General features: G+C 33.9%; 12 protein-coding genes, 1 long non-coding RNA gene and 2 other non-coding genes across 28 annotated transcripts; 5 read left to right on the top strand and 10 right to left on the bottom strand.

Moving 5' to 3' along the window:
• Positions 1-42,381: 42,381 nt before the first annotated feature.
• Positions 42,382-104,185, bottom strand: LOC149908374 (uncharacterized). Of its 4 annotated transcripts, none has more exons than XM_090101859.1 (8): positions 104,083-104,185; positions 82,829-82,845; positions 53,274-53,531; positions 47,698-47,961; positions 47,304-47,403; positions 46,409-46,698; positions 45,904-46,050; positions 42,382-45,705 (listed from the first exon to the last, which is right to left on the bottom strand). In XM_090101859.1, exons 3-8 carry the CDS (start codon positions 53,523-53,525, stop codon positions 42,784-42,786), a joined length of 3,975 nt encoding a protein of 1,324 aa, XP_089957985.1. In that variant the 5' UTR covers positions 53,526-53,531; positions 82,829-82,845; positions 104,083-104,185; the 3' UTR covers positions 42,382-42,783. The 4 variants fall into 4 exon arrangements, with proteins under 4 accessions (XP_089957985.1, XP_089957983.1, XP_089957984.1 ...); XM_090101857.1 differs by lacking the exon at positions 104,083-104,185 and adding an exon at positions 103,041-103,232; XM_090101858.1 differs by lacking the exons at positions 82,829-82,845; positions 104,083-104,185 and adding an exon at positions 103,041-103,232.
• An 8,891-nt stretch (positions 104,186-113,076) lies between these two features.
• Positions 113,077-124,134, top strand: Vps16A (vacuolar protein sorting 16). Its single transcript, XM_090101843.1, has 15 exons — positions 113,077-113,353; positions 113,432-113,621; positions 114,077-114,223; positions 114,822-114,948; positions 115,292-115,425; positions 115,630-115,805; positions 116,830-117,076; positions 117,634-117,890; positions 118,388-118,526; positions 118,956-119,090; positions 119,323-119,484; positions 119,804-120,023; positions 120,477-120,654; positions 123,036-123,236; positions 123,598-124,134. Exons 1-15 carry the CDS (start codon positions 113,304-113,306, stop codon positions 123,740-123,742), a joined length of 2,508 nt encoding a protein of 835 aa, XP_089957969.1. The 5' UTR covers positions 113,077-113,303; the 3' UTR covers positions 123,743-124,134.
• A 2,277-nt stretch (positions 124,135-126,411) lies between these two features.
• Positions 126,412-132,720, bottom strand: LOC149908372 (juxtaposed with another zinc finger protein 1). Its single transcript, XM_090101838.1, has 5 exons — positions 132,616-132,720; positions 132,065-132,250; positions 129,950-130,058; positions 129,427-129,573; positions 126,412-128,803 (listed from the first exon to the last, which is right to left on the bottom strand). Exons 1-5 carry the CDS (start codon positions 132,713-132,715, stop codon positions 128,332-128,334), a joined length of 1,014 nt encoding a protein of 337 aa, XP_089957964.1. The 5' UTR covers positions 132,716-132,720; the 3' UTR covers positions 126,412-128,331.
• A 201-nt stretch (positions 132,721-132,921) lies between these two features.
• Positions 132,922-136,327, top strand: ATPsynC (ATP synthase, subunit C). 3 transcript variants are annotated; one of them, XM_090101839.1, is made up of 4 exons: positions 132,922-133,078; positions 133,537-133,614; positions 134,104-134,290; positions 135,738-136,327. In XM_090101839.1, the coding sequence occupies exons 2-4, from the start codon at positions 133,570-133,572 to the stop codon at positions 135,899-135,901; spliced, it is 396 nt and encodes a 131-aa protein (XP_089957965.1). In that variant the 5' UTR covers positions 132,922-133,078; positions 133,537-133,569; the 3' UTR covers positions 135,902-136,327. The 3 variants fall into 3 exon arrangements, with proteins under 3 accessions (XP_089957965.1, XP_089957967.1, XP_089957968.1); XM_090101841.1 differs by having other exon boundaries at positions 133,076-133,216; XM_090101842.1 differs by lacking the exon at positions 132,922-133,078 and adding an exon at positions 133,114-133,251.
• Positions 136,328-141,113: 4,786 nt separating this feature from the next.
• vtd (RAD21 cohesin complex component verthandi) lies at positions 141,114-165,960 on the bottom strand. 4 transcript variants are annotated; one of them, XM_090101834.1, is made up of 21 exons: positions 165,873-165,960; positions 165,332-165,631; positions 164,669-164,784; positions 164,111-164,294; positions 163,616-163,799; positions 163,104-163,216; positions 161,743-161,861; positions 161,225-161,312; positions 160,512-160,650; positions 159,963-160,183; positions 159,362-159,472; positions 158,811-158,907; positions 157,558-157,626; positions 156,414-156,533; positions 155,768-155,872; positions 155,191-155,307; positions 154,374-154,661; positions 153,868-154,001; positions 144,822-144,914; positions 143,819-143,995; positions 141,114-142,856 (listed from the first exon to the last, which is right to left on the bottom strand). In XM_090101834.1, the coding sequence occupies exons 2-21, from the start codon at positions 165,587-165,589 to the stop codon at positions 142,731-142,733; spliced, it is 2,859 nt and encodes a 952-aa protein (XP_089957960.1). In that variant the 5' UTR covers positions 165,590-165,631; positions 165,873-165,960; the 3' UTR covers positions 141,114-142,730. The 4 variants fall into 4 exon arrangements, with proteins under 4 accessions (XP_089957960.1, XP_089957961.1, XP_089957962.1 ...); XM_090101835.1 differs by having other exon boundaries at positions 158,811-158,904; XM_090101836.1 differs by lacking the exon at positions 157,558-157,626.
• LOC149908370 (uncharacterized) lies at positions 145,691-153,202 on the bottom strand. Its single transcript, XM_090102169.1, has one exon. The coding sequence runs from the start codon at positions 153,200-153,202 to the stop codon at positions 145,691-145,693; it is 7,512 nt and encodes a 2,503-aa protein (XP_089958295.1).
• A 782-nt stretch (positions 165,961-166,742) lies between the features above and the next one.
• RpL15 (ribosomal protein L15) lies at positions 166,743-168,296 on the top strand. Of its 2 annotated transcripts, none has more exons than XM_090101832.1 (4): positions 166,743-166,851; positions 167,101-167,292; positions 167,503-167,750; positions 168,002-168,296. In XM_090101832.1, the coding sequence occupies exons 2-4, from the start codon at positions 167,121-167,123 to the stop codon at positions 168,194-168,196; spliced, it is 615 nt and encodes a 204-aa protein (XP_089957958.1). In that variant the 5' UTR covers positions 166,743-166,851; positions 167,101-167,120; the 3' UTR covers positions 168,197-168,296. The 2 variants fall into 2 exon arrangements, with proteins under 2 accessions (XP_089957958.1, XP_089957959.1); XM_090101833.1 differs by having other exon boundaries at positions 166,796-166,851; positions 166,997-167,292.
• A 1,910-nt stretch (positions 168,297-170,206) lies between these two features.
• LOC149908367 (uncharacterized) lies at positions 170,207-177,837 on the bottom strand. Its single transcript, XM_090101830.1, has 10 exons — positions 177,468-177,837; positions 176,929-177,109; positions 176,659-176,727; positions 176,397-176,525; positions 175,346-175,489; positions 174,532-174,748; positions 173,988-174,138; positions 172,870-173,006; positions 171,911-172,165; positions 170,207-171,047 (listed from the first exon to the last, which is right to left on the bottom strand). Exons 2-9 carry the CDS (start codon positions 177,101-177,103, stop codon positions 172,018-172,020), a joined length of 1,170 nt encoding a protein of 389 aa, XP_089957956.1. The 5' UTR covers positions 177,104-177,109; positions 177,468-177,837; the 3' UTR covers positions 170,207-171,047; positions 171,911-172,017.
• Positions 177,838-181,265: 3,428 nt separating this feature from the next.
• Positions 181,266-199,721, top strand: LOC149908366 (uncharacterized). 3 transcript variants are annotated; one of them, XM_090101828.1, is made up of 6 exons: positions 181,266-181,828; positions 195,978-196,056; positions 196,981-197,244; positions 197,512-197,635; positions 197,725-198,386; positions 198,635-199,721. In XM_090101828.1, the coding sequence occupies exons 3-6, from the start codon at positions 197,071-197,073 to the stop codon at positions 199,217-199,219; spliced, it is 1,545 nt and encodes a 514-aa protein (XP_089957954.1). In that variant the 5' UTR covers positions 181,266-181,828; positions 195,978-196,056; positions 196,981-197,070; the 3' UTR covers positions 199,220-199,721. The 3 variants fall into 3 exon arrangements, with proteins under 3 accessions (XP_089957954.1, XP_089957953.1, XP_089957955.1); XM_090101827.1 differs by lacking the exon at positions 181,266-181,828 and adding an exon at positions 194,313-194,524; XM_090101829.1 differs by lacking the exons at positions 181,266-181,828; positions 195,978-196,056 and having other exon boundaries at positions 196,063-197,244.
• A 3,013-nt stretch (positions 199,722-202,734) lies between these two features.
• Positions 202,735-211,194, bottom strand: LOC149908365 (THAP domain-containing protein 5-like). Of its 2 annotated transcripts, none has more exons than XM_090102262.1 (4): positions 211,056-211,194; positions 210,472-210,655; positions 203,769-203,834; positions 202,735-203,523 (listed from the first exon to the last, which is right to left on the bottom strand). In XM_090102262.1, exons 1-4 carry the CDS (start codon positions 211,130-211,132, stop codon positions 203,302-203,304), a joined length of 549 nt encoding a protein of 182 aa, XP_089958388.1. In that variant the 5' UTR covers positions 211,133-211,194; the 3' UTR covers positions 202,735-203,301. The 2 variants fall into 2 exon arrangements, with proteins under 2 accessions (XP_089958388.1, XP_089958389.1); XM_090102263.1 differs by lacking the exons at positions 210,472-210,655; positions 211,056-211,194 and adding exons at positions 206,838-207,021; positions 207,505-207,658.
• Positions 211,195-212,666: 1,472 nt separating this feature from the next.
• On the bottom strand, positions 212,667-224,992 carry eIF4B (eukaryotic translation initiation factor 4B). 2 transcript variants are annotated; one of them, XM_090101824.1, is made up of 14 exons: positions 224,903-224,992; positions 224,326-224,436; positions 222,437-222,627; positions 221,563-221,670; positions 221,089-221,180; positions 220,293-220,459; positions 218,694-218,805; positions 218,009-218,101; positions 217,569-217,639; positions 216,339-216,477; positions 215,512-215,596; positions 215,342-215,381; positions 214,670-215,025; positions 212,667-213,853 (listed from the first exon to the last, which is right to left on the bottom strand). In XM_090101824.1, the coding sequence occupies exons 1-14, from the start codon at positions 224,913-224,915 to the stop codon at positions 213,791-213,793; spliced, it is 1,641 nt and encodes a 546-aa protein (XP_089957950.1). In that variant the 5' UTR covers positions 224,916-224,992; the 3' UTR covers positions 212,667-213,790. The 2 variants fall into 2 exon arrangements, with proteins under 2 accessions (XP_089957950.1, XP_089957951.1); XM_090101825.1 differs by having other exon boundaries at positions 218,706-218,805.
• Positions 219,429-219,780, bottom strand: LOC149908364 (Nuclear RNase P). The gene has a single exon (XR_016456775.1).
• Positions 223,947-224,245, bottom strand: LOC149908363 (Nuclear RNase P). Its single transcript, XR_016456776.1, has one exon.
• A 5,436-nt stretch (positions 224,993-230,428) lies between the features above and the next one.
• Positions 230,429-275,249, top strand: FER (tyrosine-protein kinase Fer). The gene is made up of 14 exons (XM_090101826.1): positions 230,429-230,938; positions 232,123-232,313; positions 262,117-262,213; positions 263,317-263,518; positions 264,509-264,646; positions 265,051-265,305; positions 265,699-265,909; positions 268,714-269,025; positions 270,309-270,509; positions 271,134-271,310; positions 271,692-271,905; positions 272,348-272,623; positions 273,647-273,769; positions 274,482-275,249. Exons 1-14 carry the CDS (start codon positions 230,743-230,745, stop codon positions 274,616-274,618), a joined length of 2,730 nt encoding a protein of 909 aa, XP_089957952.1. The 5' UTR covers positions 230,429-230,742; the 3' UTR covers positions 274,619-275,249.
• On the bottom strand, positions 255,423-256,156 carry LOC149908361 (uncharacterized). The gene is made up of 2 exons (XR_016456762.1): positions 255,926-256,156; positions 255,423-255,607 (listed from the first exon to the last, which is right to left on the bottom strand). It is a non-coding gene; the product is annotated as an uncharacterized LOC149908361 (long non-coding RNA).
• Positions 275,250-276,527: the final 1,278 nt, after the last annotated feature.

Below are 276,527 nucleotides of genomic sequence, written 5' to 3'. Positions count from 1 at the left end.
TCGTGTTTCATTTAAAACATTTGTTAAGTTTTTTTCTAATGTAGAAATACATAATGAATTATCGGATTAAGATGATTACTTTTGTTGTCACAAAGTATTCTCACAGAACATTTTGTTAGTCTGTGCTATAAAAATCATCGAAAGGTGGGTCCACACCGTCCACACTCCACACAGAGCAAGCTGCGTGTGCTGCCGCTTTCCTCAGCTGAATCACGTCCACACTGACCAAGCTGCTTCACGCGGAATATGCGAGGCTGCTCACTCTGTATGAACCCGCCTCGTGTGTATATTTAATTATAAAATCATGTATCCGTGTTTCTATAAAAACCATTAAAACCTATACAAATAAATCCACATCCTAATGATATTAACAGAACATATAAACGTTAAATTACCAACATACCTTTTTTTTTTTTTTTTTTTTTTTTTTTTTTTTTTACGTTGGGAAATGCCTTTACGCATCCCCCTCGACAGTTTTACTGTCCAAGGGGGTATGTGGGACTCGCACGAAGCCATACCCACTAAAACCCAACGGTTGCCGTCTATCCTCTTGAACGGCGGGGGTTAACAGCCAGGCCTTGTACCCCCGCCGTCTGTGGCGACTGCCGCTTCTTGGCGGCCCTTCGAGATCCAGGAGTGCCAATGGGCGACGATATTAAATAATATCGTCGTTCCATTTCCGGATCTAACCACCTTACGCCGCGGGGGGCTCCGGTTTCCTTGCCGCGTGCATAACTATAATATGCGCGTACCTACGGAAACCTCCCCCCGCGCTTTTTCTCTAAGGTAGTTTACGGCTGGCGCTGGTCATAAAGACGCCTACGCCTGCCGGGTCTGCGCCGACGTAGAGGATCCGCCGCTGGGTCGTTCTCTCGGGCCCTCTCGGCGTCCTCTTTTCTTTTCATAACCGTCGCACAGAAAGTGACGACGGTCTTCCATGCACGGTCAGTGTCGCCAGTGACCATAGTCTCTACAAGGGCCCGCAGGGTCAGCTGGGTGTCTGTTCCTAGCAGGCTCTCGAGAGACCTACGCTCCTCTGTCCATGCTGGGCATTCCACAAGCGTGTGCAAAGCCGTATCTTGAGGGCTGCTACAATGATGGCAGGCGGGAGCCGGTTCACGACCGATTCTGTGCAGGTAACTGCCAAAGCAACCGTGCCCAGACAGAACCTGCACAAGCCGGTAACTGACCGACCCCCACCGCCTATCCACCCATTCCTTGAGCATCGGGCTGATTGCGTTCAAGGTCCAGGCCCCCACGCGGGACGAGTCCAGTTCTCGACGCCATCGGCGAAACACCGCGTCACGAGCTTCCTGTTTCCATCCTTGGAGCATTTCAGAGGGCAGGTTCTCGTCCCTCTCTCTTGCCTCAGTTCTGCGCCAATAAACTTGTGCCAGGGCAGCGGCTTCAAGATGCCAGGGAGCAGTTCCGGCAATGACACAAACCGCATCATAGGAGACGGTGCGATACGCCCTAGCAACTCTTATAGCTACTACTCGTTGGCACCGCCTCAGCACGATTGTGTTACGCGTCAACAGTTTGTCCGCCCATATCGGACACCCATACAGCGCTTGTGATCTTACCACTCCAGCGAAGAGTCGGCGACACCCCCAGCTCGGCCCTCCAATATTTGGCATAATGCGGCAAAGAGCCGCTGCCGTGGTGCCGAGCTTGGTGGCTAGTGCCGAAAAGTGGCCCTGGAATGTCCATCGCGGATCGAGCACCAAACCGAGATAATTCAGTCTGGGCCCGATTCGGATGGGCACCCCGCTCACTACGATCTCTTCCCCGGGTGGTGGAGCTCTCCGGTGGCCGTGGAAGCATATAGCCTCAGATTTCTCGAGGGCTACTTTTAGCCCTAGGCTTTTGATTCGACCAACTACTTGTGCCACTCCTGCTGTAGCTCGAAGTCGCGCCTCCCTGAAATCCCGGCCCGTGGACACCACTAGGGTGTCATCAGCGTAGCAGATGGCGCTAACTCCTTGCGGCAGCCCTCCTCGTAGCACGTGGTTGTACCCGATGTTCCACAGAAGAGGCCCCAGTACGGAGCCCTGTGGAACACCGCGTGCAACGCTATGGCTACCCCAACCATTTTGCCTTGGGAAGGAAATTTTGCGCCCGCAGAGATATGAGTGGACGATACGGCGGAGATACAACGGTAGCTGGTGTCGGGCGAGGCCATCTAATATTTTGTCCCAAGGCAGGGTATTGAATGCATTGGAGATATCTAAGGATACTGCCAGTGCAACCCCGCCTTGGGAGACGCATCCTTCGCAGATGTCACGAAGGCGGGCTATGGCATCCACTGTGGAGCGTCCCCGCCTAAAACCAAATTGCGCGTCCTGAAGGTCTGGTCCTATTCCTGTCAGGTGGGTCTGAATGCGGCTCGAGATAATGCGCTCGAAGAGCTTACCCGCTTCGTCGAGGAGGACGATCGGCCTATATGCTGATGGTGAGTCTGCCGGTTTGCCGCTCTTTTTTAGCAGGACTAGGCGCCCCATCTTCCAACGCTCCGGAAACCTCCCGCTCTTAAGGCATTCTGTTAATAAGTTACAGAAACGCTGTTCCAGTCCATACGACAGGGCGAGGGACAACACTTTACCGTGCACTCCATCTGGGCCCGGTGTGGTAGTCTTCCTTTTCAGACGGTCTACTGCGGCCTTCAGTTCGGCTAGGGACACGTCCGAAAAGGGTTCATCGCAGGTCAACTCTTCCTGTTCGATGCTTCCAACTCGACTCGCAAGGTCGGTTGCATTGAGACTACAACCTGGAAATAGGGTGGTCACTACCCTTTGGAGCAGCGATGGCTCCAATGTAGCTGTTAGCGGTGGTGCCCAAGGACGCAGTTTATTCATTACTAGCCTGTAGGGGCGTCCCCAGGGATCCAGGTTCAGCGTGTCTAGCAGTTCAGCCCAGGCTCTTTCCTTCGCAACCGCGATGGCATCTCTGAGAGCCTTTTTGGCGTTCTGATAATTGCTGTATCGTTCGGCCTCCTCCGCGGTAGAATAGTCAACGCGTCTCCTCCTTCGCCTATATTTGGTGTATCGGCGTCTGGCGGTCACACAAGCAGATCGGAGCCGCGCATGTTCCATCGACCACCAGTAGACTTTGTTTTGTGGGAGAAATTTTCTCAGTCTTGACATCGCGGCATCCGAGACTTGCGTCATTGTCTCAGCAAACCATTCCGTTTCGGCATCTACATTTATGGTATCGGGTTTCGGACACCACGCCCTGATTAAGGACGCTAGCTCTAGTAGGTGTCCATCCAGGCTCTTAAGAGACCACCTCGGATTGGTCTCGATAGTCGAAGAGGTATCGAGGTTTGTATTCCTCGTAGTACCTGTCGTAGGGAGAACCTCGAATCTGATATATTTATGATCAGATAAGGTCTCGACCTCTGACAGGACCCGCCAACCTTTGACACGACAGGCAAGAGAGGGGCTCGCGAAGGTCACGTCCACCACTGAGCCACCCAGCATGCGCACACATGTGTGTTTGGTGCCTTGATTCAGTGAAACCAGGTTTTGAGCCGCGAGCCATTCCACGAGGACATCTCCACGGGCATCTGAAGCTGAAGAGCCCCAAGCCACGGATTTAGCGTTCAGGTCTCCAGCAACGATGATTTTGTTAGGGCGACCCCATTGAATCAGGGTGCCCACTTCTCCCAAAAACGCTTCAAACTTTGTTTTCACTTCACACACTTCAAACTTTCAAACTTTGTTTTTTATTATAATTACTTTTTAAGAAATATGACTATAAAAATTGATGGGTCATGTGAGCGATGGTAAAGTCTTGACTGTTTTAGGATGTATTTTAAAGTAACGTTTCGCTTTTTACTTGTTTTAAATTATAATTAATTTGATTATTATTTTTTATCAATTAAGATTGAGGATAATATGAATTAATTTTTACTTGTTTATAATTTATGAATGTATTGAATGTGTTGTAACGTATTTTTTATAGTGCATGCAGTGCTCATTTTTTATTGGTTGTCCATCATGTTCTATATTTTTTGTGTATTTTTTAAGTAATTTCATCGATGTACAGCTGCTAATGAGCCTTAATAAATAAATAAATAAATGAATAATGTAGTCTTAAAAGTTGCACGCAAACCTTTGATGTATTTCTGAACGTTATAAATTTATTATGACAAAAGTAAAGTAAAACCGAGCACAGTCTCTATATAGAGCTAAGCTAGGAATAAGAAACCTATTCTGCTTGGTTTCCTATTCATAGTTTACAGAAATGAGTTAAAACTCATTTCAAGTAAGTAATCATTTCTAATAATCTCAAATTATTCGAACGACTTATTTGATCATAAGTATCTATTTTATATTTACAACGTTTGTTTACATTTTTACTTAATACAAAAGTTAAAATACACAAAATAAACATGATTAATGTAACAAAAACTTACTGGCAAACACAGCATACAAAAACGTTAAACCAGTTATCTATAATAGTATCCTATCCTATCCTACTAATATTATAAATGCGAGTTTGTGAGGATGTGTGTGTGTTTTTTACTCATTCACGCAAATAATACTGAACCGATTACAATGAAATTTAGCACACGTATAGAGGGTAACTTGGATTAACACATAGCATAAGTTTTATCCCGGAAATCCCACGGGAACGGGAACTATGCGGGTTTTCCTTTGAAAACGCGGGCGAAGCCGCGGGCGGAAAGCTAGTCTTTAATATTTCGGGCGATATTGGAGTTAAAAAAAATATTCGTGTAATCATTTCCTACGGATTGAATATTTAGACAAAACACCGACATTACATAAAAACAGGCCTCAAAAAAGCAAAATGAAAAGGTAAACCGAGAACCTTCTTATCGAGGACAGAGTTAATATTTCCACAGAAGCACTACCAAAATCGATATCGGCAGGTAAACACGACAATCGCGAGTTTCTAAGGAATATCGGATGTCAAGTTGTTTACAGAAACCCCTTAACGTGACTCGATTACTCTCAATCCGAATCCAGTGTAATCGAAATCCGGGTCTATTCTAACTGGCCGAGATTGGAACAAGAGCTCAAAACTTTGACGTTCCGATAATAATGTTCAAATATCATGTTTTTATTTCAAGAACGGTTGGTTTTGCTTGATGGAAAAAAGGCTTCCTTTTGAATTACGGCAATCAAGTGACTTGGTAACTCTTGAGTTATGGTTATTCATGTTGTTGTATCACGCAGTTGTATAAAACACATAAAACAAACGAATAAGTACCTACTTGCTTTAGATCGTTTATTCAATATAAGGAAAAAAATCGTTCTGAGATTATTGCGTTATTAAACATTCCCCAACGTCGTACATTTTTGAAATTACAGTTAATATTGAATTCGTTTATTGGCTTTATTTATTACATTTTTATTAACATTTTAAGTATGATGTTTGATAATTGCATCATGCGGGTCTACAAACGAAATTATTGAGAATATGCGAATGAATATATTGATAACTCGCTGTGCCCCGCGGATTTACCCGCATTGCTCCGCTCCTGTTGGTGTTAGCGTGATGATATATAGGTACCATTTATTACAATTTACAATTTATATACCTAATATTATATGTATAGCCTATAGCCTTCCGTGGTATCTAAAACTGAAAGAATTTTTCTAACCTGACTAGTAGTTCCTGAGATTAGCGCGTTCAATCAATCGAACAAACTCACAATGTACAATTTTAAGTATAGATATATTTTCAATAAAGCCACAAACATTTCTTCATACCGATAAGGAAATTGTTATGGAAAATGTCATTATTCAAATCCCATTTTCTTCCTGTCCTGAGGGATCAAACTCGTACGTATTCTAATTTCTTAAGGCGGGTTGTGGAATCATTTACGATTTTCACTAAAATATTCTGCCTTTCAATTTAAATATTTAATTAATGGATTATAAGTACGTAGCTCTTATTCATACATAATTTAATTTAGTTCATATACCCTTATATGTGAGGTATGTTGGTAATTTTTTAAAATATAAGGGTATATGAACTAAATTAAATTATGTATGAATAAGAGCTACGTACTTATAATCCATTAATTAAATATTTAAATTGAAAGGCAGAATATTTTAGTGAAAATCGTAAATGATTCCACAACCCGCCTTAAGAAATTAGAATACGTACGAGTTTGATCCCTCAGGACAGGAAGAAAATGGGATTTGAATAATGACATTTTCCATAACAATTTCCTTATCGGTATGAAGAAATGTTTGTGGCTTTATTGAAAATATATCTATACTTAAAATTGTACATTGTGAGTTTGTTCGATTGATTGAACGCGCTAATCTCAGGAACTACTAGTCAGGTTAGAAAAATTCTTTCAGTTTTAGATACCACGGAAGGCTATAGGCTATACATATAATATTAGGTATATAAATTGTAAATTGTAATAAATGGTACCTATATATCATCACGCTAACACCAACAGGAGCGGAGCAATGCGGGTAAATCCGCGGGGCACAGCGAGTTATCAATATATTCATTCGCATATTCTCAATAATTTCGTTTGTAGACCCGCATGATGCAATTATCAAACATCATACTTAAAATGTTAATAAAAATGTAATAAATAAAGCCAATAAACGAATTCAATATTAACTGTAATTTCAAAAATGTACGACGTTGGGGAATGTTTAATAACGCAATAATCTCAGAACGATTTTTTTCCTTATATTGAATAAACGATCTAAAGCAAGTAGGTACTTATTCGTTTGTTTTATGTGTTTTATACAACTGCGTGATACAACAACATGAATAACCATAACTCAAGAGTTACCAAGTCACTTGATTGCCGTAATTCAAAAGGAAGCCTTTTTTCCATCAAGCAAAACCAACCGTTCTTGAAATAAAAACATGATATTTGAACATTATTATCGGAACGTCAAAGTTTTGAGCTCTTGTTCCAATCTCGGCCAGTTAGAATAGACCCGGATTTCGATTACACTGGATTCGGATTGAGAGTAATCGAGTCACGTTAAGGGGTTTCTGTAAACAACTTGACATCCGATATTCCTTAGAAACTCGCGATTGTCGTGTTTACCTGCCGATATCGATTTTGGTAGTGCTTCTGTGGAAATATTAACTCTGTCCTCGATAAGAAGGTTCTCGGTTTACCTTTTCATTTTGCTTTTTTGAGGCCTGTTTTTATGTAATGTCGGTGTTTTGTCTAAATATTCAATCCGTAGGAAATGATTACACGAATATTTTTTTTAACTCCAATATCGCCCGAAATATTAAAGACTAGCTTTCCGCCCGCGGCTTCGCCCGCGTTTTCAAAGGAAAACCCGCATAGTTCCCGTTCCCGTGGGATTTCCGGGATAAAACTTATGCTATGTGTTAATCCAAGTTACCCTCTATACGTGTGCTAAATTTCATTGTAATCGGTTCAGTATTATTTGCGTGAATGAGTAAAAAACACACACACATCCTCACAAACTCGCATTTATAATATTAGTAGGATAGGATAGGATACTATTATAGATAACTGGTTTAACGTTTTTGTATGCTGTGTTTGCCAGTAAGTTTTTGTTACATTAATCATGTTTATTTTGTGTATTTTAACTTTTGTATTAAGTAAAAATGTAAACAAACGTTGTAAATATAAAATAGATACTTATGATCAAATAAGTCGTTCGAATAATTTGAGATTATTAGAAATGATTACTTACTTGAAATGAGTTTTAACTCATTTCTGTAAACTATGAATAGGAAACCAAGCAGAATAGGTTTCTTATTCCTAGCTTAGCTCTATATAGAGACTGTGCTCGGTTTTACTTTACTTTTGTCATAATAAATTTATAACGTTCAGAAATACATCAAAGGTTTGCGTGCAACTTTTAAGACTACATTATTCATTTATTTATTTATTTATTAAGGCTCATTAGCAGCTGTACATCGATGAAATTACTTAAAAAATACACAAAAAATATAGAACATGATGGACAACCAATAAAAAATGAGCACTGCATGCACTATAAAAAATACGTTACAACACATTCAATACATTCATAAATTATAAACAAGTAAAAATTAATTCATATTATCCTCAATCTTAATTGATAAAAAATAATAATCAAATTAATTATAATTTAAAACAAGTAAAAAGCGAAACGTTACTTTAAAATACATCCTAAAACAGTCAAGACTTTACCATCGCTCACATGACCCATCAATTTTTATAGTCATATTTCTTAAAAAGTAATTATAATAAAAAACAAAGTAATATTAACCATTAACGATTTACAAAAAATTTTGTTGTCGAATAAAAAACTTTATAAATCTTCGTACAAAAGTTTCATAATTGTGAAGTTAAATAACAGGCGGGGTTATAAAATTTGTCACGAGATTTTTCATAAAATTTTCTAATAAATCAATCTAGAAAAACTTTGACAGCTTGGAGAATTCGGTGAGTTCAATATAAACAATTTTGGAATTCCCTGAGCCAATCGTAATTCAATGTTTTATTTACTTATTAAATTTTTAGACAAAAATATGATTCACTTAATTTTAGACAAAAAAAATCGTGAAATAAAAGAAGTTATTAAATGCAAAACATTTAATTAAATATGAATTCCATCAATTGCTTAATAAGCATATTTTCGTAAAATTTCCAAGAATCACCGATTCTGATGAAAGTTTGTATATTAATTATGTGAGTTATTATGAAATATTGGAGTACCTACGCATTACTATTTGCAGTAAAAATATATCGGTTTTATTAAAAACCTCTACATATTTTGCAAATCACAGTCCCTTATGTAAAAGAGGAATTTCAGAAAATATATAATTTACCAAATAGTTTTCTTTAATATACAAAACATAAATTAATAGATACATCATAAACTAACAATGCACGGTAATATAACACGGACAAAACTATAACCAAAAAATAAAGGGAAGTTTACAAGCAAGTCTCGTATTGTTCGCAACAAGCAAGTAATCTCCACCTTGACAGTTTCACTGACACTAAACACTAATCAAAACTAGTTCAGCATGTTTACACGCGTGTGTGTTAGTTCGTGTAAACTCACCATTAAACTCAGATCGGGAGTTGCGAATTTCAGTCTGTTGAAACAGTTTTTGAGAAAGTCTCTTGTTCTAAGAGAACTGATGTTTATATAAATTACTGCAGCATATACTTTGAAATATACATATAGGTACCTAGAGTATTTAGTGGGATGTAATATTAGTAATAACTTCAAATATCTATTAGTAAATAATAAGGATTAACATAATATTACAAGCTCTCTAGCTGACTGAAAACTGATAAGGCTTGATTTAAATTGATTTCACACACTTAATTATTATTTATTTATATATGTTTAGATAGTGTATTTAAATATAACGTAATATGTGTAATAGAATATTTTATTTAGTTTTCCTTTTTCGTATTGCCTTGTTTTTGCTCACCCACTTTTGCTTTTGTGTATTTCCTATATTTTAAGGGTTGCCTGGCAGAGATAGCTGCCTAGCGATAAGGCCGCCTTTTGCTTGTTTTATATTATGTGTTGTGTGCTTTTGCATTTGTACTTATTTATAATAATCAATAAAGAATTTTCATTCATTCATTCATTCATTATTTAAATATGAAACCCTCTGTAAAACTTACCCAAAAATAATTCTACAACGTACGCAATCTACTTCCCCGTTAAAATTAATCACTTACAGACCTTTGAGCCAACAAAAACGAGTAAAAACCCCGCAAACTCACGTGTAACTAATACCGGCTGGTAATATATTAACACCTCTAATGGATTGGTCACTTGTATGAAGCGTGATATATTTAGAAGATCATGGGGTTCTATGGGCCCTCTTCACAATGGGTAGTGTTGGCCCAACAAATGATCGTCGATGTTTGTCGCCTTTACGGCGATTATGAACATCTACAATGACGGCTGATCAAAGAGATTCAGGCGCTCTACACTATCGTGATTGCCTCTACTCGCCCAACGCTGCCCTTTGTGTAGAGAGCCCATTAAATTGCTCACCCAGAACCGTGGTTAACACTCAAGATTACGGGAAACCTTTTAATTAAGAAACCGACACGTATGTTGTTTATCCTCGAACTTATGTACATATTTGTTATCAACTAGCTGTGCAACCCGGCTTCGCCTTACAATACTAATACATAATAGACTACTTTGTAATGCAGGTTTTATATTAAAGATACAAACTTCCGTGAATAACTCTATCGTTAAAAAACTGCATCACAATGCATTGCGTAATTTTAGAGATCTAATCATACATAGAGACAGACAGACAGCAGAAAGCGATTTTGTTGTATTCTATAATTACGTAGAATACAACAAAGTCGCTTTGATAGACAATTATGTATCATGAATCATGAATGAGGAAATTTTGAAGAGAGAAAATAAATAAAATGAGATATACAAAGGTTATTTACAATTATTGCTAACAAAAATAAATAAAGAAAACAAATCGCGAATAAATATCGTAAATCCGATTGACGGATAAATAAATACCTTGCTATGAATTAAGAACCTTAGTCGTTTTTGGGGTCGTCGGTTAAAAATAGACATATCACTTAGGTAAATAAACTCAATTCATATAAATAAATAATTCAATAATGTATGAAGTATCGTCAATAGTAGGTACATTATTTAAGTGCAAATTATAATATAATAAACAGTATAATTATTGCTCTTCAAAACATGGTGGCAAATACGTTTCGAGAACTACTCATTACATTTAATATTTATCTAGTAAATAGAATTAGTTATCTGCAACTAAATATATAATTATTTTCTTTATAATAGCTTCATTCCACATAATTATATTATTTGCAATTTAAGTTTCCCTTTAAATAAACGGGCTTGAGCGTCGAAGCTATTTTACTCTCTATTAAATTAATATTTCTTGTTTTTGTAGCTTAGCATGAAAATACATATTGATATTATATTGTAAAGATTGTATATATAAAAAGTTAATAAAGTAATTCTTATAAAATAAAACGCTTGATTGACAGACAAGAACAAAAAATATATTTAAAAAACCGAACATATCTAAACCTAACACACTTCTTGCTACATGTCGCTACTAAATAGTTCGTATATGAGTGATATTGTCGATATAAAATAACAGTAATTTTTTTTAATATTTAATTTTCTTGCTCCTTCTGTATGAACGTAGTTTTAAAACTTTAAGTCACATAAAATAGTTACCATAGTATAAATGATAGGTAGGTAATATTAGGATGTAATTTAGGAAAATATGAAGGCAGATATTCAATAAAATAAAATTTAATTTAATTGCTCAGATATCAAATATTGAAACAGCAATTAATCTTTCGGACTTCAAAAATTGGAAACAACAAATAAATTGGAGTTAAAAATAAATATTTGCGATACAGCCGACATCGTAACGATTAAAAATGTATGCCAAATGTTCTTCGATTTTTGTTTTTATTGATTGAGTTATATATTTTAAATCTAGTTTAGTAAGTTTTAATGACTCTTAAAGTAAGCAAATAAATTGGATTGAACATATTCGTTAAACATATACGTGTATATTTGTCAGAAAAAAAAATTATTTCGTTATTAAAATGGTTGCTACAATCAAGATGAATAATGGACAAAATGTTGCAATTCATGGTTATTTTTCTCTTGTGTAGCACTTGCTCATCCATTAAATACTGCATACAATCATAATTGCTGTTATAAAATACAGCGAGGAATAATAATGTAGTATTCTGAAACTGACTAAAATATAAAATTCTTATATTCTAGAGGCTGTACGGTATTTTTTCGTGTAACCCCTCTTTGGAGCAATAAAAATAGTCCATAATGGACATGGTAGATCACATGCTATTATTTTTTTTTTTCTTTGGGATCAATACCATAAATAACAAAATTGAAATAATTTGTCAGTTATTACTAGTGATGCAACGAATACGAATACGAATATTCGTATTCGCCGAATAGTAGACATTTACCGAATATTCGTATTCGGCGAATATACGAATTTTTAAAAACGAATATTTTTGTACGCAACTCTATTTACTACAGATTTAAAATTCGCGCGTAAAAATATGACGTGTGCAGAGACTGCTGATCAACTGGCCTTTTGGCGAGAAGATGCCAATTTTCCAAGTCAGAAAGAACTCGCCCAAAAATATTTTTCACTGAAGCCATGTACAGTGCTTCGGAAAGACTTTTTTCAACGGCTGGAAATATCCAGACTGAAAAAAAAAATCGCCTAGAACCAGAAAATCTACGAATTTTATGTTTTTTAAATAAAAATTTGCCTATTGTAAATTTTAATTATTAGAAGAGTAAACATTAATTAAATAAATAAGTATTTTATTACCAAGGCGAGATATTCGTATTCGTATTCCTATTCGCCGAATAGTAGGTTTGATATTGGTATTCGTATTCGTATTCGTAAAAGTAGTATTCGTTGCATCACTAGTTATTACTTAAAAGCAACTAAATATAGAACAACCGAAAATCAAGACACCCGAAAGAACTTACTACTCCCCAATTTGTTACATAGTCTAAATGGAAAATGTTTTAAATGTTAAATTATTCACAAAATCAAGTGAAATGTCGAACGGAAGCTCTTTCGAGTTGAAGTAGAGGAGAAAATTCGTATTTGCTTCACAGAGAATTTCTTGCTATTCATTAATCTTGGCCATTTACGGTCTTCAAGTGTACCTGCATTTCTTGCGTAAACAGAGTGATACACATTGTGACTACGTCTCTTTCCCTCGGTACGTAAAACAATGCTAATTATTATCTGTGGCAATTCCTGTAAAGCTCCAGAAATTTGACTGCGGAAAAAAAATACACCCGAAAGAATTAAATATATAAATAACATAAAACGTCCTGTACTTTAGAACATTATTAAAAATCAGCTACAACACAATTGTAATAGGCAAATGAAGTACCTTTTGCAGTATAGAAGCATGGAAAACAGCATATAACCTGCATAGCCGTCTACATTGCGTCGTTCGATAGCTAACAATAACTTAACTTTTACAAAAAATCCACATATCATATAAATTTAATCAAGATTTTATTGAAAGCCGATGTAAAAATAAATCATAATTAAAAACTGAGTGCTTCTACTGCTTGGAAAACTGTTGAGTTAAAGTTTACGGGAACAATGTAACGGAACAATAAAAAAAGCAAATTAGTAATATTTTATTAAAATATAAAGTGCTTTGTAGTGTGTTTCTTCAGAAGAGAATGTTTAATTTAAACACTATCCAGGCTATGAAGTTATAAATTAATTAATTAATATTGTCATAGTTTTCTTCACATTTGCAATCTATGTCTCAATATAAGAATCCAAGTAATAATCAGTATTAGATTAGAGCAAACAATAGTAGCAAATAATAGAGCAAACAATTAGTTTTTTAAAGTGGAGTTCGGAAGGATGGATGGGCAGATGTTATCCATGCAAAAATAGCAGGTTTAGAGAATCCAAACAGAAATGCGGCAGTAAGTTCTATTTTTTATTTTACGATACGGTCGAATGTAACCGCATCACGTGTAAAGAAGTTAGTGTCCATTCTGTTTCAAACTTTTAACATAACCACAAGCTAGTTTATGTTAAAACATATTGTAATAGACAGTAATGGTTTACAAGTTTCGTAAAGCGCCTTTACACTTTTGTCACCAAAAAGGTTGTGTATATACCAGCATAAGCTGATTAGAGATTTACAGATTGTTTGTCGAATATTTGACTTGTAGCTTGATCTATTGCAATATTGAGGGGAGGCGTTGAAAAATTTTTATTTATTTGTGTAGTTAAAGGTTTATTTGAAAGTGGGAAGTAATTTAATTATTTCGATCAGCAGTGTTTGTATGGACAACAAGATGAAATAATATAGAGTAATAAAGACCTGTGTTGTTGTTGAATTTTGTTAAAGAAAAAAATATAAAGTTAAAAAATTAAATCATGTTACATATTTACTATATCAATAGGAGCTTGAAATAATAACCATTTCTAGCCCATTCTCCATTAACTTAGGGAAAAACTTGGCAATAATGACGTGGTAACGGAAATTTTTCAAAAGCTTTGTTGTGGCGAAATTTGCCGTTAATCTTATAACTTTATTTATTAAAAAAAACATTAAAGTCCTGCCTATTAGGGCATTTAACATTGACCAAGTTACTTATTAAGTACATTTAAATTTAACCGATAATAGAGTCCGAATTCAACTAACTTTCCACCCGTACTGTCATTAGCATAGCCAAACTTATATAAAACACATTAGTCCACCTGTCAATATCCCCAACGGAGTAAAATTAGAATCACTTGGGGCCGATAATCCGCACTCGGGCATTCATTCCCTTCCGTTTTGTTGTGGCCGTCCCTTTCCTAATCCCTTTTGTTGGGACCCGAAAGTGAACGATTTGCTTCGAGCCCGACACCTTATGAATATGTTCTTAGTACATTGTGCTGACATAAATCGACTTGTACGCAATACGAATGCTAGATTTGCGTTCGAATGTATAGGGTTGGATTATATTATCGATTTGGAAGGCAACAGTATGTTATTTGGTTGTGAATTGTGGCGGTTATAAATAAAAATATTGTAGGTAAAAGGATACATCATAATTGATTAAAATAAGCATAATAATATAACGCGGGACGTTAGAGTGCTGGCGTACCTACATAAAAAGCAGACTACCTATATTATAAGTTAATATGTATGTGATAATTGATAAATCAGTAATAATATTTATTTTATATACAATTTGAATAGATAAGTTCAACATGGAGAACAAAGTAAAGGTTTCCTCAGAAAATAATGCTCTATATCTATCGAATTGCGCACTATTATTGTACCCCCAAAATACCACGCTAATAGTAGAAGCTGGCATGTTAAATACATTAAGATAATCCGACTTATCAATTAAGGCAAGGAATTGGTAAGCCTTATACGGTGACAGGCTAATCTGTAAAGCCCGTGAGCCTGCTTGTCTAGCTCTGGGATTATTATGAAAATTAAGGAATTAGAGGACTTCTGGGGGCCTGTTTGTGCATTTTTCAAGATGATTACGCCTTTTTGAGTAGCAATAGGAATGTACTTTTATTTGAGCATCTATTTTACACCATATAGAAATACAAGTATTTAACGTAATATCATTTAGTTTTGAATGTCGTGGAATGAAGGTTACAATATGCAAGCAATTAAAGTGAGACCTTCTTTGTAGCCGCTGAAAATAAAATTAACATTTCACACCGTATTATTACGAAACAAGTTAGTATTGAATATTTTAAAATAGAAAATTTATCCTTCACCACAAACGAAACCGCGTGTATCAACTAGTTACTTACAAAAATACATCCAGCAAATACCAACATAAAACAACTGTAGTTTCTAATGGAGCGTTCAACTAAAACAAATAGTGAGACACACAGCTATCAGCGAAAACGGTTCAAAATAAACATAAATAAGCTTTTAGAAATACAAGAAACACGCAGCACATAATCATTTATAAACAAGATGATGACTTAACAATACATCGAGGGAGGTAATTGAAAATAGCTCGCTTTTCATCGTTCACACGTTTCGGGATTGCCTTTTTATGGCGCAATTTTTCAGGTGGCCCTGCTTCATATTTATTCGAGTCTTTTTAATATTCCTGTTTTATGAGCTGGAATACTCTATTGTGAGACGGTAATGTAATATGAGACACATTTGTGGATGCTACACTTTTTATTTTGCTACATATTTTGTTGTGCATTACTGAGCAATTTATTCTTTCATATTGCCGCTTCGTTGTGTGCTGGTGAGCATATTGAGGAGAGGAAATCATGACTATAAATTCCACGTAAAAGAAATGTTACTGTATTTTTAAAATTAGTAACGCACTTTGAAAAACGTTTGATATTACCTAAGCGCGTATTATTTTTAGGTTATTTTATGTGCGATTTTAACCTCATTATTATTGGTAATTTTAATTAAATAATAGGTAATAATTTCATGTTTAACAACTTATACCGAAAACCATTAAATTAATAAATATTATTACATAAATAATTAAAAGCTTTTAACTAATAGTTGCCGCTTTTGGCACAATCGCATTAATAAATGCAAATGAAATAAACTAATGACGCGGAAAGTACTTTAATGTGTTACTTTACATGTTTAATAAAATATTAGTGTAGTTATAGAATTAGGGTTACCAGAAATTACTTTAGATTACTTAAAATAGTAAACTTTGTTATTTCTGACTTGTATACATATTATAATAAAAGTATATGAAGGAAAGACAAAGTGTGGGTACATAAATAGTCAGTATACTTTCAATAAAAAAACATTACCGATTTACTATTAATTTTTTCTATTTCAATTATCATAAAATCAAGAAGTTTTTGAACTTATAATTGATTGGTAAAGACAAAAGACAAAGTTCCAATTCTGATAAATATGACAAAGTACTAAGTACCGACATCAAACCTTTTTAGTAAATAGCACATCTAAATAATATGTAGTAATTAATAATATTAAATCTTTTTTATTTTTTGCTTTTCCGTTTTTGAAGTCGGTTGTTTTTAACGTAGTTATTTTTATTATTTCCTATTTAAAAACCTACTATATTTACTATATTTCGGTACTACTATATTTCGGTATTTAACATAGTGTAACCCTAAGTGCAATCAGTGTTCTGACAAATTACCTAAACCCTAATGGCGCATCGCATGCAAAACCGCAATATAACTTTTTATGAACCTCATATCTTAATTACTTTCTAGCAATAATATACTAGTGTACGATTTTAATTCAATACGACAAATGTTATGTCCTATGTCCTTTCTCGGGTATCAAAATATCTCCATACCAAATTTCATAAAAAATAGTTCAGTAGTTTAGGCATGATTGAGTAACAGACAGACAGACAGAGTTACTTTCGCATTTATAATATTAGTATGGATTATATTTATCGTCGCCTAGTACCCACAACACAAGCCTTAATTGAGCTTACTGTGGGACTAGGTCGATTTGTGTAATAATGTCCTATAATATTTATTTATTTCATTAGTCAATTAAAGAGAAGAAATTCATCAAGAGTAGGTGAATATCTACTCTTGATGAATATGAAAGATAATGTCATAATAGAGTCATCTACTCTGTCATTTATCAAATAATATACGTTCTCTATCCAGACTTTAAAGTTCTAACAACGACATAAAATCACTTTAATGATTATGTCTGAATCTACCCAATTTATGTACTAAGAGTCTGTACCAACTGTTACCAGACATATAGTCCGATCGTGACGAGAACCGACATCTGCAGTCCGTTAAAACAGTACGAACGTAAAATTGTGACCGTTATTAGGAACAGCCTGGCTTTATATGATGGACGTTTCTAACTATTTCAAACGGAGAGCTTTTAATGAGTTTTATAATACAGCCGACATATTAAAATAGAGGACCGTGTTGTAGGGACAATATTATTTTACATAGGTATTATTTTTTTTATGGAAAAATCGGTCGGTGAGTTTTTTCCAGAAAACAAGCATTATTTTTGTCAACTGGAAATCCAGTTACGCTGATCGTCAAGCTACAGCTACAAACCTAAAGTTAGACATAGGTAAGTAATTATATTTTAGTGAGACTATTAAAAATGTTTTCCAAAATAATTAAAAACTCATTTCTCATTTGCAGTGTTTTCTAGTATAATAGAAAAAAAAATATACATAAGAAATAAAAACTGCAACAAAAACCATCCCCGTGTTACCTTCAAACACAATGTACCTCTACCTCGTATAAATTAACTTATCAATTTAACGGTAATCCCGTTAACTAAACGTCACATTGTGATGAGCCGTAATTTAGTTCAAACATTTCGTGATTAGCTAGTTGACTGCAAAATTGAATCTGTTATCACCACACGTTATCACCCCCTTTCTAATCAAGTAATCGCCATTTAATGAAATCTTAATATATTATATAAATCTCGTGTCACAATGTTTGTCCTCAATGGACTCCTAAACCACTTTACCGATTATAATAAAATTCACACACCATGTGCAGTTCGATCCAACTTGAGAGATAGGATAGTTTAAACATGTAGGTACCACGGGCGAAGCCGGGGCGGAAAGCTGGTATAATATAAAGCTCAAGTGTTTGTTTCCTTGAACGCATACCAATCTCAACAACAACGGGAACGATTTGAAGACATATTTCCCTGTTAGAGACTAGATATCATACATATAGGAGCGGCGCAATGCGGGTAAATCGCGGGGTACAGCTAGTATAGTTTAGGCTTCGTTTGTGTTTCCAAAATGAAACATACGTAATAGATAAAAAATATGACCTAATTTCACTGTTTTTTATTCTATCACTATCGCCTTTTATGACATTCATAGGACAAAACAATTGAAGGAGTTTCTTGTAAAATAGAGTTACTTTTTTCGTTATTCGTATTTCGTCGTCAAATATAACGTGTATTGAAAATATAACAATGGTGTTTTACATTGTATTATTGTTAAAATGTGTTCTGTTTCTGTTCGTACAAATGTACCTAAAACTGAGAATTTTTCATAAATAATTCCTGCAATCTACATCCAAGAACCATCCAGAGATTGCAAGCTTCTGTGATACATGAGACGCTGAGCTTGACATAAATTACATACGTATTGTAGCAAGCAAATATCAATTCATTAGTACAGAGTACTACTATATTGTATTATCTGTGGTACAGAGTAAGGGCATATGCAGAAAGAAAGCTAGAAACTTATAAGCGCTTACCGGCGCTTGTCAGCGCTGGTAACCCGCGCAGGACAATATATTATGAACACGCGCCGATAAGCGCTGAACGGTGCCGACAAGCTTCAACACGTGCTGGGCGCTGCCATATAAAATTTGTCTTGGTCTGCTTCAACCTGCTTCCTTTGTGTAGAACGAACCAGCACTGTCAAGCGACGGTAAGCGCTTTTAATTTTCCACCTTTCTTTCTGAATACGGCCTAAGATAGTATTATATTATCTGTGGTAGAGAGTAATTCCAAAGTTCATGGAACAGACGTCGCAGGTTTAATCCGTTTATCTCATCACGAATCACGCATCACGATCAAGTTGTTAGGAGCATACCTGCAAAGCGAGGCGCTTTATGAAATTAGTCGCTTTAACCCATTGACCACCGTAAGGCCCGATCGGGGCGCGACACAATAGATTTTCTATTGTGTCTGTGATTCCGAGGACTGATGGATTAATTATGAATACGTAATAATTTTTCTTAGTGCTTATGTGCTTTTTAGTGTTCAGTTTATATTATATGGGTTGTAAATCTGCTTAAATAAAGGGTCCAGAAAACCCTTCCCACAAATTGAAAAGCATTACAAATTAGTTAATACAAAATGAACAAAAGCCAAAGATTGACACCATAACACAGAATGGATACTAAGAATTTATTACAGAATTCCTTACGGAATTCGACCCATAGAAGAACCCATGTGAGCGTAATGGGGCAAGATGGGATTAGGGGTAATACGGTTTACCAATACGTATACCTTCATACATAACATATCGATTATTCATTATATAATACTATAGCTTACCGCCCGCGGCTTCGCCTGCTTCGTTTAAAACCTAATAAATTATATACTTCCTTTTAAATCACTGTAGTACCTATCTATTAAAAAAAGTGCATCAAAATCCGTTGCGTAGTTTTAAAGATTTAAGCATACAACACATAGGGACAGAGAAAGCGACATTGTTTTAATGTTTTAATGTTGTTTTGAATACACAGCGTCAAACGTGTATGAAAAAATATTTCTTACTTGCTCCCTAATATCAAAATTTGAATGATCTTATCCTATAGCACATAGGTAGAGATATGTGTGTGTGTCTCTTAAATCTGTACAAATAGAGGCGAATACAATGTAATATGATATTGACACAATATTTCGCATTTATAAAGTAACTATATTATGTACAAGATAAATAAAGATTATATAAGATTAATTTCTCCGTATTATAAAAGCAATATCTATTACAAGCCGAAGTTTGAAGTACGAATATCATACACTGCGAAAGTTTGTAAAGCTTAGCGTATAAGGAAATTTAATGAAATTCCTGTAAGATGTGTTAACTTTGCTCATAAAGTCAGGCTCAAGTATTATTTATTTTGTATTAGTATTTAAATTTGACTTACTTAAATTTCCATAATTACATTTGTTATTGATGAAATTATTAACTGTCATCTCATATCGTTTAAATAAAAAATATGTTTTGGTAAGGAATGGTTAAACATAAACAACAACTAAACAGAATTTAATAAATGTTAATGGTTTTGTGATAAGGTCCACTCATGCAGTGGCCCCACCACCTTTCCAGCAAAAGTAAGGAATACTCACAAACGCTTTAATACTAAATGTCGAATTACAGACGATGGCTACACAGTAAGTAAATAATTATAGATCTACTAGGTCGAAAAGCTCAGATTATGTAGCTTCATGTATCATTATTGGAGCTTAACAATTAGGTATCTATTGGTAAGCAAATAGAAACAGTCTATCGTTAAATTGGTTTCAATATCAGTGTTTTTTAATAACCCAGTATACAAAGTGTTCTTTAATTCCGTATAATTGATTGATAAAATAAGAAAAAAATCCAACAATTCATCAATTCAATCCGTTTTTACATCCAGTTTAAAATTTCTTTTCAGCTTCATCAATCACTCTTTACAAGTGGCATCGAGTCTCCCAAATTTTTGCTAACGATTGATGCGATTTCATAGAAATTACCATACTGCTTTCATTTTTCAGTGTTGTCACGTTTTGAAAAGTTTAATGTTGCTCTTAATTATATCAAAATGAACATTATAGAGAACATTCTTTCAATCGAGGATAGAGACGAAATTTTATGTAATTAAAACATTTTCGTTTCTTTGAAAAAAAGAGCGTTTGTTCCGAGCATACATGTCAGAAGTGAAACTTCTTTGACAAGATTCAAAGATACCAAAATCGTCGCATTACTCCATAACATGTCCGTATTGCCATGACGTCTCAACGCGCCTAAAGAATTTTCACTTACAATATCACTTCAAAGTTCAAAAATATATTTGAAACGATATTCGACAAGCGTTAGTTGAGCAAAAAGAACAAAAAACACCACAGAGCGTATACGCACTATGCGGGTAGCCGTCCAGCTGACCGCAAGCACAATTATGTGCGTAATATTCATTTCTATGCGCACTGCGATGCGGCTACCGCAGACCGCACAGTGCGCATAGAAATGAATATTACGTACATAATTGTGCTTGCGGTCAGCCGGACGGCTACCCGCAATGCGGCTACCCGCATAGTGCGTATACGCTCTAAGACTTACATTTCATTTTAAACGAAATGTCCAATATACTTGGGTCCTATCAAAACCTACGAGCATAATTATTCTATTAACTTGTCTATATGAGATCTCGAATAGTTAACTTCGAAGGGAACATTTACTTAGGACAAGAAGTAATGAAAAGATAACACTCCAACGATTTCAATTCAACTCGATACGTCTCTATATGAAATGATCAATAGCCTATACAAAGTTGCATATTCAATATATTGTGTTTGAATTGCTATACATTTTCATTTTGAATAAAATCGTAAAATATTTTAGATATAAAAGTTCAATAAAGATTCGACAAATCAATTCAATACTTACTTGAAAATTATTCTTGGTTGTTAAAGATTTTAAACGTCGTGTTAACAAAATTTAAATTACTTTTATTATATCGATAACAGCTTTTTTACACATATATTTTTTATGAAGTAAATCTACATAATATATTATAATGAAAATGAATGCCCAAAATGTGTTGCTAAGCGTAAGCGTAACTCCAAAGCGATTCGACCAATTTGCCTGATTTTCTTTACATTTTTTTAAGCACAAGAATGTTCTTATAGAAAGAAGATACAAAAAAGGGGCAATAAAGCAGAACGGCATTTGTTAGAGCAGCTCTACACTATATTATTTATTATATAGAGAATCGAGCTTTTATCGATTCTTCCCGCTAAGTCAGTACTACTACTATACAGGGTGTCCCAAAAAGTAGTGATGAACGATAGCTGGGAGGTAGAGGACCAAGAGGGCTATCCGAATCACCCCCATGTGTGTTATGCGATTTTTTGTATTTTCGGAGTTATTACATTTTTTTCAATTTTTCATCTATCGCCAAGTACGATGAGATTTTTATTTATGGTGACGTGAATTATTGCGCTAGATGCTTGATTTTTTTTGTGTGCTAAGCTGAAAGGTAGGTCAATTCAGTATGGTAACATTTACTATCGTTAGATCTTCGAATGGAATAAAAAAAAAGAATTAAATGCCAAGGAAGATAAAATTACCCAGTATGTTCATAACTTCAAGGGCCCATAAAAAAATAAAATCACATGAAAAAGGTTTTCCATTTGGCTTTTAAAAACTTGCTCTATCGATCAGGTAGCTACCCTAAAAATTTCATTTTATTATTCTGAAGGCTTCAATCGAAAAATTGAAATGTAAATGTGGTAAGTGGAAAATTTTTATTAACATGATGATCATTAAAACCAATAAATAGGTGTTAAATTACCAGAATTTTTTAAAAATAGCCCCGCTGTTGCTCAATGCAAGTGCGACATCACCGTAAAAAGTTGTCTTTTTAAAGTCTGAATGCTCTTTTATCATTTTTAATGGTTTCTTCTGCAACTATGAATTTCCGGGTTATTTCGTCCAAATTGTGGCATTCTCTCAAGTGGCCGAGGTCTTTTTAGTATCCCCATTAAAACAAATCAATGGGGTTAAGGTCGAGGGACTGTGGAGGCCAGGCTTTAAAGCAGGCATCACCGACGCATGCGCAGGCTGCAACGACCAATCCATCTTTCAGAGTATTTTTGCCCTTTAGCCTGGCCTCCACGGTCTCCGGACATAAACCCTATTGAATTTTTTCCGTGGGAATACTACAAAGACGAGAGACTTCCACAATTTGGACGAAATAACCCGGAAATTCATAGTTGCAGAAGAAACCATTTAAAATGATAAAAGAGCATTCAGACATTAAAAAGACAACTTTTTACGGTGATGTCGCACTTGCATTGAGCAACAGCGGGGCTATTTTAAAAAAATTCTGGTAATTTAACACCTTTTTATTGGTTTTAATGATCATCATGTTAATAAAAATTTTCCACTTACCACATTTAGATTTCAATTTTTCGATTGAAGCCTTCAGAATAATAAAATGAAATTTTTAGGGTAGCTACCTGATTGATAGAGCAAGTTTTTAAAAGCCAAATGGAAAACCTTTTTTATGTGATTTTATTTTTTTATGGGCCCTTGAAGTTATGAACATACTGGGTAATTTTATCTTCCTTGGCATTTAATTCTTTTTTTTATTCCTTTCGAAGATCTAACGATAGTAAATGTTACCATACTGAATTGGCCTATCTTTCAGCTTAGCACACAAAATAAATCAAGCATCTAGCGCAATAATTCACGTCACCATAAATAAAAATCTCATCGTACTCGGCGATAGATGAAAAATTGAAAAAAATGTAATAACTCCGAAAATACGAAAAATCGCATAACACACATGGGGGTGATTCGGATAGCCCTCTTGGTCCTCTACCTCCCAGCTATCGTTCATCACTACTTTTTGGGACACCCTGTATAGTACTATATAGTGTCCCTCGTTATCTATCGCCAGATAATGGTATAACACCACACAGCTATCACACTAAAATTGCCTGTGGTTCCAACTCAATCACTGAGCCAGCATCGGTTTAGTCTAGTCACTACTCAACGGTAACCGCAACAGTTATATTTCGTACAATGTGTTTCACAGCGGTTTGACAAAGTTATTTAGCTAAACTGTTACATTTTATATGTTGTGTTGGCGACTGCTTTTACTGTGATTTCAATGAATAAAGTACTGTTTAATGTAATGTGCTTGCAAAATGTTGGTTTAGGGTGTATGATTGAACATGGTTTTGGAGGTTATGTAATTTTAAGGTAACCTATAATATGGAGATAAAATTGTCGTGTTTTTCGTCTTATTAAAATGGCAGGAATAAACGCATGTTCTTCCATCAACGTATAAATCGGAATAAAATTTTCTACGTTTTTTGCGAACTCTTGGCAAAAGTGGTTCAATTCGAGCTGAAGCATGTTTAACTTCCACTAGTTTTAAAGTGAGCTGTAAATGCTATTACAATTGAAGAAAGAATCGCTCTGTACGGATAAAGTATTTTTTTTTTTCAAAATTAAATTGGTGGAATTGAAATTGAATGAAACTGTATTGCATTGATTGCAAAGTTACAAGTATATAAGTACATTATCATTAAAGTACACTATAAATATTTCAATCACATTTTCTTCAAGTATCTCAATGTATTTCAGTATTCTGAACGAAATTAAAACAAACGTATACAAATTTAATTTGTTCATTGCAATTTGCATAATTTATCACAATGTGTTTTATATTACGGCATGAAAAAAAAATTCTCACAATATTATGAATTCCGAAATTATCACCACACTAGGCTTTCCGTTTTCATACCAAAACACACACAAGAAAACACTCACATAAGATAGTTCCCCAAGTGATAATTTCCTCTAAACCCGCCGTAATCTTTTAACGAGTTCCGTAAAGTGTTGCTCGAACAACATTTAATCACACTCCACTTTCAGACTTAAGTGCAATTTTTAATTACCTGATTTCAGTTTTGATATTGAGCGTCGAAGTTTTACGACTTGAATATTTAATATTGGATATTAACTTCTACATACCTTGAGTAGTTTCAAACAAATTATGATTGGTATTCGTAGCAAAATATTGATTTATATTCATTTTATATTCTTATATATATCTTAGTCTTAAAGTGCATTTAAATCAAACGAGCGAATGCTCATTATAACCCCACTATGTCAAACTCTTTTTAGTGTAAACAGGCGTAAAGCATTCTTTCATTGTTCTTAGTGCGTTCGAAAAGATTCTATGCAATGTTGTCATACTTTTTTTTTTTTTTAAAGGCACCCGTCATCACAGGGTGTTCGCGCCACCTCTGGATTATAGTCCAGAGACATTTTTTGCATTTATTTATTTATTTATTTTTGCACGAATAACATTAAAATACAATATATCTAAATTTTAAAACAAAATAAAAAATACTGGTATAAATTACTAATAAAATGGCTAAAATACAATAATTCCTTAAAATACTATAAAATTAAAATCAAAATAAATTATTATAAAAATTCAGAAAAAAACACGGCACAAAAACACTCAACTTAATCCTATATCACAGTAAAGAACTAAACTAATATCACACATAATTCCTTTGGTTCACTACGACTACAATATTTCTACAATATTGTAGGAACGCATCCCTACACTTGTCCCCCAGGGCGGAAGGCAGATTCTCACCCGTCATCGCCATGCCCAATTTTTGCTCAATAGCATATCTATTGCTTGCAAAAATTGGGCACTCGAGTAACCGTCTCCTCAACTCCAGGCTGACATAGACACGACGGATTATCCTTCAGCTTGAATCTGTTCAAGTAGAAGGCGAATCCGCCGTGACCAGTCAGTACTTGTGTGGTGTGGTGAATGTTGTAATACTGAACAACACTGAATACGAGTTCTCGATTACACTAAAAGATCACGAAAGAATTATTTTGCTCTATCTCTAGCTCTATGTCCGTTTGATGTAGATACGTTATCTATACCATAAAGTAAAGACTACAAATATTGTTGTGTTTGGGTCTCTACTTTTCAAACAAAATTACCGACCAATTTTCTATTCAAGGGTATACGTATATTATTAATTATTATACATATTATGACACGCGTATTTTAACGTTTTTATTGATAAATAGTTTAGGAAAATTGTCAAACAGAGTTATGTTAATGTTTAAACGTTTTCAATTTGAAATTTAAAGAATAAAAAATATATATACAAATACGAAACGATAATGAACCAAACTTAACAAGTAATTTCATTTAAATTGCGTGAATTCATCATTATTAATCACACATTCAACACTTCAAATGCACACTGCATTTAATAACTCACATTGTTTCCATTCATTCAATATTTAAATAGACTTTAACATATTTATTATTTCCTAGTAATTTTGTTTTGTGGCATCAAACAGTTACGGAAATTTGTTTCTTTTTTTTTATAAAATGACATACAAAGAACTTTTATTAATTATGTTAATCACTACATAGTATAAAACAAAGTCGCTTTCTCTGTCCCTATGTCCCTATGTATGCTTAAATCTTTAAAACTACGAAACCGATTTTGATACAGTTTTTTTTAATAGATAGAGTGATTCAAGTTTTAGTAGGTATATAATTTATTATGTTTTAGACAAAGCGGGCGAAGCCGCGGGCGGGAAGCTAGTTAAAATATAAAATACTTTTAATTGCAATACTAAGACGGTTAAAAAGAAACAATATTCAGTATTAACTTAACAATTTAAAATAAGTTCTAATACAATATACAAGAAACATACTATGTGCTATCAAAAGAATGTGCTTTTTTCATTTTTGCTGTAAAAGGTCTATCTTGGACTAACTTTTCTTATCATCCGAATATTTAAATCGTATGGTGCTGAAAAAGAGATACCGTTTGCTAACTTTATATGTCAAGGAAAGTTTCCAAAGAAGTGCCTGTAACCTATTTAGCCAAGTGCTTTAAGTGGGTAATTTCATGCATTTTTAACCTCTAATGTTACTTTTTATGATAATGTTTATCGTTAGAGGACTTCCTAGATTTTCTCACGGGGAAGTTAACTGAGGGAGGTTTATGTATTGATCCTTTTTGTGATAACAGATAAACTGACCATAATGGGTTCTCTAGATTTAGTTATTTATCATTAAATGAGAGCAGATTTTTCAATGTAAGTTAAAGTTATGGAGTTTCTTGCCGATTCTTCTCCATAGATACTGCTTTCCGAATCGGTGGTAAATGTTAAAAATACTTATGTAATGACGATTCGAAAGTGCTACTAAATATTAGTCTAATTGAATAAATGAATGTTTGAGTTTGAAGAAACGAAAACGAAAACGAAAATAAGAAAAGAATGAGATAGGACATTGAATAGACAATAATAAAAATACTAAAATTACGTATTCATTGCCTATAAAATTATTAGAACATTATAAATTAATTTACTAACAATTCATAACTAGGCATTTCTAACAAGACCATCAGATCAATAACAAAAGGCTTTCTCTGTAATGTTCCGCCATTCCAGCATTATCTTTTAATTACTTTCGAAACCCTTAAATATATTTCTACTCCGGAAAATTTTATGTCTTTAATAATTCTAATTACTTTTAAAACTTTTGTATAGGATTCTTGAGGATTTGTAATATGTCTCCTATTGCTTCGCCTTTGTACGTGTACGTGACATTAAATTTTAAACTTCATGTTATTGAAATAATATATGGTTCATATGTAGGTATTTCAGACAATAACAATCTCAAATATCACTATTTTACATTGATTTAACATTAGACATTATACTTATCATGTAAAAATAATAATTTAGGTTTTTTCTTTCTATTAATCAGTAATAGTTTTTTATAATATGATCGTCTGTTGTAATCAACCCCACGTGATGAATTAATATGCCGATTTTTCAATGCTTGGTTAAAACTTATCCGCCCAATAAAGTATTACACGATAATAAGTATTAAAATGTCACGTAAACTGTCAAGTACGGGCAATTAGAATACGTTTTTAAAATGGTAGTTTTATACATTATTCGACGAATAAGTTTTAACCAAGGATTGAAAAAACAGCCCTTAATAATGCTATAAATAATTTAATTAAACACATGCTTACATTTGCATAAATTTTAATTAGATTACGTATATTTATTTGCAGGAATCTTAGATAAGATTACGTATATTATATCTTTATAATAAAGGAATTTACGTAAGGTATTATTGGAATATATTGAATTAATATTATAAAATAATTGTAAAGTTGCATATCAATTATTTTCACGAAAACAAACTTTTGTTTATCCATGACTCTACGTGTATTGACTGAAAAGTATAATAGACTCTTTTGGATAATATTAAAAAAATATTTTCAATAAAACAAAAATATGTAAAAAGATTAAGAAACCTCAAATCAAATGCATTGATTTCATACTTTATAACATTTCGAAGAATAAAAATGGAAGCATCACCGCTTCGTAGACGTCAGATGTGATCTCAATTTTATGGATCGTAAATCGTCCAAAGATTGAAAACACACCGCTTTATGCTCGCATGCTAACACCTATTTTATGTTTTATGACGTCATAAAATACTAATTTTTTCCCTTGCATTTATTTAAATGTTTTGTTGACAATTCAAGGATTGTTTAGAAATTGGTTCGATTATCTGTTGCGACGACATTGCATATTTTATTAGATTTCTGTTTGTTTTGTCTAGAGTGCTTGCTTGTATTTGCAATTTAATTAATGACATTGCTGTTAAATAAATACTATTACAAAATGGAGATGTCAACGATCTTGGAAATGATTAACTATGCAATACAATTAATTTCTTTTTAGATGTGTAAATAAACGTTGATAAAGAAAGATCTTCACAGAAGCGTGATGACAATGTTCGTTTGTGTAAAATGATGAACCGGCAAAATCGAACGGAATAAAGCCTCTTTCTAACAGCATGAGAAATGCAAATGCTACGAATATATTTGTATGAAAAACTTTATCATTGATGTAAAAATATAATATTAAAATCTCACACGTCAAAGAAAGTAGGTACCTACATAAAATATGCAATTATGAAACGTTTGTGTATATCTATAATATGAAAATGTATTTATTATTCTTCGAGCCTCTTCTTGCATATTTTGGTAGAAAGGTTTGAAATCCTTTATAATCCACTTGACATAGCTGATTCATCTTAATGTTTGTACACAAAACTGTAGGTAATATAGTTAGCTAAAACGTAAAATAGAGTGATTAACAAAAGTATTTAAACCGCTTAACATTTTCCAGCGACGTCAGACAAGCTTTTATTCATACAAAAAGCAAAAAAATAATCGCAAGCAGAACATCTCCCTCTATCAGGTGACAGCCTCGCTGAATGATAAACCGACTGCCGACATACATTCAGAGGGACACTGCATACTCGTATGCGGCCAATTTCATTATGCAAATGCACATGAAACACGATGGCTACAAAGCCTTAATTGATGAGCAAATTTGCATGCTAATAAAATCCATTTGCTTATTCTGTACATCAATATAATTGTGCCCGAACCGATAATGTGTATTGAACATTTTTATCTTGGACTATCTTTCCGCCCGCGGCTTCACCCGCATTTTCAAAGAAAAATCCGTATAGTTCCCGTTCCCATGGAATTTCCGGGATAAAACCTATCCTATGTCTTAATCCTAGTTACCCTCTACATGTGTGCTAAATTTCATTGTAATCGGATCAGCAGTATTTACACATCCATCCTCACAAACTTTCACATTTATAATATTAGTAGGAATAAGTAGGATAAGATAGGATAAAACGATGTTATAACTTGTATACGTAGTATATTATTATTAGTCTGTGTTATAACGTAATTCGAAGGACGGATTTTATTGAGCACTGCCGCCCGCGGCTTTGCCTTGCTTGTATTTTGATTTAATTTTAAACTATGTATTTTCTAGAGACGTCGGTGATTATATTATCGAAGTTCTCTATCGATTTCTCGTTTGGTCTGTTCGATTTCAAAATTTGTCTGCAAAAGTTTATCTGTATAAAATAATGGTTACGTTCAATATATTTAATACGTGAACCGTTATCGAATATACAATATGGAGTAATTCATATATTTTTAACATGTCAAAACGATATTCTGTCTAATGAGTAAATGCACAATATTCTCCCCATTGGATAATTTCGAAGAAATATATTTTATAGTTTACATTTTCTTTCCTAAGTACAACACAAAATGTATGAAAACAGATACATATTGAAAAATCCTATCCATGATTATCGAATACGATCAGAACAATACATTCCATTAAATGATACCACAAAGTTTAAAATGAAACCAGCTTCAAATGGGAAAGATTAATTGCAATAAAATAACCAAATGCTCGCGGAAATTTAAATTAAAGTCTTCAGTTTCAGGATAATTAAAGCTCGCAACGAGCCGGATTTTGTTACCAATCGTTTAACCAAAGATAAATAAATAATTAACGAGGCTGATGGCTTGTACCTGCTATTATCCGTTCAAATTATTTAAACCCTCTGCTGATTGCTTTAGAAATGTATTGTAGCTCGTAATGTTACTGGAATTCGATTCAACTTCTAGTATTGTTTGATCTTGAACCGTGTTTGAATTAATTTGGTTTCTTTAATTAAATTACTATTGATTAAAGATATTATTTCTTATTTCGGTTTTGAGCTAATAAAAATAATGATTACATTAAAATGTTAAATTCTATGTTGTTATGTCTTTAACATGGCATATGGCATGGTCAGCGAACTATTTCACAAAAAACACTTCTAGAATATTAGGTATAAAATTGGAAATAGACTTTAATGCATACAGTTTAGATATAATTATAATATATTTTATGGGCATTAATTTCCCGCGTCAGATATCGTACGTCGAGCACGCTGGTAGCTTTGGGTTGCTACTTACAAATATAATATTACCCAATACCCATAGAAACCCTGTTATAAATAAAACCGGAAAGAGGATGTAGTCCAATATTTGTTCCTCCACCAATAAATACAAACGTAAGATAAAATACAAATATCGTGCTAATACCAAATTGGAACGAATCTCTATTTGTACGAACCAGCAGATTCAATAAGTCACGTGACCGAAGAATAATATCTTTTATTATATAGCAATAAGGTTTCTAGTACTCATATAACACCTGGCAACAAGCCAAATTGCAAGTCAGAGCAGACACTTTATACTGAAACTTTATGAAAATGGAAGAAGGGACTTTAACACCATGAATGACTTATTCAACTTGTCGCCTAATGACCGAAGTTTTTAAACCTGCAAACATTTAATTACTACATAAAATGTTCTGTCGCTTTTAAAGACTTTGTTTAAGGGATTGTAAAGAAAGTCTGGAAAAGCGTTTGGAGGTAGCTTTCAGGAATTATAGAAGCGAATGAATATTAGGTACTAGATACTTTTGTTAGGTCATTTTGTGATCCAGATAAAATAAACATTAATTACGTAAATCATCGATTCCTTTACATAATCTCTTCTATTTTTTTCTTACATAATTATTCGTAAAATTATTTAAATTGTTGTTTCTACAATATCTACTTGTTGTTAAATTAATCTTTATTCTAGCAAAACTAAATTAATACATATTTGCTTTCTAAAAATAAAAAACAACAATGATATTTAAGAAACTTGTTGACTAAATACTCCACTCATAAACTGTAAACATCAGACTTTTGAGCTCTAGAAAAACACATGCAAGATCTTTAATTTCCAAGAATGGGTTTTCTTTGTTGTTTAAATAAATATTTTAATCATCTCAGCATTTTCCAAGAATGTTGACTAGAACGCTTAAATTTTACAATAACTTATATTTTATCAATTGGATTGGATCGACAAGACATTTTATTTTCTGTGATTAGGGTATATTTTTTCTTTAAGGGTCGTGTCATGTTACTTGATTCTGACCAATGATGTATTTGATTATAATTATCAGTTTGTTAATAATTATTGTATCAAAAAATGTTGTGTGGTTTTATGAAACCACGGTAAAAGTAAAACTGTTCGAACGGTTCCGAACACTGCTTTATACCTACTCGGCAGCCGACCGTCACGGGACATGCGCTACACAGACCAAAAAGTTTGAGCGATGTAATAAAAGTTTAACTTTAAAAAACAATTATTTACTAAACAAGTGTAGAGACTCTAGCCAGTTCCACAATTTCTAACTATAAGTGCAGAATAATAACTCAAAATGTCTGCGTAAAGTTATCTAGTCTTGTTGAATTATTAAATATTAGATTTTTTTTGAGTTTAGGTAGGTATCTTAAAACATTTAGAGAAAAGGGTGAGTGGACATTCTTCTACTGTTAGAACGTTCAGTAGGCCTAATCCATACTAATATTATAAATGCGAAAGTAACTCTGTCTGTCTGTCTGTTACTCAATCACGCCTAAACTACTGAACCAATTTGCATGAAATTTGGTATGGAGATATTTTGATACCCGAGAAAGGACATGGGCTACCTTATATTGCGAAATATGTACCACGAGCGAAGCCGGGGCGGACCACTAGTATAAATTATTTATCAAACCATTCAATAACCGTACCTAATATCCATATTAATTTCTCATTTAAATATCGTGAACTTTTAAATATATAATGTCTATCTAAGTTTCAGTTGCAGCAGCGGTAAGTACTTACCTTTTCTATAATTTGTTTACCTACCATTTATAAAGTTTGTTACACCAACGTAACGACAAAATTAAATCGTACCATTTGTCTATTCCATCGCTAAATAAAAGGAAACCAAGAAGAGAAAGAATTTAATGTAAAATAAAATAATTTCAATTTGGATTTACTGCAAAATTAATGGCAGTCAGAGCTCTAACAGCGGTTAAAATGTAATAAAAAGACGTTTCATTAAATCCCCCATAATTTAAAGCCGAATTACTCTAACGAGCGCTATATTCTCTTTCACTTAGCCAGTGAAAATCATAATACTGACTCATAATCATTTTCTCAGAAGATTTATTCAGGGTTCATGAGTCTCATTAATTGGATCGTTGGAGATCATTTTAATTGCCTAAAATTTGGAATAGAATAGTGTTACTAACCAACATTTAGTAATGTATAAGATATAAGTAGTATGAGTGATTGTTTTTTTTGTAAATTGTAATAAATTTGTCGCACGTTTTGTTCTATATACAGAGGCGTGGCGCGGGCTTATAATTGTATTTATTGTTCAGAATGTTGTATTAACGACTGGCTGTGCCCCGCGGTTTCACTCGCATTTATCCGCTCCTGTTGGTCTTAGGTAGATGATATATATAACCTTATAACCTTCCTCGATAAATGGGCTATCTGACACCGAAACAATTTTTCAAATCAGACCAGTAGTTTCTGAGATTAGCGCGTTCAACCATACAAACAAACTCTTCAGCTTTATAATATTAGTATAGAAGTAAAGATAAATATAGCATTACAATTTTAAAAATATTGACTCAGTTTTCAATAATAGCACAAGAATATCGCATTTGTTTCCTAAATCCTGAAATAAACAAAAATACAAAGTTTTAACAAATTTCTAAAACGTTTTACAAAGATCGTATTTCACCGTACAAAATCAGTGCTTGGCCTTGTCTATAAAAACTATACTGCAACCTACAATCTCCGCTGAAAATCTGACCTGAAAAGAAATTTCTTACAAACGTATTTCTGAAAGTACTACTTACTATACAGTATAATTTAAAGCGTAAGAATTCTTGATAATGAACAAGAAATATTAAAGATAAATTAAAAATATTATAGAATAATAACGAGGAATTTTTAATTTAAAAGATACGAAGCGGAATACAAGTCTTTTAAAACATTGGAAATAATAGGTTATATACTATGGGCAACGTTGTTCTTCGAGGAAAGTGAGAGGTTAGGAGCAAAATAGTTTGTTTCCTAAGAGTAACTGGTAACTTAAGGGAAATTGGTAAAACTATGTTATAACGATCAAAAGTGCTTCTAGATGGAGTCTAATTGTATAAGTAAATGTTTGAGTTTGAAAGAATACTTAAAGCTATTGATAATAATATACATACTTGTCATAATATACCTACATTTGGAGCAACTTGGTTACAAACGCTGTGTCACGAGAATTAGCATCTATATAGTCGATACATACAGATATAGTATCTTAACTTCCATAAGATAAACTTTTAATGAGCTATTCTAAACTTCCCTTACAAAATGAACTCGAAGTTGACTTACAAATAGGACTTTACAAAGAATCCTATCAGATACTATACATATTATTATAGGTAATGTATGTACTTTATAGAACATTCTAGACGTCAACGTATCCATAAGAACATTAAAGTGTCCGCATTACAAATCAAATGTACGAGATTAAGTAGAATTCAAGGAACGTACATCGAATGTCTTTCCACAACCATTACGTGAGACACCCAGATAATAAAAATCCGTTATTTTGCACAGCAGTAAAGAATATCTCTCGAATTGCCTGCGGAGGCATTTCGCGATTTCAAATTGTAGGCATTACGTCGCGAAAACGTCGCTATCTCTGTTATTACATTCCACTTTAAGGACGCCCTGAATGTACTCAGACACGCCATTCTAACATATTGCATATTTGGGAATCAGCGAAATATCGCATTAGGATCTATCATTGCAAAATCGCGGCGAAATTGGCTTTTGGCAATTGTTGCTGTATTTGTACAGAGAGTACGTGATTATATCGCTGCCAATACAAACTTTTATTGTTCCAGAATCCAGTTTTGCTCAATTACAGTACGAAAAATTGCAGTTCCTAAAATTTTGTGTTATATAAATTTATAAAATACTAGCGGTCCGCCCCGGCTTCGCCCGTGGTACATGTTTACGTTTTCTCTACATAAGAACCATCCTGGTACTTCAAGGAATATAATAAAAAAAGAATTATCGAAATCGGTTCAGCCGTTCTCGAGTTATGCGCTTACCAACACATTTTGCGATTCATTTTTATATATAAAGAGAAGATCACACTCTACTTATTGAATCCTACTTGAAATAAATATTGACAATTGACATCTTTGCAGAATCAAGTATAAATACTGCATTATTTCAGTAAAAAACCGTGATTTTTATTTACTTCACTGTAATGGCGGTTGCAGTACTCAATTGCAATTGCCGCTTAAACCATGTATCGTGCTGAAGATTGATTGGTTTTGTAACGGTCATAAAAGTTTTAACGTAGAGAAATGCAGCTGTGTAATTTGCAATACATCTGTAGGTAGTATGAGTAAATGAAACTATTGTTTCTTTTATAAAGCTTAATTCGTTATAATTTTCTATAGGTATACATTCTAATTGTGACTTCAAATTGAAGAGAATAAAACTTCTCTCTCAATTTTTATAACTGTTAAATATAATAATCATCGACGATAAATCTAATCAGTATAAAACAATAACATTGACAGCTCTCTGAAAGATTACATGTAACGAAGATGTGACGTCAAAAACCAAGTGTAAATGAATCAAGCTGTTAACGAGATACCTCGTCTCATTAATATTCATTAAACTTGTAAGAAGAATGTTACACATGGCATTAACGATATTATACACAGGGTAACCTTTAATCAATTAAAATTAACTGTTATTTCGAAACTGTCACTCAAAACTTGAATCGCGTCAATTATTTATTAAACATAATTATAAAATCAATTTTTATTGTTGACTAATACAATAATTATTAATTCCCATGAATTTAGGGCATTATTTTATTTGTTTTATCTGTGCATAATAACGTATTTATGTCCTATCATACTTTTTCTTGGTCGATTTATTTTTGGATGCAAATTAAACAATTATTTTAGCTTTTGCATCCATTCTGTCACTTCCAATATTTCATTACCCTTTTTAAATTTGGACGTCAGTTATGAAGTGTTCTAGAAAAAAATGCCATTTTAAATAAAAAGCAATAGCCTGCATATTGATGCCCCAGTAAATTCAAACCTGCCCGTATTGACATCGATATACAATTTTATTTCAATAATGTCCGTTCCATTTTATCTAAAATCTAGTTCTCTTTCTGTTTTAGGTATTTTACATACAAACCCTTGCTTTTTACTTAATTATCATTGCTTCATTCTCAAATAGCTAGCGTGGTATAGCTAGCTATATCACGAGGTTTCACCCGCGGACGAAACCGGGGGTAAATTCATGTTTTCTAAACCTTATGTGTTATTCTGACGTAATAATAAAAATCCATTACTGTAAAGTTTCATTCAAATCGGTCCAGTAGGTTTTTCGTGAAGAACAAACAACCACAATGACGAACCATTTAAAATATTATAGTAACTTACGAATTCAATTTTATACAATTTTGTGCAAAGTTAATTTATTACGCACGGTCACTCATAGATAACTCTAACGACGTCATGATTACTATATATCCTATGTATATTCATCACTCATTCCTCAGCTAGTACACGACCGAATTTGTATCTAATAAGTATGATAAAGTTTTCGCATAAATCACTCGAGTTATATCACTGGACATTTTGTACTCGTGCCAACGCATCTGCGCTGAACTTTTAAACAAACTCCCGAGTCATTTTCAAGGGGTCTTTGCTACTCACAATTTGTATTCATGCTCATCTTAGATGAATGGACCAGATTGAATATTTTGTTTAAAATGCTCTCTTTTTGAAGGATTAACCAAATTTTCTGTTTACGAATAAAGCGTAGTTTTGTCGTATTCTTACATCTAATTAACACTATTAATTTAGGAATGTACCCATATTCCCTGAAATGAGAATTATATATTTTCTGAAAATCAGTGCTGTAGCTCCTAAAGTCGCAGATTTCCTGAGTCCCTACTTAACACGCAAAATAGCACATAATATAATATATATATTACTAGCGGTCCGCCCCGGCTTCGCCCGTGGTACATATGAAAAATAGATGTTGGCCGATTCTCAGACTTACCCGATATGCACAGAAAATTTCATGAGAATCGGTCCACCCGTTTCGGAGGAGTATGCAGACTAACATTGTGACACGAGAATTTTATATATAAGATAAGATTTAATAACTTTACTTGCTTTTCTGTATTATTGTGTATCTGTATTTAATTTTAAGACTTTTATTGTGTGTTGAATTAAATGTTCTTTTTTCTTTCTTTCTTTTTATTAGCCTTACATAAAAAAGGTGACTCTACAAGTACTTGCGCCAAATAAGCTTTCCAAACCTCAACAAAACAAACAAAACATATCACTAAGAAAATTTATGAAATCCTACATCATATACCGTTTACCTGTCAATTTTTACGTCATCATAAAATTCACTCGAACGACGAACGAAATCAAGGTGAAGTGTCTTAAAATTCCGGATTGAGGAGTCATCAATATTTCTCCCTCATATATTTCATCGAGTATCGCAAAGAGCAGGTATTCTTAAACGTTTACTGCAAATCGACTTTCATATTTTAGCTATGATATGATGAATGGTTCAGAAAACATTTTTGTTTTCTTGGAAAAACACAGCTGCATTTCTCTACATTTAATATTAGCTTTTCTCCCGTGTCTTCGCCGCGTTTTCAAAGGCAAACCCGCATAGTTCCCGTTCCCGTGGGATTTCCGGGATAAAACCTATCCTATGTGTTAATCCAAGTTACCCTCTATATGTGTGCTAAATTTCATGGTAATAGGTTCAGTAGTTTATGCGTGAAAACCATACATATACATACATACAAACCTTTCCTCTTTATAATATTAGTATAGATAATTTGCGGTTATTATTAACTTGCTTTCCGCCCGCGGATTCGCCCACTTTGTCTAAAACCTGCCTCTTCAATTACCTTATCTATTAAAAAAAACCGGATCTAAATCCGTTTCGTAGTTTTAAAGATTTAAGCATACATAGGGACGTAGGGACAGAGAAAACGACTTTGTTTTGTACTATGTAGTGATAAACATTTAAAAAGCTTTCGCTGATCACATCATAAAGTGCAAGAAGAATTAAAATTTTCCAAAGGATTTACGTTAAAATCTAATAAATGTGATGTATTCCAGAACAGCAAACAAAGACCGTGTATGTAATACGTATAAAAAAGCAAACGTACTCCAAGGTTTCTTAAAAAGCGCTCCGCAGCTCTCAATTTGAATGGAAGACGAAAAAATCGGAATCGCAGAGCAAATAAAGCAACATTTGCGGACAAATTGAGCTCATCCACTTGTATCGAGAACGCTCTTATTAGCTCAACGAGTTTCAATTTTAAACTTTTCACCGATTTTCCTTTAAGACTTGTTAAGCAAGATACCATTGTTCGCTTCTAGTTGCCAACTTTGCCTTATTTTTGCCTATGGAAACTTATTTAATTTAAAAGAATGGCTATGCAAATGGTAGGACTTTTGTATCGATAGCTTTGCGTTTAAGTTTGCTTTTAGATACGTAATGTATCTTGCTATCTTATATTTTTTTTAACAAATTATAAATTGTAAAAGTGAAAAGATTTTGACTTAAATAATACCCAACAAAAGAGTAACATTTGCATAAATATACGTTTTAAATTGTGAGCGATGTATTTACATATAGGTAAGTAGGATTATTTCTACATTTCAACATACGACATTGGACATCAGTATACGATTTTAGAAATTTTGTAATTCATATAACCCAATTACATATTATAAATTGGCTTTCATGGTACATTTCTATATTTTAAATATACTTCAAAGTGCATTAACAATTAATAATATTAGCAATATTTATAGCATACTATACGAAGACTATGCATACTTTATATTATACACACCTTTTTAGTAACCCAATTTAAATCGATTTCAGTTTTGTGCCTAACTTAATAATATAAGAATTAAAGACTAACTAATAAGACGTCTAGTATCATTACTTGATAGAGACTGAAGTGCCTAAATAGAGAGATATAAAGGTGTCCGTTACGTTATGTCATTTCTATAATATTAAAGGTGCTTGTACATTTTACACGTGTCACATTATGCAAGTAAAATTAGAAGTTATTTCCGACATCCCATCGCACAGTGTGTGTGCGCTCTAAGCGGTCGTTTCGGGCGGCGGTTTTGTTGTGGGCCATAAGGCGCATCCGGCGACCAATGAGCCCCTGCGGTTATATGAGTTTATCTTTTATATTGTTTGTCGGGACGCTGATTAAATTTCAACGTTTCGCATCGTTTTGGAGGATTACAGTCGTTTTTAGATCTGCTGTTGGAAGTGAAGAAATGCACATATTGTTGTTTACACAAGCATGATACCGCGATGCTAATAAGCATATATACAATGATTGGTTTTTGTAGACGGATTGTTAGTAAAGCATGGAATTTGATAAAAGCCATTGTCTCTTGTAGTTTCCCAAAACAAGACATTATTACATTTAATGAAAAACAATCTACAGATATTTATTAATTTTTCCCTGAATAGAAAATGTAATAAATTCCGTCTGAATCCTGTATTCATAGAAATAATAACAACATTCTCATCTATATTTATATAGCAGGAGAACTAATATTGAATCCTAATAGAAATGTCCCGAATATCTAGGGTACTGAATAGTTAAATTATCATGTAGTACAAGCTGTCTACATAACGATTTTACGGTCTACCGCTGAAATTACTGGACGCGATTCGAGAATATTCAAAGCTTAATATTCGGGAAAATCTATTATTCGTAACTAAATACACGTATGAATTATAAGGATTTCATAAATTATGCTTTGAAATATAAGATATTTAGTGTGTGAATACCGAAATGGTACGCACGGAGAGCTTCAATAGAGTTTGAATCGTTCTGTCTGATGGAGTAATTAAATGAAATGTTTATGTTTAAAATATTAAAATTAACAAAATTAGTAATATTTAGAATTTAATTCATTTTATATATAAGTTCCGTGAAGGATAATTCATCTCGCTCTGATAATATTTTATCGAAAACGAAACGTTCCTTTATAAAGAGAATATTTCAGCATAATTACACAATACCAGAATACCAAAGCGATACAAAGAGATAACGAGAAGTTTGTTTTCATTCAACAATTTGTACAAGAGTTCGCGAAACAAGGCAGGATTCCTTCACAATGACTCTCAGAAACAGGGACATTCACGGACATTACAATCATCCTCTATCTAAAAAGGGGGTTTAGTTCTAAACAGATTTCAATTGTAAAATACGAACTTTTTCACCCATTATAAGATAGCAATATCAATTAAATTCTATTCTCTTCAAGACGACTTATGTTATTTTAAAAAATATTTCTGTTTTTCAGATTTCAACTTTCTTTATTGAATATTCCAATGCTTTTTCAAGAGATTTGATTTTTCTTAATTTCAAATATTGATTAGATTCCAATATTTGAAATTGGAATTCAAAATTGGAATTTAGTATTTTAGTAAATTACTTCAAAGGAAATGCGTTGTATTAAGTAGATATACAGTATGTATGTGTATAAATAATGGAATAAAAACAGTCCTTTGTAAATTGTAAACGAAGTCTTGTCTCCGCCAGTGAGCCATGAGGCAGATATTATATTATAAAATGTTTTGCACTGATCTTAATAACGAAAATGTTACTAACATATCTCTATAATATTGTACTGTAATAATAAAATTATAGCGCGTTGGTGCATTCACTACCGAGAAAATACCGTACCTACCCTTCTTTGACACAAAGACCTCATTTCATGAAAATAAAATTTAGAATCTTACAACAAACAGCAATTTGTGTCTAAGAGAAGCTAACAAAATTCAGTCACGCGTGAGATTAGTAAAAAATTGTCACATAAAATTTGTTTTTATGTGCACGTCGTCGCGTCGTAAAATTAACGGCAACGCCGTACGAGTCTCAAAGCAAAAAGGTTATAAGCCTGCTTTGAATCGTACATGCTTGTTTTTTATATGAGAAATTTAGAGAGCACGTAACTTGCTGAAACACAAAGTACATAAGCCTCCGTAATGAACAGTCTAGAATATTTTGGTACGGAAATAAAAGCAGCTGAACATATTCCATAAAATTTTGCTGAAATGGACAAATTTTCTCAAAATTTTCCACGAATATTAATCGTTGAAAACTCTTTGTTTTGTTGTCTTAAAACAAAATCTGTGCAACCTTTTCATGGCGACAACAAAAATGAAGCCTTTGCCAAAACACGTATTAAATTTAAGCATTGCCCTGTTTAATCCTTTCTGGTTTAAAATACAAATATGAGTACAATATCTCTTCTTTATTTTGAGCAAAGTGATAGAGCATCATTTAACTCGAATAAAAAACTAAATAAAAACACTTTAACTTTGATAAGCGCAAAAGGAGAGCAGCCAAGTACTTTTTAAAATTTATAATTTTAAACTCGTCGACCAGGGCCAGCATTATTACTTTAATATTGTCTTGTATAAAATGGTACTTACAGCATTGTTTTATCGACAGCAGGTGCGTTTAATGTGTATATAGATAATCCCTAATCCTGCAGGTGATGTTAAATTGAAATTCTATGTCGGGAAGCTACAATCCGCTACGAATCCTGCATTTAGATTTCAAATAAGGATTTCTACATGCATGCACGCTAATACTCATAAATGGAAAGCAAACATTGTATCTATAATTTCAGAGGGTTTCGGGAAACAATTATATCAGACGGATTAGAAATAAGCGGGCAAAAATCTTTTAAATCCAATGCATACCGTTTACATTCCGTTTATTCCACGTCGCATTAAAAAATAACTTTTGTAAGTTCTTTTAATATTTATATAGCCAGGTTACCACTATATTTTGTATTTCTCAGGCATTTAGAGGAACAAGAATCCCATTGCTAGTTTTACGGAACATTTAACTACCTGCGGCCTAAATGTAAACACATTTAGTACACTAGATGACCGCAAAGTGGCATTTCAACTAAACGCCTACAGAAATCCACTAAAATGTCGATGTTCTGTTGTTAGTATGGAACAAACAGAAACATTTGTTGTTCAATATTTAAGGCCATCAAATTGCTTTAATAATATTAGTAAAAATAATGAATGTAACATTTATCTGCACCACTTTCTTCCTCGTATTACCACCTCACACTAAAATCGATATTTCATTCTCATTTCTTTATTTCCTTTTTAATAACTCAGGCCCCGGAATCACAGACTCAATAGAAATTCTATTGTATCGTGGACCGATCGGGCCGTTCGTGGCTCAATGGGTTAATCTGTCACAAAACTTATGTGCTGTGACAAAAAATTAAACAGAAAACAATGGTATTTGTTCAAATCACAGTTCAAATCAAGATAAAATCTAAAAAGTGCATATTGCAATGTAAATACAGTTACATAAACGGTCACTATTGTGATGAACGTTTCACGGAATTCAATTCTGAAAACGTGAACAAAAGCATTTTCTCTACAGTGTTTGTCATACGAATTTTCATTTACCTTAGCAAAACTGAACATGTGCCTGGATCGTTTTATGTGATACTAGTTGATTACAGTGAATTTTTTTGTCTAATCCATTGTTTACTAGTTTTGTGTATTACTAATGAATAATATAAAATGTCGGAAATCTGTATGTACTATGGATTTTTCTTTATATTTTTATAATGTGCTATGTTAAAAAATGTCTGATGTTCTTTTTGATAAGTAATTAAAATATAATTTTTAATAAATAAAATAGCCGTAGAAAGGTAAAAAAACAATACACATCAATACTTAGAAATTAATTTATTGTTCCATAATTAATCTAAGACACTATCTTACTTAAGTAGACGGCCTAAACTTAAATTAAATAAATATATTATACAACAATTGTGCCACGCGTCATCCATTTATACAAAGGACGGCTCCAGTATGAATCCCTCATTGTAACAATAAATTACATGAACGCACCTGTGATATCTTGAATACCTGTCATTGTTGACTAGATAAATTCAACCTAGCCTTAGTATTCAAATGTTCATTTAAACAATCTTAACACAAAAGAGGCAAACAAATAAGCATTAGAATATAAGCACAAATACAGGTATTCATTTATGTAATTATGACCTTCTATATTTACATGTTACGTCTATAAAGTCTCTCATTTTCACACTTAAACGTATTAAATTCTACCGATAGATTTTATCTTCATGTGGTGGCATGCTTATAAAGTAAGGTGCTGGTGGTGGTGGCGCTAGATACCGAACTGATCCAGGACCTGACTGCATTTTATGAGGCAACGTAGCCGTTGATAACGAGGGAGGTGGCAATGTACCGGCATAACCAGGCCAAGCTGCTCCCCATAACGGGGCAGCGCCAGCACCCGGACTGTTAGCTAATGGACCACCTCTGTATGATGTACTTGACATGCGTAAGCGAACTATACATATCGCTACTATCAAAATAGCGATAAATGCAACAACACCTCCAACAATACCGATTATCAAATTATCATCATTATTTGATGTCGCCACGCCAAGAACAGGTGCTCCTTTCGGCTCTCCTGCATTTTTAGATCGTTCGTGCGATGGGGCAACTGACCAAATAATATCTGGTTCCGCTGAAGTTCGATGAACTAGACGCGGGGGAAATGTTGTAGATAAGCTAGTGCTAGATGAAGTTGCAGTGGTTCGCTTTCGAGTGTCACATGATAGTTCATCGTCTCCTATTTCTATAAGAAGGAATCCGGATAAGTGTTCGGGTGAATCACAACGCACATCTTCAATCCCAACAGTTGGTAACCATCTACGAAGTGCTCTCGCGTTACAATCGCAGCGTATGGGATTTGTGTCTAAACCAAACATAGATAAATCAGCTCGTCTATCATCAAGTGCCACTAACAGCTGGGGTTGTATTGTTGATAACTGGCTACCGCCTATATCGATGGTAATTCGTGATGATCTTGGCAATGGAAACAGCAGCGCTGGAGGTAGATTTGTCATTGAAGTATTCCGGAACCTAACTGTAATTGCAGGAGCTTTCAAACCAGCTAACACTCCAGATGATACTGTTTTAAGACGGGATCCTCTAATGCCAAGTTCTTCTAAACGTGGATGTAGAGTAGAATGAAGTTGATCAGGTCCAATATTTGTATCTTTAAATTCAACATCTAACTTTTCTAGTGCTTCGAAAAATTGTAATGCGCCTGGAACATCAAAGTACCCTAATCTAGGATAATCGTAAGCTCGAAGTTCAACTAAATTCGATAAAGTTCTAAAAGCGTTCTTTTCAATTTTAGTACACTTTTCTAAACGTCTTACATCTAATACGCGTAGAGAAGATAAGCCTTCAAAATTTCCTTCGAGTATCATTACAATAGGATTATCTGAAATATTGAGCAGTTGTAGATTCTTAAGTTTTGGCCAAGAAATCGCTAGAGAATTCGATACATCTACAATTTGATTGTGGGAAATATCTAGCGATTCTAATAGTGTAGTTCTTGTAAATGTTTTCTCAGATAATTTTGTAATATTATTGTGGGACAAGTTAAGTCTATATAAAAATGGTGTTTCAAGCTGACCTACGGCCTGCATTCCAGTTCCTGCTAAATTAAGGTCTCTTACCGTTTTTGGTTCGGTCAAAACACTCATAACAGATTTTTCTGCCAAGGGGTTGAATGATAAATCCAACTTCTTTATATTTACCATTACACTATCTTCAGCTGGTATATCAACAATGTTATTATACGACAAGTCCACAGAAGATACAAAGAAGTATTGTTTCTGTAATGCCTTCAAAGGAGCTTGTTCAAATAAGTTATGACTGAGGACAATACACTCTAACATATGGAGTCTCGATCTATCAAAAATATTGTCTGGCAGTTCGTATAAAAGATTACCGGCCAAGTTTAATGTTTCCAGCCTAATCAATCCTTCAAAAAGTCTATCGCCCAATCGATCTATCTTATTATAAGAAAGATCAAGAGTCTGTATTTGGCTTGAATTATGGAAAGCCATTTCACTCACAGTCTCGAGTTCATTACGCGCTAATAAAATAGTTCTTAACTTCGGAAGTCGGGCGAAGTCTAACTCATCAACATTTTTCAAAGTGTTTCCCGATAAATCGACTAATTCTAAATATTGCAGAGTACTTATAAGTTCCGAAGGGAAGAAATTAAATTTGTTATTTGTCAATATAATTTCTCGCAAGCGTGGGTGTATTTTGAATGAAGATGGGAATAAATAACTTAATTGATTATCCGATATATCTATGACTTCCAAGCTTGTACCCGTATTGAAAAATTCGCCCTTGAACGCATTTAATTGATTACCCTTTAAAGATAAAAATTGTATAGACATTACATTAACAAAAGCAGGAGTTCTGATCGTAACAATATTATTATAAGACAAATCTAAATGTGTTAGATTTTTCAAGTTTTTAAACGTCCCTTCAGATATTTCTTGTAAATTATTATTTGAGAGATAAATTCTTTCCAAGTTGTGGTTTTTCGAGAACAAATTTACTGGCAGCGCTTTTAATCCAACATTACTTATATCAACTACCAATAAAGCATCGTTGTGGTTGAAAACGTTTTGCGGGAACACACTCATGTGTAAATTATGGCTCATGTTTAAGTGCGACAAACTCGGGATCGACTCGAATGCATTCACCGGCACTTCAGAGATCTGATTTCCGGATATATCCAGGTACCACAAGCTAACGAACTTCAGCTGTTGTCCCGTGAAGCCTAAAATCCTATTCTGGCTTAGTGACAAAAATTCGAGCGTTACTTCCAATCCGCTGAACACATCTGCCGATATTGAGTTCAGGAGATTTCCGGAGAGGTCTAAGTGCTGAAGATTTTTAAAGTGATCGAATGCTGCGGGGGGAAGTTCGCGTATAACATTTCTAGATAGGACTAATGAATTGATTCTATCTGAGACGGCTCGAAGAATGTCGCTCGATAGCGCAGTGACCCTGTTGAAGCCGAGATGAACTGACGTAAGACTTGGCAACCGAGACAAAGCCGTGGCCGGGATGAGTAGGATATTGTTATCTCTCAACAACAAAGTTTGCAGATTAACTAATCCGTCGAAAGCGTCATCCTCCACCTGAAATAATTTAGAAAACTTTTAAATATTGTACGAGCTTTTGCATTTAGTGTAAGAGGTATCAAATATTGACCGTAATATTAAAAGTTTAAATAGCTTGTTCTGCCTAAACGTTACTTTAGCACATTTGCAAGTATTACCATTCTCAACATCCCTCCCAGTCCAATTAAACTTTGAGGGCACTAAATAAAAACTTACGGTTCTCAGCGAGTTAACTCCGATATCCAAATAGCGCAGATCGCTTAAACCGACGAAAGTACCCGGGGACAGCTTCACGAGATTGTTCCGGCTCAAGTCAAGCACTTGCAGCGATGAAAGCGAGTTTAGGTGACTGCTGTCCAAATTCTGTAAGCATACGTGTTGTTTGTAAACGTATTTGAATGTTATCTTCGTTTGATATTTTAGACATTTTTTGGAGGAATATTGTTACAATTTCTTTATAAAAAAATCAATTTGTCGAATTTATATCATTTTAGTTTTTAAAGAATACATACATATAAATTAAAATTATATAAATGGAAATCATCAAACGCATCTAAAAATTAATTATGTGATTGTTACTTTTATTTTAATATTTAATATAACACTTTATATTAATACAAAACTATTTCGTCAAATAAAAAACATCAAAATGTGTTTCCATTCCCATCACGAAGTTGTTTAAAACATTTCTTATCACACATGTTCAAATCTCAAGACTCACCGTGATCATATTACTAGACAGGTTTAAGTGTTTGAGAGCCGTAAAGGATTTGAGGGCGACAGTTGGGAAGTCAGTTATAAAGTTCTCAGAAAGGTCCAACTTCTCCAAGTTTTGTATGCCCTGAAACACGTCGCTATTGAACTTGGAGAGCTTGTTACGGCCTAAATCTAAAGTTTGAAGGTCGTTTAAACTAATAAAGGCGCCGCCTTCGATGCTCGAAATCATATTCCCGTGTAAATCTATTTCTTCGAGTGTCTTCTGTGAAACGAACGATGCTTGACGGATCAGGGCTGAAATGAATGGATAATGTTTTATATTTAGGGAATTTATCGTGCGTTGAATTTTGGCACGTGTTATGTTCAGGTTATGAAATAAAATTGCTTATAGAGACATGAATTTGTTAATGGTTTATTAGCGGGGAATATCGAGTATAATTTGAAAGCTCCTCCTACGTTTTTCGTGTAGATTGAATATCAGCACTCAAATTTAAATATCAGTGAAATAAATTTAGAAATCTAAAAGAAGGAACGTTTTTATAGCACAAGGAAATAATTAAACATCACACAAATCATGCAACATTATTGAACTGTTAAGCACAGCGTTTGATCAAATCAAAATACACAATATTCCATTATATTCTACACAAATAGCAAATCAATTAAGAGTTACTCTCCATTAAACTCAAATAAACATTACACAGAGGCTTTCCTCAAAAATTTCACGGCAATATTCACTAAAATAAAGACTTCATTACGCCTACTAAATATTATTTTAGGCGCAAAACTTTAGGCTTTTCCAAATGGACGCGGAAAGTTTGGAGTACTTTTACAGACTTACCAAAAGCCGTAAAGTGTCTTTCGTACATTTGAAGGGGAACAAAATTTTTTCAACTTACCTATTCTATTTTCCCTGAGCGAAAGAAGTTTTAATGAAAGCGGCCCGTTGAGAGAGGAAGATGGAACGGATATCATATTGTTACGGTCGAGGCGTAATATCTGCAAAAGTTTACCATATTTTTACGATATTCACTTGTACGATACAAGATTTGCACAAATATATTCAAGTGTATCTTATTCTAACATTTATACTCAAATTTGTGTACTATGTGATACATTTGTGAATAGGGTTGATTCACCGCCATATTTTTACTTCAAAAGTTGTGATTCAATCGAAAGTTAAGCATTAGATTTAAAAGTAAGCGAAGCATAATATAATAAACCCTTATTCATGAAACAAAAGTTACTTTTTACAAGCCTTTACATTTATCAAACCATCAGCTATACCCTTACCTTCATCACATTGCATCCAATTAGCAAGCCTTCTTCCAAGCCTCTTATATTATTCCCGCTCAAATCGAGTTCTTCCAAAGCTGGCAAATTATGTAGTTCCGCGGTGGAAAATATTGGGTTGAGGTTATCTCCCAGGAGGTTGTCGGCGAGCACCAGCTTGGTTAAATTACCCTTGATGCCAGATAGCAGCCTATCTGGCAGTCTACGGAGACTGTTGTGAGAGAAATCTAGATCCTTCATCGGCAATCCGTAGGAGGAAAATATCTGGAATGGGAAAGATGGTATATAATTGATATTGAAACTTCAAGCTGGTATAAAGTTAGTTAGGTAGGTAATTAGGAACAACTTGCTAAATAATCCCAGCAATTAAAATAATTTACTTCTTAAAATAAACAAATTTAAAAATTTCAGGGACATGGATATAATATTTTAGTCAATTTTCGTATTCACTTCAACTTGATTATGTTGTCGTTACGATAAAACTTCAATACTTATACACTGTATTGTGACTAATAGATGAAGTATTTTTACATACTCGAACTGTTTTGAAAATCAAAGGATAAGTTAAATTTTCAAGCATGAATATATATACCAGTTTTATTGGAAACCAACAAAATTAATGTAACACGCAAGTTTTAAACCATTTGCTAATGAATTGATTGATTTCAAAACCACCAACTCTGGTGAACCTGGTCAAGTATTTGCCTCGCCAACATTAAAATTACATTAGATTAAATACAAAGCTTCGACCACTGTTCCATATGAATAAACGCAATTTGAAGCCAAATGTGAGAAATTGAAAGCAATTTATATTAAATATTCGATATATGAATGGAATATGTTTGAGCTAACCAAACATATCAACGTGTTCGGCAAAACAATAATATGTTACTGCGAATTATTTGTTCTGGCTTAATAAATGTTCATTTTAACGCAAACCAATATGGACTGGCAAATATGGAATATTTTAGAGGCGACTTAGCCACGCTTGCTTACATTCGGTAATAGCGAAACGGGAAATTACCAAGCAATACTACGTATTTGCATATAATGTTTTAAATAATTATAAAAATAATATGTTATAATTGTTGATGTTGATTATAAATTCAAATGTATTTTTAACGAATGTAATATGTAGAGCGTTGTATCGATGATACGGGTGAGTAATCTAGTCATTGGAAACATCGTACCTAACTGTAATGTAAAAGATGTGGGTTCAAATCTGCCTCGAAATCTACTTTGAAGTATGTTTCAAGTTTTTGAAGTGAAACTTCTTTATCGGGGTTGGAAAAAATTTAGAGTAACATTTTTGCGTTACGCGTGACATTTTTCACTTCTTACGTGTGAACACTAGTACACGCACACATTTTTTTTATGATTGTTAAAGTGAAACTTTTATTACATCGTCTCAAACTTTTTGGTCTGTGTAGCGCATGTCGCGTACGTATCGCGGCTGCCGAGTAGGTATCTACACCGTCACGCGACATGCGCTACACAAAGCAGTGTTCGGAACCGTTCGAACAGTTTCACTTTTACCGTGGTTTCATAAAACCACACAACATTTTTTTTACTAAAGTAAAACCAATTTTCTTATGAAGGTACCTAATTATTATTATATTTTCTTAAATAACATATGATTCCACGCATATAAACAAATTGTCTAGAATACCACCGGCTACAACAGTTTCATAAAACTCATAAATGTAAAACATATTATATTTATAAATTATAAATACGGTGTTAAAATTCAGCAACACGCACGTTTAACGTTGAACCGGGCAAATGAGCTGAAGCGTCCTCGTGTCGAATCGTAAAACACAACGAATCCAAGCTTTAATTGAACCACATTATCGAAACGATACAAAAAGCAATTAAAACACATTCCCCGTTTAATTGTCAGTCATTGTCGAACAATAATGAACGTTTCTATATGCTAAATGGACACGGAAAGCGATGGATTCGCTTCAAATTATACGATTAAGCTAATTTCGTGCAGATAAGTTGCGCTCATTTGTACTATTTGTCTATTAATTACTGAACAATAACTGTAAAGGCTTGTCCACAATCCACGTTGGTTTCAGGGTAATCTGCGTGTAGCTTTGATGGTGTTGATCGGATGGATATTACGGAACTAAAGCAAAGTGCACATATTTTGAAATAAACTAAGTGCATAATTATGGGATTATGATCTAGCAGCTATTATTTAAAAGTCGCTTAAGACTGGATGTTAAAATGCCCTAATTGCGCAATAATAATAATTAATGCCATAATATGTAAAAAGGTAATAAAAAAAGACAATGTTCTTCATCCCACTACTTCATTCGCATGCTAACTTTAATCCATACTAATATTATAAATGCGAAAGTAACTCTGTCTGTCTGTTACTCAATCACGCCTTAACTACTGAACCAATTTGCATGAAATTTGGTATAGAGATATTTTGATACCCGAGAAAGGACATAGGATAGGTTTTATCCCGGAAATCCTACGGGAACGGGTTTTTCTTTGAAAACGCGGGCAAAGCCGCGGGCGGAAAGCTAGTAATAGATTTTTTACAAACTCGCTACAATCTTTTGGCATATATTTAACAACACAAATTCTAAGCGAAGTAATTAATTTTATTAATTATTGTTTTTATCAAGAAAAACAATAACATAAGTGTAACTGAAATAAACCGTAATACACGTGCCGAAGTCAAATTAATTGAACATAATTTTTATTACTTACTAAAACCTTAATATAATTATAATTTAAAATTACATCTTAAGTGAATAATCGCATTATCATTAATTAACTTTTTCCTCTTCTTCTCACTTGATTTATTTACGTTTCATTTGTAAAGAATTACATATTTTTAAAATTGTAAACCATCTACCAAATACAACACCATACACACAATTTTTTAAAACGTATATAATTATAATAAACTAAATATTCATAGGACATGTGTAATGAAACTAAGAAAATGATTTACCACGGAAAACATTCTTACTACTAGAAATCAGCAGATTTCTCGAGTGTAGGTATCTTCACTATGTTTATAGTAAAACATCCTAAAACCGTTTGAATGTTATCTTCGTCTAATTTATCTCCCGTTAATCTTATTGTAGTTCGTTCTAAATATTTGTACAATGTGTAATCTCAGTTTAAAGGCGGATGCGTTTCCCGCGTTTATCAGATCATGAATGATCGCGTGCTATCATAGAAATCTGAATATTATTACTCTCAACTCAATTAGCACTAATATTTCCTGCGAGATTGCTAAATGATACAAATTTATTGAGCAATTACGCTTATCACTGATAAATATATGATCTTTACTCATCTTTTAAAGCTAAAGAGTTTGTTTGTTTGTATGCTTGAACTACTGGTCCGATTTGAAAAATTCTTTCAATGTTAGACAGCCTATTTATTGACGAAGACTATAGTCTATAATATTATCACGCTAATACCAATAGGAGCGGAATAATGCGGGTTAAACCGGGGCAAAGCTAATTATTAAAAATGAAGGTTAATTAAAGATTTTCATCTGCTCTGATATTGTTAATTAACGCTAAGTTGTTTTAATCAACGGCTACATGCTCTAATAGGTTCTAGGTCATGCATTAAACTAAAAATAATATTTATTTCGTCTTGGAACAGGAACTATGCTGGTATTTCTTTGAAAATGCGGGCGAAGCCGCGGGCAGAAAGCTAGCTAAACTATAAAAGAAGTGGTAATGCTCGCATTTCGTTTCAATTACAATTTCTCTCGTCTACATAATGTTCTAAAGACTTAACTTTTTATAAACATATAATAAATGTTCGAATTTGTACAAGTTTAGTAATTTTTAGGTTTTTTTAACACCTAAGAAGAACCCCAGTTAATAGAATAATGAAAATTAAGAATTTGGGAAGACTTAGTATGGAACTAATTATATACAAGTATAAACACTGGAAACATGTTTCTTGGTACAATAATATTATACTTGCTTCTCTTCACAAAATGAAAGTAATATTTACAAAAATATTGGAAAAATCACGTATTATAAAAATACATTTCTATTGTAATGTGTGGCGGTAAATCAGATTCTATTTTCATCTTTCCTTGTTTCTTCATATTATTTTTATGGTTCCATAGTTTGGTACAAAAATTAGTATTTAATTTTTCTTTCTAAAGACAGTTGAGACTCAAAAGATGAAAATTAAGAATTAATAATACATGTATAGTAATTTATATCGAAAATAAATTGGCAAATGGTCTTCAGAAATTTAATTTTTAATAGAAATAGTGAAAGACCTATTTGAAATAAATTTAACACAAACGGTTAATTTATAAAAGTTTTAAGCATTTAACCATAATATTTGTAATTCATATAAAACCGCGTACCCACATAAAAAAAACCCATAAATTATTCCAGTCCATATATTATCTGCATACCAACAGCGAAATCTGTTTAATTTGCGAACAACCCCTCTACTTTACTGTTCCAAAAATCATTAAACATTTAAGCATTAAAAATTCCGTGTACGGAACCCGCCAATCACCATATAACACGCTTGGCTGTATTTACTTTTGCATATAAAATATAAGCCATTCCAAGACACATTACAAGGGATTTATTTTATTCGCCATTGTGAGCTATCTATGCAAATACCACAAGACTGTAATGCGGAAATGACTATCATTCTATCCTTTCTCACGCACTCTACCGTTCACTTGTAAATTGTACCAAGGCTGCAGCATTTGCGGATTATATATTTAGTATAATAAACAATACTAAGCTTCGTTTATTTTAGAGTAATTATTGCTATGGAATATATGTATAGGTAAGTATAACTGTTTTCTAGTAGCTAAGCTTTGAGCTTAGCTATAATTCAGCAAAATGCTGTGATTATAACGTTTTAAACACATTTAGTTTTCTATCTAAAAATAACAATTAGATTCTTTAATGTGATTACTATAATTATAAGAAAAAATATCTAGTAAGAATACATATAATTTAGACATATAAATTGAATCCTACATTATTTATTTAACCTTGTGAACCTTCTAAACGCCTTAATCAATGTTTATCCCGGACTAAGCTTAACTGCGCACAAGGCTTACCTATAATGAGATAAGATCCTAGTATTAAGGATTATTATTATCGTACAATTACTAAAATAATAATGTGAAAGATGTAAGTATTCTTTTTTTCAATGAATTTTCTTGATGATCTTTCAGTAAGCAGTATTCCGAATGGGTATAACTAATTGAACGAAAATTTAATATAAGTGGACCGTAATTTGTGCCTGAGTTTTAATACCAAGTAATAAGCACGTAGTCATTCTTATATTTGCCTTGTATATTCTTATATTTAGTAATAACTAGCTGTGCTCCGATATGATATATAGCCTATAGCCATCCTCGATGAATGGGCTATCTAACACCGATAGAATTTTTTCAAATCGGAACAGTAGTTCCCAAGATTAGCGCGTTCAAACAAATAAACAAACTCTTCAGTTTTATAATATTAATATACTATATACTATATATAGGTATACTAATACCTAGTATAGATATCCTTCTTTTTACTTATATAAATAATAAATACCTGAGTTGGCAAGGACTGTTGTCCAGCCCATCGTTGACTGAACGCCACTATAGGCGCGCCATACGGCAACGGCGGAAAGTCGCCAGGGAAGACCACATGGTCACAGTTCATTAATATCCTCAGCTGAAGTGCTCTGTCCACCTGGACCTTACACCGGCAAGGGTAGCGCAGGTCGTCGTTGAGCTCTGAACACGGCACCCAGGGCTGCTGGCTCCACACCACCGGCATGAAAAGGAGGAGGAGTATCCACATTGTGACCTGGAAAGAAAAGGATGGTCAATAATTTTTTTATAAAGATACAATCAACATGAAATATCAATACGATTAGAAAAATATATATACAAATATTCAATACAATTTTCCTCATCATTACATGTTTATTCATATAAATACAATGCAAATATTCAATTGTTTTCCCCATCATAAGATTTTTATTCATATAAATACAAACAGCATTGCAAAAAAAATCAAATGATTAGGTACATTTCGAAATAATTTTTCCTTGTTTTAAATTAGCAAAATAGAGATTTTTTATAATTTAATTTCAACGAAAACACGGGTAGGTACCTCACCAGCCATGTAACATCTATTCGCAGAGCTGAAATACGGCCCTACAAGTTTTGGAATAATTAACGAATTATCCAACATTAATCATTACATCCATTTGTATGATTAAATTAACTAATGACTCATCATTAATACTTGGAATAATTACCAAAGTTTCATAGTCTCTAGCTCGTTCCAGATTAAACAAACATTAAACACTCTATATGTAAACGAAAATGAGATATAGGTAGTACTAATAATTTGTTGCTGGAAGTTTGATTAACTGGTGTATGAAAAACAAACCAAATAAATGTCTCAGGCATTTGAAAAATTATCTCGCCCTATTGAAATAGACTGGATTCAATGAACTCAGAACAAATATGCACATAATTTATTAATGTTTTTGGATTATTGTATAAAAAGGTGTTTTCGATAAATTATGAGAAAATGTTGTTATACGTAAATTATTAGAAATAACGCTTAGTATAGAGCTACAGATGTCTCCACACTTTTTTTCCTGTATCTCTACTACATACCACAGATTATATTAAATAGTAACTACCTACTACTCTGACCTTTTCCCAATATACTCAAATTCATGTATCGTATATAAATTAATTTTTATTTTTTATTTTACAATATTTAAAACAAAGTTTTTGTTTAATTTGCTAACAAAGCAATTGAAATATTCGAAGCTACGTCGTTGAAAATATTTTGCTTTGATAGGTTTTGCATTTCGATGAAAATGAAAAATACACAATGATGAATAATTGTGATAAAACGTATATTGCTTCTATAATACCAGCTGTTTAGTAAATACGTTTTTCTTTATCAGAAAAGAAAGAATTTATTTGAAAAAACATTTATTAAATTTAAATCGTAAATAGTACATGTGTCCGGAATTTCACGATTTAGTAGTTCTATTTTTAAAAGCAAATTATTATTAAATCTCTAGATTTGAGTTTGTCTATGAATACCTCATTTCCCAAAAGATCGGCCCTCACAATACCTTTAAATACCTTACCATCTACGTCTTCTGCAATATTGTTTAAAGAATTACTAGAGTAATGCATACTATAAATATAAATCGTATAAGCCTGTATAGAAATTCATCACCCATGAATAGATTAAAGCTCCAGCAGAAATGAAATTACTCCAGACTAGAAAAAAGATATGAGAGCCTATTGCTGTATTACATGTCATTATGTGCTATCAACCGCAAACCTTTATAGAAACCATAAAATACTCATTTGTTACATCTGTATGAAATACTCGTATTTGTGCATATTTGTAACCTTATGTGCTCGGAAACGGCTTGACCGATTATTATTATAATTATTTATAAAAATATTGATAATAGAAATTATATGTATATTTGATAGACCGATAGACTTGTTTTTATTACTTTTATACTTCAGGAGCTCTAATATTATTTTTTACCACTAAAACTACAACTTTCGATACATCATCTTCAGTTATATAAAAAGCAGTACAAAGTATAAAATATAGAGATTATACGCATCATATTGATGCAAGATTTTTATCATCGTTGCTAATGGTTATTGCAAATATTAAGCATTTTAAGTATTTCATTGACCTGGCATTGGTAAATATATGTATTGGCAAACTATCGCTCTCGATACGATCATCACTACATAGTATAAAACAAAGTCGCTTTCCCTGTCCCTATGTCCCTATGTCCCTATGTCCCTTTGTACGCTTAAATCTTTGAAACTACGCAACGGATTTTGATGCGGTTTTTTTTAATAGATAGAGTGATTCAAGAGGAAGGTTTATATGTATGATAACATCCATTAAATAGTGGAGAAGTACTGTTATTTTTCAGGTTTCTAATGTGATGTCGTAAAAAAATACATTTTTTCCGCTTCCATTGCAAACGCAGGCTGAACCCTACGAGTTTTATCAAAATAATGTACTAAGTATTATACACATTGAAATGGTCCACAGAAAAGTCCGCGATGGTATATGTCTATCTCTTATGGATAACCCACAATAACTTTTTTTGTCATTTACTTTTTACGACAAATAATGGCTAATTTTCGAAGCGATTTTAACCAATACAGCATTAATCCTTAACCAATTAAATACCTTGAAAACATTGTTCATTTAATATAGATCTATATGGCGCTTTACACCGTATGATTTAAGTGAATATTTTCGAAGATATTACAGATTTAAAAATTGCGGGACGTAGCGTTTGCGGTGGGTACCGGCCGGCCGCCCGGTTATCTATTTTATACCCGTGAAGCCGGAGCGGGCCGCTATGTTTTTATATACAACGTTCACAGTTTTTCTGTAGTGTGTTTAGGCATTGCACCCGTGCGAAGCCGGGGCGGGTCGCTAGTTTATGTATAAACTTTGTAAATTTCAAACTATTTAAAATTTATTTTGAACTGCATTCATCGAGTCTTCTTACAAGTTGGATTTCCTGTCTTGTCAAAACCCTAGTTTTCCTTTAAAAAGGCTGTTCATCTTTGACAACATAACACGTAAACATTTTAACTTATTTATATATCTAAAATATCCATATTAACTGTACTCAAGATTTCTTTTCGTTGAGATTTATTATAATTGATTTCAGATCTATAAATCATAAGTTATCTGTATATTTTATGGACAAAATATCAACGTACCTCAACAAAAATCCTTGTAGAATTCACACTTCTTTCGTGCATAAATTGCTCTAAAATGTATGCTCATGTATTTTTAACGACATAGTTCTACACAACCACATACACAACACAGATTATTTACAACTACACTTTATTTACACTTAATATACACGTTCACAAAAATGTTTACCTACAAGCACATACACTGTTTGCACTGTATTACACATTCAAATATAACTGTTACAATAACAATCACCGCTCTACGCATTCGCAAATACACAATTGACTTGTTTGATTACAATAATAACTGTTATATTAAGTCAACAACATCGTAATTAGTTCGTGATTGCATTGACCAAGCCTCTAATTTGGTGACGACTAACACTCAAGCGAAATGTTTGTGTTGCCTCAAGTTTATAATTACTTTGAGTGATTAGATTATGAAATTCGTTAATAAGTGAGAAATATGAATGAAAGTCGTGTCATATTTTAATGAGTAATTATGTATGATCAATAATCATAAACAAATTGCATGTCTAAGATTGATTTATACTAGCATAGTCCATTTTAATTAATTTAAAACTAAAAAAAAGACCAAAAGTTTGCAATGTGTTCTTAATCTTTTCTTAGAAAAAATACCCGCATAAAATTTATGTATATTTGAAAAACATATTGCAACATCTGTTTATTAAAGGAAGCTCTATTGCTTATTATTCAATGCTATCAACAAAAATACGTTTATTCTCTGTATTACGAAATTTTTGGACGCTTATGACCTTAAAAAATGGGTATTTTTTAAGATTGCTAAGATTATGCATGATCTAGATTGTGAATTATGTAAAATACGTCTAAAATGTTAATTTGAATTCCGCTGAGATCGTTTATAGTTAATAGTCATCATTATGTTAATGAGCTAGACTTCCAATGTAAAAATTATACAAAGAAAACCATTCAGAATGTGCAGTTCTCAATAGACGAGTTATAGCAATATGCAATGAAGTCAATGAACTGTCACAGTGTATAGAAATGTAGTATAGAAACAAGTAGGTACCTTAGTATTATCACAAAAGCTTTACTTTGGAATGCTTTGTTACGTTAAATGGAATAGAATAGAAGGATTTGAACCTCACATGTTAAAAACGTCATAAATGTTATTCAAATTAAAATTTAACTAATTGATTCAGAAAATATAGATCGGCCAGAATACCCTTTTCAGAAACACAAAAAAAAATATAAATAGGCCAAGCCATTCCCAAGGATTTTGGTACCTATGCGCCATTTTTTTAAAAGAACACAGCACGTATTCTGCTTTATAAAAATCTTTATGTAACTATTGAGTCATAGATATAAGTTTTATAGCCCCTTAATTGTTTCTCATACATACTTTAATTTCTTTTATAGCCCCTTAATCGTTTCTCCATACCTTTTCTAACTTAGTTACTGTTATTACCGTGTTACACAATTTTAACATGTGCTAATATTGAGTGAGCACGCATCCATAAAGACAGTCTCTATACATTTTTATTACACGCGGAAGAAGGAAGGAAGCCATTAATTATGTAAATATAAAATTATTAGTCAACAATAGATCGTTAAATTGACAGTAAAGCTATAAAAATATTAATTTGTGAAAAGTAAAAGCTGTCTTAACATATACAAGTGTGTAGTTGATAGCAAAATGATATGCATTCGTATGCATACTTACCGATTATTTTTCGAGAACAATTTAAATAGGTACTTATGTTATGAATCACCAATATAAGGGTAAAATGAATTTAATTTATTTATAGGAAATCATTATGGGAAATATTTAGTTGTTGGAATTTAAATTGAAATTAATTGATCGATTGATAAATTCTACTTAACTAAGTATATATTCTGTAATCATTAATTACAGATAATAATTAATTAAAGAAATCAATGCGAATTAATTTTTACTGCAAAAAAAATAAAAGGAATATAGGTATAGGCAAAACGAATAATAGGTAAGTATCCCGCGATGCCAAAGCTAAATAGTTTCATTAATAACGACACGCACATATTGATAACGTTTTATTTAAATTGTAAAGCATAACAAAAACCTTTAAATTTTCAATTAAAGATATTGCACCTTTCCAAATAGCTTACGATATTCTAAAAATATAACGTTGTTCCTACGTATACTTTACATACAATTCTTAGATCCAAAGCTAATTGTATGAGCAAGCTCAACCCCACGAAGCTACTTTACAAAGTTCCACACTTGTACACCGACTACTAAGGACAATGTAGTTACAACTTGTCTCAACTCTGACCGTACATTAAAACAATTTATCCAACTATGTGTGTTAAAGACGCTAACTGCCCAGCCTTGTATAATATCGCCTTGTTGATATGAAAACTTTCATTATACTGCACTATACTGTGTGTGTACTGCTTGTGGTTTGTGGAAAACTTGCTTTAAGCTCTAAAAGATGTTATGTTAATCTTGAGTATGAAGGAATCAATCGATACGATCAACTTTCATTTATTTTAACAAAATTGCAGTTTACAATTGGAATACGCATCTATACTTAATGTATATGGAGTTCAAAAAATCCCTCATTGTTTTCTTCAGTGATTTTAAAACTTATTTTTTGGCAAAAGAAATATTTTTCAATATAGTAAGGTAACATTCAGTTCGCCACTCACACCAACAAACGCATTTTAAACATGTTTTTGTTCATTTTAGAAAGATAATAATAAAAGAATGTGCGCCCAATCAAACCAAAAATCAAAGACAAAAGAAAAAAGTCATTTCCAATAAATATTCTACAAATTCGCTGATTTTGTAAATTGGCTATCGTACGTACAATGTATCTATAGCTTATAAATTAAATCAAAATGACAAAGAAACAAAATGCAGCCAATAACAGTATTGATTTAGTATTCATTCCAATCTGTTAATTAATGCAATTCCGAATGAATAGTTGATATCAACCCAGACTAACAATATTTATTAAAATTCGATTTGTGTCCATGGTTTTTTTTTATTGTGTTTAGGGAAGCGCTTGACCACAATCTCGCCTGATGTTAGCTGAGATGTGGTCTAAAATAGTACGCTCTTCCCAAGAAGGTACCTGTTCACTCTACGCTTGAAGACCCCCATATTTTTATCGTCGGGGAATATATACAGGGATGTATTATCCAGGACACGTACCTATAATTGTTAAATATGAAATATATAAATGCTGTATTTATAGCAATTATTAATTATGATTTATTACTACTTACAAGCTACTTACGAGTTACGATCAAATGACGTCGACTTCTATTATTGAGTTTTCAGTCATAAATTAATAATATTTATTTTACAAATTTCATCTTTTGCAGATTGCAAACTATATTTGATGAAGAATTCCTTAAAATTAATATTGGATAACTATACTGAAATGCGTTTAAAATAAAATAACAAGCATGTTTGATTGATTTCATATCGACTTCGTATGCAGTTATTATATATTTTAGCACTATATCACATAGTTACTGTGAACTGTCCAAATCTGAAACGCAGGTATTGTAACACGCTATCAATGTAACCAATCTCAAATAATGAGTTTATGAACGTATTCGGAAGTGCATATCGGTCGTCAGTATGGAATCGTTTCAATATTTCTGTCAGCCGAATATTGTATCTGCTGGATTCAATATTAAATTCACGCTATATATTTTATAGATTAATATGAATTTGAAGCTATGGTGCATAATGCATATGCAGACTCCAGGATGTCGTCCCAATACGATACACGAAGAATAGAAAGTAAAGCTATGAAGTAAAGTTACTGTTTCTTTTATCTTTGAATTTTTAAAGTAGCATGTGGATACGTGGATTGAAAGCTTCAACGTTTTAACTAAGAGTTCCCGGATTCTAATTGTTAATCTGGATAAAATCAAAAAAGTAACTGTACATATTGTATTAACTTAAAAGTATTAGTTTCGCAATTGTTGACGTACCTAAATATAAAAGTATTATTATATAACACTTCATGCATTAATCGATCAGATTTCGTATCATCCACTATACATCACTGACGACAAGTATTGATACTTTAGATAGCTATAATATATAGACGCTTTGCTGCAATTAGCAATAACATGATATTGCAATTGCAATACACAAGTATAGAATATAATATAATATATTGAACATGTTATACCTTGATGCTCAAAAAAGAAAATATGTAGAGACGATATATTATGCTCAATATACAGAAGAGTAATTTCGTTGAACATTGTAAAATCTTTTCTTTCTTCAACTGTATGGAAAATGTTAAATAAAATATAGATTAATTATAAATCAATAAAAATTATTGTAACAATTTGTTATCAGTTAAAACATTTGTTACCGCTTCCTTTAAGGGTGCACTCACACACATCAGTCACCGTCAAGTCACCGATGACTGATCGGTGACGGTTTGTGTACGTATCCACAAACACCAGTCACCGTCATGTTGTCCGTCAGTCACGTCGCCGGTTTGACTGAATCATTGAACACATACATCAGGTTAGTCAGTGATTAGACGTGTGTCACGCTAGAGAACATGTAGCAATTATTGACGGTAGCACGACGCTGACTGAACTGAGACGTGACGGCACCGGGTGAGTGGGGATAAAAGTATGATACATGTATGGAAAGATTATTTGACGTGCCTGACCGGTGACGTCACTGATAGATTTCGTGCCGGCGACTGTCGTGTGGGAACAGAGTCATACTAGAACTATTGATACATATTTTTTTTTAATCCTGTCCGGTGACGTGCCGTGACGGTGACTGATGTGTGTGAGTGCACCCTTAATACAGTGACTATCAAAATTAGTTATCGGCTATTATTTTTCTTAAATCACCTGTCAGTTATACCTGTGGTTATACTAAAAGGCGAGGTAATAAATAATGATGTATCACTTGTTATTCAGGATCTTATTCCTTTAAATAGAATTTATAATAACACCAGTTGGCAATCAATTTCGCATGTACCACCCCATGTATTGTAATGGATCGCCACCATGTGTGATTGATGCCTGCACTCTGATTGGTTCATACTGCTGGATTGAAATCTCAATATATTATGCTCTATTACGCACGAGAATATAGATTACGTTGATTTAGTTTGCAATTGTTACTGTTAGTTAGAGATACGTATGTATACATAGATTTATATCTATGCTATACGTAGTTACTTTCTATATTTATGAACTATCACCATCGTCATCATCATCAGCCCTATACATATATGTTCCCACTGCTAGGACATGGGCCTCTTATGAGGGTACAGGCAATGTGTATGTCCTCCACACTGGCCAAGTGCTGGTTGGCGGATGTCACATGTCATCGAAACTCTTGATTTAACCGAGCAGTGATGATGTTATAAACATATGTAGATAAATATTTGAAAAATCAATTTATTTCCTGCACGCCCCTGGTCTCGAATCTCCGACATATCGATTTGAAGTCCGAGGTCCTCACGACTGATTGCTATTTAGTATTTATTATATTATGAACCATATATTTCCCTGTAATCCTAACCGTACAACGAAAAAAAATTTTGCATTAGTAGATAGTAATCATCGAGTAATTCTTTACTAACATCGAGTAACCTTAATGCCATTTCACTGACTTTCCAACGACTCTATCGTTAAACAGGTCTGCAAACCTACAATTTTCATCTTCTTCCTTTAAATACTTTTTGTCATTTCACTCTTGAATGTAGTTTTAACTGTGCATTATTTTTATAAGGATGTTAAAAACTAGGTAGTGAAAAATGCATTCTTGCGTATTCTCTTGACACAATATAATATATTATTGTGCTAGATTTGCTCTTTTATTCGAGTAAGTAGGTAGATTCAATCGAAAATTTAATCGTTTGGTGGTTCATAAACGCATGTTCCCTGTGCTTCACAATGCACAAACATAGAAACAGGCCTATTGAATGCATGTTACGACTATTAACCTACAAGTATATCTCAATATCTACATTTAAACCTTAATTCCTAACTATATTTGAAATCAGGGATCATCGTTATTGTTCTGCAAATTTATAGTATCAGCATATCTTTGATGCGCCTGCAGATTTAGTGCCGACACTCATTGTCAGCTGACAGCATTATTAACGGCTTCAGTCAATAGAATATATCATTGCAGTTAAACTGATTACCTACCCGTTTATTGAAAGTTATATGTACCTAATAATTCAGCCGTCGCCTTCCTTGTACTAAGTAATTGCAGCACATTCGTTCTCAGTCTAGATTAGAAGTGCAAAATTAATGAATACGAATGTTCGGTTTAATAAAAACTTGTGTTAATCTGGTGATTTGTTAGAATTCACATAATGTTATCTAATCTAATACATATTATAAAGGCGAAAGTTTGTAATGATGTATGGATGTATGGATGTATGGATGTTTGTTACTCTTTCACGTAAAAACTACTGAACCGATTACAATGAAATTTAGCACACATATAGAGGGTAACTTGGATTAACACATAGGATAGTTTTTATCCCGGAAATCCCACGGGAACGGGAACTATGCGGGTTTTCCTTTGCAAACGCGGGCGAAGCCGCGGGCGGAAATCTAGTTTGAAATAAATGAGATTATTTTATTACACCTAACATACAGTAGTCCTGTACTGCGTTTAAGCCATGGTAGCTACCAGACATCAAAGACATAGTTTCGAATTGCATTATAGATTTCCCATTTTTAAGTACGGGAGATAAATATTTCTCCTCTCTATCCAAAGTATAATAAAAGTTTAGATGAGTGACATTAACGTTATCTATTCTAATAAAAATACTCACTAAATGAATACTAATTTCCATGTTCTGTTTTCTTCCATTTCCTTATTTATGGCTTTTGTTATTTTTTTTGTTCTTAACTAATGAGCATTTGCTGAGTAATAAGATTCTCTTTGACTTTTCAAGTTTATAAAATTATCAGTACGACTATTTTACTCAATTAATTGTTATCCATTATCATTCAGCTTTTTATTTTACCATATTATTTACACACAACCACAAACAAAGGCATAAAGAACATCACAAGTCAGTGTTCATACAACTCACTACGCACTTATTAATGAACAGATTATCATTTACGTAGACTTTAATTGTAACAAACGTTGTTTTAAAATGAAAACCAACCAAATCAACAGATCATTAACAAAGAGATGCAGAATGCTCTCTTTGAAATACTGAAGCACATACAACATCAATCAAACGGAATTCCTTTAAAATCTTAAACCCACAAACGGTATAGTAAAATCCAAATATGACGAGTATCCTATCGAATGTAGCTTAACCCATCCACTGCCTGAAAATTGCTTTGTCCACGATTGTATTGACTTTGAGGCTGTTACAGTCCAAAGCTATATTATTTCACTTGTTCTGTGGAATCTGTAATATATTTATTATTCTGTATATATTTACAAAACTGGTGTTGCCTTCTTGTAAGTGATAGAAAATAAAAATAAATCAAGTTCAAATAAAATAATCTCTTATTTTAGATATTCGAATAAGATCTTATTAATAGGTATTATTAAAAAAACAAAAAGGAAAAATTTAACGTTCTTCTTTCCTCATTTGTCACGTTTATAATTAATATTATCTTCTATGGGGAAAATACTAGATAATAATTTTGATCTGAGTCAACCACATGGCAACCAAGTCGCATAAATAAAATGCATAGGAAAAAACTGTTAACTTCATCATATTATATCTTAGGAAGATAGAAAAATTTAATTAAAGAGTTAAATTTTTAATGCAACAAAACATTTGAAAACTCAATCTATTCAATCAATTTAATCATCCAAAAATTCGCCGTCGTACAACCATGCACGGACGAATAACAGAGGCGAAAATTCAAAGACCTCTAATTCCACCCAGTCAACATTCACACAGACGGGCTGTCGGAATGTCGGTCACTTCACGGGACATAAAGCTTTTATGGAGACATACAGCCCATCCCATAGGGCGCTATATAACCTCTCTGACATACTCCACCGTAATTCAACGCCCGAATTCATTGCATTCTTCACACTTTGCGATTCTTCTAACCTAGTGACGCTTTGTTAAGTAACGGTAAGATTTATTACTTTACTCCTAAAAATTATAGGATAGAACGTGAACGTGCTAAGTGCACGTAAAAACCAAAATATTCCTAAATCCATAGGTATGCTAAATCACAATTCTATCCTAATAAACAAACATAATTACAAACATTGCTTGGAAGGTTTGTCAATCCCGGCTACGTATCAGGTATCCAGAAATGAAAATCAAACTTTAACGTTTGAGCAAAACGTAAAAAAAACCAAGCAAAAAACTTTAAAATTAATTTAAAATTAAAACATTGCCGTAAAATCAGGCTATATGTTCTGTAAAGATATTTTGGCATTAGACTGAATTCTAGTGCATTTTTTGATAATTCATGATAACTTCTTTTTAGAAAAAAATCATGACGTCACATTCAACTACTATCTGTTATACAGACCAGTAGAGCAGTAGCAATTACCAGATAGAGATAATAATTATTCTTGGTGAATAAAAATGTGAATAAAATTCTGATAATACTAGTTTGTTGTCTAAAAATATGTTTTTAATGTGTTAACCACGTGTTTTGTTTCCATAAGTATTGTTTTGATTATTTGAGATTGAATACATAGTTTGGACTGTAAGGTATATCAGTTATGTTTATTTATGAACACTCGAAACTTTGTGAATATGTATGAAACTCCCACGTCTTATTTGCTCAGTCGTTCAAATAATACACAACAAAACTTGAGTCTTTTTATAGCAATCCCTTTATAAAGTATGTGTCACTTCGAAGAACGTAAATAGAAGATCATTTAAAACCAAGTTTTAAACTAAGTAGATTTTGCTGTTTCACAGGCTCTGAAAATTGAAGCTTTAATGTACATAAGAAAATTGTTTCATCAAATAAAACGATAAAGTATTCAAGTAGTTTAACGCGTTATTATATTGTCGTAATTAGAGTATTTAATTTTTTAGTAAGTCGAAAAGCTAACAAAATCAAGAAAAATTATAACTCTTTGATATCACTATCCATGACTAAGTTAAAACAAAAAAAGAAACAACACAACTTCTAATTTAAATCTCATAAATATTAAGTACGTGGTATACTTTATAACCTCGTTCAGAACCTCTTTACTGTATAACATAAAGAATAACTGGATAAAAAAATTAAATGGCTTCCCACCTCGAGCTATGAAAATGCACAAAGAAAATTATTTCTTAATCTATGGAATTTTTTATTACTTCTCCGTTGTTTTACTACGTAATGAGATTCTCCTTTCTAGCACAATGCTTGAAACTCTTTTGTAAAAATATTATTTTATTAAATTGAAGTCTAGTAGACATTCGCCGCCGACAAATTCAATAAGAATACAAAATATTAAGGAAAGAAAAAATCTGTTGTGATTTGATTGCTATCAAATATATTGTTGAATTCAAGTAAATAATGCGTCTATAAAATATTAAACAACAAGTTAATATTTAATAACTCAGGGACCAGGGTTATTTCAATTATTTATCTATGCAAAAATCAGTTTTACTTATTGTCTGCATGGGAACTTAATATCTACCAAGGCAAATTCTCAAAAAACCCAATGTTAACAACAGCCAATTCGCTTTAAAAAACAAATAATAATAAGCTACGTTGCTGTTCAATGTTCTATCTAGCAAACTGCTAAACTTTTAGATTAAAATTAAACCCGCCACCTACGCCTACACGAATATCTAAAAAGCAATCCACCTCAGATTTTACTTAATTTGATTGGAGGCCTGTAAACCAAAATACGAGCCGAAGCTTAAATATTTCCAAACAAACATTGCGATACGAATATATGAATGAAATTCCAACAGCTACAAATCTAGACGAGAGAAAAAGCCATGAATGTAAATCAAGTCGAATACGGCCTCATCAAAGTTTGTTGGCGATGCTCTGTAGGCGCTTTCAAACTCATTTTCATACTGCGGACGCTGCGACAAACTATACTAAACTCCAATTAAGTATATTTTTACGGAATCCCTAAAAAGTTCCAAGGGAATGCCGGCCTTGTTTATTTAGGCAATGTTTATTCGCTCCGAACTTTTGAAGCACGGCCAATTTTTAACTTCTTCTAAAAGGTGTTCTATTATTTTCTTTTCATTAACCGCTACGTGATTTGACACATTTTAATTAAACAGTGTTAATTAATTTAAAACGTTTGTATAAACAAGCTTTAGTTGGGATTTATTATTTGAATAAGACAACCAATTTATTTTTTGTGAAATCACAATATAATGGTTATTGTTATAGGTGAAATTGCTGATGCCTTGTTTATTCTTACTCACGTTATAGCTACAAGATTATATAGTTTTAAAAAAAATTGAAACCACATTAAAACTTACTTATCACTACATGGTATAAAACAAAGTCGCTTTCTCTGTCCCTATGTTCTTATGTATGCTTATAAATCTTTAAAACTACGCAACGGATTTTGATGCGGTTTTTTTTAATAGATAGAGTGATTCAAGAGGAAGGTTTTAGTACCTATATAATTTATTATGTTTTAGACAAAGCGGGCGAAGCCGCGGGCGGAAAGCTAGTATTACATATAGTTCAAAAGGATTAACTTTAATGAGATTCAAAAACCAATCATAATTTAGTTTATTATGAATGTTTTAAAGCCGACGATGGACTAATGGGATGAGCCAGTGAAAGGACGAGTTCACTGACGAACGAAATTTGCAAGTTATTAAACTATTAAAAGTTTTGTAATTGGTATTTCTATTTGTAATTTTAGTGTTTTAATATAGGCACGTGTTTTCGTACTTGACAATATGAGGACTATGAGAACTGTAGGGTCTTTGTATATTTTTACAGGTACCTTTCAATCAACACAAATTATTTTAATATTAATAGAGAATAAATTAAAAAACAAAATATTCCGAAATATAAACTACTATAATCTTTTTTTTGGAGAAGTAAAGTTCTAATATGTATTATTTAATTGTATTAAAAAAAGTAAACAAAAACATCACTCCATAATATTTTCTAAACGTACCTATTAGATTTTAACAATTACATATAACATAAAATAACTTTGATAATAAATAATTATTTAGAATTAATATAAGAATCGTAATGTACGTAAATATTATTATAAGAAAGTTCTTTCTGTGACTTGATAACTAGACTACCAGCTACTAGTATAATTTCATAATTACCCGGTTATCTTTGAATAAATAATTCAAACATTCTCTTACGCTAAAATAATGATGTTAATTAAAAGTCTAGCTTAGACTGTTATAAGCGGCACTGCCTTATTACAACTATTAAAGTCAAGAACTCCGCGATAGCATGAATAAACTTTAAATAAATCTTTGAATTTTTCACGGAAACCTTCATTCTCTATATTTAAGTTTTTTCTTTCATAGCTTTTTTAATAGGTTATGCCACGATTTATTGCACGCCTCATAAGCGAAGCGTTGAGGTGGGTACTACTGTCACTTCGCGCAAAACATCTGATTTTTCAAACTTAAAATGTCTTTATGTATCATACATTGCACTTGTAAGATAATACATGACTTTGACATTTGGCGTGATTTCTGTCACACGTGTTTGGGTTATTAATTTAGTGTTTTGGCTATTTTAACAATAATATATTCACTTTGAGCTGTTTTGTGTTCGTCTTTAAGTGTTTAGTCTGTGGTTATAGTGGTAAGTGTACTAACAATTCACTAATATGGGCCCTGATCCACCCGATCCTAAACCCCCGGACGTCCAGGAAAGAAGCATGGAATTGGACATCTCTCAGAATAAGAGGCAAAGGTGTCCGTCACCTGAGTCTACAGATGAATCTCCAATCAAACGCTTTGTTCCATCTGATCCCATTTCACCTGTTAACCCGTCTGTATTTGTTGATCCCATTTTAAATAATCCTATAAGATATAGTGGTGATGAAGATGGACCATACATTGTCCACGTATCTCGCGTAGAAAACGATCCTTCTGCCGGCCTGTCCATCCGTCCGATCAAATTTGGATCTTTCTTATTTAGCCAAAAAGTACCTAATATTTTAAGAGACGGAGTAAAATCTGTTGGCCGCAACAGGATATCGGTTGAGTTTGCATCAGCTGAGGATGCTAATAATTTTTTATCTTTACCTGCTTTGGCCGAAGCTAAATTTAAGGCATTCATTCCTACCTATCATATCACCCGCATGGGTATTGTAAAAGGAATACCGATAGAATGGACCATGGATGATTTGGTGGAGTGTGCAGAATTCCCTAACAGGCACGGTCGCATACTTAAAGCACGTAGACTTAACAAAAAAAATAGCCTTGATGGAATTACAACTTGGGTTCCATCCCAAACAGTGGTTCTATTTTTCTTAGGTCAAGCAATGCCATCAAAAATCTATTGTAGATACACTTCACTTCCTGTAGAAATTTACCATTACCCAACCATCCAGTGCCACAAGTGCTGTCGCTTTGGGCATATCCGCGACCAGTGCCGCTCAAAAGAGAGGTGCTACAAATGTACACAAAACCACTCAGGCGACTCCTGTCCCATTTTTGAATCTCAAGCACTATGTGTCCATTGCAATGGCACTCACTTCGCCATTGACAAAAATTGCCCGGAACACAGCCGGCAAAAGTCAATTAAACTTTTGATGGCCACAGAAGGTATCTCATTCGAGGAAGCCTCTAAGCTTACCCCTTCAGTGTACAGACCCTTTTCGGAAACAGCCAGTTTCGTTTTTGCGCCCAGATCACAACAATCACCTGTTTTCCCCATCCCTTCTATGAAACAATCCAATAGTGTTCGTCAAACTCGTCCTCTTAATAAAACTTCATACAAAAAGACCTATTCTATACCCCCTCGCACTCATGCACCACTAGGTAAAACATATGATGTAGCTGCACACCGCCAAATAACTCAGGAATTACCCTCTACTCAACCGAATGGTTGTGCCTTATCCCAAAACCCTGACCCCCCGGTTGTACTTAGCTCTAATGTTGAGCTTTATGTTTCAGCCTTAGAAACTTTTCTTAAAAAAACAGATTCAATACCGACCAACGTTGCCTATAGACTTATAAATCTCATCTCTCTATTTAACAGTAATGGCCCTCACAATCCTCCAGTGGAACGCTCAAAGCATTCGTCCGAAATGTCATGAAGTACTTGACCTTATTTCAACCCACAACCCTATAGCTTTTGCCATCTCGGAGACATGGCTAGTTCCCGGAAGTCACTTTCGGATTCCTGGCTTTTCCTGTCTGCGAGATGACAGAGCCGATGGGTATGCTGGAACAGCACTTTTACTTAAACATTGTTTAAATTTCTCTCGTATTCTATTGCCTATGCATGATCAGCGTATTAACGCTGTGGCTGCAAGATGCAATAATGTCTCTATTATTTCTGTCTACATTTCTCATCCTCATCCTTCTATTATACCTGATCTTTCACTTATACTTTCCTCCATACCGTCTCCTCTTTTAGTATTGGGCGATTTTAATGCTCAGCACACTTCTTGGGGATCTTCAGTTTGCAATACATTTGGACACCTGCTAATGGATCTGCTTGATGACCTTGACCTCTGTGTAATTAACGATGGATCTCCCACTAGGAGAGTCCTTCCTAATCAGAGTCTCTCCTCTGTGGTTGATCTATGTATTTGTTCTTCCTCCTTGGCTCCATCCCTCACCAATTTAACTCTTTCTAGTACTCATGGTAGCGACCACTTTCCTCTTCTTTCTTCTCTTTCCCAGTCTGTTATCCCATTGACTTCCCCTTTCCCACCCCTACTCATGTATAGACTTTGTAAAGCAAACTGGCAGGATTACGCTACTGGTCTTGACAATCTGGTTGAGTCCCTTCCTTCCGTTTCTCTTGATAATGATCTACATACTTATTCTGACTTTGTGGATTGTATTAAAAATGCAGCAGCGAATAATATCCCTCTTAAATCCGTTTCTAACTCTGGTTCTCGCAAAGTCTCTCCGCCATGGTGGGACGATGAATGCTCAGCTTCTGTCAACTCAAGAAGAGAGGCCGAAATTCAGTATAATGCTTCCATGCCCGTTGACAATTTTATATATTATAAAAGAATAGCCGCGCGTACCAAGCTTTTTCTTAAAAATAAAAAGAAAGCAGGCTGGCAAACATTTTGCGAGAGTCTGTCGCCTAGAACACCTGCAACAGTTATTTGGAAGAACATACGCAAATTTCGTGGCTCTCTTTCTTGTAACGATATAGATTCCAATGACTCCTCAGTGTGGCTTGAAGAGTTCACTGATAAGTTCTCCCCTCCCTTTGTCCCTTCTTTAGATTCTTTCCCTATGGCCACTGGTCCGCTCGTCTCGTCTCATGATAACAATATGGAAGCCATATTCTCCCTAGAGGAGCTAAATGTAGCCCTCAGCGGCCTCTTAGACTCCTCTCCCGGATTAGATGGCATTCCTTATTCTTTCATACGCCAATCCGGTCCCATAACCAAACAGTACTTTTTAAACTTAGTAAATTTATTTTATGAATTCGGTTACATCCCTGACTCTTGGAAATCACACCTCATAATTCCTATACTAAAACCAGGCAAACAAGCCTCTTGTGCCGACTCCTATCGACCAATTGCCCTTTCTTCGTGTCTGTCTAAGATAGCTGAACACATGGTTAAAAATAGACTTGAGTGGCTTGTAGAAAATAGGGGACTGTTATCCCGGTCTCAATTTGGATTTAGAAAGGGTATGAGCGTACTGGATTGTTTAGGCATTTTATCCACAGACATTCGGTCGGCCTTTGAAAGAAAACAGTATTTGGTAGGCGTCTTTTTAGATATAGCGTCAGCCTACGATAACGTACTTCTTCCGTTACTCAGAAACAAATTGTTACAGCTGAGTATCCCAGTGAGGATGATACGATTTATCTGCAATCTTTTAATGTCAAGATCCATCCAAGTGCGCCTTATCTCTCATATTTCTTCCACTAGGCTTACCTGGAAGGGGCTCCCTCAAGGATCGGTATTAAGTCCCCTCCTATATGCGATCTACACTTTCAACTTGGATACGACAGTCACATCTTTCTGTGACATACTTCAATATGCAGACGACATAACCCTATTTGCTCATTCCCATGACATGGATGAAATCACCTCGCGCCTTAATTCAGCTTTGTCGTATCTTCGTGACTGGCTATCAGAGCATGGTATGTCTGTGTCTGTACCAAAATGTTGTGTTGTAGTTTTCACTAAAAAGCGTCACATTCCCGCACCAACCTTAATACTTGGCGATGAGCCAATTCCAGTCACCAATAAAGTTAAGTATCTGGGCGTTATATTAGATTCTAGGTTGTCTGGTTCCCCTCATGTTAACTACATCAGTCAAAAATGCGAAAAAGGGATTAATATATTACGTTCTCTGGCAGGAGTGTGGTGGGGGGCCCACCCATACTGTCAGAAACTTATTTATAATGCCGTGGTGCGTAGTCACTTAGACTATGCGTCTTTCATACTCGATCCATGTAATAAGACGGCACTGAATAAACTAGACAAAGTGCAATCTCGCTGTCTACGCTTGATTACCGGAGCAATGAAATCTACCCCGGTTAACGCCCTGCAGGTTGAGTGTGTTGACCCTCCCCTAGCTCTTCGCAGGCAGTATCTGTGTGATAAATATTTTTTTAAATCTATCTATAACTCTTCCCATATCCTTTGGCCCAAGCTACATAATCTCCTTCAAATCTCCACTAGTCAAAATCTCCGTCCCTCTGCTAATTTTCCTTGTTTACTGAAAAGCTTCATAAGATTCTCCCGTCTGCCTGACCCTACTGTTCAGTTTGAACTATATCCTCTCTTCTCTGTTAACTACCAGTCCCTTACGTACAATCCACCTATACTTTTAAATTGTGGCGTAACTAAACATACAATTAATGCAAATGCTACATTTAATGAAATTGTAGCCAATAAATGGCCCAATTGGCACCTCTTTTTTACCGATGCCTCAAAAATGTCCGATATGTCATGTGTGGGAGTCGCTGTTTGGTACCCTCAATCCAGCATTATTCTCCAGTTTAAGTGCCCCCCTTTATCCACTGTTTACACTGGTGAAGCTACAGGCATCCTCGAAGCCCTCACTTTCATTAGCTCTCACAACCTTGATAAAGCTGTTATATTCTCTGACTCATTAAGCTGCCTCCAGGCTCTCCTATCTAATCCCTTTCGATCCAGATCTTGTCACCCCTTGATTTTGAGAATCCGTGTGGCTCTTTTAAATTGCCTCAATAAGGGTCTCCACGTTCAAATCACTTATATACCAGGTCATATTGGTATAGGGGGTAACGAGATGGCTGACTCTTTGGCTAAGTCTGCTACGCAAGTGGGTTGCAATACTCACTTTAGTAATTACAGTCAAGACCTTGTTCCACTATCAAAATCACGTTTAGACAGGAAGTGGTTGAATCTTTGGCAAGAATCCAGCCGCACAAAAGGTAAATTTTATTGGGACATTCAGCCTACTATTCCACACAAACCATGGTTTTTCCGCTTTCGTAAATTCGACAAACCAGTAACATCCACTATCTGTCGGCTCCGCTTCGGCCATGCGTGTACTCCTGTCCATCTGGCGAAAATCAGAGTACGAGATCACTCTATTTGTGAGTGTGGATTGGACGAAGGAACTACTGACCACCTGTTCTTTGAATGTACCAAGCTTCGTTCTTCATTACTGGATGTCCTCCCTCCTGAAATTCCTCGTCCCACAAATTTTAAATGTCTGTTGTCCTTAGTGCCTTCCAAATTTGTTGAAATTCTATCTAAATTTATTTCCTATAATAAACTAAAATATTAACCCCTTATTATATTTATAAATCATATTAGTGTTTCCTGTTGTCTGTAATATATATAACCTGTATTGTCTTATGTGTTTGTTCTAGCCGCTCCAAGTTGATCAAAATTTCTGCATTTTCCCACTCAGTACCAAATGTTAAATGTCAAATCTGCACAAGTCTAACTGACTGAAATTTGAGTCCTGTTTCTCCCATATATACTGGACATTGGCGAAGTCCCTTTTTATTGGGTGGAGCCATTATTTAAGAGAAGAAGAAGAAGAAGAAGATAATACATACACACACATATTAAGAAAAAACACTATTTTTAACATTCATGATATTTTTGATGTCATTTTTGTTATTTAAACTAGTTAAAAAACAGTTTAAAAAAGTTCTGTCTTGGACGTCCGTGTGTCTGTATGTGCGGAGGATTTTCTTGTTAACACGATAGCGACCGAAATACTTTACTAATCGAGTCTTTTTTTTTCTCTTACGCTTGAGTATGCTCAGGAATAGGACCCTTTCATTTTTCAGGGTCTGATTCGATGTGGTTTAATTGTTATTAAATAAACAAAAATAATAATTAATAAATAATTATTAAAAAAAAATTATGAGGCGTGCACTTTTGGATTTTCCAAATTATTTATTATTCTTTGAACAGTTTTTTCATGAAGCCGTTATCTTATTATTATTACAACTTCCAATAAATTGCTTAATTGGAAAACTCAAAGGAAAGTTACTGCTTTGCATCCGAATACTCTATGCATTTTGCAGTTTTTAACTAATAAATTGAATAATTGCTTGTATTCAAATAATTATTTCCTTTTCATTTTTCTAAGAATTAGTAAATAATGCATGTAAAATTACTTACTACTTATCGAATGGACTACTTTATAAATTAAAATAAAAAATTTATAGAGCAACACACACTCCTTATAAAATAATCGGAATATTTCAAACTCGTATTTTTGTAACGCCAAAGAATAATTTTAATTATGCAAAATACAATACGCATCTGTTTATTTTTATCTCTCCATTAAAAAAGACCTTTATCAAATTCCAATCAAGCAAATGTTATCAGCCGCAGCACGCGAATCGAACATCCGAAATTAATTAAATTCAGATATCCAATTCCTCTCAGAAATACGTGTATTAGTTATCTTTGTTTAACCGAGATTTATACCTCTATTTGTCCCAAGGGTTTGCGATATCTCCCGCGATATCTGACTATTTCTCCTCCTTTCAATTCCAACGACCTCGATTGATTGTGGCTGGGAGTGCGGATTTGCGAATGACCTTTTATCTCCAACTTTGTAAACTATCCCAGTAATGAATATGAGCTTCGGTGAATATATTTCCATGAAAATAAATGACATTCATTGACTCTCTGGTTTTAATTTAGTTTTAATATTTGTAATCTGATTTAGTGCAAAAAAATTAACATAGTACCAAGGTAACTGGTATTCATATTCCATAGTTACGTTTCTGCTTTCTTACCCAAGAAGTGTAAGACTTCTAATGAATATAATTTTAAAAACAGATGGTTTATTCACATTATCCCCTACATAACAAAACCAACTAACCCATAAGCAACTTATTTCTTTATCTTCAAAAACATTGTCAACCAAGTATAAAGTACCAGGCGCACATAACAACATAGGTACGCGTTCGAGATAGCAATCGTTGGCATATGCAGTGCAATATCCGGAACAGAACCGACATCGACTCCGCCTCACATGTAATGATGCGAGTGTCGATAAGAATTCAATATATTGCACTGCTTATTTTTATTTGATGCATTCGATCCCGCTCGCGATATAATAAAATTGCTGTTGGTTCTTGTATACTAAGCTTGTTGGTTGTTTGACTTTTATTGTGGGTGATAAAGCATAAGAACTTGTCAACTGTAGAGCAATATCATTGGGTTTAATGATACAGGAATATAAATTGACACAGAAACCCTACGCTATTAAAAAAAATAATAGACTAAATCTTGTCTAATTATGATGAAATTTCATAGGAGTAACCAAAGTCTGATAACGTTAGAATATTATAAATTAATTAATGACGGAAATTCTAATTTCAATGGTATATTTTATGATATTACCTGTATGTGGTGATAATTTGAATGTGTTTACCCCTTTTGTCGTAAAAGTTTTCTCTAAATTCTTGATTCTTTCTCAAACTGCTACTCATTTTAAGTATAATTATTAGAAACTCATCTTATAAAATACAATGTTTTAAGATATTTTCATTAAATTAAAGACATTGTAAAAACAAAAGGCATTTGATGAACGCTGGCGTGCAGCCAGAAAAGCTCTTGGATCGAACTGCCAATGAGTGTGATCCTCGCAAGTAAGGCTTTAACAAACACCGTCAGTTAAGACTCGAGAGGGATACGTCGAGAGACTTGAAAATAAAGCGAAAATATTTAAAAAAGAGCTCGAACGTTCTGGAATGCAACGGAAAAATAATGAACGAATTTTTGCCCTCACGGAATTCGAAAATATTCTTTACAAGTTTCAGTTCGCAGCTACGCTCGTCTGCATAAAGAAGAGTATCTGCTTTTTCCGTTGCGAAATTCGTTCAGCCGTTCCAGTGTGATTAGTTAACAAACAACCTCAACAGACAGCCATCTACATCATAATTCGCATTTACATTATCAGGAGAACTACAGCAGCAGCACATAGAATTCAATAATCATAAATAAAACATTATAAAATATGTAAAAATCCACACAAGCCTATCACCTATCACACAATTCTCACAAAATCCCTACCCTTACAGAAACAAAACATAAACAGTTACCAAACTAAAGCCATACATTATAGACCACACCATCTATTACTGACCCACGTTACGTCAATCGGGACGAAAGTGCTACGTCAGCACTTGATTCGATTAAACGAGCCCTAAACGACCTCAATACCTCCCTTGGACTATCGACAGGGGAAGTATTAAAACTGCTAGCTTGTTTACAAATTACTGGCAGGGTTGTCTGGTAAACTAAATTTAAGATTGCCTTTTTAGCCTTTAACTTAGTTGGATTTTAGTAACAGGGCTACAGAAATATTATTAAAGTGAAACTTTTATTACATCGTCTCCAACTTTTTGTTCTGTGTAGCGCATGTCGCGTGTATCGCGGCTGCCGAGTAGGTATACCTACTCGGCAGCCGACCGTCACGCGACATGCGCTACACAAAGCAGTGTTCGGAACCGTTCGAACAGTTTCACTTTTACCGTGGTTTCATAAAACCACACAACATTTTTGAATTACCTGTCCCGTTTAAATGACGTGAGCAGTTCTAGTTTTTTATACAACGAATAATTAATTATATGTTTCTTAAACTTTTACCTCGCCCAACGTATTATAACGAGTACCTATCATAATTGAAATATTTCAGAAATACAAATGGTAAAATATGTATTTACTATTTTTTGTACTTTAAAAATTTAAAACCCGAAAATAATACTGCGTAAGCTTATTAACAAATTGCCAAAATTGAATGTAGTTTAATAACTCGTTATAATATTATGGTTGACAACATATTCATGACGCACTCTTGCAAATATGAAGGCGTGACTTGATAACCTTCAATCAATTGACTTGCGAAATCTTAATATCATACATTTTATATTGAATAGCTGCCCCAGCACCAGATGGGCGATGTTCCATTGCCCCTTTTTCGTGTTTCCGTAAGAACCTTGCTTGTAACATAACAAACATGTTTAAAAAAATTTATAGAGCCGTTCTCGATCTTTACACTTATCAACACATTGTGATTCATTTTTATTATATAGATAAATATGGAAATCCTACGTTTAAATTGATTATCTAAAGAAAGCCATATAATATTTATGAATCCTAATTGAGCGGAAAAGATAATTCATCCCAAGCCAATCAGTAAAGATACTGATTTCAGCATTTTCCGCGTATCGCTTTCTAACATCGTGTATTGAATACAAAAATTGACTATTCTTACGGAAGGAAAAATAATATAAAAGGAAAATAATATATATTATGAAGTAAGCAAGAAGTGCTACTTTGGGCACCTGTATTAAATTTATATGTTTCTACATTCAATACATATTGAGCATTATTTATCAATCTTTATGTATTAGTCTGTTAAATTTAAAAGGTAGTAAATTTAAGATGTTAAAAACGATACGCATAATATTAATAAAGAGCCCGAAATACAATCTTTTTTGGCTTTTTAAGCTAATTATACAGGGTGTCCCACTATTGGTATACTAAGCGCGAAGGGACTTGTAGTTTTGCATACACTGATCACGTAAAAAATACTTAAACAACAAAATTACTTACGTCAAAAATTGTTTGCTAAATTTTTCCTGAAAATCCCTGTTTTCTTCTCTAGCTTCGCGCAGCCGGCATATACCGCTTCGCTAATGTGAGCATTTTGTCTATGAAAACATAATCTTAAACGATAGCTCACGTGCGGGTGGCAAAGTTGGGCGGGTTGCTTGTTATGGGTGTACACATAGAGTTTTAAGAATTCATCTATTTGAAAAAAAAGAGCGTCTGGAATTTTATAAGTATTTTTTACGAACTCAGAGTATGCAGAACTATAACCTCCTTTGAGCTTAGTATACCAACAGTGGGACACCCTGTATAATCAAACTATTCGTAGAAGCAATCATTAGACTAATGCAAAATAATAAATATAAAAATACCAAATCTATAAAATTGCATACATTAATCTAAATATTTCACATAAATTTAACTTGGAAATGTGTATCATTTGACCTCATTTAATATTAAGCTTATCTCGTATTACTAAACTTACTCGTGAGAGCAATTATTATAATAAATAGCATCTACATTTATGCAATTAACTGTATTCGTACATAAAATATTCACAATGATAAGTTTATATTATTTATATTCGAATTTGGGGTTAAACTAAACTTCTGTATGAATTGTGGCATACTGCATACCCAAATAAATATAACCTCAAAACCAACTTTTAATTTACATAGTAAAATGACACGCTCATGGTTTACGAGGACAATAAAAATAAGCAGCCTTAGCGCCGTCAAATGTGTAAACTTTATACTCACACTTTTTATTCATGTGAACTTTTACTATTACTCTTTAAAAATGGTTAAATTATTAATTAACTTTGCCTCAGAACCTTTGACCTTATTATCGTTTATTTGAGACATACTAATCAACGACACAATAAACGATATCATTTCATCGATATCTTAACTTCTTATATTATCTTCCTTATCTTCCTTCTAAGTATTCCGTAAAAATTCTTAGAAATTCGAAAATTATTACCTACTCGAGTTTCGATTACTATGAACTGCAATAGCATACAATTCTTCATTGTAAACACCGTCTTTTTACTCTGGCATCAATCTTGTCTCAACATTGTGTACCTTTCACCTTACACAGCAATTTTCCCATACACTCGTTCAGTTTTCAATTTGCAGTGTTGTCTCCCACAGGGCGTATCGCGATGTCGAGAACAAGAAAGCCCATAGCAAATATTCATGCTGACATCGAAACTGCACAATATTGACGTATAGTGTATTCCCTCCAAACTGCAACTCTGTGTGCTTTATACGAACCGATTCGTTTCACAACTGGACGTGTTTTTTCAGTGAACATTTTTATTGAACGCTGTCAGCGATGTTATGAATCTAGATAAATATTACTTAAAAGGTTTTTAGTTTTGATATTTTATGATCTGATTTTCAACAAAAGAATATTTTGTGGTTATTTTTAAGACATTTTGCTTTCATCTGAGGACACACAAAGATCAAGAACAAAATATTCGCTGATGTACAAAAGATATTTCATCGGTTCATTAACTCGTAGCATGAAAGGCTTGTTCCAATCTATTGTACTGTATACATAGATTTATACCCGATAAGCTTTGTTATGCGTACTTACTTATTATAAGTATTTCTTTGTTAGGTCCATATTTTATTGGAGAATAAAATATCGTCAACCTCTTCAAAAATATTTAAACTTAGTTAAGTCTACTAGGGTACCAATAGTATAATACTTATGCTGGTATAAAACCAGGTATAACAGCACTACATTTGTCGCAAATGTCCTACTATACGAGTCATACAAAAGCACTAAAGACTATTTAAATTTAATCAAAACATATATTTAACAGACCTAAAAGAATTCTCCATTACCAACGTAATATTTTTTCAAGTCCCTATTATTTTAGGACGACAGACCATAGGCCATGTTAACATTACGATACGAAAGTTTAGATCTTTGTAAATTGGTATTCATTCTTTTCGTCGTATTTATTCAGCGCCGAAAGCAATGAAATCTCTTTATTCATAGTCATGCCAATTTTATTTGACATAACATTTTCTTATGTTAAGGTTATTACTTTTGTGGGTTAGAAACATAGACAAATAGTCCTTAATTTTACTTCGATCCGAAAAGTAAAACAACATATATCTACCTACTCGCTCCGATAAATTAGAGTCCAAATATTATCAGTTCACTCATGATGTTAGATCGTATTTTTTTTAAGTAAGAGAAGTTTATTAATTTCTGGAAGGGACAGGCTCAGGTTCTGAAACCGCTTTGTTCACAAGGAAAAGCAATTGAATGATAGTATAACGTGATGAAAAGTGTGAGCTTCATTTCTCAAATTTACTACTCTAATTGTGATTATGACAGAATTATGCATACTCACAACTACGTAAATGTAGTATAATATATTCATAGTATTGTTTCCAAAGACCCGTCTTCTATCCAAATGATTACGTGAATGAAGGACTTGTTTCTATTAAAATTATATAGAATATAGTTATTTCTATATAAACCATTTTATGTTCGTATAGTTTATAATGAAACCTATAATATTAATATACTAGCGGTCCGCCCCGGCTTCGCCCGTGGTACATATGAAAAATAGATGTTGGCCGATTCTCAGACTTACCCGATATGCACAGAAAATTTCATGAGAATCGGTCCACCCGTTTCGGAGGAGTATGCAGACTAACATTGTGACACGAGAATTTTATAAATAAGATTCGTAGTACCTGGACAGCAGTATAAAGACTGGTATGAGGATATTAATTAAGAGCTTTCCATCCCCAAAAGGGTAACTCATATAGCATGATATTTTCATATTACATAATAATCATTTCTATGAAATAATTCATTATTCATTCTGAAATATAACGTTCGCAAAATATAGGTTATGAGTATTTAATATATCTGATTAAAGTATATTTTGTTTAATTTGCATATTACTAACTGTTCGCCAAGAATCCGCCCCGTGTGTAATCTTTTTTCAAAAAATTTCAAAGCTTTAGTTATTTGTAGGATTGGCATTCTCCTGGTTCTAAACTACCAAATCAGTTCAACCGTTCTTGAGTTAGGTATAGTAACAAACACGACTTTCTTTTATATATCATATGTTTATATAGTATCAACATAAGATAGATTTGTATTCAGTACCCAAGTCAGACCGTGCTACAATATCGATTTCCGATTAAGCATGGAGTTGGTACAGGAAGAACCTAATTTCCTGCCTTCTCCGCTTAAAGCAGAATATATGTGAATAAATCTACATTATTTACTTTGACAACTGTACATCCTTTGCCATTTTATTTATTTCAGTGTGTATTTATTTTTGTTGTGTCTAAATTTTACTTGGCTGGATGAAATATATATTTATTTATTTAACACTTTATTGTGCAAAAAAAAACAAAATATACATGAAGGTTACAAAAATAAGATTAGAAAGCACAAAGGGCGGCCTTATCACTATGCAGTGATCTCTGCCAGGCAACCACGGGGAGAAAGGCAAAGAAGCGCAAAAAGTTGTCGGACAAAATAAAAACATATTTTTAGAATAGGGTAGAAATAATAAGAGCACACAATAAAATATATACACATTTTATACAGTACATGATATAAATACGTAAAAATGAACAAAAATAAAAAAAATATATAAATAATAATATTACTAATATATGAAATACAAATATATCATAAGATACACATACATACATACACATATGCATACTACATAGTAGTAACTATATAAATATTAAATAAATATATATAATATATTTATGTTCAATAATAACTTCATCAACTTACTTTTACTTTTTGTTATTAACGTTCAAAGATTTGATTAACTTGTTAATTAAATCCATGAATAATACATGGACAATGAATCCAGTTTCAATCAATTCTTAACCTTATCTCTACATTTAGTAGATTATTTTTAATGCAATACATTTGTTGATCAGTATAATATCTGCTTGATTGCGTTCACAATGCCTTCAACTTCCATCATCCATTCAAACTTGTAACACAATAGAAATTCTAAAAAGAAAATGTGTTGATACAATGTACATAAGCAAAAGCCTCGTCATGCGGCGTTAGATCTTCTATCTTAATAATAAATCATGACTTACACGCTTATAAGAATATAGCGGAATTTGATCACGATCGTATTTTCACATTTTCTTTTAACGCCGCGTACAAAAACGTTAATTCGGGTTATATTACTTTTCTAACCTAAAAATGTTAACCTCAATATCGGTTATTATAGTATAAGCTTTCTGAATATACTTCGATATTAGGTTCAACGAATTCTGATTGTTTATGATCACAATATGTTTCAATTACATTTATTAGTCACCCTTCATTGGAAATCCTGAGCGTGTGACTGACAGACATTGTATTCATAATTGCATTGCATCGTAGCGCATCCAATCGTAACCCTTCAAAGCAGTTTTTTATAAATATTATTTTAGTAATGCTAATATGTATCCGCCATCCGGCACCACTTCATATTATATTTGAAAAGAAATTTCAATATTTGAAAGGTAACTTCTTTAATATATTATGCGTAAATAGTTAGCCAGTTTTAAACGATAGTAGAGTCGAAAAAAGAACACGTCTTGAGCTCCCAGCTCCCAGAGTGGTCACGTAAATCTAATGAAAATAATTCCATATTTATTTAAACGCAAGTAAGCTACATTACTACATATCTACATTCAAACTAATTAATGTTTGTAAGCTTGTCGTACAGAAATGTACGTAGAAGCAATATCTCTATAATCCTCACGTTATATTACATATTTCTAATAGACTAATACTAGGAAACTATCTATAGGCCATGTTACGCCTACGCTTGAGGGACCAAATTACTATGTAGAGGTGAATGAGAATCAATACACCACAACATCTTTGTTATGAAGGTTCCCTCAACAAAGGTATCTAGGCAATGTTTACCTGAACTGAATATTGCGGGATTGCTTGTGATACAAACTCTATATGTTATGGGTTTCAAATAATAAGGTATTTAGACTGTAATAATAAGGTACTTATAGATTTGAAGGGGTAGCGTAAATGTAAGCTGAGCTGTGTTATTTCTATTTATAAATTATAACTTGTAGGTAATGTTTACTACAGTTCTATTAATATAGTACATCTTTATGTATAGTTTATGAAACTATAGTTCATATAATATAATTTTGTTTAATTACTTAAAAATAAAAGTTTATAAATAACTTGCATACCCGGAGTGGAAGTATATCTGAAAAAGAAAAAAAAAGTTAATGACATATTTTACTATGACAGTCGTATATTAAAATGTTATTGGTAAATTCTCAAATTGATTCGTAGAATTCTAACAGTTCTACCTTGTTCTACGTATTTATTTCAATAATTAAACGATCGAACCTCAACTTCCATACAATACACAATTTGTTTTAAACATCGATCGTATTCAAAATGTTCGTTCCAACAAAATTAAAACACATACTTTGTATAGAAGAAGCAAGTCGACTCAATCATGGTGAAGTTAGACAGTTCTCTGAGAGTTAGCGGGAAATAATGTAGTTTTACATAGTTGTTGGAATTACTTTATAACGTAACCCCAGTTCTATGAGTTAGTTCCAATGGTTCCAATACTAAACGCCTTAACAACTTAATTGTTAACTGTGATTCATGTTACTTAGAGCAGGTTACCGAAGCCAAATTGTCTATAATTACTTCCCAGTAATACGTTTGGGAGCCGATTAATTCCTTGTAAATTGATATTAATATTAATATTAATGAATCCAGTGTAGAATATTCTGAATTTTGTGGTTGTAATTACAGAATGTATGTTGTATTTTTATTTTGAAAGAACATTAAAATAATAACTGGAATACGTTCTATTTTATAATATTTGGAGAACAAATGCACGTTACAAAATATGCTACGATCGCTACGAAATATCGCTCTATGTATTTATTGCTTTTTATTAACACAAAACAAAGTATCCATTAAAACACCTCAATTAACATAAGACTGTTTAATTACAGCCTTGCCATGTGATACGATTTATTCAAGCATAAACGATACCCGTCTCCATGCAATGAGGTTAACCCCGTGACTTGTGAGTAACGACAATGAAGGCATAAATAAGGCATGAGTCGATACCTCACTATTCGTATTCAATACTAATGAGATACGGGAGCTGTACTCCGGGATAGTAACGCCTAGGTTATATTGATGGATCTACGCTTTCCTTATTCCGTGAACAAATGTGGATAATAACAATTCAACACATAGATAGCATCGTTTAAGATCAATACTATATTGCGCACTAGTCTATTTCTTTGGAAATCTAGCTGAAGACTATTACCTACTCTTCTATGAACTAAACTTCTTACTATTATACATATATTGTAGTAAAATTTATCACTGCTCCGCAAAAAGCTCTAATAACACATCCTTTATCAAAACATGCAGTGACAGCCCTAATCTCAAACCCAAACAAAGGTCACATAATCATAAAATTGCACACAATCACAATATTTCGTAGGGCTGACACGACCCCGTTAGCGGATCAACCAGTCCTCCGATTACGTCCACTTTGGCCGCAGCCTTTAGCGTGGATTATACGGAATACTGATCTGAACTCTCATTTGGATTTAGGCGTTGAAGCGTGAATCCAAAGACGCATAAATCTCATAATGACGTGAATGAATGTGTGAATAAGTCTAGCCTTATTTCTAAGCCTTTACATATTCATTATAATTACTGGTAACCTTAGATTGCTGTAATTCTAAACATTTTTCATTTAATTTAATCAGTTTTCTTGCGTAAAATATAATCATGTAGGCACTAACGTAGAGTTTGAATTTCATAAGACTTGACTGTGTCGCTTAATTAAAATAATTATATTAATTCAGTCCTGAAAATCCCTGTAATTCTTTGAACAATTCAGAAATTTCAAACTAAATAGTCTGCAATTTAACGAAGTCTTTTAAACGTCCCCGAACTCCGCCTCTTAAATAATATATCGTCTTTATTTTGGCCTGAAAATAAATTTGCGATCCAATTTTCAAATAAGACACTATTTTCAATTTGATTTTATATGCATTTATCGTTGAAATACCTACTTTTACATACATATTTTTATATCAACTATCTAGAAAAACTGGAGTTATGGTCTCACTTCAAAAACAATAATTTACTCATAATAAATCGATCACTTATAATATTAGATATTATAATAATATCAACAACAAATGCAAGAAGGACCTAAATAGTGGAAGCGAATAAAATATGAGCGTAATTACTTGATTCATATGCAAATAAGCAATGTTTTATGGACCCAATGTGCTTTTCCTGGTTTTGTATTTATTTATTAAACGTATAATTTATAATATTATAATGTCCTTTATAACATTCTAGAATAATTAATTTTTATATCCTACTGGATATAAAAATTAAATAGCCAGCATCCAAGCAAAGCCAAATTTTCCGTAAAAATATTTTCTTAATCATTTAACGATTTATAATTAAACAAAATATGTAAACAGTTACTCTAACATCCTGTTAAGCCGCGCGTCGACGTGTTTAAAAAAGTACACCGTTTGCAGCTTCCAAGAAATCAAGCTCCTTGATCGATTCTAAAAACCCATCAACGGACCGTTACAACCTTCAGTACTGTTATCAATTCGCCACCTGCTCTCGGACTAATGAGTCGCGGGGAATTTTTATGAGACTCACAATCCTGAATTATATTAAAAGTAAAAAAGGTGCAACTTTGAAAACCTATCGGTTAATAATAGGAAATTATACAAACCAGTCTAAATTCTACGGTTTAAAATAAGCATGGCTGGTAATATTCTGTCTACGATTATCAACTACAATTAATAAATATTTCGGGACAATTTTCACACACGGCAAGATCTGATCCCATACTAAGCTTTCGCTTGTGTTGTGGAAAACAGATGGCTGATAAACATAGTATGTATAAATAATTTTAAATAAATACTTATATGGATAATTAACACCCCGAAACAGAGCAAACATCTAACGTTCATCACACAAATATTCGCCCCGGGTGGGAATCGAACGCACGACCAGTGACTTGGAAGGCAGGGTCACTACGGACCAAGCCAGACGGCCAGTCGAACAAAGGTCAAGTCGAAAAATATATTAAACGATCAGAAATATTGATAAACTATTACAGAATTATTATAGATCCCATTTGCTTCAATAAAATGAAATAAGCATGGGTTTAATACGTAACTTTAGTACCGTGTATGTACTTGCTTACTCAATCTTTGTTATATGTTATCTCTGTTTGATACATGAAGTCAAATATTTCATCGCTTTCTTTGATTACTGTTTGAAAAGGAATATTTTCTTTACAAGATACAAGGAAAAGTTCATGTTTCATTACAAACAGTAATAATGATTCTGATATTTAATGATTTGTAAATTGAGAAAAAATCAATGTTTCTGCCCGTAAATTTCAGACAGCGCTTTTGTTCAGTGACGCCATTTGTTGCTCACTATCTATTCTTCATTTCTCCTATAAAATAATAAAGCCCTTCCATAGATTAAAGAATTAAATTCGAGTTTTCCGACTACAGCTTTATTTGATTTAAAATAGCGACGGCTTTGTACATTTCAGTCCGCCGCTGCAAATTGCGAGGCGTTCGCAGCTTGCTCGAGGTGAAATAAAAAATATCCGATCCAAACCACTCGAACTTCTCAAGTTTTTAATTTCGATAAAAGCTTTACTTTATTATTATTGCTTATAATTTTTTCCCACTGTATTTTTCACACAGTGTATTTTCATTTCGTATTTACAAATGCTACTGTTATATGCTATAAATTGAAGACACTTTTTCATTAAAATATGGACCAACCTCATTTATATTCCTAATAGTTTTGAAACACTAAACTGTTTTCAGAAAAATGAGGTTTATTTATTTTTAAGTAATTGATGTTCGTTAGTTAATTGGTAGGTATCTATTTTCTCCAAATTTAATTAACAAGCATATTTGTGATATTTTATTCAAAGAGTATTAGCTATATGTATAATATTAATTAATTAAAAATATGATAGCAATTAGGTATACATGCGATCTTCGTGAATTTTACAGAATAATTTCATATTCTGGAAAAAAATGATAGAAACCAATGTTATTTTTGGAAGTTGTTTTTAACAGTTATTTTTAAAAACTCTTACGTTGAATGACATGAATTAAGAATACACGTATCTCCATAAACATGAAAAAGCTATTTATCTTTTTTGTAATTACCGCCCATTATAATAACGTCTCAACCGGTGTCATAATAGATACATAATATAAATAATTACGCTCCCACAGGTATTTCATTGTAATTGTAGTATAATGCAATAAAAAATTAATGCTTGTAACAACGTAAAACCAGTTAAGACCCTGGAATGTTGCCTTGGTCGCCTTTGGTTTGTCTTGGAAGAAATGTCATCATAATACAATACTTGTGGTATCTACGAGTGAGATTAGCACGTACTTACTTTATTTTGTAAGAAGGTTGTCCAAGCAGGTTGTTCCATTGCCACGTCAGTGTCGAATAAATAGACGACAAATTTTGAGACAAGATTATCGTAGATAATTTCCTCTATAGCTGCTGACCATCCTGGTCTCCGTTCTGCCAAGATCTTAATGAGTCTATTAAATTATATAATTTTGTTTTTATTCATATATCAGATACATTTTTAATGAAGGTCTTGAGTGCTAAACTTCCTCACAAGGTGTCACTTACTTTAACTGAATCGTTAAACTATAACATAAATCTAACAAAGTAATCAATTTAAATATACTCAAACTTAATCCTAAGTAAATCTCAATCTATTATTCTATCCAATTACTTTACAGTGTAGCTCTGCCTTAAAAATAATGTATTTACAGTTCACGTTGTTCACCTGCCCCTTATAGGTACATGTATACAATTTTTAGAAATAAATATAAAGGTTTAATCCAGCCAGCGACTGCAATAATCCGATTTCACTTGAATTCTGTTTGCTAAAACGTTCAACTAAATACAAATGGATTGTATTTTTCACTCAGTTGAAAATGTATATTTGTTCAACGAAATATAAAAGTCAAAACCGTTTTTGATATTTAACAATTAATGGAAATTGTATGTTTGCTAAATGTCAAACGTTACTCTGTAAACATCATGTTACATTCAATTATTGATCACTATTAGGATTGAACAGGTGTATTTCGAGTAGGTTCTACAGTATACTAATGAATGGAAGCCCATTGTTCCCATAATATAATCTCGAGACAAGCTACATCAAACAATGGTGTATGGGCCAAACGCATTTATAAACTTAACTCAAAATTAATTAATACACAAACATTGTGCAATTACGTACGATTCGTTTAGATATTATAAACTTAAAAAAGTACAAATTTTTCTGAGCCAATATTGAAAATATTGAAATAGTTTTATTGCCCTCATCCCTAAAGAGCACCTGGAGATGAAACAAACCGTAACAAATGTGTAAGAATTACATTACTTCATTGGCTTGGTTCAGGATTTTCCAAGAAAAACATTTCCTTTGCACAAAGAAAACAATACAGCTTCTTCTCGAAGCGATCGAAATTCCGAAACATAAATCAGAAGTCAGCCAATCGAGTATTTCCATAATCCGCCCATCGGATCACATCAGAAGGCAATCGTCACTCATTTTAATATTCAAAATAAAGCTCCCAATACGCTGATCCCGAATCACAATCGAAATCTAACTGTATTACATTGCTTTCGATATTTCCCGGGATTTACCGCTCCAGCCAGCGGATTTACAACTTTGACCGAAACGTTCACCCATAGCATTTTGTTAGCTTTTTATTGGCAATTTGTTACCTCTTGTATCTACCGGACGGTTATTTAGGACCAAATTGAACTTCACTTTCTTCATTAAATGTGTTCGTTAAGTTTTTTTCTGTGTACTATAATATAATGTTGAAGTATTATTACTGACAGAAAACTTTATATAGAGTTTGTCTCATCAATGTAACATTTATTTTATTCTATAAAAAGTTAAAGCTCCGATATAATATCTACATTTCAGAACTACAGACTACAAAGTTTAATACATACAAAGGTTTGAATTTTTTACTTATAGAATTAATGACTTTTTTATTTTAATGATCCTATTTATATTTGCAATTATGAAAAAACACTAGAAAAATAGCCAATAAATATTCATATAACAAGTATGGCTTTTACTCTTTCCCTTTTCTGCATATACACGCGACCGCTAGTAATTACCTACACAGATCTCAGAGTGTACCTACTAATGGATATAAACTTTATACTAAGAGTTAGAAGATGAAATAGGTGCCAGTTCTATGAATATGAATATATGACACAGTCGTTTTGAAAGTGCAGTCCATAAACCAAAATATATCTCCCTTTTGACTTATCTTTTAACGGATAAGGAATTTATAGGAAAACGACGTTTTTATAACATCATTTAAAATAATTTATATTATACTATTAAATAAGGAATACTTATATATTATAATAAGCATTATCTCAAACACAAATAAATCATATTCTAGACTTGTTCTGTCCTAACATATCTACCACACCGTTGACATTTTTTAATATATTCCTATATTTTACCTGTGATTTTACTATAAAAAATGCATATCGTTTTAACAATTGAATATCCATGCGTTCAAAAAGTGTACAGGTAAGAACTCGATTGCAAGGATATTGGAATACTTTCCTATATTTGGAAGTAACGTGGGCGAGAGCGACTTGACCGAGAAAATAGTTGTTCTTGCATGCGTTTCAATTTACTGAATAAACATTATTAGTCGTACACTAAGCTTTTATCCCCTTATTGTGTCTTGAAATTATTCTAAAAATTCGTTTTTCAATCACGAAAAAGTGTAGTTTTATAAAAAACTATCTTCTCTCTTAAAATCTAATACCGAGTTTTAATACAATGACGGATAAACAAGTACTAAGAACTTAATAAGTGGGAAATAATTGTTCCCCAAAGAAAAGCATGACATAACATTACATAACTATTGAAGTATTCGTATAGGTTCTGTGAACGGACTACGTACACGTGTGACTCGCATATAAGGAGATTTCTATTTATAGAAGGACGACGGCCCTGTCACTGACCTTATAGTTTAATGTTTGAAATGTCAACCTTTTTAAAATTCATAAGGACTAGCCCACACATCGGCACCTTAATGTTCATATAAGTTTGAACTCTAGTGTTAAATACGTTCTCAGTGATGGTTATTTATTCCTCTGTTCGTGTGTTAATTCGTGTAAAAAACAAAACTATACAAATTTTGACTGTTGTTTGACAAAAAGGCTGTATAGTTTAAGATAAATCAATGGCTGAAAATTGTATCTTCGTTAATTATTTGATCGTATGTTATCATCTGCTGCTGGATTTCAACTACAGATAGATTGACTTGAAGCCCTGAGTCAGTCAATATTATATACACGATAACCACTATTCTCATCAATAACTGTTCTTTTATTACAAAATCTACCGAAATTAATAATATATTTATGAAATAAAACATGAATTAAATATTCATTTTCAATTTGTACGTCACAAATGTTGAATCGTAACGAGTTTAACAAAACAATTTGCTTTTACATCAACAATAATCTCTGAAACTTGACATCACTGTGAACAATATTTAATTGTATAATGGATTGTATAAAACCCCTACGGAAATATGGAATGTTTCAGTTGAAATTTGTTACATAAAATAAAGCGATATATGTAAAGAATATCGAATGCCATGAGACATCCTGGCATTGATAAATAATACCGTTAGCAGCTAGAAAAATATAACCAATGCATTTCGAGATAGAATACTCACGTATGCGAACTTTACAATATGAATGATATTGTTATATATAGATATTATCGTATCACTACATAGTATAAAACAAAGTCGCTTTCTCTGTCCCTATGTCCCTTTGTATGCTTAAATCTTTAAAACTACGCAACGGATTTTGATGCGGTTTTTTTTAATAAATAGAGTGATTCAAGAGGAAGGTTTTAGACTTTAGTATATAATTTATTAGGTTTTAGACAAAGCGGGCGAAGCCGCGGGCAGTAAGCTTTGTTTTATGCTATTCGGCTAGTATAGCATAGAACAATGTTGCTTTCCGCCGTTTGTGTGTCTGTATTTTTTATTGTGAATAGGGAAGCTGTATGCTCAGATCTTGAAAATTACGCAACAAAATTTAATGTCTTTTTAAATAGAGTTGTTCAAGAGGAAGGTTTTAGTACATAATTTGTTAAGTTCCCTACAAAGCGGGCGAAGCCGCGCGCAGGAAACTAGTCATCGATAAACTTATCAAACTTTTAACATATAAAAATCAGACCACATTCGTTCTTAAACAACGGTACAATCAAGTTTTTAAGGATACGTATTACAGGTATTTTTTGATAAACAGTTAGTATTAACATATTTATATCATATAAGATAATTTCTTTATATAACTGAGAGCCGTTATGACGAATAAATTAATGAATTTTAGTAATACTATGACAGATATAAAAAATGAAATGAGGAGATAAAAATATGAATAAATAAATAAGTAATATGATACTGAGTAATAGCGTCACGTCAGTGACTTTTAATTAACATTATATCGGTATTATAGAAAATAAATGTTGCATACAACACCATCAATAACCATGAACATAACAAATATTTCAGTCTTTCGTAATATTGTATAGGTTCAAACCACTCTCGTCAAATTCATATTGCCGTACTTATCTACCTCTTCCTAAAGGGGTAAATATCTTAATGAGACAATATTTCCCTAAATAATTTCAAATATAAAAGAAATACTCTAATTACCTACTCAGTTTCCTATATCTTCCACTATATAAATAAATTATAATATTTGCGATAGTAATAATAAAATACAAAAAATCCACCATTTTTTTATCTCAAAAGATTCCCATAAAGCATAATTCTCACCGCATTGCTAACTATGTCGTACGTGCTGAGGTCACTAAGTACCGTTAAACAAATGGCAAAATTGCCCAAGTTACGAATGTAAAGACATAGTAGAGATCGAGGGCCGCGCCTCTCAGCCTGTTTGAATAGCCGACATCGTTGCGCATAATCGCCTTCCTTGCCTCACAGTTTACATTGGAATGTAATTGGTATTCATGATATAACTTATTTGAATTGTATATTGGCCATTACAATGAACTATTATGTTGTATATTTAACTAGGTACAACAAACCTTCTGCAAAATAAATATCTTAAGGGCTGATTTTTCAATCCTTAAGATATTTATTTTATATATCTAGTTTAATTCGTCGATTAACGTATTAAACTAGATACCATTTGAAAAATGTATTGTAATTGTCCGTTAGACAGTTTACAGGTGACATTTTAATATGTTCGTGTAATACTTTATTAGACGGATACATTTTAACCAAGGATTGATAAATCGGCCCTAATTCAAATAAAACCTAAATTCAAATATAAGTCAAATCGGATAAAATCTCAAACATATTATTGAAATACTTTGAAGCGCTGAACCGAATACGAAAATTTAACGTATAAAACGAAATAAAAGTTTATTTAGCTCGAAATTTCCACTTTAAACGTCCTCTCCAATAACAGCCGCGAACTCAAATCATGACTGATACACCGACATTGCGAGATAGCAGCGCCTAACTTTTCCAATATCGCTACACAAACACGCGAAATACTTTCATAAGCGATTTATAATCATCGGATAAAATGTCTCTTAGGAATTTAACATAATCTCAATATTACATCTACTACTAATTCATAAAGAAAAGCAGAATACCGCCGAATCTAAGAAACTTCGTGAATAATTTTCCTTTTACGACGCTCAGACAAAAATAATCGAATGGAAGTTCGAAAGTATTCCGCAGATAAATGGCATAATTCTGAAGCGAGAGATCCTATTTGCAATTGCTGCTAACATTTCGTGGAACTTGGCTTTGATGACTCTATTTATTACCTTAAATGTTAATTTACAATGAAAAGGATATGAATTATACGGCAATTTCGAAATAAAATCAAAATGTTCAGAGCAATTTATTCCCTTATGTCCTTATCGTTTCACAGTATAACCTAAGTTTGAAAATCACATAATGTGATACTCTGACGGTTTCCTGAATATGGTACCTAGATATTACAACGATCAAACTTTTGTTTGTTTATACTTATAGCTTCAAAGAGCACTAATAAGGCCTACTTATGTTGTTAAAATTACGTATGTATTATAACTGGGTTTACCGTACAAACGGTTACTAACCAGCATTTCAAACAAAGTCATGAAACCGTTAAGACAACGCACGCAAATATTTTGTCTTGCATTTTTCTAGCACAGTACGGAAGCATTTAACGATATCTACTATATTAAATAACAGAGAACACTGAATATTCAAAGTTATATTTATATATCTGTTTATACATGGCTATTTTACTCAATCAATTTTAAGCACAAACATAGGAAGTAATATTGAGGCATCTAATGAAGTAAATCTTCGTTATTTTTTGTTATTTTTATGAAAAACTAGTTGATTGGCTTCTCACGAAAGCATAATTAGGGTATTACCACTGTTCCCGGTAATTTTTCCAATTTTCGTTTTAATAAGAAACACTTGTACATTTACAAATATTTCAATTTGTCGAATTGTTCCAGGCGTTCTCGTATTTTTTCCTTAATAACAAGTATAACGCTTTATTACATTTTACTTTTCACTATCGCAAATTAATATCATTTATTCAACAAACGAATGGAGTATTAAAATAAAAAATCGCATCCAGCTCGCTTTTACCATTAATGTATTTTCAATCGTGAGAAGTTAAAACAATGTAAAATTGTTTGAAACACTTTCACATAAACTATTAATCCGCGATAAACATTAATATCTAATTACACGCATGTCCGCATATGCCGTTAATCTTTCACATTCTTACGTAGAAAAGAGCATATTAATAAATAAGGTATTCAGTACATTATACTACCTAATTAGCAATCCTGTCTGTCTCAGACAAGTGGCAGATAAAGCTTTGCTAGATAAGACTTATTTAAATTACAATCTATTGAATTTTGAATTTAATTCTAATGAACTGTCAAAGAAATAGGTACACTTTTACTTACATAAAGAAGTGTTGTTAAATGCATACACTGAGAATTTTTTCATTCTTAATAATTTATAATTGCAATTAAGTTAATTTGAAATATGAAATTTGAGTTATTCTTACTGTATAATAAAATATTTAGCTTGATGTTCTAAATGAGAAAGTTTGTTTGGATGGTTTTTCGTTTCAGTAACGCCATAACTGCTGAACCGGTCTAAATCAGACACAAGCTTTGATTTAATTATAGGTACTGTAGGTTACTCGTTACCTTTTTTAAATAATCAATAAGTACTAAAATCGTAAGTCTTCGAATACAAGGACAAAAAAAAGTTAAACCTACCTAAATTCAATTTATTCAATAGTGAGGATTTTTATGTTACTTCGAACTCAATAAAGTTATTGATAGTTTCAAAATGTCAAGAAGGTTTACAAGTTATAAACTTACTTATTAACCCAAAGAAAGTCTTGGCCTCCGGCAATAAGAGACTCTATCCCGCTATATCTTGAAGTATATAACTATTTAATAATTTAAAGGAATCAGATAGAATTGATCAGCTTGGAATTCTGCCAATGGAAATGCGCTTTATTTTAATAACACGTCAAAAACTTTATCACAAGTAATATTCACATTGTCAAGTTAAATATTTGAAATATTTGTGTAAGCATAAGTTTATGATTTATTCCTACTAAGCCTCTTCTAAATGGTACTTGTGAAGTACATTTCACCAGAACAAAACGTTCATATTGTGCACTAGCTTCAGCACACGGCTTCGCTCTCGTAGCGCTAGTTTAAAAAGCCTATAAATTTTGATTTTTTTTCCTTGTTTTGCTCAATACTTTTTCATGCAAAAGACATCTTTATAGCGACATCTTCGGCATTTATCATATGATTAGAACAGTATAATGTATACAAATACTAAAGTAAAAAATTTGCCTTCAGCGTAACCTCAATTTTCCACAAAATCTAATTATAGCGCTATTTTATTATTCATTTATAAAACACAATTTGAAATTTTTAATTTCGCTGCAAATTTAAGTAGCCCGAATAATAGAAGCGAATTAAAATATTATTTGCAATCTTCACTATAAAGAAAGTAATATGTTCACTTTCACTGGACACACTTAAAAAAACTACTCTAACGTACAATGTCTTTCAATACTAGTACTTTATTAATTCATTGCTTCGAAGAAATACATTTTTTCTATAAGCACCGCATTGATAATTAGAAATCTTTAATGCCATGTAAAAATAATCAATGCTTTTTATTAAGTCTCATTAAAATTAAAATTTATGCAAGCACAAAAATAATATTCTAATTAGTTATTAACTATGGAGTAATATTTAAAAAGTACCCACCAACGAGATCAACAAAACTAAGCTAACAATACAAAGTTTTTATCCTCTTATTGTTACTATCTCAGTTTTTACATAATTCCGTTACAATTGCATAATTTTAAGAGCAAACATTAAAAATTTTATAATTGTCTTTCCGCGAAATTTTAATATTAATTGACTTTCGCCGAATGAAACTACATTCTTTGAAGCCACGTTTTTATTCCATTGTCTCATCACAAAGACGATTTGAACTTATTGTTCAGACGCTTTTGTACGAAGGGAACGATTCCTAGAAAATAATATAACATTTCACGCTCAAGAACGCGTAAAAAACGGGATACTTTACAAGATTAAGTGTACTTACACCTTCTTAAGTTAATGAAGAGCCTACATTAGGGAGTGAAGAAACAGAGCGCAAACACATTTCATTTTAATGACAGTTATACGTTTAGCTGTAGCGTTTTTCTAAGTGAATATTTCGTCGTAACGGCTTTATTTATACACAAATAAAGACTCCTAATGTTCTTAATGAATTTGATAAATCTGACAACAAATGTTGTGAAAAACAGAAAGAATGTAGAGCCACAATACTTAATAGTAGCTAACGCTAGTAGAGCTATAATTAATATTCATTCTCCAAAAAATATCCACACTGTGAATTGAGAACCTTACGTCGTTTTGGGAACGTAGTTTACACGCAAAGTACATAACTGCGTTCGTAATGCGTAGTATTATGTACTGCTACTTTTTCGTTTTTAAATAACTGTACCTTTGTAACTGTATAAATTGCTCATATTTACTACATTATCTTAACTATCCATCCAATCTCGATGAGAATAGAATGAATTAGAAACATTGAATAACAAATGTTTTCGTAAGAAGTTTTGCAAAAAAAAAGCTTTCCTTTAATGTTTTAGAAGTTTAAAAATGTGGTTCTAGGATAAAATCATAATATTTCAATTCGATAAAAATAATCGATGAAATGAATAGTATCAGAACTAGAAGTAATAATGCTCTTCTTTTATATAATCTTGTAATATATCATTCAATGCTGAAAGATAGTGTACAAAAACAATTATTAGTTTTATTATAATACGGGTTGTAGGATAACTTCTATTCTAGAACAAAAGGTCAATGGCCGAACCGTAACGGTAGGCAATAATTGTGTAGAAACTAGTTTATTCTGAAGTATTAGCTATATTGAGTTTTTTCTCTGTTATTAAATTATTAAAACTAAAGGTGTGGCTCATGTGAGATCTACGATAACAACATACAATGTTGAATAGAAATATTATAATTATATTTAAATAAATAATAATAAAGTATAGAAATTAAAGTTTACAATAAAATCAAAATCAATTAACTATAGGTATAAAAAATACAATTCACAATTATTAAAGCTTTCGTGAAAATCGGGGCACGTAGCGAGCCTTTTTATCAACTTTTAAATTTATTTTTATCTTACAAATTGGGACACAAAATGAAACAATGAGAATAATTTCCTTTTTCTGACACTCAATGAATTCATATTCATATTTAACAGCATTATTTATTTATTTTAATATTAAAGTGAAACTTTTATTACATCGTCTCAAACTTTTTGGTCTGTGTAGCAGCGCATGTCGCGTGACGCTCGAACCGTACGATAAAGTTTCACTTTTACCGTGGTTTCATAAAACCACACAACATTTTTTATTCAAATAACTGAAATATTTTTACAAACTAAAAATTTATTATAGCATCCGTTTTTACTCCCCTCATATAAACAATACAAATCATTTATTTATTTATTTATTTATAACACTTCATTGTACAAAACAATATAGGAAATTTGGTACAAATTAGTGAGGTACAAAAATTTTGCACAATAGGCGGCCTTATTGCTACACAGCAATCTCTTAGCAATCTCTTAGCAATCATTCTTCAATACCATTTAAAAAAAATCTTTGTTTCTATATTTGTTGTACTTTGGTTGTACTACAATCCTTTGTGGCACAATATTCCAAATATTATGCTCTATTGAGTATGTAATCTATAATCCACTTAAATATTCTTTTTTCATTAAATCTAAAAATAGTTAATACTTTTGTACACTAGATCATGCGTAACTAAATGCATGAACTGGTGACCTACTATTACATTTCCGAGCGAGTATTTCGAAGGTATAGAATAACCGAAATATTTTATTGTGGGTACAGTAAGTTTGTTAGACTAGACTTAGCTCTAGACTCTAGAGTCTATTTATTTTTGAAAAGTATTTTGTTACCTAAAATTATAAAATTTTTTAAAAAGAGCTTTTACAAATTAATTAGCAATTGCTGTTACTTACATAGAATTGTTAAAACTAGGCTTTAACAATTGAGGAACCTGACATAGTTCGTATATTGTAAAGTTGTTCTTGCTTTTTTATGAATTATCTTCTTATGATTATTATCGTCATAGGACAAAAAATCTATACATAAACGTGAAGAACAATCACAAATTTTGAAAGACACAATCTGCTCTTTCACATACAAATGCATGACTCCAATTTCCTTGAACCAGATTCTCGTTGCAATGCGACCCATTTATGCGTAAACCGATATCAGATTTCTAAAGGTGGTAGTCGAGCCTTAAAGATGAAATCCATATTATTCTGTAGGTACGTCGTAACACTGCAACCTATCTTGTTGATGCAGATGCTTGCTATTGAACTGTTTCCATAAAGCAGTGTACCTACAGTGGAAGTTACTTAATTTCCTGTCATATTATATCAGCGTGTGTATTATGTACCCAGGTCGGGGAAGCTATGTATAGTATTGTATAACGTGTAAATCTTCTCAAGTGTTGTGTTCCTTCTTATCAAATGGTGGAAAACCTAGATTTCAACAGAGCACTAAATTTTAAAAATTAATTTATGGACAAATTGAAGTTGTAGAACTCTAATATACCTTCTTTGTAAACAGATCGATGATAAGCCAATAGAATAAAGAATACTATTTGCATACAAATTCTTTCATATTTTTGAGAGGAATTTATCTTATACCTAGGTACTAGAAAGAGATCGCCTGTCCTAGTCGATTCATTATTAAAACCATTGTATCACAGAAAAAAGCAAAATACTCACTTAAGGTAAAAAATAAATTTCTTAAATTACCTCTAGATTGTAGATTACTCCATTTATTTACTTAACAGCCACTAGTGGCCGTCTAGACTCTCTACAACTAAAATATTAACAAACATCCTAGAACGTTTACCCTTAGTTATTCAATTTACGCTATAGTTAAAGTAAATTTGGAAATTTACTTTAAAGCTTGCGCGGAGTAAACCACAATATTTCTGAATATAGGTTGAAATTACCGAACCCTTTAAGTATTCCAGACAAAATAATATACGATTGTACCTTTAAAATGTATAATTATTACCGCTCTTCCTTAATACAAATTGTAGATATCTTATATATAAAATTCTCGTGTCACAATGTTAGTCTGCATACTCCTCCGAAACGGGTGGACGGATTCTCATGAAATTTTCTGTGCATATCGGGTAAGTCTGAGAATCGGCCAACATCTATTTTTCATATGTACCACGGGCGAAGCCGGGGCGGACCGCTAGTTTTTATATAAAATTGGGCATAATTTGCCATGAAGAAATAGAAAGTGATAACCGTTGGCTATTTTGGTGACACTTCGTGACTATTGCAGTGAAGGCGATCAGGTTAAGGCTCAAGGCGAAGCACATAGCCAAATACCGAAGCCAATAAGAATTACAATAGATGCTGTTAATATCTCAACTGGTGTATTGAGCACAAATTCTCGTTAGAGAACTATACTCACGTTCATTCTATGCTACTAGTTGTTGATAGTTGTTTCCAGAGATTTAATATTTTACTTCTATAGCATAAAAGAGCAACGTCTTTTACTACATAATTCGACGCTATAGCAATCGACATAACTATCAAATACTCAGATACATTCCCTCTTAGCATTCCCTGTCCAAATATGATAAGATTTTAAAATCCTTGACATTTTTAGAGAAGATCGATAGCATGATGTAGAGCGTGCAGAAACGTCGATTTATAAAACGTCTTACGTTCTTTGTAACTGCCGAATAAAGCTGACGTTGAGGGATTGAAGGCATCTAGCTGAAACTTCCGTACATCGGGGAACGTAAAAATATTAAAGTTGAACCTTTCCACTTATGCTCGGCAAATTACCGTGTGCATCGTATCCTTTAAAAGTTAGTATGAAACGAAAACTTTATAACGATCTCGTATCGACTTATTGTTGGAAATTTGTAAACTAGGAAGGAATTTAATATGCAAGATTATTACCCTAACTTAAAGTTTACATTTTAACCGGATGAACTCGTTAATATATGAGCTAAGATCCAAATCCAATTATACCAAACAAGACTAATGAACTAACAATAATCTATTAACAGTTAACACCATAAGCGCCTCGTAATCTCCACGTGTTATAGGTACCTCTGACATTTTGAATTGACTGCCAATATTGTTGTTTATACAATAATTTTCACTATTCATCATAATTTCACCTTAACACCTAACGGCATATAAAATCTCAGATGGACGTCATTTAAAATATATCCAACTAAATATTAATATATTCAACAAATCTTCTCTCAGAAACGCTTTGAATCACACATACCTACATATATACCTATACCGACTATTGATATAACAGTTGTATACGGGTTGAAATGGCACAGTTACTCTATACATGCCCGGAACGAAAACAAATACCTTCCTAGTCCATCTTGTAGAAATCAGTTATACAATATAAGAAACTGAGGCGGACCAGTCATGCTCTCATAAACTGGAAAATCCGATTGCCACGATATTATTAACTACACGGATAAATTGATTTTCATGTTATATAAATTCCTCTTCGGCTAATTAATTTTGGATGGCTCCGATGCAATTATATGTTGCTACAAACTTTCCCGATGCATATGTTAATTTATGGTTTGATCGGAATTTCTAGAAAAAATATAATCAAGTCGAGGTAAACTGACAGTTATGTATGTTTATCTGTAATCTTATTTTTTCTCTAAATTTCTATTGAATTGATTCAGGAGACTACTTTTATCGCAAAATTGTATTGTCTAACAGGAAAACAAAATCTATAGAACAAAGTGAATAAAAGCTTTTACAAATATTATCGCATCCGTCATCAAAATATTCAAAGAAACAGTTCATAAATGATTTACTAACAAATAGAATTTCTTATCATTACGTATACCTGTATTTATTAAATGGAACACCACTTCCTTTCTCGATAAGATATTGTCTCTAAGCTTTTTTCCAAGCTGTTTACAAGACACTCAATGACTCATAATATATGCACATTGCACGTATTCTAAACTTTTAAGCTAAATGAAAGTACATATAATTTCACAAAAGACTCTTTATTTGCATTTCCATGATTGAAAAAAAAATACGAATAGCAAAGCGGCTTCAAATGACGTAAAACAAAACATAAATCTTAAGCACACAATTCACTTACACAGGTTGTGCAAACAACGCAAAGAAAGTGCGTATATTTTATTACGGATGCTCCATACTTTCTTCTCTATACGACTCATATTTCAAACTCAGCCAAGTAAACTTATCACATTACTTTTACTGGATGTCAACTTAAATATATAACGTCGTATACTGTCCCCCAGTTAATTGCATATTTTGTTCTCTAGTTCTATAAGTAAGAGTTACTGAAACATTCTCACTGGGAGTATTAAAGATGAGCCATTTCTCCAAAGTTTAACATTACTTCAGACCTAGGTAATATTTCACGTCTAAGACACTAAAACGCCTACCTACGCAGAACATAACTCCGTCTACGAATGTATTGTAGTATCTATTGAAATATTTTGTGGTACTGTCGAGCTTTTAGAGAAATTTTAGAGAAAATTTAACGAATAAATAATCCACGTAAATTTTCTTATTGCACATGCAATAAGAACGATAGATACGTATCTATGCAGAGTATGCAGGTTTGTAAGTTAAAGTTAATTATTGTAAAATGAAAATAGAGTACATGAGTAGGTACCAGACGCTTTCAAATACTGACAAATGATGTAAAACTACAAAGCAATAAGAAAACTGTTATACAATACACAGACTCTTACATCAGTAGCGTTAAAATCACTTACAATTGAGTTTTTACTAAATCCACCTTTCAATTTATCTTAACGTTCTTGTTTGGTTTGAAAACTATAACAAATTGTTGATTCAATTTGCAAGAGTTCGAAATGTTTATAATTTTTATGTAACATTTCATTTGTTGGAAAGTATGAAATAAATGAAAACGTATATTTCCTGAATCCTAGTGTTTTCAATTTAATCCTCTTGGGTTTTCTACATTGTAATCCTTTGAAATTAAATGAAATGATTTGATACTTTATTTTGTTATTTAAAAATACATTCATTAATTTGCATATACTGATACAATATTTTGATGAAATCAACTAGATCCCGACTACAGAAAATTGAATTTACTTCACATTCAGAAAAAACGCTTTTAAGTTTTATTCTGTAACATAACATAACATTATTTAGTAAGTTTTATTCAATAGAATACTAGGTACATACTCGCTATATGATTTCTCATTTGATGAGTTGGACCAACGTATTTGAACGTTAAATAAAATACGTTCATTACAAGTTTTGGATAAAGCTCTCTGGAGTAATAAAATATGTATTAAAAAGGTCATCGGAATTGCGAAAACCCATTTATGTAATACGTTAAGTTAACGAATATTGAAGTAACTAAATAATTAAAATATCTTGAATACGATTTGAAATCAAAATAAATTAGATATTCCATTGTCGATTTTATACAATTAACAGCTAATTTTTGTGTGCTTTCTAAATCGAAAGCATAAATCAAAGTATGATATACATTCACAGCGAGTTTCCTATTCTAAAGAACTTTCAACAATTCCATAATACAATTGACTAGTTCAAAACCCACAGAATTTTACCATATTGAGTCATACAATCTTGATTGGTCGTTTACTAACACAAGCGGTGAACGGTAAACCAAAATACCTCCTGCAAATATGACTTGGTATTGTTTTCCTTTCGGCTCAGTGGGTCACGTTCAACATCTGATGCAATTTGTGATCATTCTCATTCCAGTTTATTCGACAATGGACCGAAATTAGCATTATTATGTTGCTACAATGCTCGTTATACGGCTTGCAGAGTTGTTTCCATGTAAATGATAGTTTGATTAACGTTTCTATTAACGTACATAAATTTTAATTAAACAAACTAAAAAATATATAAACAAACGAAAATATTTATATAATAGTATCTTAATTCATTTCAGTCTTTGAATCGTAAACTGGTTTTTATCTTGCCTATCAAGTGTTGAATGTACGTGACACGTAGGTACACCACGGAATATATTATCTTTTCAAGATCCACCTCAATAATGCTTTAAAGTACAATATTTACTTCACTACAACATATAAGAACATCATCATAATAACCACTGACCGCATAAAAGCAAACACGTAATGATTGGTATGCGTACTTTCAAATTGTTTCACGAAAGAGCTTTAAGCTCATGAGAGGAAATTGATAATGACGTTGACCTTCATTGCCTAGAGTTATTTATTGTAGCCTATTATAGCTACAACACTTATTAACTGTAGAGAAATTTACAGAATTATTTCAAGTACATATTAAATATATATCTATGAATATTAAATTCATAACAAAATGCACAATCCAATGTACGGTAGCGGCAATGATAAAATGCCAACATTCAGGAATAACTCCGCGGTCGTCTCTTGCAACGTATGAATTTTTCACATAACTAAATATTTATTCATTCAAATGGCTGCCGTTGCCGCGAGTTATAAAACAAATATATTCCACGGGAACGTACCCAGTTCCGAACTAAACTGAAGTTTATTCATATTGATAAGTGGTCGTTTAAAATGCAAAGTGTTTATCTGAAACTTGCCTTTGAAGCGTCGAGAGTTGGAGGATCCTAGACGAGACACTATAAGCACACAGTATCACACACAGAACATTTCACAGATCGATTTGGTTTCACTGCACTAGGTTTATCACTAGTTTGTGCGGAGAGGGCATGGACCTGCGCAGTCGCCGGTTGCCGCGGATCGAGTACCGTTGGTCCGTCGAGCGCCGGAGGGTCGGAGCGGCTCTGACATTTCATTTCTTTACTTTGTCGTGATTTTTTATCACGCTTCTGCTCTACCTTGACTGTGTGGGTGAAGGTACGCTACGTGTTTACTCGCATCGGTCAGGTTGCGATCATTTCATGTATTATTTACATGTGCGTCAGATGAAATGTATAACTATATTAATTATGTTTCATATTTAACCATCGTTATATGTATAATTATTTTCTATGTTACGTAGATTTATATTAAATTATCAATCATATAATACAATAATAATTGAGATATCCCAGTGACTTTATTATTATTTATTTGGAACTCACAGTAACAATAATAACAATTTAGACATAATGTTTTATGAAACATAAACTATGTAGTTACACATCATAGCAAACATTAAAATGATAGATCTATGCGCCGATAAAATACTACACAATCTATTTAAACCATTGCAGAGTAAATCGTGACTGCGCGTACGCAACCCGAGTGCTGACAAAAGACATCAACGCGTCTACAGTGAAACTATTACCAACGAGAAGGATTAAATGTCTTGAGAGATGGATAGATTGCATTCAGTAATATCTGAGTATAAAAAATACAAATAAATTATATGAAGATTGATATTTGATGTTAAGATATTAAGAACTAATTTATGAATTGGTGCAAACTTAACAGGGCTTTTGCCAGCCTCGATCAGTTTACTTTTTTACATCTACCTTTTTTAAATTAAATTACAAATTCAGTTAAAGAGTTATTCCTGCGCGTTCTCTAGAAGACAAATACAACAAGAATGTTGTTTATAAAAAAAATCTTAAGGTTGAATTTTTTAGCACGTAACAAAAAGAACAAAATAACACTCACCTGAGAATTGGAGATATGAAATGCGGATCGTAAAACAGAAGTTATCAAACCAGAGTAACCTTCATGTGGATGATATTACAGAGACGGTTTTTTTATTTTCTTACAACGCCTTCCACTACTCTTCTTCTTCCCTACAGATGGAAAACACCTCATAAATAATTTATATTCCACTTGATCCTTCATGCTTGATTAAAATTGACAAAGGAGAATACTAAGTATAATTTTAATATAATATTTATTTATTTATATTAACCACGTATCAAGCAAGTTCGCTTTCAGAGTGGTTTCCCCGAACACGCTTCGTACAAAGTTTAATTACCTATTACCACTAGTGCGGTACCATCGTATTAACGAACGATGGTTGACACCACAGACATGTATCAAGATAGACTAAGCGAGTGTATGTACTTCCCGTGTCCAAACTAAGTTTATGAAACTTACTTGACGCTGGCCTACACTCAGTCCGCGCTTGCAGTTCGCCAAGGAAAGACGTGAAGCTGAATAAAGTAAAATGCCGAATTGCGCCGTTATAAACTGTAGAAACTCCACAGTTGTGAGTGGCCGAGTTAGCAGAGATGTTTCCTTCCACCGGTAAGTAATTTTCTAATCAGAATATGCACTATTTATTTTAAAATCAAATAAAGAATATCTGTGGAAAACGATCGTGACAAACACGGATACCAAATCATACGAAATGATTCGGAGTACATTGCGGCTTTTACTTGGCACGGTAAAGATCGCGTCGTATGATAACAAGCAATGAATAGCGTCTTCTCATTTTTCTGTTCTCATTTTTCTGTCCAATTTTGTGGTTAGTGATGTTCATTTGATGCAACAGTTCTCGATTCTAATCGATTTTATAATCGAACAGAAAAATGATAATTTGAAGGAGCAATTTTTCAGAAAAAAAGGCATAGATTTTTTTTGTCATTTAATACGACTTGACCTAGAACTTTTAAGTATTTTAATACAAAGGTACTAAAAATAAATATTATGACATGGACGCCATTAGTTAAAGTGTCATCTTGGGAGTTTTTTAAGAAAACTCCTTATTGCTTAGACTATGTTTGTTTTTTCAGTTTTCCAAGTAACCCGAACATAAAAGGAAAATGGATCGATGCAACGGGACATAAAGATTGATTGATTGACAGTTTCATTACTTTCTTTCGATGGCCTCTCTAGTACGTAGTACATGGTAAATCAATGGGCATATGTAAGAAAAAGCTAAAACACATTAGTTTACTTGTTAGAATATTAAAAGGTTTATAACTTTATTTTATCATCCCTCTGTCTATGGTAATTGTCATTTTTCTGTCTTGAATCGATTTAGTAATCGATTACGATTCATTTATTTGACTACCTCTTAGACATAGATTTGATCTGATTTCTTTCGATTTACTTCGATGGATAGGACGATACTAGAATCGCCGCGCGAGTGGCGGCCTAATCGATTTAGCGTAAAATGAAATTAACATCACTAAAAAGCGCTCGTGACGTCATAACGCGTCAAGGTCAGTACAAAAAATATGACACGCTTGGTTTTCATACAGATCGCGGTACTTGCGTTGTCTACTTAAATATACATGTCTGTGGTTGACACTCACGCGGCGCGCCTCTTCTAAGGTTATAATGTTTTACATTGATAACTCCTCTTTAATATTAGAAAATATTGAAATAAATAAACTATTCGTAACATTGTCATAACGTGAAATTAATGTCGCTCATATACATGTTATCTTGTTATAAATTCAAAAAAATCCTAAACATGAGTTTTACAGTAATTATAAACTAATTTTAAAGGCATATAATGTACCTACATATTACAAAGTTTGTGATACAAACGTCTATTATCTACAACAACAAATCAGTATCTTTATTAATCAGAAACAGCGTGTTACTTATTCTTTAAAATACATAGTAACTACTTCTGTATTTATATTTATAACAATATAGATTAAATAATTCTTTGATATATAATAATATAGTCTATACCAATGTCAAAGAGGTCTGCAATAAGATACGCAATACTCACACATCGCTGGCTCCGATCGACTTCAATCCACTCCCTAATATCGTTTTAAATCTACTTTATACTGTCATCTTCTTTTCAACAAAATTGGATTTATACTCGCAAATACATAAAATCTTATTTTGAAATATTCAATGATAAAATGTAAGATTTTATATATTTCCAAATCGACTTTTCATAATATTCATTAGGACATATTACATACACTTAGTTGTACTTTTAAAATGGTGATGACTACTACTTATAAAAAAATATATGTATTTCAATATAAGAGTGTGAATATGCTCGATTCATAATATACATGTTTGCTTGTTACAATAAACAAACAATTACTGTATAGTGCTGATCAAAATAAATATTTTCTCTACAAAAGAGTATCTCATAAAATTCTTGTGTCATAAAAATAAACTTACCTAGTTATTAAATTAAAATTAAAGGTTTTATTACGTGATCATCAAGCAAAAAAGATTCTAATCGCAGTTTTACCTGCATCTATCTCGTCATCACAATGATTTACATGACAATAGACAAACAGTGCACTTTCGAGATTCGCATCTTACTCTCACGAACATACTGGAATGTTCTACAGGTACAAGCGGGTTTCGAAGAAAAATGCTTCTCTATTAATATACCTACAACCCTCAAATTTTAATAGCATAATCTCGAAAAAGCATAAAAGTATCCTATATACATCTAACTAGAAAACCTAAAACTCATCTTTTATTTCGGAATTATATAGCAAACTATTACATACTATATAGTTTAATAGGTACCCTCCACAAGTCTACCAAAATCAGATTGATTAATCACTATTTCCTTGTAAATAAATCAATGCCTATACTAAGGCTTGTATCTGTCTGCGTGGCTACAAATCGCTGACATCTTAGTTTGGTTTTAATACCTATTAATAGTAGTATAATGATAGGTCGTTAATATTAAATAAGTAATTAATTTCAATGAGCAATAAATTTACTTCTGTACCGGTACCAAACTCATTATTTTCAGCTCTAATAGCTTTAAAACGTATGGTGTATAATTTATTTGTGTTATACCAGCTAATATTACCTAATACGTGCCAACTTTTATTAAAAATGCGAAAGTCTGACTGTTTATGCCTAAACTAATATTTAAAAAACGTTGAATATAAAAAAATAAAATTGTAGAAAAAGGGTCAACCAGAGACTCTTTTTTCTAGAATGAATCTTTTTTTGTACATTTAACGCGAGCCGAACCGCGAACCTCTAACTATAGTTAGTTAGTATACAATATAAATGTACTTACTTACACATTTTCGTTTTATCAGCTTCATTGGATAAGCCATATTTTGCAAACGATTATGCTGCACTTATTTCCGATCCCACAACCTAGAAGTTATTACTTAGGTCATAGCGTGTTGAAAATCAGATTTACGATCTAAAAAACATTGTGAGAAATTATGTAACTGAATGTAAAGGTTCCTACATCATGAAGTTAATTAAAAAAAATGATTTTGTGTTTTTATAAGGCTCTATGTTTAGGTTTAAATAATAAAATATGTATCTAGGCTTTATTTTTTTGGCTACCCACGCCATTGGAAAAAGGCAAATATGCCAAGTAGGATGCTATTTCCGTAACGGTTATAACGCGGAAGAATAATTCCAAGCAACGATTACAGAAAACAGCATTAATTCATGTAGCGGAAAGAATTTTCGTAGAATAAAAGAGACAACAAAACTCATTACAAACATGAATTCCATCAAGTACTTAATAGTCCATGGACGAGTCGACTCGTGAGAAAATGTCCCGTGACCGTCCATGCGAACATCATTTAATTACCGCGTTAATGACTCTTTTTATCTGAATGAAAACGCTATTTGCCCGGCAATTTATAAATTATTGATATTCGATAGGTCATGACTCGTAATAAAAGCTTTATGTCCCAGAAAATCAGTGGACTCGTCTTCTAATGACATTTTTTGGTAATGTTCTACTTTTATTCAGAGAGCTAACTGATACTCAACTGTATGTGACACACGTGATTATAAAACTCGAGGTAAAGATAAAATTAGTAACCAAATGAACAACAGGACAGCTCATAGTAGCCAATAAAATTGAATTCTAAATTGTACTTGTAAACTTAAAAACTATCGAGTTTCCCGCCGATTCTTATGGAAGTCGTGGCGAAAATCCGAAACGGTAGTTCTGAAAATGACTGTTTTTAAATATTTGGAAGATAGAGCAAATGAGAAAATTCTTGTACTGCCTAATATTTAATGCTTGAAATATGTATTTAAAATTAGTTCGATTTCGCCTCGTGTACTTTAAAAATATCAAATATTTAACTTAATACATAGTTAAAGTTCAGAAATCGTAACTGCTCCAAAATATTTACTTTTCAATTTCTCAGAATCGCATATATTCGCCGTTGCTAGAAATTCCTTCAAAGGTACATAAAGAATACTTTCTGCTGAAGTATTGAAAGTATGGAATGAACTTCCAACAACAATAAAGCTCTCCCGTAAAAGCTAAAACTCGTACCGATGGCCTCTCTTTGTGTTACTCTTACTACATTTTGCTACGAATGTACTCTACTCAAATGACTACGTCAAAATAAAAATAGCATGAATCACACAAAATGTTTAAAACCAAATAACATCAGACCACCTCCTTGATAAAATGCGTACGGGGAGATATTTTACGGGGATCATAGCTGCTTATCTATTGCCAATGGAATAGGGCTATTAAAAAAAATATTTATTTATTACAACTAAGATTACAACAATAACAATTGTTTCCTGGAATACAATTATGTGCCTACCAAAATAAAACGAATCTATAATCACCTATAATCATATAAGTAATAATTGGATCGAATATAAAACAAATTCATAGGTAGGTACGTTCGTACGTATTTTTCATTGAATCCGACCGCGACACAAGAATAATGATGTCTTACATGGAACTTATTTGTAAATAATAACCGTATCTTACAATTATTATTATTGTAGTCGGTAGGGTATGTTCGGGACACATTATGTATTTATAATAGTTGAAGTTTGAAGACAGTTCTGAATTCTGAGAACAGTACTTTAACGTCTATCTATATATTGTTTTACGAGTAATAACTAAATGCGTAGGTAATTATACATATTATAATTATTATAATGTTGCTTGCACATATTGTGATATTTGCATGTCTATTTAATACATACCTAATATTACATAATGCTTAGAAAACTATTACGCTTTAAATATAAAAAAAGTGTAAAAAGTGATCGGTTACCTTTCAATGTGTAATAAAACAGCGACGTCCGCACCGTAAATATTGATTTCCATGTAGGTAATTAAAATGCTAAAGTATTTTTATCGCATAGAAACTATAAGTGAATTCTCGTTTTAAAAACTTGCTTTAAGTGTACTTCTTTAAAAGAAATCGTAAAGCAAATTGAAGGTACGTGTTTGGTTGGAAAGCGGTACTAGGTCCGATTTCCTACGGTTTAGTTTTTCTAGAAAGTGAAAATCGTTAAAAATGGAAATATGAAGATAAACTGAAAATTGTTTTAATTTTTTTTTGAGCAATTTAATTAAAAAGAAATTCAGTTCTTTTTTTTAAATTTTCTTTTTCTTTTTTTTATAACTCAAGCATAAAAATAAAATTCTAGATTTTCTGAACAAAATAGGCTAATATAATAATAAATGAAATAGGCTATTAAATTTGTTGAACGGACGTAAATATGTAAAAAAAGCCATAGGTACCATAACAAAAATTAAATGAGTAGTGATTACTGATTACCAATAATCGTTTACATGAGAAATTATTTAAATAAAAAAAGCATATACATTATTCATTTTAGCTGTTGGGTAGTTCAGATATTTGTGTTTTATATGCTTTTGAATAAATTTTAAAATTGTGCATGAAACACCTTTGAAACACAAATAATTATGGTACGGGAGCTATTAACGTTGAAAAAGAAGTCATTTTAGTATAGCTGGTTTTTTGATATATTGTTCCTCTAGCTATTTCGGTTAGAGTCCGCGCAGTCTGGCTGGCCGGAGTGGTTGCGTTCAGTAGTGCGCATCTTATCTGCACAGGAAATTATCCTTAATTTAAAGTCATTTTTTAACGCGTAATTTTTAAACTTTTGCCTTTAGATAGATCCATCAATCATAATTTTTTTATTGCAAGACGTTTTTTTCGTTGTAAAATAGGTGCCAGACGCAATTTTTAATTTCGTTTTTATAAAAAATTCAAATTATTTTAGAATGTCTGTAAATTTCATATTATGTTCTTCAAACATAATATAATCTAAAATTAATTAGCCAGACGCTAATTCGATTGTTAAGTATTAAATATGTACAAATAAAAACGTAGTGAAAGTAGGTAAGTATAACAATTTGATGATTGTGTATATGGAGAGATAGTTTAAAGTGCAAGAGAGATAGAAAGGGTCGGCCGCGAAAATTAAATAACAATAAAAAATAACTTCTTTTTTTCGAAAATATACCTAAGATGCATAGAAATTGAATTGTTCCTACTCTAGGATTCCCTGTGTTGTGGGAACAAGTACCTTCCATTGGTATATTTTATTCCTTAGGCTAAAAAATAAACTATTAGGGTACATCAACAATCTTCTATACAAAACATTTTTTTTATTACTTATCTATTAAGTTATGGGTTTAAATGAAAACAGCGATTACATAAACTTATGTATATTGTTTCCAATAGCACATTGCCTAATACCACACATCACACACCGCGTACAAGAAGAAAAAGAACCACAAACAAAATACAGTGTTGCCAATACAAGTTAAATTTTCTAATATATATCTAATATTAACTAGCGACCCGCCCGGCCCTGGCTTCGCACGGGTGCAATAATCGCTAAATACACTACAGAAAAACTGTGAACGTTGAATATAAAAACATAGCGGCCCGCTCCGGCTTCGCACGGGTATAAAATACTAGCTTTCCGCCTGCGGCTTCGCCCGCGTTTTCAAAGAAAAACCCGCATAGTTCCCGTTCCCGTGGGATTTCCGGGATAAAACCTAGCCTATGTTACTCGTGGATAATGTAGCTTTCGAATGGTGAAAGAATTTTTAAAATCGGTCCAGTAGTTTATGAGCCTATTCATTACAATCAAACAAACAAACAAACAAAGCTTTCCTCTTTATAATATTAGTGTAGATATAGCCGGGCGGCCGGCTGGTACCGCCGCAAACGCTACGTCCCGCAATTTTTAAATCTGTAATATCTTCGAAAATATTCACTGAAATCCATGTGTAAAAGGCCATATAGATCTATATTAAATGAACAATGTATTCAAGGTCTTTAATTGGTTAAGGATTAATGCTGTATTGGTTAAAATCGCTTCGAAAATTAGCCATTATTTGTCGTAAAAAGTAAATGATAAAAAAAGTTATTGTGGGTTATCCATAAGAGATAGACATATACCATCACGGACTTTTCTGTAGACCTTTTCAATGTAGTTAGTACATTATTTTGATAAAACTCGTAGGGTGCCTCCGTTTGCACTGTAAGTGGAAAAATTGTAATTATTTACGTAATCACATTAGAAACCTCAAAAATAACAGTAGGTACTTCTCCACTATTTAATGGATGTTATTATACATATAAACCTCCCAATTGAATCACTCTATCTATTTAAAAAACCACATCAAAATCCGTTGCGTAGTTTCAAAGATTTAAAGAGACATAGGGACAGAGAAAGCGACTTTTTTTTATACCTACTATGTAGTGATGATGATAACAATATTAATTCATTAATCTTAATTCTTAATATATATACATAAATCTCGTGTCATAATGTTTGTCCTCAATGGACTCCTAAACCACTTAACCGATTATAATAAAATTCGCACACCATGTGCAGTTCGATTCAACTTGAGAGATAGGATAGTTTATACATGTAGGTACCACGGGCGAAGCCGGGGCGGACCGCTAGTATACCTACCTATATAAATTCATGCTAACTACTTTAGTTAAATTCAATACAAACTTAAACATGCGTGTGTGTGTGTGTTCACGTGTGTGTGTCGTGTGTGGTGTGGTGTGTGTGTGTTGTGTGTGTGTACGTGTGTACATCAATAATATTGAAACAAACTTTCTAGTTGTTTACAGATGATGGAATATTGGAAAACAATAACAATTCCTTAGACGATAACATAAATAATTCTGACAGTGTGAGGAAAGATGATGATGATGATGATTATGAAGATGGCTTTTTAAATTTAACAATGTAATTGTTTAACCTTCATTGATAAAATTTTTATTCCATTCTTTTCAATGTATGGTAACTTTAATTTATTTTTCACTTTTATGTTTATTTTTTTTCATTTAAGCTTTTATTTATAAGAACAAGTGTAAATAATATTGTATTCTTGCAATTATTTCCTGTCGCATAGTTAAAATACACTAGCTGATGAGCTGCATGCTTCATTACTTTTTTTTATTTATACACATTATTTAATACTTAACAATCGAATTAGCGTCTGGCTAATTAATTTTAGATTATATTATGTTTGAAGAACATAATATGAAATTTACAGACATTCTAAAATAATTTGAATTTTTTATAAAAACGAAATAAAAAATTGCGTCTGGCACCTATTTAACAACGAAAAAAACGTCTTGCAATAAAAAAATTATGTCTAATGGATCTATCTAAAGGTAAAATATTAAAAATTACGCGTTAAAAAATGACTTTAAATTAAGGAAATTATCCTGTGCAGAAGAGATGCGCACTAAAAAACGCAACCACTGCGACCAGCCAGACAGCCCGGACTCTAACCGAAATAGCAAGAGGAACAGTATATCAAAGAACCAACTATACTAAAATGCTCACTTGTCAACGTTGGTAGCTCCTATACGATTATGGGAATTTTTTTGGCTGTATCGCGCTTCAATCAGATTCTTCTTTGACAATGTCATGATGACATTTGATAGTCTGTTATCATGACATTTGTAATTTGACGCAAAGTTTTCATTTGTGGTTTGTTGTTGTACTTTTTGTAATTAATGTAATTAAAATTTATTTCATAGTACAACAAATTTATTCTTCCTTTAGTCAAAGAATGGTTCATGTGTTTAATATTGATTGAATAACACACACATTCTCTATTTTTCAATAATCAATTAGTTTACTGGTTTTATTCTATCAGGATTTCTCCCACTTTATTAAATTAATTAGGAAAAATGTCAGCCCTATTAACAGCGGACTGGTTTCAGTTGGATTCTTACTACAGGTAATAGCATAAAACAAATAACGCAATGCAAAATAAATTAAATTTTTTAACTTACATTTTTAACTTAAAAATTTTCAGGAAATTTGACTTGTACAATATGATATGGACCATGGACGAAGGTTTGGGTAATATGATCGTCAGTGGAGCGGCTTATGGTGGTCCGATAGCTGTTGTTAGAGATAAGAAACAATTTGTCCGAATTATGACCACATCCAAACCAGTTATAACAATTTACAATGGTGTTGGCAATATTATATCTAAGATATTGGTTTGTATATTTAGATAACAATTATACATTTTGCTTCTTGAAAAACTCTTATTGTTTGTTGTATAGTTCTCTTTGGATTGTTAAGAAACCTTGCAATTGTTTATTTAACAAGAAAAAACTTGTATTTCGGTAATGCAGCTCTATTATTCAAGACACACTTCTTATATTATAAAAAAAAATATGTGTGGCACTCGAGGACTGCCGCGGTAAAGCTATTTTTTTTATTGCATAGCATCGCATCTCTGTGCCGGTTGGAGTGGGGGGTGTTAGGTTTTTTCGTTACGGAATTTTTACATTTGGTCGCCACGCTCAAAGTCTGAGATAAAAGCTATGCAATAGCTTAAAAATATCATTTGGTTTCTATCATTACCTTATTCCTTAAAAAGTTCTTAAGATCTGTTCAGCTCATACTTTCACAAAAACAATTAATTATCTTAAATTACTTAACTTTTCAGTGGAACAGTGGTGTGCTAGTTCACATGGGTTGGTCTGATGGGGAACAGCTACTGTGTATACAGGAGAGTGGTGATGTACTTGTGTATGACATGTTTGGAGCTTACCAGAAGACGTTTAGCATGGGACAAGAAGTCAGAGATACAAAGGTTTGATTACTTTGTACATTACTAGCTTGAGCGCTTATCTCTACAATAATAGTGTGTCCAAATATAGTTGCCTATATTGCATGATAGTATATTTTCCCATATAAGGTGTGTGGTTTTTGGATTACTGTGTTGTCAATTATAAAATGTATATGACAAACTAGCTATGCCATGCGGTTACAACCCTTCTTTTTTTTTTTTAACGTTGGGAAATGCATTTACGCATCCCCCTCGGCAGTTTTGCTGTCCAAGGGGGTATGTGGGACTTGCACGAAGCCATACCCACTAAAACCCAACGGTGGCCGTCTTTCGTCCTGAGCGGCGGGGGTTAACAGCCAGGCCTTATACCCCCGCCATGCGGTTACAACCCTGTAAGAATTCATAGTTTTGCTGGCTTTTACCCATTTAATTGTTTTACCCTATCTACATAGCTTATAATATGATATCCTGTTATTATATAGGCTACATTATTATCATATATGTGGACAATACATTCAGTGGTTTACATGTGAAAGAGTTATAAACATACTATGTTGATAGTAGATGGTGCATTTTACTAGTAGTTTCTACAGTGATTTAAAACTGTTTCTTTTATTTACAGGTGTGTAAAGCTCAGTTATTCTCCAACCCTCACGGCATTGGCTTAGCCGTAATTACCACAACCAACCGAATGTACTTAGTCAGCAATGTTTCTGACCCTAAACTAAGATCATTGCCTGATCTACCAAGTAAGTATGAATTTTAATATTAAAATGTAAAATTTCATTTTCAAAATTTCATAATATAGTTTAATGCTCTATCTAATTAGAGGTTCTTTTTCTCTGTTTATAACAATTTAAGTGTAATCAATTGTTCATTGTTTGAACTGCAACAAAAGGCAAGGATTTTACAAGAGATTAATCAAAATCTTTTCAATTCTATTTATGTAAGTTAAATAGAATGTGATATACATTCAATGTTATTTACAATAATATATGAATGAATGAATACTTTTACAACAATTTCATACAAGTTAAACAATTAATTTATAAGCAAATTTATATTTTTTCAAATACATACAAACATTTTCAGGAGCGAACTTGCCAATAAGTTCATGGTGTGTGCTAAGTACTGGCCAGCGGTCTTCAACACAAATCAGTTTCCTTGTGTGTCGAGATAAAGAAGTTTTTAAATGTCAGCTTGGGGAAACTAGACCTATACCTATGGTAAGCTTTTGAATTTAAAATAAGCTATATTTATTTTTAAGCACATTAAAAAGTAAATATTTTCTATTTGAAAAAAAAATGGAAATCCTACTAAAAGTAAGAAAGCTCTTTTAATCACGTAAGAAAACTTGACTTATAACAAACAAACTTCATGATAGGTTTTTATTTGGCTTTAAGTTCATAAATAACATTCATTTTTTTCAGCGTCCAGAATTTAAAAACGCATACACTCAGGTACTATCAATAGTGCCATCACAAAATGGCCGCCATGTCGCTCTGTTCACGGATTCCGGCTTCCTGTGGATAGGTTCTTCTGATTTTAAGAATAAATACTGTGAAATTGATACAGGATACATAAAACAACCAAAGGAACTTGTGTGGTGAGTAAAAACTTAGAGAGATAATTGCTTGTTGAAATTGTACTTGTATAGAAAACTAGCTGCTCCGCGCGGTTTCATCCCCGTGGCTCCTCTCCTGTTGGTCGTACCGTGATGATAATATATAGCCTATAACCTTCCTCGATAAATGAGCTATCTAACACCGAAAGAATTTTTTAAATCGGACCAGTAGTTCCCGTGATTAGCGCGTTCAAACAAACAAACAAACTCTTCAGCTTTATAATATTAGTATAGATAATACAATATTTTATTTGTATTTTTGATTATTTTAACTCTCCACTACACAACATCAGCTTTAGGGAGCGTTCCCACTATGTCGTAACGACTAATTTATCGTTCGACGACTGTAGTCTCTACCTGTTCCCATTATAACGATTGTTTGTCGTCAACATTTTTTATCGTTTAGCGACTGTCGTATCTAGCTGTTCCCATTGGATCGCTCAGATCGCTCGCATCATCAGCAAGCTACAAATCTAGTCGCCTCTGCGTTCGCTTGGGTTGGGAAAAACAAACCGAGTACAGACGCGAGGAGCGCGCGGGTGCGAGAGGGAAGGGAAAACACGTGTTCGTCTACATAGAGTTGCCGTCCACGATTTTTTTATCGTTTTACGACTGTCGTGCTAGCCGTTCCCACTGTCACGACAAAGTGTCGTCACTGCAAAAACTGTCGTAGACGACAGTAAATTGTGTCGTTCTAAATGTGAACACCTCCATTTAAACATATAAGCCACGACACTTAAAACTACACGATTATTTGTCGTCACGACCCGGTGGGAACGCGCCCTTAAGCATGCACTTTTTTCTATTGTTGTTTTTTTTTTATGCTACCATTGACAATTTCTACTTATTTAACTCAACAAAATATAATCATTTTAAAATATGCCTCAGCATAATAAATCTTCACTTCATACTACACAAATTTTTAGGTGCGGTTCCCAAGCCATAATTGGTCATTGGGACGATATTGCTCAACATAATTAAACTTTGTTTCACACTTCATTTTTAGGTGTGGTTCCCAAGCCATAATTGGTCATTGGGACGACATGATGTGCATCTACGGATTCAACGGTCAATCCATAACCTACCCTTACGATGGGCCGTTCCACATAATACCAGAAATGGACTGTGTTAGAGTGATCTCTGAAATGACGCATGAGTTGATACAAAAAGTGCCGGTTGTGGTTGAGAAGATATTCAGGATAAATAGTACCGCCCCTGGGTCTTATTTGGTGGAGGCTTCTAAGCAATTCCAGGTATGTTATCTTGAAGAAATTAAACTTTTATGCATTATCAAATATGTATGTTCTATTTTAAAAATAATTATCAGAATATGTTTTGTTTCAATTTTGTATTGCATTGCAATTTCCATACTACTCAATTGATAACAATATTTGGTAACCAGTTCTCAAATATCTCTGCATGATTGACTTATTCATTAAATATGATTTACATACACAAATCAATTATATGTACTTACATAATATATCCTCTACCTTATTACGTTTTTACGAACTTAAAAATGTAGATAAAACGTAATTTTATTATGTACTAGCGGTCCGCCCCGGCTTCGCCCGTGGTACATGTTTACGTTTTCTCTACATTAGAACCATCCTTGTACTTTAAGGAATATAATAAAAAAAGAATTATCAAAATCGGTTCAGCCGTTCTCGAGTTATGCGCTTACCAACACATTTTGCGATTCATTTTTATATATAAGAAAGATATATCTACATTTTTTAAATCCTTGTAACCTACCAATATTGTCAACACCGCATAAAGACGGCTTTGTTCTTATTACCAAAATATCCAGAAACGCAGCCACCGAGCGGACGAGTACATCCGCCTAGTAAAACCAGATCTGTCCACCGCAGTACAAGACTGTATAGATGCTGCGGCTTTCGAATTCAATACTGATGTTCAGAAGATGTTGATCCGAGCTGCTCAGTTTGGTAAAGGGTTCCTATTGGAGCCAGCGTTGACGGAACATTATGTGACCACGTGTAGATGGCTGAGGGTGCTCAATGCGGTGCGGGATGTGAGAGTGGCTATACCTTTGACGTTCTTGCAGTATCCTTTTTTGTTGAAAACTATTATGTATTTTAATGTGGTGTTAGTAGGTCTCCTTATGATAACGGTATCTAAATATTCCTGTTATATTTATTGTCTATATTGAGTTCCTGCTTATATTAGCAGGATTATTACGAGTTTTCGTACATCTAAAACAAACGAGTTGTTAATAATTCAATTTCACATGAAGAAATGGCGATTTTTCTTAGATTCCGATTTATACTATGTCTAAATAGATTTTTTAATGTTCTTCAAAAATGCTTCATTCAAATCAATCACTATTTAATGTGTTAACTCAAACAACTGGGAAATAATTTCCGGTCCTTATAGTTACTTCGAAATACTTTACCTTACTGAACCAGGCATGCTAACCTGAAAGACCGCATCTTCACTTACCATCAGGTGAGATGGCGTTCAAATGCCTGAGCAGCGTATATAAAAAAAATACAACTTTTTCCTTTAATTTAAAATTAAATTAAACTTAACTCAAACCCCAGAGTTCAAAACTTAGGTGAAAGAATCCTTCTAGACAGACTGATTTGGCGCAGACTGCATTGCCTCGCGGGACACATCGCTTCGTATTTACAGTTGAAAGACGGACAAACGAGAGTGCTCTCTCATTGGGCCTGTTACAAGGTATATTTATTTATTTATTTTTACAAACATTCCAGTCATCTGGAATTTTACCTGGTATTTTTAGGTATTCTTTTCAAATTTCACCACTCACGACGCCATATTGTTAAAATGGCGCCTAAAATGAGTTTTTTGACGATATCTCACATATTTTCTCTTATATTTTCACCATCTTTTTTGTAAAATCTATCGGCGTACGAGCACGAGAAAGTGTTACCTTATATGCGTTTTGAAGTGAAACTTTTATTACATCGTCTCAAACTTTTTGATCTGTGTAGCGCATGTCGCGTGACGGTCGCGAGTAGGTATAAAGCAGTGTTCGGAAAGTTTCACTTTTATCGTGGTTTCATAAAACCACACAACATTTTTTTTTTATAATATGTACCTTTACTTGAACGAAATTAAGAATCTGAATGTAAATATTTTTTTCAGGTAACACAACCCCACCTGGACAATGAAAGTGCGGCGCGGGAAATAGGTGAGAAACTTCGAAACATTCCTGGTATCTCATATTCCACTATTGCTATGAAAGCCGCAGAGAAAGGCAGGAAAGCGCTTGCTATCAAGGTAAAAATGTGTTTTTATTTTTCTATACAGTGTAAAAATCAAACATTGAATATTATGTCTTCTTCAATCTACTTTATACGAGAACATAAGTGAGTGTTCATGTTCAATTTGGACTAAAATAAAAGTTTATTTTACGTTTCTACACAATGACGAACCCAATTCTTCAATTAATTCTATATATCTGTATAGGTTGTATTTTTCTCCATTATTCATCTAATTTTAATTATTCCAGATATTGGAATATGAAACGCATAGCAAATTACAAGTGCCATTGCTTCTATCACTGGAAGAAGGAGTTATAGCTCTATTAAAAGCTACAGCCAGCGGTGACACAGATCTTGTGTATATCGTACTTCTACATCTCAAGGAAAAGATGGGGAAACATGAATTTGAGGTAATCTTATGTTTCCGTTTTCAATAGTGTAAGAAAAAATGTTTATGTTCTCGCTATAAAGTTTCGTTTTCATTTATAATCTCAAATTATTTCCATTACTTTCTTTTTACTTTTTTATCAATTTAGTAATATTTCCGCAACAGAGATATTTATATAGTTTAAAAACCTAAATAAAGTATTTCTGCCTTACAGCCAATGCCAATCATTTATTACCCTTCCAAATTACCGTATTCTATCACTGCTACTACATATCTCTATCTATTCCTTTCATATTTATCAACTTTGTTATGTCTTAAAATTGTTAAAATACCCCTTCTAGCTAACAATCCGAAGTCTACCACTCGCACATGCGCTATACATAAAGTACTGCGCGAGTCACAACCGCGAAGCATTACGACAAGTGTACGTACAAGAGGACGATTTCCCGGGACAAGCGCACACGCATATCCGGGACGCTATAGAACAAACCAACCCGGGAAGTATCGAAGCTTCGCTTATTTCCGCTAGAGAGTGCTATAAGAAGGGGAAAAACGATTTGGGTAAGTAAAACTAATATTAAAAGAATAGTGAAGCATTGCGAATGACTATGCGCTAGTGGACGATTTCCCGGGATAAGCGCCCACGCATATACGCAACAACAAATTCAACCAAATATGCTAAGTTTACGATATCTTATAATGACCAACACTCGTATATTATTTTCTAGAATGTTAATAAAATATTTATGATTGGTGTATGTTGTATATCATAAGAATTATAAAATTGTTTAATGCATTTGGCAATAATCAATAACACATACAATTTTTTGGGGCTATTGAACTCTTTTTATATGAAGAATTTTTCACTTATGGCTTCAGCTCAGAAATGTTGTGAAAACATTTTAAACAAAATAAAAGATAGTGTATAGTTATCCAAATTTTATGAGCAAGCTAACTTCATCCCTATTTCCAAACTATTAAGGTCCAGAATCGCATTTCTTATTTATATTTAAGGCGCATCAATCTGCGAGGACGCACGTAAACTTTGCAAGCAACAATCTAGTTTACAAGAAACGTATGGGGAAAGTTTTGTTGGTTTGTCTTTACACGACACGGTGAAGAAACTTTTGAACCAGGGAGAAATCAAGCTGGCTGATAAATTGCGCTCTGAATATAGAATGCCGGATAGGAGGTTAGTAACATATTTCTACACTAATAACTATTAATAAATACAGAGGAAAGATTTTGTTTACAACTTTAGTATTTGATAAATAAAATAATAAAAATAAATAATAAAGCAACATTTTTTTCTTAGTAACTTATTTAATTTTGTACAATAAGGGCCGATTTTTCAATGCCCAGATAAACAGCTAGATAGACTTTATTCTTCAGTTAACAAAATATTCAATTTTTCAATAGACGAATAGGACGTATCTATCGAATAACTACGTTATTTGAGGAATAAATCTATTTGCCGCTCCAACGGCCAGATATAAATAAATAAATAAATAAATAAAATCTTTATTTTGCTTTAAACATGGTATTCAATGGTGATACAATTATATTAATAAAGCACAAACATGTTCAGCCAATACAAGCATGCAAAATTAAAATAATTACCATAAAGGAATTAATGGTGCGTTCGGGTTGAACTTTCCATGAACTCCTTTATGGTATAGAAGTTTTTTTCCTTAAGCCAATTAAGAAGATTTTTTCTAAATTTATAATCATTAGACGTCTTTAGGTTATTTGGAAGATGATTGAATATTTTAACGGCCATCCCCACGCAACTTTCCCTGTATTTGACGATACGAGGGTTCTCTCGTAAAATTAATTTATTCGGATCCCTTCGTGATCTCGAGTTTAGTTGGGAGGATGTTTTAAACAAACTACTATTTCTAAAAACAAACATACACAATTCAAAAATATATAAACAAGGTAGGGGTAATAAACCAAGCTTTTTAAATAAGGGTCGACATGATTCAGTGGGTGCTATTCCACAGATGGCTCTCATGCATCGTTTTTGCGCAATGAATGCTCTATCCCTAGCAGTACTGTTCCCCCATATTACCAATCCATAGCGAAGGTGTGATTCTACGTAGGCACGGTATGCTGTCACGGCAGTCTCTAAATTTGTGGTAACTTTAACCCGTCTAAGCGCGTAGACGAATCTATTAATTTTATTACATACATCACCTACGTGAGCCTTCCAGTCCAAATTATCATCAATTGTAATACCTAAATATTTAATATTTTGTAATGCGTCAATTTTGTTTATGTCTAAAGCAATGTTAAATTTTTTATTAGAAGATTTATTAAATTGTATGAATTTTGATTTTTTAAGGTTAATAAATAAATTTTTATTTTCAAGCCATCGTATCATTTTGTCAATTGTAGAATTTATGTCAATTTCATGATCTTTAATAGTGCAATTAATTTTATTAGATGTCACGACAATTGAGATGTCATCTGCAAATAGTATACATCTATGTTTTATAATATTAAAAATGTCATTAATGTATAACAAAAATAAAATTGGTCCCAAGACGCTTCCTTGTGGTACTCCATATTTAGTTACTCTTTCTCTAGATGTATATAATGTTATTTCATTATTTTTGTCAATTTTACTAATTCTAACACATTGTTTCCGATCTTTTATATAGGATGAGAGCCACTGGAGGGTTAATCCTCTTATTCCTAGTCTGTCAAGTTTTAGATGTGATAGCGCGCTATTCGACTGTTAGGCGTTTGAGTTGACAACTGATGCGTCAAATTTGAGATATTTTCGTATGTCATAACATAGAGCGTAGAATTATTAACAATTAAACCTCTTTCTATATAATTATTATCAATTAAAATCATATTGAAATTGATGTTTTTGATAGTACTGATGACCATGCCATTGAAAATTTGCCGAACGCTGCCTTTAAGTATGTCGTTTCCATCGTAAAATATATAAATTGAAACACAAATTTAACCAAACTCTTTACTCGAATCAAAACAACAATCAACAATCATAGAAGACAAGTGCACTCCTGACGTGAGTCATAATGACGGTTGTTGACAAATTGCAAGATTTGGCTCTATCCCGCTCTAACCTGACTAATTTAATATGTTTGTTTCGCCACTCCGAGAGCAGTGCTGCCAATATGGAAATATTTGGTCAGATAGTTATTCATCAAATAAATCACGATTGAAAAATAGGCGAGCCGTAATGAGTTAGATAAATAATTGAATAAATCTATTCGAGGGGTAGTTATTAGACTGTTTATCTCGCGATTGAAAAATCGGCCCTAAATGTTACATGAAAATGAGCGAAATTTTAGTTACTTATCTATATTGTTGAAGATATACAATTTCTATAACTTTTTTTCATAAGCAATTTGAACCTTAATTACTCGTAATTTCTGCTGTTTTCTGTTTACCTGGCCATTTTCTGGATAAAAGTCTTTTTGTCCTTCATTAATTCCCTAAGTTACCAATAAATTTCCAAGCAATTATTGATTTAACAACACATCTTGTATCCGCTAATCACAGAAAACATGACATTTAATTTTTACCATAAACTTTTAGATATTGGTGGCTCAGAATCTTAACTCTGGCTGAAAAAGATGACTGGGCAGAACTAGAGAGATTCTCTAAATCGAAAAAGTCTCCAATCGGCTACGAGCCGTTTGTAGACGCGTGTCTCATGCACAGGAAAAATGATGAAGCCCTCAAATACCTTCCGAAGTGTAGGGATGATATTAAAGTCAAATATTATGTAAAAGCTGAGTAAGTATAATCTTAAATTGACATTCTGTATAATTTATTTATCAAAAAACAGCTTTGCTATCTACTCGTGTATTTGTGTACTTTTGCTTTTAACCGACTTCAAAAAGGAGGTTCACAATTCGACAGTTTTATTTTCTATATTTGTTACTTCTGAACCAACTCTGAACTTTTGACTGGGTGAACCGATTTTAATCTATTATTTATTTGAAAGAGTCTGTTATGTGGTCCCCTTTACATTTAGTTTAGTTTTGATAATTTTAAGTTGGTTTTTAATGTTTTCTTTAAAAAAGTAATTGTTCTAACGTTGTCAACGTTCATTAAATGCAAATAGGTAGTTATAATATATTTTTCCACTTTACAGGTTTTACGAAGAAGCAGCGCAAGTCGCTTTTGAACAAAAGGACGAAAGTGCACTTTTCTTCGTACAGAATAAATGCCCAATTCGCGAATCCACGAAACATGCTAGGATCTCTGCGTTATTAGAACAATTATCCACTAGGAAATAAGTACATTTAAAAATCCAGTATAAGTGTATAATGGACTGATTATGTAAATACTATAAAAAATTTATCATTATTTATTTATCTCATTTAAAAAGACGTACACTATTAAATGAAACACGGGATTGTAGAATAATCTTGTTTTTCATAAGAAACTATAACTAGAATGTGCAAGAAATAATGTTATTACTTACTATGTATCTATTTAATTTTTTAAGCTATTGCATAGCTTTTATCTCAGACTTTGAGCGCGGCGACCGAATGTAAAAATTTAACGAAAAAACCTAACACCCCCACTCCAACCGGCACAGCGATGCGATGCTATGCAATAGCGCAACCGCGGTAGTCCTCGAGTGACACACGTATTTTTTTATTTATGCGTTATTCATGTCTAAATATACCGCAAAGATTATAGGCTTAAAAATTGTAATATAAGGTAATAATGTATTGTGATACTGTTAAGTTTATTATACGGCAACAATCGCCGAAATGTATTCTAGTGATATTATTTCAATAAATAATTATATCCATGAATGTATTTTATTTTATCTTACTGATTTTCTGGGTGAATTTAAGTGTTCTGGAAACCGAATATTCACAAAAAAACGTCTTTCTATTTTAGGGCAAAAATAATAAGCAAAATAATTTACCTGATCCAATCCTTGAATGATATTGAATCATATTGTATTAAATCTCAAGTTCACTGGTAATCACTCAAATCTGTTCTCACCGACAGATCGCGAGATGACGCATTGCGATGCGAAACATCACTAGCGAAACGTACGCGTCTGTGTAACGGCCATTCCGCAGGTCCTTGCGAAACAATACTGACAAGGACGCAACTATTTAATTTATCTATGTGCTAGAGTGAGACATATCATATGCGAAAATCTGCCACACTACTTACAGATTTTTCGTGGTTTCGCTGCCGCATAAGAATGCGTAGGTGTACTAAAGGCGTTAGGGTTGCAATTAATAAATAAAACCAAAAATCACGCGATTGCGGTATGACTTTATTAATCAAAAACATGTAGATACAACATGGATGTTAACATCAATCGTAATAAATAATTTAAAATTATATTATCTGTGGAGATGACAGTAGGTTCTTAAGTACGAGTGAGAATATTCTATCTTATTTTATTACAATGTGGATTTTAATGATTTATCGTTATCATACACATATCAATAAAGATGGCTGACATATCATTTGGAATAATTGTAGTGACACACAAGTTAGAATATAATATATGTATTAAGAACCTTTTACTCTGCGGCCTGAATCCCCATAGATCTTGAGCTATGTCTTGGACATACATATAAAATCGGTACAAAAATTATTTCAACAACACCATACGATAATAGCAATTACATCTCTGTAGAAGCTACGTCTAGCTACAATTTACAATGTTACACGATTATAAATCCTATTGCTAACAAATAGAGTTTATAATCAAATCGTACATCGAAATGTAATTTAACTAGTACATATACATTATACATATATTATATATCTACATATACATAAGCAGGGACAGTCTTGTAGGATACAGCATGAAGAAACAATTTCAGTGATAATTTTTCAACATATATTTCATTTTAGGTAAGCTTTTTCACAACCGTTTACATATAAGTATTTGCAAATCAATATTGAATGGGAAAAATAATTTCAAAGCATATTTGGAATAAAATATTTATGTTATAAAAGTAATAATGCTTATAACCCATATATGGTGAATACGTACATTGAAAATGATTTTTGCTTTTCGGATTTATTCCATTTCTATTTCGACATTTTTATAGTTGGCAACCCTTCCGCTTGGGACGCCATTTTCAAAGCACGTTCTATTCAAGATCACACAATTACAATTCGATGCTTTTCAAGCTAAATCGTTTTTTTTAGATTGTATATCATTCAAAGTGGCACAAAATTTGCAATAACTAGCAAGAGACTAACATGCATGGACTATGTCCCCATAATAAGATCTCACCAGCACCCACCCATCAATTTCGCGTTAACTTAACATTTTTCTATAAAATAATCGCGTTTATTAGAAAATAAATAATTGTTAAAAATGAGCTTATTAATGTCTTTCTTGTCCTAAAACTAATAATAATTTAATCAAACAATATTAAACCACGAAACATGTACACCATAATATAATTATTATTATGAAAAACCAATGTTATGTTCGTGGTTTACGTTCCTAGGAGCGAATAACAATCAGTCTTAATGATAAGGTAATGACTAATCGTAACAAAATAAATAGATATATGTATTTGTAAGACAATATAAACATCTCTGGATTTTTAAGAGCTATTACGCACTGTCGACCAGTCGCCGGCGACTCAGTCTCTCGGCGACCAAAACAGAGAAACTAGGGGCAGGAAACCAAGCCGAGCGACAGTATTATAAGTACATTCGTGCAGAATCCGGTCATACAAGAGTCGCTACGACAGTTGCTTGCAGTGTGAACGCTCCCATTTGAAGCCGTGCTTTTATTGGTCGCCGGCGACCGCCAGTCGCCTGTGCGTCGCCACAACGCGGCGAGTCGCCGAGTCGCCTGGACGACTGACGACTAAGTGCGCAAGCCCCTATTTAAACTATAGTAAGTCACAGTCACCGGCGACTGAGTCGCCAGCGACTGGTCGACAGTGCGTAATAGCTCTAAAGGGTACTTAATTTTAAGTGTCACTTCAATCGGAAATTAAAGAGGCAACATAAAAATTAAGCAGCATTTCAGAAAGTGTTCTGTACCGAAGAAAATCTAATCAATTTGACGACTCTAAGTATTTAATAGTTCCAGTGAGAATAGCAAATAGCACAGAAGGCATCAAGCGATAAAATATTGTTTCGACTATCTTGAAAAAATATATAATACTACAGGATAGTAATCTAACAAAACCATTGGCTATGAGATACCATATTCTTTGGTAATGATAAATTAATTACTTTTAATTGAAACAAACGCAGACATTCAGAAACTATGTTTCTAACCTGTACCTAAGCTCTTATTTTTTGCCCTAACTATAATGTAGATAACATTCTACCTACTCTCAGAACTACATTTTTGATATAGCACCTTAAATCTTTTTCCGAAACTTTACGTAGGTGATTCAAAATTTCAACTCTGCTATGGAGATTACAAAAGTGTGAAAATTATGTATTTTTTGGTGGTACAAACAGATTCATACAGATTATAAATAGCAGTCAAAATAAAAAGGCACAGTCACACCTATATCGACATTATAGCTAGGTTAATGATCCAAAGTCTGATCTTAGGTTTCTACAAGTTGTTACGTAATAGTGAAAATATTTAGATGAAAAATATAGATAATTTTTGGAAGGCAAGGTATACATAAAAGCCAACTTTTACTTCTTTGAGGTTTTTATAGTTGCCCACAACTAATTTTCGCTATTGTTCGAGTGGCGATCAAAATATTAAAAATAATTTGAAAAAATATCCAATATTTAGACTTAAATATTAAAATTCAAAGAGAAAATATTACCGAAATAGACGTCTACTACACACGACAATACACTCATGAAAATCAATACTTATTGAGATTTCGAACTAACCTAGCCACTACTTTATAGTTACATACTTTATATGTATTATAAAAACTAAGAACAGACTTATTTTAAAAGTTCACATAAATCAGCCTTATTTCCTATTTAACGCTATATAGGTATTAGGTATACGCTTACAAGCTTTTTTTTGTTTTTTTTTTCTATAATTATTATCACATTTAAGAGTATATCTATAATCCTAGATCATACTTAAGATCAAATGCCATTTTTATTGATTTTTTCGTTTTACAAACATGCAATGTATGTTTACAACACTAACTTATGTGAATTAAAGCATTTTATATAATAAGTACACAATGGCGTAAATGGCACAAGGATATTTTTGTGATGACATTTCGTGTACTCGGTTAGCCTTTGCATTATATTTAATGAAAAAATGTAAACAAAACAAACGAGTATTATATTTGAATAATAAATAAATTATTGTAAATAGCATAAGCTTCCTTTCGAATATAAAACTATTTTTCTTGAAATGTTCGAAGATGTGTTTCGTTTTTATAAAATGCAAGGACCAACCACGAAAGAGGTACCCTGTCGTAATGGATTGAATTTTTTTTTCGTTAGTTTAAAATAGTGAAGCCACACCAAACACATCGTTCTTAATTATAAACTACGTGAGGTCTAAATTTGTCTAATATTCATAACGCTTTGGTAACAAAAATAAATAAAATACCAAATAATATAATCACAGCAAACAGAATAAACTAATCAACGAAAAATACTTCTCGAACAAAAACAAACAACAAGTTTAAAGTGCAACGAAACTAGGCGTGCAAAGCTGCGTGCGTTTACACTTATTTAAACTAAATATAAATAAATAATTTCAAACATACTATTCGCATCTGGCAACATTCGTTCGAGCCAGCGCTGCCAACATTCACGCACTATAGCTCTCGCATTCGAAAAGATCTATAAATAATAATCACAATAAATTATATGTGGCCGTAAATAACCTTTTTGTATAGGAATTAGGAACTGCGCGTTAACGACGTTGCGGAGACGTTCAACCCCTGCGTTCGTTGGTGACGTTCGACATATCTGTGACGTAAGCGGAGTCTTGTGACGTCACTGTCACTTTGGGCGATCTGTCAAACTTCATTTTGTCCATCGGGCTCGAGCCGGGCGTCGAGTTCGGGGTTAGAAGGACCGAGTGCCGCAGTTGGTTCTGATTAGCACTGATGATGTTCAAGTTTGTGAGGTTGTGTTTCGGGATAGTGAAGGAAGGGAGATCTTTTGTTTTGATGCTGTCGTAGATTCTGACTAATTTGTTTGTGTCGATGCTGTCTATGATGTTGAGTTGTCGTTGGGCTGGGGAGGCGGTTACGACTAAGCCTGGCATTTTCACGTGGACTCGCTCGCTGGTGGTCACCGCGGAGGTCGAGGGCTGGCTGACGTGTTGCGTGAGCGAGTGGCTCTTAAGCCCTTGGGCCGTTTTGTAGCTTTTGCCGCAGTGGCATTTGTAGGCCTTTCTTACCCTGGAATTTTTAAAATTACCCTCATTTAATTGTTAACAGATTTGAAATAAGAATTCGCTGTACTATTACAAACTACCAATAATTGAATAATTCAAATTTTAATAATGGTTACTAATTACTTATGATATTACTGAAGCTGCTCAATAGTCAATACCATATTTACTTTAGAAATGTATCTCAAATTACGACTAGGAGATTTATGATCATTGTTATCTCTAATAACTTGACGCTACATTTTCCAAATTTACACAACATCAACATTCGCAATAATACCCATTTCTTCCAAAAATATTCTTGGGCAGTCAATCGCTTTTTAGTCCCGGATGGAGCCTTATGTTTATAAGGTTCTTGGGCTGGCAGTACTGGATATCTTTTAAAATAAATCTTATTAACAAAACAGTCTCTATAAATGGAGAGAGAAAAAATAACTGCGAATTAATTTGACCAATTAAAATCAAAATTTTAAAAGATTTAGAGAAATACCAAAGGATTTTTTACATATTTTCATAAAACTGTGATAAAATTGTCACCAAAAATAATTCAAAATTCGCCCGACTTATTACAAAAGTCCTGCTATCATATTTATTTTTAAAACATATAATTATTATAAAGGTTCTACTCACTTCCCATCCTTCTTATGGCCATTTTTGGAGTGATATTTGATACCGTTGACGTTCTTATAACGTTTCTTGCATCCAGGCACGGGGCAAGCAAAGGGCTTCTCTTGTGCGGCCGGCCCTAAAGCACCGGAGGTGGCACTGGCATTCATTCTGAAATAACGATTTTTTTTATAATATGATAAACGCTTGGAGAAATATTTTTTATTGTTTTTTGCATTAAATTGTAGGTAAGTAAATTGTACCAATTATGAAGTAGGTATTTTGAACTGCAACATATTCAAGTTTGTAAAAGTTGTCAATACAATACGATTTCCGAAAAATTGTTTGAAAAAGAATTCAAAATATGTACATGAAATTCAGAATAAGCAAATTCGCTTGCCAACAAAATACAATAAAGCTTTTTAGGTCGGGGAATGCCGTAAAGTACGTAAAAAGTACCCCTATTGCACCCTAATTACTTCGATTATTTTATTTGAGACACTTTAATTAAGTACGTTTAAAAATTAAATAGTTTTATAATACTCACTTGACACCATACTGCAAAATGAATTCAGAGCTGTACTCCTCAACGTTCGTCCACGAATCGTTGCTGTCTTCAGATGGGCTCATCACTTCCTCGTCATCCATTTCGCTACCTGAATTACCAAATACCAAAAATTTTCTCAGTGACTGCCTTTTAAGCAACTGAGCATTCACAAAAAAAATAAACAGCGAACTTAGTCTATAATCCTACTAATATTATATATGCGAAAGTTTGTAAGGATGGATGTAGGTGTAAGTATGTATGTCTGTTACTCTTTCACGCAAATACAACTGAACCGATTAGTAAATGAAATTTAGCACACATGTAGAGGGTAACTTGGATTAACATGTAGGTTTTTTTTTCCCGGAAATCTCACGGGAACGGGAACTATGCGGGTTTTACTTTGAAAACTCGGGCAAAGCCGCGGACGGAAAGCCACTAGTATAGTCTATTTTTGAAATATGTAATTTATATTATCTATAGGGAAGGGACGATTCTTAATTTTTTATTAAAGTATGTTTGTAACGAAGTTGTAACGAATTAAGTCATAAAATACAGGACCGATTTCCAACGTTTTTTCACCAACAGAAAGCTATTACCCCTTTATTCCTGAGTTAAATAGGCAAAATTTTATGCCTATTTGACACAGTGCATTTATTTAGACGAAGCCGGGTTTAGATCAGACACGCCAGAGTTCACAAAATATTGATAACGTTGAGAAAACACAAGTGGAGGTCGCATAAAATCGATTATTATTAATATTCTATATTATAATGATAGATAGAGAATAGGTACGAGGTAGACTTTATTATAAAGAAGGAGAGAAATTTCAATTGATTCACAAGTACACGTAACTACGTGTAACTAAGTTGGATCCACGGCCTCATGGGTGTATTTTTCTTACTATGTATTAGCTATTAAGTACTAAAATTACATTGAAATTAAAATAACTACTTATCTGACTGAAAAGCGATCTGGACAAAACACAGAAACAAGAAATTAAGATAACTAGAAGAAACGTGTCTTTTTTTATACGAGCGCTAAATATTAAGTTCAGTATAAAATAATAATGGGTATAGTCATTAAGAAAAACTGTAGATTGCTTCTTGAAGCATCTCCATCATCATCATAACTATTATTTTGTTATTCTCTAATTAATTTTTGTCTCGGTATATTGAAGGTAAATTAATAGCTTTAGATACAAATTATACCAATAGTGAGTATTAAACAAAAAAAACATGTTTCAATTTTGACTCATTGTAAGTATAACAGAAAAAAGCTCTTCAACACGTCTGTCTATTCGCTAAACTGAAAAATTACCACAACGATTTTCATAGTTTTTTCAGCAATGGATTTCAGCGTATTTCTCGATTATTCTATATGTATTATGTATTTAGTCGCCCTTTTCTATATTATTTGTTATTTATTAAAGCGGCGCGGGCGGGCAAAGACTAGTATATTCGATATCAATCAGGTATGAATTATAATTGCCTAAAATCATTTGTCTTATAACCCTATTTATTACGTGCCTATGTTCATAATTTTAATAACTTGCATTCATATGATTTCATCAAAAACGTATAAATAACTTATTTATTATGTGCGTGCATCCGCAAATAATCTCAAATTATACAAGTCCGTAATTGAAAAATCTAGGTAAGTGACACTGCATTGCGTGCAACGATAGTCACTAAGTACATCAAACTAAACAGTAAACAGTAAACACTAGAGCTACCTTGAATATATAAATAGGTATATTTAATAAAGTACAAACTACATAAATACGTATACCTATGTGATTACTAATATGCGTAACTTCTAGCCATTCCTTTTTGTGTCCTTTTACTATAAGCCATACAAAAAATTAAGTGTTGTGTTATGTAAGAACTCTATCTACTGTACTAAAATTATATGTATATATTTTTTTGCAAATAATCTTAGATAGGACTGTAAAATTTGGTTCATCATTCGTCACAGGTATATGATGTTTTTGAGCATCAGTTGTTTCGAAGCTATCTAAAAAAATGACTGTCTCCTCCTATGATGCATACAACCACAAAAAACGATAAAGTAAAATAAAACAACGTACATCTGTATTAACGATCTAAGTGCAATAACCTGTAGGTGTACTGCTGCGCACTGATGGGGTTTTCGGCGTAGACAGCAGGCGCTTGCGGACCTCGCCCGCCGGGGGCATTTGAATCTCCCGCCTGGACGCTTCCGTGAAAAATTTTAAAACATAACTAAGTGGAATGCATGCTGGCTGCGAAGCCTCTTTTTGCTCGACGACCGCGGGATCATAATCTGTAAATTTTAATTTTATTCATTTTGTTATATTTTCATGAAATAAAATGACTTTGTAAACAAATCATTCATCAGCTGTTCAATGTTTACAACATAGAGATTCAAATAAATAACACACTGCTATTAGCCGAAGTTACGAATTCTTTTCAGAGTGTTGACGATAAAAATAATTAAACAAAAATAAACTGTTTAAAATAAATTCAATAACACTGAAATTCCCGCATTTTAGAATCATACAAAAAAGTATTCTTATGTTGGTACTTTTGACGTATTGATAAGACGTATCAAGGGAGGGGTCATCATTTACATCACAATATAGAAATATCATTTAAAAGGAAAGAATATGATTTCAATTTAATATTTACCGATGTGGACATCTTCGATGTGCTCGATTAGGTCCGCCAGACGAGGAAAAGTTATGCCACAGCCATTGAATTTACAGATGTTAATCATGAAGACGGCCATGTCGAATTGACTATAGTGCACTAGTCAAATACGGAACAGTATTCATTAAAATTTTCATAAAAATATTATAATTGATTTATATTAAACAAAAATCAACTGATACGGTAATAACTTTAATAATTCTATAATAATTTTTAGAAACATAAAAAATAAAATCAGGTTGCTTCTAACAAAAATATTAAGAAAAAGTAGTCAACCTAGATGTCATACGCGCAGATCAATAAAGAGTTGGCTGTTCCGGGCGGAAATTTCGCAGTCTGCGCAAGTCAACCAATGGCAGCATAGATTTTATAATCTGTTTTACTTCACCACTGAGAAATTGAACATTCCAAAGGCCGGTCTCCTCCTTCTCGGTGTTCTTTGGTAAGTGTCGTAGAGAATTGTGACTGCAGTAATCGTGAAAAAGTGCTGAAATCGCAAACCATTATTGAATAAAAAGTGATATATTCAACGAATATAGGCGCGTAGTGCGTGTTGGTGTTAATATTTGCTAGTGATTTTGTAAGTTGCCCCTGGGAAAGACAATTCATCCGTCGGTAATCATTCGCCGTATCGGCCATTTTCCGCTTTTCCTAATATATTGACGTTTACAGTAAAATACGCCTCCAGAGCTAATTTTGCTATAAGATTTGTGGTAATATCGTCGGTACAAGCAAAATCTGATACATAAAAGTTAGATCGGGTCTCTGTTACGTAGTGTCGTAAATTACGTAACGCTCTGCGGTCAAACTGACAAGAACCTCAAACTTAATCATTTATCAACTCGATCTCGTCCAGTCACCAAATAGGCTTAGCATTTACGGGAAATATTATTCTTTCAGTTATCGATCGCCGCACCCAAACTAAACACAAAAATGCTGTCTGCTGCTAGATTGATCGCCCCTGCAGCCAGGTCTGCTGTAAGTATACAGTTCAACTTCAAAAATTAATTAACATTTAAAGCCGGGTTTCATAAATTGTTTTTTCCAAAATTTTATCGATTGGCAAATTTTAAGTTCATGTTTGTTCAGTTCCCAGTTTTTCCTTCTTAAACATTTAAATGCATCTAATAAGACTTCTCTCAAGCTTTTTAACTAAAAATTACTGTTCAAATATCGCCCAAAACCTTTGCACTTAACCCATCAGTTGGTAACACAGCTGTTATATAACAACATAATTCAATTTTCATTGATTCACTTCAGATGAAGTTCTTTACAATCAATCAATGCATACCTCACTAAAACTACCCCATTACTTCATTTATATATGAATCAAATAATTCCAATTAACATTTTTTTTGCCCATAAAGTACATCAATGATCTGAACTGCCATCATTGGTTCCTACATTAACTACCGATCTGCAGTGTCTTTAGATATCTCTATTTATTAATTGTGTATATAATTCCAGATCTTCAGCAACACAGCTCTTGTGAGGCCACTGGCAGCAGTCCCCACACATGCACAGCTGGTGCCTGCTGCGCCAGCTCAGCTGTCGGCTGTGCGTTCTTTCCAAACCACATCTGTCACAAAAGACATTGACTCTGCTGCCAAATTCATCGGTGCTGGTGCGGCGACAGTAGGAGTGGCTGGCTCTGGTAAGATTCAACAATTACAGGGTTTTGTGCTTGCTTTATCATTTTTAACACTAAATATGAATGAATTCTCTTTATCATGCCAACTTAAAGTAATAACTTTTTTGTGTGCTTGCTTTAACACTAAATATGAATGAATTCTCTTTATCATGTTCAACTTTAAAGTTCTGAGGTAGAACTAACATCATTAGAGCAATGTTGGTGTTATATAATATGGGTGGGACTTTGCGTGTGAAATTGGAAGAAAATTCAATCAATAATTTATAAAGTAACTGCATGTTCACTGTTTGCATGAATATCATATTTTAACCACTGGCTCGCTTATTTTTACCTGCATTTATCTTATCTATGAAAGAAGTGCTTAATCAAACACTTGATTACTTGAAAACTATAATTATGGGAATTTTTATGTAACAATTGGTTGCATAATGAGGAAGCGGTTTGCACTCCACATGTGATGTATAAGTTAATTAAAAAAATGTAAACTAAATATTTATTTTAAATGAAATAAGTAACTGTTGAAGTGAAAACTTCTTTAGCGGCGTTGAGCACTTTTTCTGTAATGGGTATAAAATCTTAAACTCGCGTCAGGACACGTGACCTAATCGAAAAAGCGTAAGACGGATAGCATTCCAAAATATCAAACATGCTCAACGTTAATAATCAAGTTTTCACTTCTGCCGGCACTCCCGGAGTGCAACCCGTCTTTTTTTTTACTAACAATTCATCTTAATAAACTCTTATAACTTCCTCCTTTCCATCAATTGAGTAGTTTGTTTTAAATCATATAGAAGCATAATAACACATTAACAGCATGATTTATCGCTCCCTCCAGGTATTGGTATTGGTGTGGTGTTTGGGTGCCTAATCATTGGCTATGCTAGAAACCCATCGCTCAAGCAACAAATATTCTCATATGCGATTCTAGGGTTCGCTCTGTCTGAAGCCATGGGACTTTTCTGTTTAATGATTGCGTTTTTGATGCTATTCGCTTTTTAGAAGATGTTGTGTTAATTTTTTTTAAGTATTTTTATGTACAGTGTATATATTTTGTGATTATGTCTGGTGGAAGCTTTATTTGGTGCACGTCTTTAATACTAACCATTCAGGTGAGCACAACTTACTAATATAATTCTTTATTGCATAATTTGTGTTGTCCCTTTAAAAAATGTTAATTTGGTAGTTAGTTGATCAATAATTATCAACTCTATACAAACTAAACTTATATTGTAACAAAATTTATCTTAACACCCAGTAAAAATAACTTGCATAAAGTGCTATAGTATTTCAAAATCACTCATTGTATAAATACATATGTGATAAGCATTCATAATTTAAAGTTTGATATGATAAGCATATCAAACTTTAAATTAAAAAAACATTGAAATATCCCCAGAACAGTATAGGAGATAAACAGACAACAAAATGATAACATGATTTAATGTTTCAGGTGCTGGTATTGGAACAGTGTTTGGTTCCCTCATCATCGGTTACGCCAGGAACCCATCCCTGAAGCAGCAGCTGTTCTCATACGCCATCTTGGGTTTCGCCCTGTCTGAGGCTATGGGTCTGTTCTGTCTTATGATGGCCTTCTTGCTGCTCTTCGCTTTCTAAACCAATTACTTTTAAGAACACTACTACTGCCATCCTAAAGAGGTTTCAGTGTATAAAATCTGGAGTGCACGGCCAAGGAATAGAATGTGTGAAACCTCACCCTCATAGTGGTGTAAGGACATTATGTGTAAATGTGTTACACACCAGTGTGTCATCAGGAATGCAATTTATTTAATTATGTAGTATAAAAATCTGCAAATAAAACGTTGTACGTAAACATTCAGTTATTCCTATTCCTGGTTTATATGTAGACTGTTAATTATTATAATCATGTTATGGAAATCTCCCAGTATAATGATGTAAAGATGGTGACTTTTTGAAGCCAGTTACACTTTGCGTGTTGTCATCGTCTTGTGTTGTTATGCTGTTCGAGAATGTCAGCATCTGTATTGTACATTTTTAGGGCGATTAAATGATACAAACCAATATCTATTGAACATTTTTTATCAATCTCACCTACATATTATTATTTAGTTATTATTTTCTCAACTAATTCAGAATGCTCTAACTTAATTTACGAAGACAGCAGAAATACATAAAATTAGGATTGATTAAATCAATCAATAATCTATAAATTTTATAGACCGGACTCTCAGTGGAGTTTCGTTTGCAAAAATAGCGGACCTAAATCTGACTTCTGATATATATTGTATAGATCCCAGACATCCTATAGACAGATGTTGCCAACCAGTTTTGTGGTCCCCCTCCCCCCACCCCGGTAATTAAATATGGCATACAAAGAAAAAAATAAAATAAAATTTCCAAAACATGCCGTATGCGGTATCAAATGAAAGAGCTTATTGAGTAGATCACGAATATATATCATACTGTAACATTTCTTACACTTTCTCTAAGGTTTTTTAGAAAATTTACGAAAATGCTCCATTTTCGAGTTAACTTTAGATTGAAAACTCATAAATATATTTTTTAAATTATTATTTTAGATAATTACAAATAGTCCATTGTTTACGATTCAATAGTTAATTTTAGTTAGGTAGAAGTCAGATTTAGGTCTGCTATTTTTGCAAACGAAGATCTCCTTGGAGCCTGCTCTATTATAGAAATTATTAATTCAGACTAATGTCTGTCAAAGATTCGAAAATGTGTCAAAAATTCGAAAAGTTATCCAATTCTAAAGAATATTATTTCTAGTAGGCTTAACAAAAGACGACGTTTGAATTTATCAGTTTCAAATAAAAGGAACTACCAAACAAATGAGATTTTCAAAGGCTAAGTTCAAAGGTATATTAATAATTATCACATATTAATTACACATTTATAAAAAAAAAATATATTTTCTACCTACTTCTTACAGTAGAACACTACAATATCGAACGATTTATAACTATTTGACCTCTTTGGAAGTGATAAACTCGTGGGCATTACCTCCACAAGGATCTGGGTTCGATTCCTGGTACTTGTTAAAAATAAGAAGTAAATGGACTAAAGAAGGTCGGAACTATCTGTGAAAATCTTTAGATAAAAGCATCTGAATCATATTCTTAGAAAATCCGGCGCTTCGCTTGGATGTTGCTGCTTGGATACATGATAAAATTATGACAACCTATACCAACAAAACTATGCTATGAATGATGGTGTTACATCATACCATCGGCTCTACGGGATCTCGTGATGAACGCATGTGATTTGGCTGTCAACCAACGTTATCCCAATTTAGTTGAGGATTCCGGAATGGGTGTATTGCTATGCTGTTGTTGACAGGTTCTATTTGAGCTATAGGTATAGTATTTTGAAATAGTAATTGTCTCTTACAAATCAAATGGCTAATACTTACTACACTAGAAACGACATCACAACTGAATACTGCTATAGAATCGTAAATTTTACTAGTCCAACTTATAATGTATGGACGTTTGTTGCTCTTTCACACCAATACCACTGAACGGATTTTAATTTTACAGCTCGCAATTATGTACCTAGCTTGTGTACCAGTTACTCAGGTGCTTTTGTACCGGTACGTTGAATCTGCGCAGTACAGCTAGTATTATAATATGTATGCAACGGTAATATTGGTATAAATAAATACCTACGGTGCCATAAAAATTGATCCGTAACTGAAACGGGAAAGTTTGTTACGCTTTCATGGCTTTGCTAGTCATCCGACCAAGGACTACGACGTCAGTAGAAACAGTCTACCCTAAAGTAATATTACAAAGAGGAAACGTTTGTAGGTATGCATGTTTGTAATATTTTCCTAACAAAATTATTGCTTCGATTTCAAAAATAAAGTATTTTACACCATTATAAAGCTATACCTAAACATCTTTACCCAATGTTTTTTTTTATAAGATTGGTAATAGGAAGTTTAAGAATAAAATAATAGCGAGATTATTAAAGTCTAATTAGTTGTGTAAAAAATCTACATCAGGCCTGACGGTGTACCTCATGGCGAGTCTAAGCTGTCACCAACACAGTTGCGCCAAGAAGCTGAAAATTCTATTACCCTTTTTGCAATTGTGACCATTTCACATGCAATAAATTTATATTATAGGTACATATATGAAGGTGTTCAAACTGCACATTCTACAGTGTGCGTTACCCAGGCAAAATGTTTTGCTTTAGAGAGATGAGACTTAAACAAATAATTAGTGTATCATGAGGAGCAATTTGTTTACTAATAGCAAAATTTGTTTGAATTGTAGTTTTTAAGTTATTTAAGAAAAACAAATTTTGCTGGAGTAACGTTTGAAACGTTACCCAGGCAAAATCGTCTTTCAAAAATTAGTTTCAGCACGGAACCAAATACATGAATAGATAGCTTTTGTTGAGTAGTAAATGTTTATAAATAGCAAAATTTGTGTGTGGTATAGTTCTTTAGTTATTTAAGATTTTGCTGCGGTAACGTTTTGGGATTTCCCAGATCTCGAAAACGGCTCAACGCAGAAGTTTGAAAAAAATACCAATAAAAGACCTCAATTTGTTTAAATTTGTTTAATCATTAGTTTTTGATTTGGTTGACGTAAACCAATGTAATTAAATGGTTTCAAAAATCAGAAGAAACGGGTTTGCAAGTAAACCAATACACTTATAACCAAATAAACAGCTGTAAAAAATACCCGTGGTTCGACGCTTGTTTACATCAGAAATATTAGATTTCATACTTTACACATTAAGAAGATAAAAACAAATTTGATTTATTTTAGACTGGTCGTACTTTAGCGATCAAATACGCAGTTCCCATAACATTAAGAAACATGGCATACTTTAAACAAATTAAAATGATTCCTGAAAATTCCTTCCTGTTAATTGCAGCTTTGAATTACGGCTCTAATGAAAGTTATCTCAAAAACAAGATTATGTCAGCAATTCTCTAATGAGCCGACCAAATTGAAAAGGTCACATAAAAGCGACCGCACCATACATAAGCGCAACCATCTGAAATGAACAGGATAATATAGATGTTTTGTTAGTACAGTTGAATACAAAAGTTTTCTGGTCAGGTTAGTTAAAATAATAAAATGGTTAAGATTCATTATTTTTATTTAAAAAATCAGTCTCATACAAATTATATGTATTGCTTTGCCTTAGCATCAACATTTTTGAGTTTTGTTACGTGTTACTTAGAGTGAATATTTTAACATTACATGTGACTGCCACAGGTGGATAACCCGTGAACCAATCATTGTCAAAGCGTCGTAACCTTCTCATAGCTACATGTGTATATGTTTGTATTGTTTTAAATCACACTATAAATTATACACTATGATATTACACTTTTATTAACTAGTAAAAATTGTGTAATATGGTACTGCACTTAAAAAATATTAAAAAATCGGCTTCACGAATAACGTTTTTCTGCTTAACTGTACAAAACATCGGTTACCAAGCTGCTAATTTGCGAAGATTACCCGTACGTACGGTGCAGTCGCTTTTACGTGACCTTTTCAATTTGGTCGGCTTATTAGAGAATTGCTGACATATTCTTGTTTTTGAGATAACTTTCATTAGAGCCGTAATTCAAGGCTGAAATTAACAGGAAAGAATTTTCATGAATCATTTTAATTTGTTTAAAGTATGCCATGTTTCTTAATGTTATGGGAACTGCGTATTCGATCGCTAAAGTACGACCAGTCTAAAATAAATCAAATTTGTTTTTATCTTCTTAACGTGTAAAGTATGAAATCTAAAATGTCTGCTGTAAACAAGCGTCGAACCACGGGTATTTTTTACAGCTGTTTATTTGGTTATAAGTGTATTGGTTTACATGTAAACCCGCTTCTTCTGATTTTTGAAACCATTTAATTACATTGGTTTACGTCAACCAAATCAAAAACTAATGATTAAACAAATTTAAACAAATTAAGGTCTTTTATTGGTATTTTTTTCAAACTTCTGCGTTGAGCCGTTTTCGAGATCTGGGAAATCCCAAAACGTTACCGCAGCAAAATCTTAAATAACTAAAGAACTATACCACACACAAATTTTGCTATTTATAAACATTTACTACTCAACAAAAGCTATCTATTCATGTATTTGGTTCCGTGCTGAAACTAATTTTTGAAAGACGATTTTGCCTGGGTAACGTTTCAAACGTTACTCCAGCAAAATTTGTTTTTCTTAAATAACTTAAAAACTACAATTCAAACAAATTTTGCTATTAGTAAACAAATTGCTCCTCATGATACACTAATTATTTGTTTAAGTCTCATCTCTCTAAAGCAAAACATTTTGCCTGGGTAACGCACACCATTCTACACTCTGTAGGTATTTTATACTGCTCTTTCAGCCATACTAGGTGCTGAATAAAATATTGGCTGGTATCAATATTGTATTAGCTTCTACGAAATTCAACTATCTACCTGATATGAATTTTATAATTTATCAAGAGACATCAATGGATCTGGGACACTTCTGAACCGATTTTAATAAGATTTTACTTTCTCAACAGCCAAAAGATTTAATCGGAACAATAAATACGATTGGCCGTCTGAAAATTCAAAGTACAGGTTCATGATTATGTAAGATCAAAGATTGACTTCGTTATGTAATGAGGAAAAGGTGAATCCTACAGGGATTTATAGGGATAAATTATACTAGCCGCTCCACCAGAGTTGATTAGATTTCATCAAGCAAAAGATAATTGGGCAAAAGTGATATGTTGGGTAATTCTAGAACATTGGCATGTTTCATCACAATCTATTCAAACTATAACAGGTTCAATATAAGTATGGGTGGATAATAAAACAAAATATTTTAATCAACAAGTTTTATTGCAAATAAGTTTACCGATAAGTACCCAAGTGCGTACCTCCACATTCTCGAACGAATAAAACAACACAAGGAGGCACAAGTAAGACGATCAGTTCTTAGGTACATAGCAAGGAAATACGCACTTGGGTTATATAACTACAGGGTTCTTAATACTAAAATAGGTTCAGGCATTCTGAATGCACCAAATTAGAATTTATACACGATGTCTGGTCGCCGCTTTGATCAAAATGAACACAAACATAAAATATTACTTCCGAATGTTATTTATTCAATTTGGCGTTATTCAACAAATTTAATACAGAAACGTTGAAAACCCCATTCACACGCCACACATTCAACTAACTTGTATAAACATGTAAATATATTGTATTTCTTTTATATAGACAATGTCCTTTTCATTTATTTGGTGTTTAGTTAATTAGGTATCACTTAACATACACTTGTACATAATTTTTCATGTTTCAACTACTTAAAAATATACCATTAAATTATATGGGAACAACTATTGGAATCAATTTCTTAAGAACAGGGTCACATTAATTTACCTAATAAGATTTTACAAAAATTTAAGGCTAGCGAGCATAAGGCTAAAAAATACTTATTTTCTTAGTACAGATATGTTATTATATATTGCGTGACATCTAAAAAGAATATTCTAGTATATTTTAAGGTTCAATAACTTTCCACACAATTCTCATGCACAGCATGAAAGCGACGTATTTGAGAAATTGAAGATATGTAATGGAGATACAAAAAATTACATGTGCCCCTGCTCTCAATAGTTGTCCCACTTTACACATGATTTGAAAAGCACAAACTGTTCTAACATAATTCTAACAACAATAAAATGTCAACTGCAAATTGTCTCTATCTCGCAGATTCCGTAAAATATTGAGAGGGGTGAAACTTAGAAGTTAGTATTCCTTTTTCTTTATATCTATAAAAAATCTGTAATAATACTATAATCTAGAATTCTCAATAATAATTTAATGTTGTTTTTGAACAGAATATTGTACGGAACCTGCAATTTGAAAACATAATTTTGTCCTATAAATCTTAAATATGAGTAAGAAGGAATATTAAACTATTGTCACTATTGAAGCTATAAAACAATGTAAACATCTTTACAATAATTCTCACTTAACCTACAGCAAAACAAATTAAGGCAATTCACTACATGTCTAACCGACAAATTACAATTCAGACCATGCTTTTATCAAATTCGAGTTCACAGAAACCAATTATCCAAAGAAAAGTCCACTTAATCATTCAACTACAATTTACTTTTTATTTACCATACTTAAATACTTTCATATATTAAAATATAGTCCCTTATTTCGAATTGACGATATGTAATATGACGAAACTCCTCTCGAATAAATAATAAAATCCAACAAACATCAAGGTTAAGTAGACTTCACTTTTTTGTTGCAATCTTGAGATCAACAATTCAGAATAATATAATTTGGTCCAATTTGAAGTTTCCATGAATTCGAGTATATTTTTGGCTCCCACGCTATCCTCACACATAACTCTCGTACTATAAATTTACCCTCTTTTATATACTTAACATCTTTAATTAAAATTAGACCTAATCTTAAATCGCCTCCGTTTCGAACTGGGCGCCCTTCGTGATGGTTATCGGTCCGTAAGTTTCGTTTTGTTCCAGTTTTAATACTTGATGTTTTTTCAGTACAAGTAAACTGTAGAATTTTTGTGCAACCTGAAAAAGAACAAAATATTAACATTCCACAACATTGACATAATTTTAGTGTAGCATGTGTTTGTAATGTGTGTGTAAATGTGAAAGCATAATTCTGAAACTAACTTTATTTACTTTAAAACTGTACCTCCACTTGATAAGTCGTGTAGTCTGTTTCTACAATGGGACTAAAATATTAGCTGGTGATGATGAATATTCGTAGTAACTGAATCTCCAACTAAAAAAAATGTATGCGTGTACTAGAGTACACACGTAAGAAGTGAAACTTCGTTATGACCTTAAAAATGTCCCGAGTATGGCGTAACGCAAAAATGTCACGCGTACGGCGTAACGCAAAAATGTTACACTAAATTTTTGTCCAACCCCGATAAAGAAGTTTCACTTCAAAAATTACCTACTGTTTTTTGCAATAGAAGCCGCTAGGGTGCGGCACGTACTTTTTTTTATAGTGGGGAAATCTTGCCTACCTACCTGTCCTCGGGGAAGCAGCCGTGGGTTATGTCGGATTCTTACCAACTAAAATCCCCCCTGTGTTCCGTCGAGCTGTTTGAATGATGGGGCCGCAGGTTGAAATTTTTCCGCGACTCTCTCGGCAGCCGGTCATCAGGCCAAGTTTATTTCTACCATCCAGTTGGCGGCATGAGCGGAACACGTTTTAAGGTGCACACGTAGCCGTCAATACGATCGCAGTGTTCTTAATGCCGTGAGCGTCATTGGCGGCGTCTATCACCTACCACCAAGTGAGTCGCCTGCCCTATTGCTAGGGTCACTATAAAAAAAGACGTGTGGCACTCGGGGACTACCACGGTAAAGCTATTGCATGCTATGCCTTCAAGCCACACCTCCGCGCCCGTCGGAGTGGGGAGAGTGAGATTTTTCGTTACTAAATTTCTGGATTCGGTCCCCGCGCTCAAGGCCCGCGATAGAAGCTATGCAATAGCTTAAAAATAAAAAGCACGTACCTGCTTGCGGCTGTTGTGCGGCGGCGCCAGGTCGGCGAAGGCGAGCGCGTGGTGCGCGTGCAGGCGCGGCCGCATGAGCGCGAACAGCTGCGCCGCGCGCCGGTTCAGCACGCGCTCCTCGAACTGCTCCTCCGTCTCGCCCGCCTCGCGCCACTCGCCGCCGCGCCCCTCCTCCGGCTGCCACACAACACACACTTATACAGGGTGTCCCACTATTGGTATACTAAGCGCGAAGGGACTTGTAGTTTTGCATCACGTAAAAAATACGAATAATAAAATAAAAATAATAATAATAAAATACGACAACAAAATTACGTAAAAAATTTTTTGCTAAATTTTTCTTGAAAATCCATGTTTTCTTCTCTAGCATCGCGCAGCCGGCATATACCGCTTCTCTAATGTGATCATTTTGTCTATGAAAACATAATCTTAAACGATAGCTCACGTTCTGGTGGCAAAGTTGGGCGGGTTGCTTGTTATGGGTGTACACATAGAGTATTAAGAATTCATCTATTTGAAAAAAAAATGCGTCTGGAATTTTATAAATACATATTTTTTACGTACTCAGCGTATGTAAAACTATAACCTCCTTTGAGCTTAGTATACCAACAGTGGGACACCCTGTATAAATATTGCAGACTAGCTGTGCGCCGCGGTTTCACCCGCATTGCTCCGCTCCACATTGCACGCTGCACGCTTTTTAATACACCACTGTGTATTAAAAAGCGTGCTTCGTAATGTATGCAATTTTGTTAATATTTAAACGAAAAAGTTTCATCCATTTAATTCAAGGTCATTAAATTATTGTATTATCACCTGTTCTTGCTAAGTGTACAAAGCTTGCATTAAATCTGTCTGTTAAAAGTGGGTCAAATTCGAGTCAAAAAGAGTTGATTACTTGTAACATATAAACATACAGGTGAAACTAATATAAGCGAATTAAAAATAGAAAACTACTTGAATAATAAACAACATCAACAAACAAATTTTGAATACTACTCACATTCTCCACACTTAAAGGTAAGTCGTAGTCGTGCTGTGGACTCTGGTGTCCCTGCTGGTCGTCATACCCTAAGTTGGTCATGGGCAAGCTGCTCTGTGAATAAATTAACACAATATATTTCTGTTACTTGCATTGGTTAAAACAATACATTTTCAAGTTTTTAAAAGACAAAAATTGCTAGATGAATAATTAATCATAACCACACATGAATATTATACACACTAAAGTCAAAACTATTGCATTAATTGCTTATTTTTTTTGAAGTGAAAACTTCTTTAGCAGCGTTGGGTATAAAATCTTAAACTCGCGTCAGGACACGTGGCCTGATCGAAAAAGCGTAAGACGGATTTTTTTTAAGCCCTTATATTCCATGCATAAGACGGATACCATTCCAAAATATCAAACATGCTGTATGGGCTGCTGATTGATATGGTATGATATCCCATACACTCCTTTAGCTGATAAATTGATAGTTTGATAGTTTCTACTGATGATGTAAAACAAGTTATTGCCTTTGATCACTTTATTGTTGATTGCTATAAACTAATGATGATAATATGATATTGATATATTTGATAGTTGATTGATAATGAGATTAATTGATATAGCGCGTACACCCCGAGCGCTTTACACGAGCCGCGAGCGCAGACCAACTGGGTGAAGATGTTCTTGTCACCATAATGAAATAGGATCGTGTAAAGCGCTGAGTCAGGATGTACGGCTAGCCCGTACATGCTCCCAGGCCAAAAAGATGATATTGATGATATGATAATGATCTAAAACTAAACAAGGTGATAAACAATAAGAACTTATATCTAATGATGATGATATTACAATATATGATCTTAAATGCTAAACACAGGGGGAGATTATACATTGAACATTGATAGAGTGTTGTTTGGGGAAGTGGACCGATCACACTTTTTGCTTTTTGCACTTTCACTATCACTTTTCACTAACACTTGTTGCTGCAATGGCGAGCCCTTAGCTCGCGCCACCGGCCCCAGCGGCCGCTGGAGAGGCGAGCCTCTGGCTCGCGTCGACGACACCGGCGACTGCTGTAGTGGCGAGCCTCTAGCTCGCGCGGGAGACCCCTGCTGCTGTTGTTGAGACGGTGAGCCCCGTGCTCGCCGCCTTGCCCGCCAGAATAAGATGCCACCGATAACCAGTATGATGACCATGGCGAGATAAATCATCGCATAATGATGTATATCGTGATAAGATATACCATCGATGACTGGATCAATCTTTTTGATGTTGTTAATTTGCTCTTCAATCTTGATAATATTTGATGTGATATTATTTGTACTCTCATCGGCTGGCAGGTCCGTTAATGATAAATTTATTAAATTATTGATAGGTGATAACCATGATGTGTTCATATCAGGTGTTATTTGCAATATATTGTTCTTCTTTCTATAAGTTTGAATATAAAATTCTGATGATTTTATCAAACAATTTTGATCAATTGATATGATTCCGGTGTTATTTAATTGGATGGCCATAAGTTTTTGTTCACATAATATCTTGTACTGGCAATTGTTGCAGCAAAAATAAAAGTATTTATTGGGCTTGTTGATTGAAACTAAAATATTGTTGCATTTATTCATAACAGTTAGACAGCTGTTGGAGTTTTCTGCTTTCTCACATAAGTCTTTTTCGCTATTAAAATGATAAATAGGCTTGTTAATACGACACAACATTGTCTCTATGTTTTGATTCTCACAAACATGTAATTCGATCTCTGATAGCATTATGAATGAGTCTTTCTTTATATTTAGCGCCAGGTATTCGCTAATAGGTACTATACTGATCATATTTTTTTCAAATTGTTTTGGAATAGCAATGACCTTGAGCAAATCATATGTATCTCTAGTGACTAGAGGTATTGATATTTCGAATATGAGAAACTTTTTTGATAATCTAGCTTTGATCTTTAGCAATTTATAAATACTTGATGGATTCGTGGGGTCAGTGGGTAGTGATAAATCTTTTGATAATTGGGATGATATTATGTTCAACTCTTCCTGCAGTTGCTTGGGGGTTAAAAAGTGAATGTTATATTTTCCATTAAATATATCTGTGATAGTTTCTAATAGATAACCTTGAATGCTTTTAAGTTTAATTAAAATATTATTAACGATTATCGCTGTCATAGTAAATTCACTGATATAGGTGTTGTTTTGCATCTCCGACTGCAATACGCCCATTGCAATGTCGATTTCATTTAACTTTTTGGTAACGCTTTTATGATGATTTTGCATAACTGATTCAATTCTTTTGATAAGATTAAATTCCGCTTCTACAACGGAAGTTTGATTTTTCCATAAACTAGCCATGTGCCGCTGATTTACTTTAATTAATTCGATATCTTTCTCGTACTGTTCGGCAAAGTTACTATCGAGTATTCCAAACAACTGATTAGCGACGTAACCTACACCGTTGATAAGGCCGCGCCGTCTGCGCGCGTGCCCGTCCAAACGCTGATCTAGCAACAATCTATTGTAATGTTGTAGCTCGGAGTACTCGTGATTTAATTGATACATGATACCTTCGCACTGTGAATGTTGTTTTATCTTAACACAGATGGATTCTAAGTATTCTAAATACTTGCGAGACGCCATGTCGCCATGCCAATACGGGTTCATGTCGTAGTAAACAATGAGTCTCCAGTCATCTGTTATTAAATGCATTTTTGCAATGTCGTCGAAAAATAAACTTGTATTATTTTGTAGCGGAGTGATATTATATGAGGCGATTGTGTTTGTAAATAATGTCATAAAAAATAGAAGAATTGTTGTTGCGACGGTTGCAAAATTGTACTTTTGATTTCTCCTTCTCGTGGTTGTATGATTGTTTGATACTGTTTCTTCTTGATTGACGGGTAAAATTGATAACTTTATGATAGGTCTTTTGATATATCCATTCTTAGTTTTTAATGTGACCACACGCACGTAGCCATCACTACCAGGATGCAACTCCACCACTCGCCCTAAAGGCCATTTTCCTGCGGGAAGATTGCTGTCGTGAATGATTACAATGTCATTTAATTTGATATTATCTTTTGATTGTCTCCACTTGCTTCTCGTTGATAAATTTGTTAAATATTCATGTTGCCACCTCTTCCATATGTCTTGAAATATTTTTTGTGCTAAATGTAATCTTGTTCGTAGATCTCTCTCTGTTTCATATATTGATAATACTGGACCGCTGGCTAGAAAATGTGATGGTGTCAAATAATCGAGCTCCTCGGAGTCTTCTGTTAAAGCACAGAGTGGCCTTGAATTTAAGCAAGCCTCCAGCTGAGCTAGTATTGTACTATATTCTTCGTATGTTAATCGTTGCTCGCCAACCACCCTCTTAAGGTGAAATTTGAGACTTTTGACGGCTGCTTCACTAAGACCGCTCGCTGAAGGCCAAGATGGGGCATTAAAATGCCATGTTATGCCCATATCCGCCACCTCTGATTGAAATTGTGTGTTAAATATTTTGAGTATTTCATCGTATTCTTGCTGTAATATTTTATTTGCTCCTATGAAATTAGTGCCGTTATCACTGTAGATGTGACCAGGCTTACCCCTGCGAGCTGACATTCTACGCAGGGCTGATATAAAACTTGCACTTGATAAATCTGATACCAGTTCCAGGTGTACAGCCTTGGTGGCCATACAAGTAAATACTGCAATGTAACCTTTTGTTGTCTTGATACCTCTTCCAGCGTTTGATTTGATAAATACATGACCTGTATAGTCGACTCCCACGTTGTAGAAGGGTCTTGATGGGTTTACTCTAGCAGCTGGTAAATCTCCCATAATTTGATGATGCTTGGTGGGATTATGCCTCCTACATTTGATACATTGTCGTACTATCTTTTTAACAGCCCTATAGCCACCCATAATCCAATATTTCTGCCTCAAATATGATGATGTTAGCCTAGCACCTCCATGATAAGTAGATTGGTGTGCTTCATTAATTAATAATTTCGAGAGACGACTGTTATTCGGTATGATGATCGGATTTTTCATGTCAGGGTCAAGGTAAGCATGTCGCAGCCTTCCCCCTACTCTGATGATTTGTTGTTGATCGATATAAGGATTTAATTCACACAATTTACTTTTCCTATGTATATTATTACCACTTCTTAAATCTGATATTTCCCTTTCAAATGATAACTGTTGAATATTTCTGATAATAAGCAATGTTGCACGTTTCAATTCCTCCACTGATAAATAACTTTGATATTTATTTTTGTTGTTGGTGAATCTACACATCCATGCAACAATTCGCACAGCCTTACGGAATGTGCTGTGTTTTGATAATATATCTAGTATGATAGAATTATTATGATGATTTGTTACCGCAGCGGTAACTTGTTTTGATACTTTCAACTCTTGATCTGTTGAATATATTGTGACCTTATTATTTTGATCACTAAATGTTGATAGCCACTTGGGGCCTTGCCACCACAAAGAATGATCCTTCAATTGTGATGCTGATAAACCTCGACTTGCACAGTCAGCAGGATTTTCTTCTGATTTGACATACCGCCAGCAATCTGGAGGCATGACCTTCGTTATTTGCTGCACTCTGTTTGCCACAAACGTTTTCCATCTAGCTGCATCTCCATTTAACCAACCTAAAACTACTGTACTGTCAACCCATCCATACATTTTGATATCATGATCCTTAAAATATTCCTTAACCTTATTCATTAATTTTGATAAAAGAAATGCTCCACTTAATTCTAATCTAGGTAGTGTAACGACCTTGCTAGTGGGCACAAGTCTCGTTTTTCCAACCAATAATGTTATATGTGAATCTTCACCTTTATTTACACGGCAATATATAACACATGCATATGCTTTCATAGACGAGTCACAGAACCCATGTAACTCGATACTATCGCACTTACGGGTGTGAATCCAGCGTGGTAGTTTTATATCTTTGATCACGCTAAAATCGTTTCTAACTTTGATCCATTCCTTATATATTTCTTCTGGTATTTGATCATCCCATCCTATATGCGCCGCCCATACTTGTTGAAAAATAATTTTTAATTTTGTTGATAACGGTGATAGCCATCCGATAGGGTCGAATAATTTTGATATGTCTGATAAAAGCATTCTTTTTGTTATTTTTGATGATTTCAAGGGTTCTAGTTGCGAATGAAATGTAAAAATATCTTCTTCGGGATTCCAGCCTAATCCTAGCGTTTTTGTTGTTTCTGATTGTTTAAAACTAAAATCACTAGAATTGATATTGGATTCTTTTATATTTTGTGATAATTCCGTAGTATTTGATTTCCACTTACGTAAGTTAAAGCCACTTGATTGCAATAACTTAATTAAATCGTTTTGTAATATCTTAGCTTCCTCTATGGAATGACAACCGTGTATGACGTCATCCATATAAAATGAGTTCTCTAAGACTTCGATTGCGGAGCTATGTAAATAATTATTTCTCTCATCACTAGCCAGCTGTTTTAAGGTCATCATAGCTAGGAATGGAGCTGCTTTCGTACCATAAGTAACCGTCGTGAGTTGATATTCACGAATAGGTTCCGAAGTAGAGTCCCGCCATACTATTTTTAATAATTTCTGATCTTCCGGGTGTAGCCAAATTTGACGAAACATTTTTTCTATGTCCGCAGTAAAAGCAAATTGATATTGTCTCCATTTAATGATTAAAGACTGTAAATCTTGTTGAAGATTCGGACCTTTTTGCATAAGGTCATTTAAACTGTATCCTGATGAAGTTTTGCATGATGCATTGAACACAACTCGAAATTTCGAATTTATGTCGCTATCTGTACGCACGCAATGATGAGTATTGAAACACTCTGGCTTAGACGTATTAGAGGCCGGTATCATATGACCCATTGATTGATAATCTTGCATAAATAATTTATATTGTGTATGAATGTTATTGTTTTTGATAAATCTCTTTTCTAACGATTTAAATTGCGCTACAGCCTTGAATTTTGACTCTCCTAATTTTTCCGAATAATTGTTATGCATTGGAAGACGAACCTCGTAACGGCCATCTTCCCGCCTTGTTGTTGTATTTTTGTAGTAGTTGATACATTGTTGATCTTCGGTTGATAATTGCGACTCCTCAATGATATCCTCGATTTCCCAAAATTTTTGAATTTCTTCCAAATTATTGATGACGACGTTGCATTGTAAAGTTTTCACGCTACCTATCAAAATCCAACCCAGCTGTGTGTTTTGTGCTATAGGCATATTATTATTACCTTTACAAATTCCTTCCATAACAATTAATGAATAAATATCTGCCCCTAATAGCAAGTCCACCGGGCGACTTATATTGAAGTCGGGATCGGCTAATTTGATATTGTTGATATACGGCCAAAATGGCTTCGAAAAAGTGCTATTAGGCAGGTTATTCACTAGGTTTTTCATGATATATGCTTCCGTTTCAAATTGAAAATGATTGTTAATTGATGCACATGTGATTGATATGACACCCTTGCAATTGCTCTCCTTGATACCGACACCTGATATTACACCACGGCATTGTTGTCGAGGTTGTCCTAAAATTTGAGCAGCGTGTTCTGTGATAAGTGAGGTTTGAGAACCTTGATCAATTAAAGCCCGCATTTTGATAAATGACCCGTCGTTTGCTTGTACTTTTAATATGGCTGTCGCTAAAAGAATCTCAGGTGTTTCACGTTGCATCGAAACGTGAGCATTCCTCTGCACCTGTTGCGGCTCATGTTTTTGATAACCCTGGCTTGCTATTTTCGAAGAACTAGGAATGGAAATCTCATACGCCTCGTGTATGATAGTATTATGCTTCCCATGGCATTTCAAACATCTTTTTTCAGAAAAACATGGTTTACCATTGTGTGAATAGAGGCAACTTTCGCATACACCCAATCTTGTAACCGTGCCGCGTCTTGTTGGCGGTGTCATATTCAAAAACTTATTACAGTAAAACAGACAATGCTCGTTGGTTTTGCAAAGTTCGCATTTATGATGTTTCTGCGAACTGATGGGAACTGATGGGTCTTCTTGTTTGCGATTTTGATGGGAATGGGAAATAAATTTATTGCTTGTGGGAAACGATGTCTTGATAAAATTTTTGTTTAATTTATAAAATGGTTGATATGAATTCTTGATCTCAGGTTTCTTTTTTAATGACTCTAATGATGTAAATTTGTTCTCCAAAAATGTTAAAAACTCTTTTAATGTTGCTAATTCTCGAGGCTGTTTTAAAGCATTGATATATGCGTTATGCGTCTCGGAGTCCAATTTCTGGGCAATTAAATGTACGATTAATGGATCCCACGATCCTACGTCGACACCTAAGTTTTTGATAGCGTTGATAGTTTCTATGGTCGTATCATGTATCCGTTTGATATGATTTAATGATGTTTGTTGAGCGACAGGTATATTCAATAAAATATCAATATGCGAACGGAAAATTAATGATTTGTTATTATACCGATTATTAAGTATATCCCAGCATATTAAATAATTATCCGAGGTTATTGGTAGATGCTGAATAAGCCTTTCAGCTTCTCCTCTAACTTTTGTTTTCAAGAATTGCATTTTTTGCGCCGATGATAATGATGGATTGTCGTGAATTGTTTCTTTAAATACATCTTTAAAAGAGCACCACTGATGATAATTACCACTAAATACTGGTATTTCTATATGTGGTGTAGATTGTTCCCTATGTGATATAGACCATAATTTTTTGTTAAGCGATTTGATGATATCGTTATATTTTTGTTCATATGATAAAAAGGTATTCTCGTATTCCGAGTTTCTACCCCCAAGCTCACTGTCCAACTCCCAATGGAGAGAGTCTATTAGAGACCAGCGCGACTGTATTGATTTTAATAAATGATCGAATTCCCACTTTTCGTTAACATCATCCAAAATGATATTTGATATTGTATGATCAAAAGCCTTAAAATAACTTATCTGTCTACGAATCATTTCGTCAGTTTTGCTACTTATTATTTGATCAGTTAGTACCTTAGAAGATGACTGAGATTGAGAGGTCCCTGGGACACCGAGAGGTTTAGCAGGTTGTAATAACGGTGTCTTAGGCCTTTCCTCTTTGCCTTGATTATAATTAGAAATTACTCCCCTGATATATTTATATCTATCTTGCGCTAACTCAAACTCATTATTTTCAAAATAACTATGAGATCTTATGACCTCGATATTACATAAAGCATTATGATTCTCTTGATATTCGTGCCAGTGTCTATCTAGCACATCCAACCTTCTTTTTATGTAATCGAAGGTTTTCCTTTCCGCGCCATCCTTTTTAAAATTACTATAAATGTTTTCGATGGTATTTGATAGTTGTTGTTGATTTTGAAGCAAATCTTCGGCGTTAGACATGATAAAAAATTTAAAGACTCACTGCTTGATATTGATACTTCCTTGATTCAATCCTCACTTGTGAACACTAACACAACACTGATCACACACACAATATGTCCACACGCGAGGTCCAAGGCTACGAAGGACCAAAAAGAGAGTCCTTATGATAATTAAAATGATATTTATTTTTCGCTCGAAGAACCAAAAAGAGAGATGTATGGGCTGCTGATTGATATGGTATGATATCCCATACACTCCTTTAGCTGATAAATTGATAGTTTGATAGTTTCTACTGATGATGTAAAACAAGTTATTGCCTTTGATCACTTTATTGTTGATTGCTATAAACTAATGATGATAATATGATATTGATATATTTGATAGTTGATTGATAATGAGATTAATTGATATAGCGCGTACACCCCGAGCGCTTTACACGAGCCGCGAGCGCAGACCAACTGGGTGAAGATGTTCTTGTCACCATAATGAAATAGGATCGTGTAAAGCGCTGAGTCAGGATGTACGGCTAGCCCGTACACATGCTGAACGTTAATAATCAAGTTTTCACTTCTGCCGGCACTCCCGGAGTGCAACCTGTCTTTTTTTTATATGTATATCGTATATAATTAGTACTGTAATATTACAACAACACAATATTTACCATCATTAAAAATATAAATTACCTGGTAATCCGATCTATGTAATGGCGAATGCATGTGGTCCATGCCGGTGTGAGATAATAACGGGTTGTCAGATCCGCCTTGAGGCATCATCGGTAGTTCTACATTGTGGTGTAAGAGCCCACTGTGTTGGACACCTAGGAAATAAAGTGATTTTGAATAATAGGAAAGCAATAATACAGGATTATTTATAAATTTTCATCATTTAAAGTTTGCTATAATGAGTGGTATTTCTATATTTTTATTTACAAGACTCATAATGCGAACATTAGGGAGTGCTTTACGAACGAAAAATTTGTTTTGTAACTTATAAAATAATCCATTGGAATGTTGCAACTCTCATAGAGGATTGTTCAATTTGCAAAACAAATTAGCAAAATTTTAAAATTTTATAATTACTTTCAATAAATATTGTTATATTTTAACTGAGTGATCAATGAAACTCGACCTACCAATTTAACTTGCGTACAGATTAGGTGACGTGTACTAAAAAGACATAAAAATTTTACCTGAAGGAGTCATTCCTCCGTGCCGCAAACCGGCCGGCGTCATTCCTCCGTGCTGCAAGCCCGCTGGCGTCATGCCTCCATGCCCCAGACCCGCGGGCGTCATTCCCCCATGCCCCAATCCCGCGGGCGTCATTCCTCCATGCCCAAGCCCGGCGGGAGTCATACCACCGTGTCCCAGACCGCCAGGGGTCATACCGCCAGGGGTCATACCGCCGTGCGTCAAGCCGGCTGGCGTCATGCCACCGTGCTGCAGACCCGCTGGCGTCATGCCTCCGTGGTCGAGGCCACCTGTAAATAATATAATATGAAAGAAAGAAAGAAAGAAGAAAGTAGTATCATAACAATTTAATTTTTTTAACACTTATCTATTGAAGATCTTTATTGGCATGCTTTGCATTGAAAAACACATTGGCAAATCAAATGTTATTAATTTGAACAGTATCTCTAATCAGAGTAAGGGAGAAGAATGTACTACATATAACTTTTAGGACCAGTTACACAACCTGGTAATAGAATTCATAATTCACTGATAATATATTAAGCGCATTTTGACCATTTGACGACTTTTATTTTCATAAACTACTAGCGGTCCGCCCCGGCTTCGCCCATGGTACATACATGTTTAAACTATCCTATCTCTCAAGTTGGATCGAACTGCACATGGTGTGCGAATTTTATTATAATCGGTTAAGTGGTTTAGGAGTCCATTGAGGACAAACATTGTGACACGAGATTTATATATATTAAGATTTATTTTCATAAACTATTTATCATAAGCCAGCTTAAGAACGAAGAAATATGTTACAAGCATATTTACCTGGCGTCATTCCACCGTGATGCAATCCCGCTGGTGTGAGCCCGCCGTGCACCAAACCTGCGGGCGTCATACCGCTGTCCAGACCGAGGCCAGGAGTCATACCGCCTGGCGTCATTCCTGGATAACAAGATTTAATTTATTAACCACTATCGACTTCTAAAAAGCTTTCTTTTTATAAGTCGATGGTGGATAAAATTATGTGTTGTTAATGCTTGTGAATGTTTATTTACGAGAAATATTTTCGCAATTTAGCAAAGTTTGAACATTTAATTTTACATCAATGTAAAAGCATTATTATAATGATTATCAGAAACTTTTTGAAAACTTCATAAACACTTTATTCATACTAAATTATTTTTGAAGTGAAAACTTCTTTAGCGGCGTTGAGCACTTTTTCTGATGGAAAAAGCGTAAGACGGATACCATACCAAAATATCAAACATGCTCAACGTTAATAATCAAATTTTCACTTCTGCCGGCACTCCCGGAGTGCAACCCGCCTTTATTTACCTCATGATAGTTTTAGATTATTATCTAAAACTAAACTATCTATTGATACTAATAAGTAATAACTGACCACCATGATGTAAGCCAGCGGGCGTCATACTGCCCGGCAGCCCAAGATCTTGACCGTCGCCGTGCTGCAAGCCTGCTGGTGTCATACCTCCGTGCGTCAAACCACCTGGGAAATGCGTTAAAATATTCACATTTCGAACAAAAACGTTTATTAATTAATTACACACAGAACGAAATAATCCTGAAATAAATAAAAATTATTTATCGTATGTATCGTATTTATTTATTATTTATCTTCAAACTCCGGTGTCAAACAAAATTTCTTTTTTGGAACAGAAAATTAAATCTATCGTGTTTTATATCACAAAAACGATACATAAAAAACAACAATCAATGACCAAAACCATAATTATGCTTTGACTTTATATTAAAAAATATGAGATTCGTTTATATGTTTTAAGATAAAATATCTCTATTTTATCATAAGCAGCTAAGCATCTATATAGTTATATCAAACTAGCGGTCCGTGTAGCGGTACATGTTTACGTTTTCTCTACATAAGAACCATCCTCGTACTTCAAGGAATATAATAAAAAAGAATTATCGAAATCGGTTCAGCCGTTCTCGAGTTATGCGCTTACCAACACATTTTGCGATTCATTTTTATATATAAGAAGATTATAACATAAATCTCATTTCATACTGACCTGGCGTCAAAGCTCCATGCGCCAAACCGCCCGGTGTGATGCCGCCCTGCAGTAGCGTGCCAGGTGTTAAGGGCCCGAGCACACCGGGCGTTAGTGGAGCGCCTAGACTGCTCAACATACCTATATACATGGATATAATTAGTCATCAGTTTATGAAAAGAACATATTATTAATTTGAAAATGCCAAAAATCGCAAAAAATAATATAAATTTACGTTATATTTATGTCAAATTGAATATTCATTAATATCTTAAAAAGAACATGAAACGTACTCATACATTGTCTTTTTTAATTTTAATTGAAGATTGACTTTCTAAAAGTGCAAATAAAAATTTGAAACTATTCATAAATACATATCACAAAATACACGCCCCAACCAAACAAATTATATGACAAAGAAAACTGGCTTTTTTATATACCAAATGATATCGAAATATTATGACAGCAGAAGTATTAGTTAATAAGCGACATCCATGATTTATTAATAATGCATATAGGTAAAGTGGTTCCAATAGTCTTGTATGCAGGCGCCGTAAATTACATATGTAAGTACTAAAACAACTAGGCTCATAAAATGTCATCAAAAAATGTGCAGGGGATATACCGATAACATTAACCCTTCATTTCGTTTAACACCTTAATAGATGGCAGTAATGTTCAAAGTCTTTAACTATTGTAACTTGCAACTCTGCCTTCTTCACGCGTAATCAGAGTTTTGTATCGGACAATGTTTGAGCTCGATTATGAGTCGGGTTGTTTATTGTATGTGATCAATATTGTTACCCGGCGTGCTAGGCAACTGGCCGTGCGACTGACCGCACGGCACCGATGTTAATGTGTTTGTGTGGGAAACTATATTATTTCGTGTAGTTTTTGTATGCACACCTAAAACCTAGTAGTATGTTATGCGTTTATCTGGCGCGTTCGGCGGGTCGTGGCGTGCGTTACTTGGCGTGCCCTGCGGCTGGACTTGTATATATGTACACCTATAGAACCACTTTCCCACAGCCTCGCCTTACAAGACAGCATTGATGTGTGCCTTTTCCTGGCGTGGTTGATAAATTAATGAAATTGTATAGTGTATATATATGATATATGATGTACACCTATAGCCCCCCATACAAGACGTGTGGTGTGCGTTTACCTGGCGTGCTGGGCGGCTCGTCGTCGGCTTGCGGCGAGCGGTAGGCGGGCGAGCTGGCCGCCTCCGCGTCTGCCGCACCCGGGTTAATGCGTTAGTGTGATAGTGTGGAAACTTTATCGTTTTATGTTTACCAGTTCTCAATCTAATAACTCAGGCATCGGAATCACAGACAATAGAAAATCTATTGTGTCGTGGCCCGATCGGGCCGTTCGGGGCTCAATGGGTTATTTCGATAAATTATGTCTGAAGTCTGAACTGATTTAGATACTAAATTATTTGAATGGAATTGACTGAGTATATGAGACATCATATTTTGTAGATTATGTCGTAATGAAACCAATATGTTCAAGACAAAAGCAAAATCTACTTAATATTTTTTTAACTACATGTTGAGCGGGTTACATTCGTATTTGTGTGCCAGTCAATCATATTCACACAAATACTCAAACACATTTGTATTTGGACGACATTTCCAAATGTAATACCTCCATACATGAGCGCATTGATTATGTGAATGTTTGCACACACCTGAATTACCCAGGTAAGACTTTTTCATAACTAAACTAGCTTTTTTAATATTGGCGACAAACTTGGTGCTTCCTGTAGTGTTATATTTTATTTTACAATCATAATAGAGAAGACAATTCAAACTTCGAAAATATTTCAATAAAAATAATTAATAGGAAGTATCTAGTATCTAATTCAGTCAGTGTTTTTCCTTCTAAACGGAGAACGATAAAGTTTTTCACACACAAAATATTAACAAAAGCATGAAAGTTAATTATTATATGAAGTGATATTGAAACAGTGGTCTTAATATTATTATTACATATTTACAAAAACAGTAAGTGAAATTAGTAATGAAATGATCAGTTAATATATGGAGTATTAAATTTAGTGATAAAGCCTCTGATAGTTTTAATTGTAGGTAGATTCAGATGTGGTCATTATTTATTTTAATTTAATTTTTCATGTATTTTTAGAAAGTTATTTACATAAACTTTTAATTTTTACGTCATCAAATACAAAGAAAAATTAAATAGCTTTTACGCGTACCAACAACGGAAAAAGCATTAATAACAAATAACACATTGTTTTACAGACATTGTGTAAAATATAAGTTTGACACAAAAATATTGCTTTTTCAATATTCAAAATTTTCAAGGATGTAGTTAGTACTTTCCAGAGCCTACATCTGAATCTACCCTCCCAAAGATAAATTTAGCATCAATATATAAAACGCAGTGACTCACCGACAGATGGTTCATATTCTTGTGGCACAGGTGTTGGCGGTTGAATGTCAGGCGCTGGTAGAGTTGGCGCCGGGGTTTCTGGCGCTTGGATTGGCTGCTAAAATTTTGTTTTTAAATTAATTATTTTATATTACATTGTTAAGATTACACATTTGAAACAAACTATTCAGCTTTATAATATAAGTATAGATAAAAACAAATGTTTTTCTTTGTTATTAAATTTTAATGCTTGTAATGTTTTTTCGTAATAATATATTTTGTAACCATCTAGATTTAAGAATCAGTCATCCATTATTCATTCATTCATATTTTGTAGCCTAATGAATATTAAAATGTTGTGACTGCAAATTACTCAACAGAACTATTTTTTTTCAACTGTACTGTCTCCATAAAAAATTACTCGAAACATTTTATTTTTCACCAAAAACTCAAATCTCAAAAAAGAGTTGAAAGATTTTTTTAAATCGGACCAGTAGTTCCCGAGATTAGCGCGTTCAAACAAACAAACAAACTCTTCAGCTTTATAATAATAATATAGATAATTGACGAACCTCCTCATGACGGCGTTTCCTGCCCCTCGGTTTGCTGACGGCCTGCTCGGGCTCCGGAGACTTCGCCTCTTCTTCATTCTCAGTGCGGAGCGTCATGTTGCGCTGGTACTTCTGTCAATTTATTATATTCAGTTAATATCACTACATAGTATAAAACAAAGTCGCTTTCTCTGTCCGTATGTCCCTTTGTATGCTTAAATCTTTAAAACTACGCAACGGATTTTGATGCGGTTTTCAATAGATAGAGTGATTCAAGAGGAAGGTTTTAGTATATAATTTATTAAGTTTTAGACAAAGCGGGCGAAGCCGCGGGCGGTAAGCTAGTTCCTGATAAAACGTTAGGTTAGTACTCAAAATTACCACTGATGAATTGCCATTTATATTTTACTACATTTATATTTTTGCAACTAGTTTCAAGTTTTAGAAATAGATCCATTTGAATTTATAAATATTAAAAACAATCTTCAATACACCATAATTACAACGTAATTAAAGCATATTTAATAACAAACACATATTCGAACCAGAACTTTATTTATCTAATTTTAAAATGATCATAGCATACACACCTAACAATATCTCATACTTGTTCAAAACATACCTTAAACAGCACCCTCGAGGGTATCGGCCTGGCAGACAGGGTGAACAGTTTCTCCACACCCCCCGACTCCTTCCAGTGCATCAAGCGCCTGGTCGGTGGGGCCAGGTCCAGGGTGATCACGATATCCGATGTATTGCTGAGTTGGTTCTTCATCTCTTCACCAGATAAGTTCTTCACCTCATCTACTATGAGTTTACGCTTGCGTTTCGTTTTTGTTATACCTGTGAAAAGTATAAGATTATTTTATGTGAATTCTTATAAATATTATTAGTTTTTTTTTTTCGATTATAGATTTGCTGTTTTTATTTATTATATACAATATAGTAAATAAGCTGCCTTTTTTTTAAAGACTATGAAGTTATTTACTATTCATTTTATGTTATAATAACAAAACACTTTAAATAAAACTCGAGAATGGGTTGACAATTTCGGCCAATTTTATTTATCGTTTTTTTGAATGCACACTCCATATGAATATGGCGAAAAAAGACGAAAAAGGGATCACAAAATTATGTCTATTGGGGAGCTAGTAATTTATGAATACCCTACCTTTAAGTACAGTAGCGTCCACAGGTGCCAAAGCAAATGATTCCTCATCGTTCTGTAACAAGGTAGTTGAGTCTAATGCAGGCGCCGGCGTCGCTGGGGCTTCAGGTCGAGGTTCTTCTTGCGGGGGCTCATCTACCTCCTAGTAATACAACATTAATCATGACATTAATCGTCGTTTTCGTTTATCCTTTGTTTGTTTTCAAACTTGTAAGTGTTGTTATTCTAATGATTAGAATGGTTTAACCCTGAAATGGATTCTTGTGACTTGTCATAAGAATCCGTTTCAGTCACTCTTCAAGTTATAATTCCTAAAACGATATTCCAATACAGATAGAAAATTTACAGTGACAACCACCCATCTAATGAACATAAATAGGAAAAATTTATACCGCAGAATTTACTCGAATGATAACACATATATGCGAGGTATATCATTAAAACACGATGCAAATAAACTTTCAAATCACATCTAACATATTAAAGTGTAAAATAATAATAGTTTAAAAAAACTAAAAAACACGCTTTTTATAGAAAACCGAACTAAAAAATAGAAAATTTTATCAAATTAGTGTATTGTCATCGCTCCTCAATAAATCTACAAAGTTTGAACGAAATCTGGCCGTTTAAAGTGGGTCAAAATCGCGCCCAAAGAAGTTGGTTACAAACAAACATACAGGTGAAGCTAATATAAAGCGTGTAATAATATAACATACCATGGGTGTGTGCGGCGCGGGCGCGGGCGGCGGCGGCATCGCTTCCTCCTGCGGCGCGGCGCTCTCCGGCGCGGGGGAACCCGCCCAGCTGCATTATATTATAAAAGGTTATATATTTTCTTAGGTATGTACAATTTTAAAACGTACGAGTAACAAATTTCATGCAAATTACTGAACATTTTTTCTTAATTAAATAAAAAATTTAACAAGATAGAACATGAAGATAGTATGGCTGTATATTATTGCTACTTTTAATTCAAATTTCGGGATCGCAATTAATGGACAACTCTTTTGAAAACCTTTGACCAAAATTAGGACAAAAATAATATAATACAGAGTAAACTGTCAAATTAAATTTAAAATTAATACAAACACTTCTTTATTAAATAAAATTACATTATTCAATTTTCTTGTGTTTGATTTTACATTATAAGTATTATACATTTAGAAATTAAAGACCAATGGATTCTTGCTGTTTACAGTTCCAAATAAATTATTAATTATAAACCGATACTAACCTGTGTTGCGGCGAGTTTCCAGCATCATAGTGGTCTCCCATATCATCATCAGAGTCTGGTGCATCTGCGGCTGCTTCACCTCCCTCCGCTCCCGCTACGCCTGCTGCGTCTATTTCGGCCTGGTCAAATCATTTATTTGTTTTTATTTAATTTATTTATATGTGTAAAGAACTTGTTTGTGACTTATAGTAAATTGACTATCAGATATTTTTATTAACCCGTTACGCGTCCGGCGCACAGCCGGCACCGATCCCGATAGTGTCAAGGGAGTTCACGAAATCTAGCTTTTTTATGACTACCGAGTTTGAAAATTTTATTTACCCTATTGTTCTATAATTATATGCCATGTATGATATATTTTTGGAAAGAGGAAGAAACTAGTTATAGCATAAAAATGTAATCATGACGATATATTTTCCATTTCTCCAAATTATTGTTCCAAATAAAGAATTTTGAATTTTTGAATTTGAATTTTTTTTGAATTTTGAATTGCTTACATACTAACACTTACATGATAATGCTGAGTCATCAAATGATCATTTTCACGTTTTCATATCACTACACGATTGCCAAATACATTCACTTATATTTTCACACATTTAACACAACGTATTTCACTATGAATAATAACAAATCTCCATTATTCACAAACAAGAAAAAAAGCGCCATTTTGCGTCTTCCGCACTGAAAAGTTGAGACACTTTTTCACTGAGTATTCTTCAAATATCCCTAAAACCAATATCATAAACGTATTCTACGTAAAATTTCCAGTAATATACGTCTCAATTATCACTCATCTAATTATTCCTCTCGGCATAATTCACAATCCAAATATTCGTTGAACAAGACAAATGTCACAAACTATGGCCGATGACGCAACTCAATCAATGATTCACTTTTTATTTTTATTTTGTGGTTTTAGTCTCTATTGCCTGTCTCGGAGTCGTGTCGATTCGAATTATAAATGTTTAAGGCATAGAGAAATATTTTTTATACTGGAAACATTCACTTGTAAGAACCACAGGTGACCTTCAAAGTCATTGGCCGCGTTAGGAACAGCTTTTGTACGCAGGACGCTACAGTACCATTTTGAGTTACAAGCAACCGCTGTACGTAGGACGCGTCACGGGTTAATGGTATGACTTTTTGGTGATAGTAAAAATTAGTATACAATTTACCTAATAAATAGGATCGATTCTGCTTAATTTCGTGACCTTATAGTTATTCCTTCAAACAAATCAATAATCTAAGGAAAAAACGTTAAAATTTGAATTTTATGTAAGGGTCAAGCAAATACAAAATAGACCATTCCAAAATTAACAAACAAAATTAAAACAAAACAAAAATAAAAAGAAACTGACTTGTAAAGATTGCGGCTGTGCAGATGTCCCAGCCATTCCCGGAGTTGCGCCCGCGCCTGAACTACTAGCAGTCACATCTCCGAAAAGATCGCCTTCGAATAAGCCTCCCGCATCTACCAGATTATATTTTTTTTTATATGTTACACTCAATAACCAAAAATACACACACACTATAACATCAAGAGAATTTAGGAATTATTTCATCAAATATCCATGAATCCGTGAAGTATTTTCTAAAACAACAAGTATTAAAGTCATTAATTAAAACTTATAGTGCCCACAAAACTTTTGAATTTTGTCTCTTTTGCTATTAGACAAAATAATATCACAATGTGGCTATTTGAATGTGACCATACTGTGTAACTTGTAAATATTGTTATATCATTAATTGTTTTCTGTATTGAGTGTAACATATTGTATGTAATCAAATTTACAAGTCTAAACATTGCTATGACACAAAAGAAATACGAATGCCATTCTTTCAATTGATTTTTTATTCAAGTTATACTTACGTCCGAAATCGCCAACATCCGGTATAGATCCCCCAAAGCCATCATCCATATGTGCATTAGGAGCGGCTTCCATTTGAGGGGCATGAGCCTCCGCTAATGCGGGAGCTGCACCCACTCCTGCACTGGTGGTTGGACCATCCTTGGTCAGCTCTAGCGATGATCCTTCCGCAAATAATAGGTTACTCTGAAAATCATTGTTTAGGCGTTAGATTGAGGAATGGTTATTTTAATAGTAATGGATGAAAGAAAATTATTGACATGATGATAAAAATAAAAAGTTGGCTCAAAACTAGGTATAAGCCAAATTGTTTCTGTTTGTATATCTATGAACCGGTTTTGAATATTCAATTGAGAGGTTTTATTTCCCTCCCTTTTTATGTTACGGTAAGTTAAATAAAGAAATCAGTTTATTTGTCATGTACAATGACTTGAACAATTCTATTTTCATTGATATATATACAGAATTGAAAATGAAACAAAAAAAAAGAAAGTTACTTGTTCCAAACCACCCTCGTTGCCAATGGCATCTCTCATTATATCAGGGTTTTCGGTATCAAAACCCATGTCTCCAAAACCATCATCGTGAGTGACCAAATTGAGAGACCCATAGTCCTCTCTCATTGTTATTTCCTCAGCTCTTGATTGATTTAGAGAGAATTGCGCTTCAATATCCACTTCACTGAAATATTTCAGAAAGCAGGCTGTTTAATAATTCTGTAATAACTTTATTGTAACACAATACAAGTATATAATTGTTAGTAAACACTATTATAATATGATAATGTTAAAAACAAATGAAACTTAGATATTTACGCTAATGCATAATTTAAAAAATATGGTATTACATATTTCATATTTATAGTATTATTCCATATCAATCCATTTGAAAATAATTTTATGCATCTCAATGCGTGATATTTTATGGTATCTAATATTCCTTACAAGTGTGAATATTTTTTTTCTTCCAAAATGAAATATCTCCTATTGATAGCTTTTACATGTCAACTTGTGTAACAAATAAACTTTTAAATCCCTGAAAACTATTGTACTCACTTTAATTCAGGCATGGCAGTATCAAAATCATGAAATACTTCAGGCAAAGTGATGGCATTCATTGCTGCTTCCCTATGTTCTTCAGGCAAATCCACCATACCTGGCCTAAAGGCCATCTGCAAAGAATACCTTTTGAACATTTTGTTTCTTTGTATTGAACACACATATGATACAAAGGTTAGGGAACAGGCAAAGAACAAGGTCTCTCTATCATATGCGCCGCCAAAGCAAACAATAATAAAATGAGAATTGACAATTAAAAAATCGTAAACCATTTCCAGTAAATTTTTTTATTGAATAAGATGGTTCATTACCAGCAATGAAGTCTAAAATAATGAATTCTGTATAATGTATGTCTGAATAATGTATCTTCTAGCTTTTATAAATAAATCTTAGCAATCACTGAAATACTTATGAACTAGTATGATCGAGAAAGAATATTAGTATGTAAAACAGCAGTAAAGTCGAAGAAATCTGTTAAAATTATTTTGATCTGATTGGAATTAAAAAGCCATAGCCATAAACAAAAGTCCCGTTTCATATTTAGCGGACACTATCACATATTATAAACTAATGATAACGTTTAGTATATGAATTGACGAAGAATAACAGATACAATAGGATATACAATACAAAGTACATGAAACATATATATTTCCTCACCTTGATTTTAACAAAAGCTTCATTACAATCCTGTAGCAAATACTTTGCTTTCCTTGAATATATCCTTACAACACCAAGCAACAGATGGCCAGATGTACGGAGGGCCATCTTCACTTTAGGCTTCAAAATTCCATCGACAGACTTTTCAATATTCGTTTCGAATACATGAGCCTTGGTAAGCTTTTTGTCCCAGTGGGCTGCCAACCAAATTTTGGCCAACGGGCCCTTCTTGGCCAGCACAAAATGTGCATAAAACATTTTGTTTGTATTTTATAACTGGCCAATTACATCAAAATTGTTCTGAAACCAACAAACATATAAGCACTGCACTAAATATAAACCATATAAAAGTTCTTTAGGCTTTCTGCTATAAATGTAAATCACTGTATTTCAACAACGGTGATCCAGTTTGGCGCCCATTCTTTGGGCAACTTTTTCGAGGGTTATAAACACTCAAAATTAGCCGTTTTTGTACTAATCGCACACATCTAGGTTTAATTACACTATATACATAATTATAATCAAGTTTTGTAATAAATACCTAATTTGAAATCATAAAAACCACGAATTTCACCGTCCACACAACGTAAACATGACAACAATTACGCTTTCAAGATGGCGGATAAAATTATAGACAAGACAAGGGAGAACCGTTTCTTTCGTTCGGAAATAAACTATAGTTTTAATTTTTAATAAATTATCAAATACAAGTAGAAATTTTTGAATATAATACTTTTAAAAAATAAGATAAATATACACAAACGAAATAAAAATTTGATTGATAAAGTTTATTTTAAACTCCATTCATAAAGTTTAATTTTTTTGTAGATTAATATCACAGAATTAATATAATACAATAGCAATATGTGTACAGTCTATTTATTGTAAGGCCGCGTTTCCATCTGCAAGAAAACTTCTGCAAGAAATATCCGACAGTCTGTCCGACAGCAGCTTCCGCGTTTCCACCTGCAAGTAGACTTGCAAGCTATTTATTGTAAGGCCGCGTTTCCATCTGCAAGAAAACTTCCGCAAGAAATGTCCGACAGTCTTTCCGACAGCAGCTACCGCGTTTCCACCTGCAAGTAGACTTGCAAGCTGCTGTCAGACAGACATTTCTTGCGCAAGTTTTCTTGCAGATGGAAAGGCGGCCTTAGGTGACTAGTAGTTGCTTATATAATAATAAATGTACGTTGTGTCTGTACTTGGTCTGTACATATATTATTTAAAATTTCTAGAGATATCATAGATACTGTACTAAAAACTAAAAATATTTGAAGGAATAAATCGTCATTTAATAATAAAATAAATAAGTCATCGTTACATATAGCATTATTTACGCAACTGAGTTAATTATTATATTTAATAAACATATATTTCAAATAAATACTAAATTATGATTTTGAAATAAATATTTCAATTCTACTGGCAATACCGAAATAGACAATTTCTATGGTCCACAAAAGATTTGACAACTGCACAAACTTCAATCTTTTCCGATTGAACTGTGGTGTGATTGAGACGTACGTGTTAATATTAATCGTAAATATTCTTAAGAATCCCTGTTTAAATTTATTGTATTGTCCTCTTTAATTAATGTTCAAAGGCATTTTCAAAGCAGTTAATAATTATTTTACCCGTAACGTTCATAGTTTACTAAATTTGCAGATTTTTACTCCGGCATGTTATTCGGGATGTGTCTCAAATCGCTCTATTTGTGGCCAGACCGATGATGTGACTTCTGATCAATTTTTTATTGATTTTGTTGCTAGGTCTGCCACAGGCTCCCAAGATGGGTGCGTACAGATATATCCAAGAGTTGTATCGCAAAAAGCTGAGCGATGTTATGCGTTTTTTGTTGCGTATAAGAGTATGGCAGTATCGTCAGTTGACTCGTATGCACCGCGCCCCCAGGCCTACACGACCTGACAAAGCCAGGAGGCTAGGATACCGTGCCAAGCAAGGTTAGTATCATTTCTTACACCTACTTCGACTTGGAAGTTCATTCAGTAACTATAGTTAGTAGTTTGTGTCTAATAGTTCACGACCAGCGTTCGTTTAAATTGAGCTACTGTGAATTCACTTGAAATATGAAAGTTTACCGCCATACCCAAAATAATAACACGTGTTGAAGTTCTGTAACATCAATAATTGTAACTAACATTGTTTTGCAGGTTATGTTATCTTCAGAATCCGCGTGCGCCGCGGTGGCCGCAAGCGCCCAGTGCCCAAGGGTGCTACTTACGGTAAACCCAAAAGCCATGGAGTCAACCAACTCAAGCCCACACGCAACCTGCAATCCATTGCCGAGGAGCGTGTCGGTCGCCGTTGCGGTGGTCTCCGTGTGTTGAACTCGTACTGGGTTGCTCAAGACTCTTCATACAAATACTTTGAAGTCATCTTGATTGATCCTTCACACAAGGTAAGATTGCAATAAATCGTTTTTACATTTATAGTTTCAAAGCATTATTGAAATGAAACTTCTTTATGGGTGTTGGACAAAAATTTAGTGTAACATTTTTGCGATACGCCGTACGCGTGACATTTTTGCGTTACGCCATACTCGGGACATTTTTAAGGTCATAAAGAAGTTTCACTTCTTACGTGTGTACTCTAGTACACGCATACATTTTTTTGCTATAAGCGACTAACATATATTTATTTCATGAACAGGCTATCCGCCGCGATCCTAAGATCAACTGGATCGTAAACGCTGTTCACAAGCACCGCGAAATGCGCGGTCTCACGTCAGCTGGCCGCAGCTCCCGTGGGCTCGGCAAGGGCCATCGCTTCTCACAGACCAAGGGTGGCTCCAGACGAGCGGCCTGGATCAGACGCAACACACTTCAACTACGCCGCAAGCGATAAATTTCAATTCATTGACTGTCTATTTGGTTTGCGAAGCGTTATACGATTTTGTATTGGTATTGCAACCCAGATGGTCAGTCCAATAAATACTTTAATTCCACATTTGGTTTTTCTTTTACGAAATTTAATATAGCTATTGTTTGCTGAAAGTAAAAAGTAAGTAAAATTTATTGAAATGATTTCTTGTATTTAAAATTATGAATTACAAAAAGTTTATTGTTTGCAGGTAGGACTGTTGGAGCCAACTTTCATAAAGGTGAGCTATTATTATTTCTTATTGTTTGAACATATTTGTAAGATGCTAAAATGATGAAGTTTATGTCATGCACCAATCTGAAAGGTTTTGCTGAATACTCACCTAGTTTGTTATCTGATTATACTTATACTATTCTTTAAACAATTTGTGTTATTTCTATAGAAAAACTAATGTACCTTTCTTTTATTGCAGGTTAAAAGTGAGCTGAACAATTATTTCATGGATACAACAGCTGTGAATCACATTTTAAGGTTTGTTTCCATTGTTTATATACATTTAATTTTATTAATGAAAATCATAGATATTCTAGCAAAATGTTAAAAAAAAAACAATTTACTTGCATTTTATGTTGACTGAATTTGTCAGTTGAACAACTTGATTTATTGTTTGATGATGATACAATGCTTTATGAATGCGCAAACCATGATTACCACGCATTTTGCTTCCTTGGATGGCTGACCATATTTATTAAAATTATATCTTACATACTGCATGGGACCTTTTTTAAATATAAGTTTTTTATTCCAGATGAACACGGAAGCATCTGGCAATCTTCTGAAATTTGGACAAGAAAATTTAAGGTAATTTTTGTAATTGTAACTAAAAAATCATTTGTAAACCGAAGTATGTCACTATATTATTTTTATTACCACTTAAAACAATCCAAATTCACATGTGTTTTTCATTAATATCTAGTTAATGTAATGAGTGAATTTGGAAATAGCAAATTTCGTCTAGGTGAGGCTATTGTTACTTTAATTTTCAATATCCTCAATCCGGCGAAAAACATTTCACCTCAACTATTCAATTATTATTTATAAGCTTGTGTCACACATACTGATATTTTATACTTATTTTTACAGGTATAAATGATGAAACCCATCCCGCTACAAGCTTACAGTCTACTGCATAAATTATTGTTCTGTAAAAGTCTAATAAATGATAAATTTTTAATAACCTATATTGTTTTATTCCCAATGCCCTAGTTTCACCACTTAAGGAGCAAATCCAAAGAGAAAATTCAACTACTGACTAGTACATATAAATTGTTTAAATTACATAGATTCTATATCAAACAATCTCGGACCTATATACACATTTTCTCGTTTCATAAAATGCAAACTAAAGTTGTCTTTCTCAAGTTATTATGCCGATACCTATCCAATACCTTTCGCTGGCAAGCTAAATCGCTTTTTATTATATATAAAAAAAATATTAAAGAAAATCAAATCAAGATTAAAATGTAGTTACAATCATGGCCATCAATCATATTATCGCTTCATTTAGTTTGAAGCGATACCTACTATTAAAAATGGTAAAGTTATTCATGGTAGTGCTGTTAAAATGCGTATGATTGTCGTGAAATAGCAAATACACGATGGAGTGCTTGCGTCTACTGTGCTTCTTGTCCTATAAAGCCCGGTTTCCGTGTAGGATGTTTCTTTAAAAATTATATAGGTATACGGTCGAATTGAGAACCTCCTCCTTTTTTTGAAGTCTGATAAAAGTATCATAATAATTATAAATAAAAATATTTTAGGCATCATAAGTCATAACCCTATAATTGCATATCATTTATTTTGCATTTTTTGTGTTATTTTATTATTTTTTATGAAACTGGGGTAATGAATATGCCTTCATTGAAAATAAATAAAAAAAAAAAAAATTTTCTATTCAACTTGTTCCAACACTAATCCTGCATACTCGATCAGTTTAAATGGATCGGAAAAAGTGGTTAAAATAAAAAAAACGGGTTTGTGTTCTTAGATTCCTTTATGATCTTATAATTAAATAACAATAATGTGAAAAACTTATTCGAATGATGAAAATAAGATAAAAAATGTTTACCATTAACTAAATAATTTTAAATTGTTTAAGAAAAAAAATACGAAATATTTACATAATTGAGACCAATTCTGAGGGTGCTTCAACAAAAATATTTTTGGACGGTAAACATGGTAACACATATATGACAGGATAATTAATAATTATGTTATAAAAAATACATGTTCAGTGTTTATTGCTCAAGATTCCACAGCGCCAAAAACTTAAGCTACGTTATAATATTATATACAAAATAATATTTACATAAAATTAAACAAAAAGAGAATGAAACACCACGCCACTAAAATATTAGCTAATAATGATACTCTGCGCGAAAAATAATTTAGTGTGTATATTAAATATAAAGACTATATAGACATTGTAGTGCATTAACCCTTTTATAGTTAAAAATATACTAAATTGCGCGCATAAACTTATGTACTGTAAAGAGGATGAAAATTGTTATTCCGTGAATTTAGCGCAAAAACTTAACTAAATATAATTAACGTATAATATAGATTTTTACGAAAGTATATCCAAAATCACAAATCTACCGTTAACTGCAGTTACAATATAAATTATAATATACTCAAAACGTAGGTAATTAATTAATGTAAAAAGTAAAATAATGTGCAAGAAACCGTAAATCGATGCTTATTTAGAAAATTTTCAAACATGGTATTAAAATGAAAAACATAACAACACTTTATATGAATATTTCAAATCTCTCTCTAGAATAGCAACACTGTTTCGAAGGTACAATTAATATCATAGACCGGGAGATACTGACACAAAATTTCGAGTTATTTGTAACAAGGATGGCGGTTCTACAGGGGTCTTAGTACGCAATGACAAAAAGAAAAATGATGGTGTGAACGCTGGTACCGGTGGCTTAGTCGCGTGGGCGTTTGTCGAACTCGTCGGAAAAATAGCGAAAGTCAAACGATTTGTAACACAAAAATTTTAGAATTTACCGATAGCCCATAAAAAAGTAGTAGGCGGTAGTGTCATGCCATACTTTTCCGGTGTGACTTACAGCCCGCCATACCGACGCGAATGTGTTGATTTAAATAAAACAATCATTCAACCATTTGTACCAGGCTAACTTTTGCACAGGTAACTATCGTCGTGCAGCCATTTACGAAAATCGCCATGCCATACTTTTCGGACGATTCCAAATGGTCGCCATACCGCCGAAAATCTGCAAAAAATTTTTATTTCGCCAAACTTTTTGTACCAGTATTGCATTTGGATTTTTGGAGAGTATTTGATAAAATGTGACCATTATTATATTTGCCATACTTCTAGTAGGGGGAAAAAGTGCTGTCATACTTGAAAACTTAATTTATTATTAATTTATATAAGTGAAGATTTCCAACACATAGATCTTTGAAATTTTGTATTTATATTTGTTGATCCTCAAACTTACAGGAAAAATAAGTGCCATACTGTTACAAATCGTTTGACTTTCGCTATTTTCCGACGAGTTCGACTAACGCCCACGCGACTAAGCCGCCGGTACCAGCGTTCACGCCATCGTTTTTCTTTTTGTCATTGCGTACTAAGACCCCTGTAGAACCGCCATCCTGTTACAAATGACTCGAAATTTTGTGTCAGTATCTCCCGGTCTATCACTGTATTTTCATAAATTTGGATTTTCTATGAAAACGACTGTCACTCAAAACTTTCTATTCCGCTAATTCATTGACACTATGGTTGAATATTGGATGATTTTGGTGAATCAGTTGTTGGGTATTTGTTGTGGCGGTCGTCGGTCGAAGTGGAATGTATCGGACAGGTAGAGGCCGAAGATGGCAACACTGTAGAAGACTGTCAGCCCGAACAGAGCTACGCTCGCGCTTGCGGTAAACATGTTTGAATATTCACATCTGTAAAAACAAGAAACTAGTGAACACATGAATTCTTGCAATTGCAATTGTTTAAATATCACTTAGTTTATTTAAAAAACGAAATATTTAAAAGAAAAATATTTCAAAACATTTAATATTATTTTTCACTGGCAACCCTCACTTTACCTACTCAATCAATATAATATACAGGGTTACTTGTAAAACACCAGCAACCTCGCAGGACTAGATAGCTAACATCATAAGTAACAACATTTGTTCTACGACTTTTGGCATAAGGCAATAAATTATTTTTAAATGATTTTTTAAGCTTTTATTGTACTCTCCTTACATTTGTAAGTCTATGTTCTATTCACTATCGAAAGGACGACGCGACGCCCCTTTCCCCCTCTCGTTCGCTTCTTGTTTAGGTATTTTTTGGGATGCGCGTAGAGTTTATAATATTGAAACGGAAAATTAAATGAATATTTATTTTTGTATGAAAATAAAATCTAAGAAATTATCAAAAGTCGTAGAACAAATGTTGTTGCTTATGATGTTAGCTATCTTGTCCTGCGAGGTTGCTGGTGTTTTACAAGTAACCCTGTATATTGCAAACACATAATATTTATTGCCATCCTTCGATAATTTTGAATTGAATAACATAATTTTTTTTCATTAATTTTTTTTATTTACAATTTAGCATATCAAAACAATTAGAATTTGTATTTCTAAAAGTACAATACCTGAAGAACCACACAACGGTGAGGGCAACACTGACGAGCGTCATCAGTATATTCTCCAAGTCCCATGTCCGTTCTGCGGCTGGGGCTTCTGTTATCAGTTCGTGGGTAGCAGCTGCTGGTTCCGCTTGCCGTTGTTGCTGTTAAAATATATATTTGGAAATAAATATCAACAAGAAAAAATTGAACATTCGAACAACCTTTCTTTCACCATTTTTTTGAGATTTTAATTAATATTTAACGATTGCAATGCTTTTCTTAAATTGTTGTTTATTTAGTCGAAAATATATAATTAGCTTGTGACACAGATAGAAAAATAGTTGATTTTGCTATCTATGTTTATACATACTTTATATGGTTTATTGCCACTGGCAAGGGCCTGTCTTTCGATCCAGTGCTTTAAACTGGACTGGATTGAAAAGAATCCAGCACTGGAATCCTGTTTTTTTCGCCTCAATTACGTCAACACGTCACCAATATACATACAGTCGTCAGTCGCCGCCTCGTGATATCCTTCATTCGAACCGCAAAGGACTGCAACGCGCTTGCTGAATCTGTGTTCTCCGACGAGTACAATTTGGGAGTCTTCAAGCTAAGAGTGAACCGGTACCTACTAGGGAAGCGCGGACCATCTCAGACCACATCTTAGCTTTCCATCAGGCGAGATTGTGGTCAAGCGTTTCCCTATCTTTACTAATATTAAGCTGAAGAGTTTGTTTGTTTGAACGCGCTAATCTCAGAAACTACTCGTCCGATTTGAAAAAACATTTCGGAGTTAGATAGTCCATCTATCGAGGAAGGTTATAGGCTATATATCATCACGCTAAGACCAACAGGAGCGGAGCAATGCGGGTGAAACCGCGCGGCACAGCTAGTCTACAATAAAAAAAGACGGGTTCCACTCCGGGAGTGCCGGCAGAAGTGAAAACTTGATTATTAACGTTGAGCATGTTTGATATTTTGGAATGGTATCCGTCTTACGCTTTTTCGATCAGGTCACGTGTCCTGACGCGAGTTTAAGATTTTATACCCATTACAGAAAAAGTGCTCAACGCCGCTAAAGAAGTTTTCACTTCAAGAAAAAAAAAGAAAAAGTAGAGCAGTGTAGTGTGTGCGCTCACCTGCGCGCGCTTGGGGTGCACGAGGCAGTGCACGACGGCGCGGTGGTGCAGCCCGCACGCGCGCAGCGTCGCCGCCTCGTCCACGAGCACGCGCCCGTTGAATATCAGACGCACGCGGCTCTCGGAGGACAGCTCGGCCGCGAAGTGGCGCCTGCGCACAGACACATAGATACTCACAATCCTTACAAAGTTCATTTGCATGTGCAGATTTTTTTTTTATTCTGAAGTATATCAAAATTTAAAAAAAATATGCCATTACGTCAAATCAACTTTACATTCATTGATGAAAATTACAACTTGTTCGAATCCAGTTTGTTTTACGAAACATAACATTTGAGCTATTTTTTTTTTCTTTTTTGGACACTTAGAAGTACGTATATATATACAGGATTAGCCATTACTTAATTCACCCAAAAAATTCTACAGTGCATTGAATTTTTTTTTTATTCATTGGATATATTAAAAAGAAAAATATTAATACAGTTGGTCTTGTCTTTTGTCTTGTTGGTCTGAAAGAGAAAATAAAAAGGAATTAATAACTCACCATTTGAAATCCTTCAAAAGCTCATCAAGACTCCCTTCCACTTCTTTCAAAGTGTCGTTCAGGTATTTTAACTTTATCAAAATCTTGTTTGAATGTTTTGTTTCCGCTGCTTCACTAGTAGAACTACTTGGGCCTTCATTTGTAGTAACTTCAGCTGTGTTTTGTGAACTTTCCTCTTTCTTCATACTACTTGTGGAAGTTTCCGTTGTATTTCTCTCTATATGATATAACTTATTGTTAACTAATATGGAATACTTTATCTAATATTCAAAATATTGTGCTCACTTTCAATGTATCAACAAAATATAATATTGTTTGTTCAGCACTCACTCTGAATGTTCTAATAAAATAATAACTTTATAGAATGCAAGTTCTTACATAGATAAAAGTCACAATCAACATGACCTTAATTAAAAATAGATACAAATATATTAAATATATTATTTAATTGTACAGTCATCAGCAAAACTTCTTTGGAATTTTTTACAATGAAATTTAGCACACATATAGAGGGTAACTTGGATTAACACATAGGATAGGTTTTATCTCGGAAATCCCACGGGAACGGGAACTATGCCGCTTTTTATTTAAAAACGCGGGGGAAGCCGCGGGCGGAAATCTAGTATTCTAATAAACTACAAATCTTGTTAAATATCAATGCTGTAAGTATCTAATCTTTTGATCATATAATATTATGTACACTAATAATTAGTAAAAATTCATAAATGTGTATAATTTTCTCATAACTCCAACGTAATTGATAATAATGCAAAAAACCGCCATTAAAAAGAAAATTATTGACTGACAATATTACCATTGTGAACAGTCATATCAGCTTCCATAGCACTAACGATGCTGTCCATTTCTCTTATCTGAGCCTCACTGGCCGGCTCCATCTCCTCTTGGCTCTCCGTCTCTACTGACGAGGTTTCTGTTGATGTCTGTGAGGTAGTTGGCGCTGCAATGGAGAAAAAAGACGTGTGGCACTCGGGGACTGCTGCGGTAAAGCTATTGCATGCTATGCCTTCAAGCCACACCTCCGCCCCCCTCGGAGTGGGGAGCGTGAGGTTTTTTCGTTACGGAATTTCTGGATTCGGTCCCCGCGCTCAAGGCCCACGATAGAAGCTATACAATAGCTTAAAAAAAATTCTATGACTGATACAATTCTAACTTTACAGAATAAGTACTTAAACAGGGTGTCCCACTATTGGTATACTAAGCGCGAAGGGACTTTTAGTTTTGCATACACTGATTACGTAAAAAATACATAAACAACAAAATTACGTAAAAAAATTTTTGATAATTTTCTCCTGAAAATCCATGTTTTCTTCTCTAGCTTCGCGCAACCGGCACATACCGCTTCTCTAATGTGAGCATTTTGTCTATGAAAACATAATCTTAAACGATAGCTCACGTACTGGTGGCAAAAATGGGCAGGTTGCTTGTTATGGGTGTACACATAGAGTTTTAAGATTTCATCTATTTGAAAAAAAAAATACGTCTGGAATTTTTTAAGTATTTTTTACGTACTCAGCGTATGCAAAACTATAACCTCCTTTGAGCTTAGTATACCAACAGTGGGACACCCTGTATAATGAATAATAAAAACATTTTTTTTATCGCTTAACCCATTGACCACCGTAAGCCCCGATCGGGCCACGACACAATAGATTATCTATTGTGTCTGTGATTCCGAGGACTGATGGATTAAGTCACTTTTGCTGTAAAAAATAATTATATTGTAGTATCTCATATTTACTTCACTTCAACACTTTATAAATATTCCACCAAACCTTTTATTTAGCAAATAGACACGTATACATTTTTTACAATTTGTACATCACAATATTTAAACAAAGTCATACCATCGATCAGTCTATAGAAATGAAGGCGATTATTGTCCAACATGGCCATGTCTGCGTCCACAATGCTGTCCATCTCTTGTATGGGAATCACTCTATTCCCACTACTGTTAGTTGATGTTGAACTGCTTGCTAAAAATACAGAAAACTTGGTCAAATTAATGAAATTATAAATTCCAGTTTTAACCATGGCCATTCCAGTTTTAACTTAAGTCCAATATGCTCAATGTAATGATTTTTAATAATTGATAAAAAAAAATTTTACCTATTGGTTCGGGAGCAGGTGTTGGCGGAGTGTTATTTACTGGTGGACTAGGACTAGGCATAATTGATCCTGAAATGGAAAATATTATTTTGACACTTACTTATTTTTAGCTGATTTATATACAAAAATATACTTATGATAAAGGCTTCTCATTGTTGATTAGCATTAAAAGCAAGATCAGTTAAAAAACTAATAATATATGGGCATTTCTCCGCAACTCCACATCAAGCGCCTATTTTATGTGCAGGGAAAAAGTAAAAAAGAACTTACTTGTTCTTATACTGACTGTTACCGGATGGGTGGGACGAGATCTCATAAGCAAGACTGTTCTATATCTGTCTGGTCTAGAATTAGTCGACCACCAGGCTAATGACGCAATGACTATCACTAACACAGTTATCATAAACTGTATAACCTCATCACCAACACCCTCTATTAAAGTCATTGTGATCTAAAATTAAGAAATTGTTTGTCATATTATTTGGCAAATATACTTAGTTTAAATATACAAACACAATTTTGGGAAATACAATTATTATTGTAACTTGTCAAGGAAGGTCACAATAGAATGCACTTCTTGCATGGAGAAGCATAAATTAGAAAGATTAATGGAAAAAAAACCCAACAGTTATGATGAGTTTATCATTGTAATGTTATATACTAGGTCCCATTGAGTATACATATTATTTAGCCCAAAATAAATGCTTCTTATAATATTTAAGAATCCGTCATATAATTTTTTGTAATTTTTGTATATTAACATGAGTCAAGGTCATGTACAAGGCGACAATCAAATGGATATTTCTTACCTCACTTTTACAGTCTCTGATACTGTTCAATAATAACAAAATCAAATGAGATGCCACATAAAGTAGATAAACATTATGATGCCAGCTGAAAATACGAAATATGTTGATTTCAAACTTCAAAATAAATACCCGAGTGTTTATACTTTACACAACTAGGTACGTCAAAACTCGAAGCTTTCTTTCTGTATCACTTCAAATGCCGTTTTATACATGGTTTTTAAAAAGTATGTATGATGATATCACATCCAAATCTTTTAATCCTATTTAGTGCAAAATCCTATGATATTAGTGTCTTGAAATTTCTCTCTCTAAATAAAATTCGCAGAGAAAATTAATTTTCAGATAAAATGTCAAATACCATCCATCAAATGTCAAAAATGTCAAATGTCAACGTGAAATGTCTGATGCTGTCTACGGTCTGATGCTTGGTCTGATGCAATGTCTGATGGTTCTTTACCATAGAGTACATTGAGTATAATATGCATAGAGTGAGAACCTTAGAGTATATAATATACTATCTATAGAGTGCGAACAACCAAGTGGGAACAGTAGGCACAGGTGGGAACAACACGACGTTCCCGCCGCGAGCGCTCGTAGTCGTGGTTGAGTGCTGACGAAGTGCGTTGCTCTGGAATTTTATTCATATTTACGAATAAACATGCTGAAATGTGCAGTGCTATCTTGCAAAAACGATACTAGAAAAATCACAAAATTGAAATCCAGTATCACATTTCATCGGTAAGTTGATTGTTATAATTATTTTTATGAAAATAAATCTAGCATCGCGGGGGTGAAGGGAAAGTGGGAGGGGACCCGCGCAGGCTCGCTCGCGCAACTCACGTGATCGTAGTGATGTGACTTGACCAACGCTGTACTCGATAGTTTACTAGAAGAACTATATTTTAACTTATTATTTATTTTACTTTAAAATTAAAAATCTTCTAGAAATGTATTATAAATAATTTTGTGGTGTGTTTGGTATGATACAATTTCTAATATTATGAATGCGAATGTATTATAGTGTAAATGAAAAGTATGTAATGTTACGATATATGGACCGCTAAATTGATTTTGAAGATTTTGGTAGGTATAGAATGGATAAAATTAAATAAAAAATTATTAATATTATTTATTAGTTATTTCATTTTAAATTATTAATTATTTCTCATTTTAAAACATTATTATTATTGAAAAAAAAGAACTATACCCGATCTTTTATTTTATTAATTTTAATATTTAAGAAGTGCATACGTTTTTCTGATATTCCAATTAAACATATTTTTTTAAAGTACTAATACTTAATACAAAAAAATATTCAAATGGAATAAACACACTTTATTCACTTGGTAAACAAATTTAAAATAACATATTTATACTTTATTCATACATTTCTCCTTTATTATCATATTGAACATAAAATTTATATAATATGATACATATTTATTTACATAACTTATCGATAGCTCATCACGCAATTGATATCCATATCCATCCCTATTTGTCACACACACATCTATATAGTATCTATAGCTCATCTGCCTACGATGTGCACAAAGCAATTTGTGCAATACACGCGCTCTATACTATATCTATACTCTAGAATGTATTATAGTGTAAATTTTACACTATAATACATTCGCATTCATAATATTAGAAATTGTATCATACCAAACACACCACAAAATTATTTATAATACATTTCTAGAAGAGTTTTAATTTTAAAGTAAAATAAATAATAAGTTAAAATATAGTTTTTCTAGTAAACTATCGAGTACAGCGTTGGTCAAGTCACATCACTACGATCACGTGAGTTGCGCGAGCGAGCCTGCGCGGGTCCCCTCCCACTTTCCCTTCACCCCCGCGATGCTAGATTTATTTTCATAAAAATAATTATAACAATCGACTTACCGATGAAATGTGATACTGGATTTCAATTTTGTGATTTTTTTAGTATCGTTTTTGCAAGATAGCACTGCACATTTCAACATGTTTATTCGTAAATATGAATAAAATTCCAGAGCAACGCACTTCGTCAGCACTCAACCACGACTACGAGCGCGCGCGGCGGGAACGTCGTGTTGTTCCCACCCGTGCCTACTGTTCCCACTTGGTTGTTCGCGCTCTATAGATATCTATACTCTAAGAAAAAAACCAAGAAACTCATCAAATATAATATCCTCGAGTGTGTTGCGTTAATGCACTAATAATTCAAGTAATGCGGCAAAGTGCAAAGAAATAACTTTTCATTGGTAATTAATTAGATAATCATTTTTAAAACTTGGTTCGAGCAAAATGGCGGCAAAAGCAAGTTCGCGGGCGCCATTTTGCGTCATTTTCCATAGATTAAAAATTTAAGAAATCGCATTGGGTATGAAATTTTATCTTGTTTCTAAAGTAAAATTAAATGACGTAAATTTTTATAGCGGAAAATAATAATTTTACACATTTAGGAGAAGATTGTACTTACTGTGGATATATTTAAAAAAAATGTTAAATCATGAAAGATGAAAATAAAATACTTACGTATCCATGGACGTATAAAAAAAGACGGACGCCATATTACGAACAAACAAAGTGAAGCCACCATAGTAAGCTAGCGATCGTGTAAAGACAATAAACACGCACACACTCTCACCATAGTAAGCTAGTCGGCCGCCATTACGTCGTGAACTACCGACTGATTAACTGCGTCACTGTTTCACAAAAAATATTTAAAATGCCGTCTTGCGTGGTTAAATGGTGTCGCAACAGTACAATTTTAAATAACAAAACACAAGGGATTACATTCCACAGAGAAGCAAGTTATTTCTTTTATGTTTTAATGACAAAATTATTACGGCAAAATTTATAGAAAAAAATACAGCCGCCATTGTCAACAGGACAGCTGTTGCCATGGCAACATGGCACACACACATGGATGTTTCGCCGCCATTACTAGGCTTCACTCAATGTTTAGGCGATATACCGTCCGTCTTTTTTTATACGTCCATGTACGTATCATTTTTTTTTGTTAATGTAACATTGTGATTGGTTTTAATTGAAAAGTTTTTAATTGATAAGTTTATTAATAATTTATTTATTAGATAAATTATTATTTTTTGTTACATTGATTGTTCATAATTGATAAGTAATAGGCAAAATATTTACAAGTTTCGCCTCTATAGCGGTGAGTCGATGACATCGCATATTCTATGACTCACAAACCGCCCCGCGCCGCGCACCGCGCTTGCATCACAGATTTTGTTCGTGGTGTCTCCTCTATTCGTAGTAATAATAGCTCAATGTTTGAAAAATACTTTTTAGGTACGTATAATATACATATATTAAGGGTTTATTTTATTTTGCATGACACTTTAAAAACTATGAACAATACTTCTTCGGTCGTTGTTTGATTATTTAATATAATTATTTGTTTTTGAATCGCTAACACCATAGCTATTAAAAAACGAATATATTTAATCGAGAGCATAATAAGTGCTACTAAGTGAAAAAAAATACAATAAGAAGTACTTATTAAGCTTTGTTTTTCATGCTTACACTTTAAAATATACTCATGTGCTAAACGATTATTTTATTATTTATATAAATAATTGTTAATATCTTTGAACGTGAAACGAAGCAGTGATGACGTGATTTCAACTGTCGTATAATTTTACATGTCATATGATCTTGACATAACGAAACTATTTGTCTCTGTCGTACCTGCACAAAACAACATAGCGCTATCTCAAGTCGCAATATTTGTAGGTCAATTTTGTGACTTTTCGCGAAGTATAAGTATATGTACAATAACAAAGATACCTACCTAACTTCATCTTCTTTCCTAATACTTTTCGTGAGTTTCATCATACGGTGAACGAACTTATTTTGAACCCCAGAGCCATTTACTTGAGAATTACTTCTTTCAACGACACGTGTACCTGTTCAGAACATTCCTTTATTTTATTAAATAAATGGCAGATTACAGTGAACGTTGATCGCGGTTTGTGAAATTTGATTTTGAACTCACCCATTGATTTTTCCAATTCGAAAAACAAACCTACTTACTGAATTTCTTGTTGAATTTTCCCAAAACCTATTGTTACTTGGGTCTTACTTGAAACTAAGACCGCCGCAGCTGATTGTTTGTGAATAAAAAAGGAACTCATTCAAATATCGTATAGAGAAGCCTGTTGGGATTTAACATGGTCAACGCGCATTCCGTAGGAATCAATAATATATTGTTGCAAAATATCTACGGAGTACATAATACTACTGTTCAAGACATTCTACGCCGAACACAGTATTACTGTATGTGTTATTGTATGAGAAAAGAAAATATAGAGAAGTTTAAGAGAGTTTTATTCACAAGACACTAAAATGTAAGTACTTTTTTATTTTAAATATATTTTAATTATTTGTTTTGTAATTTAATAATCTGTATATCCTCCTCCACATAGATTTGTCTCAAAGAAAAATGAATATAATTTTTGTTTGTTTTCTATTTTTAATTTACGTAGAAAGATGTGACCCCTCGACTGAGTAGACCCCTATACTGTCTTCATTAAAAACGTTATAGCAATAAAATAAAATTTTATAAATTTTACAATTTTCTACGCAGCTTTCTAACTTTTTTCTACCATAACAACCATGTCCTAGCATGTAAAACAAAAAAGAAAAATACAGTATAGGGTGGAACTGTTCTGTCTCAGAATAATAAGCACACACACAACAACAACAACAAGAAAAAATTTTATGATATTAAATGTATCCACAAAATTGCTTATCTCTATTATTCAACAGATCCTTATATAGCAGATTAGATTATAAATTGGTATTTATAAGAATGCTAGCGGTCCGCCCCGGCTTCACCCCTGGTACATGTTTATGTTTTAACTCCATAAGAATCATCCTCGTACTTCAAGGAATATTATAAAATAAAGAATTTATGAAATTGGTTCCGCCGTTCTCGAGTTTACCAACACTTACCAACACATTTAGTGTTTCATTTTTATTATATAGACTAGCGATCCATCCCAGCTTTGCATGGGTGCAATTATGCATGTTATATATACAAATAAACCTTCCTCTTGAATCACTTGTATCTATTCTAACAACCACATGGCGATTGGTTGCATTGTTTGAAATATCAAAGCTGCAAAATGCAAAAAAAATATTTTTATTCTTCATGGTTTAGAACTTAACATAAAAAACAAAAAAGTTGGTTTGAAGTACTAAGGGATAGACAGACAGTGGAAAGCAACTTTGTTTTATATTATGGTATACTAGCTTGCCGCCCGTGGCTTTACTCGCATTTACAAAGAAAATCCTTTGGGATTTCTGGGATTAATCCTATGTGGTAATACAAGTTACCCTCTATATGTGTGGTAAATTTCATTGTAATCTGTTTAGTAGTATTTGCATGAAAAAATAAACATATGTATGTTTATTACACTTTCACATACATCCACATACCATCCATCCTCACAAACTTTCGCATTTATAATATTAGTAGGATAGGATAGTAGGCTGTAGGACTATGTTGTGATAGATATTTATGACAATGCTCCAAAATATGACTATGCTAATGAAATATACTAAATAGATGACCATAAGTTCTATTTCTGGGGTCATACTACAGGAACACTTATCTCGTAATAGGCAATAATCAACTGGACAAACTATGAGTTAGCAGATATATAATGGCATTGACGGTTTTTGTGCCGTGAAGTGTTTATCTTGGACTATGTGTTTATTCACCGATTAGAGCATTGGTGACATGGAAAATATATAGATAAATAAAATTGTGTGAGTTTTTCTCAATTCTACAAATACATAGAGCTATTGAACCAGCTTATTATTATTGTATTAAATAGCACCAAATGAGGAACTAATTTTCCCATATCCATAAATTTTTTCCTTAAACATTTGCATATTCTTTATCGACCCATGGTAGGTAGGATACATAACAACAACTTTGTCAAGCAAACTGTGCAGTGAGTCACATTTACATGTTTGTTTAGTTCACAGTTCATGTATACCTATACTTGTATACATAGTATATTATTATTAGTCTGTGCCTATACCAATGGGTGTAAAATGTGATGCAATAATGATAAAAGTTAACTCAAATACTTGATACTATCAAACCATAATCCCTGGAAAACCATAAACAAATTGGATTATATAATATTTTTTAAAAGGCATACAAAGTTCATAAGATAATTTAAAACATAGATATCATTGATAATTTAAAATGTTTCTATGTGCCTTTAATTTTATCTCTTCTTATGTGGCATGCCGCAAATACATATCAAATCTATATGTACATAATATACTAGCCGGTCGTCCCGGCTCCGCCTGGTCTAACCCAGGATAAAAACGAATTGAAATATTATATTCACATTTTAGTTACATCCTACTTCTTACTAATCCTATCCTTTTTTTTTTTTTTTTTTAAGTGGGGAAATCTTACCTAAGATACCCACGGCTCCCGGGGAAGGAGCCGTGGGTTATGTCGGATTCCTACCGACTAAAACCCCACTGTGTACCAACGCGCTGCTTTAGACGGGATGCGGGGACACTATCGCAATCTTCCGCATGTCCCGCCCAGCAGTTGCCCGTTTCCAGGCCCTCCGCGAATTGCCTGTTTCCAGGCCCTCCACCAAATTACCCACCACGAGGCGGCGCAAGCTGGAACACGAGCTCACGCCGCCCACTCGCCGACGATGGATTGTTCCCCGTTCCATCATCGGCGTTCCCCAAACCCCCGACCCCAGCACCGACCGGCCGGAGGGCGCGCGCCGAAAGGCCCTACGAAACGTGTTTCACGCGTCGAAGGACCCTCCGGCGCACTTTTATAGAGGTTTCCCTCGCAGCCCCCACCTCACACCAGAGGTGGCGGCCCTCGGTCCGGCCCCACGGACCGGATTACGAGTTGGCAGACGGCTGTCGCAGGACAGCCGCCGCCCCACACCCACCTACAGGAGTCACCGCATGTCACCAAAGTGACGTGTCGGGATCCCGCCCCCTGCTTTGTTGGTAGTCAGACTACCAACAAACACAACACGCGCGGCCTCTGGCCGCCATCCGCCGCCGCAAAAGTGCGGCCCCCTGCCAGTCAGTCGGAACGAGTCCCAAACGAGCCCCGATCGACCTTCCAACCTCATTTTTTTCCCAGCCAAATCGCCAGGCCGCGACCGCTGGCCGCCATCCATCGCCGTACCGCAACGGCACCTGAGCCAAACCTGGCCCCCCGGAGGACCCTAGCTAGCTAGCCGGCCATCCAGCCAGCCAGCCAGCCAGCCGGACAACCAGCCGGTGACAACAAGCCAGCCAGCCGCCGCCCAAAGCAGCCGGCCAGCCAACCGGTGGAGCAGCCGGTTTCAGCCAGCCTGCGAGGCAGCCGGTGTGACCAGCCGGTTCCAGCCAGCTCGGCCAGCCGGCCTTCAAGCCAGCCAGCCAGCTATATGGATCCCTGGCCGTCGAGCCAATCGAGTCGTCAGACGACAGACCGGCCGTTCAGCCCCTCCGCGTCCAATTAGCTTCACCCAGAGTACACAGTGCACTCCGAGCTACTGAGCCCCCCCGGCCACGACAAGGCTTGGAACTGATGCGGGGGGGTACTAATCCTATCCTACTAATCCTTCCTACTAATATTATAAATGCGAAAGTTTGTGAGGATATGTATGTGTTTCTATGTGTGTTTGTTACTCTTTCACGCAAATACTACTGAACCGATTACAATGAAATTTAGCACACATATAGAGGGTAGCTTGGATTAACACATAGAATAGGTTTTTATTCCGGGATTGGGATTATGCGGGTTTTCCTTTGAAAGCGCGGGCGAAGCCGCGGGCGGAAATCTAGTAATAATATAATATGTAGCTTTCTATTAGTGAATAAATTAAAGTCAGTCCGGTACTTTTTAGAGCCTATTTGGTAAAAAAAAAATATTTTCTACTACTTACTACCTAACAACTAGTGTAGTCTATAACAAAAAATACCTTCTTGCATGGGTCACGGCATCACGCGTAAACAGCTAGACCGTTTTCAATATTCTTTTTTGTTATGTTCGTTACAGTCAGGAAAAGCATGAAGAAAGAAAGCCCTTAAAAATTTTACGCCAAAAATAGAAATTTAAAAAAAAATGAATGGCTTTCCTGTTTCCAGACTTCACGCGTTTGATAGTTCGCGCGATGATAGGACAACTTCCAACTAGTTACTAGGGTCAGCTAGTTAATAATAAATATGCAGCATTTTTCTATTTTATAGAATCATAGATAATGGAAAACGCTTCCAGGTCAAAACCCGGACTGTTTAGTTGTTATGCAGTTTACCTAGGCAGGGTTGATGAAATAATAACTAATATATTTTCGTCAGACATGCGCTAAGTACCGCATGTGACTTTAATATTTAATTACTGTTGTCACAGCTTGCTGCATTTGCCTATTTGTGCTCCAAATGGCGCTCACCATGACATGTGACCAACAGCAATCACATGATTTGTTACTTCCTGAAATATAGTATGTAGTATATAATTTAATAATAATTTTATAGAAACTTGAGCCTTATTCTATGTGCTATAAAGTACCATGAGAGGAGAAAAATAAGTGTTGTGCAATATGTGGTATCTTTGTAATCCATCAAAATATCTCAAGCAAAGTCTACAAATTATCGCGCACTTAATTCTATGAATGCTATCAGACAGGCGAATCAATGGTGGCAATGATAGGTATTTTGCAAATTGATATGCACCTATACCTACTGCTTTCTGTATTTTTATTAACCTCTAAATGACATTTGTACGCTATATTGTGTGAATTTTTATAAAGTCCCTTCCCAAAATTCTTATCATTTTTACACGCTTTATATTAGCTTCACCTGTATGTTTGTTTGTAACCGACTTCTTTGGGCGCGATTTTGACCCACTTTAAACGGCCAGATTTCGTTCAAAGTTCAAACTTTGTAGATTTATTGAGGACAATACACTAATTTGATAAAATTTTCTATTTTTTAGTTCGGTTTTCTATAAAGCGTGTTTTTTAGTTTTTTTTAACTATCATTATTATTTATATTACCTACTAGTACGTACCTACGGTAAAGGTTTCGATATAAACAGATAAACGCTTTATACATATTAATACTGTTAGCTGCCAATCGACTTAGTTGCAGTGTGAAGTGAAATTTCGTGGAAATACCCACCAGCATATCTAAACTGATGGTTTACTTTCTCTGCATCGTTATCCTCAACGAGAACTGGTTTTGCTTTCGTAACTGAGCACGGGTCGGCGATGTTTGCCATTTTAGAGCTTCTGTTTTGAAGCAGTATTTATTATGTAGTCTCTGGTCTGAATTTGGGTTACCTATGTATTTTACAAATATGTCATTGGTGCGTAGTAGTCGAACCATCATTTGCTTATTGTCGTAATAAAAATCGATACTTTCCTGACAAATGAATGTAACATACGCGATAAGCTTCATTTCAGTGAAATTGTAGGTAATATGCGGCTAACTGGCGCCAGACCCCATGACTCATTTATTACCTAACCATCAAACCGACTAACAGTAAACACATTTTTAAAATAGCTACATTCCGAACTTGAAAATGTTGATTCTAACATGAAAAGGTCACACGTGTTTTTCTAGGTTACAGTCAATTTTCAGTACAATAATGTCCTTCGTCAGTAAGCGGGGGAGAGTCATACCTAACTATTCAGGAGAGTTCGTAATAGATTGTCGTCTTATTTCTCTAATAGTTATGATTCTTAATTATTTCGGAAAGAAATATGTGGATCTAAATAATAAGAAAAGACTTCATTGCATAGAAAATTATACCTAGGTACTTAATCAATTCGCCACACTGATAATAGCAAGGTTGTTCAAGTCCAAAACACCTACTTCTATAAAAACAATGTAACTACTAAGCAGTTACATATCGTAGTAATCCGCCAAAGTCTAGCACAGTTATTTATAAAGTCGTCTGCATAATTTTAGTGTGAGCTTTCCGTTGTTTTCAAAACAAGTTTGTTTATCTTTTTCTTCTTCTGCTTCAATGACACCTCCCAATCTATGATCACCTACCCCGTTTTTGGGTAATATGTATTTATGTTTCAGGTATAAGCTTAAAAATACTTCCTAGTTCTTACTCAGTATAAATTAGTAAATAGCCTACACATTGCCTTGAAATATAAATCATAAGTCTGCCTTCGTTAAATTAGGTACAAATTACAATCAATACAAGTTACAATCTGCTGTTGGCACTTGGCATGCTGTTATTGATATTTTGCCCGTCATTTAAAAAAGGCGTAAGAATTGTAAAATAAAAAATAAAATTAAAGCAATGTATTATTCTAAACCATAAACCGGAAATCCATATAAGTACTGAATATGTTTAACTTTTTTAAACTACTTTTTATAAAACAGAGCTGGTTTGTTTACATACGTCATCACTACATAGTTTATAACAACGTAGTCTCCAGCTGTCTGTCTGTCTTTTCCTATGTGTACTTAGCGATTTTATTTAATAGATAGAGGGGTCAAGAAAAAGGTTTCAGTATACATACAGGGTGTGGCATTATTAATGAAGAACTGAAGATAGCTAGCAGATGAAGTGGGCGGCAGAAAAAGCATTTTGTCTATGTTTAAAGTCCCTCGGTTTTCGAAATATTCGAGATTTTCAAAAATCCGAAAAAAATTACAGCTTTTGCTACTCTTTCTGATGGTATAATCCCAAATGAAGGAATTTTTAGCATTTATTTCAATTAGGTACCTACGTCGGATAAGGATAGATTTAGAACAATTTTGTAATATGTGTAGGAATTAATTACCGCCACTATGGTTATTTCCGAAAGCGGTTATTGTAGCGTGGGATTTCCTGGATAACTTCGATGTTTGTGACAATTTATTACTTACAAATTACTTAGATATTAAATATTAAATAAAACTAGCCGAACATCTTGTATTACTTTAAAATGGTTTCTAATTTCACAATTTTGTACATTGTAGATAAGTACCTATAAGTACCTACTTAGGTACCATACAGTTATCACAAACTCGAAAATGCGTCATTCTATGTTGTGTCGTACCGCACGTCAGTAAATTATTGGTTTTTTTATCTGTATATACATATTATCGTTTCCTAATCGTATTATTGATGTCTGGAGCCACACGCTTAGGTACCAATTTTTAATAAATATTGTTGGATTCCATTACGAACGATACGATGAAATTCTAACGTAGGTACATATATGAAATAAGTGGATCATACAGGGTGACTGGAAATTCGACGTGATCCTTCAAACGGGTTATACTAGAGGTCATTTGCAACTAATTAAGTCCAGTTAACCAGGGGTCAAAAATGGATGGTTATTGAGCAATGACCCTTTTCTTTTTGAGGTGATGCAAGTTTTGGGCAAACTTTTTTTTTAAAGTGATCGCTCATTCTTCGGCTTTCAAAAAAATATCAATTGAATGTTAACAGTGTAGTAGTTTTTTCATAATTAATTATTTCTGGTAAAAAGGCAGAACATTTTATCAGTCATAGCTCAATAACCATCCATATTTGACCCCTGGTTAACTGGACTTCATTTGTTGCAAATGACCTAGTATAACCCCTTTGAAGGATCACGTCGAATTTCCAGTCAGCCTGTATAATTTATATACCTACTAAAATACCGAACTGAATACGTTCACGAATCTAGTGCATGTGAATAGGTGCGTTATTCATTATTATGTCCAGCAAAAATTTATCAGAAAAAATTCAATAGGAAAACATACCTACTTCATCTATTATGGCTTACTTCTATATCCATCAGATAATAAAGTCTAATCCAAATAAGGAAAATAGTTTCATCTCTATGATGTTACATAATAACTATCTAGGTACTCTATAATTGTCTCATGTTTTTTTCCATTCATTAACCTGACCTAACGCAACTCCTTCGTATAACACAAAATATACATTTCAATTCTTTATCCATGCTATAAAAAAAATTTATCTATAATTTTAATCTTTTCATTTATCTACATTTTAAAATGTAAGTAAACATAGACATTACATATTATATTATTATACCTATCTTTCTATCATTTTTAATCAACTACGTGAGATATATTTTATGTTCCATTCAATGCTACGCCCATTTATTATATCGAAACGTCGACACTGAATATTTCGTCAATGTAATGACCTAAAAGAATGCTAATGACAACGTTTTTGTCACGGAATATAGAATAACTATTTCACTACCGGTTATAAGCTCAAATGCCTTTGAGTGTAGAATTCATCTAAATACATTTAGATGGTTAATGTTTGCAAATTTTCTTATCACCATGACGCAGCAAAAAGAAGCTACACTAGATAGCGTCCCACGTCAGAGGCCAAGATGGGTGGGAACAAACTAAGCAACATCCACTGCTCGATGTATCTATATTATAATTATGTTTGCATGTTCACCGTCGTGCTAAGGTGAAGGACGATATCATCCTTGTGTTATTAAGCAATAATTACCCATGCGAGATATTTATCTACAGACTACAGTACATACATACGATTAATTGCATCGTATCCATGATGACAATTAACAATCGGAATATTCAATCAGAATTTAATGGATATTCCGATTACAGGCTTTGTTGCAAGTTTGTCGTGCATTATTATCATTATAATATGTACTATTTTATTAACTTATATTTAATTATCAAGGTGTTATGAAAATTGTTTAAGTAATTTCATACTCAAAACCTTTCTTTTCGTTTAGCATTTAATATCCTGCTCTCATTTTATTAATATCATGAATATTGCCTTGGAACTTTTGGATGTATCCGCATACAGCTTTGAGTGTGTCTTCGAGTAATTGCAATGTTGTCAAGCAGTGTCAGCCTCTTGGTTTTAGATAACCTATAAGTTGGATAATAATAGTCATCGTGACGAGATTTCCAAAACAAGCATGTCTGATATAATGGAGGTTATTAAACCTTCGAAGCCGATGAATGAGTCATTTTAGCAAGTGTTTGATACGCATGAACGTATCTAGTTTGAAGTTGCGTACGGATGTTCCACTCCTAACCTTAACCTAACCTAATTTGTAGCATACGCAACATCATTATTGATTTCTCTTTGATTTCTAAACGAACCTGGTCAATATTTTAATGTTCGTATCGTAGTATCAATATCAAAGCATAACTTGTCTAAAGGATATCCTGAAATTTGGTTTAACTTATTAGGCACCTACCCATATATTTCTTTAACGTCATAATAAACATGTTCATGTTATATCGACACTGTAAGCAGTAATCATAAGTTTTTATTAAACTTAAGGAATAAATGGATCTGAAATACTGAATATCATGTAAGTACCTATAATGCACAATGAGCATGTATGTATTAGTTGTATATAGGATCCAGCTCAAATCGGTTTTAGCTGCAATAGTTATATAATTTTCATAGGCAACGATTATCATCATCTTTTCTTAAGGGTGAAATACCTACGTTGAAATTGAGATCGTCAAAATATAGTAAGTACTTCTCTGTTCAATTCTTGTTATTTTCAATCTGTTTCTGTAAAATTATCTTTCAGAAAAAGATAAATCTATTTTCCCAGAATAAAAGTTTGTATATACATCTGTCAACTTGCTCGAATCCATCGCCGGTGGTATATTGTAATTTGTGACCCGTATAGGAGTCCTGTCTCTAATGAGACGTATATGAAATGATGTTCTGAAGATGCCTGTGTGTCTTATAGCTCTTAATTTGAAACCCAACTCATATCACGAGAAACCTAGATGATATACTTAAAAATCGTTGTTAGAATCTTCACTTGTAAGTCTTTCAAAATTAAGAGTGTGGCTGTGTTTGTCTTTTAAAATAATTGATTCCAAAGTTACATAAGCATTGCGTTTTTTTCATATCATCGAAAATGTAATATTGAACTTATTGTTATTTTATACTTTGTAATTATTGTGAAATTGTTTTTGTTCGAGTGAGCGCTTAATTGCTATGTGATGGGCGACCGGCGATTCGAGCACGTACTATATGAATTGTAAAGCGGCTTAATAGATAATGTACCTATAGCAAAATCGTGTGATAATACCCGAATCTGGGTCTTTCCATACCACAGCTAAATGAAAACCTAAATATCGCATAAGAACAAGATTGCGATATGATAAAATTATTTGGTATAACTCTATTTTTTCAGTGATATGAGCGATGATAAAGCGAGTGATGCTTTTCAGCTTCTTTTTCTTCTTTTCATTTCTAGCAATACAAAAGGTGTAAAGCTAAGTTATTAATAATTATTAATAGAAATAAAGGAGTAAGTAGATCCCTAATAATAGGTAGTTCCAGTAAAGGTAAAAAGTAGCTTCTTCGTAACGATTTACGAAGAAGGTACAGTTAATATATCGTATACTTTACAGGTCCCATCTATTTTGCCTCAAATTACGTTCCAATCATTTATTATTATAAGAAAAATAATTACTTGTGGAATTTACGATTTAAATTCATTCCGTTTGCTGTTGTAATATGTAAATATCATTATTAAATATCTCTTCCAAGAAATACAAACTATCAATTAAGACAACGATAACATAACATAATGATATAGCTGACCAATAGTAATAATCATTACGTACTTATACCGAAGGTTTTAATATACAGTATATGTCGTTAAAACTACGTTAGCACATATTAGACTGGGGTAGAAGCCTTCAAAAATAATATAAAGATAAAAAAAATCGCAGTCGGATGAAAACCATTAGAAAAGGAGGGGAATATGATGAAAATAAAAGGAAAAATAAATTACGGTCAATCCGAGTTCGGGAAGTGGGAGGGGGGAGCTTTTAAGAGAAAAAAATGGTTTCTCTTGATTTCCGACAAAACTACAAGTCCTACGGAAAAGTGTTCAATGGCAAAGTTGTAGGTAATTAAAAGTTCTACAACTTTTGTATTCACAATTTTTTCACATAACCTCAAACTTTAGGTGAAAAATTCAAAAAACCAAGCTTTTGGTTTTTTATTTTTATCTACTTCAACATTTATTTTTTTTCTACTAAATTTGGTGGAAACTTAGTTTATTATGTCTCAAATACATTGTAATTTATTTGATTGAAAATATTTATTTTTTCACCTTATTTTGAATTAATACCAAAAAAAACAACCTAATTTTCAATCGAAAAGTCACCCGTCAAAATGTCAGCTTTTGTCTAAAACTTGGGGAGCCTTTTATTCATTGAAATCTCTACTTTCATATGGTGTAAAAAAAAATAAACACCACCATAGTAAATGTTCTCAGGAAATGCATACAAACAGTGTGATAATGAGCTTTTACTAAATCAGGCACACTTCTCGAACTCTATATCTTCTCTTGTATCGGCTTTTCGGTAATATTTCAAAAGAAAAATAATTATCTGTTCTAAGTTTAATATTTTACAGCATATTCAAAGGCAAAATGATGTCGAAAAAAACATTTCAGGTAGTTCGAGAAGTGTGCCTGATTTAGTAAAAGCTAATTTTCACACTGTTTGTATGTATTTTCTGAGAACATTTACTATGGTGGTGTTTATTTTTTTTTACACCATATGAAAGTAGAGATTTCAATGAATAAAAGGCACTCCAAGTTTTTGAAAAAAGCTCATATTTTGACGGGTGACTTTTCAATTGAAAATTAGGTTGTTTTTTTGGTATTAATTCAAAATAAGGCGAAAAAATAAATATTTTCAATCAAATAAATTACAGTGTATTTGGGACATAATAAAGTAGGTTTTCACCAAATTTCGTAGAAAAACAATAAATTTTGAAGTATATAAAAATAAAAAACCAAAAACTTGGTTTTTTGAATTTTTCACCTAAATTTTGAGGTTTTGTGAAAAAATTGTGAATACAAAAGTTGTAGAACTTTTTATTACTTACAACATTGCCATTGAACTTTCTTCCGTAGGACTTGTAGTTTTGTCAAAAATCGAGAGAGACCATTTTTTTCTCTTAAAAGCTCCCCCCTCCCACTTCCCTAACTCGGATTGACCGTAATTTATTTTTCCTTTTATTTTCATCATATCCCCCTCCTTTTGTAATGGGTTTCATCTGACTGCGATTTTTTTTTGTTTCAAAAATTATCTACTCTAGTCTATATTATTTCAAAAGCTATTCTAATATGTATAAATCAATAGGTATTTAATGAATACTCGAATCAGGCGCCTTTTTTTATCAACCCTAAATATTTGTCACATAGCAGTCCTTAATTATTGAGGTAAAAAAAAGACGGGTTGCACTCCGGGAGTGCCGGCAGAAGTGAAAACTTGATTATTAACGTTCAGCGTGTTTGATATACATATTGGAATTTGGAATGGTAACCGTCTTACGCATGGAATATAAGGGCTAAAAAAAAAAACATCCGTCTTACGCTTTTTCGATCAAGCCACGTGTTTAAGATTTTATACCCAACGCCGCTAAAGAAGTTTTCACTTCAAAAATAAATAGGGAGTAGGGACTTAAATTTTCATAGATTTTCAGGTCAGCAAATGTTGAGATTATGTTGGTACATGTTTTCAATGAGTCATAAAGAAAAACAGTAGCCTGCATTGTTGTTATTTCGTAGATTTGTGCGGCGTGAATCCCCACTGAAGTACCCCCCCTGCGCGTCTGCCCACGCGTTACTTCGTATTTGCAAGAAATACATGTACATACATAAATGAATCTATAGAACAGCGAAAACGCGACGGTCTCGTGACCGTCACAATCGCCAGTCCGCTATTGGCTCAAAAAAGTTGACGTCAGTCTTATCGACCAATGACGACGCTCGCAAGTTATTTTTAGAACGTGTAGAGAGCGGTGGGGAGTCGAGGAAAATTGTGAACCGCATTGTGCGCGAATGTTGCACAACGTTTTTAGAGCTCGCTCTGGGCGCGCGTATGTAGTTTTTTCGTTTATAATAAGCGAAAACTTGTTTTGACCTTGAATAATAGTATTATTATTAATTAACTTAATCTATACAAGCCCAAAGTTACTTCTTTTTCATATCTTTTAAAGAGTGACTTTCATCTTTATAATAAGAGTGCCTTCAAAACAACTCGTTTTCGAGGTAAGTTGTAATTATAAGTTGATATTATTATTATTGAGAGGTTTGTAATCATTTAAAACAAACATCTCTTATTATAAAATCATATTAATTTGCTCTACATAATTATTTTTTGGTATTTTTTGTATTCTCATGAACCTCTCGGTTTAATCTGGTAACCGCGTGTAGAAAGATATGAGCAAGTTATTTCTAGAACACGGTGGAATTCAAATAGACATGTTTTTTAAATATACATATGAATATACCAAACCAATTAGTTTTATTGCGTTGTAGTTTCTATAAAATTTCAAATCCATAGCATATGCTATATCAACCTTTAGTTGGCATGGTCGAGGTCGTTTCTAATGGATTATTAAATAGCTATTATAAATTCAGTTTTACAACGTTTGATACTTATATCTGTTTTTATTTGATAAGTGTTTCGTAAGATCGTATAAAATTAATGTTAATTAATAATAAAAAAAACCTGTAGGTACGTCAGTAATGGCCTTGTATCTACGGTGTGGTGAAGGTAGATTTTTGTTCGGAAGCAGGTGTCAACATGTTTGTGAAAGTTGTTTCAGGAGGAAACATTCGAACTTGTTTATGTTTTTTGAAAAAACAAAATCACGTTCAAATTACATTGAGTTATTTTTGGCATATGGAAAAAAAGATACAAGTACCTAGGTAGGTCTGATAAATGATGTGGGTGGCGATATCCTTCAAGTTGATATCGCAATTAAAGCTGAGTGGACTTCTATCTTTTACTCGATAACTCTATGTCGATAACACCGATACTGACTTCCATTTTGTCTCCGAGATAACTGTGAACAATTCATGGCGATAACACGTTTCCGATCCACGTGTGGCTCTAACGCTATTAGTGCTCTATATAGGTTAGCTGTTTATTAATGAAGCGGCATTCCATATTATTCTCGAAGTTCCGTCAACAAGTATCAGTAATCAGTATAATATGAAGACTTCAGACTTGTTTTTATAGGTATTCGCATTCATTTTTATTTTCGGATCGTCGGATCCACTTCACTGTATACCTACTCTATGAAAGGTCACGCATACATACCTACACTATTGTTAATTACATAAATTACATGTTTATTGTAATATATAATATTCTGAAATTTGAATTCGTAGGTACATAGAGTTGGCATAAATTAGATCGAAGAACCTACACTATTATATTAATTATATTTTATGATATACATAGGTAGTTAGGTACCTAGTAGGTACTTACATCAATTATGAAAAACGCACTTAGTTAAACGACCTAATACTTTTGGTACGTCTGTTATCTCATTGTTGATTTACACACATTATCTAATTAAGTTAACCTACCTATGACCGTAAAATAGTCAAAACATTAATTAATGTACAATAGCGTTATTTAAAGTACTTAATAGTTCATTTATTTCTAGTATGTAGTAAAATGGGGTTTTAACACATTTCTCTGTTGTTACAGGACTATCACTGGGAAACTGTCTTGGACGAGAGCTTAAAGGTTTAAGATTTCAATAGGAGCTCGTGACGAGTTCAAAAAAGTAAGTACCGATCACCGCTGCGGCGGCACCAATTCCCCTAACCACATTATTGTTACAGGTACTTACAAGATTCAAGGGCAAACCAGCAACCTCAAGAGAGAAAGCATCGGATCAGCTTGAAACTATCAAAAAGATCCCTATGTCAAAAAAATCCATAGTTCATTTAAACTAAATATCAACATCATGCTTTACAAAAATAGTTATCATAGTGTCAATAATAAATCTATATCCAACAGATACTTAAAAAGAAGTTTTAAATTGATTCCATGCTATTTTTACATTAATGAAGCGATTATGTAATTCATTAAGTTGAATCTTGCGTCAAATCTTTTATGTAGATAACGATGTAATATGTACCTTAAAATCTCATAATGGAATATTCCGTTCAAATCAAATTAATGCATGTTTGAACAATTTCCAACCTAAGAAAAGTTATTAACCGAGGCAAATGTTTCTTTCGAATATATAGGAAAAGTGGATTGTTATGCGGGAAATCTATTAGAGATCATGAGTAGCAACCACGTATCATTGTCATGTACATACATGCATTATTATCATAATATTCTCAATATAGTTCAGTCAATCTCTTCATATGCAAGCTTAGACATTATAACTTTTCGAAACTTAATTATTTATGCATTCATTTAACTCAATGTTTTTTTTTTCTTTTTCTATAAATTGTATATTGTATGAGTATCAATATTTGTATTTAAAAATTCAACTATTCTTTGAATGTCTTCTCTCTTCTGTCTTCCATCACTTTATCACAACGCTTATTTTATAAAATGAAGAAACTTTATGTTAAGCTATTCATGTCACTCATATTACTTTGTTGCATGCCTCCTCCCCCAATAATAAAACATCATTCTCCTTGCTTCATAAATATATGCACATTATGTTACGTCGTATCATTTTTGTTTGTAGTTCTATTCAAAATGGTTGCTCAAAAGATCAACGTCTGTCCGCGTCGAGGAGACGATATCGGAAATCAATACGATCCAAACATCGAAAGACATGGTTTTTTCCCAAACGAGTCACAAGACTCGCAGTCATTTGAAAGTGGTAGAAATAGATCGTTTAAAGTCCGAAAAGAACCAACAGGTGAACGGTCCTTACGGAGTTGTGACCGACCTAAGAACGGAATCAGCATCATCATCGCCAGTGCCAACGACAAGCAGCTATTCAGAGGTAAGGAGCGGTCGGCAGCACGTGAGTACTGTGAACTTATTTGTTTGTGAAGTTTCATAGGCTAAAAATCTTTCTTGTGGTAGAGCAACACGAGCAAACGTTCACCTGATAAGAGTTAAGTGACCGTCTACCATGAGCACCTGGGTAGTCTATCGGATGAATCCCAGAATGCTGTATCCAAATTTTGGGTACAGCATTGCTCTACCACCAATAAAGATTTTGCACTGAAAGCAAAGTCATAAACTAACATGAAAATTGATTTTTCAGGAATTTCTGAAACCGGAGCCCGTATTCCAGAGTACAATGTTTCACGATTCGGACGCAGAATTCTTCCAAGATCTGATTCAGTGGTGCGACGCACCTACCGAACAAGTTGTAGTACAGTCCATTGGTACGTATCGTAGAATTGAATCGAAAACTTGGATTCGATCATAAATTATAATTATTATACTCATTAACGCAACGTCTCTTCTTCCTCAGATCCAGCAAAAACAACACAAACAAGGGCACACAACACTGACACACTGCACACACAATTCTCACCGCAAGGTTGGGATGTATTCGACGCTAACTCGCCAATAACACAAGCGGGCTTATACAACCCAACGCCACCCAGCTACCCCGTGTCGCCGAACGCGGACGGGTTGGCGGCCTTCAACACGGACCTCTTCGGTCCCGTCGGTTTCGTGGGCGAGGACAAGGTCGTCCCGTTCCAAGAACAATTTTTAGATATAGATAAATTGCCCGTGGTAATAGGCGAATTAGCGTCAGAGACCGTGGCCGACGCGAATCCCTGGCAAACGACCTCGGAGACCGTCTGGCACACGACATACGACACGAGTTACACGAAACCGCATACAAACATACACAACACAATGCCCTTCATCGATCAAGAGGACTCTCTGGACATGAAATTCATGTCCGTCATACCGAGAGAGGTAGAGAGGAACGACGTAGTGATATCGGAGTACGTAATCAACGACGTGCAGGAGCCGGCGGGCGGGCGGGGGGCGGGGCGCCGCGCCGCGCCGCTGGCCGTGGACGTGGCGCGCCAGCCCTGGCCCGCTGACGTCATCAGCACCCCCGAGGTGCTCACCTTCGTCGAGCAGCTGGAGAAGGAGAAGTGTCCGCTCATGGCCTCGGTGAGTCCCGTCTATTCACACGCACGTGATACGTCGGTCACGTGTTTCTTTTGTGTTAGGATAATTACATTAACAATACACAAAAACATTAGCAAGGAATAAAAAATAAACATAGCGTGTTATTTAAAATTTAACACAGTTAATGGAAGCCACATCAAAAGATATTCCTTAGTTGATCTTTTGTTAACTTGAATTATTATTAATTGTTATACTTAATTAAAGTTCGTCTCACCATCGTTCCTTTACAGACGCCAATTTCACCACCGGAGCACGACGCGTCACCCAGCTGTTCGATAGTGGACAATTCGCCAGTAGTGGAATATGAACCCATAACACCTAAGAGCGAGCCTCAGCCGGACTCGGAGGAGGACAACAAGTCGAACGCGAGCAAGCGGCGGCGCCACGACAGCGAGGAGTCGGACGAGACGTACTCGCCGTACGCGGAGCCGGCGCCGCGCAAGTACAAGCGGAGAAAGCCGAGCATACCCATCAAGGATATGATCCGCGCGCTCGAGGGCTCGCAGCAGCTGACGAAGGCGCGCCGTGGCCGCCCGCCCAAGCGCCGCGACAGCACCGTCTCCAACGTCAGCGAGAACTCCTCGTCCGTGTCCACGCACGAGACCAAGTACCGGGAGCTCAGGGACAAGAACAACGAGGCTTCCAAGAGATCCCGCATGAACAGGAAGCTCAAGGAGCTACAGATGGAACAGTTGGCCGAGGAATTGGAGGAGCGAAATAAGAAATTGAGGGTGCAAGCCGATCTGCTCGAAGACAGAACGAAGCAGCTGCGGGAAGCTTTCATGGCTGCCGTTGCACGACACAAAGTCGGTTAACACCTTGAAGAAAATTTCTCGGTTTCAAATTGATACGAATGTCATCTATACCCATGGATCTTGCGCTTGCGAACTGAAATTGTGTTTATAGCTTTAATGTGAGCATTAGATATTAGTTTTAAACGCTCGCCATGGATGTATCGTTCCGATCGTAGCTGCCATGTAATTATTTATTTTGCTTCACTTAAAACCCGGACGTGACGTTTTAATACAGGATTTGACTATAGAATTTAAGAATTAATTTTTAAGTCTAAAATAACTTAACACTTTGTTATATTTTTATCGAAAAGTGTTAAAAATTTGATTTTACGATTGTTAGTCTTTATTCTTCGAAGCTTAACAGAGCTCGGCGTTAATCTTAAAAGTTTAAAATATAAATCATACAATTAATATTAATTAATCAACAATTGGTTAGGTTTTTTAAATAATGCATGGTAATTGATCGCGGTAGACTTTAATGTTTTTATGTTGTACTTGCAATAAAAGATTTCAACTTGTTGAATTGTTTGTTTTAATTAAATTCTTCGAAGACAAAACTAAAATATTTTACAAAATTAAGGTAAATTTTCAGACATGGACCAAAATTTTACTTATGGACAAGTAAAGTGGCGTATAAAGCCTCATCATACGTAATAAACAGAACTTTAGTTAGGTCTTCATAAACAAGATTTAACTATTCGTTAACAAATCAAATATGTTGCAGAAAAATTTTTGATCAGTATGCATATTTATAATATGGCTAGCAAGAATAACATAAACATAATGTCCCTCGTAAGAAATAGTCAATAGGTATTATATACTTGATCACGGCGACTTTTGTGCAGCAATGCTGGTGCAAGTTGCAAATGTAGTTTAGCACTCACTATAAAGCACGCAAGCTATGCATAATGCAATGCTATCATGGGTTGATTGGGTTGCTTTACATATTGAAAAGTCGTTAATGTATAGCGAGTCAGGGGCCTTAGACAAAGTAACAATTAAAAAACGATAACGAAGTTAGAAAAGGCAAAAATGTATGGGATTGACATACGCCGCGTTAGATCACGTGGTCTATCTAATGTCAATCCCATACATTTTTCCTGTACTTTGTCTAAAGGCCCTGTAGAGAAAGAACAAACGAAAAGATTGTACCTTTACTTAGGCACATCGTTTTTTGTGTAAAAATAGGTTAGCGAGGACCGAAGTTACGAGCTTTGTTGACTGTAAACCAATAATCTAAGCCATAATCAATAGACTCACTCAAACAGAAACAATCTATGCAGGTTTGATTTTGGCGATGTAATTTAACTTATTTCGATGACATGTTAATTATTTTGAAATAAAAAATTGCGTATGGCACCTATTTAACAACGAAAAAAACGTCTTGCAATAAAAAATTTGTCTGATGGATCTATCTAAAGGCAAAAGATTAAAAATTACGCGTTAATAAATGACTATATTTTCCTGTGCGCACTAATAAACGCAACCACTACCACCAGCCAGACACACAGCCCGGACTCTAACCTAAATAGCAAGAGAATCAATATATAACTCAACTATACTAAAATGACTTTTTTTAAAACGTTAATAGCTCCCGTACCATATTGAGTACCTACTTACACAAAATCGCTCTCATCTTTAGTGAGGAGGTTTTTTGCTGCTCATTGTTTATCGAGGCACAATTATTATTGGCATATGGAATCAATGAAGTCGAACTGTACAATGTATGTATGTACTTACATATTTTTATAGGTATGATTAATTGATTAGTGAACTGTATAATCCATACTAATATTATAAATGCGAAAGGAACTCTGTCTGTCTGTCTGTTACTCAATCACGCCTAAACTACTGAACCAATTTTCATGAAAGGAGACTATTTTTTGTGGGCCCACCAAGACTCGGTAACGTATAGTCATCAAAAAAAACGTGTAAAAATATAAAATTATATTATGAATTTTGTAACTTCGTTGTTTTACAAACGAAACCGGAATCATGAAATCGAATTAAAAAGCCTTATTTTGATATCATCCCTGCTGTAGTGTGCTGTCTACAAACCAAGAACAATGGCCAACATTAAAAAAAACTGGAACGAAACGTTTTTATCGATAGAATGAAAATAAAACCAAAAAGCGAAAAAAATTGCCTTCAATAAACCACTTTAGAAACTGTTTTTATTGTTATTTATATGTAAGAATATGATTGATAGCGATTTTAAATCCTGTCATTTATCAAATAAAACAATTTGTTTCTACTCAGCTAAAAAAATCCGTGTAACGAAATGTTATATCTATTGGCTGCTTTGACGGAATATGTCAGATTCCTCCTGTCGTAGCCCCCTGCGTCAATGTTTGCAATGAATGCAAAGAGTATAAATGAATGTAAACAATGTTTTTTTTACCTATTTAAAAATGATATTGCTACAACATAAGAGCGTTTAATATTACAATCGAACATGAATAATAAAATAGCTGTGCAAATGGATACCTATCCTAATATTATGTACCTACTCCTAGTCATAAAATATCATCTACCTAAATACCTACTTAACTAATAATTTCTTATTGAATCAGTTTTCCCAATCGCTAAAATCGCATCAAGGTCCAGAAACTTGAGGTATCTACACCCACTTATATCTATTTATAACCAAATCGGGTCTCTGTGTTTGTGCTACCTTCGTTGTGTCTGATTTCCGAGCTTTAAATCGTGACAATGTATATGATGTTTTCTAATATTTATTTATTCATTTATTAAAATATATTGTACCCAATGATTCGGATGGGTCACACAAGACAAATCGCTCATTATCAGTTAGTTTTTATGTAGTAATGAGGTGAAAGTTTGCACACGTATTTCTAAAGATTCCGGTTAAAACATGTAAAAGTAATGTCACCACTGTAATCTGGGGACTTCAAGGAACAAATTAACACACATTTCATTAATATACGCTAAGAAATTGAGGTGGGCCTATTCTCCAAACAAAAAAAATCGTCTCCTTTGGTATGGAGATATTTTGATACCCGAGAAAGGACATAGGCTACTTTTTATCACGGGAAAATAACGCAATTTTGACTGTGCGAGCGAAGCCGCGGGCGGAAAGCTAGTAGGTACATAATATGTTGCAGTCGTAATAATTATTTATTTTTCTTTTTAAAATTGGCGAGATATTATAAGTAATAAATAATAATAATTGACACATAACTTTTTAATTTTTTATCAAAATAAAATAAAAAAGAGAGTAGTAGTGAAGTCCCGTGTCCCCGTAGTGGGGTAAGGGGCAGATGCATTATTCATACATCTGTTTCACTGATCGATTTTCTTTAGGGACAAGTAGGTGATCAGCCTTCTGTGTCCTGCCAGACCAAGACATTTTTTTTTCTTCGTCTCCACTGGGAATCGAACCCAGGACCCCTCGGTTCTACGCTCACGCGTCAACCACTGTACCAAGGAGGCGGTCAAAAAAGAGAGTAATTAGGTACAAATACGCAACGGATTTTGTTATAGAATGTAAGTATTGTTTTTTCTATTAGGTTTTAGAGAAAGCGGGCGAAGCCTCGGGCGGTAAGTAAAAAAGTAAGTAACTACAACAATGTGTTTATTTAATATATAAAAAGTTAGTAATTAGCTACATTAACAGTCTTCTTTCCTATGTAGAGTTTAGCTGTTCAATCAACTGGTAGTTTTTGCCTAAATTAAAGTTTTGAAAATGAATGACGTTATCTTCAAGGTGCTCTTTTCAAAGTTCTCCTTTGGTACCTCGTATCGTTTATCAATTTTTCTTTCAGTCTGTTAACCATACTGTTAACACTTCTTCTGTACTATATCCAGGGTTTAAATTTATACTTCCGCTCGGTGTTACACACAAATCAAATAAGTTTGCTTGGGATCCACCTATGTTTGTGGCTTGTGCGATAAAAGTAGGTATCGCTTGCGCTATAATCACTTATCCACGTTTTCTTTACATAATATTACGTTTACTTGTAATTACACTCCAATAATTTTGCTTATTTTTTTCAAAAAATAAGTTAAACCATACGTTGTCAAAAGCTTGTTTCTCTTAATCCTCTTTTAATAACTCGAGCAAGCGCTGATCGCGGTTTGGATTACCTAATTCGTCTCAGCATTTGTAGTTTGTGGCTAGTGGAAACATTGGCAAACGCATGAAGCCGCCAAAATATATTCACGATACTCTTCAAGTCACTACATTTTTTCTTTAATCTATTATTTTCTTTGTGTAACTTACATATTTTGCTATTTTTAAGTTTTATTAGTCTTTTACAAACATAATGTTCTCCATTCATTGCAACTTCTTGTTCGTTTTTTTTCTGAAAAGATATTGAATCGATCATAAAATGGGGAATAACATAACTACAATAAAATCATTTAATATTATAGCTGCTCGAAAAACGAAAAATAAAATATTAGTAAGGAACTAAATTGAAATATGTACCTATATCATAAAGTCAAAAGTAGATACGTATCATAAAATTACGGATTATTATATTACGAATAGATAGGTATAATGTGAACATTTATAGTAGGTACTAATCTAAGGTACTAAACTACTTACTTGCAAGCTACATTGTTCATTTTGTTCTATGTCATCAGAAGACTCATCTTCTTCATATTTTATTTCCTATAAACAAAACAAAAATATAAATAATTCATGTTCAAAATAAGTAGATATCTTATCAATTAATTAAGTTACAACATAATATTATGTGTAGATATTAAAATTCAATCTTAGAGCATTAAACCATGCTCTAAGAATTCAACAGATACTAGACGAGGTATAGCTGTTTTATGTAGTCTTTTGAAGTCCAGTCACTATCCAATAATGCATAGTAATAAAAGCTCGTAGAAATACGTAAACGACCTTTGATTAAAAACAAAAAGAGGAAGATACGCTCATTCAGTTACGTACGAGTAAGTACGCGCGGGACGAGCGGGGCGAGGTTCCGTGTTCATAGAATATTATACTAAAGTCATGGACGTATAAATTATATAATACTTAGTTAAAAAAAACTAAAAAACACGCTTTTTATAGAAAACCGAACTAAAAAAAAATGTATGCGTGTACTAGAGTACCTACACACGTAAGAAGTGAAACTTCTTTATGACCTTAAAAATGTCACGAGTATGGCGTAACGCAAAAATGTCACGCGTACGGCGTAACGCGAAAATGTCACGCGTACGGCGTAACGCAAAAATGTTACACTAAATTTTTGTCCAACCCCGATATGAATTTAAATTAAGAAAATAGTGTTAAAAATTTCAATGAATATAATCTACATAACTAAATTAATAATAGTGTGAGTAAAAAAATATTTTTGTTGTTTTAACAAAATCGCTTTGTTATTGAAATAAATTTTTTTGTTGCAATAACAAAATAGTTTTCTTATCAATAAAATTTGTTACTTGAACAAGCTATTCCGTTGCTTTAACAAATCGATTTATTACTTCAACAAAACTATTTTTTTTAAATAATTGAAAGATTCGGTAACAATAACGAAATAATTTTGTTGAGTGAACATATGATTTTTAATTATTTTTTTTAAACTATTATTTGTTCTGTAGAATTAAAATTCTCTTTAGTATACAAAAATTTGTCAATATTAGAGAAAACGGCTAAAGATAATTACTGGAAATAAAAATTAACATCGAGTCCTGCCTTATCGACTGTAGAGAAAAATTACAGAAAATTTTAATTATTTTCTTACCTTCGACTATAGATGAAAATTATATAAATTAACAAAAATCATATTTTGAAAATTGAAAAATGGAATAATTTTATCATATTAGTTAGTGTACTGATGTCCCATTCTCGACTTAAATCTTCCGCTATTCGCATTCATATATTTTGAAAAATAAAAAATAATTGTAATATTGCATTTTTTTTAAATTGAATAAAATTATTTGGTCCTGGATACTTATATAACTTTAGTAGCTAAGTGCTTTATGTAACAAAATAATTTTTACAATATTATAAAAAAATATCATAAACCCGAATTTATATTAAAATAAAAATTTAAACTTGACTGCTAATTTACCATTTTGGAAAATGGTAATTTAGGAACCATAGTTTACTATTTTCCTAAAACTCTCGGGTGTGGTAAGGCTGTATATGATATACCCGCCTTACGTAAGTACTTATAAGCTGCACAGGAAGAAAAGTTTAGTGTCAACGCAAATTTCCTGAGTGATGGGGAATATTTTGCTCAGAAAGATTTTTTAGACTTTTTCTTGTTATGAATTCGTTCAGTTCCATAAATTGTCGTTCTGATAAAAAAATGTGTGCATGTACTTGTGTACACATGTAAGAAGTGAAACTTCTTTATGACCTTATTTTTCAAAAAATAAGAGATAAGAATCACGCGTGGTAGGGAATAGGGATATGAAAAAGATGGCGCGTAACGGAAAAATGTCACGCGTAACGAAAAAATGTTACACTACATTTTTTTCCAACCCCGATAAAGACGTTTCACTTCAAAAATTTTCATGCTTCTTATCTTTTTTTTAACCTTTTATTTTGTTGATTAATCAACAAAAGATAGAAAGATACAAAAAAAGAACATCAGTATCTTTTTCTTTTCTACAATGAGCCGACGAATTCGCTTATTCAGAGCAAACTTTCTTGGACTATCGAAAATAGAGGTCATATCCGATATGTCTACATTTTCGAGACATCTGGGGACTACAGTTACATTCGGGGGTTAAATTCTCATGATTCTAAAACAAGGGAAAGAAATAATTTAAGTAAAATAATGAATTACATACATTATTATTAGCTTAATTATTAGGCGTTCCGGTAACCTAACAGCTATTAATAAGTCTAATATATTTGAAATATGTATTAAAAATACCTAAAATCTTTATTTCTTGTTTCACTAGCTGAAAATCGCGAAAATTAACAGCTAATAGCTGCGTCCCGCGTGTTACTTGCAGTTATCTTATATATAAAATTCTCGTGTCACAATGTTAGTCTGCAATCTGCATACTCCTCCGAAACGGGTGGACCGATTCTCATGAAATTTTCTGTGCATATCGGGTAAGTCTGAGAATCGGCCAACATCTATTTTTCATATGTACCACGGGCGAAGCCGGGGCGGGCCGCTAGTTTTCTTGTAAATTTTTAACTTAACCGAAATAAGATGTATGAATTATCTAGGCTTAAATCTATCTTCATTCAAAGTATCATCTATATTCATCCAGACATTTCAGCATGAAGGCTCGTAAAAAGTAATCAATTAAAACATGTCAAACAAAATCGCATACAGTAAGAGCGGGGGCACACGATGCGTTGCGGCGGCGGTGCGGCGCCGGAGCGGTGTCGCTGCGACGTCTTACATAGAAATATCTGTGGCATGTCACACGATGCGCTCCGGCGCCGCACCGCACTTGTAACCACCAAGACGAGGCGGGGAGGGGTGAATGCGGTGCGACGTCGGAACGGCACCGCTCAGTTGTTTTGCGTCACAAGGAAGGACACGCTGTGCAATGCTGCTACGACGCCGCTGCGCCAGAACAACGTTACGGCGCCGCATCACTCGTGTGCCCACTGACACGGTGAAATCTTTGCGGTGCGGCGCCGCAACGCATCGTGTGCCCCCGCTCTAAAGGTACTCGTAGAAATTATTACCTCTAAAATGGGAACAGAATTTTTCATCAGTAGCGTTAATCCTTTCTTTGATGTATATTTATCCTCATTTTTAAAATGGTTACTACATATCCTACTACTACTTGAAGGCATCCAGTCATGTTCGCATCTTTGTTGACGAACAACTGAGATCCAAAATTGTAGATACTCCTCGTCGGAAGGAAATCTATGGAAAAATTAAATAGCTATATTAACTATGTACCTTTTCAAATTTCAATAATCCTTCAACGTTTTTATACAGAATAATTAAAACGATTAAGATAAAGAAATACTTGTTGTACTTAGTTACTTACATTCAGAAAATGTTTGTTAACATATTACTTATGATTTATGTCCAACAGTGGAAGAGTGGACGAGACTGGGTTGATGATTATGATGATGTTATTCTGTATTTATGTAAATGGATTTGTGTTAATTTATCAAAATCTGTATTTACGTCATGTGTGTCCAAACAGGCTGATAAACAAACATACTAAAAAATGTATCTACATCAACATAATCTTTGAACACAGTGTAGACCGTACGCTAGCTTTGTCACACTAGTGATTGAAGCAATGTTTTATCCCTTTCATAATTCCAATACACATGTCATTCATTAATTGCAAATTGTTATTTTTGCTCTTAAATTGTAATATTTTAACACATTTACCTGTGATATGATATTCCTTTATCTTTCTTTATTTTTTTATCGTAATTTGTGCACTTTCTGAACACACAAGAAGGCATTATTGATAACTTTAACTTAACTTTAATATCGGCACGTGCGCTCGCTGTGACGGTAACAATCTGACTGATTGCACTGGACACAAACAGGACCAATTCACGGTATGCGTTTTGGTGCGTTGGTGGCATCTGTACCTCTTGTTGGTCACTACATAGTATAATTCATTACTATATTACTTGCTCTATGCTCTGTGCATAGTTTAGAATAAAGTCGCTTTCTCTGTCCCTATAACCCTTTGTATGCTTAAATCTTTAAAACTACACAACCGTATTTACGCAACCTAGTTCAGAATCAGTAATAGAATCGATTGCAATGTTTTTAACAAAACCATAATTAACGTACACCTACCAACTATGGGACAGAACAAAAAGTATGTAGTTAACTTCATGAGTGTTTAAAGTTGAAACTTGAAAGTATCATTATAATTTTTTTTAAACTGATTCTGTAAAAGAAAATGGTTGACCGATGTTTCGGTTTTCGGTAGGTATATACAGGATGTCCCATAATTGGTATACTAAGCGCGAAGGGACTTGTAGTTTTGCATACACTGATCACGTTAAAAATACTTAAACGACAAAATTACGTTAGAAAATTTATGCTAAATTTTTCCTGATAATTCATGTTTTCTTCTCTAGCTTCGCGCAGCCGGTATATACCGCTTCTCTATTGTGAGCATTTTGTCTATGAAAACATAATCAAACGATAGCTCACGTGCTGGTGGCAAAGTTGGGTTGATTGTTATGGGTATACACAGAGTTTTAAGAATTCATCTATTTGAAAAAAAAATGCGTCTGGAATTTTATAAGTATTTTTTACGTATTCAGCGTATGCAAAACTCCTTTGAGCTAAGTATACCAACAGTGGTGGGACACCCTGTTTAAAGCGCATCACACACGGTGAAAATAATGTAAAATATATTTTATCTTAGAGCATATATCCGATTATCGCTCGCCATACAAATCCTATGAGCCATAACACACGACGAAGATAATATATATTTTACCTTCAAATACCAAGCGATAAGCCATTTATAGGCCGGGAGATACTGACACAAAAATTCGGGTCATTTGTAATAGGATGGCGGTTCTACAGTGGTCTTAGTACGCAATGACAAAAAGAAAAATGATGGTCAGAACGCTGATACCGGATACCTTAAGATACTGTAATATTTTATATTAGAGAATCTTAACATAAAATATTATAGTATCTTCACCGTGTGTGTTGCGCTTAATACCCCTCATGACAAAATAAAAAATATGGTTTAACTATAAACAAGTAGGGATTATCTCATATCAACACCCTGAGCGAAGCGGGGTACCACAGCTAGTTTCATGTTGAATTTTATTTCTAGTTTCTACACCTTACATATGTCGTGGCCATATCGTAAATTTGCTCATTTCATGATATGATTGGCCATTTCACGAAATGGTCGCATTTCGTGAAATGGCCAATTTCGTTTGGCCACATCATGATGTGGCTTGAGCAGATCAATGATAAGAAATCGTTTCACGATATGGCCAACTAAACGCGCAGTTTTTTCATGAAATGATCATATCGTGAAATAGTTACATTAATCATTGGTAAAGGCGCTGCAAGCTCTGTGTTTATGTGATAAGATGGCGGCTGTTGGCGAAAATTTAATTATTCGCAGTTAAAAACTTCATAATTCGTTTAATAACAATATGAAGAAAGTCATAGCAAAGAATTTACGACGGTTCGAGTACTATGGAAAATGTGGATATCTTATATGTATTGAAGAAAAAATGCGTCTTAAATAAAATAATTTAAGACGCATTTTTTCTTTTAGGGTATATATTTATATATCCTACTATAGTATTATAATTGTTTGTTTTTTAAAAAGCGATCCGCTTCTGGCACTCGCCGGCCGCTGCCGCGGCACGCTCGCTTTGCTCGCTCGGCTCGTGCGTTGTTCATCAGTCTAACCTAACCTAACTGTTTTTTATTGCAAAAACGATTCGCTTCTGGCATTCGCCGGCCGCTGCCGCGGCACTAACATAAATGACATTAAACAAGTTTTTAGAATATTCTGATTTTTTTAAATATCTTATGGACTCTTTATATTTTATACGATCTGGCCAAATGTGGATGGCCAAATCGTGAAACGTTGACGATTCAACGATCTGATCAAACTATGTTGGCCATTTCATGAAATGCGACCATTTCGTGAAATGATCGATCATATCATGAAATGAGCAAATCTACGATATGGCCACGACATATACACAGTAAACATAACAAAATATAAAATAATGAAACATAATTATGAAGCTAATCAATTAATCTACACCATTACATTGTTTGTTGTATTGTATTGCTTGTTATAATAAAATAACTACTTTTTACACGCTTTTTATTAGCTTCACCTGTATGTTTGTTTGTAACCGACTTCTTTGGGCGCGATTTTGACCCACTTTAAACGTCCAGATTTCGTTCAAACTTTGTAGATTTATTGAGGACCGATGACAATACACTAACTAATTTGATAAAATTATTCCATTTTTCAATTTGCAAAATATGATTTTTGTTAATTTATACAATTTTCATCTATAGTCGATAAGGTAAGAAAATAATTAAAATTTTCTATAATTTTTCTCTACAGTCGATAAGGCAGGACTCGATGTTAATTATTACACGCTTTTTATTAGCTTCACCTGTATGTTTGTATGTTTGTTTGTAACCGACTTCTTTGGGCGCTATTTTGACCCACTTTAAACGACCAGATTTCGTTCAAACTTTTTAGATTTATTGAGCACCGATGACAATACACTAACTAATTTGATAAAATTATTCCATTTTTCAATTTGCACATCGCTAAATCGATAAAAATATCAAAACAAATAAAAATATTTTCAGTCATTTTATTATACCTACCTCAATTATAGGAACTGCTGTTTTTTTTAATCTACGTAAGTTCTTTTTCGTCTCATATATATCTCCTTCGTTGAAATGTTCCGAGCAGATTGTTGAATGTTTTGCTGGCATCCAATCAATCTCCCGCCTTTGAGTCCTGATTATCTTTATCCACTTTTCCTTCATACACCCATCTTTAGGAAATCTAAATTGAAACGTGTTTTAATATTCATACACATTTTAAATGATAAGTAATTCAAATTAAAAAATGTTTTTTTATTAAAATAAACTGTTACAAGTACTTTTGAGTTGTCGATCGAATCTATCAATATTTAGTAACATGATTTAAAAACAATTTCAGGTTTTATATAATTTTGTGAGGGTGAATAAAGACTAGTTCCATTTTCCCCAACTTCCCCTAGCAGTGGCAATTCCGAGTAGCAGTTCGCCGCCATCGCCATTATCACCAATACAGTTGTTCTCTCTTTCACTCTCACGCACGAGACATAATACATGTCTCACTCATGTACTTCGTAATAACAACTGCCGATTAAAATATAAAAGTAACATTTTTCGGTTAGAATAAATCAATTCACAGTACTTACGTATGAAATGAAACTGTTTTATTTTCTCTAACAGTTACAGTATAATTCCTGCAACGTCTAAAAACACACGAAGGCATTTTGTTGGACACTTTTACTACAATACGCGTTAATTAAAAGAACGTCCAGCCACGACGCTGAATGGTGCGTGACTAAGTGAAACTCGGGCACTTACACTTAGCTGAGTTTTTTCTTGCCAAAATAGAGAGCGGGTAACGTATCTAAAGCTTTTTTTATATATCATAGGTTATCCCTGTTTTTGTTGTCCTAACAAATATTTTTTATGCGTGCATGTAACTTAGATTTCACGAGCCACGAAGGAGTCCGCCACCGTCTCTGTGACTAAGTTTAATTATTTTGCCGTGTCTACGTTCGTCCGTTGCTCATATTTAATACTAGCTGTGCCCTGCGGTTTTACCCGCATTGTTCGGCTCCTGTTGGTCTTAGCGTGATGATATATAGCTATAGCCTTCCTCGATAAATGGGCTATCTAACACCGAAAGAATTTTTCAAATCGGACCAGTAGTTCCTGAGATTAGCGCGTTTAAACGAACAAACAAACTCTTCAGCTTTATAATATTAGTATAGATTTATGTAGGGGAGTAGACTATTGGTGCTCAGTAACCGAAAACGTGTATGAGATATAATATAAAGAATATAAATAATTGTTCTATTTTTTAGTTCGGTTTTCTATAAAAAGCGTGTTTTTTAGTTTTTTTAAACTATTATTTATTATTTAATGCATCCATATGTATGTAGTGTATCCATAGTTACACAAATAACATTAATTTTACAATTTTTAACTGTTTATAGTGGCTAATCTGTGGAACGGCTGGTTTTGATGGGATTTTTTGATATAATATTATTATTTATTGCTGATGTAATAAGGAATCACTTAGGACAACTTTATAAAATTTCTACGTTGAAGTGGCGGGGAGATCTAGAAAAACGCAAACTCGTATCGCATAGTCAAAGGAATTCGCAATTTTTGTTGCCAAAGTTGCTATGTACGTACATAATAAAAGTGGATAATTTGCTTTTTTCTGTTATGCACAAAGTTCGTATTGTGTATTTCTCTAGCGGTCCACTCCGGTTTCGCCACTATCCAATCGTCCACATTTCTTCCTTTAGAGAATAGTTCAGGTCAGGTGGCCCTGGGATCTTACTCTATACGGAAACAAGACATTTTATACCCAACTAGCTTTCCGCCCGCGCAGTCAAAGAAAAACCCGCATAGTTCCCGTTCCCTTGGAATTTCCGGGATTGCGTCATTTTCCCGGGATAAAAGTAGCCTGTCGTAGTAATGTCGTTTCTCGGGTATCAAAATATCTCCATACCAAATTTCATGAAAATTGGTTCAGTAGTTTAGGCGTGATTGAGTAACAGACAGACAGACAGAGCTACTTTCGCATTTATAATATTAGTATGGATTCAAGATTGAATGGTCAATCCCCAATTTAATAAATTGGTGTTTTGATGTTCGCCTGACCAAATTAGCTCCATGCCACTAATATTTTAATTTGTAAGGACTCGTGGGTACATGTAAATTTATCCTGTCAATGTAACCTTTTAAAAATTACAAAAATACATTTTCGGTATAAATGAAACAAAAAATGCTGTAAAAAGAGTAATTTATTTATAATTCACAAATAGACATTATGTACCAAATTCTGTTGATATTACAAATAATAACATTTCTTCGGACTCCATCATAGGATCAATACGAAAATTCTTGTGACCAGCCTTAACATAAAAATATGGTGGTTCGATTTGTTGATGAAAGCGAATGCGCGCAGAGGGCGTCAGTATGGCAACCGATATTGAGCCAAAACAGCATTTGATTTCAACAAATTTCGAGTGTAAAGATAAATAATAATACAATTAACATTCTAATAATAATCTAAATCGACTAAATATAGTATAGACAAATCTAAAATAAAGAAAAAATAAGATTCCCTATTGGTAGCGTTGCAACATTGCAGCAAAATGACAAAGAGTAACACTTGAACAATGTTCTTGGATAATATCAGTTTACATTATACACAGAGGACAGGGAGCACCCGTGAAGACAATCAGTTCATCAATTAGGAATCAGCATTTTCGCTCCACACAGTTAAACTAGGTAACCGTTTACACAGCATTATAAATGTAACAAACCCATAGAAAATTTACATCAATAATTTCGCGGTCAACGCCCCAGCCTCCACTGTACCCTTCCACAAACTGTCTTCACATATTTCATGGCTGAAGGCTTGCTGTTATACAATTTGTACAACACATAATAAAGACTATGAATTTTTGACGTGACAACGTCTTATAATTCGATAGCCGGCTGCACGCACGAAAAAAAATGACTCATGCGGCGTTACCTCGCTCTGAGGCGTTCCATGTAAGGCTTGATGTGCAAGCGAGAGCGCGGAACGAGCAACAGAGAAGCATAATCGAACGTTGTCACGTTCAACTATCGTCAGTAAACCGACTTTACAGACATCCAATTTTTCTATATAAATTAGTGACAAAAATTCCATAGATTGAACGTCTCAATGATTTTGGGGGATATAAACACAGTTTGCGCATACAATGAAGGCTGGGGCTGACCTCGAGGCATAATGTGCATATAGCAAACCCTAATAATATACACGTAAACCGGCCGCTACCACTTGTATAGCGCCGCAGCCGGCGTCACTCGTGAATTTACACTGAGCACTGAGTCACATGAGACACACAGACAGACGAACTTAATCTGAGCCGCCGTCGTCCGCGTCTTCTAAGAAGCTAAATTTGTTTGATGCTATGAAGTTCTGTAACAAACGAAAATAGATATTATCCACTGCAAGTTAATTGAATTTCAAAATTGTTTTCTAAAGATTAAAAAGTAAATGAACTTCAATTAATTGAAACAAGTTATGTACTTGTAATATGTAAAATCAGTCCAAAACATAAAATCTTACAATTTTTAATTTTCTCAAGAAAAGCGGTTTATTCTATTAATATTTTCTAATTTATGATTTTAAAAATGTCGGTGTATTGCGACCGAATTACGTACAAACGCAGCACGGTGTCTAATAGACCCACTTTTGATCTAGCACAATTTATAGTGTAAACAATGATCGCAACAATTAAATTAATTGCAATTATTGGTTAATGTGCAAAATGATTAATGCAAATATCACATACTTTAAGAGCGTATACGCATTATGCGGGTAACCGCATTGCGGGTAGCCGTCCGGCTGACCGCAAGCACAATTATGTACGTAATATTCATTTCTATGCGCACTGTGCGGTCTGCGGTAGCCGCATCGCAGTGCGCATAGAAATGAATATTACGTACATAATTGTGCTTGCGGTCAGCCGGACGGCTACCCGCATAGTGCGTATACGCTCTAAAAGTAAGAAACAGCTGTGAAAAATAGGAGCTGTTCCTATAAAATACTTTCTAAACTGGTGATCACAACAATGTAACATGGCAAACCGCTTCAGTTTGTTTCCATGCACAAAGTTAGACTCTTCACTCTGTACATATTATGTAGTATTTTTAGAGAAACAGTTTCTATTTTTCACAGCTGTTTCTTGTACTACATATACATGCATACACATACACTACGTGTGCAACATACCGGTTTCTCCTGCTCCTTCAGCTTGGGCAGCGGCTTGTCGTCCAGACTGTCGCGGCGGTCGCGCGAGCGGGACGGGCGGCCGTTGCGCTCGCCCCCCTCCCCCCGCCCCCCCTCGCCGCTGCTCTCGGGCCCGCTGTCTCCGCGCTCGCAGTCGCGCGGCGGCCGCTCGGGCGTGCGGTCGCGGCTGGGCGCGCGCTCGCCGCTGTGCGCGCGTGCTTCCCTGTGCTCCGCGTCGCGCGAGTAGTCGCGCCTGTTGTCGCGCGACTCGCGCGAGTAGTCGCGCGGCGCGTCCTTGTCGTCCTTTGAGTAGTCGCGGCGCTCGCGGTTGTAGCTGCGCGTCTCGCGCGGACGCTCGTCTGTTAAACAGTCATGATATAGAATTAAAATAAAAAAAAAAATAAATAATATAAAAATTGACAGTAAAATACAACATTTTGAAATATTGAAGTCTCTGACTTCCAAACTAGGTAAAAACCTGTATGTCAGGAGTCAGCGCCCTCTTCCAAAGAATATTCAAGAAATGCCAATAAGAAATTAATTGTAATAATAATGTGTGAAATTTAGTGCATTGGTGTGTACTGTGTAGTTAGATAATAAATTATATACGTTAATCTGTTGAGTTTTGTTTTTTTTGCAATGAATTCATAAAACAAAATTTAATTTTTTACTTACCACGTCTAGGTGCGGCGCGACGGTCTCCAGAGTGATCATTCTGAGAAAGATAATTGTTTATTTAATAAAATAAAGAACTTCACCGCACAATATTTTCATCATTATTGAACATTTTATTATTTATGCTTGCTTATAAAAAATGCAATAATATCTGTGTATTATTCTTTTACCTTTCGTCCCCAGCGCGACTTTTCGTCAGCGGCCCGACGTGATTCTTCTTCCTGTTTCCTTAGGCGTTCTTCTATCTCACGTTCCCTAGATAGAAATATTATGATTAGTTATTAATTTAAGTATTTAGTTTTAGTTTAAGTTTCTTGGGCAGCCTGGAAGAGATCGCTGATAAGCGATAAGGTTGCCTTATGTGCTGTGAATGTTTCCTTTTCTTTTAATACTATATGATTGTAAAATTGGTAATGGTACATAAAACTGTTAAATAAATAAAATAATATTTAATGTAAGGGATACTTATCAAAACTTCTCTGTAAATACTCCTTTTGAGAGAACTAGTTGAAATTTGCTATTACATTATGTATACTATGTTTTAAATAAATATGTCGGTGTATTGCGACCGAATTGCGTACGAACGCAGCACGGTGTCTAATAGACCCACTTTTATTCTAGCACAATTGTATAAAACAACAACGATCGCAGTTATTAAAGTAACCGCAATTATTGGTTCTTGTGCAAAAATATTATGGCGTATATTATCAGTATATGTAAAGGAACATATTATAATATCATAAATCATGAAGAATTTTAAAAACATTTATAAGTATGCTATCAACAAGTAGCTGGCAGTATCCGTACTGTGATAGCAGTTAGCATAGCACATATTTTGTGACTGATGCTTGAGTATTACAACACACATGGCAATAGAACTAAACAATGTTCTTAATACATCTATCACTATGTTGTTACTTGTCTACACCTATCACTATGTTGTTACTTGTCTACACCTATCACACATCACTTAACCCTATCACTACAGTGCACTCACTTGGCAGCGGTGTCCACAGGCTTGGCGCCGCCGAAGACCGCGGGCGCCGCTTTGGGCCGCTCGTCGGCCGCGGGCTCGGCCTCGCGCGGCACTGTGCGCGGCAGCAGGTTCAGCTTCGGCCGCTCGCGGGGCTTCTCCGCTATAATCAATTTATTTTATTTATTTATGCTTTATTGTACATACATACCAGGGCAAACAAACTTAAGACTATAATTTTATACAATAATAACACACGGGCACATATGCACGAAAAGGCGGCCTTATTGCTCAAGAGCAATCTCTTCCAGGCAACCCGGATTGTAAGGAATGTTGAACGAGTACGCATTGTTTATTTAAAAAATAAACAACGCGTTGTTTATTTTAAAAATTGTTAATTTAAGTAAAAGTGATCACTCTTAGACACAATCTTTTTTTTTTAATTCGTACGAACGAGTAGAAGAATTCCAATTGCTGTTATCCCGATAGGTGTAATGGAGATCAGGTGTCTATATTATTTATGCAATGGGTAAAATTAGTTAAATTATGCAACAGAAGAGGTTATAAGCTTCTTTTATTTTATACAAAAGTGCTGTAATAACTCAGGCCCTGGAATCACAGACACAATAGAAAATCTATTGTGTCGTGGACCAATCCGGCCGTTCGGGGTTCAATGGGTTAAAACAGGTAAACAGATGCGAATCTGTACTAATATTATAAAGAGGACAAGTCAATAACTGCGTTAAAAACAACTGACTTCAAACTTGCACTTGCAACATTTACAAATACAGACAAAAATGCTCATAAAATAAAAACTACTGGGCCTATCCGAATAAAATTTTTATGGGACCAATTCGACACCATCCCGCATCGAACAAAAAAAGAATCACGTAAATCGGTTCAGAAACCACGGAGTAATCGGTGTACATACATAAAAAAAAAAAAAAAAAACATACTGGCCGAATTGATAACCTCCTCCTTTTTTTTGAAGTCGGTTAAAAAGGAGGAGGAGGTTTTGTATGTATGGTTTTCACACATAAACAACTGAACCGATTATAATGAAATTTAGCACACATATAGTAACTTGGATTAACACATAGGATAGGTTTTATCCCGGAAATCCCACGGGAACGGGAACTCTGCGGGTTTTCCTTTAAAAACGCGGGCGAAAAGCTACTAAATTATAAATAATGAAATGAATATACACAAAAAATGTAATCGTAAGGTGTCAAACATTATGAATTAATTAATTACCTTCTCTAGGCGGATCCCTCTCTCGATCCCGATCTCCAAATCCTCTACTGCCGAACCCTCTGCTGTCACGGCTGTAACAATTATTATCGAATGAATATAACACAGAATGTAAAATAAAATAGCATATAACCTCTATTTTTAACTGACTTCAAAAAAAGAAAGAGATACTCAATTCAACATAACTTTTTTGGGTTTGTTACCTAAGAACTTTTGAGGGGGTGAACCGATTTTGATAATTATTTTTTTATTAGAAAGCTAATGCTGTGTCTGGGATGTGATCACATTTAAATTTTGTTTAATTCGGATAAGATTTTTGTAAATAAGATAGTATATTACTCCTAACATAGATCTAAGAACTTATTAGTATCAAACTAAAAAATTTCAATTTATTTCAATACAGGTAAAGACAAATCTAAATTACATAAATGGAAGGTATTTACCTAAAGCCGCCGCCCTCTCTCTCAGCGGTCCGGAACCCGTCTCGGCCGCCGTACCCGCTCCTTTCACCGTCGCGACCGTAACCTCGCGGCTCTCTGACAATACATATTACAATTTTAACAAAAAATCAATAAAAATCGTTTATTTGCTTCAATAACTTGATAATCTATACTAACATTATAAAGCTGAAGAGTTTGTTTGTTTGAACGCGCTAATCTCGGGAACTACTAGTCCGATTTAAAATAACTCTTTCGTAGTTAGATAGCCCATTTATCGAGGAAGGCTATAGGCTTATATATTCACGCTAAGGCCAACAGGAGCGGAGCACTGCCGGTAAAACCGCGAAATATTAAGCTGTTTATTTAAAACATTAATTATACTTTATGTGAGAGATAATAGTTTATGATTGCAATAAAATAATGTTGGTATATAGCGACCGAATAACATATAAATAATGTAACACGGTGTCTTGTTAACCTCTTTAATTTAGCACAAATAGATATAATCTATCTACAAATAAAATCCGAACAACTTTAATTGTAGTTTATTGTGCAAATTGGATAGTTTAAAGGTGTATTCATGAACAACAAAATAAATATTATCCCATTTAATTATTCCGGCATGACATTTATAATATTAATATGTATTGTTTATGTATGTTTGTGTGTGTTTATATGAGGATATTACCTATCCGCATACCGATCTCTGCCGTACGAGTCCCGCCCTCCGTAGGGCGTGCGCGGCGGCTCCGCGGGCCGCTCGGCGTCACGCCACGCGCCCGGCTTGTTGTCCGCGCTCGCTGACATTGTGCAAACACGTGGGTTTTATGTATTTGGACTTTTTAAGGTTATGTTTAAGGGTTGAGGCTTTATAACACGTGGGTTTTAATGTATTTGTACTTTAACTCAGGCCCCGGAATTACAGACACAATAGAAAATCTATTGTGTCGTGGACCGATCCGGCCGTTCGGGGTTAACGTAATGTTTTAAGGCCTGAGGCTTTATTGTTGAGGAAATACAGTAATGGAACATCGAAAATTGTAAATGGTTCTATAGTAATGGTCATGTCAATGAGAAAATACAAAATTGTAAAGTTGGTTTGGGTTGTTTTTTTGTCATTAATTTTAAAGCTATTGATTATTCATCGAGACAAAAAATATAGCAAAACTTAGTTAAAAGCTATTGAGCAAGAAATGCAGTGATAATGCCACTATGATCAATCTGCGAGTTAACATAAGTATCTTAAAAGATCATCAGTATCAGCTATTATCATTGCCAAAAATCTAAAATATTCAAACTCCTTACATATAATATGTATTTATTCATCACATGACATTCAACATATGCTAATAAGCCATAAATTTTCCATGTTCCACAACTAGTATTTATAATAATAGGTCACTCAGAGTGAATGTGGCTCGAGTGAGCTGTAGACTAGTCTGAATCGAGTTACGGGCGACCCGCGTCACAGATTGAACTAAAAATGCTGGTCACAGGAATTTTCAACAATCAGTATAGCCACATCTAACCTTGACTAGCCATACGATTGGTATTTCTGGTCTCCCTGTCAGTGTTGTGAACACCGCTCCCTTCTAGAGAGTTCCAATGGTGACCACAACGCACCTACGACCTTTACTCAGACCTTCCCGAGACATAGCGAGTAACCATGAATTATCAACAAAAAATGCAATGAGCACGATTTTTTTCTATACAAATATAATTGTTGTTGATAATTGTACTCCGTATGTGTGTCCCAAGTGTGACATTACAGCTCACCCAAAACCACACTCACTATTTACATCATCGTGACACTATGTGATTCTTAGATATAAACATCTATCAATTAAGTAGTAACTACATATTATATTGTATAGCAATTTTCCGTTTCAGTTTATTTGAGAAATAGCCATTTACACATTTTTATGAAGAAAGTGCATGATAACATAATTGCCAACATTCCTTCACATCTTAATGTATGAATTCCAATTAAAAATAAAACAAATTGAAAATTTTCAAGTAATTATCCAAGGTTCTTCATGTATGTTATTTAATTCTACAATATACCATGACATGTGGTAAATTGTAAAGAATTTAATATTTAGTCTATAAAATGTTAACTTGCTCTACAATTTAATTTAAATAATATTTTTATGTATTGAATAGGGTCCAAAAGTACTGAACCGATTTTTCAATTTTTTCACTAATAAAAGCTACATTATGAGAAGGTAACAGGCTATTTCATTAATTCTGGGACGCGCTGCTATTCAAGTATAAAGAGAGTACTCACAGTCCCGCTCACGGTCACGGTCGCGGCCCATATCGCGGTCACGGCCCATGTCACGGTCGCGGCCCATGTCGCGGTTGTCACGGTCAGCTGGTCGCGCCCGTGACGGCTCCGGCACCGCGCGGGGACCAGAACGCCAGTCGCCCATCGTGCGCTCTGGATCGTATTCTCTGGCACAATGAGAATTAACAATGGGGATAAGAATAACATATTTGTAAGGATAACGTATAAGTATTTATGGAGAAACTAGCTTCCGTCTACGACTTTGTACGTGCATCCCCGTATTTCCCCATTCCCGCAAGAATTTCGGGAAATCCTTTCTTAGCGGATGCCTACGTCTTAACATCTACCTGCATGCCAAATTTCAGCCCGATACGTCCAGTGGTTTGCGCTGTGCGTTGATAGATCACTATATCAGTCACCTTTGAGTTTTATTATATAATATATAGATAGATATTCCTGAGTTTTGTCAGATATTGAGTGCGCAAATGAAGATAAAAAAATTTCAATAGTTGTTCTGAATGTGGGAAATTACAGGTAACTAAAAAAATATCGAATATATGCAACAAAGTCACTGAAAAGTGAAAACATGCCAAGGAATACATTGGTTTCAATTTTACTTTCCTATACCTAACTTATTATTACATCATTTTTAAACATAATTTCCTTTATATCCCACATTTTCTATTAAGTCTTAAAGCTTCTCAGTCTTCCATATCACAAATTTTTATTAACAATAATTATTTGAAGTAAATATACAGTATACAACAATACTTATACCTAAAAAACACAATTTTACCTGTCGCGATCGGATCGGCCGCTCCTGCCCATGCCGCGGCGATCATTCTCCTTTGTGTAAACTTCTATTCTTATCCTTCTGCCCCCTATTGTCTGTTGAGCAAAATAATTTATTTGCAACTCTCTTTGTCAACACTCACTGAGATGTTATTGTGTTTGAGAAACCTTATTGTTTGTTTTCCAAGGAAATTGTGTACTTTTAAAACTTTGATTTGAATGTTTCAATATATCTTATATAACTTGTTTCAAGTATTACAAATAAAAACTTAAAAAAAAAAGTTACAATAAAGATAATAGCAGATTAAAGGTTGCTAAACAGATAAATGTATACATATTACAGGAATTTATTACATACCTTACATTTATATACATAAAAGAAAGCGAAACTTCAAACAAAACGAAAAAAAAAAATGGGGTATAAAATGCCATTATTCAAATTAATAAATGTCTGTATTGTACAATGAATTTAACTTACAAGGTCAGATATGTTCATGGCATTGACAAGGCTCTCCCTGTCTTCAAAGTCTATATAACCAAAACCTTTTAATCTGTCTCCCTCTCTTGGCAGTCTCAAGTTGGATATCTGTAACAACAATAAACATAATATAAAACATTTCATTAAACAAAACTGCAAAATATTAAAAAATTTGAAATACTTTTTGTGGTACATATTATGTTTTCAGTTGCTGTGATTTTTTGCTAAAATTATAAAATAAATTGGTTAATTTCATATTATTGTGATAATACTTGGCAAAGAATAATCTAATCAAAAGTATTTATAACAATCAAGTCGGAAGAAAATAAGATGTAAAATGTATAAGATTTAAGTCTTAACCTTCTACTGTAAGTCTTCATGATTTAAGGTGAAACCTGTTCTTCTGTTCTTCTAGAGTTGTAGACAAGTACATTTTAATGTGAGTAATTGTAAGAATATAATCACTTAAACACATGACTATAATTAAATATAACATATAAATAATAACTTTTTATTGCAATTATTCTTCAAAATTATTTAAAATTAATCCATCAGGCCCCGGAATCACAGACACAATAGAAAATGTATTGAGTCGCGGTCGGATCTGGCCATTCGGGGCTCAATGGCTTAAAATTGTCTGAATGACCAAAATCTTATTTTCATTTTTCTTATGGAAGATAAACCACTGGTTGTTTTAGTAGGACCTTCTATTGGATGGCATATTATCATACTTTCATGGAAAATATAGCAATGTATGAACCAATAGATAAGAAATTTGATATTTAATTACCATTGTATAAAGTAAACAATATTGTAGTTGTTTAAAAAAAAAGTAATAAGCAAATATATTTGAATTTGGGACTAGCAAACTTACCTTAAGTCCTTCAAACAGGTCAGAAATGGCGCTATCATCAACATCATATGGCAAGTTGGATATATGAGCGATGTACGGGGGCCGCTTGGGGATGCTCTCGTCGTCGACCGCGAGCCCGCCGCGGGCTGCGCGGGACGCGGACGGGAGCACCACCTGAGTGCGCGCACGGGACCCCGAGTGGCCATAGCTTGCTAGATGGATTAATAGGTGTTAATAGACTGTTTTTATTTATTTATTTATTTAGCATCAAAAACTCGGATATCAGAGATCCATTTGTTAGTAAAAAAATAAACCAAGTATTAATGTTTGTAAAATTACATCTAAAAACTAAGTCCACCATAGGACACTCTACACGCGTAGAAAAGCGACATGTCGCTTTTTTAGTGTTTTGTATAGCATTTGTAGGATAAGGATGTATGTACGTATGTTTCAATATTGTGTTGTTGGCAATATAAATAATAGAGATATTATTTTTATCGTCAAATGAAATTATGCTGAATTGTGTTGTTACAAACAAAATATAACCCTTTTTATGATGTGTAAATATCTAAAACAAATCACAATGTTTGTTTCAACTAATATCTGAAATATATGGATCAATATTGACGGGAATAAGTTAATTTTCTAAAATTAATAAGTTTTTAAACTAATTCTCATTATTAAACTGTATACATCAGAAGTTTTTTTTTAATTACATCGAAAATAAGCTATTGTGGCCAATAAAAAGCCAATGCAGCAACTCGAATCTGTATGCTTTGTATGGCTTTAATTTAATAATGACATTCTTAAATTAAAAGAAAATTTTCTTTCAGTGATCATATTGTAACTCATGGTGAAAGGTAATGGAAAATTTCATCATAGATATACTTAAATATTATCATGAAGATGTTTGATATTTGTTTATCATTTAATGCTCCTGCAATTTTGTATTGTGATAAATCAGTAAAAATGATAATCATTAACTAAATAATTTCTAACATTATAATTTTTGACACAATAATTTAAGTTATATTATAAACCAAAAACCAATATACAGTCGACTCTCGTTAATTCGAAACTCGAGGGACTCTCAAAATATTACAAATTATCAAGAGTTTGAAATATCAAATGGTTCGAAATTTGTGAGAGATAATAAATAAAACTTCTAATTATTAATTGTTAATCAATTATTATTTATTAAATGATATTCTACTTACTGTAGAATATCATTTGAATTCTAACTAAACATAACCAAATGATAACTAAATACCAATTCGTGAGAAGTGTAAAGACTAAAGTCAAACTAATCATAACAAAAACAACGGCTCATTGAACAAGTTTGAACGAGTTCGAATTAAAGCGTCGTTTTGTTATATAGCAATGGTATTTTCATTCGAATTACCAAGTGCACAAAAATGTATGGATTTAGTTCAAAATATAAAGAGATTTTTTGAAGTTTGAATTAACGAGTAGACTGTAGTAAGAATTTATGCTTGATTAATCTAAAACCCTCAGTATATTGGGGAGCAAGCCAATGAAAGACTAGTCTGAATTGAGTTATGACCATGTAGTCATCTCGTAGATTATGCTAAAAGTGCAAGTCGTGGGAAATTCCAACAGTAATAATGCCCACACCTCCACTACAGCGAACTTGCTGAGCATCATAGGCTTGACATTATACTGTGATTTCTGGTCTCCCCACCTTCCATATAATGGAAGCATCCGGCTAGAATGTAAAGGAAACACAATTGACCTTTGCTCAGACCTTCCCGGGGTCAAGAGAGTGACTAACACTCTGAATGTGCACCCCAAGTACGAGATTAACATTGGCTTACCATTACCCCTGTATCATCATAGGGTTTACAAGTAAGAGGAAAATTACACTTGACTATGAAAAACTTGGCACTTACGTTCTTCATTTTCTGGATCGGCCCAGCTGTTTGCTGTGGCAATTGTCGTGGGCTCGGCAATAATGTCTGTGATGTTGGCTTTGACCCATTTTGGCTTTTTGGTCTTCTTGCCTGCAACAAATATGTGTTAAGCAATTTGTTTTGGTTATATACAGTACGAATGCTACTCGAAACTGTAACCAGAGTGCATGAAATGATGACGCATTGTAAGTGAACGACCTACTCCGATTTTGGAAGCGGTTATTAACGGTAAGGTAAGGACACAAGGATTATAGCATTTCACAGTCTTTATAATGTTTCGTAGCAAAATATGAGTTAAACATAGAGGTTCGTACAAATTAATAAAAAGAACTCCGAACGAAAAGTTAAAAAATGTGGCCACGCGGTAAATCCAAACGTCTGCAGAGGTGAATAGATGACACGTTAGCAATGTAATCTATTTTTCTTACCTATGAAATTTGTTTATTTACATAACCTAAATACTTGGCAACAAAAATCATGCATTAAAAGCGTAAAAAACTCTTAAAATTCACTAAAAAATCAAGGTTTTTCATGTGACAAAATTAATAGTACTAACCTGTAGCGGCCATATTACAAGGCTGGGGCCAGTGTTGCCATTGATTAATTATCTGTCTGCAGTCAAACTTCTGTTGCCAGTTTTATAAAATATTGTAACCAGTGCTACCATTAGTAATAAATATATAATAAATAATTATTTCAAATTCAAACCACCTATTTATTAAATTAATAACTTACAATGTAGTAAAATAGAAAAAGCAAATCGTTTTATAAACTAATCTTTCTGCTTATTTATTTATATCTTGAGTAAAGTAATTTACAGTACAGAATACGGGCTTTTTGGGCGTTGGATGACACTGTCAAACTTAGAGCATTCACTCGTCAGATGGTTTGCCGACCTTTACCACACCCACCAAACTGTGCACCGAACAATAATTATTTAGCACAATTTTAACGATCTGTCATCAACAGCATTATCAAACGCTTTGCCGAATTTCACCATCCGCCAACTCGGTTTTGAACAACAAAATATGAAAAAAAAAAAGAAAATTTCCATATATTCGATTTTGTTTGATAAATACCTCAGTATACAATATAGGAAATATATTGTATTACTGTGATAATACAATTGAGTCTTGAGATACCTATTGTAAGTTGAAATGAATTCTTACCTTTTTGACTTCTATGCGTAGTAACTACCTATTTAGGATGCTATCGAAGCTTATCGCACGTAGTAACTTAATCTGTGATATCGCCTCATTTAGTTTCATTGAAGTGATAGGCCGTTTAGGCTTGTTTTCCACCCAAGTTATGCTATGCAGCCTTTATGCAGCGCACTAATCAATAATAATATCTACTTACAATAATAATGTAGATGGTAAGCTATGAATTTAGGTGACTATTTCCAATGAAACGAAGCTATACATCATATTATGTAGCTATTTGAGAAAGATCTTGTTTATTATGTTGTTTACGAAGATGTCGTGGTCATCATTGACTAAATATAAATAATGAATATTTTTATAATGATAATAAAATAAAAATAACTTTCTCAACTACACAATCTTTTAAATAAAAAAATTAACCCTATTTCTCTTGGTCACAGCCCACAGGCCACGGCATGGTATCACGCGTGAACGGTCAACGGCTGTACTGATTTAGATAATTCTTATTTTGATGAGTTCTTATGTTATAGATTATAATCCGTATTACGGGTACCGATATCCTTCGATTACTTAAAATTTATTTCAAAAATATTATTATATTACTTATGTAATATGTATAAATAATATAATATGCACTTATCATGTCAGAGAGCTCGCTTACTTACATGTTTTTAATGAGGTGGTCACTGCGCCTAGCTATATTTTTATTTCCAAAATCATGCCAATAAATAAAAATCAATTGAATTTATATATTTTAAATAATATATTTTTTTGTCTCAATATATTTAATTAATAAGATAATCTAAAAAGGACAACCGCTTCCTGGTAGCCGGTAGGCTGACATTAAAAAAAAAGAAATGGCGGCATATTTTTTAAAAGTTTGCCGCCATTATTTTTTCATAAATCTCCATGAAAGGAAAAAAAATCTTAAATCTTCCTATCGAGTATCGACCATATCCCAAGACCCAAATAAAGATAGGTACTACATCTACATAGGTACTGCAACTTGACTGCAACAAAGAGTGAGCAATAAGGTTTTTTGAAAATTCGTCCCATAAAGACATGCAGGGTAACTTTCTATGAAACTCCGTCTATTCTGAAGTAGGTAATAGTACCTAAGTAATAACGAATCCGTGTGCCTAGTAAAAAAAGAAAGAAGTCGAGGATTAGTTTAGGTATTTTATATTTGTTGCATAGTTACTGAAAAGCTTTTTAAAATTTTTATCTTTTACACAAAATAAATTGTTTGTTTATTTGAACGCGCGCGCGCTCATCTCATGAGACTGATTTCAAAAATCGGATGAACCCATGGTTTGTCAGCAGACGGATCCCGGCTAAACTGTACATTATAGGGCGTGGAGTTGAGAGTCGTAATTTTTTTTGTGGTTAGCTATTGTCCTATGAAACCTAAATCTGAAATTTCACAGCGCGAAAACTTTTTGTTTTTGAGTCACGAATTTTTGAAAATCGGAAAATTTTACTCCATTTTATCTTTGAAACGCGAACTTACTGTTATGACAGTGTCAAATTGACCTACAGCGATTGTCAAACGCGTTTCATTTCAGGTAAAACATTTCTATCTAACAAAAAAAATATTATAATTTAAATTTTATTTATGAAATTTGTATATTTTTTAACAACAACATTAAAAATAATTATTATTAAGTATAGTTTTTGTAAAATAGATTAAATAAAATAAAATTATTAATATTCGCAATTTATAATTTAACAAAAATATTAATCGAAGTGTCTAGTCGTCCGCTAAACGGATGAATAAAATAAATTAGTCGTCCGATTACCGGATGAATAAAATAATTTAATCGTCCGATTATTCGGATTACTAGATAACCTTTTAACACTAAAGCTAGTTGGGTTGGACTAAAGCAAAGGGGGCGCAGGACTTTTGATGGAGTTGGTGTCATTTTAACACCTATTTATTATTGTTTTATCGTAAAGATAACGCTAATATAAGCATGTTTTATAGGAACAACTTTTCTCTAAAATCAAAAATGGCGGAGATATTCACCCTCAATTCGTTAGGTTAGGTTTAGGTTAGGTTAGCCAGGTCTTTAGGTTAGGTTAGACTCAAACTCAAACTCAAACTCAAACATTTATTTATTCAATTAGACTTCTTCTAGAAGCACTTTTGAAACGTCATTAAGTACATATTTTAACATTTACCACCGATTCGGAAAGCAGTATCTACGGAGAAGAATCGGCAAGAAACTCCATAGTTGCTCTTTTTAATCATGTCAGATTTACAATTTTACAAATTACATATGTAATAATATCATAATATTATATTATCATAATATGCCAAAGAACTGTCCTGTGGTTTTTACGCGACAACCCTCCATGGGTTTTTATCTTCCATATATTCCTTAATACTGTAATAGGCTCTCTTGACAAGTACATTTTTTATATAAGATTTAAATTTAGAACTACTTAACTCTTTAATATTATGAGGAATTCTGTTGTAAAAGCGTATACCTTGGCCCATAAATGAATTTTTAACTTTAGCTAGCCGGAATAATGGCATTTCAATTTTATTTCTGTTTCTTGTGTCATAACAATGTCTATCTCCTACTTTTGTGTGTAAGTAAGCGTTATTATGTACATATAAAATATTATTAAATATATACTGCGACGGTACAGTAAGGATACCAGTATTCTTAAAGAGATCTCTTAGTGAGTCTCGAGCACGCAAATTATATACAGAGCGTATGGCTCTTTTCTGTAATAGGTTAGGTTAGGTTTCTTAAAAAAAAAACTACACAGAAATAGGAGCCCCGCAAAGCGGGGCTCCGTCGACGCGCAAAAAAAAATCTAGTTTAGGTTAGGTTAGCCGTTAGGTTAGGTTAGGTTAGGTTTCTTTAAAAAAAAAACTACACAGAAATAGGAGCCCCGCGAAGCGGGGCTCCGTCGACGCGCAAAAAAAATCAAGTTAGGTTAGGTTAGCCGTTAGGTTAGGTTAGGTTTCTTAAAAAAAAAAACTACACAGAAATAGGAGCCCCGCGAAGCGGGGCTCCGTCGACGCGCAAAAAAAAATCTAGTTTAGGTTAGGTTAGCCGTTAGGTTAGGTTAGGTTAGGTTAGGTTTCTTTAAAAAAAAACTACACAGAAATAGGAGCCCCGCGAAGCGGGGCTCCGTCGACGCGCAAAAAAAAATCAAATACCTACGTGTGCCCTCCACCCCCCACAAAAAACCTATAATACGTGCGGCAGTTCTCTAAAGAAACCCCGATAACCTAACTATATAGATAAATAGATGTTATCGGACGATTAAATTATTTTATTCATCCGGTAATCGGACGACTAATTTATTTTATTCATCCGTTTAGCGGACGACTAGCGCTGTCCAATATTAATTGTACGCTTTGTACCGTGGAACAAAACAATAACGACGTCATTTTCAGTTACCGTTCGTTTGCTGCCTTTCAGTCGAGATCGTTTCGTGCGTACTCCTGTTAAGCCCTAAAACTATACAAAACTATTAAACTTTTACTTTTAGCATACAAATAGGTAGCGAAGAGCGAAGCGACGAGCGTGTTAGGTTAACATTTGAACTGCCGCACGAGCCGAGCGAGCGAAGCGAGCGTGCCGCGGCAGCGGCCGGCGAGTGCCAGAAGCGACTTTAGGGCGATTCCCACTCAAACAAAAAAAAAAAACTACCGGTCATACTAATGTCTATTACATTAAATCTGTCATATTTCAAATCAAAGAGCTAATGCAATATTACTAGTATTGAAAACTATTATTGTAAAGTAATAATTATTATTAATTGCTTCAGATCAATGTGGAACTGGAAAAAATACCTAAAGCAAAGGGGGCGCAACTTTATAACACCTATTTATTATTGTTTTATCGTAAAGATTACGCTAATAAAAGCATGTTTTGTTGGGGCAACTTTTCTCTAAACTTGATAATTACCAAGATACATGACGGATTGTAAAATGTAAATTTTTTCAATGATGGAATATTATGTATTCAATATTAAGCTGCGAAAGTCCGAATCTAGCTAAAAAACGTTACGCTAAAATAAGCATTGCATTATCATAAGACTTGCCACAGAACCGAAGCTGTCAACCCGGAATTCCACGTGGTCTTGTCTGCCCTACCCCTAGAGTGTATGTAAAAAGCCGGAGGCGCGGAGGGAGAGCAGCCCTCGCCCGCCGTGACAAAGCTCGGGAGCCGTGCGGAGCGGAGCGGCTGAGGCTGGTCGCCGAAGGCGACCAATAAGCTGAAGCTGCGAAGTGGAGTACGGGCGACCGTGCTTTGTCACGCAAGGGCGGAAGGGCTGCACTTCCCGTAGCATCGGAGCTAAGGCAGTGTCTGTGACAATATAAAAAAGACATGAGGAGATAGGGAAAGGGTTAGGTTAGGTTTTATCATCAATCTTTGAGGGTGAATATCTCGGCCATTTTATATTTTAGAGAAAAAGTTTTTTTTATAAAACATACTTATTTTAGCGTTTTGAATAAAAATTATGTATTTTATGATTCCTATACAATTTTCACTTTAGATCAAAAATTTTCTAAGTCCTTACTTTGCGCCCCCTTTGCTTTAGGCGGACCAAAACTTAATTTGTAAATATCTCGAAAACTATTAATTTTCGCGCCCCCCCCTTTACAGGGGAAGTTCCTAGTACCCACCCCCCCTCTCTCCACCCCCCACTACCCCCAAATTCCACGCCCTATAATGTACAGTTTTACCCGGATCCCTAGTAGATCTACATTTTACCTGTATTTTGATGAGAACCTTTTGTATTTGTTTTTATTAGAGGTCAAACATGATCAAATAATCACATGATCCCATCCCCGAGTTGATTGTACTTTTGCAGCCTGTAGCTGTAGCTATGACATTATCAGTGGCGGTGGCGGTTGGCACTTGGCAGACCAACAACTCGAATCTCAATTCCCAAGGAGCAAACCGATATCGCAATAGTTATAGATGGCATTCTCGTCGCGCGCCTACGCGGAACGGACGTCGTGTCGCCCGCCTCGCGAGTCGTACCTTCGTTTATTACTTTTTAATTCATTTTTCTTAACGCAACGGTCGTGCATAAACTCAAAATTAAATATTGTCACTCTATAAAAATAGATTCATCATTTACATTTTTCCTCATTGATATCAAACTTGATGCAGTGATAACGGTAATAGTGATGTGAATTGTGTTGTGTTTACGTTGCGATGTAAATTGTAAAGTGAGTGCACTAGTGTAAAGTTTGTTTACAATGGGTTACACGTCGAGTGGTGCAGGTAGGGCGGCCCACGAGGCGCTGCTGGCTCGGCAAGACGCTGAGCTGCGTCTCATGGAGACAATGAAGCGTAGCTTGCAAGCAAAGATGAAGAGCGATAGGGAGTATGCTCTTGCGCTCTCCGCCGCTGCCGCACAAGGACAAAAGATGGATAAATGCGAGGAACTGAACGGTAAATACCAAAGATCAACTTTCAATGAGTGAAATGTTACTAAACAGCATATTATTATTACAAAGCAGTTTGTATCTACCTATTGAAATTCATAGTTGACATGAACTATGGTTTAAAATTGATGGGATTCTATAAAAATTAAAAACCAACATTGATACCACCAACAAACCATACCTACAAGTTAATAAATATTTTTTTAATTTAATTTTGTAGGGTAGAAAAATGTAGTAGTGATTGTCTACATTCAAATTTCTTATAGGTAAATAGGTAGGTAATTCGAATTCAAATTTAATTTTGTAGGGTAGAAAAATGTAGTAGTGATTGTCTACATTCAAATTTCTTATAGGTAAATAGGTAGGTAATTCGAATTCAAAAGTTTCGTTGGAAATTTTTACTGTTTTTTTGGCGATGTAGGTTTAATATAATGACAAATAACTGTATATAATGACCTTAAGTGGGTCCCTCCTAATTAGGAGAAACGCGGTGCAATCGTTTTGTCACACAAACATGAAAGTAAGAAAGTTCTTACGTCATTCTCATGAATGTTGACCAAAATGCAAATAAGCTTGTGCAGTTGTTTCTAAATGCTGAGTTTGTTCCTTTTGAAGTAGTTATGTAAATATATATATTCTGTGCTATGTATTTGTGCCTATAATAGTGTGTCTAAGTCGCAACCAATCTGCTTAATAATCCGTTTCATAAATTCCCCTGAAACTTTTCTGAATAATATACCTACCTCCTACCTTTTTGCAATTTCCCAATAAGACCCGTCTTCATTCGTCACATTGTGAACATCCATACCAATGTGTCGAGCATCCTCCCTTTGCACTGGGTTAGGGTAAAACATAATATTATACCTAATCTTTCTTTTCCAATTAAAAATTAATATTCTAGAGACTTTACCTAATTTTACGTAAATTAATTATTCGTTCTAATAATGCATTCTAGGCCACTTTTAATTCTATTATGTTAAATAGGATTAATTAAAGAAGGCACTAGGCACATACTTAGGTTGTCGCTTTATTCAAGTAAATGGGTCATTAATTTAAATAACATAAGCTAAATTATTTATTTTATGAGGTAATACCTACCTATATCAAGCCCCGATATGCATAAATCATCATCCTGATCATTATAAAGATGTAGGCTTAAAGTACTTAATGATTTTTAATATCCTTTCAAAGGTTCCTTGATCGCATCAGCATGGCGAACAATGACAGAAGAATGGGAAAACACGAGCCGGTTAATAAAAACCAACGCCGAAGCATTGGAGTCCCGTGCCCTCGACCGCCTTAACACTCTGATGACGGAACGGCGGAAAGCCCGAAAGGCCTACCAAGAAGACCACACAAAAATATCTTCACAGTTCACTCAGGTAAGATATCGAAACAAAGAATAAATCAAATTGATGTAGACGTATGTTTTACAGAGCCGTTGCAAAATTCGAAAATAGAAGGTAATTTGTAAATTTCAGGTTTATGGATGTGGATAACTTTAATAAACTTATTATTACAGAACTGTTTCATTACAAAACATGAATTGTTCATATTGTCCTCGAGTTCTATTAAAAGAGACTACCTACCACTTTTTTTGACAAAACAGATAAGTTTTTATGAGTCAGTGAACTCGCGTTTCTTATAGTGTAGGTAGGTGGTTCTGCTGAATTTAAAAATCCAGTTCCACAACTCGGTTGAACTTTATAGGCACTTTTATTGCAGTTGTAACTACGCTAGTGCAAATTTTACTAGATTTTCATATCACCGTATCCGATCACGTTCCGTTTTCGATAACTAAACTGAGTCATTTCTATTTGTGCATGTCGCAATTTTACATCGATGATATTATAGCCAATGTCACGTAATACAGTGTTTATATTTGATTTACATAATTTACGTACACATACTTGCATTTTCAAATTCCTGAGTTTCGCAAATGCACAGCATAAAATTAAATAATGTTTTGAAACAGTTCACAACAGAAAAAAATGTTGCTCGATCTCACAAAACCACTCAACATCCTTGACTTTGTCATTAAGCATAAAAAAATATCGAGCCATCAATAACCAGTATTTGATTAAATGCTGGCGATCCGTTAATGGCATCTTAACTAGTTTCCATGTCTGTCCATCCGTTTCCTCCGATTACTGATCGCGTATTTGAAGCGCTTTACGTAAATTAGATCTAAAGAGTCGCGTAAAGCTTTGGTCTGGTGATCATGACGCACAACGCTGAGGTATACGGTTTGCGATGCCGGACACTCAATCATATGAAAAACGTCGACAATGTTCTCTTGTTCCGTCGCAGTATGCGTCCGCGGCGAAGGGCAAGCAGAAAGAAGTGTGTCAATCCGGTTGACCAACTGTTAACATTTCCAATCTGAGTGTATGTCGGCCAATTCTATCGGTTACAGTAAATTACTTGCGGTACTACGGTCAGTTGATGAATAACATCGACTGCTTCATGATGGCGAGTTGATATCTTACCAATTATATGCAGTTATTTAAATAGACCCGACGTCAAAGAGGCTCGTTTCCTTAATGCTATAATATTATTACAAAATACAGAGATATAGGCGGTCTCGGTGAATCCGTTCGTTGGAACGGTTTGGAGTTGCGCCAATTTTTCTTTCGATGTAAATAAAACATAGCTTCGCCCGCATGATATTGGTATAACTGAGATTTCAACCATCTGTTAGCGATATGTAATTGTATAACTGGAACGTTTAACTAGGATAATAGCGAAACATTTTTAAAAACAGCTTAAGATTTAAACGACGAAATCCTAAGTAGGCAAGGGAATAAAGATTGTGTTGTATTTTAAAAATAAGCTTTACATAAAGTAATTTATTTTATAAATGATTCTTAACAAAGAATCACTTAAAATATCAGTAACTGAACATTATTGCCAAAGGCTTTAGAAAGTAATTTTCAAGGTAGTAACTGACGTCTAGTCATGAATCAGAAAAAGGACATGCACATTATGCGTGTCGCAAATTACAACTTGTAATAAATGCAAAAACTTGCTTTTACTTAACTATACAAAGGTATTTATTAAAAATTAATTTCTAATAATAATTCCTTGAATAAGTGTACCTAAGGCTCAATATAAAATGCGTCACCCCAATAGCAATGTGGTTCAAACTGTGGTCTAAGATATTTGCCAAAATTATGATAGCATTAACTTGCAGCCCATTTTTTCAATTTGAAAGCTTTTAATAAAACATTGAAGTAAATGGATTCGAGGGTTGACCCTTGAAGATTTTTCGATATTCAAGCAAACAGAATCCGGTTGCAATGTCAATCGATTGTGGGTTCGTCGGTGCGCTCTGATTGGGCCGGATGCGTTCTAGTTACGGTTAACTTGTCGAATGAAAATCAAGAAACCCACTCGTGTCTCAACTCTCAGTTACTAAGCGTATAAAAAGCAGGAACTGGGCCAAAACAGTCGCGAACAACGCGTTGTCCACTTGCTTTGCAGCTGGTAAAAATAACGACCTAGTTGGAATGGTGAAGTTACACAAATAATGTTGTTTTCAATATTTTTGTTTTCTTTGCCTACCTCGAGAGAATACTAACTACTGCTAAACTTCAATACTAAGCTTCAGTGCAATAAAAGATCGGGATACATAATATCTTGAGTGCCAAAATATAAATAACTTGATTATTTTTTAACTATAATGGGTGTTAGCTTGGTATGTGTATTGTTTATACCGGCGTATCGAAAATATAACACCAAGCAATTAGCGATTGCAATAAACTTGATAGCGTGTCCAAATGCTATGGGAATCGAGATGAAATATAAATTTTTAAAGCATTTAGTACTGGCGATCGCGGTAAAAATATTTCTTGAAATATTTTTAATAGACTTACATTTTAAACAAATTTATAATGTCGATGTGACATTTGTTATCTTGTAGTTTTATGTATAAACTCGTGAATTGTGTTTACATTTAATTTATATTTTATCTTTGTTTTTAGCACTTTGTCTTCTTAATTGTTACATTGCCCCTTACAGATTTAAAAAAAATGTAACCTGTTCTTAATCTTCATTTAATTTCCAATTTACGTCACTAACTTCCTCTTTAAACATTCAATATAATTTATTAAGAGTATATCAATCTCATTATAATTTTATTAGCATCAAATTATCAGCTGGTACAAGCATACCGCTTTCTAGATGACATATTGCATACAGCTCCATGCCATGAGGGCATGGCATAAATCTAGCAGACACAAGTTTTGTCATTGTCGTTTATAGACTGTGCACCCTATCATCATACGAATATAATAGTAAATATTTGAACAAAAGCCAAACGAAAAATATTATCCAATACCCGATTCAGACAGAATTGAAAAAAAATAACATTAAGAATGTTAAATTTATTCCTTAGCACGTTGAAAAATATTATTTTTAGAAGCATTTTTGTGACTGAAACGTTTTGTAAATAATAATCTTATCCGTTGTTGAATTTATTTATCGCCTGTACATCTTCTCACACACGACTTCTCGCTTCTATTATGGGTAAAAATGTGAGTTATGATTTAATAATATTTTTCTAATATGTCATTACAAACACTGTTCCCTTAATAGAAATATCTTGGTCATTACTATGAGTGTGAGCTTTACAGTTCTAAACATCATTATCTCTAACGTAACCTTGTTCATCGCATACCAGAGGCTTATTAACATCCTCGTCTAAAGCTTCTTTTATAAGGCGAATACTCATGACATAAAGGGTGATTATCATAGGTAAATTCTTGGTCTGTCTCTTTGTTTATTCACGGTGTGTGTTCCTTATCTTAAGAATTTCCTTTTACCGATTATATTATCTGTTGCACACTGGCCAAGGTCAACGGTTAATCTACTTCTGTTTTGTTTTAAAATAACTGACTCAACCTGAGCAGGTAAACTGAATTGAACGTACCTACAGCTCACAGACATTCCGAATTCTTCCTTTTGTTTATACGAAGACGATTAAGATTTAGGCATACACATTTTTGAATTTATTTTTAAAGTATATATGTATATTTGTATAACAATATCTTCTTTGAGAATTTATGTGAACTGAGTTTTAATTTTGGTATATATTTGACCGTTGTTGCGAAGTACATTTTCGCTATTCGAGATTAACAGTGTTTACTTATTATTATGTAAAGCATTGCATTTTTAATGATGTTATGTATAACTGTATTGAGTGCACCGCGCAGTGCAGACACTTGACCCCTGCCAATTTGTAATGTTTCCCACGATGCCATTGTTACGGTTTCATTGGACCTATAGTTCACGTTTCACAATAGGTCATTTACGTGCAAGTTCTATTTATAGCTCAATAAAAGCTTTGACAGTTCTGTGCAATTTTTATTCAGTTTTTGTAGTCATTTGTAGATACCATATTTTGATTATAATACTGGTTGGCCTTACCGTATCATGAAGCATACTCGATGTCTTCATTAGTTCATGTTGATAGCTATACTAATATGGGTTTTATTTAAATATCTTGTATAATGTTTATGTAATTAAATAATTTAATTAAAATTAACATTTGTTTTGTATCCTTGGTATGTTAGAACTATAACCAGTAGAATACTGATAGTTGTTTAAAAATGAACAAACACTGAGGAACAAAAAATTCGAGACACGTCACACAGGTTTTTATAAAAAAGAGCTTATACTTAGAACTGATAAGCTTAATTAATACTTTGGAGACTAAATAATGAATACTAATTATTCAACGATTTTCTTGTGTGAACCTTGGACGGACTTAATTATTTCCTGAAAAGGCTTTTGGATTATAAGATAGTCACTACTGACTCCGTCAATCGATCGTCAAACTTCAGGTTTGTTCTTAGTTTTGCAGCGCTCGTTAGGCGATCGTCGGACCTGTTATTTGCATCCAACCGACGTCCGTTCCGACATATTGGTAACTTAAGACGCCTCTTTCATCTTGCGTGAAATTACCCTTTGCTTTACCGTGCTTGTCGTTTTATCTTTTTCTGTCTGGATCAGAGGCTGAGTTATTATCAGATGTGTTCGACTGCAATTACCTTAATTACTTTACAACTGTTTGATATTTTACGCTGGCATATTTGTTTCTTTTGTCAAGTTACGAAACGCTGAACTCATTGCGTGTAATGAAAAAATCGATAGTCTACCTCGTTTTATACGACATGCGGATTAGATATATGAATAGATAGCTTCTGTTATAAGTATTTTTTACTTTAACTTGCCCAAATTTAAAATAATTTGGTACTGTTAGTTCCTCTTCAACTGTGGCCATAAATAGTCCATACTAGAGTTGAACGTGGTTGAACATAAAACATCGATCAAATTTGAACAATCGCAAATAATTAACCTTCAAAATGCGTAATTTGGCGTGGTTGCAAGGCAAAGAGTAGTATCGCTTTAATTGCGATAGCAATGTAGCAGAGGATCTGAGGCTTTGTGCCAAATTGAATGTCATCAGTGGGCCATTCACTTGTTGATACATGTTACATGTTTCTTTGTTTTGGATAAACATTATATTTTTTGTCTAATTGAGTATTCTCTTTATCTTCAAAGATAAGAAACATTTAAACTGCAAAATAAAATGCAAAACACTGATCGTTTTATCAAACAATAAGTAGAGAGGGATGAAGAATTGTATATTTGTTTATATTTTTAAATTAGCGTAATCTAACAGTTAATAAATACAAATGTTATTAAATTGATGTCGCCTCAAGTTCAAAGTATTCGTTTGGCACCAAATCAAAGTGGTTGCACAGTCAGTTAACGATGACAGGAATAGTTTAATTTCACACTGTTTTATGCTCTTCTACGATTTATAACGCAAATACATACTAAGCGGTCATACCGTATGAAGATATTTACGCTGTTTCCTACAAAATTATTTTGTCCAGCAGTGCTAAGCGAATTGCAACTTGTACGTAATTGAGTACTATTTCATCTAATGCATGACATGCAGCTTTCCCATCTAGGGCATGCCCAATGCTCCTAATTAACTTTTCGTGTTCGAACCAGAGTTTGGCTTTCAGCCGAGTTTCTGGGAATGATGTCGCATTGCTCTAAATAGTAGGTTGCACTATCCCGTCGTTAATTTATGTCATCGTATTATATAAACTTTTCTTTAGATGTTGCGATTTTTATAGTGACCTATTTTAAGTATTTGTTAGTGATCTCGTTTTTATTTGTGCATCGTTAGAAACGTTACTTTGTTTATTCCATTATTTTAATTTTGTCATTGTATCGTTATCGTACCTTTAACTTTATCTTAACTTTGAGGGATGTTTCTCTGAAAATATATCCAACTAAGATCTATTGAGTTCATCTTGATGTTATCTGGGCAAAGACCATAACAACAAGCTAAGCAACGGGTATCAATTCTTAGCTACAACCTTTTCCTAACGTATTATTTTAAATGGCTATTAAAATTAGTGGTTAGCGTCGAATCCTCATCTTATTCTGCCCTTGACTATGTGCCGCTTATTATCAGTTAACGCGTTTGCTCGTTTGCCTTCCTGTAAAAAATATGCCAGCTATAACCAGTTTAGTTTGAGGTTTTCTAGCAATCTGGTGTTGGGCAATCTATCATAATGTAGTATATGTGTACTACTTGATATTTGCTTCACGTAAGGACTCCGGATGAGTCCTCCGACCAGAGGTTTGCATATTGAACAAAAGCTCACGTCAAAATACCTCTGAGTTGTATTGATGCAGAATTACCTTGTACTCAATTGTAAATGTTTTGTATATGTTATAGTCAAAGTCCGATACACAGTCTCTTCGCGGAAGGACTGGTTTATCCTAGGTTTGGCCAAAGCCATCAGGAAATCCCCGAAGTACATTTCAATTTCGCCCTTTGCCTGAAGTATTTTTAGTCAAACCCAGGAGCTCCTAACTTTTCAGTCAAACGTCGAAAGTAAATTATTCTGTTTCGGTTTTGGCCTAGTCAATCCTAGAAGCGACTGCAATTCTCGGTCAAACGTTGATCTGAACATGTTATTTAATGTATAAAAGTTAATGCCTCACCATGCCAGAATAAAGATTAATTTTTCATTTTAATTACCTAAGAAATTATTAAAACAATTAACATTAATCCCTCACCATGTCAGAAAAATGATTAATTTGTCACTTTAATTACCTAAGAAATTATTAAAACAATTACATTAAAGTTAATGCCTCACCATGTCAGAAAAATGATTAATTTTTCATTTTAATTACTTAAGAAATTATTAAAACAATAAACATCAAAATTTTAAAAATATTATTTTTTTATACTTAATCTTATACAAACTAACCTCCGTATATTCCAAAGCATTTATTTATTTATTTTATACTTTATTGCACATCGTACAAAAGGCGGGCCTAATGCCACACGGCATTCTCTCAAAGCATCTCAAATATAAAAGTGAAAATCACGTAAGCTGACCAATCAGGTGTCAGAACTGGCAGAGTTAAGCGGTTCTTAAGACTTGAAAGCTGCTTAAATGATAAAATGCTTCCAAATATACGAAGATAAGACACTTCATACCTATATCGGAGTTTGACTCGTCAAACCCCGATTTAATAAAATTGTGTTTTGACGTTTGCCTGACCAAATTAGTCTCTCCCAGGTTTGACGAAAATTGTTTAGTCAAAGGCCGAAAATTTACATTTGTTTGGGCTTTGACTAAGTCATTCAGTCTGACCTGAGGATTGACCAGTCCAACCTAGGAGCGCCGGAGCTTCGGAGTTTGCCTATAACATATAGACTATAGACTAAAGATATCGATTGTGTTTTATTTCTGCGACTGCGTCTTGCCGTTGTGAGCTGCTATTAATAATGCAAATAATATCTGTATTATAATTTGGCCTACACAAATTAATGTAACATTCTGGTATCGTTTTTCATGCAATTTATATAAACAATCTCATTTTGTTACCTACATTATGTAAACAAAAATAGGCATTTTAATTACGTTAGCATGATATTTTAAAAGCGAATTACTCAGATAGCGCAAGAACGTGAGAAATAAAATGTAGGTTATGACTTTTTATGACTGGCAATTGTAATGGTTGTGTTAGATTGCTTTTCTTTTTATTCCCATCATAATTTTAAAATGTTATTGTAGTTTGATAATCAAATATGTAATACATACTTTAATTCCGCATTTTAAATTCTGTACTTACATTTTTTTATTCTGTTTTGATATGATTATGTTTGTCTAGTAAATTACTTCATATGAATAAAAATTGAATACTGCTGTACTGTTTTGCACAGTTTCTGTAACCAATAAAAGTCTAACAGGCTTTTACAACACTCCTGTTTGCTCTTTACTTACCTATTTGTACTCTCAAGCTACGCCATTATTTACGCCATTTATTCAAATCTATTAAAGAGTGTCATACTATGGATACGTAGGTTCCCGTAGATATATGTAATTTTCAACTTCGGATCCAGACGCATTCTATTAAAGATCTAGCACGTAGCACCCGAGTGGAACTCTGCTCCTCAATTGAAGTGTCAACTCTGAGGTCAATTGTTAATTTCCCTTCTGATTCTTGGTGTCTAATTGCACAGAGACGTCGATATGGGTACTCACATAATTTTTAGGAGGTTAATTTGTAATTATGCAACTAGAAGCAAAAGGAGATTTACAAGATGTTTTACTAGTCTTTGCAGCTGACGTTTTTTTTTCAGACTCATGTTGAACATAAGTACATTAGAAACAGTAAGATTCTTCTGCATTAAAATATTATTAATAGTCTTGGACATTTATGATTGAGGTTCTTATTTTTTAATAATTAAGATATTAAAGACGTACATTTAAGTTTATTATCGTCAGTTAAGTAAGTTTATTATATTATTATTTGCCCTTTATTAAAATTTTTAATAATACGCATTGTACACCTGCAGGATTGATCTCAATATATAAAGGAGGAAAACGGTATGAATTGTTATTTTATGGTATCATGACAACTCTCGTATTATATTTGTGGTTTTAATTCCAGTAAATACGATGAATAATATTTTAGTCATTAGTGGAATAATTTTTAAGTAATGTAGGAAAATATGAAATTTAATTATTCGCATTAATTGCTCAAATTGCTAATCTCTGAGAATTGTCAATTTTGTAAGCAATGCAAAGAGCAATATGAAAGGTGAAGGTCTTCTATTGTTCCGTATCGCAAATGCACCTTGCGAATATCCTGACAACACGTTAAATACGACTCAGTTGCTAAATAATTTCGTATTAATTATTACAAGCGAAACGAAAGATAAATTTATTACAATAGCGTTGAATTTGTTAAATATTTCATAACAAATAACCTGAATTTATAAGAGGGTATTACTCAGGTATCCGTAACTACCGCGAGAAAAAATATAAGTTGACAGCCAGATTCAATATAATAAATTAATGAAAAGATGGGTTGAAAAAGATATTTGGATTTGAATTTTAAAAAGGCGGTGCGTTCAAACAACTGTCTGGTTGTGTTTGTTGAAAAAAGCGACGCTCTTTCTTCTATTTGCCTCTGACCTCAGTTGCTATTGACAATGGCTGCCAGAATGAAATATGGCTCGACTCTAACGAAAATGAGATTGGGGCGATATTCTTCATGCATTGTGTGGATCATCGGTGAAGCGGCAAAGTTTGTCGTTTTGAACGCTTCATAAGTTTTTTAATCACATGTTAGCCGTGACGAAGGTTCAATGTTTTCTTAGGTATCGACCTGGAATATGAGATAACACATAAAAAGCCGTTTAAGCTCCTTCTAATATTTCGATGAATAAAAAAATACAAACCAATTTTAATAATTTCATAAGTAATGGAAATCCGTAGCCTTAAAGTAATTTATCATTGTCGTTAAGGTCAAAAGCGGCATTTAATCGTATGATCTACTTATTCATGTTCATGTAACAGATAACAGACGATCAGTAACGTAGGTAACCGGTAGACCGACACAATAGTTGCCGACGAACCTTCTGAGAACCGGTCTCACTCCTGAGGGCAGCGTCCGCCGAATTTCGCGTCGACCACCCATCGCCTTCCATCTACACTTAACGCCTATATTTATTAGTAGAAACTAGAAATGCTATAGAATCGCAACCAGACCACCCGTTGCATTGATGTTGTCCGCACAATAATCTATATTGAACTTCGCGCCATTTCTTAACGTGTTTGGTATTGAGAATTAAATCTTAGCGGGTGCAATAATTTATATGTATCTATAGTGGTTGGTAAACTGGTATACGGATGTACTCGCAATGCATGTAAATAATTTATTGAATTACTTTCTATTTATTCTGAAAGACCTGTATAATAGAGATGATAATTTTCGGTATCAGAGCAAATATGCCATCAATCAGCGAGTTGGCAATAACATTCCTTAAATCATGCTTCAGTTATATCTCACAGCTAGCAGATTAATAAATTTTTAACACATTTGCACGTGACGCAATGTACCAATAAATTAGTGCGCGTCTTTAAATTGAACTAGGGAACTAGATTGGTATCGCCTTGTTGCTGCCACATTTACAAAGATGACGCATCTACTAAAATATATTGGCAATGATTATAAAGAATAACGTCCGATCGTCGCATGTCGAATAACCGAAAATTTAAATAAATTGGTAATACAGTTTTGAGATTGGTTTAAGAACTGAATTTACCTTATCTATCCACGTGTGGAGGGCAAAAAGTGTAATTTATAGTAGGAACAATATTACAGGTTATTTGAAACATTACCGTCTAGAATATGATACTGGTTACCAATGACTGTGTTTAAGCCGCGATAAATCCCGAGGCAATAAGCCCAGCCCTGACTACAGTTCATTGAGTAAACCTGTAGTATCGGCGCGGGCGCAGCGTCCGACCGCCCTGCCGATGTGTGCGTCTGTGTGTTGATCCTTTGTTTGTTGTAAGTTTAGAAGCTCGCGGGCGCCGCTCTCTGACGCGTTTCTGTACTTTTAACAGTTGTTATTGTATATTTATTGGGGCTGTTGATTTTTTCTCACAATCGATCAGGGAGCGGGATCAGTTTCATATTGAGGTATTGAATTATGTTGGGGATATTAACAGGTTGTTTTAGCTGGGAAAAAACTAGGAGTTATGAAGATGTTATGTATTGCCACGGTATTATATCTTCTATTGAAGGTTACAAATAATAAATAAAGATATTTAGTACGTTAATGCTGACTATTTTCTAATAATTTCCTTTCAAGTACTATGATAATTGATAGAGTTGTGGATGACCCGATGGGCAGGTTTCGAGTCGTAAGGGAAAGTTAAAACTTTCTGAATACTGATCGGTTAAAAGTAAAAGTAACTTCTATGTGGTTCGTATTTTAAATACATTATATAAGTCTTGCATAATTTATTCCATATTACAAATTATCATTTTTACGCTACGCTATCAAACAATTTACGGTAACTTCGTCATAATAACGTGGGTATTTTCGTACAAAAGCTAACAAACGTCACGGAGTTGTAGTTAAACAAAGTGTAATTAGGTGTTCAAACAAACTGGAATCTATAATATCATTTACAAATGCAACATAGAATTGGAGCAGAAATAACAAATCGTAAAAAGTACGGTTTATTGTAAAATTAATTTAGCAATACAGCGCAAAGGTAAGTAACCTGACCTAGTTTAAAACTACGCAAACAGAGACGCTATTATTTTAGTTTTCTTGTGGTGCAATTTACACAATATATGAGCACAAAGCATACACATACACGTGGTAAGGTATCACGTAAAAGGCTTTTAAATCGGTTTTAGACTGCGGTTATAGATAAGTGTAAGTTTGCTTAGCTGTTCAAATAGTTTGGTAGCACCACGCGACTCTACCGAGAAATTATCGTTTTCAACACAGTGCATAAATAAATTAAACTTTATTTGGTCTATTACTTATCTCGGAGCGGATGTTTAACAGTAATCATGTACCAAGATATGGTTAAGATCAATAAAAAAGGGAGAAGTTTATTGTTTTCGAGTTATTTAGATGTTTTTAATTATTATTGCACTGTTTTTAAATTTTGTCAAAAGTAAAATGATTCATTTTTTCTTAGTGTTATAAGTAAACTAACCCAGGTGGAGCCGGGTAAAGAAGTTAGTAGAATATAACGATGTTGGTTAATTTCATCGTTAAAAATACAAATGTATTTTTACAGAACTTACAAGTGTAATTAAACTGGTTTGCTCATAAATGCTACGATTTACGATGCATATGACATAAAATATAGTACCCGACTAGGCTATGAGAAAGGAATATTATTATACTTTTAAAAGACCTTCAGCAACGATGGCTTAGTTAAAATATGTCGTACAACAATAATCCTTTGTCAGAAATCGAAATCGAATCAAAATGCTCTCACTCCTCCCCTTTCTTACTAGCTTTTACTTCATTTTTTTTTTCTGATAATTTGTGAATAAGTATACAATGCATCATTAGGTTAATGATGGCTTAATGTTACCTAAAATTATGAATCATGCATCAATTAACTGTGAGTTACAATTTTGACAACACATAACCTAAAATGCTTTCCAAAGAAATGCCATTCAAAGCCCCTTGTGTACCCAGTACCCACTGTCGAGTGACGTTAAAAGTAAAATCGCTGTTTACAAAACGTGTCGATGTCGCCATGCTGTGTCAACGTCCTAGCTATGTTATCTTACCTGCAGAGACAATGTAATGTAAAATCAGTTTCGTCCTGCGCCATACATACTAAACAGTTATTCGTTGGTTATTCGCGACCGCAATCATGCCTGTATGCATTCTTCGAACTTTTCTTGGTGTTTATAACACTTAGGAATAGTATCGATAGTTTTACATTGTTTTAAATGAGTTACTCATTCATAGATTAATGGTTAACCGTTAGATGCGGTTAGTTTAGTTACGTGGCGACATATTGATCATTTACCTAAAGTAAGTCCAGTAGTTTTTTGTTTTTGACATATGCAAAAGACAAATGTTTTTGGGTTTTTCCTTTCCTCAAAAGTTCACAACAACTTTGTTATGTTTATAGCCTAAGAGCGTATATTACGTTATACCTACGCATATATTTATTCATTTTAAATAAAATTTAATGTTACTTCTGTTTTGTGTTGCATTTCATGTCAATCAGTGTAAAAGAAGCTTGTTCAGCTTTTAATATGCTGTATATGTTGAAATACGATTGATCACTTTAAGCCTATACCTATCTATGCTTTAAAACTGTGTTGAGTCACGCTTGAAAGTTGACAAGTTGACTTGTTTGGCAATGACTTGACTAAAGTCCATAACATCGTTAAAAAGTGTAGACTAAACATATAAAAATAATATTAATTAATTCATGCTCTATACTGTAAAATATAGAGAATATTTAATTTTATGAAGATGTTAAACATAAAATTCTAAATAAAAAAGAAAATCTCATATGAAGTAGAAAAAATTTTACATTGTAACCAGTCTCAAAGTAAAAATAAATATTTTTCATGAAATGCTGTTGCAGTTCATAAAATGCAGCAAATAACTGAATTCTGACGAAACAATAAAGCCATTTAAAGAGTTATTGCTCTTTTAGTTGCTTTCCTCCGCTCTCAAATAACAGTCTTGACTTATTGATTTATCTGTTTTATTTTTGTTCTGCCCTGACCAGGAATTATTTAAACAATTTTACCTCAGTACTATATTAAGTTATATAATTCCTGTAGGCGTGGTGCTTGTAATTGGTACACCTCGGAGCCGTGGGATCGCCGCTGGCGGTCTTTGTCGCCCGGCGTTTAGAGATAACTTATTTTTTATGTTTATTGACCAACATTCGTGGAATCGACGTAAAACAATATATCGCCTTGGACGTTTTAGACTTAATTGCTGTTGGTAAGGTGCAGTTCAATGAAATACTGTCAAAGCGGTAAATCAGTGACTTGTAGTTGTTTTTCTCGGAAAGTTGGGCGCGTCCTGGGCGCGTCTCTACACTGTTTTGTTTTGTTTTTGTCTTTCTATATATTTTAAGGTGTTTTCATATTGTTTCAATGTTAAAAATGTTATTAATTTAATTTAAAATAATAGTTGTTTAGGTCTTCGGACGTTTTCAGTTTTCAGGCATTTTATATTTATAGATCCAGAGAAGGATTAAGTATTGAATATGTTAAAAGCATATCGAAGTACATAATATGTAATAGTCGAGATAAAATCTGTTCTAGTTCACATCCATCAAAATAGAAGGGACATATGAAACAGTTAGGCAAGAACCGGTCCTTGTACATAGAGCCTTTCAATTAAAAGTAACCATTTATTATGTTGATACACTTACAGTAGATAATAAGTCGGCTTATTATCTATGATCCTTAATCCTTTGCTCTATGTATATTTTCAAATATCTCGTTTAAGTGTTCAATTGGGTAATAATGATGTTTTGGTTTAAGAGATAAAAATAATAAGGTGCGTATTATGACTATTATGAGGCCAATTAGCAGGGAAACCTATTTGATTTTGCATTCTTCTTGGATTGGCTGGTCACCACTCACCCTTGATTCATATTTTTGTTTTCTTCTTCACTATGAGATGATTAAAATGATGAAAAATAGAGGTTAAGATTCTATATAGACTCAGATTTTGATCAACGTCGTTATAAAATTTCAGTGTAATTTCTGGAAATCGGCGTCTCATTTGAAATGAGTTCGTTCAACGTCATAAAACATGTGAGCTACATTTGAAGCGTCGTTACATGCAACTACATAATCTTTATCTCGTTAAGTTAATCTTTTAACAGTAAATTATACAGTTGTCAACGTTGCGGCGCGTGTGGTGAAAGCAAGGTGGTCGGCCACACCTCTGCTTTCTTGTTCATTCAAGCTTGTGGCTTTAGGACGTACCTTAGTACCTGTGGCTGTAGTATCTACAGTTTGAGCTATTTACAGATTGAGTACGTGAATACTCTGATGTTTACTGCTTTGTGCTCTTTTATTATTCCATATTTAGGATTTTATCCTGTTCGAATTATTTGCCTGTTAGTCCACGTTGTGATTTACTTCTTTTGTTTCTTAATATTGAATGCGCTATCCGATCTCTGACATGTTTATCAAATTTCAGAATCATTATGATCATTATTCATTTTATGACTGTTACTACCATGTGATTACAATGAAATTCCTGTTTTTATATTTTGGAATTTCTTATTACATTTCGATGCATAATCGAGTCCAGAATGTTTGATGGGTTACGTCACCCGCATATCCCTGGACCATGCAAGTTCAATACTAAATTACTTCACCTGGTGACTCATGCGCAGTTCAATTAAAATGTTACTAGTGGGACATGTTTTGTACCTTATTATCGGCATTCTTTATGACGCACTCTCCATATTTTCCTTGTACACTTATGAACGTCACATGAATTTTGATGCAAATGAATGTACGTAATTATTGTTGGTAGAAATTGTTTTCTTGTAACAGGCCTTACCTGAATTGCGTAAGCGGGGCTTCCTTGTTCCTAGTTTGTGTTTCTCGCATTTTTAATAAATTAACAGTACAATACATATGTATAAAAATACCAGTTTTATTACGTTCATATTATATGTAGTTACAATTAAGTTCTTTTTGTTTGATGAAGATTTTCTTGTTTATTTCTCAAGGTTTGCGGTAGTGCAATTATGATTTTAATAAATTTTTGATTTAACTAAAGTAAATAAATTCAAGACTAGTTTCTTGATATTTTGATTCACTTCGTATTGTACGATTATCACGTGCAGAAATAATCGAAATTAGAACATCTTAGAAATAAACTTTAAAAAAATTGATATCGTAAGTCGTAACTGTTTCATTAAAATATGCAGTGTTGTATTAGAAAGCTTTCCATAATGTTTCCCCTACGGATGTAACGCTCTATACATTTATATATGTAATAGCATTTGAATTGGAGGAAACTGTTGAATGTTAACCGCAGTTAGCCGATAGACAATGGTGAGCTTTTAGTAGTCATTGGTACAGTACTACAGTCATAAAGGCAATCGATATGTTATTGAATAGTCATTTCCTAATCGATGTTTTTGTTACTGTGATGAATGGAAAAAATATTAAAAAATAAAATCTGTTCTTTAAATGAGTGTAGTTAAATACGAATACTTTTAAATTTCACATCAAGTGGTGTATTTACGATTTGAGATACTGATAATTTATAAATAGTAAATACATTAACCTTATCAATATCAATACATAATAATTATTTTTAGATCTTGCTCATACTTCGTATTGTTGTTTGTTACGTCTGATATTCAGACTAAATATAGTATCATATTAGAAAATGGGTGGAATGGTATTTTCAGGAAAAGCTCTACGCGTAGGTTTAACAATTTAACAGTCGGTTCACGGAATTTCAGTGAATTTAAATGAAAAATATTTTTCCGAGGAGTACGAATCAATAGCGATTGAACTTTAAAGTTTAGAGTACACGATCAAACGTTGCACAATGCGACGACAAGCGTCTATCGGGTGAAGGTAAATGTATCTATAATTAACAATGCCGTGTGCTATCTCAGTGAATCTATAAACAAAGAATTCTCACCCACTTCTCAAAGGTGCACAGCCTCGTTCTGTCAACACTGACCCACATAGTCGCATGCCGATATTTTTGATTGCATGATCGTTGGACGCGTCATCGATAATGTAATGACATCATGCCGCCAAATATTATATTATGACCGAGTCGAATTCATTTTGTACGTATTTGTTTTTAAATAATTGATATTTATGAAGGAATACGTAATTGTTTGTCGTGCAGCGATGATTAACGATTCGTACGTGATATGAACACTTAAAAACATTGTAGTGTATGTTTTTAGTTATTAAAACATTACATTTACATTTTCATTTTTAAATTAGATATAAGTTTTAACTTCAGCGAGGAAATAATTAGGATTTAGGAGCGTGGTAACCACGTGGTAACTATATAAGCATAAAATTCAGACGTCTGCTGCCGTCAGAATCCTGATTATCAATACTTTCTTTAAATTAATGAACAAAAAAGGGAATATGTTCACAAAGTTTTATTAAAAAAGCTTTCGCTTCTACTATTAAAATTTCAAATAGAACACGTAGATAAAGTCACCAAGTCATTACTTCAACAATGCATGAGAAAATTAATATTGCATACACTTTTTTCCAACTCATCTTCGATATTAATAGAGTTTTATACTGGACAATAGATAGCTAAAAGTGACAAGAAAGCAGGTCAAATAATGGCCGTTAAACGTGCCAAAAAATTGCAATTTGTTGCTTCATTTGCTACGGAGACACCTGTAACCATTGACAGACAATATGTCTACTTTCACTCAAGAGACTCTACTCTGTAAGTGGTATCCGAACTATTGTACAAGCTGAGTCAACAGCTTTCCTTTATCGCTATAAGCACTTAAACATGAATTTGTAGTAAATTTATTGGAAGTAAGTATAAATGTGGACTCATTTTTAAGGGCACATTCATCCCTCATTATAAAAATCGGTATTGTGTATACTTAGAGCATCAGTAATGATTCTGGATTTGTTCATTTAAATATGTTTTATTATATGTATTTTTCTATTCAAAGTGTTACGTAAAAAATAGATATTAGCGAAATATAACACCTAAGTTTAAATTGATTTTCTATCGACAACAGTCGCTTTGGACTAGCGAAATCTAGACCAAATATGACGCAATATCTTTGAGCATTGGTCGTATTCTACTTTCTCTAGAAACGTAATAGTTTGCATAAATTTTAATTTAGGTATTTAGCTTTACGATCAGATATGTCGTAATTACCTACAGCAAGAGAGCTTAGTAATACGCTCACTTCTTGAAAAAGGAAGTTTAATAAATTTATATTTGTCGAGAAAAATTCTTAGTATCGCAAAGAATGCTAAGCACTTGAGAGTTAAAAAGTTCGAATAAAAAAATGGTTAGAAACTGTCCTATAAGTGGACAGTGGTTTTATGCCACTGAATTGAAATGAACCATAATTTCTGCAAATTATCTTTTACATCTGAAAGTCAAACCATTCAAACCTACGTATATTTACGATCAATATAATATAGTAGGAAGAAATCTCTCTCCAACCTCCGGCAACTGAATAAGAAAAACCCTAGCAAAGCGTTCCCACGTTCTGCCAACGCCAAAAAGCCAATTAGAATCAAGGAGCGAAGCATTTCGTCGCCCAAGAACGGATCGTTAGCGGTCAACCACAGGTCTGGGAGACGAAAATATGAGACTTTACGTTTATACACTTTGTTCTTTACATACCTATAAAATTTTATAACCCCCGGCGGCTCGTTCAATTGAATTCCGTGAAAAATTTACTTTTACACCTTCATTTTATTGAGTTCGCCGTAAATGTAAGTTTCGAAATATAATATTGATTTAAGATTAACATAAATCTATAATGTAAAAAGACTTAGAAATAAATTCTAAGTCTTTCTCTTAATACATAAATCAATTTTATAATTATTAAACTGTTTATAATTCATATCGATGCACTTGTTAGAATTTAGACACATAGGACTAGAAATAAACGGAGAAAGTTCCGTCATCAAAATTCGTGATAACGCGAATAACGAATCTAGATAATCAAATTTTATCTAATATTTTACTTTATAAAGCTTCATATTACTTTATTGGCTTGATTAAAGATGAAAGAAAGAAGAATAAGTGGACATAAAAATAAAAATGAGCTTTTGAGATTTATGTATGATTTATGGGTCTTTCACTCAATTCTCACACATTAGAAGGAGATATAATTTCGAACGTGAAATATAAATATTGCCGACTCATACGTGATTAAATGCTAATCAACCATTGACGTGATATTTTCTACCACTTTCTTCAGCGGTGTCAATGTAATCATTAAACGGTATAGATATTGACATGACAGTCGCGTACGCATTAGACACGCGTGTCGAGCATTGTAATTGACAATGGTAAATCTATATAATCTATAGTAAAATCTATACTTTGTTACTACACACGTATCTAGTCCGATTTTATTGATATTTTAAAATGACAATCAAATCAAAGCTTTAAAATAAAAATCTACCTAGTATCTGTACCACAGAACAGTAAAAACATATAGAAGTGCTATAATGTCATAATTAGTATGAAAACCAGTGTCGCCAAACCCACACATTTAAACCGATAGTTATACAGTACACTACAAGTAAACTATGCCTTTGATTGGACATCTTAATTTGAGTAAAAACTGACTTAGGTTATAAATTCAGCATTTCAATATGTACCCTAACGCACCATGTTACGGTTTATTTTAGTATAACATCCCTAGGTATATTAGCTGTTTTGTTTCTCAGTGCACAGAAATTCCAAATTCGAAAACATTCAGCTACTCCACAACAGAGGGCGTTAGTTTTCGATAGATATAAATTTGAAACGCAACACATAGAGATAAGGTTGAAATTTGTGTCACTCAACATTAATGACATTAACTTGATATTTATCTGATGCTATGCTCTGACTTGCAAATCCGTTTACTTTACAAAATCCGGATTTTGAAAGACGGATTTATAGAATAATCCGGAGAATCCGGATTTAGCGGATTTTTAATGAAAAATTTAACTTTTATGTTTGAAACGTTTATTATTATGTAAAATCAATAAAAAACATGAATCTTAGTTAAATCAAATGTATTTATATTTTTCAATACCTAGAAATTAACTAGACAAACTCTAAAATTCTAATAAAATAAAATCTCCCATCAATTGTATGGGGAGTTGCGTTCCTACGTGCGCGCACTTTCATACTAGCCCATGGGTGGAGAGACAAAATAGTTGCGGAGACAAAGTTGCTCGTGCGCGCTAGCTCTAAAATATAATCTAAAATAAAAAATTACTTTTGTTTTTGAGACATAAAATGAGACCTCAAAAATGACAATGCGTCTAATGTAGTGTCATTTAACCGGCTGCGAATTCGGTTACAGATGATTCCTGCTGCGGAAAAAGCTCGCTCTGATTCAACGCTTGTTGGTGGGATGCATAAAAGATGTTTGTAGGCGGCCTCCAAGTATCGGCCTCGCGAACCACTTTCCTCAAATAATGCCATTTCTACCCGCACTAAGCTGAGTATGTCAGTTTCTAGCTGCCGTCGGGCACATTTTCTTCCCCAACTCCAATCATTTTTATTTTTGTTAATTCCAGATCCAATTTGTCTCTATAACTAAGATGCTGAGATTCAGTCAATTCGCGTTGTCTCGATGTTGTTGTCGACGATTCGACTGTATTAGCCTCAGACTCAGACACTTGAAGATTATTTCAAACTCAAACTCAAAACTCAAACTCAAAAATTCATTTATTCAATTAGACTACTATTTAGTAGCACTTTCGAATCGTCATTACATAGTATTTTTAACATTTACCACCGATTCGGAAAGCAGTATCTATGGAGAAGAATCGGCAAGAAACTCCATAGTTGCTCTTTTAAATAATGTCAATAAATTTACATAGTATGTAACTTATATCTACCTAACTACATAATATGCCAAAGAACTGTCCTGTGGTTTTTACGCGACAACCCTCCATGGGTCTTTATCGTCCATATATTCCTGAATACTGTAGTACGCTCTCTGAACTAGTACATTTTTTATGTAAGTTTTAAATTTAGAACTACTAAACTCTTTAATATTGTGAGGAATTCTATTGTATAAGCGTATACCTTGACCCATAAATGAATTTTTAACTTTAGCTAATCGGAAAAATGGCATTTCAATTCTATTCTTGTTCCTTGTGCCATAATCGTGTCTATCTCCTACTCTTGTGTGTAAGTCAGAGCTTTTGTGTACATGCAAAATATTATTAAATATATACTGTGATGGTACAGTAAGGATACCAGTATTCTTAAAATGATCTCTTAGTGAGTCCCGAGCACGTAAATTATATATAGAGCGAATGGCTCTTTTCTGTAAGATAAATATAGTTTCTATATCTGCAGCCCTGCCCCACAGTAGAATTCCATAGGACATAATGCTATGAAAGTAGCTGAAATAAACCAATCTAGCCGTATCTTCATCGGTGAGATGCTTTATTTTTCGGACTGCATATGCAGCAGAACTGAGCTTACCTGCAGCGGTGTTGACATGGGCTCCCCACTGTAGTTTCTCGTCCAATGTTAACCCTAGAAATACAGTAGACTCAGTAGGATGCAATACCTCCCCGTTCAAGGTAATATCTCTGTTCAACTTTTTTACATTAGGAAGTAAAAATTCAACACAATCGGTTTTTTTGGCATTTAATAATAAATTATTGGCAGTAAACCATTCAGATATGTGTAAAAGAGCACTGTTCACTTCGTCAACATTTGGGTCATGCCTATCCACATTAAAAATTAATGAGGTATCATCTGCAAACAGAACTATTTCACACCTATCCTGCAAATAATAGGGAAGATCATTGATATATACCAAGAACAAGAAGGGACCTAAAATTGACCCCTGTGGAACACCAATGTTAATTGACGCACCGCTAGAACGTTCTCCATTAACAACTACAGTCTGTATCCTATCATGCAGGTATGACGCTATGAGGTTCTGGGCTTTTCCTTTAATTCCATAGTGATTAAGTTTACGTAACAAAGTACAATGTTCAACGCAGTCAAATGCCTTGGAGAGGTCACAAAATATCCCTAGAGCATTTTTTGAGTTTTCCCATGCCTTATATATATGTGTTAGAAGTGCAACTCCAGCATCTGTAGTTGAGCGCCCCTTTGTGAAACCAAACTGTTTGGTGTGCAGTAAATTATTAGATGCAAAATGACTACTCAATTGGTTTAATATTAACTTCTCGAATACCTTACTTAATGTTGGTAAAATAGAGATAGGTCTATAATTGTTACAGTCTTCTTGATCGCCCTTCTTAAATAAAGGTATAACTTTACTAAGCTTTAGTAAATTAGGAAATGTACCATAGTCACAACACTTATTAAATATGGAAGCTAAATTTTTCGCAATATTTTCTATTATATTATTAACTAAATTTACGGACATTCCCCAAAGATCACAAGTATTTTTAAGATTAAGCGTCTTAAAGGCAGTAACAATATCATTAGCAGTTACGTGTCGTAATTCAAATAATGTACTGCACTCCGCAACATGGTCCCTCAAAAAGGTCTCTGCAAGTGCTGAAGACGAATTTAAACTATTAGTAATAGTAGCAGGGACACTACTGAAGAATTCTTCAAAAGCAAGCGCAACATCAGCACTTTTGTCAATAACCCTGTCATTATTTACAAGTTTTATGGTATTACTTGATTTGCTTTTACCCATTTCACCATTAATAATTGACCAAACTGTTTTAACTTTATTATCAGAGTCGCGTATTTTTTCTTTGATATACAAACGCTTTGCAGTGAAACAAACTTTTTTAAAAATTTTTGAGTAATTTCTAACATAACTAAGAAAAGATGGGTCTTTATTATATTGCTTCATACCATATAATTCATAAAGAATGTTCCTGCACCTATGTATACTAGCTGTCGCCCATTTACTAAATGGTAAATCGTTGGTAATATTTAAAGATTTAACTTTAAATATTTTTTCAAATTCTTTATGTACTAAATTAAAAAGATTTTTAAACATTTCACACGGACTATTAGGATAGGATTGATCATTTAGTACGGGCAGGTTTTTATTAATATTATTCCTAAATTTATTAATGCCTTTTTTAGTTATAGGCCTAACATTAATCCTTTTAAATGTAGGTATGCAATCCCATTCAAAAACTACTTTCTGGCCACAGTGATCCGAAGTCAATGTATTGAGAATATTTTTCTCTAAACAGATGCAGTCACAGTATATATTATCAATACAAGTTGCAGAAGTAGGTGTAATTCGTGTGGGTTCGTTAAAAAGTTTATATAGATTAAATGACTGAAACAAATTAACAATTCGTGTAGCCGTTTGTGTTTGTAAAAGTAAATCAATATTAAAATCGGCTTTCCAAGTCCACAGTTTTACAAATTACTTCTTCTATTTCTCAGCGTAAGCTGAAATACGTTCCAGTCGACGCTTCGAATGGTGATAAATTGTTGTAAACAAAAGTCAACAGTAATGCAATGTGATAAGATCTAAATTCAAACGTATTATTTCTAGGCCCGCTTCGCGACGTGTCGCGATTCGCGCCAAATTCGACTGCTTGCGCGGGAACGGGATCCACTTACAGTGCCATCTATCGTCTAACGCAAGAAACATTAGAACCTATAAATATTGTAATACTGTGCTAATATGTTCAAAAAATCCGGATTCCATTCTTTAAATCCGGATTTAAAAGCCTACTTAAATTCGAGCAAAATCCGGATTTATCGGATTTCGGGTAATCCGGATTGCATTCCCTAGCTCTGAGGGATGTCAGCCTTGTTATCGATAATTCACAAATAAATATTTTTTGTGTATTTTTTTCTTTCTTTTATATGAGTATAGTATAATGTGTCACATTTTGGAGTATGTTTATTACTACTAAGTACGTCTTTTCATATTATTATTATTAAATAAAAAACGGAATAGAATAGTATTAATCTATATTTACAAAATACAAACAGAAAATATGCATTATTTTAAATCTTGGAACTGCCGTAGGTTTGCTGTATCGGTGGCCTTTGTTAGACCGCTTAGTGCTGTTCGGCATCCAGTTAACTCGCCACGTTGCATTTATCCATTTCTCTTTTAAATTAGCCTCTTTGGGAAATCTATAAATAAATTGGACAAATGAAAGCTAAGGAAAAATAAAATAAAATTGAATATTTATAATGTTTGTCTTTTCGTTTCGTTCGTTCGTTTAAGTATCGATACTGTCGATATACGCCACAAGCATCACTAAAGCGACATTCGTTTGTTTATTGCAATAATATTCCAGAAAGTCTTGTTTGCTGTTCAATCTATAATAGTACTAATTTCTTACGTATTAAGGTTCATTTTGACTAGATATTTGTATACAATTTTGACAAATTACGACAAGCGAAGTTATAACATAAAATATAATTAAAATAAATAAAAATAAGACTTACCGATGGTATGAAATGCCTTCATTGCTGATATTATTTCGTCTGCTATCATTTTTGCACTCTAATACCGAACAACACGTCCTAATTAATGAATAAATATGGAAAAAAGGTTTGACAGCTGACAACCGACTCGAATATTTTTCTGCGCATAACTGAGAGCAAGTTAGGTGATCTTACCTTACTAGTGACACGTGGGCCACGCCCACATCACACTTCTATCTACTTTACTGTTCTGTGATCTGTACAATTCACTGTATAAAATCACAATAAAATGGAATACGTAGTGTTCACTTGTTCATATCATTATGCATTACATTATGTTCAATTTTAATATTACCTACTTAAAATGTTAAATAATAAATATGTACTAGCAATAAAACTAAAAAATATTTCAGTTAATTTATTAATGTTACTTTAATTTCCTTAATACGTATACAAAATGTTTAATTAGATATCTTAGCAAAACCATTTATTCAGTATACAGTATTTAGTAGGTATACTGGGGATTTCTTATTTATTTCGTAATGTATATTTTATGGATTTTTAATCTGCATTTATGAATTAATTAGATTAATTATTATGATAACTCATGGAAAAACTAGTCCGTTTTCTTATGGGCATGCTTGTATGGAAAGGTATACATTTTTGAGTAAAGCAATGCCATTTGGTACGAATGTTGTACTCGTCCACCTAAGCCCAAATCGCCTGGTAGCCAGTGTCTACTCCCCGGCAGAAGGGAGGGAGGGGGGGTTATAGAACAGAGCGCCCGGCGCTCGGAAAAAAAATTCTGGCGGATTCATTTGGCCCTTTGAGTCGAGTTTGGTGTCGTTATCAGGTAACTAGATGATGCCCGATTCATTCCCCATACCAGTTTTTTAGGGTTCCGTAGCAAAATATGTCACAATCTTTAAAATAATAAACTTTTGGCAGTGGCAAAATCCAAACAAACCAGTATATTTTTATATTTTTGTATCAAACTTGGTTTATAAAAAAATACTGTCTGAAAGGCCATTTCATGCAGATTATAAAAACATTAACATGTAACATATATCTTACCATTTTCAATGTGAAATAAATTATAGAAAGTACAGGAACGTTCGTCAGCGCAGCGTAGGGGACGGCTAATAGACCCGAAAAATAAGCAATAACATAAAACAAAAACCAGTCAAGTGCGAGTCTGACTCGCCCATCGAGTGTTTCGTACTTATTTGTCCTATACCATGTTATCTTGTCTGGTAGGACCTGGTTAACTGATACACACAGTACACACACTTTCGTCTTTATAATATTAGTGTGATTTTTAATCATCTTTAAATTATAAACGAAGTCAGGTAACATTGTTAAAAATAAAGATATATAATAATAGAACGTTTTTGTATTAATAATAATGACAACCACCTCCACAATCACATAATTCGGTACATTTGAGCTGGCGTATAAAACACTTCAATCTGGAATTGCAAGATTTCACGCACCGACATCTTATCAATTCAAAGCTTCTCTTTTCTTTGTATTTCAGATGGGCAAGGAACATTTTGATTATTTTAGGTCCCTAAATATATACAGCCTGTAAAACTGCCCTTAAGGTGTGTTGCTTAAGGGCAGCTTCTGTGGGAGGCAAATTTTCGATTTGCCTGTCCGTTTTTGTTAAAAATTTGTTTGCGACCCTCATTTACTGTCACAGCGGTGTACAATGTAAAAACAAACATGTACTTATAATAATTATAAAAAAAAATATAAGTTCTGGATAAGAGTATCCTTAAAATATCGTGACCGTCCTTACCTATCATGCATTGTAATCACAAACTTTTCAATTTCACTGTCTGCATATTTGCCACTGTAAAGTGCTTCAAATCCTCGTATGACATTCTGATATGCCTTCTATACCTTAAATGCAGGTGTACCTATAGTTCTTTTAGACCTTCTAGCTTTGGATATATTTTTATAATTATTATAAGTACATGTTTGTTTTTACATTGTACACCGCTGTGACAGTAAATGAGGGTCGCAAACAAATTTTTAACAAAAACGGACAGGCAAATCGAAAATTTGCCTCCCACAGAAGCTGCCCTTAAACAACACACCTTAAGGGCAGTTTTACAGGCTGTATATATTTAGGGACCTAAAATAATCAAAATGTTCCTTGCCCATCTGAAATACAAAGAAAAGAGAAGCTTTGAATTGATAAGATGTCGGTGCGTGAAATCTTGCAATTCCAGATTGAAGTGTTTTATACGCCAGCTCAAATGTACCGAATTATGTAATTGTGGAGGTGGTTGTCATTATTATTATTTATTATTTATTATTTATTTATTTATGTAAAGGTACCTTACAGCTAAACTTACACTAGGTATTACATTAACAATTCAATACGCTAATTAAAAGGTACACCAATAACAATACATAATACTGTGAGTGAGCAAAGTATAAAGATAAAGAACGATATTAACAATTACAAACCCTATATTATATATAATTATAGTTAAATAAAAAGGTAACAATAAACATGAGTGAGTACAAGTGTGATTGTAAGTGTGTGTGAGTGTGTGTGTGTGTGTGTTGTTTGTGAATTTCTTTACAAATTTTGGTCAATAAGCTAATTATTAATACAAAAACGTTCTATTATTATATACCTTTATTTTTAACAATGTTACCTGACTTCGTTTATAATTTAAAGATGATTAAAAATCACACTAATATTATAAAGACGAAAGTGTGTGTGTATCAGTTAACCAGGTCCTACCAGACAAGATAACATGGTATAGGTAGGACAAATAAGTACGAAACACTCGATGGGCGAGTCAGACTCGCACTTGACTGGTTTTTGTTTTATGTTATTGCTTATTTTTCGGGTCTATTAGCCGTCCCCTACGCTGCGCTGACGAACGTTCCTGTACTTTCTATAATTTATTTCACATTGAAAATGGTAAGATATATGTTACATGTTAATGTTTTTATAATCTGCATGAAATGGCCTTTCAGACAGTATTTTTTTATAAACCAAGTTTGATACAAAAATATAAAAATATACTGGTTTGTTTGGATTTTGCCACTGCCAAAAGTTTATTATTTTAAAGATTGTGACATATTTTGCTACGGAACCCTAAAAAACTGGTATGGGGAATGAATCGGGCATCATCTAGTTACCTGATAACGACACCAAACTCGACTCAAAGGGCCAAATGAATCCGCCAGAATTTTTTTTCCGAGCGCCGGGCGCTCTGTTCTATAACCCCCCCTCCCTCCCTTCTGCCGGGGAGTAGACACTGGCTACCAGGCGATTTGGGCTTAGGTGGACGAGTACAACATTCGTACCAAATGGCATTGCTTTACTCAAAAATGTATACCTTTTCCCATAAGAAAACGGACTAAACTAAACATTTTGATGTATAATAATTATTTTTAAATTACTTACTTAATCAAAATAGCTACTTATATATTTCCTAGGTGAATTAAATGAATGGCGGATGAGTACTTTATAATAAATTCATTAAGTGATTTGTTAAAAGCTATTGAATGAATAAATACAAATGAATATTGATGCGGTTTGCTGCTCGTGAATGTATTCCAACCGTTTCCGTTCACTACGACGAAGGTTGTTACTATGCTCACAATTATATGATATAATAAATAATAGTATGTTTGATCTAAAGCTCTATGAGTATTTTTGATATATTAAATGAATATTTCAATGTACGTACATACAATAATTCACGTTGGATGATACAAATTTTTCAAGTTTCAATGGAACAACGTGACATATTTTCATACAGTACAAACGCAGCCCCAGGCATTTATTTGAGATAGAAATACAATACATTATTTGTTTAAACTTAACCCTAGAAGCCTAATCTACGCCTGCGAGGCGTACAAGAATTCGAAAATGGATGTATCTTTTTAACGGTTGAAGCTAGCGCGTCGTACTCTTTAGTTATCACTTATCTCAGTGGCCGACGGGAGCTAGAGGACGATGCCTGTATCGTTAAGGTAAGTCCCGCCATTTTTGATTTATCGAAGTTTTGCACGCCTGTGAGACGTATGTTTAGGCTTTGTGTAACTTTTAACTAAGATTAAGTGATTTTACTTTTGATTGTTATTCGTGTATTTTATATCTTTTTTTAGGAATTGTTTCAGGTATAAATATGTCACGGTCCAATATATTAAATGAAGACGACATTATCGCGATTTTGAACGGAGAAGACGTCCTTCTCACGAGGATTCAAATTCCGAAGTTGTGGATGACCAGATTATCGACGACGTTCAAAGCGAGGACGAAAATAATAAGGTGTTTGAGTTCGTTGCGTCATTACAAGAATCTGGGCCCTCTGAAGAAACTAATCCAACCATGCATGTCAAAATTAGTATGCAATAAATGTAAAAAATCTGTGTGTGGCGAGCACAAGGTTGATTTATGTGTAGACTGTTCCTAAAGTTAATCTAGTCCTTTACAAGTCTGGTTAGTTGTAATGTTTGATCTAAGAATATATAATTAGCGTTAAAAAAAAATTGATACTCTATAAAAATAATTTATGTTTTAGTTGATTTTGAAGAAGTTAATTTTTTGTTCCAATTTATGCATATTGTTTTTTATGTTGTAATAAACAACTGTGATTATAGTTATAATTGATAACAGTGTGGTTTTATTTTTAATTTATTTCCCAAATTCAAATTTCCGCTTTATTAAAATAATAATAATTAAACAATATACCTAAAATAAGGGCTTTTATATGTGTACGCCTCTGAGACGTATATTAAGGCTTTGTGTACGTTCTATATAGATTGGGCTTCTAGGGTTAATAACACTCAAAAATTATTTCATTTTCTACTTGTAGTGGTAATTTTTTTTCCACTGACCTTATTGCTAGCTCGTTAAATCTTAAAATATACGTTTGCGCTTATATGCTTCATTATAGTTTTATGTGTTTCAATAATAACATGATTACGACAGGTGGGCTTTCAATTCAGTAAAAACATGAACCTAATAGCCTTTTATAGATTATGAATCACTGACTCAACAAACAAGCTGTTTAAAATGTTTTTGTACGAGCACTAAAGTGATAGAGATAATTGAATTTGGACACGTAGTTTGCGAGTAAATTACTGTCACATCAAAATCAAGTTTTCAAGTTTGTTGTCCAGGAGCAATCATTGTTTTTATAACGCAGCACTTGAAGTAAACTGTAAAGAAGATACCTAAAAGATCATCATTATTAAAGGATTATTATACCTACATTTAATTGAAACTGCGATTATTTTATAATTACTTACTTACCTTATATTCACATCTTTTATATATGTCGCAGGCCAATTGTCGCCGTTTACAAACTACCTATTTCTGTGTAGTTTTAAAAACAAGAACCTAACCTAACCCACCCCCTTATCCAAACCAAAAATTTCTGATTACGAATTTTTGGCATATTACAAAATGCAGGCCGTTTGTAATCGGCGAAATATAACAATTTGCCTGCGACATATACATTACAAGAATAAGTAAGCTAATTGATTATTTTTGTAGTTTTACTCTCTAAAAGACAGCAGGAACTAAATTTCTTTTGAGACCTCACATGATACATCTTATTTTCCTATATCCCTTATATTAAGTGTATTTAATCAAAATAACATTCAACCTATACGTTCTATTGGATTCACACTTAGAATTTCGACCCTGACTGTATACCTATATAAATTATAATATGTATAAACAGATTACAGAGGTATGGTATTGTATACAAATTGTTTGTAGACCTTAGAATATGATAGGCAGACATTCCACGAACCGCAGCAACGGATGTAAATGTTGTCTAGTTTGTGAAACAAGCCTCGAAATGTAAACATTTGCCTCGGAAATGGTTTATGTGAAATGCTTTACTCAAATTCGACGATTTGCGGATTTGATTTATAGTTCTACAATATTGCATCATTTTGCCAACATTGGATTTGAATTTTTATTGAATTATGATAAAAATTTCGACATTTGCACAGTTGCAAGTTATGTAATTTTTTGATTTGATATAAAAAGTTGCATAGGTAGTTCACACAGCACACTGAAGGACTGTTACCATTTGTGCATTAAAATTTAAATATTTTTATCTAAGAAATAGACTTATTATTGTCAAGGCTTTTTCTATGATGCAGGAAAGCTGATTTTCGTTATTTATATATATGTATTAAAATTGGTTTCTTTTTATTCACAGTTGAGTGAAGAAGTGCAGAGAAAACAAAGTGAATACCAAAAGTGTCTCGAGTCTTACAAGCAGATGAGAGCCAAGTTTGAAGAAAATTATCTTAAATGTAAGTATCAATTTGGTCTCAGTATAAAATATAAAAAATTACCACAGTTTCTCATATTATATCCTTTACATTTTCTGCTATTATACCTAAAACTACTACCACGACCACCTTTTATGTTCTACTGCATGTTAAACTGACAATAAATATAATAATAAAATACCATATTTATGATAAACTCATAAGATAAAATATTCCATGGCGATTCCATTGAACTTTCAGACAGTAATTTCCACCACGCAGGTTTTATTATAAACATACCTACCTAGCCCACGCCAGAATTACTCAACCTATTGAACTACCCATTTCTAACTAAATATTTGCGTCTATGTAAACAAATGAACAATCGTATGCCATGAAGCTTATTTGAGCTTGCGAAGGAGAAATTAATTGGTATTTAGTTATTAGTATTGGTATCTACTATTAACTTACCTTAGGTCGTATAAACTAAGGAAAGTACATCTATTGCAAAGTTAAGTTTGTACCGTTTCTCAAATGTCTACGAAAATATCATTTTTTTACCTTTAAATTCTAAAAAAATTCACACGATACAAGATATATTCTAATTAATTATTATATATGTAATTAAATTACCAAACTCCCGTCCTCATTGCTTAGTAAGATTTAGCAAGCCGCTCATTACATTACCTCGTGATAACAGCCACCTCTGGCGCCAGGCACAATTGCACAAACAGACATACCTACTTATCAGCTCACTTGTTTGTCGAGTACGGTGCATTTGCGTAAATATAGACTGTTATTTGTTCCACCGAAATTATAGAATATTGATTTAAACGTTGCATGAGCGGTAACCGCTTTCTATCACGACCCATGAGGATAAATGCATTCGGAAATAATGATGCACCAGACTGTGTGCAAATGTTTCTTTTGATTTGTATGTTTAAGTCGCAATTCAAACTTCAGTTTTACAATTATTTTATATTTCATGTCGATTAGGAAATATGTAATCACAAAAACGCTAAAAATAATGGGTATTATTTTTTCCTCATGAAACATTCTTTGTCTTTTAGTACTTACAACTAAAACATAGTACGTCTGAACGATTCGATTGGCCGCATTTCTCAATATATTTTTTTATTTTCCAGGTCCCACGAGTAGAGGAGGTCGCAAGCTAGACGAGACACGCGACAAGTACGGCAAAGCGTGTCGCCGCTTGCACCGAGCGCACAATGAGTACGTGCTGCTGTTGGCCGAGGCGACCGAGTGCGAGCGCGCGCTGCGGACGGCGGCATTACCTGCGCTTCTGGACCAGCAGCGGCGGCAAGGGGAGGCCACGGCCACCTCGTGGTGGGTTCTGTGCACATTGTGCTTGTAGCGACACTAACACGTGCTGCGGACGGCGGCATTACCTGCGCTGCTGGACCAGCAGCGGCGGCAAGGGGAGGCCACGGCCACCTCGTGGTGGGTTCTGTGCACATTGTGCCCGGCGTAGATATGGCGAAGCGCATTTTTTGACGTGACAATTCTTATAATTCGATAGAGCCAGCTGCACGCACGAAAAAACATGACTCATGCGGCGTTACCTCGCTCTGAGGCGTTCCATGTAAGGCTTGAGGTGCAAGCGAGAGCGAGGAACGAGCGACAAAGAAGCACAATCGGACGTTGTCACGTTCAACTATCGTCCGTAAACCGACTTTATAGACAACCAATTTTTTTTTAATTGACAAACTATTTTCGACATTGTTTTCATCGAAATAAAATTCAAAATCAAATAACAACAATTTATTTTGGCGAGCATCGAAGCGTCACACGCGAAATGTAGTGCGCTGCGGACTTGCTTTTTTGAACTTTATTTTAATTAGGATAATGTCGATAATAGTTTGACAATGAAAAGTGCGCACTGCGCTTCCCCATATCGGCGCCGGCCCTAACACGCACGTGCTGCTATTGGCTGAGCGATGGATTGCGAGCGTGCGCTGCGGACGGCGGCACTACTATGTTTCTATTTATTTATTTATTTATAATCTTTATTGCATACAAAACATAAATAAAAATTTCACACACACAGACAGAAATTTCACATTTGATGCAAAGGGCGGCTTTATTGCGTCAAGCAATTTCTATTAGTACATATTTATGGTGATAATAGGTGGAAGGAATTGTAACTGAAAGCACGGAGGAACGTTATGACCCGTAAAATAATTTATGGAATATGAAAATTATTTTTAACCCGTAATATTTTGATTCAGATTTGACAAAAAAATAATTGCGAAAAAAATATGAACGTATTTTAGTATTTTGTAGCATGATTTTATAATTATTTACTCTATTTTATAGGAAAGGGGTCCTTTTGGAGGTTGTTCAGAGATCAGATTTCAGCACAGACAAATTTAAGGAGATTCAGAGCAAAACTGAAACTACAGTTCAAAATCTTAGGCCACAAGAAGAATACAAAGAGTTTATGGAAAAATATAAGTAAGGAACATATTTCTTATCTTTTGGAATAACATAAATAAAAGTGTTTTTGTACTTTAAAAAACATATCTTATCTGTTGTGATTTCGCTTTCTGGTTTTAGTCATTACCTCATTCAAACTAATTTACATAAGACCCTCATCTGACGTACAAATATAAATATGTATTTGTGTACAATTTATAACCATCATAAAGTTAATACCTTATATGTTAATTCAAGATTTAACTGATTTTATTAAAAAAAGAGAGCGTGTGTGCCGAGCATACGTGTCAGAAGTGAAATCTCTTTGGCGTCTTCTTCTCCATAACGCGACGGTATTGCCATGAAATTTTACTCTCAACTCGCTTAAAGATGTTGAACTACAAAAAAAAACACACGTTTTCAACAACCAATTTTTTTTTCAGATCACCCCCCTCCACTCCAGTGATATTCGCATTCGACGAGAGTCTAGTAGAAGACACAAGTGGGAAGCTCCAACCGAACCAGTTAACAGTTGATAACTTAACGGTAGAATGGTTGAAGGAAAAGCTCACAGAATTGGAGTCAGTTCTGGCAGATAATAGGGAAAAACAGACAGCTCTACAGGGTCCTGAGATCATTGGAAATGGTGTTTGTAAGAACAATAATAGCATGACTAATGGAGTTAACGGGATTGATAGGTAATTGTTTATGTTATTTTACGTTTTATTAGTTATATTTCCATGGTGAAATATAGAAATAAATCATGGTTTGGAAAAATAGTATGAAAATCAAAAATAAATCCTTATAGGATTAGATCAGTGAAAGTTCTTATGTTCACTAAATATGTATATATTTTGATATTTTACAACTGTTTTCAAATTAGACTTATGTTCGTAGGATTTATAATTTTCTATAATTTATTTGTCTGTTTCCTGCAATTCTGTGATGTATTGCTAATAGAAGCTTATGAAAAACATTATCAATTAGTTTTACTTTTATTTTTCTTATTCAGTACTTATTGAAATAGAAACCTTTTTTATTCTTTCTTTAAAATATGTCAATGAAATTCTTAATTTTTATACTTTCCCCAGGCATTCTCCACCGCCCATACCAGTAACAACATCAGAACCAATCAAGCTACTAGAACTCCGGATAGCTGAAAGGAAATGCGCCAAACAGGCTGAGATGATCCGTTCAGCACTTGCTGAACTCGGCTGCGAAGAGGCTCCCAGCGGCTGTCCAGATCTCTCCGCTGAGACTGTAGGGGTGGACAGTCTGGATGGATCCACTGTGGATCATCAGGTAACTTACTATTTGGTGATAGTAAAAATATTTTGAAGTGAAAACTTCTTTAGCAGCGTTGAGCATTTTTTCTGTAATGGGTATAAAATCTTAAACTCGCGTCAGGACACGTGACCTGATCGAAAAAGCGTAAGACGGATGGATATCAAACATGCTCAACGTTAATAATCAAGTTTTCACTTCTGCCGGCACTCCCGGAGTGCAACCCGTCTTTTTTTTATTTTTAACTATTCTCACAATCGCATATTTAAAGGTTGTCAAAAACTATCCGGTGGTTAAAAACATCATTCAAATTGTGATCTTATTACGTGACAATAATGTTCAAAGTCAGTTGAATACATTTAATGAGTACACACTCATTAAAATACTATAATTTTTTGAGTGTGAATGTGTCCAGTTGTTTACAGTACGAGAGTGAGTTATAATATTATCAAGAGTTTTGAAACTGTGATTTTTATTTAACCGATTATACAAAGACAAATGGGTTTCTAGAAATTGCATAGTGGCAACTAGGCTATGGTTATGGTATCAAGATTTATTGCTTCAGGTTTGGTTAATATTCTGCATTTATCAACTCTTTACTTTTCGCGAGGATATTTAATATTTCACAAGTTCTCCTGTACGCCATTTCAATACATTTATCGTAAGAAGAACGTTACAATATGTAACAAAAATTAACCATCAATATTTTACTGAATGTTTTACCTATTTAATTCATTGTTAAAATACTTAAAAATATAGTGTAATGGAGAAAAATTGTTTGCCAAAAAAGTCACATGTTTGGAAATGATAGTCCAATTTGAAAAACCTGTTCATGTTGATTCATATATTCTTTTTAAATATTTTTGATATCTAGATAACAAATGATTCGCTTAACTGGCTGTGGTATTGGGTCCTATACTCAGAATTAAATTTATAAATTCAGTGATTATAGAATTTAATGTAGCTCATTGTAGCTTGAAAGTATACATTACAATAATTTACATTACATACTAGATTGAACGTATACATTATATACCAGATTGAACATAATACATATATACAGTGGTGGACGTTTAATTAGAAACACGTAACAGGATGAAGTAGTCATCAAATTTATTTACTTTTGTGTATTAACGTATTAGTGATTAAGCATTATTTAATATGTAATAGAACACCCGTTAATCTAGTTTTATAATAAATTGCTTATTTTTAATCAAACGTCAGCTTTAAACAACTTTAAGTGGAACCTGATTTCCAAGCATTTTCAGTCTGGACAACAAATTAGAAACAGCATGCTTCGAGTGTTCCAAAGTCAAAGCCTGTTGAAATGCCGACAATATTTTTTTCTTCTACAAATATTTGCACCGTTTTTTAAACATTCCGTATAAAAGTTTCTGAAAATTAATTTGCTTTGCAGTATAAATGGGTAAAAGTAACAATTGTGACCCATCAACAAGAAAAATAATTTTAAGTTTACATTTTGACAAAAACTGGAGTTACAGGAAAGAATAAAATCATTTAGAGTGTTTGATAAAAAGATATTCAATGCTACAGTTTATTTAAAAGAGCATGGTACTTCTGATTAAGTGCCTAAAAAAGCTCGACCATGAAAATCACTGCTTGCGAGCATAAGCAAATAATTATTTTCTCAAAGATGGATCCATTTAAAGGTTCAAATTCTATTAGAAAATATGTTTTTGCAAACGTGTTAAAATCTCATACAATCTAAGGCACGACGTTGTAAAGCTGTTGTAAAGTGTTGTTGTCTATAAAGATTATAACAGTCTAAAAACAACCCCATAGATGCCCATACTATAATGTTTCCTCCGCCATGCTTAACTGTTTATTTATTATCTAAGGCCTGGTTAACTTAACGACGCGTGTATCCTTTGCCATCAAAATTGATTAAATTAATTTTAGTTTCATCCCAAAATAAAACTTTTTCACTGGCGTACTGTCCACTAGCATTATTTCTAAGTAAATGAAACACGTTGTTCCCTTCCTTGTAAAAAGCTGTACTTTTCTGGCGTCTCTCCAAAAAATTTTGCCTCAAATTACCGCCTGCGAACCGATCTCATCGACACATTGCGAGGTTCATCTTCGGAAAAAACTAATTTTATAATAGAATTTGACCTTTTAAATGGATCCATCTTTGCCAAAAGAATCATTTGCCTATCCTCGCGTGCAGTGGTTTTTCATGATAGAGCTTTTCTAGGCACTTTTTCGGAAGTACTATGCTCTTTTAAATAAACTATAGCATTGAATATATTTTTATCGAACACTCTAAATGATTTGCAATTTTCCTGTAACTCTAGTTTTTGTCAAAATGTAAACTTAAAATTATTTTTCTTGTTGATTGGTCACAAATCATACTTTTAATCATTTATACTGTAAAGCAAATTAATTTTCAGAAACTTTTATACGGAATGTTTAAAAAACGGTGCAAATATTTGTAGGAGAACAAAATATTGTCGGCATTTTAACAGGTTTTGACTTTGGATCACGCGAAGCATGCTGTTTCTAATTTGTTGTCCAGACTGAAAATACTCGGAAATCAGGTTTCACTTAAAGTTGTTTAATTTTATTAATTTAAGCTAATGTTTGATTAAAATTAAGCATTGTCTTATAAAACTAGATAAACGGGTGTTCTATTACATACGAAATAATACTTAATCTTTAATACGTTAATACGTAAATGTTAAATGAATTTGATGACTACTTCATCGTGTTACGAGTTTCTAATTAAACGTCCACCACTGTATATACATTTTATTACGTCAACGTTTAGTATGCTAGTATAACTAGTGTAACCGAACCATCAGGACCGTTCGTCCATCGCGTCCAAAGCGTCGCTGGACGCGCTGCGGCTGCACCTCCACTCCATAGTCCCCCCGAAGCCGTTCCTCCGGCTCTTCACCCGGCCCTTCCGCCGCAAGTCTGCACCCTCCAGCCCAGCCCTACCGCCCAAAACGTACAGGAGCAGTAGCGAAGGCCCCGACCCGGTAAAGCTTGTGCGCACGCTCCGGAACAAACGGATCGTGCTCAGAGCCGTCCGGAACAAACGGACCGTGCTCAAGGCCGTCCGGAAGAGATGCGTGCGGTGTGACGTTAGACGTGTGTGTAGATGTCGCTTGGTGAGTGCGGAGGGGTGACGCGTTTGTGGGCTTTTTGGATAGTTCTTATGGAATTTTTAGCTTGGTGGATGTCGAGGTTAAATTGAAGTTGCGATGTTTACTCTGTTGTTGATTCTGTATTTTTTTTTAATAGTTAAAACTTTATTTCAGTTTATTAAAGTTACTTAACACGTTTTATTATATCAATTGAATTTGTAATAGCATTGGTTAAATTTTTGTCATTAATTTTGAATAATTAGAATATAAAATCTGATCGCAGTATCCTATTATCTTGTACTAGTATCTCCAAGTTTCGCGGCCCACAAACAGCGTCACTACCGGCGTAACAGACGCATGGCATGACACGCATGCTAAAAAAGTTTAATCACGTTGAGGTTGCGAAAGATCGCGGTATATTTAGCCGCCGCGCATCCTGGCACGCGCGAACTTCGCACCGGAATACGCTTTACATATAAAATTAAAATAGCACCGGTTCGTTCACAACACAATTTCAAAATCAAGGTGATGCTCGAGTCGTTCCAGAAATGATCTGTTTACGCGACGTTTCGGAGTTTTGCGTCGAGCTCGTAATGATTCCCGTGAAGTGATAATAAAATTGGAGCGTTTATGAGGCCGTTAATATTAATATGGATCCGTTCGCGATGTACATAACTAACGGTGACTTGCCGCCGGTGGTGATACCGCGCAGGAAGAAACGCTTGAAGCAATTACAGCTGGACCTGGAGAAGGAACTGGAAAGGGAACTTGTATGTTGTGACGTTTGTTGTTTTGCAGCTTTTGTGGTATTGATTACCGTCTAACGTGTGATTTGTGCATGACTAATGAGACGTTGTTTTGATGTGTGATCAATAAAAATGTATTTGTTAGTGTGTTTTCTATATTCATATTACATTTTAATGTAACGGTATTGCTGCCTTTTATATAATGTTTTTATAGGTGTATTTTATGAAACATTCAAAACAGCCAATTAAATTTTCCACATGGAAGGCATTAAATTTTCAAACGAACGTATAGTCGTGCTGCCACGTGTCGCTCATAACTGTACTCATAACAGCTGATATCGTTTTATGGAATGATCACGTCTATCGATGACGCTTATAAAAAATGGTGTCTTTATTTATCACAAACAATGACGACGGTCACAAGCAAGAAATGACTGAACATTGCTTAAAATAACCGAAACAAGCAAGCGATTTTTATATTGCATTTATAAATTCACCTTTCACCCACGCGTTGGTCCTCATGAATAAATATGCTTATCTCGCTCTTACCCGTGTTAACAGGTGAGTGCGAGCGAGACGGAGCGCTCGCTGGTGGACCAGGAGTGGTTCCACGGGGTGCTGCCGCGGGAGGAGGTGGTGCGGCTGCTCAGGAGCGATGGAGACTATCTAGTGCGGGAGACCACGAGGAATCACGCGAGACAACTAGTGCTGTCTGTTTGTTGGGGACAACATAAGCATTTCATTGTCCAGACTACGCCAGAGGTGAGAAACATTTTTTTAATGCTATATATTAGAAATTGGTTTAAAATGATACAATATGATTTTAGTATACAGTGTAAATGTTAAAGTATACTTTAATGTTCTGTTATTTGGGATAATAGATGGCATTGTGTATTAGGGAATGTTTATATATTAGTTTAAATTTTTTATTTATACGGTACGTAAAATTATTATAAAAATTCAGGTTAAATACACCATTTGTAACTCAAGGCCTTCAGTCTTCTCGACGATTTTACGATCTGTGAATGATGGATTTGTCTCCATCTTGATTAGCCGAATTACTATTAAAACAATAATAAAATAACGTTAAAAATTTGTGAGGCAGGCGGAAGTTGACCTATTTAATTTTTTTTTTGATAAGTATATAAGGATTGTTTTATTAAAAACAATTTTGCTCATATCTAATAAGCTTTAGTAATCTAATCATTGCACAGGCTGCCCTCGACCACATATTTTGCAGGTCTATACGATGTATCTTTTCATCACTTATTATGAATCATATCTGTTTAGAAACAAATAAGAAAACGAGGAATGCGGGAAAAGCTATTTGTGCGTAAACGTTGCGTACCGGGGACTGTACACGTACTGACTAACACTATACACCAGGGCCACTACCGCTTCGAGGGTGCGGCGTTTCCCTCAGTCGCCGAGCTGGTGGCGTGGCAGAGGGCCAGCGGGGTGCCCGTGACCGCACGCTCCGGAGCCCTGCTGCGGCGGGCGGTGCCTCGGGAGACCTGGGAACTTAATAATGACCACGTGCAGCTGTTGGATAAGATTGGCCGGGTGAGTTATGGGTGTGATAGGAATATGGAACAAAGGCCACTAGCACTTCTGAGCTGGTGGCGAGGATTATATTACAAACCGGAATGTTAAAAAATTTAACAGTTTTTTAAATAAGTAAAATGCTTCACCTCAGAATTTCTTAGTCAAGAAAACTTAAAAAAAAAAAAAAACATAATTCTAAAACTAGGAAAAAATGGCCATGGACATGGGGTATCTGATCGCCCACGATATGAGGAATCTAAAAAATATTGTCGTCAAGGTTTGGGTCATCCTGTATATCCATCCTTTTTTTATGTCTGTATATCCTGTATTCCTGTACATCCTGTATATCCTATTTATGTAAATGATACAGGATTATAACAATACAATGTGTTCATTCAGGGTAACTTCGGCGACGTGTACAAAGCGCGTCTCATCACCACAGGCCAGGAGGTGGCGGTGAAGACCTGCCGAGTGGCACTACCTGAAGAACAGAAACGCACCTTCTTGCAAGAAGGTCGTATTCTGAAGCAGTACCAACATCCGAATATTGTGCGGCTTATTGGGATCGCTGTGCAAAAGCAGCCGATCATGATCGTTATGGAACTTGTGTCAGGTAAGGATTTTGTTCGTGTTTGGAGATTAGGTACCTAAATATTACGTATCATTAATATTGTTTTTTTTTTATTACCGTCCGCTCTCTACAATTAAAAATATCACAAATAATATTGTTTTTTAATAAGCGCTTGCTCTCTACAGTGAAATTTGTAGATGTCCCTTCAGAAAAAAAAATAAAATAAAAATAAAATAGAAACTAGTTAGTAGTAGAACTGGAATATTAAAAGTACATGGCACAATTCATTGTTTGCATTGTTGATGTCTAGTTAATCAATGGGTTCAATATATTATACTTTCTAACTATTTATGGTTTAGTTTACTGAAACAATTCAACATTTCTACAAAACAATACATAACATATTCCCATGACCGGTTTTAGCTTATAATACTTCACTTTCAATACCTTTCCACACATACATAAAACTTTTAACTACCCTCAGGTGGTTCTCTCCTCACGTTCCTACGCACCCGAGCTCAGTCGCTCAGCAGCCGTTCCCTACTGTGCATGTGTCGTGACGCAGCAGCCGGTATGCGATACCTTGAGTCCAAGAGCTGCATACATCGAGACCTGGCTGCTAGGAACTGTTTGGTTGGAGACGATAATATCGTGAAGATTTCTGACTTCGGCATGTCTAGAGAGGAGGAGGAGTATATTGTATCGGGGGGCATGAAGCAAATACCGATAAAGTGGACTGCGCCAGAAGCTCTGAATTTTGGTAAGTACCAATATAATTATATGGTAGGCGAAGAACTTGCCGTGTCTAAGAGATTCATTCACCACGAGACAAATAAATACTGGTAGCTTAACTGGTAGCATGTAGAAGTTCCCTAGGCTTATGCCCCAGCCACACGACTCGACGAGTGGTATGGGAAGTGACGAGGGAAGTAGGCAGGGACGTAGTGTGGCCACGTTACTCGTCATGCCACTCGTCGTGCTCATCGTCCTGCTCACTGCTGTCGGCTTTTGCGCGCGAGTCAAAGGACCGGCAATACGAGTGCGAATTAGGGATGGGCGTCATGGAATCAACGGACTAGTTAAATTAACCGTCTATATGTACACTCAACGATTCGACTAGTCCATCGCTCACCAATGCACTAGTTGAATTCAACAGCTAAACAGTCTTATTGATAAGAATAAATTCTTTTCTTTGAAGTTTTTTTAAAAAAAATAATATTTTTGGTTTACAAGACCAATGTTTTGAATTTAAACTATAAAAACAAACGATAATAAGTTTTTTAGTAATACTTTTTTTAGGGAGTATAATTTTTGTAAGAAAGCATAAATATTTATTAATTGTTTTATTGAGATTAGAATTTATTGTTTTAAGAATTTATTTAATAATAGTTATTTATTTTACACATGGACTAGTCGAAGATTTTAACTAGTTGAATGACTAGTTGATGAACGACATTTAACTATCTAGTCTCGTTGATGAAAAATACGTCGACGACCCATCCCTAGTGAAGAGCGTCGCGATTAATCGCGCGAGTAGAGCAGTGTGTGGCCAGACGGCAATATCGAGGCGAGCGGCAGCGCGATGAGCAGGACGAGGAGCAGCACGAGTAGCAGGACGAGTAGCATAGTCTGGCTGGGGTATTACAATCTATTATAGGTGTCAAAACTTGACATTTTCTGTATCAGTGGAAATCAAATGTTCAATTATAAAATTCTTAATTTAATATACTTATTCCAATCGTATAAAAATCTGACTATGATTTAATATATAACCATTAATCAGGTAAATACACATCGCTCTGTGACGTGTGGAGTTACGGCGTGCTTGTGTGGGAGATATTCTCGAAGGGCGACACACCGTACGCGGGCATGAGCAACTCCAGGGCCAGGGAGAAAATTGATCAAGGTATATCTTTTCATATATCCAATGTTATCCAATTTTTAATTCAAGTACGATGATATTTTATATAAGGTAGGTACTATTTTTGTTAAACATAATAGACTAACTTCATATATAATACCTTAGGAATTTTTGTTTTTCATTGTTCGCAAAAAAAGAACGTGTGTGCCGAGCACATTTATCAGAAGTGATAACTTCTTTGGCAAGATTCAAAAATACCAAAATCGTCGCCTTACTCCATGACGTGACGGTATTGTCATGACGCGACCTTGAAATTTTACTCTAATGGCTGGCGTCCACTAGGCGGATCGGGCCGGGCCGCATCGCAACGCAAAAATACGCCGGCCTATGTTTTGTATGAAACATCGTCCATTAGCGACGGATCGGGCCGGGGCGGGCCGCAACGCATTGGCGGATATCGCTTCGCAGGCGGATTTCTGCCGGCGGTGCCCTGCGGCCCGGCCCGCCCCGACCCGTCTAGTGGACGCAGGCAGGCGGATGTGAGCGGCGAGCGTCTGTTAGATAAAATCCGCCTAGGCGATCCGCCGCGCCCCGTACAGGTGGACGCAGGAGCAAACAGCGCGTCCATTAGAGACGGCCCGTTGCGATGCGGCCCGGCCCGATCCGCCTCTAATGGACGCCTAGCTTAAACGCGCCTAAATAAGTTTCACTTCAAAAAAACTATTTATTATTAACATTTAACTGTCTTTACTATCAGGTTACCGCATGCCAGCGCCAGAAGGGTGTCCCGAAGAAGTGTATGCGCTCATGTTGCGCTGCTGGGAGTACGAGCCCGACAAGCGGCCGCACTTCAACCAGATATACACCATCATTGACAACATTTATAACAGATAATATAAATTTGTTTAGTGATGAGCTGTCAAATGTCACTGTCATTGACAACATTTATAACAGATTGTATAAATTTGATTAATGATCCGATGCATGGTAAAAATTAAAATAATCTAGTATAACATGGTCCAATTTCCCTTCGAAAGAGGGTCAGAGTAATTTTTGAAACATTACAGATGTACTGCATAATATTGTTTTGCTATGTTTAAAGATAGGTAATTGTTAAAGTAGCTGCTCATAATTAATTTCGTATGCTAGTAGCGTATTTACTTGGTATTATAAACCCAAACAATTTAATGTTAATCAGTATTTTTTACTTTATTAAATGGATTAAGATTATTAATTGTATTGTGTTGTATTTTTATCATAGATTTTTAATGTTCTTTTATAAGTTAAGGTGCGAATGTTAATTGATATTTTATTTGAAATTGTTATGAATTCAGTAAGGATGTGATGATCTCTTGAATTTGGTTTTTGGCGACAAAATTGAAATGTATGATAATTAATTTAAGTACAATTTATTTTAATCTTAGACATTGACAATTATTTTTAGCTTATCAGCCTTATTAATTATTTTATATAAATCAATATTCGTTATAATTGCAAATGTGTTGTTTAATTTCAAAATTTTTGTGATATACAGTAGCACCTCGTTAAATCGAACCTCGATAAGTCAAAAACCTCCAAATCTCGAAAAAATGTCTTGTTCCCTTCCCTTCAAACCCGAAAACCTCCGTAACTTGAAATCTTGGCCCTCTGTTAGTCGAAATAATCACCGAGTCCCTCCAAGCCATTTTGGTACATATTTTCACTCTATAACTCGAAAAATTAAATTTGACCTCTGTATCTCGAACATGGCAACATTTTATTTTACAATCTTTACAACTTGATCATTTGGACTTTAACAACTTGCCGACAGTGCAGTACACTATAATTGTTTCTTAGAAAACATTTTAGGAGTATGCGATAATAAATTTATGACTCACGTAAACACGTGTTTGCATTAAGTAGGTATCTGATGACGAAATTATCGATTCAGTAGCTCAGAAAACCGATACTAATGATTAAGATGACATAGAAGACGTGAATAGTGTACATGCGCTCCATGGGTTTCCATCAAAGAGGCAAGAACCGCATTGAATACCTTACGAAATTTTATAAAGCAAACCAGTATATTTGAAAAAGAAGAATTTTCTGCTCTTTATAGATTATAAAATGCTAGAGAACAACCAAATTATCTAAAGCAAAAAAAATACTGACTTTTTTAATGCCATATTTTTTATTTTAAAATGATTTGAAATAAAAATCTAATAAATAATAACATGTTTGTGACCTCTGCAAGTTGAATTTTAATATATTTTACCTCTGTAACTCAAAATTTATAAGAATAAACCTCAAACTCTTTATGTCGAATCAAAATCCGCCTAAGTCGAAATCCTCCATAAGTTGAAAACTCTATAACTCGAATTTTTTGGCGTCTCCCTTGATATTCGACTTATAGAGGTGCTACTGTATTTTGTGCTTCCATGTTTTTTTGAATAGAAATCGTCACGTTATTCTCTTGCCACGTGTAAAAATGAACTGCAAGTAATAGCTTGAAGTGAGATAACGTTAAGTATCGAAAATATGTGACATTAAACGTGTAATAAGTATTATGTTTGTAAATATAAGGTTTATTTTACAATGATATTATTTTCGAATAAAGTGCCAGATAAATTTGGAATTATGGAGTTTTATTTTGTCCCTATATCTAAAGTTGATTTTGATTCTTTTCATTGGATTTATTTCTTAGTCTGCTCTGTCAGAACTAATTAATGTATCGAAATATACCTATATTAAGAAGAACTGGAACGTCAACACATTTACACATTGCACATGTTAGGCCGGGAGATACTGACACAAAATTTCGGGT

This window comes from Colias eurytheme, chromosome 5 (genome assembly GCF_061535395.1).
Source record: "Colias eurytheme isolate Ceu_HAF_F1 chromosome 5, ilColEury1 Martin Lab GWU primary, whole genome shotgun sequence".
In the NCBI taxonomy this organism is placed as follows: domain Eukaryota; kingdom Metazoa; phylum Arthropoda; class Insecta; order Lepidoptera; family Pieridae; genus Colias; species Colias eurytheme.
The sequence above is the reverse complement of the archived record's forward strand: the minus strand, read 5'-3'. Positions and strand labels throughout refer to the sequence as shown.

Coding starts and splice junctions, on each gene's coding strand:
- LOC149908374 (XM_090101856.1), bottom strand. CDS start 56,515: ATGCACGAAAGAAGTGTGAATTCTACAAGGATTTTTGTTGAG. Junction 47,404..47,697: donor TTGGATGCAATGTGATGAAG/GTAAGGGTATAG, acceptor AAACTTTTGCAG/ATATTACGCCTCGACCGTAA. Junction 45,706..45,903: donor GAGTTAACTCGCTGAGAACC/GTAAGTTTTTAT, acceptor AAATTATTTCAG/GTGGAGGATGACGCTTTCGA.
- Vps16A (XM_090101843.1), top strand. CDS start 113,304: ATGTCAGCCCTATTAACAGCGGACTGGTTTCAGTTGGATTCTTACTAC. Junction 114,224..114,821: donor AAGAAGTCAGAGATACAAAG/GTTTGATTACTT, acceptor TTTTATTTACAG/GTGTGTAAAGCTCAGTTATT. Junction 120,655..123,035: donor TATAGAATGCCGGATAGGAG/GTTAGTAACATA, acceptor ATAAACTTTTAG/ATATTGGTGGCTCAGAATCT.
- LOC149908372 (XM_090101838.1), bottom strand. CDS start 132,715: ATGGCCGTCTTCATGATTAACATCTGTAAATTCAATGGCTGTGGCATA. Junction 132,251..132,615: donor CATCGAAGATGTCCACATCG/GTAAATATTAAA, acceptor TAAAATTTACAG/ATTATGATCCCGCGGTCGTC. Junction 130,059..132,064: donor GCGCAGCAGTACACCTACAG/GTTATTGCACTT, acceptor TTGGTAATTCAG/GTAGCGAAATGGATGACGAG.
- ATPsynC (XM_090101839.1), top strand. CDS start 133,570: ATGCTGTCTGCTGCTAGATTGATCGCCCCTGCAGCCAGGTCTGCT. Junction 133,615..134,103: donor CCCCTGCAGCCAGGTCTGCT/GTAAGTATACAG, acceptor ATATAATTCCAG/ATCTTCAGCAACACAGCTCT. Junction 134,291..135,737: donor AGTAGGAGTGGCTGGCTCTG/GTAAGATTCAAC, acceptor TTAATGTTTCAG/GTGCTGGTATTGGAACAGTG.
- LOC149908370 (XM_090102169.1), bottom strand. CDS start 153,202: ATGTCTAACGCCGAAGATTTGCTTCAAAATCAACAACAACTATCAAAT.
- vtd (XM_090101834.1), bottom strand. CDS start 165,589: ATGTTTTATGCACATTTTGTGCTGGCCAAGAAGGGCCCGTTGGCCAAA. Junction 163,217..163,615: donor GGATGTTGGCGATTTCGGAC/GTAAGTATAACT, acceptor ATAATCTGGTAG/ATGCGGGAGGCTTATTCGAA. Junction 143,996..144,821: donor TACCTTTAAGTGTGGAGAAT/GTGAGTAGTATT, acceptor GTTGTGTGGCAG/CCGGAGGAGGGGCGCGGCGG.
- RpL15 (XM_090101832.1), top strand. CDS start 167,121: ATGGGTGCGTACAGATATATCCAAGAGTTGTATCGCAAAAAGCTGAGC. Junction 167,293..167,502: donor AGGATACCGTGCCAAGCAAG/GTTAGTATCATT, acceptor ATTGTTTTGCAG/GTTATGTTATCTTCAGAATC. Junction 167,751..168,001: donor TGATTGATCCTTCACACAAG/GTAAGATTGCAA, acceptor TTTCATGAACAG/GCTATCCGCCGCGATCCTAA.
- LOC149908367 (XM_090101830.1), bottom strand. CDS start 177,103: ATGACTTTAATAGAGGGTGTTGGTGATGAGGTTATACAGTTTATGATA. Junction 174,139..174,531: donor CTTTTGAAGGATTTCAAATG/GTGAGTTATTAA, acceptor GTCTGTGCGCAG/GCGCCACTTCGCGGCCGAGC. Junction 172,166..172,869: donor ACCGTTGTGTGGTTCTTCAG/GTATTGTACTTT, acceptor TTGTTTTTACAG/ATGTGAATATTCAAACATGT.
- LOC149908366 (XM_090101828.1), top strand. CDS start 197,071: ATGGTTTTTTCCCAAACGAGTCACAAGACTCGCAGTCATTTGAAAGTG. Junction 197,245..197,511: donor CGACAAGCAGCTATTCAGAG/GTAAGGAGCGGT, acceptor TTGATTTTTCAG/GAATTTCTGAAACCGGAGCC. Junction 198,387..198,634: donor AGTGTCCGCTCATGGCCTCG/GTGAGTCCCGTC, acceptor GTTCCTTTACAG/ACGCCAATTTCACCACCGGA.
- LOC149908365 (XM_090102262.1), bottom strand. CDS start 211,132: ATGCCTTCGTGTGTTTTTAGACGTTGCAGGAATTATACTGTAACTGTT. Junction 203,835..210,471: donor CAGCAGTTCCTATAATTGAG/GTAGGTATAATA, acceptor TTTTGTTTATAG/GAAATAAAATATGAAGAAGA. Junction 203,524..203,768: donor ATGAACAATGTAGCTTGCAA/GTAAGTAGTTTA, acceptor ATATCTTTTCAG/AAAAAAAACGAACAAGAAGT.
- eIF4B (XM_090101824.1), bottom strand. Junction 222,628..224,325: donor CGATCCAGAAAATGAAGAAC/GTAAGTGCCAAG, acceptor TAATCCATCTAG/CAAGCTATGGCCACTCGGGG. Junction 220,460..221,088: donor GGCCGATCCGATCGCGACAG/GTAAAATTGTGT, acceptor TCATTGTGCCAG/AGAATACGATCCAGAGCGCA.
- FER (XM_090101826.1), top strand. CDS start 230,743: ATGGGTTACACGTCGAGTGGTGCAGGTAGGGCGGCCCACGAGGCGCTG. Junction 262,214..263,316: donor TGAAGAAAATTATCTTAAAT/GTAAGTATCAAT, acceptor TTTATTTTCCAG/GTCCCACGAGTAGAGGAGGT. Junction 269,026..270,308: donor GTGTGTGTAGATGTCGCTTG/GTGAGTGCGGAG, acceptor CCGTGTTAACAG/GTGAGTGCGAGCGAGACGGA.